The sequence below is a fragment of the Musa acuminata genome, chromosome BXJ2-6, assembly GCF_036884655.1.
Source record: "Musa acuminata AAA Group cultivar baxijiao chromosome BXJ2-6, Cavendish_Baxijiao_AAA, whole genome shotgun sequence".
Lineage (NCBI taxonomy): Eukaryota > Viridiplantae > Streptophyta > Magnoliopsida > Zingiberales > Musaceae > Musa > Musa acuminata.
In genome coordinates, this window is record NC_088343.1 from 41,390,336 (window position 1) to 41,608,644 (window position 218,309).

The 218,309-nt window shown below is 38.0% G+C and overlaps 31 protein-coding genes and 2 pseudogenes across 56 annotated transcripts; 20 read left to right on the top strand and 13 right to left on the bottom strand.

The window, feature by feature from the left end:
- Window positions 1–8,382: 8,382 nt before the first annotated feature.
- On the top strand, window positions 8,383–16,154 carry LOC103989870 (uncharacterized). 8 transcript variants are annotated; one of them, XR_010488093.1, is made up of 6 exons: window positions 8,383–8,615; window positions 8,942–9,033; window positions 9,109–9,144; window positions 9,889–9,950; window positions 14,668–15,361; window positions 15,589–16,154. XR_010488093.1 is itself a non-coding variant. In XM_065114445.1 (6 exons), exons 1-5 carry the CDS (start codon window positions 8,586–8,588, stop codon window positions 15,332–15,334), a joined length of 348 nt encoding a protein of 115 aa, XP_064970517.1. In that variant the 5' UTR covers window positions 8,383–8,585; the 3' UTR covers window positions 15,335–15,361; window positions 15,589–16,154. The 8 variants fall into 8 exon arrangements, 1 of the variants encoding a protein (XP_064970517.1); XR_010488095.1 differs by having other exon boundaries at window positions 9,894–9,950; XR_010488090.1 differs by having other exon boundaries at window positions 9,894–9,950; window positions 14,674–15,361.
- Window positions 16,155–16,621: 467 nt separating this feature from the next.
- On the bottom strand, window positions 16,622–18,449 carry LOC135615641 (desmethyl-deoxy-podophyllotoxin synthase-like; annotated as a pseudogene).
- Window positions 18,450–24,456: 6,007 nt separating this feature from the next.
- Window positions 24,457–26,312, bottom strand: LOC135613687 (desmethyl-deoxy-podophyllotoxin synthase-like). Its single transcript, XM_065110723.1, has 2 exons — window positions 25,403–26,312; window positions 24,457–25,321 (listed from the first exon to the last, which is right to left on the bottom strand). Exons 1-2 carry the CDS (start codon window positions 26,303–26,305, stop codon window positions 24,686–24,688), a joined length of 1,539 nt encoding a protein of 512 aa, XP_064966795.1. The 5' UTR covers window positions 26,306–26,312; the 3' UTR covers window positions 24,457–24,685.
- A 7,500-nt stretch (window positions 26,313–33,812) lies between these two features.
- LOC135615642 (cytochrome P450 71D10-like) lies at window positions 33,813–34,698 on the bottom strand. Its single transcript, XM_065114446.1, has one exon. It carries the CDS (start codon window positions 34,655–34,657, stop codon window positions 34,025–34,027), a length of 633 nt encoding a protein of 210 aa, XP_064970518.1. The 5' UTR covers window positions 34,658–34,698; the 3' UTR covers window positions 33,813–34,024.
- Window positions 34,663–35,658, bottom strand: LOC135613981 (desmethyl-deoxy-podophyllotoxin synthase-like). Its single transcript, XM_065110978.1, has 2 exons — window positions 34,749–35,658; window positions 34,663–34,705 (listed from the first exon to the last, which is right to left on the bottom strand). The coding sequence occupies exons 1-2, from the start codon at window positions 35,642–35,644 to the stop codon at window positions 34,663–34,665; spliced, it is 939 nt and encodes a 312-aa protein (XP_064967050.1). The 5' UTR covers window positions 35,645–35,658.
- A 4,208-nt stretch (window positions 35,659–39,866) lies between these two features.
- On the top strand, window positions 39,867–41,731 carry LOC135615643 (desmethyl-deoxy-podophyllotoxin synthase-like). Its single transcript, XM_065114447.1, has 2 exons — window positions 39,867–40,773; window positions 40,855–41,731. Exons 1-2 carry the CDS (start codon window positions 39,874–39,876, stop codon window positions 41,488–41,490), a joined length of 1,536 nt encoding a protein of 511 aa, XP_064970519.1. The 5' UTR covers window positions 39,867–39,873; the 3' UTR covers window positions 41,491–41,731.
- A 6,206-nt stretch (window positions 41,732–47,937) lies between these two features.
- On the top strand, window positions 47,938–48,931 carry LOC135613982 (desmethyl-deoxy-podophyllotoxin synthase-like). The gene is made up of 2 exons (XM_065110979.1): window positions 47,938–48,845; window positions 48,889–48,931. The coding sequence occupies exons 1-2, from the start codon at window positions 47,950–47,952 to the stop codon at window positions 48,929–48,931; spliced, it is 939 nt and encodes a 312-aa protein (XP_064967051.1). The 5' UTR covers window positions 47,938–47,949.
- Window positions 48,914–49,798, top strand: LOC135615644 (cytochrome P450 71D10-like). The gene has a single exon (XM_065114449.1). It carries the CDS (start codon window positions 48,937–48,939, stop codon window positions 49,567–49,569), a length of 633 nt encoding a protein of 210 aa, XP_064970521.1. The 5' UTR covers window positions 48,914–48,936; the 3' UTR covers window positions 49,570–49,798.
- Window positions 49,799–53,288: 3,490 nt separating this feature from the next.
- Window positions 53,289–54,270, top strand: LOC135613983 (desmethyl-deoxy-podophyllotoxin synthase-like). The gene is made up of 2 exons (XM_065110980.1): window positions 53,289–54,184; window positions 54,228–54,270. Exons 1-2 carry the CDS (start codon window positions 53,289–53,291, stop codon window positions 54,268–54,270), a joined length of 939 nt encoding a protein of 312 aa, XP_064967052.1.
- LOC135615645 (cytochrome P450 71D10-like) lies at window positions 54,245–55,137 on the top strand. The gene has a single exon (XM_065114450.1). The coding sequence runs from the start codon at window positions 54,276–54,278 to the stop codon at window positions 54,906–54,908; it is 633 nt and encodes a 210-aa protein (XP_064970522.1). The 5' UTR covers window positions 54,245–54,275; the 3' UTR covers window positions 54,909–55,137.
- A 3,476-nt stretch (window positions 55,138–58,613) lies between these two features.
- LOC135613984 (desmethyl-deoxy-podophyllotoxin synthase-like) lies at window positions 58,614–59,607 on the top strand. The gene is made up of 2 exons (XM_065110981.1): window positions 58,614–59,521; window positions 59,565–59,607. Exons 1-2 carry the CDS (start codon window positions 58,626–58,628, stop codon window positions 59,605–59,607), a joined length of 939 nt encoding a protein of 312 aa, XP_064967053.1. The 5' UTR covers window positions 58,614–58,625.
- Window positions 59,582–60,474, top strand: LOC135615646 (cytochrome P450 71D10-like). Its single transcript, XM_065114451.1, has one exon. It carries the CDS (start codon window positions 59,613–59,615, stop codon window positions 60,243–60,245), a length of 633 nt encoding a protein of 210 aa, XP_064970523.1. The 5' UTR covers window positions 59,582–59,612; the 3' UTR covers window positions 60,246–60,474.
- A 3,476-nt stretch (window positions 60,475–63,950) lies between these two features.
- LOC135613986 (desmethyl-deoxy-podophyllotoxin synthase-like) lies at window positions 63,951–64,944 on the top strand. Its single transcript, XM_065110982.1, has 2 exons — window positions 63,951–64,858; window positions 64,902–64,944. The coding sequence occupies exons 1-2, from the start codon at window positions 63,963–63,965 to the stop codon at window positions 64,942–64,944; spliced, it is 939 nt and encodes a 312-aa protein (XP_064967054.1). The 5' UTR covers window positions 63,951–63,962.
- Window positions 64,919–65,811, top strand: LOC135615647 (cytochrome P450 71D10-like). The gene has a single exon (XM_065114452.1). The coding sequence runs from the start codon at window positions 64,950–64,952 to the stop codon at window positions 65,580–65,582; it is 633 nt and encodes a 210-aa protein (XP_064970524.1). The 5' UTR covers window positions 64,919–64,949; the 3' UTR covers window positions 65,583–65,811.
- Window positions 65,812–69,291: 3,480 nt separating this feature from the next.
- On the top strand, window positions 69,292–70,285 carry LOC135613987 (desmethyl-deoxy-podophyllotoxin synthase-like). The gene is made up of 2 exons (XM_065110983.1): window positions 69,292–70,199; window positions 70,243–70,285. The coding sequence occupies exons 1-2, from the start codon at window positions 69,304–69,306 to the stop codon at window positions 70,283–70,285; spliced, it is 939 nt and encodes a 312-aa protein (XP_064967055.1). The 5' UTR covers window positions 69,292–69,303.
- LOC135615648 (cytochrome P450 71D10-like) lies at window positions 70,260–71,152 on the top strand. Its single transcript, XM_065114453.1, has one exon. It carries the CDS (start codon window positions 70,291–70,293, stop codon window positions 70,921–70,923), a length of 633 nt encoding a protein of 210 aa, XP_064970525.1. The 5' UTR covers window positions 70,260–70,290; the 3' UTR covers window positions 70,924–71,152.
- Window positions 71,153–74,644: 3,492 nt separating this feature from the next.
- Window positions 74,645–75,603, top strand: LOC135613988 (desmethyl-deoxy-podophyllotoxin synthase-like). The gene is made up of 2 exons (XM_065110984.1): window positions 74,645–75,494; window positions 75,584–75,603. Exons 1-2 carry the CDS (start codon window positions 74,645–74,647, stop codon window positions 75,601–75,603), a joined length of 870 nt encoding a protein of 289 aa, XP_064967056.1.
- LOC135615649 (cytochrome P450 71D10-like) lies at window positions 75,602–76,493 on the top strand. Its single transcript, XM_065114454.1, has one exon. It carries the CDS (start codon window positions 75,632–75,634, stop codon window positions 76,262–76,264), a length of 633 nt encoding a protein of 210 aa, XP_064970526.1. The 5' UTR covers window positions 75,602–75,631; the 3' UTR covers window positions 76,265–76,493.
- Window positions 76,494–78,416: 1,923 nt separating this feature from the next.
- Window positions 78,417–85,753, bottom strand: LOC135615650 (isoaspartyl peptidase/L-asparaginase 1-like). The gene is made up of 4 exons (XM_065114456.1): window positions 85,559–85,753; window positions 84,087–84,320; window positions 79,459–79,545; window positions 78,417–79,113 (listed from the first exon to the last, which is right to left on the bottom strand). Exons 1-4 carry the CDS (start codon window positions 85,718–85,720, stop codon window positions 78,622–78,624), a joined length of 975 nt encoding a protein of 324 aa, XP_064970528.1. The 5' UTR covers window positions 85,721–85,753; the 3' UTR covers window positions 78,417–78,621.
- Window positions 85,754–87,278: 1,525 nt separating this feature from the next.
- On the bottom strand, window positions 87,279–90,367 carry LOC135615651 (UDP-arabinopyranose mutase 1-like). Its single transcript, XM_065114457.1, has 4 exons — window positions 89,828–90,367; window positions 88,237–88,487; window positions 87,973–88,141; window positions 87,279–87,780 (listed from the first exon to the last, which is right to left on the bottom strand). The coding sequence occupies exons 1-4, from the start codon at window positions 90,164–90,166 to the stop codon at window positions 87,469–87,471; spliced, it is 1,071 nt and encodes a 356-aa protein (XP_064970529.1). The 5' UTR covers window positions 90,167–90,367; the 3' UTR covers window positions 87,279–87,468.
- Window positions 90,368–95,390: 5,023 nt separating this feature from the next.
- LOC135613688 (cytochrome P450 78A5-like) lies at window positions 95,391–97,539 on the bottom strand. Its single transcript, XM_065110724.1, has 2 exons — window positions 96,491–97,539; window positions 95,391–96,261 (listed from the first exon to the last, which is right to left on the bottom strand). Exons 1-2 carry the CDS (start codon window positions 97,418–97,420, stop codon window positions 95,662–95,664), a joined length of 1,530 nt encoding a protein of 509 aa, XP_064966796.1. The 5' UTR covers window positions 97,421–97,539; the 3' UTR covers window positions 95,391–95,661.
- An 8,337-nt stretch (window positions 97,540–105,876) lies between these two features.
- LOC103989515 (uncharacterized) lies at window positions 105,877–110,087 on the bottom strand. Its single transcript, XM_009408384.3, has 5 exons — window positions 109,815–110,087; window positions 109,606–109,741; window positions 108,877–109,491; window positions 108,567–108,753; window positions 105,877–106,102 (listed from the first exon to the last, which is right to left on the bottom strand). Exons 1-5 carry the CDS (start codon window positions 109,889–109,891, stop codon window positions 106,077–106,079), a joined length of 1,041 nt encoding a protein of 346 aa, XP_009406659.2. The 5' UTR covers window positions 109,892–110,087; the 3' UTR covers window positions 105,877–106,076.
- A 1,612-nt stretch (window positions 110,088–111,699) lies between these two features.
- On the top strand, window positions 111,700–132,614 carry LOC103989518 (uncharacterized). 8 transcript variants are annotated; one of them, XR_010488097.1, is made up of 8 exons: window positions 111,707–112,093; window positions 112,584–113,438; window positions 122,541–122,626; window positions 128,641–128,775; window positions 130,287–130,744; window positions 131,049–131,176; window positions 131,579–131,694; window positions 132,077–132,614. XR_010488097.1 is itself a non-coding variant. In XM_065114459.1 (5 exons), exons 1-5 carry the CDS (start codon window positions 111,782–111,784, stop codon window positions 130,429–130,431), a joined length of 1,533 nt encoding a protein of 510 aa, XP_064970531.1. In that variant the 5' UTR covers window positions 111,707–111,781; the 3' UTR covers window positions 130,432–130,846. The 8 variants fall into 8 exon arrangements, 1 of the variants encoding a protein (XP_064970531.1); XR_010488098.1 differs by lacking the exon at window positions 131,579–131,694 and having other exon boundaries at window positions 111,706–112,093; window positions 112,638–113,438; XR_010488096.1 differs by lacking the exon at window positions 131,579–131,694.
- A 157-nt stretch (window positions 132,615–132,771) lies between these two features.
- On the bottom strand, window positions 132,772–134,492 carry LOC135615652 (cytochrome P450 81Q32-like). The gene is made up of 2 exons (XM_065114458.1): window positions 133,528–134,492; window positions 132,772–133,442 (listed from the first exon to the last, which is right to left on the bottom strand). The coding sequence occupies exons 1-2, from the start codon at window positions 134,449–134,451 to the stop codon at window positions 132,828–132,830; spliced, it is 1,539 nt and encodes a 512-aa protein (XP_064970530.1). The 5' UTR covers window positions 134,452–134,492; the 3' UTR covers window positions 132,772–132,827.
- Window positions 134,493–139,949: 5,457 nt separating this feature from the next.
- Window positions 139,950–141,321, top strand: LOC135615653 (uncharacterized). The gene has a single exon (XM_065114461.1). The coding sequence runs from the start codon at window positions 140,060–140,062 to the stop codon at window positions 141,050–141,052; it is 993 nt and encodes a 330-aa protein (XP_064970533.1). The 5' UTR covers window positions 139,950–140,059; the 3' UTR covers window positions 141,053–141,321.
- A 3,845-nt stretch (window positions 141,322–145,166) lies between these two features.
- LOC103989519 (uncharacterized) lies at window positions 145,167–153,981 on the top strand. Of its 2 annotated transcripts, none has more exons than XM_009408387.3 (15): window positions 145,167–145,413; window positions 146,882–147,014; window positions 147,140–147,358; window positions 148,136–148,329; window positions 148,435–148,570; window positions 148,818–149,162; window positions 149,251–149,330; window positions 149,962–150,076; window positions 150,809–150,914; window positions 151,870–151,963; window positions 152,491–152,684; window positions 152,899–152,998; window positions 153,067–153,183; window positions 153,354–153,410; window positions 153,700–153,981. In XM_009408387.3, the coding sequence occupies exons 1-15, from the start codon at window positions 145,318–145,320 to the stop codon at window positions 153,805–153,807; spliced, it is 2,094 nt and encodes a 697-aa protein (XP_009406662.2). In that variant the 5' UTR covers window positions 145,167–145,317; the 3' UTR covers window positions 153,808–153,981. The 2 variants fall into 2 exon arrangements, with proteins under 2 accessions (XP_009406662.2, XP_009406663.2); XM_009408388.3 differs by having other exon boundaries at window positions 146,900–147,014.
- A 4,132-nt stretch (window positions 153,982–158,113) lies between these two features.
- LOC135613689 (transcription factor RAX3-like) lies at window positions 158,114–159,660 on the top strand. Its single transcript, XM_065110725.1, has 3 exons — window positions 158,114–158,272; window positions 158,644–158,773; window positions 158,862–159,660. The coding sequence occupies exons 1-3, from the start codon at window positions 158,137–158,139 to the stop codon at window positions 159,541–159,543; spliced, it is 948 nt and encodes a 315-aa protein (XP_064966797.1). The 5' UTR covers window positions 158,114–158,136; the 3' UTR covers window positions 159,544–159,660.
- A 3,012-nt stretch (window positions 159,661–162,672) lies between these two features.
- Window positions 162,673–163,032, bottom strand: LOC135613989 (protein GLUTAMINE DUMPER 3-like). The gene has a single exon (XM_065110985.1). It carries the CDS (start codon window positions 163,030–163,032, stop codon window positions 162,673–162,675), a length of 360 nt encoding a protein of 119 aa, XP_064967057.1.
- An 8,947-nt stretch (window positions 163,033–171,979) lies between these two features.
- On the bottom strand, window positions 171,980–173,165 carry LOC135615654 (xyloglucan endotransglucosylase protein 1-like). The gene is made up of 3 exons (XM_065114462.1): window positions 172,871–173,165; window positions 172,598–172,791; window positions 171,980–172,514 (listed from the first exon to the last, which is right to left on the bottom strand). The coding sequence occupies exons 1-3, from the start codon at window positions 173,144–173,146 to the stop codon at window positions 172,130–172,132; spliced, it is 855 nt and encodes a 284-aa protein (XP_064970534.1). The 5' UTR covers window positions 173,147–173,165; the 3' UTR covers window positions 171,980–172,129.
- Window positions 173,166–177,945: 4,780 nt separating this feature from the next.
- On the bottom strand, window positions 177,946–180,169 carry LOC135613990 (uncharacterized; annotated as a pseudogene).
- Window positions 180,064–181,760, bottom strand: LOC103989525 (G-type lectin S-receptor-like serine/threonine-protein kinase SD2-5). Of its 2 annotated transcripts, none has more exons than XM_065114463.1 (2): window positions 181,625–181,760; window positions 180,064–181,489 (listed from the first exon to the last, which is right to left on the bottom strand). In XM_065114463.1, the coding sequence occupies exons 1-2, from the start codon at window positions 181,644–181,646 to the stop codon at window positions 180,276–180,278; spliced, it is 1,236 nt and encodes a 411-aa protein (XP_064970535.1). In that variant the 5' UTR covers window positions 181,647–181,760; the 3' UTR covers window positions 180,064–180,275. The 2 variants fall into 2 exon arrangements, with proteins under 2 accessions (XP_064970535.1, XP_009406668.2); XM_009408393.3 differs by having other exon boundaries at window positions 181,580–181,756.
- Window positions 181,761–186,525: 4,765 nt separating this feature from the next.
- Window positions 186,526–189,147, top strand: LOC135615656 (AP2-like ethylene-responsive transcription factor At1g79700). Of its 2 annotated transcripts, XM_065114471.1 has the most exons (8): window positions 186,526–186,765; window positions 186,864–186,946; window positions 187,056–187,064; window positions 187,153–187,241; window positions 187,315–187,388; window positions 187,455–187,505; window positions 187,793–187,869; window positions 188,537–189,147. In XM_065114471.1, exons 1-8 carry the CDS (start codon window positions 186,539–186,541, stop codon window positions 188,947–188,949), a joined length of 1,023 nt encoding a protein of 340 aa, XP_064970543.1. In that variant the 5' UTR covers window positions 186,526–186,538; the 3' UTR covers window positions 188,950–189,147. The 2 variants fall into 2 exon arrangements, with proteins under 2 accessions (XP_064970543.1, XP_064970544.1); XM_065114472.1 differs by lacking the exon at window positions 187,056–187,064.
- A 346-nt stretch (window positions 189,148–189,493) lies between these two features.
- On the top strand, window positions 189,494–216,241 carry LOC103989527 (histone-lysine N-methyltransferase ASHR3-like). 9 transcript variants are annotated; one of them, XM_065114466.1, is made up of 16 exons: window positions 190,043–190,085; window positions 191,659–191,750; window positions 192,747–192,811; window positions 194,545–194,656; window positions 196,239–196,544; window positions 196,782–198,577; window positions 199,583–199,729; window positions 201,716–201,880; window positions 205,852–205,878; window positions 206,353–206,470; window positions 206,646–206,745; window positions 211,320–211,413; window positions 212,484–212,562; window positions 213,745–213,916; window positions 214,050–214,130; window positions 215,822–216,241. In XM_065114466.1, exons 6-16 carry the CDS (start codon window positions 198,275–198,277, stop codon window positions 215,967–215,969), a joined length of 1,434 nt encoding a protein of 477 aa, XP_064970538.1. In that variant the 5' UTR covers window positions 190,043–190,085; window positions 191,659–191,750; window positions 192,747–192,811; window positions 194,545–194,656; window positions 196,239–196,544; window positions 196,782–198,274; the 3' UTR covers window positions 215,970–216,241. The 9 variants fall into 9 exon arrangements, 6 of the variants coding, with proteins under 6 accessions (XP_064970537.1, XP_064970538.1, XP_064970536.1 ...); XM_065114465.1 differs by lacking the exon at window positions 192,747–192,811 and having other exon boundaries at window positions 190,039–190,085; XR_010488103.1 differs by lacking the exons at window positions 190,043–190,085; window positions 191,659–191,750; window positions 192,747–192,811 and adding an exon at window positions 215,141–215,320 and having other exon boundaries at window positions 193,236–194,656; window positions 215,822–215,958.
- Window positions 216,242–218,309: the final 2,068 nt, after the last annotated feature.

Consider the following 218,309-nt stretch of genomic DNA (forward strand, 5'->3'; position numbering starts at 1 on the left):
GCAAGTTTCGTAACGCAATTGTTTCATTGCATGTGTAACTTATATACGTGACTGTGCTTAGTTTTTGTATATGGCGTCGATGTGTTTTTTTTAGCGTTTAAAGGTACAAATAACTTTCATTTAAATCAGAAAAACACAGCAAGTGGGTTGGATGACATGCCTAAGTTATCCTGTTTACCAAAAAAGAAAGTTAACCGGTGAGCTTTGCAATTAGAGGTTCTTGGTACGAAACTTAGGACAAAAGACTGAAGAGTGGCCGTCAAAGCTTGATATCAGAGATGATGGGTCTAAGGTACGATGGGATTTCCTCGGAGCCATTGATGACGGAGATGAGGGATTGTTAAATTAGATTAAATCCACAAGTTGATCGATCCAATGTAGATCCTCCGCATGTTTGAGCGCTTCCAGGACAGCAAACGCTTCCGCCATCAAATGGTTATGTGCCTTGCAAGAAGAGCAGCCCGCGGTCATCGTAGTATAGGAAGGGTAAAGGAAGCAGAATCCTGTACCTGCAGTTTGAACATTGAAGGATGCAGCCAAAAAAGGGATCCAGGGTAGGCGACTGACGTGATCTTATCTTCAAAGTTAATTTGGAATAAAGCTATCACTTGTTACGTTAACTTTGAAGCATATGCAAATCTTTAGTATCATATCACAATGTTTTGACGATGGTTCATCTGGGACAAACTTTTCATGCGGCACTTCAAGGAAAAGTCGAAGGTGTAATCTCTCATGCTCTCAGGAACTTTCTAACGATGCATCAGGGTCGGTCTAAAAAATGTAAAGAAATATAAATGGAGTTTCCTGGTGACCCTCGTATGCTGCTTATATCAGAAGTTGCTTCACAAAGGTGACTAAAGCTTCACGAGCCTCATGAATGGAGAGCGGAAAAAAAGATAAAAACAGAGTTTCTAGATTACTACGGTTTGCCCTATCTTTGTAACTATGAGTTTTCGTGGTATGCCAAGAATAACATTGCACCGTTGAAGAAGATCATCTATATCATATACGGTGGGAAAGAATATTCTCTATTTTGGCACGTATCATGTCATTTTGATTTCGTGAAGTCATTGCGATGGAATGAGTCTATCGCTAGAGGATGATGGTTCACCTTATCTTTTGTCATCTACAACGCTGACATGATTTGCCAGTGGACTAGAGATTAAAATACAAGAACGTAGACCAGCAAACACGAACAGACGATTTGCCGGCTTCCTAGAGATTAAAATACAAGAGCTTAGACCAGCAAGTATGAACACAGACTTGCTAAGGTATCATAGAGTTTCTTGACATGTTCCCTATGTAGAGTGCACATTTTGGCCGATGGAGGGGTATCGATATTTTCAAAGTTGATATATTGACATGGATGTGACTATGTCTTCCGATCTGAAATGTCAATATGGGTTTGTCAATAGAGCTAGATGTCAAAATAGTTTTCTAGGAGAGTAGATGCGGTCATATGCTAGTATTTGACCAGGGTGCAATATCCTCCCTAATTACCAAGAAATGTAGGTGTATGATTAATCTAAAGTTGAAATCGATATTATAAGACTTATTCATATCAGAGTTTTACTGGCATATCAGACATTTTAGAAAAGTCATACTACAACTTTGATGTCGCGTCTATGTACATAAAAGTCAGATGCATGTACGTTATCTACAATTGATTCACTCTTACAACGCAATTTATGTTTTGATGTGATATGATACTAACCTAAAATTTGATTAGCTCGCGATTTGCAACTGGCAGCAGCGCAAACATAAGCTGACGTTTACGGAGTTGATGAGTCGACGCCTTTGAAATTTCAACAGCATCCACTGTCAAACTGACTGGGTGATACTGATGGTTAAGAATTGCAGCTCCCTCTCCACAAAGCCACAAAGTTGACGGCATCTGCTCGATTATGTCCACTCTTGGACAAAGTTTACCTTGGTGGTCATAATCTATCAAAAAGAGTTGGATCACAACAATAGATAGTTTTTAGTCAGAGTTGATCGAGGAAAATCCGACTTTGACAGATGATAGTGATAAACCATTGATTTGGTTTGAAATTGTCATCCGTAAACGTCAATATTATAAACCTGCAAGTCCTAATCATAATGAAGTATGCGTGCAACTGAGAAGCACTCGAGATATTATTTATGCAGATGCCATCTATTTGAAGTTCATATTTGCATAGGTTTAGTGCTAGGAAAAGTATATTTCAATTTATTTGCATGCGTACGTCAACTATTGGAGGTAGAATTAGCTTCCTTCGTCATATACATGACAGTGCTTAGTTTTGTATATAGCTTCCATGTCACGTGGCGACTTCCATGACAGTCTTCCTAATCAAATTGCGTTGATTTAGAACTGCATTACAAGTTACACGACAGTGGCCATTAGTTTAGTATCATATCAAATCACAATGTATTGGAACAGGTTTATATGTATATACATACATGGAAACACTCAAAGACACGGCCGGCCGTCTTCAGAGGCCATCAGTTGTATTATTTCTTTGAGCATGCGGTAAGAGGAATTGCCAGGTGGAAGTCAAATCAAGAATCCCAGGTTTGGATTGTTGCCCTCGTTGAATAGTGTTTTTAGAAAGGGCACCCACGAGTTCTGGGTGCAAACCAGTGGACCATCTGCGTGTATCTCTCACGCGCAACAATGAATGGACGATTCTCAACCCTCAATTAATGCAAGCACAGATTGGTGTATCCACAAGTTTTGTAAGACGGTGACCACGTTGACAATGTAACGTATACCAAAAATTTGCAAGACAGTGACGAGACAATGGTTGACAATGTAATAGACGTTGGTCAAGTTTACGGCTCCCTCTGCGCAAAGCAATCGTTCATATCCATATGTTTTTCTTACTTGTCTCTGTATCAAAGAGCCATATGTTTTCTTACTTTTCTTAAAATTGCGAACGGTTATGAATTTGACTGTGGTTTGCCCTCTCTTCTTATCATGTAGCTACGAGTTTTTGTGGCTGTCTTCCGATCTGAAATGTCGGAGTGAGTTTCTCGATAGAGCTAGATGTCAAAATAGCTTTCTAGGAGAGTAGATGTAGTCATATGTTAGTATTTGACCAGGGTGCAATACGCTCCCAAATTACCAAGAAGCATAACTGCATGATTAATTCAACGTTGAAATCAATATATAAGAATTATTCTATCAGAGTTTTCCTCTATATCAGTCATTTTAGGAAGAGTCATTCCAGTACACAGACGTCAGATGCATTGGCTTTATCTACACTTGACTCAGTCATACATCCCTGTCTATGTTTCGATGTGATGTGATGCTAACCTAAAACGAATCTGATTAGCTCACGGTTTGCAACTTGCAGCAGCACAAACATAAGCTAACGCGTTCCTATGGTTGATGAGTCGACGCCTTTTAAATTTCGACTGTTAAGCTGACAGGGTGACGGTCGATGATTAAGATTTATAGCTCCCTCTCCATAAAGCCATAAAATCGACAGGATCTACTTGATTATGTCCATTAGTCGTCATAATCCATTAGCAAGAGTTGAATCACAAGGGATTTTATGGTTTTAGGTCAGAGTTGATCAAGGAAAATTCGACTTTGAAATATGAGAGTGATATGGTTTGGTTTGAAATTTACATTCATAATCTTCAATATTCTAAATCTGCAAGTCCTAAAACACGGATCACAGTGGCCATTAGTTTAGTATCATATCACGATGTCTTGGGACAAAATTTGTGTGGCACGTAAAAGAAAAGTCGAAGGTGCAGACACTCAGAGACGCATCCCGTGTTCATATCACGATGTCTTTAAGCATGTAGTATGACGGATGCACACGAAGTTTACATGTCGAAGTCAAATTCTTAGATCCAAGTTTAAACTGTTGAACTCGTTGAATAGTTATCTTACAATGGGCGCTGACGAATTTTGGGTGCAACCCAAAAACAGGAATAATGAGGCACGCAGCAACGAAAAGCGACTCTCAATCGATGCCAAAAACACAGCGGTGTATCCCATAAATTCGTAAAACAGTGACGAATGAACGGTTGACAATATAAGAGTTGATTGATAGTTACCTTTCTCGCTCTCTGGCGCACAAATCAACAGTTCATGCCATCTTAACGATTATGTCCACACATGCAAAATTTTTTTTCTACTTGTTCTGTATGTGAACAAACGATAGTGCATCTATCAACGTTTTAAGGGTTATATCGTGATCCCATAATGTTTGAGGTCAGAGCTGACCCAAGAACTCTTGACTTTGTCGGATGATGATGTCGTATATATGGATCGGTTCCGTAGAACCATTTAGTTAATGAACTGATTACAGAAACGACAGTAATATAAAACAACCGTAGAGAAAGATAGTTGAGAACATCTAATGCATTTACTATTTAACTCGTGCTTTTGTCTTCTTTTCATCCTCCTCTTTGGAACTCTAATGTCCTGTCCTGATCAATGTGGCTGTCGTTGGGATTCCATGACATTATCGCCATGCTCGCATGCGTCTTGTCCTCATTGTCATGGCCATAAGTGAGATTCCACTATACGCCACTGATAACATAGAGTAAATAGGAAAAAATCTACTATAAAAATAATAAATATATAAATATTAATTTTTTTTTTAAATCTAAGTAACAATCATAAGAAAATATCTGAGATATAAGGATTATATCACTGTACACAATATCCAGAATATCTTTAAGTAATCACAAAAAGAATTTGTAGATCTGATTTAACCTGAGAATAAGAACACTGTCTGAATAATTATCCTTGTCTTTTTTTCTTTTTTTTCTCTTATTTTTGTCATTTTCTCTTTTTTTTAATCACGTTGCTGTAGTTTTCTGCCCTTGTAGCTGTAATTTTCCGCACCTTTTTTACGGCTAACACACCCCCTTATTAGATCTATATTTAGGTTAATAAGGGAAGTGGGTTATGGGTTATTAAAACCTACTATAAGTTGAATTAACGAGTTGTCTGCCCAACAACCTCTCCCGAAGATTATCCCATGACTCCTCAATATGAAGCCATATCGATTAGGTCTTTGTTAACATGTCTACTCTATTGTCATCTGTGTGAAAAATTTGGTTCTTACACAAATGGATGGTGCTTTGATTGTCACAATGCACCACACAATTTTTTTGTTTCAGCCCCAATTATTGTAATAATTCTTTTATTCATAATATTTCTTTGGAAACCTCTATAGCAGCAATATATTCTGCCATTGTGGTAGAGAGAACAATACATCTTTTCAATCTGAATTGCCATGACACAACTTCCCTTGCAAAAATAAATATAAAACATGATGTGGACTTCCTCGTATCAATATATTTTACCGTATCTGTGTAACCTATAAACACACGTGGTCTACCTCCAAAGCTTAAATAAACTTTAGAACTCTCTATGAGATATCTAAATATCCACTTCATTGCTGTCTAATATTCTTTGCTTAGATTTGTAAAAAATTTACTAGTAACACCCACTACATATATGATATCCAGCCTCGTATATACTATCGTGTATATTAAATTTTTAAATACTAAAATATACAAAACCTTTTATATTTTCTTCTTCTCCTAATCATTTGATGGACTATACTTTGAGCACAACTTGAAGTGACATGAAAGTGGAGAACCAATTGATTTTCTATTACTCATACTGAACCTTTTTTTAATACATTCTCGATATATTTCACTTGTGATAACCAAATCTTCTTGTTTTTTATGTCATATAAAATCTATAGAGAAATTTAGAAATGACATCGTTTGCACAGTGGAAGAACAGAAAACAAAAACCTCAAATTCCTAAAAAGGTATTCATCATTGTGCAAAAATTGTTATATAAAAATTCGTAAAACTTAAAATCACGCGTGAAATAGTTATGTTACCTAGGGAGATAGTATATCCCTAAATCCCTATTAATTTGTAGGAGATGATAAAGGAGATCAATCCTCCTCTCTAGCGATGATCCACACAGCATGGTTGTGACGACGCTCTTTAAATCGTTACCCAAAACTCGACATCTACTATTTGAAGAGGAGAAAGAGAGAGAGAAGAATAGGAGGTGGCAACTAAAAAAAATCTCTAGCTTTGATACTCTCCTATTTATAGGAGGTGGCAACTAAAAAAAAATCTCTATATTTCATGTTAATTTAACTCTAATAGATCCTATCTTATTGAGTATTGGATCTTCATCCAACTATCCAAGCCTTTTAAATCTGTGAATCTCTATCCAATAATCTTTCATTGATTTTTATTAGATTTCAAAATCCAATAATTAAGAAGCTCATATCTCATGAATCTCTAATAAATCACAACGCCTAATTTCTACGTCCTAACTCACACCTTTCTTAGAATTTCAATGCATGTCATTACCGCATTACTCGCATACATCTTGTCCTCGTATCACGGCCGTCAGTGGAATTCCAATGCGCGCCACTGCTACCATACTCGCATGCCGTTGACGAAGTCGCTTCACAGTAAATCCTCTCTCCTCCTCTCTCAGAACTTTGCATTATCCGTGAAACTTCAAAACCATCACCCTTGTTTTTTTTGCTTTGTTGTTATCTTTACGATCTAAAATATTCCTTTTAATTTCTTCTGCTTTATGGTTTCTACTGTGTGTTTACTAGGGCTTTTCTTCATATAAATAAATTCACAGAAGTTGGAGTGAAAGGCAATCGATTGGTGAGAGGCCAAACTTTCGTGTTTTTTATCTTTTTACTTCTTCATCAGATTGTAATGTTTTAGATTCTACAAGATGGTTAGCATATACTGATTAAGATTCAGTGACCGTTAGGATTAACCCTGTGACATGATAGTCAAGTTGAATCTTTATTTTGATGTCAGTTGTAGAATAACATGCTTTTTACTTTTAGATCGTCCTATTATGGACATATCAAAGGTAAGCAAGAAGGGAGCTACACCATAAAGTGGTTTAGTTTCTTATGCGAGTAGGAAAAGTTTCAAGTGTCAGTTTCTAAGATAAGGGTGATATACTGATTAACCCTATGGCATGATAGTTAAGCTGAATCTTTATATTGATGGTTAGGATATACTGTGATATCCAGGAAGACTATATTGATAGTTAAGTTGAATCTTTATATTAAGGTGATATCCAAGAATCTTCTAAATATAGATGAATTAAGCTTTGGAAAGAGTGATTAAAGGTCAACTAAGATGTGCAACAAATATCCCTAAAGATTAATTTGATTTTGTACCTTGATGAACAACAATTGGAGCTATTTATTTATGAAAATAATTAATAAACAAATAAACAAAAAAAAAGAAAAAAGATTTGTATATGATTTTTATCGATTTAGAGAAGTCTTATGATAAAGTTTCTATACATTTATTATGGTGAGTTTTAGAATAATAATATTTATTTATAAATTATATCAATATCGATCTACATTTTAGTATAGTCACTAGTGTTAAAATTACAGACAGGATTCACATTACAACATTAGCTATTCTATTTGTTAGTCTATTCTATTTGTTAATGATATTATTTCAGTTGGTGAGAGTTTAAGTCAAATTACTTATAAGCTTAAAAATTAAAAATTTTAAATTTGGGTAGGACTAACATTCAATGTATATAATGTAATTATAGTAACACTAGAGTAGATCTAAAGATATAGTTAATTTGGGTGGACATCAAAATCTATTAATTATAATTTTTATATATCTCGAATCCATTATTCAACAAGACAGAGAGTCAGATAAATATATAATTCATAAAGATTGGATAGTTAAAATGGATAGGAGCATCAAGAATTTTGTATGATCATCATATATCTCTTAGATTAAAAAAATTTAATATTATTGTTAGAATAATAATATTATATGAATCTGATCAGTTAATAAATAATGTATGTAAAAAAATTTATTATACCACTAAGATAAAAATATTAAAATGGATATATCGAGTTACCATTAAAAACATATACTATTAACTATAAAATTTATGCTACAAACATTTCACTAAAGAGTATTTATTGATAAACTTGTCATTGAAAAATTTTCAATGATAAAACTAATTTGTCATTAAGATGTCATCACTAAGTGTTTCTAATTTATAAATTCGTCACGATATTGTTACTGTCATAAATATTTTTTTTATTTTTTGACGATAATTTTATGATTATAACAAATGTTAATTTATTCGGCAAATATTATCTTTATTGTTACTAAACTATTAACACAGAAAGATCATATATTGTCACTGATACTTATTATGTAATTTTTGAATTTAAAGGATTCTATACATTAATTTTAAGAGGGATGCACGATCTGGACCGTAGGATAGTATGTGTTTTTTGGGACCTTCGGATTGTTCGATCCCACGATCAAGATTAAAAAGACAAAGAATAACCTAAATGCTTTGACTCGCGCTCTGCTGCCAGAGGCGGATCCCGTTACATACGGCCGATTCCATCTTTTGGAGAAGCGAAACCCGATGTCACCGTCGGCGAGACCTCAGTCTCTTCGTCTTATGGAAGAGCGACCGAGCCTCGCTGTTGCTACCGCTGCTGGCCGAGGGGCTTCCCCGGTTTAGGTTGAGTTCTTCATCGACTACCTTACCACCACTTCTTCCGCCCTTGCGATCGATGCACATCCATCACGTAGCTACTGACGAAGTAAGCTATTTCACTTAGCATTTGCATTGTTGTTTGATCCTTTTCAACAAGTTGTGTGCTCTGGATGGCATTTCTCTTGTTCTTAGTCGATTGGTTGAGGTTGAATCGACCCTTCCATTGATAGAATTTGTTGGAAACATCAAGACTATGCGTCTGATGGCAATGAGGAAGATCGGTTTTTACTCAAAACGACCCGTATTCTGTGACTAAAATTTTGCTTTATAATATTTTGTAAGAAAGTGATATTACAAATCAACATTCTTTTCTCTTTTGAGATTGAAACTTATAATATTATCAAGTAAATGTGAGTTGGTACCAAAATTTAGGGCTAAAGAGAGGGCATCATCAAGATTGCTGGAATCTTAAATAACTTACAAGTGGAAGAGCCAGCAACGCGACTGATGTGATCATGCATCATGTATTAGTATCTTTTGTCAAAATTATCTTTCCTATTTGTAATATTGATGGTAACAACTTTGTTATGGTTCTCCAGATGGGCATTCCTCAGATAAATGTGTTGGACCAAGAGGTACTTTTCTTTCACATTTTAGATTATTGATTTGCCTATAACGTTATGTAGATGATTGAAAAGTTTTCACCAATTTGTTTGATAGGCTTATCTAATTTAATTCACTCACTTGATTTTTGAAGTGGACAATAAAATGTGGTAAATACTTGGTATTTATGATTTGCTAAACATCTTAACCTGATGATGATGATGACATCGAATATAAAGAATCATTACCATTGATATCCTTGCATAGTAACAAATTTCAGCTGTTAAATAGTTTTAGACTGGTTACTTTTTACTAAACAAAGCAGAAGTCCAATTTTGTTCTTGTTGCATGTGATGGTTTGACCTAATCTTAAGCAAAGATTACATATATTAAAACTTGGAACTCACACTTTAGCTCTTTGGTCTGTTTATTTTAAGATATTAATATATTATATAATATTGAATTAAAGCTTGTTGTATCTTTACCTAGAATGTGATGCTTGATTAATTATATTGCATGTTTTCATTTATTGTCAGACACCCTTTGCTAATTATGCATCATATGGTATATGCTACACTTAAGGATTTCGTCAATATTGTTATACTGTCATCTTCATCAGTTTGTTTAGCTTCCGAGATCTCTTTCCATATAAAATTACTGTTTGATACTAAAATTTACTTGCATTTACTAGAGCATTTCTTTCTTTCTTTATGTTGGTTAAGGCTTGGTGATCTCTTTAGAAATCTCTTTTATAAGTTCTCTGATTTGATATATAGTGCAGGTTGGTATGGTGACACCTATGTGCCTTCATCTAACATCTGAAGATCTGCTAGACAAGGTCAGTCCTGGAAGATTTGAAACTCCACAAAACTGAATAATACAAATCAATAACTCTACTGGTCTTTTTATTTAGTTGGTTAATATATATGTAGATGCCTTTGGACATTAGTAAAACCAAATATAAACACTCTTAGAACAATGTTCTTTTGGAAACAATATTCTCTTAGTTCTGAATGATTTCAATTCATGGAGAATTTTTATTAGCATATGAAATCAAGAAATGGGAAAAGAACGAGAATCAAAGTATTTTCATTTGCATTTGGTATAGCATGTTTTAACCAATCCAGTCTAGCATGAGCTCTATGAAAGCCATCACAGTCTCCATGCTAGGTGATATTATGCTTCCGTTCTCTTGACATCTGACAATATTTTGCTTAGTCCTAATTATTGATGTCACTAGGCGGAGGAGGGGGGCTAGCCCCTTTCCAACAGTATCTCTTTTTCCATTTTCCAATGGCCATCGTGCCTTTCCCTCTTCCCTTCCTCCCCTTCCTAGCCCCCCACCCCCCTCATGTTGTGTCTAAGTTATACATAATTTCTGACAATAATATTGTTTGGAGTAGTTAGTATTTTTATTTCATTTGCCATCATTCTGTATGTAATCTTATTTTGATTCAATTGCGACTTATTGTTGGTATATAATGAATTGTTTATGATGGAGTTTATGCAAGTAAGCTGACCATGAAGTTCTTATTTTAGTTTACATATATAATGACCATAGATTTACATATTTTATGTTTTATATTTTAACAATAATTCTTATAATATCTTGTGTATCATATCTTATCCAATTCCATGATTTGAAGCAAAAATGGATTGGATATTTATCATATTTTCTTTGATTCATACTCAAAATAATGCTTTTAGATTATCGCTGACGATGATAATGAATCAATTGTCTTGGTATAAAATTAGATATCCATGTCTACTTATCGTTCTTAATATCAAGTAGGAAATATAAAGAGTTGAGTTTTTTTTTATATACTCGGGTCTATCTGGATTTAGGATATCTTTTAATTAGGTCTTATGACATAATGCCATGTCAAATTTGGGGTTTTATTAAAATTTATCATGTTGCTTTATTGTTATTGTTGTTATTATTATTATTATTATTATTATTATTATTATTATTATTATTATTATTATTGCAAATAGTAAATGATGAAGATGGGATTTGAGTTAGGACGCCAGCTAAGCTTTATTTGAACATTTATTCGTGGATATATTATTTAGTTCTTTTAAGAAACCAAAGCCATGGATTTTATTAGCACAATCATGTAAAGATGGTGCTACGATGAGGATGTGGTGGGGTTACAAAGGAATCCGAGGGATAGTACGCAGACAAAGCTCTGACCTTCTCCGGCATGTCAATAAGGTCTCGCTCATGTCCAACTTGATAGGCTTCTGTTCATCTCCTGTTGGGAGCTCCCAATCGAAGTGGTAGATAAGAGAGGCAAGGGAAGTCTCTAAGCTTGCTAGCCCAAATGACATCCTTGGGCACATCATCATTCCTTTCCCGAAAGGTAGGAACTCGAAGTTGGTTCCCTTGAAGTCGACCATCGAGTTCCTCCCTTCGAATCTCTCTGGCTCGAACTCAATGGCGTTGTCCCAGTATTGAGGATCCCTTCCTAAGGCCCAAATGTTCACGAACACTCTCGTCTTCTCTGGTATCTGGTAACCAAGAACCTCGCTCGCCTCTCGGCACTCTCGGGGGAGCAGCAAAGGAACCGGAGGGTGCAGCCTCAGAGTCTCCTTGATTACTAGTCTCAGGTAGTTCATTCCGTCGATGTCTTCCTTTGTCACCTTTCCCTTTTCTCCAACAGTCTCCCTCACCTCCTCTTGCACCCTCCTCATCACTCTTGGATTCCTCATCATCTCTGACATGGCCCACTCCAGTATTGTTGCAGATGTCTCGCTGCCCCCGCCAAGTAGATCCTTTAAAGTGTTCATTGCAAAACGAAACCAGAAGTTAGATAATCGATAGGGCATCCATGAAATTGCCACTGTCCTGTATGATTAGGGCTTTAAAGAAAGCATACCAGGATAATAGCTTTCACGTACTCGTCTGCGAGGGGAAATGATAGGCCACCTTCGGCTTGAACTCTCAGCATGACATCAACCAAGTCCTCCTCTAGTTGCTCTACAGACTTCCTCTCTTTGTGCTCTTGAATGATGCTATTCAGGATTGCATCTATTTCCCAGTGTAATCTCTGCAGTTTGGAAGACATGCCACCGAGAACATTAATTATTGGCCATGCCGGGAATAAATCGGCCAAACTGAGAACATTTGGTCATATCTCAGTGAAACCACTTGATATTTTTTTAATTTGTTGAGAGAAACACGATACAAAGGATCGATTACTCCATTGTGATGCAATATTTGATTATGTAGATCCAATTTAAATTTTGAAACTTCCATTTGCAATGTCATTGTTCTTGGCCGAAGCACTACACTATAGATGTTGTTATATTGTTTCAACTGTATTAGTGTGACTGCTTTACTTTTCTAGAAACAAAATTTAGGCTCACAACCTACCACACATTTGAGAGTGGAAATTTTAATCAGATTGACGTGCTACACTTCGGTTTCATGTGTTGTGGAGCGATTTCTCACAAAAAGTCCATCTATTTATATGTTTTTTAAAGGAAGTGCCTCCGATTACTGTAATTTCCGAAGAATCCTTCATTTTTACATGATGCTTGGTCTAATTCTGATTTGATAACTCGTCATTATCTTTTTTTTCTTCTCTTTCTCTTTATTTTTCTATGGATCAATCTATAAAATAAACTGATCTAGTTATAATGTTTCCAGTAACACTAAAAGAAATTATAACATAATGTTTCTGGATAATTTTGTAAAAATATTATGTTTTTATGCTATGTTATGATATTTTCAGTATGCTAGGAAAATATTGTAATGTAGTGTCAAAAAAATTATAACTGAATTGATTCATCTTATTAGAACATAAGCCAGTGGTAAATTGCCTCCAACTCCTACTGATGATTACACAGATGCCTTCCAATTTTTTCTTTTATGCTTAATTATATACAACCTTTGATCCTTATCAATATATAACAATGTATATAATGATTATGTAACACATGATTCAGAGCCCCCCTAATGGGCCTCCCATCCCATCCCTTCAACAAAAATATTCGTAGAAATTAAGAGGCGAATAAATTATTAGTGCCTTCCATCTGGATAGAATAAAGAAATTTCCTCCCTTGATATGATATAAGGCTAATTACATATTACTAATTAGTTATTTTTAGCATTCCAATCCCTATACTTTTTAAAGTTACATTAAGATCTTTATACTAATGAAAATAAAACATTTAACCCCATTGCTTCAATAAAATCTCTCTTTTTTTATTTTTAATTTTGTGAAAGTATCTTTTTAATCCTGTATAGGGGTATCAATATTTTACTTTCGTAAATATAGGGATCCCAATGTAACTTTTGAAAGTATAGAAACCGAGATACTAAAAATAACTAATTATAGAGGATAATATGTAATTAGTCTATATGGTATACTATTTCTCATCAAGCCTTCGAAATGCTTTTGCTGACATTAAAAACTGAAGAGAGAATATGTTATCCTTCATTAATGATTGAAGGCCATAAGGATATCATGATTTGTTGGCCTCAGATGCAATCACTCCTGGAGCACTAGGTTGAGCACTCAAATAATGCAACTAAATGATGCATGACAATGAAGTAGATGAAAATATTTTTTTGTTTTCATTTGTGAAATTGCATCTCCTATTTGGAGGGAAATTGACCGTCAAAGTGGATAGAGAGGATGAGTTCAAATGTTAAACAGTTAAAGAGGAGTTGAAGATTAGGGGGTTAGTCCTTTCCTTTACTCAACATTATTAAGCATTCAACCTCCATCTACATCAAGAAACTACCATCAATTCTAACTCTATAAGGCAATCACCAGCAATGTCCTTTTCTTATTGAGAGTGCATTTGAGATCTTTTCTATGAAGACAAAAAAGAGAAAAAAAAAGCTGCTGCCCAACTCACAAAAGCTTTTATCAGTTTAGAAGTAATTTGTCAAACCTGGATTATGAGAATAGCCCAACTAGGTTTGGATTGTGAGAATAACCGTCCACCACACCAATCTTCAAGAGTGGAGAAGAGAGGTCAAGGATGAGGATCCTCGATGCAGTGCTGGACCTCTTTAGAAATGAGCATCTTTAGCATATTATCAAGAGACAACCTACATAAGTAGATTTAAAATTTTAATAAATAGGATATGACATATAGCAGATGTTGTAGAACTATTGGAGCAATATCTTTTATCAGCGAGCATCTTTACCTTATTATCAAGATAAGACCTATCATTCATGATAAAATTACTCTAAGTATGTTTTCTGGTTGAACACTTGTATTGTTATTAAATATGATAGTTAGAAATCCATTTTTTGTCAACTCGACCTTGGTAGTTTCTCTTTGCGTATCATACATAATTATGCATAGAATAATATCTAAAAGACAACTTCGAAGATGAAGATGAAGGAGAAATTTTGTATGACATTCTTGTGCATATGCAATTGTAAATACGCACATGTATATATGAATGTGTGCATTTATAATTTATTCAATGATTGACAAGAAATCCACTTTACCATATTTCGTTAATAGCTATGGAATTTTCCTTTATAAGTTATTCAAGGAACATCTTATATGCTAATTCAATGTGCCAATAGCTTTAGCTTCCAGTACCCGATGAAGCTTTGTCACTGCTTATGGGAATGGGTTACAAAGAAAATGCAGCGAAAAGGGCCCTAAGAATGACCGGTCAAGACGTTCAGCCAGCAGTTCATTTCCTGGTTGAAGAGGAAGCTAGGAAAATACTCAGGAAACAGGAGAACATTCAGCGACAAGTGGAGATTTTGTATGGCTCTATACTTTGCCATAGAATGTTTTTATCTTATTTTTTAATTAATGATTGTTGCTGATTGTATAAATTTGTAGAGAACAGAGGAGATATGGTACTAATAAATCATGGCATATAGCATAATGCGACAGATGTAATGGCTTTGCTTCTGTGGATTGTGAAACATTAGATTGTGTCAGGCACTTATCAGATTGCTCTCTGGTGTCTAGGATCAATACATGTACACTACTAGTCAATCTATTTTGCAGTTTTGATAGATATCTTGCTGCACAGGCTCTTAGGGTGAACGAAAATGAAGTTAAAAAAGCATTAGATCTGTTGACAAATCCTGAAAGAAATTGTGCCCTTCTGGTACTTAGTTTTCTTTAGAGTGCTTCTATATTATCATTTTCACTAACTAATGACCTTTTGACTGCGAGAATCGACTTGGCAGTTGGGAGTATAGGATTCCTCAGGTGCAGACATCGAGGAATTAGTATCCTTGTGGTATAACCGATCATCAGGTATTTCATCGCTTCATTTATTCCTCGGACAATCAAGTGTTTCATGCATTTATTTCAGATAAGGGTGCCCTTCTCGTGATGACTCCCAGGCATCTAATGTTGCCCTAGTTATCTGACCATTCTTATTTTCACAAGCAGTATATTCCATATGCTTGACCATAGATCTCCATTAGCTCCTGTTGCACTGTCCGGTACTTGCGTTCGGAATTAACTATTCTTGACTGCAGTTGTGGATGCTGTGCAAAGGTCATGTACCAAGGAGGATGCGTTGAAACTTCTTGTCGGAGCAAATTCAGAGGACAGCCAGCATGCTATAATCAACCAACCGAAAGATGATCAAGGGCCATCAGCCGCTTTAGCTAATGAAGATAAAATGGATCTGGGAGGAGAACACAAATATGAGAGAGACGAAGCCGTGGAAGACGAGCTTGCGAAAGAACTGACCGGTGATCCATTGGCAGACTACGACGCGGAAGTAATGAAAGAAGGAGAGGCCATAGCAAAGTATTTGGCCCTTCTGGATTCAAAAGCCAATGCAACATAGGAAATAAGATACACAGGTTCTTCCAGAATCCAGTAAATAAGTAAGTTAGTGTAGTTTCCTTTTATATCCTCCAGCATTAATATAGTATTATAAAAGATACGACTGCGATTTCTTTTTTAAATAGCCTTAAGTTTTCTTTTTGTAATCAATCATTTCCAAATGGGTTTTTATCTATCTGGCAATGTGCACCCAGCAGCGGAGAGGTCATATATGGTGTTTTACATTTAAAATTTCATGCTCCAAGGGAAAAAGCCGGAACTAGTTGTTATGCTTAATTTACGCTCCACTTTGGTTGGAAGTGAATAGATTTGTCGACTTTAGATGATTTCATGCGTAAAGGCATCTCTATTCCCATCCACAAAATTATCTATAAATACTTAATAATTTTGTGGACCGGAAAAGAGATGTCATTGTTTTACGCCTTCAAAAATGGATATATCATTTTGAACATAAATGATAGACATGTGATTAAGAGAAATTTTACGAAATCACTAATAATCAAACAATCTGTAAAGCTTGGAACCTCAAACCCTTAACTATTATTAAGAGTTTGGTTTAGTTGGAAACTAATATCTATCTTTATTCATAATGTCTCTTAGTCAGGCTAGAGATATTGTTGACAAGAAAACAAGGCATATCAGGATTTGGATGAACCTTTACAATATAATGCTTTATCGTAACACTCGTCCTTGGCAATAATATTTAACTATTTCAAATATCAAAACAGAGATCTTTTTATTTCATAAATATTATTTCATTAGATTAAACTGCCCATAATAGGGCTTCACACGAACGAGCCTCCTATACCATATCAACACTATTTATATGAAGTGCAACACATTTCTGTAACAATGCTGCTGACTACTGGGTAAAAGTGCATGCATGAAGAAATGACTACGGGTGCATGTATTTTTAAGTAAAGGTCAGGTCATGGAGAAAGGAATACGAGGGATGGCACGTAGACACAGGTCCGACTTCCTCCGGCACGTAATCGAGAAGGTCTCACTCATGTCCAACTCTTGGGGCATCCCTTCATCTCCCGATGGGAGCTCCCAATCAAAGTTGTAGAGAAGGTTAGCCAGGGAAAGCTCTATGCTCTTCAAACCAAATGACATCCCTGGGCATATCCTCCTGCCTGCCCCGAAAGGTAAGAACTCAAAGTTGGTTCCCTTGAAGTCGACCATGGAATTCCTCCTCTCGAATCTCTCTGGCTCAAACTCAGTGGGATTGTCCCAGTATCGAGGATCCCTTCCCAAGGCCCAAACGTTCACGAATACTCTTGTCTTCTCTGGTATCTGGTAACCAAGAACCTCGCACGTCTCCCGGCACTCTCGGGGGAGCAGCAGAGGAACAGGAGGGTGCAGCCTCAGAGTCTCCTTGATGACCAGTTTCAAGTAGTTCATTCCGTTGATGTCCTTCTCCGTCACCTTTCCCTTTTCTCCGACAGTCTCCCTCACCTCCTCTTGCAACCTTCGCATCACTCTTGGATTCTTCATCAGCTCCGACATGGCCCACTCCATTATTCCTGCGGAGGTCTCGCTGGCCCCACCGAGCATATCCTTTATTGCAAAAGGAATCCATAAATTAGATTCTCGAAACTGCGACTGTAAGGAAAGATTAGGGTTTCAAAAAAAGCATACCAGCATCATGGCTTTCATGTCCTCGTCTGCTAAGGGGAATGACAGGCTACCTTCAGCTTGAACTCTCAGCATGACATCGACCAAGGCCTCCTCCTCCTCCTCCTCCTCCGGTTGCTTTGCGGACTTCCTTTCTCTGCGCTCTTGAATGATGCTATTCAGGATCGCGTCCATGTCACGGTGTAACATCTGCATCTTGAAAGTCGCGCCACTGAGAAGTTTAATTATCGGCCATGACGGGAATAAGTCCGCCAAACTGAAGCCTCCGGCAGCTTCCAGCGTTTGCATCACTATCCGTATGAACTCTTTCTGGTACTTGCACTTGCTGCCGATGACGGACCGGGAGCCTATGTCATTAGCCAACAGCACCAAATTTCTTACTGAGGTTCACGGTGGAACCAGCGTTGGACAACAGGACTATCGACCGCACAAGATTAAGCACCTCCTCTTCCCGGATAAAGCGAAAAGATTGGACTCGCTTGGCACTCAATAGCTCCACGATGCTCATCTTGCGCAGCTCCCTCCAGTGGAATCCATACGAGGTAAAGCCGACGCCCCTGTCACCGTATGTGGCGGTCTGGAGATTCAGGTTAGTGGGCCGAGAGGCGAAGCTGACGTCGTGGGTTTTCATGATCTCAGCAGCCGCTTCGGTAGATGAGACAACGAGGGTGGGGACCTCACCGAGCTTCAGGAGTATCACGGGGCCAAATTTCTTAGATAAGGCAGTGAGGGATCGATGCGGCAGGCCACCCAAGAGATGGTGCAAGCTGCCTATGATAGGGAGCTTAGATGGACCGGGAGGCAGTGTGGCACTAGCTCCGCGACCGGACCTGTTCTTCTTGAGTAGCAGCAGCGAAACGAGGAGGACGAGAAAGGAGAAGAGGAAGGAGGTGCTGGTGAGATCCATGGTTGAATTAGTTTTCTGGTGATGAGGCACCACAGGCCCGTACACCCTTCTTATACACATGACAGTTACGAGTTTCTCGTGCAGCTTCCCGGTTGAGCAGTGAGAGACGTTACCGTATCATCACGATAGTTCATCTGGGTCAAAGTCTCGATGGTACAACAAACAAAATAATGGGATCACAATGGTGGCGGTCAAATTCGTCAGCCACTTTAAAATGAGAACAAACTACAAAATCTGATAAATAATCGTTATATGTATTATTTTTTCTATAATCTCTGCCTACGCCAACTTTCCGTTCGTTACTTGATTGTTTCGGTCGCAAGCAAGCCGCCATGGACGTGTCCTACTCCGAGTGGACAAAGCTTGTGCGGCATGCAAAAGAAAAGTCCAAGGTGTAGTCTCTTAACACTTGAGATGCGTCCGTGTTCAGTGGTGACCCGTTGTATTATTTCTTTGAGCATGTCATAAGATGGATGTATATGAAATTGACAAGATGAAGTCAAATCAAGAATCCTACTTTGATCCAAATTATTATAAATCCAAGTTTGGATTGTTGAACTCGTTGAATAGCTATTTTATTCTAGCCACTGACGAATTCTGGGTGCAACCCAAAGGAAGCAACAATTTGGGAATCTGCATGTATCCAGGACACGCAGCAATGAAAGGCCACTCTCAATCGATGCAAAAAACACATCGGCGTATCCCCTAAATTCGTAAGACAGTGACGAGTGAACGGTTGATAATGTAGGAGTTGATTGATAGTTACCTTTACCGCTCTCTCTGGCGCACAAATCAACAGTTCATGTCATATTATTGATTATGTCCGCACCTGCAAAGTGTTTCCTACTTTTGTCTTTGTATCATAACAAACGATAGTGCATCTATGGTTATAAGGTCCCTATCTGATCTAAAAATTCTTGACTTTGTCTTGTCGGATGATGTTGTTGTATATATATGGATGAATTTCGTGGAACCATTTAGTTAATTAATTGATTATAGAAATATAATATACAATTGTTATGACTCAATAGTTTGATTTAATATGGTATTATGTTTATTTGATTTATTGATCTATTTTATAAAATTAATTCTCACATATAAATTATTTTTTAAAAATTTAAAAATCTATTTAAATTTTTTTAAAATAATTTTTATTTTATTTATTTTGATTTTAAATTTTTTTTATATCTTATAAATCAAGAATATTATATTATGTGGTCCTATCTAATTAGATAAGATATATTATTGATATCGGTTAAAAGAAACAAAATGATATGATTCCTTGGGAGATATTATGCATCGTAGAAGGAACTTTCTAATTATATATCCTAAATATTTTGCTGTTGGTTAAAATGATAGAAACCCCTAATATCATAAAAAAAAATATATATACATATAGGAGGAGATAGAGATATTTGATATTATTGAGAATTACAAATATTTTTTCATCTCCTTTTAATTATGTGAACTAGTCAATGAGAGATTACAAATATTCTTTCATCTCTTATTTGTTCATAATTAATCACTTATAATAGTATTGTAAAGAATAAGAATAGAAGAGAAGACGAGTCTAGTTCTCTTTACACATCGATTTCACTATAACTTTTACCTCCGACAATGTTTTTGTAAATCAAATAAAAACTTTCTAAATGACATCAGAAACTATGCATCATAAATTTGATATATTATTATTTAATTTTAATTTTTAATATTAAAATATTTTAATAAAAATGATCTTTATACTTGCACACGGACCTTGCCAAACTTTGCGATGGGGCAAATTTTTATGGACAAGGCAGTGAAGCAATCAGGAGGAAAGACACCAAGAAGATGGTGAGCCGCCGGAGGTTAGATGGACCGGGTGGCAGTCTGGCACTGGCTCGTTGGCCATGTTATTCTTGTGAGTAAGAGACCATTCTTTTTTCTGTTTTTTTGATAGACATGACTGGTTTTTTTTTTTTACATAATTTCTAGGTTAATTGGTGATGAATGACGTTACCGTATTATACTATGGCAGATCAATCAAATCAACTGGTCATGGCAATTTTGGTGGGACTTTTATGACCTTGAGAGATTTGAATCTGTGCATGTCGAAATTGACCGTTTTATTTAATGATGTTGACGTGACCATAATCATGCTATGGCAGCTCGATCAAATCAACTGGTCATGGCACTGTTGGTCGGATTTTTTTTGACGGTCTTAATGAGAGATCTGAATCTGTGCAAGCCGAATTTGACCGTCTCATTTAATGACGTTGACGTGACCGTATCATGCTATGGCAGCTCGTGATCATGGCAGTGTTGGTGGGAGTTTAGACCGTTGAACTGAGAGATTTATGACACAATGATGTTGATGAACATTTTGATTTTGATGCATAGTTATGTTATCCGTCGTCTATAAGAAATATTGTTTTACATATTTTGATATATATAATATTTTTTATTTATTAAAAAAATAAGATGACCAACTGATTGATCAGATTTTTCAATCATTTATTTTTTTAAAGAGAGGAGTGGCATTTTCGATTTAGCTTTTTATTACATTCCCATATCGGAATGCCATTTGTAACCCGTTGATTTAGTTAAGAAAATTTATTTTTTTGAAATAAAAAATCATATCACTAATATCTCGATCATTTTGACCATTAATTTAGTTATCCAATGGTGACTGATTCATTATTCAAAGTCAAAGGTATAATCTCTAAAATCAAATCATGAGGACAACAAAATGCCGGTCAAATTCTACTGCTACACAAGAATGAATTAGAATAAGCGATAGCGAATAGTTACTATATATTGTTTTTCTAAGATCCCTGCTTTGCAGACTTTCCGTTTGCTACTTGTTTGTTTCAATCACATGCATACTTTAGTCTTGAGCATGTCATGTCAGATAAGGTTATGAATCGTGAACTTTTAACGCATCACCATCAAACTATGTCCTATCCAAAACTATTAAATTTATATTTCGTTTAAGCTAATTGTAAGACACTTTAAAATGCATGCTTATGAATTTCCAGTCGACATATAATAATTTAATTATTCATGTCGTCCGATATCATAGGAAAACTCATATCATTCTTCAAGTCACATCTATGTATGTAAACGCATTGACATTATGTAATCCGTTTTTATGCGACGTAATACTTATCTCATATGAACTTGATTAGTTTAGGCTCTGCTTGTGACAGCAGCCTTATGCGATTGGTGAGTCGATGCCTTTAACTCTTTGGCAACCTTAGCCGTCTAAGTTAACAAGTTCATTGTCGATTGAAACAGTTCATCTTTATGCTATTATACAAAAAAATATTAATATTAAAATTTAAATTTAAATAATAATATATCTAAATTTATGATGCTGGATAAAAAATCTTTATCTAATCTATAGATGCATCATCATCCAAAAGCTATAGTAATGTCGATGTCTAATGAGAACTAAAGTCGTCTTTTCTTCTTTCCTTATCTTTCATAAGATCACTGAGTGATAGATTTAGGGATGAAAAGAAGATGAAAAAAAGATCTGTAATCTTTTGTTGACTAGATCATGTGACTAAAGAGAGACAAGAGAAGATCTATAATTTTTCAATCATGTCATGTATCCATACATCCACATATCCACTTATTATGTATATCGGTGTATAGTCCCTAAAAGATTCTATCTATTTATATCCAAAGAGTCTATTATAAGTAATTAGGAGAGTCCATTCCATCAAAATCATCCCCTAAGTAATCCTACCATAATTGGACTTTGGTCGATAATCATAATCAAAATCCAATCATATTTATAATATATCTTACTTAATTAGATAGGACCACATAATCTAACATTCTCCCACTTCACTTATTAATTGATAAGATACAAAAGGGTTCAAAATATAAAATATAAAATTTATTTTAAAATAATTTTACCCAATTAGATTATAAAGTTTTAAAAGTTTATATGCACATAAATTTTAACAAAAGGGCTAATAAGTCTAATAAATATAATAATACTAAATTAAATCTGAGTAGCAATATGAGTTAGAGAAATTGTATGTCATCAATGTCATTCTTTCTTCTATGTACCACAATATTGTTAGCCTTTTATAATATAGTAGAAAATGATTTCTATAATTTATTTTATTAAGATAATCCTATTATCATATTAAATAAACATGAACATAATATGAACAAAGTAATAAAAATAATAAATTTAAATACATAAGCAAGAATATCAATTATTATGTCCACTAAAATATGCATCATCATATCCTATATGGGTTACTCGTAAACCCAATCATAAGAATATGTTCTGAATATGTTCTTTAATACATTTTAGGTTGTAAGACTAAGTGAATGGATCAATAATCAATATTATAGAACTCATGTTATTATTTGACATTAGTTATTTCTGAACTCTCTTCTCTAACCATCAAGTACTATATATCATGATGCATAAAGCTATAATAATACTTATCATTTTTAGAGAACAAAGTTACTATGATATGTTAAAATATATCTTCAGCGATTTGGTAATTGAGTCTAATTACACCAAGTGCTAAGATAAAATTTTACAATCATAAAGCTTCAATGATGATCTCAAAGGATGCCACAAAATCAACTTCTATTGTTAATAATATAATAATATGACTTTATGTTTTTCCCTATAAATTGTCTCTCTAACTGATATAGATATAAATGTAAAGTGGGATTCCTATTATCAAGATATATTGGGCACAATAATCCATTCTTTTATTTCTTATAAAGTTTCAGCAATTGAAGATAGAATTTCTTTATTTTCGATAAATAGAATGACAGACCATGCTCTAGCATAATAGAACACATATTTGCGAGTCCATGATGTGACATGAGGATAATTTAAAAGACTCATGATAATATATGTATTGCTATATATTGATAAGGATCTATATAATTAAGCATCGGGGAAAATTTTGGATGACATTTGTATAATCATCGGTTGGATATGTAACATGATTGAAAGGTTATCGATTCTCACATCTCCTTTTAGTAAAGATTATATATCTTCTTTCATCTTTATTTTGTCCATAAATTGATCATCCATAATGCTCTTATGAAAAATAGGAAAAGAGGAGAAAGTGAGTATGGTTCTCTTTACAAATCGGTATCACTAGAGCTTTTGAATTTGATGATGGTATGCTCATAGATTAGATAAAGGTTTTTTAGCAGCATCAAAATATACATATCTTAAATTTAAATATATTATTATTTAATTTCAGATTTTGGTATTTAAGTTTTTTACATAATAGTACAAGGATGGTTTTTATACTTGCTAACTATAGTTGTGAAATCAAATATCTTAGATCTATTTGTTAGCACCTTTTGCTCATGAAAATATCTTAATCAGTTTTCATTTACAATGCGTGAATGATTCATTAATATTATCAATTTTCTTTTCTATCTAGTCTATTTTATCGTCTGCTTTTGGGTGATATAAAATTTTATCATGTTTGATCAATGGACCACTATTGATAGGTTACCGTTGACAACAGTATCATAGAGGGCGGTGGCATCCAATGGTCGACCTACGAGGCACGAGCAACACTATTGTGACAATATTTGCTAGCCAAAATCAATGTCAACTAAATGCTGGAGGTCGCATGCAAGCAACGACCATGCCTTATGCAATGATCGTACAAAGGGATATTTAGGGTTTTATTAAAAAGAATGATTTTATCCCTCATAAGATAATTCCAATCTATGTCATTATGTTTACTTTTCAATTCTACCCTTTCAGAAATTAAAAATTTCTTTTATATATCTTAGGTAAAAATTATAGTTTTCTCTTTCAAAAATTAAAAATTTTTAATTGATGTCCTCAATTATAAAATTGACTAGAAATACAGTTGGCAATAATATTTAATTATTCATAATATCTCTTAGTTGGGCTAGAGATACAGTTGACTAGAAAATAAGCCAAATCAGGATTTTGATGAAATTTTACGGTATTCAAGATATGCTTTTTCGTAACATTCATCCTTTGGCAATAATATTTAATTATTTCAAATATCAAAACGGTCATTTCATTATACTAAACAGCCACGTCACAAGAAAGAGCCTCCTACACTTTATCAACACTGTCTATATGAAGTGTAACAAATTTCTGTAACAATGCTGCTCCGATGAGGACGATAACGATGACGACGATACAAGTAAAGACTATTGGGTAGAAGTGCATACTTGAAGAAACGACTACGGTTGCATGTATTTTTGGGTAAAGGTCAAGTCATGGAGAAAGGAATACGAGGGATGGCACGTAGGCAGAGGTCCGACTTCCTCCGGCACGTAATCGAGAAGGTCTCGCTCATGTCCAACTCCTGGGGCATCCCTTCATTTCCCGATGGGAGCTCCCAATCAAAGTTGTAGAGAAGGCTAGCCAGGGAAAGCTCTATGCTCTTCAAACCAAATGACATCCCTGGGCATATCCTCCTGCCTGCCCCGAAAGGTAAGAACTCAAAGTTGGTTCCCTTGAAGTCGACCATGGAATTCCTCCTCTCGAATCTCTCTGGCTCAAACTCAGTGGGACTGTCCCAGTATCGAGGATCCCTTCCCAAGGCCCAAACGTTCACGAATACTCTCGTCTTCTCTGGTATCTGGTAACCAAGAACCTCGCACGTCTCCCGGCACTCTCGAGGGAGCAGCAGAGGAACAGGAGGGTGCAGCCTCAGAGTCTCCTTGATGACCAGTTTCAAGTAGTTCATTCCGTTGATGTCCTTCTCCGTCACCTTTCCCTTTTCTCCGACAGTCTCCCTCACCTCCTCTTGCAACCTTCGCATCACTCTTGGATTCTTCATCAGCTCCGACATGGCCCACTCCATTATTCCTGCGGAGGTCTCGCTGGCCCCACCGAGCATATCCTTTATTGCAAAAGGATTCCATAAATTAGATTCTCGAAACTGCGACTGTAAGGAAAGATTAGGGTTTAAAAAAAAGCATACCAGCATCATGGCTTTCATGTCCTCGTCTGCTAAGGGGAATGACAGGCTACCTTCAGCTTGAACTCTCAGCATGACATCGACCAAGGCCTCCTCCTCCTCCTCCTCCTCCGGTTGCTTTGCGGACTTCCTTTCTCTGCGCTCTTGAATGATGCTATTCAGGATCGCGTCCATGTCACGGTGTAACATCTGCATCTTGAAAGTCGCGCCACTGAGAAGCTTAATTATCGGCCATGACGGGAATAAGTCCGCCAAACTGAAGCCTCCGGCAGCTTCCAGCGTTTGCATCACTATCCGTATGAACTCTTTCTGGTACTTGCACTTGCTGCCGATGACGGACCGGGAGCCTATGTCATTAGCCAACAGCACCAATTTCTTACTGAGGTTCACGGTGGAACCAGCGTTGGACAACAGGACTATCGACCGCACAAGATTAAGCACCTCCTCTTCCCGGATAAAGCGAAAAGATTGGACTCGCTTGGCACTCAATAGCTCCACGATGCTCATCTTGCGCAGCTCCCTCCAGTGGAATCCATACGAGGTAAAGCCGACGCCCCTGTCACCGTATGTGGCGGACTGGAGATTCAGGTTAGTGGGCCGAGAGGCGAAGCTGACGTCGTGGGTTTTCATGATCTCAGCAGCCGCTTCGGTAGATGAGACAACGAGGGTGGGGACCTCACCGAGCTTCAGGAGTATCACGGGGCCAAATTTCTTAGATAAGGCAGTGAGGGAACGATGCGGCAGGCCACCCAAGAGATGGTGCAAGCTGCCTATGATAGGGAGCTTAGATGGACCGGGAGGCAGTGTGGCACGAGCTCCGCCACCAGACCTGTTCTTCTTGAGTAGCAGCAGCGATACGAGGAGGACGAGAAAGGAGAAGAGGAAGGAGGTGCTGGTGAGATCCATGGTTTAATCAGTTTTCTGGTGATGAGGTACGACAGGCCCGTCCACCCTTCTTATACACATGACAGTTACGAGTTTCGCATGCAGCTTCCCGGTTGAGTAGTGACAGACGTTACCGTATCATCACGATAGTTCATCTGAGTCAAAGTCTCGATAGTACAACAAACAAAATAATGGGATCACAATGGTGGCGGTCAAATTCGTCAGCCACTTTAAAATGAGAATAAACCATAAAATCTGATAAATAATTGTTATATATATATTTATATATATTATTTTTTCTACAATCTCTGCAACGCCAACTTTCCGTTCGTTACTTGATTGTTTCGGTCGCAAGCAAGCCGCCATGGACGTGTCCTACTCCGAGGGTATTAGTTTCATTCTGTATATCTTTGACCATGTTTCGGAACGCAATTGTTTCATTGGCCAAGGAAAATCTAACCTTGAAAGATGATCATGATATGGTTTGATTTGCAATTTTCATTCATAATCATCAATATTCTAAATCTGAAGTCCAAATAATAATAAAAACATTAGTTTAGTATCATTTCACGATGTTTTGTGACAGGTTCCTTTGGGACAAAGCTTGTGCGGCATGCAAAATAAAAGTCCAAGGTGTAGTCTCTAACACTTAGAGATGCGTCCATGTTCAGAGGCCACCCGTTGTATTATTTCTTTGAGCATGTCATAAGATGGATGTATGTGAAATTGAGAAGATGAAGTCAAATCAAGAATCCAACTTTTGTCCAAATTCTTATAAATCCAAGTTTGGATTGTTGAACTCGTTGAATAGCTATTTTATTCTAGGCACTGACGAATTCTGGGTGCAACCCAAAAGAAGCAATAATGTGAGCATCTGCATGTATCCAAGACAAGCAACAACGAAAGGCCACTCTCAATCGATGCAGAAAACACATCGGTGTATCCCATAAATTCGTAAGACAGTGACGAGTGAACGGTTAATAATGTGTGAGTTGATTGATAATTACCTTTACCGCTCTCTCTAGCGCGCAAATAAACAGTTCATGTCATATTATTGATTATGTCCGCACCTGCAAAGTGTTTCCTACTTGGCTTTGTATCATAACAAACGATAGTGCATCTAAAGGTTTTAAGGGCCCTATCCTGATCCCATGATTTTTAAGGTTAGAGCTGAACCAAAAATTCTTGATTTTGTTGGATGATGATGTTGTATATGTTGATCAATTCCATGCAATCATTTAGTTAATTAATTGATTATAGAAATATGAAATACGATAGTTATAAATCGTATTAATAGTCAAACTTAATATGGTATTATATTTATTGAACTTATTGATCTGTTCTATAAAAATTCATATGCATGTGTAAATTATTTTTTAAAAATTTTTATAATATAATTAAATATAATAATTTTTTTAAAATTTTTATTTATTTTAATTTTATATTTTTTATATCTGATCAATTAATGGATTAAATCAAAAAAATATTATATTATGTTATCTTATCTAATTTGATAAAATATATTATGAATATGATTAAATTTTGATTACGATAATAGATCAAGAAAGTGTAATTATGATATGATTCCTTAAAATATGATAATGATGAGATGGACTCTCCTAATTATTTATCACATACCCTATACTCTCGCTCATAAAAAGATAAGACCTTCTTAAGATAAAAAAAATACTTGGATACACAGATCCACATATAAGAGTAGATATAAATATATGATATTATTGAGAGATTATAGTTTTTTTATTATCTTTTTATCCATTATTCATTGCTTATAATAGTATTGTGAAATATGACGAATCCAATTTTATAAAAAGTGAAACAATAACGAGGTAAGACACCGTGGAGATGTGAAAGCGGCCTACAATTGGGTGAAATAGCAGCAGAAGCAAGAGAAAGCGGAGGGCGGACGGTAACGCGTGTTGGTGAAATCCATGGTTGTATGCGATCTAAGGAGCAAGAGGCCGTCTCATTCAATGCTTACGATTTTTGTACATAGTTGATAGTTTAATTGGTGATTATTGACGTGACCGTCTCATTCAATGGCAGAGCTCAATCAAATCAACTGTTCATGGCAATTTTGGTGGGACTTTTATGACCTTCTCACTGAGAGATTTGAATCTGTGCACGTCGAATTTGACCGTCTCATTTAATGACGTTGACGTGACGGTATCATGCTATGGCAGCTCGTGATCATGGCAGTGTTGGTGGGAGTTTAGACCGTTGAACTGAGAGATTTGAACTTGTGCACGTGGAATTTGACACAATGATGTTGATGAACATTTTGATTTTGATGCATAGTTTATGTTATCCGTCGTCCATAAGAAATATTGTTTTACATATTTTGATATATATAATATTTTTTATTTATTAAAAAATAAGATGACCAACTGATTGATCAGATTTTTCAATCATTTATTTTTTTAAAAAGAGGAGTGGCATTTTCGATTTAGATTTTTATTACATTCCCATATCGGAATGCCATTTGTAACCCGTTGATTTAATTAAGAAAATTTATTTTTTTGAAATAAAAAATCATATCACTAATATCTCGATCATTTTGACCATTAATTTAGTTATCCAATCGTGACTGATTCATTATGCAAAGTCAAAGGTATAATCTCTAAAATCAAATCATGAGGACAACAAAATGCCGGTCAAATTCTACTGCTACACAAGAATGAATGAGAATAAGCGATAGCGAATAATTACTATATATTGTTTTTCTAAGATCCCTGCTTTGCAGACTTTCCGTTTGCTAATTGTTTGTTTCAATCACATGCATACTTTAGTCTTGAGCATGTCATGTCAGATAAGGTTATGAATCGTGAACTATTAACGTATCACCGTCAAACTATGTCCTGTCCAAAAGCTATTAAATTTATATTTCGTTTAAGCAAGTTGTAAGACACTTCAAAATGCATGCTTATGAATTTCCAGTCGACATACAATAATTTAATTATTTGTGTCGTCCGATATCAGACTCGTAGGAAAACTCATATCATTCTTCAAGTCACTCTATGTACGTAAACATAAGATGCGTTGGAATTATGTAATCTGTTTTTATGTGACGTAATACTCATCTCAAATGAACTTGATTAGTTTAGGCTCAGCTCATGACAACAGCCTTATGCGGTTGGTGAGTCGATGCCTTCAACTCTTTAGCAACCTTAGCCATCTAAGTTAACATGTTCGTTGTTGATTGAAACGTGGTTATGCTATTATACAAAAAATATTAATATTAAAATTTAAAATCAAATAATAATCGATCTAAATTTATTATGCGGGATAGAAAATCTTTATATGATCTATGGATGTATCATCGTCCGATCCAAAAGCTATAATGATGTCGATATGCAATGAGAACTAAAGTATATTTTTTTCTCTTTTCTTATCTTTTAAAGGGTCACTGAGTGATAGATTTAGGGATAAAAGAAAGATGAAAAAAAGATCTGTAATCTTTCATTAACTATATCACGTGACTAAAAAAAGATAAGAGAAGATCTATAATTTCTCAATCATGTCACGTATCCAAACATCAACATATCAATATATTATGTGTATCCAATTATTAGTGTATAGTCCCTAGAAGATTCTGTTTATCTATAGGCAAGAGCAAAGAGTATATGATAAGTAATCAAGAGAGTCCCTTCTATCAAGATTATCCCTTAAAGAATACTATCATAATTGGACTTTAGTCGTTAATCATAATCATAACCATAATCTAATCATATCTATAATATATTTTACCTAATTAGATTGGGCTATATAATCTAATATTCTTCCACTTGACCCATTAATTGATAAGATACAAAGGGTTTCAAAATAAAAAATATTTTAAAATAGTTTTACCCAATTAGATTGTAAAGTTTTAAAAGTTCATATGCACACAAATTATAAAAAAAAAAGACCAATAAATCTAATAAATATAATAATATTATATTAAATCTGAGTAGAAATATGAGTTAAAAAGAGATTGTATGTTATCAATGTTATGCTTTCTTTTATGTACCATAATATTGTTAGTCCTTACTAATATAGTTTAAAATGACTTCTATAATTTATTTTGTCAAAACAATCTTGTTATCATATTAAATAAATATGAATAGAATAACAAAAATAATAACTTTAAATACATAAATAAGAATATCAATTATTATATCAACCAAAAAATGCATTATCATATCTTTATGTGCTGTCAAACATTTTAGGTTGTAAGTCCAAATAAATGGATCAATAATCAATATAGTGGAACTTAAGTTATTAATTGATATTAGTTATTTCTGAACTCTCTGATCATCAAGTAGTATATATCATAATGCATAAAGTCCGTACTTATCATTTTTAGAAAACAAAATTACTATGATATGTCAAAATATATCTTCAGCGACTTGGTAATTGAGTCTAACTACACCGAAGTCCTAAGATAAAATTTTACAATCATAAAGCTTCATTGATGATCTCAAAGCATGCCACAAAATCAACTTCTATTGTTAATAATGTAATAATATAACTTTATGTTTTTCCCTATAAATTGCCTCTCCAACTGATATATTACAAAATTAGCACTTGAAAATACCATCATTTTAAGTTGAACTAATTATATATATATATATAAGCATATAATCCTTTATCCCTTCTAAATATCTTAACAATTTATTTACAATCTTTTAGTATTTTAATTATTGGGTAACTTTAGTATTTATCCAGTATTTCAACTACAAAACTAATATCTAATCTTGTATAGGCTTGAGTATATAATAAACTTCCAACTGTATATATATAAAGAAAATTACTCTTTATCTGATTATTTTTTATTTTTAAAAATACTTATTTTGGTTGAAACTTTTACTTTTATCATTGTTTAAACAAAACTATATACTAAATCTCTCCAAAACTTAATAAATATATCATTTTTAAAATAGTCATAGTAATACTTGAAATCTATCACTAAATATCTTAATGCTAATAACATAAAATGTTTCATTCATATCAACAATCTTATAATTATTGATGAGAAATTTCTTAGTTCGGTATAATAAACCAAGATCATTACTGGTAAACAAAATATTATCTATATATAAGACACATAATAAATTTGCTCATATTTATATTCAGATATAAATAATAATCAAATATAAATAGGGAGCTTCTATTATTGAGCATTTGAATGAAATATAGAGTATCACTAACCAGTTTTTCTCTACGAAAATATCTCTTAATGATGAGTTACATGCATTGGTACTTCTTAGTTCATTATTAGAAAGTTGGGAGACACTAGTAGTTTCCCTTAGTAATTTTGTGTCAGACGGTATTATTACTATAAGCCACATAATAAGTAGTTTATTGAATAAGGAGTTAAGGAGAAAGAATTCAACAACATATAAAAAAGTCAAAGTTCAAGGATAGAAGCAATTCACTCATGGGTAGAAGCAAGTCAAGATAAAAAAAAATATTATGATGAGAAAGAGCATTACAAGAATCAATGCAAGCAACTTAACAACAGTAAGAAAAAAAGAAAAGAAGTAGAGCCTACAGAGTCAAAAGAGAATACTACAGCTATGGTGCAGGGTAGTGGCTATTTGATTTTGTCTTTTTCTGATGATATTTTCTCTTATGTGTCAGGATCTTGAGTGGGTGATTGACATATGTACTTCTTAATATGCTACACTACGGATAGAGTTTTTTTTCTACCTACAAGTCTAAAAATTTTACTGTTATAAAGATAGGCAACTATGGCATGACAGACATCATCTATCCACATAAAAACCAACCTTGACTACATTTTGTATTTAAGGATGTGAGACATGTAGTTGACTTGAGATTGAATTTAATTTCAATTGGAAGACTAGATAATGAAGACATTGATAGCATACTTCCAAAAGGGCAATGAAAGCTTAGTAAGGGTGGGAAGAAATATCATATTTTATACAGGTTATAGACTAAAGCTTTTGTTGAGCAGGTGAATGCTATAAAGAAAGATTTCAGCATGGAGTTTTGGCATAGACGACAAGGATATATAAGCAAAAAAGGGCAGCAAGTTTTTTCAAAGATAGAAGTCTTGCCAGACTTTAGAGCATCTGAACTCTTGTATTGATTATTTAGCTGACAAACAACATAGAGTTTTATTTGTTAGTCCTGCTTTATCTAAAAAAATACATGTCTTGGACCGTGATTTTACAAATATATATAGTTCTTTAAATATAACTCTTGGTAGATCTATTAATATTTTTAGTATTAGCAGTGTACTTTATTTTGTCACTTTTATAGATGACTTTTCCAGGAAAGTTTGGGCCTATACTATGAAGACCAAATATCATATTATTAATGTTTTCAAATAGTTTCATACCAAAGTTGAAAGAGAGAAAGAAAGATAATTGAAATGCATAAGATCATATAATGATGGTTAGTACACAAGATTGTTTGATAATTATTGTAAGTTATAGGACATCCAACATGAAATGATAGTTCCTAATGTACATTAGCATAATGTAATTATATATAAGATAAATCATACCATCATAGAAAACATCATATGCATGATTTTATAGGTCAAGCTACTCAAAAAGTTTTCGAATGAGACTTTGAGGACTGTAGTTGATGTCATTAACTTGTCACCCTATACAACTCTAGATGGTGATATTGTAAAACATATATGGTAAAAAAAAAGATGTCTCCTGCAAGCACTTCAGAGTATTTTGTTGTCATGTATTTACACATATTTCAAATACTGAGAAGTCGAAGCTAAATGATATGACAAAAGAATATATTTTTCTTGGCTACTCTCATGATCAATTTGGTTATAGATAATTGGATCTAGAAAAACAGAAGGTATTTAGAAACAGAGATATAATCTTTTTTTTTTATAATAATCAATTCTTTTTTAATTAATCTTAATTTTTTTTTATCTTTTTGTAATCATCATTTCCAAATGGTTTTTTATGTATCAATGACAATGTGCACCGGTCGCGGAGAGGTCAAATATGTTGTTTTACATTTATAATATATTGCTCGAAGAGAAAAAGCCGGAACTAATTGTTACGTTAAATTTACACTCTACTTTGGTTGGAAGTAAATAGATTTGTGGACTTTAAGATAGTTTCAAGCGTAAAGGCATCTCTATGTCCTTCCACAAAATTATCTATAAACACTTGATAATTTTGTGGAAGAGAATAGAGATGACATTTGCTTTATGCCTCCAAAAATGGATATATCATTTTGAATATGAATGTTAGGCACAAATTGGATTTTTTATGCCTTCAAGCGTTTGCTTATGTGATTAAGAGAAGCTTTACAGAATCATTAATGATCAAACAAGCTGTAAAGCCAGAAATCTCAAACCCTTAACTATTATTAAGAGTTTGGTTTAGTTGGATACTTACTTATATGTATCTTTATTCATAATATCTTTTAGTGTGGCTAGAGATACAGTTGACTAGAAAATAAGCCAAATCAGGATTTTGATGAAATTTTACGGTATTCAAGATATGCTTTTTCGCAACATTCATCATTGGCAATAATATTTAATTATTTCAAATATCAAAACAGTTATTTCATTATACTAAACAGCCCATAAGAGGGCTTCACAAGAAAGAGCCTCCTACACTTTATCAACACTGTCTATATGAAGTATAACAAATTTCTGTAACAACACAAGTAAAGACTATTGGGTAGAAGTGCATACATGAAGAAACAACTACGATTGCACGTATTTTTGGGTAAAGGTCAAGTCATACGGAAAGGAATACGAGGGATGGCACGTAGGCAGAGGTCTGACTTCCTCCGGCACGTAATGGAGAAGGTCTCGCTCATGTCCAACTCCTGGGGCATCCCTTCATTTCCCGATGGGAGCTCCCAATCAAAGTTGTAGAGAAGGCTAGCCAGGGAAAGCTCTATGCTCTTCAAACCAAATGACATCCCTGGGCATATCCTCCTGCCTGCCCCGAAAGGTAAGAACTCAAAGTTGGTTCCCTTGAAGTCGACCATGGAATTCCTCCTCTCGAATCTCTCTGGCTCAAACTCAGTGGGACTGTCCCAGTATCGAGGATCCCTTCCCAAGGCCCAAACGTTCACGAATACTCTCGTCTTCTCTGGTATCTGGTAACCAAGAACCTCGCACGTCTCCCGGCACTCTCGGGGGAGCAGCAGAGGAACAGGAGGGTGCAGCCTCAGAGTCTCCTTGATGACCAGTTTCAAGTAGTTCATTCCGTTGATGTCCTTCTCCGTCACCTTTCCCTTTTCTCCGACAGTCTCCCTCACCTCCTCTTGCAACTTCCGCATCACTCTTGGATTCCTCATCAGCTCCGACATGGCCCACTCCATTATTCCTGCGGAGGTCTCGCTGGCCCCACCGAGCATATCCTTTATTGCAAAAGGAATCCAGAAATTAGATTCTCGAAACTGCGACTGTAAGGAAAGATTAGGGTTTAAAAAAAAAAAGCATACCAGCATCATGGCTTTCATGTCCTCGTCTGCTAAGGGGAATGACAGGCTACCTTCAGCTTGAACTCTCAGCATGACATCGACCAAGGCCTCCTCCTCCTCCTCCTCCGGTTGCTCTGCGGACTTCCTTTCTCTGCGCTCTTGAATGATGCTATTCAGGATCGCGTCCATGTCACGGTGTAACATCTGCATCTTGAAAGTCGCGCCACTGAGAAGTTTAATTATCGGCCATGACGGGAATAAGTCCGCCAAACTGAAGCCTCCGGCAGCTTCCAGCGTTTGCATCACTATCCGTATGAACTCTTTCTGGTACTTGCACTTGCTGCCGATGACGGACCGGGAGCCTATGTCATTAGCCAACAGCACCAATTTCTTACTGAGGTTCACGGTGGAACCAGCGTTGGACAACAGGACTATCGACCGCACAAGATTAAGCACCTCCTCTTCCCGGATAAAGCGAAAAGATTGGACTCGCTTGGCACTCAATAGCTCCACGATGCTCATCTTGCGCAGCTCCCTCCAGTGGAATCCATACGAGGTAAAGCCGACGCCCCTGTCACCGTATGTGGCGGACTGGAGATTCAGGTTAGTGGGCCGAGAGGCGAAGCTGACGTCGTGAGTTTTCATGATCTCAGCAGCCGCTTCGGTAGATGAGACAACGAGGGTGGGGACCTCACCGAGCTTCAGGAGTATCACGGGGCCAAATTTCTTAGATAAGGCAGTGAGGGAACGATGCGGCAGGCCACCCAAGAGATGGTGCAAGCTGCCTATGATAGGGAGCTTAGATGGACCGGGAGGCAGTGTGGCACGAGCTCCGCCACCAGACCTGTTCTTCTTGAGTAGCAGCAGAGAAACGAGGAGGACGAGAAAGGAGAAGAGGGAGGAGGTGCTGGTGAGATCCATGGTTTAATTAGTTTTCTGGTGATGAGGCACCACAGGCCCGTACACCCTTCTTATACACACGACAGTTACGAGTTTCGCATGCAGCTTCCCGGTTCAGTAGTGACGGACGTTCCCGTATCATCACGATAGTTCATCTGGGTCAAAGTCTGGATTGTACAACAAACATAAACATGGGATCACAACGGTGGCGGTCAAATTCGTCAGCCACTTTAAAATGAGAACAAACTATAAAATCTGATAAATTATCGTTATATGTATTATTTTTTCTACAATCTCTGCGACGCCAACTTTCCGTTCGTTACTTGATTGTTTCGGTCGCAAGCAAGCCGCCATGGATGTGTCCTACTCCGAGGGTCTTAGTTTCATTCAGTATATTTTTGACCATGTTTCGGAACGCAATTGTTTCGTTGGTCATGGAAAATCTAACTTTGAAAGATGATCATGATATGGTTTGATTTGCAATTTTCATTCATAATCATCAATATTCTAAATCTGAAGTCCAAATAATAATAAAAACATTAGTTAAGTATCATTTCACGATCTTTTGGTACAGGTTCATTTGGGACGAAGTTTGTGCAGCATGTAAAATAAAAGTCGAAGGTGTAGTCTCTAACACTTAGAATTCCATAATATATTATTATTTAAAAGAAAAATACTAATATAAATCATAGTGAGACTCCAAGGGTTATCATTTTTACGTAAATTGGTCGGTCGTGGGTCAAAAGCACTTTTGAGTTTGATGTTATTGGAAACACAAGCTAGAGGTAAACTGCCGACTCCTACCGGTGATTGCATAGATGCCTTTCAATTTTTTTCCCGATGCTTAATTATATACATGCCTCGATCCTTATCAGTATATAAACGTGATCCCGAGGTACTGTTTGTTCATCAAAGATGGATTTAATGTCATCCCGAAATGCACCTTAGTCTTGAAAGGGTTCATGGGCATGTTGATAGCAATAATCAGTTTCGTACAATGACTTGAATGCTGCTTACAACTGCACCAATGTGCATGAGCAGAGAGTGGTTTCAAAGTCCTAGCAAATTTACAAACAAGGAATACCTTTGAGGTGGAGTTGGTAAATGTGCTCCTTTCAAGATTTAATACCCAGTAGCGGAGAGGTCATATATGGTGTTCCAACAAGTCTGATATCGGACGAAAAGTTTGACACGAATAATTAAATTATTATATGTCGACTGGAAATTTTAAGTGTCTTACAACTTTCTTAAACGAAATATAAATTTAATAGCTTTTGGACAGGACATAGTTTGATGGTGATACGTTAAAACTTCACGATTTATAACCTCATCTGACATGACATGCTCAAGACTAAACTATCTATGTGATTGAAACAAACAATTAGCAAACGGAAAGTCTGCATGGTATGTGATTGAAACAAACAATTAGCAAACCCGTTGATTCTCATTCATTCTTGTGTAGCAGCAGAATTTGACCGGCATTTTGTTGTCCTCATGATTTGACTTTAGAGATTGTACCTTCGACTTTGCATAATGAATCAGTCAAGATTGGATAACTAAATTAATGGTCAAAGTGATCGAGATATTAGTGATATGATTTTTTATTTCAAAAAAATAAACTTGCTTAACTAAATCAACGGGTTACAAAAGACATTCCGATATGGGAATGTAATAAAAAGCTAAATCGAAAATGCCACTCCTCTCTTTAAAAAAAATAAATGATTGAAAAATCTGATCAATCAGTTGGTCATCTTATTTTTTTAATAAATAAAAAATATTATATATATCAAAATATGTAAAACAATATTTCTTATGGACGACGGATAACATAACTATGCATCAAAATCAAAATGTTCATCAACATCATTGTGTCAAATTCCACGTGCACAAGTTCAAATCTCTCAGTTCAACGGTCTAAACTGCCACCAACACTGCCATGGTAACGAGCTGCCATAGCATGATACGGTCACGTCAACGTCATTAAATGAGACGGTCAAATTCGACTTGCACAGATTCAGATCTCTCATTCAGACCGTCAAAAAAATCCGACCAACAGTGCCATGACCAGTTGATTTGATCGAGCTGCCGTAGCATGATATGGTCACGTCAACATCATTAAATAAAACGGTCAATTTCGACGTGCACAGATTCAAATCTCTCAGTGAGAAGGTCATAAAAGTCCCACCATAATTGCCATGAACAGTTGATTTGATTGAGCTCTGCCATTGTATGATACGGTCACGTCAATGATCATAACCTAGAAACTATGTACAAAAATCGCAACCACTGTATGTCTATCAGAAAGAAAAGGTGGGGCCTCTTGCTCCTTAGATCGCATACAACCATGAATTTCACCAACACGCATTACCGTCCGCCCTCCGCTTTTCTTTCTCCTGCTGCTATTTCACCCAATCCATCTAACCTCCTATTGTAGGCCGTTTTCACATCTCCATGGTGTCTTCCTTTGTTATTGTTTCACTTATTTATAAAATTGGATTCGTAATATTTCACAAAACCATTATAAGCAATGAATTAGGGATAAAAGGATTATAAAAAAATTATAATCTTTCAATAATATCATATATTTATATCTACACTTAGTATATATGTATACAAGTATATTTTTATCCTTGGGAGGTTTTATCTTTTTATGAGCGAGAGTATAGGGTCTGTGATAAGTAATTAGGAGAGTTCATCTTATTATTATCATATTTTAAAGAATCATATTATAATTAGACTTTTTTGATCGATCATAATCAGAATCCAATCATATTCATTATATCTTATCAAATTATATAAGATAACATAATATAATATTTTCCCATTTAACCAATTAATTGATAAGATATAAAAATATAAAATTAAAATAAATAATAATTTTATATTAGATTATAATAATTAAAAATAATAATTTACACATGCATATGAATTTTTATAGAATAAATCAATAAGTTCAATAAATATAATACTATATTAAGTTTGACTATCAGTATAACTCATAACGATCATATTTCCTATTTCTATAATCAATTAATTAACTAAATAATTGCATGGAATCGATCAATATATACAACATCATCATCCAACAAAATCAAGAATTTTTGGTTCAGCTCTAACCTTAAAAATCGTGGGATAAGGATAGAGCCCTTAAATAATATGACATGAATAATAGTAGGAAACACTTTGCAGGTGCGGACATAATCAATAATATGACATGAACTGTTGATTTGCGCGCCAGAGAGAGCGGTAAAGGTAACTATCAATCAACTCTTACTTTATTAACCGTTCACTCGTCACTGTCTTACGAATTTATGGGATACACCGATGTGTTTTCGATGCGTTTTCTGCATCGATTGAGAGTGGCCTTTCGTTATTGCTTGTCTTGGATGCATGCAGATGCTCACATTATTGCTTCTTTTGGGTTGCACCCAGAATTCGTCATTGCCTAGAATAAAATCGCTATTCAACGAGTTCAACAATCCAAACTTGGATTTATAATAATTTGGACCGAAGTAGGATTCTTGATTTGACTTCATCTTGTCAATTTCACATTCATCCATCTTATGACATGCTCAAAGAAATAATACAACGGGTGGCCTCTGAACATGGACTCATCTCTAAGTGTTAGAGACTACAACTTGGACTTTTCTTTTGCATGCCGCACAAGCTTTGTCCCAAATGAACCTGTCCCAAAACATCGTGAAATGATACTAAACTAATGTTTTTATTATTATTTGGACTTACAGATTTAGAATATTGATGATTATAAATGAAAATTGCAAATCAAACCATATCACGATCATCTTTCAAAGTTAGATTTTCCTTGACCAACGAAACAATTTCGTTCCGAAACATGGTCAAAGATATACAGAATGAAACTAATACCCTCGGAGTAAGACACGTCCATGGCGGCTTGCTTTCGACCGAAACAATCAAGTAACGAACGGAAAGTTGGCGTTGCAGAGATTGTAGAAAAAATAATATATATAAATATATATATAACAATTATTTATCAGATTTTATAGTTTGTTCTCATTTTAAAGGGGCTGACGAATTTGACCGCCACCATTGTGATCACAAGTTTTTGTTTGTTGTACCATCGAGACTTTGACCCAGATGAACTATCGTGATGATACGGTAACGTCTGTCACTACTCAACCGGGAAGCTGCATGCGAAACTCGTAACTGTCATGTGTATAAGAAGGGTGGACGGGCCAATCGTACCTCATCACCAGAAAACTGATTAAACCATGGATCTCACCAGCACCTCCTTCCTCTTCTCCTTTCTTGTCCTCCTCGTTTCGCTGCTGCTACTCAAGAAGAACAGGTCCGGTCGCGGAGCTCGTGCCACACTGCCTCCCGGTCCATCTAAGCTCCCTATCATAGGCAGCTTGCACCATCTCTTGGGTGGCCTGCCGCATCGTTCCCTCACTGCCTTATCTAAGAAATTTGGCCCCGTGATACTCCTGAAGCTCGGTGAGGTCCCCACCCTCGTTGTCTCATCTACCGAAGCGGCTGCTGAGATCATGAAAACCCACGACGTCAGCTTCGCCTCTCGGCCCACTAACCTGAATCTCCAGACCGCCACATACGGTGACAGGGGCGTCGGCTTTACCTCGTATGGATTCCACTGGAGGGAGCTGCGCAAGATGAGCATCGTGGAGCTATTGAGTGCCAAGCGAGTCCAATCTTTTCGGTTTATCCGGGAAGAGGAGGTGCTTAATCTTGTGCGGTCGATAGTCCTGTTGTCCAACACTGGTTCCACCGTGAACCTCAGTAAGAAATTGGTGCTGTTGGCTAATGACATAGGCTCCCGGTCCGTCATCGGCAGCAAGTGCAAGTACCAGAAAGAGTTCATACGGATAGTGATGCAAACGCTGGAAGCTGCCGGAGGCTTCAGTTTGGCGGACTTATTCCCGTCATGGCCGATAATTAAACTTCTCAGTGGCGCGACTTTCAAGATGAAGATGTTACACCGTGACATGGACGCGATCCTGAATAGCATCATTCAAGAGCGCAGAGAAAGGAAGTCCGCAGAGCAACCGGAGGAGGAGGAGGAGGAGGCCTTGGTCGATGTCATGCTGAGAGTTCAAGCTGAAGGTAGCCTGTCATTCCCCTTAGCAGACGAGGACATGAAAGCCATGATGCTGGTATGCTTTTTTTTAAACCCTAATCTTTCCTTACAGTCGCAGTTTCGAGAATCTAATTTCTGGATTCCTTTTGCAATAAAGGATATGCTCGGTGGGGCCAGCGAGACCTCCGCAGGAATAATGGAGTGGGCCATGTCGGAGCTGATGAAGAATCCAAGAGTGATGCGGAGGTTGCAAGAGGAGGTGAGGGAGACTGTCGCAGGAAATGGAAAGGTGACGGAGAAGGACATCAACGGAATGAACTACTTGAAACTGGTCATCAAGGAGACTCTGAGGCTGCACCCTCCTGTTCCTCTGTTGCTCCCCCGAGAGTGCCGGGAGACGTGCGAGGTTCTTGGTTACCAGATACCAGAGAAGACAAGAGTATTCGTGAACGTTTGGGCCTTGGGAAGGGATCCTCGATACTGGGACAATCCCACTGAGTTTGAGCCAGAGAGATTCGAGAGGAGGAATTCCATGGTCGACTTCAAGGGAACCAACTTTGAGTTCTTACCTTTCGGGGCAGGCAGGAGGATATGCCCAGGGATGTCATTTGGTTTGAAGAGCATAGAGCTTTCCCTGGCTAGCCTTCTCTACAACTTTGATTGGGAGCTCCCATCGGGAGATGAAGGGATGCCCCAGGAGTTGGACATGAGCGAAACCTTCTCGATTACGTGCCGGAGGAAGTCGGACCTCTGCCTGCGTGCCATCCCTCGTATTCCTTTCTCCATGACTTGACCTTTACCCAAAAATACATGCACCCGTATTCATTTCTTCCTGCATGCACGTCTACTCAGTAGTCTTTACCTGTGTCATCATCGTTGTTATCATCCTCATCCTCGTACTCATCCTCATCGGAGCAACATTGTTATAGAAATTTGTTACACTTCGTATAGACAGTGTTGATAAAGTGTAGGAGACTCTTTGGTGTAAAGCCCTCTTATGGGCATTTTAGTATAATGAAATAACTGTTTTGATATTTGAAATAATTAAATATTATTGAAATGTTACGAAAAAGCATAGTTTGAATACCGTAAAATTTCATCAAAATCCTGATTTGGCTTATTTTCTAGTCAACTATATCTCTAGCCCAACTAAGAGACATTATGAATAAAGATAGATATAAGTATCCAACTAAACCAAACTCTTAATAATAGTTAAGGGTCTGAGATTTCTAGCTTTACAGCTTGTTTGATCATTAATGATTCTGTAAAGCTTCTCTTAATCACATAAGCCAACGCTTGAAGGCATAAAAGATCCAATTTGTGCTTAATATTCATATTCTAAATGATATATCCATTTTTGGAGGTGTAAAGCAGTGACATCTCTATTCCCTTCCACAAAATTATAAGTGTTTATAGATAATTTTGTGGAAGGGAATAGAGATGCCTTTACGCTTGAAACCATCTAAAAGTCGACAAATCTATTCACTTCCAATCAAAGTGGAGTGTAAATTTACAACACTAAAATTTTAAGACTTGTAGGTAGCAAAAAACTCAATCCGTAGTTTAGCATGGTAAGAAGCACCTATGTCAATCACTCACTCAAGAGAAAATATCATTAAAAAGAGATAAAATTAAATAGCCACCACCCTACACCATAGATGTGATATTATCTTTTGACTCTATAGGCTCTACTTCAATTCTCTTTTTCTTGTTGTTGTTAGGTTTCTTACATTGATTCTTGTAATGCCCATTCTCATCACAATATTTTTTCTTAATCTTGACTTGCTTCTACCAATGCGTGAACTGCTTCTATCCTTGAACTTTTACCTTTCTCTATTCTCTAATCAATTTGAGATGTTGCTGAAATCTTTCTCCTCAACTCCTCATTCAGTAAACTGCTTGTTACTTGGCTCATAGTGATAACACAGTCTAGCACAGAATTGCTAAGGGAAACCATTAGTGTCTTCCAACTTTCTTACAATTAACTAAGAAATAACAATGCATGTAACTCATCATTAAGAGATATTTTCATAAAGAAAAACTAGTTAGTGATACTTTATATTTTATTTGAATGCTTAGCAATAGAAGCCTCCTATTTATATTTGATTAGTATTTATATATGAAAATCAATGGGAGAAAATTTATTATATGTCTTATATATATAATATTTTGCTTGCCAATGATATTGGTTTATTATACCAAACTAAGAAATTTCTCATCAAGAATTTTAAGATTGCTAATATGAATGAGACATTTTATGTTATTAGCATTGAGATATTTAATGATAGATTTCAAGGATTACTATGACAGTCTCAAAAATGATATATTGATCGAGTTTTAGAGAGATTTAGTATATAATTTTGTTTAAGCTATAATAAAAGTAAAATTTTTAACCAAAATAAGTATTTTTAAAAATAAAAAATAATCAGTTGAAAGTTTATTATATGCTCAAGCATATGCATGATTAGATATAAGTTTTATAGTTGAAATACTGGGTAGATACTAGAGTTACCTAATAATTAAAATACTGAAAGACTATAAATAATCTATTAAGATATCCAAAAGGGATAAAGGATTATATGCTCATATATATGAAATTAGTTCAACTTAAAATGATGATATTTTCAAGTGCTAATTTTGTAATATATCTTGATAATAGGAATCCCATTTTACATTTATATCTATATCAGTTGGAGAGGTAATTTATAGGGAAAAATATAAATTCATATTATTACATTCTTAAAAATAGAAGTTGATTTTGTGGCATGCTTTGAGATCATCTATAAAGCTTTATGATTGTAAAATTTTATCGTAGGACTTGATATAGTTAGACTCAATTACCAAATCGCTGAAGATATATTTTGACATATCATAGTAACTTTGTTCTCTAAAAATGATATGTACTATTATAACTTTATGCATTACGATATATAGTAATTGATAGTTAGAGAAGAGAGTTCAGAAATAACTAATGTCAATTAATAACTTGAGTTCCACTATATTGGTTATTGATCCATTCACTTGGACTTACAGCCTAAAATATTTGAAAGAATATATTCTTATGATTGGGTATACGAGCAACCCATAAAAGATATGATGATACATATTTTAGTTGACATAATAATTGATATTCTTGCTTATGTATTTAAAATTATTATTTTTATTATTCTGTTCAAATTTATTTAATATGATAACAGGATTGTCTTGACAAAATAAATTATAGAAGCCATTTTAGACTATATTAGGCAGGGCTAACATTGATGACATTGATGACATACAATCTCTCTAACTCACATTTCTACTTAGATTTAATGTAGTATTATTATATTTATCAAACTTATTAACCTTTTTTTTTTAATTTGTGCACATATAAACTTTTAAAACTTTACAATCTAATTGGGTAAAATTATTTTAAAATAACTTTTTTATTTTTTATTTTGAACCTCTTTGTATCTTACCAATTAATGGGTCAAGTGGGAGAATGTTAGATTTTGTGACCCTATCTAATTAGGTAAGATATATTATAGATATGATTGAATTTTGATTATGATTATCGACCAAAGTCCAATTATGATAGGATTCTTTAGAGGATGATCTCGATGGAAGGAAGTCTCATAATTACTTATCATAGACTCTTTACTCTTGCATATAAATAGACAGAATCTTCTAGGGACTATACACTAATAATTAGATACACATAATACGTGGATATATGGATGTATGGATACGTGACATGATTGAGATATTATATATCTTCTCTCATCTCTTTTTAGTCACGTGATTTAGTCAATGAAAGATTGCATATCTTTTTTTCATCTTCCTTTCATCTCTAAATCTATCATGCAGTGATCCTATGAAAGATAATGAAAGAAGAAAAGACGACTTTAGTTCTCATTACACATCGATATTACTATAGCTTTTGGATCTTATGATGATGCATCCATAGATTAGATAAAGATTTTTTATCCAGCATCATAAATTTAGATATATTATTATTTGATTTTAAATTTTAATATTAATATTTTTTTGTATAATAGCATAAGGATGAACTGTTTCAATCGACAACGAACCTGTTAGCGTAGACAACTAAGGTTGCCAAAGAGTTCAAGGCATCAACTCACTAACCACATAAGGCTGCTGTCACGGACAGAGCCTAAACTAATCAAGTTCATATGAGATGAGTATTACGTCGCATAAAAACGGATTACATAATGCTAACGCAGCTTATGTTTATGTACATAGACGTGACTTGAAGAATGATATGAGTTTTCCTATGAGTCTGATATTGGAGGAAAAGTTTGACACGAATAATTAAATTATTGTATGTCGACTGGAAATTCATAAGCATGCATTTTGAAGTGTCTTACAACTTGCTTAAACGAAATATAAATTTAATAGCTTTTGGACAGGACATAGTTTGATGGTGATACGTTAAAAGTTCACGATTCATAACCTTATCTGACACGACATGCTCAAGACTAAAGTATGCATGTGATTGAAACAAACAATTAGCAAACGGAAAGTCTGCAAAGCAGGGATCTTAGAAAAACAATATATAGTAATTATTCGCTATCGCTTATTCTCATTCATTCTTGTGTAGCAGTAGAATTTGACCGGCATTTTGTTGTCCTCATGATTTGATTTTAGAGATTATACCTTTGACTTTCCATAATGAATCAGTCACGATTGGATAACTAAATTAATGGTCAAAATGATCGAGATATTAGTGATATGACTTTTTATTTTAAAAAAAATAAATTTTCTTAACTAAATCAACGGGTTACAAAAGGCATTCCGATATGGGAATGTAATAAAAAGCTAAATCGGAAATTCCACTCGTCTCTTTAAAAAAATAAATGATTGAAAAATCTGATCAATCAGTTGGTCATCTTATTTTTTAATAAATAAAAATATTATATATATCAAAATATGTAAAAACATATTTCTTATAGACGACGGATAACATAGCTATGCATCAAAATCAAAATGTTCATCAACATCATTGTGTCAAATTCCACGTGCACAAGTTCAAATCTCTCAGTTCAACGGTCTAAACTCCCACCAACACTGCCATGGTCACGAGCTGCCATAGCATGATACGGTCACGTCAACGTCATTAAATAAGACGGTCAAATTCGACGTGCACAGATTCAAATCTCTCAGTGAGAAGGTCATAAAAGTCCCACCAAAATTGCCATGAACAGTTGATTTGATTGAGCTACCATAGTATGATACGGTCACGTCAATAATCACCAATTAACCTATCAACTATGTACAAAAATCGTAAGCACTGTCATGTCTATCAAAAAGAAAAGGTGGGGCCTCTTGCTCCTTAGTTCCCATGCAACTATGGATTTCACCGACACGCGTTACTGTTCGCCCTCCACTTTCTCTTCCTCCTACTACTACTACTTCACTCGGTCCATCTAACCTCATATCGTAGGCGGCTTTCACATCTATATAGTGTCTTACCTCGTTACGAATCATGTTTCATAAGGTTATTATGAACGATGAATTATGGATAAAAGAATGATCAGAAAATATCTAAAATCTCTCAACAATATCATATATTTATATCTACTCTTATTTACATATCTGTATATTGAAGTATTTTTTTATCTTAAAAAATCTTATTTTTCTATGAGCGAGAGCATAGGATCTGTGATAAGTAATTAAGAGAATTCATCCCATCATTGTCATATTCTAAGGAATCATATCATAATTAAATTTTCTTGATCGATTATCATAATCAGAATCCAATCATATTCATAATATATCTTATCAAATTAGATAAGATAACATAATCTAATTTTTTTTTTCACTTAGTCCATTAATTGATAAGATAAAAAATATAAAATATAAATATAAATTTATTTTAAAAAAATATATTTAATTAGATTATATTTTTTTAAAAAATAATTTACATATGCACATGAATTTTTATAAAACAAATCAATAAGTTCAATAAATATAATACCATATTAAATTTGACTATCAATATTAGTTATAACGATCATATTTCTATAATCAATTAATTAACTAAATGAGTGTAATCAGTATATACAACATCATCATCCAACAAAGTCAAGAATTTTTCGTTCAGCTCTGACCTTAAAAATCGTGGGATCAGGATAGGGCCCTTAAAACCTTTAGATGCACTATCGTTTGTAATGATACAAAGACAAGTAGGAAACACTTTGCAGGTGCGGACATAATCAATAATATGACATGAACTGTTGATTTGTGCGCCAGAGAGAGCGGTAAAGGTAACTATCAATCAACTCTTACATTATCAACCGTTCACTCATCACTGTCTTACGAATTTATGGGATACGCCGATGTGTTTTTTGCATCGATTGAGAGTGGCCTTTCATTGCTGCGTGTACTGGATACATGCAGATTCCCAAATTGTTGCTTCCTTTGGGTTGCACCCAAAATTCGTTAGTGCCCAGAATAAAATAGCTATTTAATGTGTTCAACAGTCCAAACTTGGATATATTAATTTGGATCAAAGTAGGACTATTGATTTGACTTCAACTTGTGTATTTCATGTACATCCGTCTTATGACATGTTCAAAGAAATAATACAACGGATGGCCTCTAAACATGAACGTATCTCTAAGTGTTAGAGACTACACCTTGGACTTTTCTTTTGAATGCCGCCGCACAAGCTTTGTCCCAAATGAACCTGTCCCAAAACATCATGAAATGATACTAAACGAATGTTTTTATTATTATTTGGACTTACAGATTTAGAATATTGATGATTATGAATGAAAATTGCAAATCAAACCATATCACTATCATCTTTCAAAGTTAGATTTTCCTTGACCAACGAAACAATTGCGTTCCCAAACATGGTCAAAGATATACAGAATGAAACTAATACCCTCGGAGTAGGACACGTCCATGGCGGCTTGCTTGCGACCGAAACAATCAAGTAACGAACGGAAAGTTGGCGTTGCCGAGATTGTAGAAAAAATAATATATATAAATATATATAACAATTATTTATCAGATTTTATGGTTTATTCTCATTTTAAAGTGGCTGACGAATTTGACCGCCACCATTGTGATCCCATTATTTTGTTTGTTGTACTATCCAGACTTTGACCCAGATGAACTATCGTGATGATACGGGAACGTCCGTCACTACTGAACCGGGAAGCTGCATGCGAAACTCGTAACTGTCGTGTGTATAAGAAGGGTGTACGGGCCTGTGGTGCCTCATCACCAGAAAACTAATTAAACCATGGATCTCACCAGCACCTCCTCCCTCTTCTCCTTTCTCGTCCTCCTCGTTTCGCTGCTGCTACTCAAGAAGAACAGGTCTGGTGGCGGAGCTCGTGCCACACTGCCTCCCGGTCCATCTAAGCTCCCTATCATAGGCAGCTTGCACCATCTCTTGGGTGGCCTGCCGCATCGTTCCCTCACTGCCTTATCTAAGAAATTTGGCCCCGTGATACTCCTGAAGCTCGGTGAGGTCCCCACCCTCGTTGTCTCATCTACCGAAGCGGCTGCTGAGATCATGAAAACTCACGACGTCAGCTTCGCCTCTCGGCCCACTAACCTGAATCTCCAGTCCGCCACATACGGTGACAGGGGCGTCGGCTTTACCTCGTATGGATTCCACTGGAGGGAGCTGCGCAAGATGAGCATCGTGGAGCTATTGAGTGCCAAGCGAGTCCAATCTTTTCGCTTTATCCGGGAAGAGGAGGTGCTTAATCTTGTGCGGTCGATAGTCCTGTTGTCCAACGCTGGTTCCACCGTGAACCTCAGTAAGAAATTGGTGCTGTTGGCTAATGACATAGGCTCCCGGTCCGTCATCGGCAGCAAGTGCAAGTACCAGAAAGAGTTCATACGGATAGTGATGCAAACGCTGGAAGCTGCCGGAGGCTTCAGTTTGGCGGACTTATTCCCGTCATGGCCGATAATTAAACTTCTCAGTGGCGCGACTTTCAAGATGCAGATGTTACACCGTGACATGGACGCGATCCTGAATAGCATCATTCAAGAGCGCAGAGAAAGGAAGTCCGCAGAGCAACCGGAGGAGGAGGAGGAGGAGGCCTTGGTCGATGTCATGCTGAGAGTTCAAGCTGAAGGTAGCCTGTCATTCCCCTTAGCAGACGAGGACATGAAAGCCATGATGCTGGTATGCTTTTTTTTTTTAAACCCTAATCTTTCCTTACAGTCGCAGTTTCGAGAATCTAATTTCTGGATTCCTTTTGCAATAAAGGATATGCTCGGTGGGGCCAGCGAGACCTCCGCAGGAATAATGGAGTGGGCCATGTCGGAGCTGATGAGGAATCCAAGAGTGATGCGGAAGTTGCAAGAGGAGGTGAGGGAGACTGTCGGAGAAAAGGGAAAGGTGACGGAGAAGGACATCAACGGAATGAACTACTTGAAACTGGTCATCAAGGAGACTCTGAGGCTGCACCCTCCTGTTCCTCTGCTGCTCCCCCGAGAGTGCCGGGAGACGTGCGAGGTTCTTGGTTACCAGATACCAGAGAAGACGAGAGTATTCGTGAACGTTTGGGCCTTGGGAAGGGATCCTCGATACTGGGACAGTCCCACTGAGTTTGAGCCAGAGAGATTCGAGAGGAGGAATTCCATGGTCGACTTCAAGGGAACCAACTTTGAGTTCTTACCTTTCGGGGCAGGCAGGAGGATATGCCCAGGGATGTCATTTGGTTTGAAGAGCATAGAGCTTTCCCTGGCTAGCCTTCTCTACAACTTTGATTGGGAGCTCCCATCGGGAAATGAAGGGATGCCCCAGGAGTTGGACATGAGCGAGACCTTCTCGATTACGTGCCGGAGGAAGTCGGACCTCTGCCTACGTGCCATCCCTCGTATTCCTTTCTCCATGACTTGACCTTTACCCAAAAATACATGCAACCGTAGTCGTTTCTTCAAGTATGCACTTCTACCCAATAGTCTTTACTTGTATCGTCGTCATCGTTATCGTCCTCATCGGAGCAGCATTGTTACAGAAATTTGTTACACTTCATATAGACAGTGTTGATAAAGTGTAGGAGGCTCTTTCTTGTGACGTGGCTGTTTAGTATAATGAAATGACCGTTTTGATATTTGAAATAATTAAATATTATTGCCAAAGGATGAATGTTACGAAAAAGCATATCTTGAATACCGTAAAATTTCATCAAAATCCTGATTTGGCTTATTTTCTAGTCAACTGTATCTCTAGCCAAACTAAGAGATATTATGAATAATTAAATATTATTGCCAACTGTATTTCTAGTCAATTTTATAATTGAGGACATCAATTAAAAATTTTTAATTTTTGAAAGAGAAAACTATAATTTTTACCTAAGATATATAAAAGAAATTTTTAATTTATGAAATGGTAGAATTGAAATGTAAACATAATGACATAGAATGGAATTATCTTATGAGGGGTAAAACCATCCTTTTTAATAAAACCCTAAATGTCCCTTTGTACGATCATTGCATAAGGCATGGTCGTTGCTTGCATGCGACCTCCAGCATTCAGTTGACGTTATTTTTTGCTAGCAAATATTGTCACAATAGTGCTACTCGTGCCTCGTAGGTCGACCATTGGAGGCCACCGTCCTCAATGATACTGTTGTCAACAGCAACCTATCAATAGTGGTCCATTGATCAAACATGATAAAATTTTATATCACCCAAAAGCAGGCGATAAGATAGATTAGATAGAAAAGAAAATCGATAATATCAATAAATCATTCATGCATCGTAAATGAAAACAACATATTTTCATGAGCAAAAGGTGCTAACAAGTAGATCTAAGATATTTGATTTAACAACTATAGTTAGCAAGTATAAAAACCATCCTTGTACTATTATGTAAAAAACTTAAATAACAAAATCTGAAATTAAATAATAATATATTTAAATTTACGATATGTACATTTTGATGCTGCTAAAAAATATTTATCTAATCCATGAGCGTACCATCATTAAATTCAAAAGCTCTAGTGATACCGTTTTGTAAAGAGAACCATACTCACTTTCTCCTCTCTTTCTATTTTTCACAAGAGCACTATGGGCGATCAATTTATGGACAAAATAAAGATGAAAGAAGATATATAATCTTTCATCACATGACTAAAAGGAGATGTGAGGATCGATAACCTTTCGATCATGTTACATATCCAACCGATGATTGTACAAATGCCATCCAAAATTTTCCCCGATGCTTAATTATATAGATCCTTATCAATATATAGCAATACATATATTATCATGAGTCTTTTAAATTATCCTCCCGTCACATCTTGGACTCGCAAATAGATGTTCTATTATGCTAGAGCATGGTCTGTCATTGAATTTATCAAAAATCAAGAAGAAATTCTATCTTCAACTGAAACTTTATCAGAAATAAAAGAATGGATCGTTGTGCCCGAAATCATTCAAAATAAAATGATTACCTAACAATAATGATAACCACAACCCATAATTTCTCTGATGCAAATATATACAATAGGCACATTCAATAAAAGTCTAGCCTAACTACATGTTCCGGACACATAAGATAGGTAAGGCAAGGAATTTTCTTTGACTTGTAACTAAGGCAAGGAAAATATGTTCCGGACATATAAGATAGGCAAAGTAGGAACATATCGATCCTCAAATTCATGTTCTTCTAGTTGGATCTAAAAACACCAATGGAGGCGATACCTACCACCAGCAAGAACTTTGGTGAAGTAATAAAATGGAGATCCTTGCGTGAAGCTATAGATGGATAGTAGATCAGCTTAAAGAGGTCGTGACGGATTTGAATCTTTATGTTTTGATGAGATGGATTGATAGTTTATATAATAATTCTTTGGAAGCATTGTGGTCGAGATCGTGAGAAGTCTCGCTCCTAATAACTCAAATTCAATTTATCACAACCACATGAAATATCAAGACTTATAACATCATGACATCCGAAAGCAAGTTATGTGAATAGATGTATAGGAGTTTGATTCAGTATAGGAATTTTGATTAGGGGCACGCATATGTGCCCAAGAGAGAGCCAATATATGTGGCCATAAGTGCAGTTTTTGTTTGGATGGAATTCGTATTGCGTCAACTATTATTGTGTTTCTCATCTCTATTTATGAATATATTATTAAGGATGATTTCCTTAAAAAAAAATTCATATCTTGAGTTTTTTTTAATCAGTACTCTTATTTTACTTAAAAAATAATTATATCACTAACATCGCGATCACTGTGATCATTAATTTAGTTTAGTTATCCAATCGTGACTGATTCATTATGGAAAGTCGAAGGTATAATCTATAAAATCAAATCATGGGGAAAACGAAATGTCGGTCAAATTCTACTGCTGCATAGAATGAGAATAAGCGACAATGAATAATTACTATATATATTGTTTTTCTAAGATCCCTGCTATGCAAACTTTCGGTTTGCTAATTGTTTGTTTCAATCCCACCAACAGTGCCAATGACCGGAGATTTGATTGAGATGCCAAACGGTCACGTCAATCATCAACAAGCAAAACGGTCAAATTCGACGTGCACATGTTCAAATCTCTCAGGAAATCGGTCTAATGTCCCACCAACACTGCCATTGTATTATAATACGGTAACGTCATTCATCACCAATTAACCTAGAAATTATGTATAAAAAAAAAAACACTGTCATGTCTATCAAAAAAAGAAAAAAGAGTGGCCTCTTGCTCGTCGGTTCCATACAACACCAACACTTGGTTACGTTTTCTCCGCCCTCCTATTTCTCTTCCTTCTGCGACTTACAAGAATAACAAGCTCTAGTCAATGAGCTAGTGCCAGACTGACACCCGATCCATCTAACCTCTTTTATCGAAGGTGGCTTGCACCATCTTCTTAATGTCTTTACTCATCATTGTGTCACTGTCAATTTCACATACATCCATCTTATGACATGCTCAAAGAAATAAGACAACGGGTGGCCTCTGAACATGGACGCATCTCTAAGTGTTAGAGACTACACCTTGGACTTTTATTTTGCATGCCGCACAAGCTTTGTCCCAAATGAACCTGTCCCAAAACATCGTGAAATGATACTAAACTAATGTTTTTATTATTATTTGGACTTCAGATTTAGAATATTGATGATTATGAATGAAAATTGCAAATCAAACCATATCATGATCATCTTTCAAAGTTAGATTTTCCTTGGCCAATGAAACAATTGCGTTCCGAAACATGGTCAAAAATATACTGAATGCCCTCGGAGTAGGACACGTCCATGGCGGCTTGCTTGCGACCGAAACAAACAAGTAACGAACGGAAAGTTGGTGTGGCCAGAGATTGTAGAAAAAATAATATATATATATATATATATATATATAACAATTATTTATCAGATTTTATAGTCTGTTCTCATTTTAAATTGGCTGACGAATTTGACCGCCACCGTTGGGATCCCATGTTTATGTTTGTTGTACAATCCAGACTTTGACCCAGATGAACTATCGTGATGATACGGGAACGTCCGTCACTACTGAACCGGGAAGCTGCATGCGAAACTCGTAACTGTCGTGTGTATAAGAAGGGTGTACGGGCCTGTGGTGCCTCATCACCAGAAAACTAATTAAACCATGGATCTCACCAGCACCTCCTCCCTCTTCTCCTTTCTCGTCCTCCTCGTTTCGCTGCTGCTACTCAAGAAGAACAGGTCTGGTGGCGGAGCTCGTGCCACACTGCCTCCCGGTCCATCTAAGCTCCCTATCATAGGCAGCTTGCACCATCTCTTGGGTGGCCTGCCGCATCGTTCCCTCACTGCCTTATCTAAGGAATTTGGCCCCGTGATACTCCTGAAGCTCGGTGAGGTCCCCACCCTCGTTGTCTCATCTACCGAAGCGGCTGCTGAGATCATGAAAACCCACGACGTCAGCTTCGCCTCTCGGCCCACTAACCTGAATCTCCAGTCCGCCACATACGGTGACAGGGGCGTCGGCTTTACCTCGTATGGATTCCACTGGAGGGAGCTGCGCAAGATGAGCATCGTGGAGCTATTGAGTGCCAAGCGAGTCCAATCTTTTCGCTTTATCCGGGAAGAGGAGGTGCTTAATCTTGTGCGGTCGATAGTCCTGTTGTCCAACGCTGGTTCCACCGTGAACCTCAGTAAGAAATTGGTGCTGTTGGCTAATGACATAGGCTCCCGGTCCGTCATCGGCAGCAAGTGCAAGTACCAGAAAGAGTTCATACGGATAGTGATGCAAACGCTGGAAGCTGCCGGAGGCTTCAGTTTGGCGGACTTATTCCCGTCATGGCCGATAATTAAACTTCTCAGTGGCGCGACTTTCAAGATGCAGATGTTACACCGTGACATGGACGCGATCCTGAATAGCATCATTCAAGAGCGCAGAGAAAGGAAGTCCGCAGAGCAACCGGAGGAGGAGGAGGAGGAGGCCTTGGTCGATGTCATGCTGAGAGTTCAAGCTGAAGGTAGCCTGTCATTCCCCTTAGCAGACGAGGACATGAAAGCCATGATGCTGGTATGCTTTTTTTTTTTAAACCCTAATCTTTCCTTACAGTCGCAGTTTCGAGAATCTAATTTCTGGATTCCTTTTGCAATAAAGGATATGCTCGGTGGGGCCAGCGAGACCTCCGCAGGAATAATGGAGTGGGCCATGTCGGAGCTGATGAGGAATCCAAGAGTGATGCGGAAGTTGCAAGAGGAGGTGAGGGAGACTGTCGGAGAAAAGGGAAAGGTGACGGAGAAGGACATCAACGGAATGAACTACTTGAAACTGGTCATCAAGGAGACTCTGAGGCTGCACCCTCCTGTTCCTCTGCTGCTCCCCCGAGAGTGCCGGGAGACGTGCGAGGTTCTTGGTTACCAGATACCAGAGAAGACGAGAGTATTCGTGAACGTTTGGGCCTTGGGAAGGGATCCTCGATACTGGGACAGTCCCACTGAGTTTGAGCCAGAGAGATTCGAGAGGAGGAATTCCATGGTCGACTTCAAGGGAACCAACTTTGAGTTCTTACCTTTCGGGGCAGGCAGGAGGATATGCCCAGGGATGTCATTTGGTTTGAAGAGCATAGAGCTTTCCCTGGCTAGCCTTCTCTACAACTTTGATTGGGAGCTCCCATCGGGAAATGAAGGGATGCCCCAGGAGTTGGACATGAGCGAGACCTTCTCGATTACGTGCCGGAGGAAGTCGGACCTCTGCCTACGTGCCATCCCTCGTATTCCTTTCTCCATGACTTGACCTTTACCCAAAAATACATGCAACCGTAGTCGTTTCTTCAAGTATGCACTTCTACCCAATAGTCTTTACTTGTATCGTCGTCATCGTTATCGTCCTCATCGGAGCAGCATTGTTACAGAAATTTGTTACACTTCATATAGACAGTGTTGATAAAGTGTAGGAGGCTCTTTCTTGTGACGTGGCTGTTTAGTATAATGAAATGACCGTTTTGATATTTGAAATAATTAAATATTATTGCCAAAGGATGAATGTTACGAAAAAGCATATCTTGAATACCGTAAAATTTCATCAAAATCCTGATTTGGCTTATTTTCTAGTCAACTGTATCTCTAGCCAAACTAAGAGATATTATGAATAATTAAATATTATTGCCAACTGTATTTCTAGTCAATTTTATAATTGAGGACATCAATTAAAAATTTTTAATTTTTGAAAGAGAAAACTATAATTTTTACCTAAGATATATAAAAGAAATTTTTAATTTATGAAAGGGTAGAATTGAAATGTAAACATAATGACATAGATTGGAATTATCTTATGAGGGGTAAAACCATCCTTTTTAATAAAACCCTAAATGTCCCTTTGTACGATCATTGCATAAGGCATGGTCGTTGCTTGCATGCGACCTCCAGCATTCAGTTGACGTTATTTTTTGCTAGCAAATATTGTCACAATAGTGCTACTCGTGCCTCGTAGGTCGACCATTGGAGGCCACCGTCCTCAATGATACTGTTGTCAACAGCAACCTATCAATAGTGGTCCATTGATCAAACATGATAAAATTTTATATCACCCAAAAGCAGGCGATAAGATAGATTAGATAGAAAAGAAAATCGATAATATCAATAAATCATTCATGCATCGTAAATGAAAACAACATATTTTCATGAGCAAAAGGTGCTAACAAGTAGATCTAAGATATTTGATTTAACAACTATAGTTAGCAAGTATAAAAACCATCCTTGTACTATTATGTAAAAAACTTAAATAACAAAATCTGAAATTAAATAATAATATATTTAAATTTACGATATGTACATTTTGATGCTGCTAAAAAATATTTATCTAATCCATGAGCGTACCATCATTAAATTCAAAAGCTCTAGTGATACCGTTTTGTAAAGAGAACCATACTCACTTTCTCCTCTCTTTCTATTTTTCACAAGAGCACTATGGGCGATCAATTTATGGACAAAATAAAGATGAAAGAAGATATATAATCTTTCATCACATGACTAAAAGGAGATGTGAGGATCGATAACCTTTCGATCATGTTACATATCCAACCGATGATTGTACAAATGCCATCCAAAATTTTCCCCGATGCTTAATTATATAGATCCTTATCAATATATAGCAATACATATATTATCATGAGTCTTTTAAATTATCCTCCCGTCACATCTTGGACTCGCAAATAGATGTTCTATTATGCTAGAGCATGGTCTGTCATTGAATTTATCAAAAATCAAGAAGAAATTCTATCTTCCACTGAAACTTTATCAGAAATAAAAGAATGGATCGTTGTGCCCGAAATCATTCAAAATAAAATGATTACCTAACAATAATGATAACCACAACCCATAATTTCTCTGATGCAAATATATACAATAGGCACATTCAATAAAAGTCTAGCCTAACTACATGTTCCGGACACATAAGATAGGTAAGGCAAGGAATTTTCTTTGACTTGTAACTAAGGCAAGGAAAATATGTTCCGGACATATAAGATAGGCAAAGTAGGAACATATCGATCCTCAAATTCATGTTCTTCTAGTTGGATCTAAAAACACCAATGGAGGCGATACCTACCACCAGCAAGAACTTTGGTGAAGTAATAAAATGGAGATCCTTGCGTGAAGCTATAGATGGATAGTAGATCAGCTTAAAGAGGTCGTGACGGATTTGAATCTTTATGTTTTGATGAGATGGATTGATAGTTTATATAATAATTCTTTGGAAGCATTGTGGTCGAGATCGTGAGAAGTCTCGCTCCTAATAACTCAAATTCAATTTATCACAACCACATGAAATATCAAGACTTATAACATCATGACATCCGAAAGCAAGTTATGTGAATAGATGTATAGGAGTTTGATTCAGTATAGGAATTTTGATTAGGGGCACGCATATGTGCCCAAGAGAGAGCCAATATATGTGGCCATAAGTGCAGTTTTTGTTTGGATGGAATTCGTATTGCGTCAACTATTATTGTGTTTCTCATCTCTATTTATGAATATATTATTAAGGATGATTTCCTTAAAAAAAAATTCATATCTTGAGTTTTTTTTAATCAGTACTCTTATTTTACTTAAAAAATAATTATATCACTAACATCGCGATCACTGTGATCATTAATTTAGTTTAGTTATCCAATCGTGACTGATTCATTATGGAAAGTCGAAGGTATAATCTATAAAATCAAATCATGGGGAAAACGAAATGTCGGTCAAATTCTACTGCTGCATAGAATGAGAATAAGCGACAATGAATAATTACTATATATATTGTTTTTCTAAGATCCCTGCTATGCAAACTTTCGGTTTGCTAATTGTTTGTTTCAATCCCACCAACAGTGCCAATGACCGGAGATTTGATTGAGATGCCAAACGGTCACGTCAATCATCAACAAGCAAAACGGTCAAATTCGACGTGCACATGTTCAAATCTCTCAGGAAATCGGTCTAATGTCCCACCAACACTGCCATTGTATTATAATACGGTAACGTCATTCATCACCAATTAACCTAGAAATTATGTATAAAAAAAAAAACACTGTCATGTCTATCAAAAAAAGAAAAAAGAGTGGCCTCTTGCTCGTCGGTTCCATACAACACCAACACTTGGTTACGTTTTCTCCGCCCTCCTATTTCTCTTCCTTCTGCGACTTACAAGAATAACAAGCTCTAGTCAATGAGCTAGTGCCAGACTGACACCCGATCCATCTAACCTCTTTTATCGAAGGTGGCTTGCACCATCTTCTTAATGTCTTTACTCATCATTGTGTCACTGTCAATTTCACATACATCCATCTTATGACATGCTCAAAGAAATAAGACAACGGGTGGCCTCTGAACATGGACGCATCTCTAAGTGTTAGAGACTACACCTTGGACTTTTATTTTGCATGCCGCACAAGCTTTGTCCCAAATGAACCTGTCCCAAAACATCGTGAAATGATACTAAACTAATGTTTTTATTATTATTTGGACTTCAGATTTAGAATATTGATGATTATGAATGAAAATTGCAAATCAAACCATATCATGATCATCTTTCAAAGTTAGATTTTCCTTGGCCAATGAAACAATTGCGTTCCGAAACATGGTCAAAAATATACTGAATGCCCTCGGAGTAGGACACGTCCATGGCGGCTTGCTTGCGACCGAAACAAACAAGTAACGAACGGAAAGTTGGTGTGGCCAGAGATTGTAGAAAAAATAATATATATATATATATATATATATAACAATTATTTATCAGATTTTATAGTCTGTTCTCATTTTAAATTGGCTGACGAATTTGACCGCCACCGTTGGGATCCCATGTTTATGTTTGTTGTACAATCCAGACTTTGACCCAGATGAACTATCGTGATGATACGGGAACGTCCGTCACTACTGAACCGGGAAGCTGCATGCGAAACTCGTAACTGTCGTGTGTATAAGAAGGGTGTACGGGCCTGTGGTGCCTCATCACCAGAAAACTAATTAAACCATGGATCTCACCAGCACCTCCTCCCTCTTCTCCTTTCTCGTCCTCCTCGTTTCGCTGCTGCTACTCAAGAAGAACAGGTCTGGTGGCGGAGCTCGTGCCACACTGCCTCCCGGTCCATCTAAGCTCCCTATCATAGGCAGCTTGCACCATCTCTTGGGTGGCCTGCCGCATCGTTCCCTCACTGCCTTATCTAAGAAATTTGGCCCCGTGATACTCCTGAAGCTCGGTGAGGTCCCCACCCTCGTTGTCTCATCTACCGAAGCGGCTGCTGAGATCATGAAAACTCACGACGTCAGCTTCGCCTCTCGGCCCACTAACCTGAATCTCCAGTCCGCCACATACGGTGACAGGGGCGTCGGCTTTACCTCGTATGGATTCCACTGGAGGGAGCTGCGCAAGATGAGCATCGTGGAGCTATTGAGTGCCAAGCGAGTCCAATCTTTTCGCTTTATCCGGGAAGAGGAGGTGCTTAATCTTGTGCGGTCGATAGTCCTGTTGTCCAACGCTGGTTCCACCGTGAACCTCAGTAAGAAATTGGTGCTGTTGGCTAATGACATAGGCTCCCGGTCCGTCATCGGCAGCAAGTGCAAGTACCAGAAAGAGTTCATACGGATAGTGATGCAAACGCTGGAAGCTGCCGGAGGCTTCAGTTTGGCGGACTTATTCCCGTCATGGCCGATAATTAAACTTCTCAGTGGCGCGACTTTCAAGATGCAGATGTTACACCGTGACATGGACGCGATCCTGAATAGCATCATTCAAGAGCGCAGAGAAAGGAAGTCCGCAGAGCAACCGGAGGAGGAGGAGGAGGAGGCCTTGGTCGATGTCATGCTGAGAGTTCAAGCTGAAGGTAGCCTGTCATTCCCCTTAGCAGACGAGGACATGAAAGCCATGATGCTGGTATGCTTTTTTTTTTTAAACCCTAATCTTTCCTTACAGTCGCAGTTTCGAGAATCTAATTTCTGGATTCCTTTTGCAATAAAGGATATGCTCGGTGGGGCCAGCGAGACCTCCGCAGGAATAATGGAGTGGGCCATGTCGGAGCTGATGAGGAATCCAAGAGTGATGCGGAAGTTGCAAGAGGAGGTGAGGGAGACTGTCGGAGAAAAGGGAAAGGTGACGGAGAAGGACATCAACGGAATGAACTACTTGAAACTGGTCATCAAGGAGACTCTGAGGCTGCACCCTCCTGTTCCTCTGCTGCTCCCCCGAGAGTGCCGGGAGACGTGCGAGGTTCTTGGTTACCAGATACCAGAGAAGACGAGAGTATTCGTGAACGTTTGGGCCTTGGGAAGGGATCCTCGATACTGGGACAGTCCCACTGAGTTTGAGCCAGAGAGATTCGAGAGGAGGAATTCCATGGTCGACTTCAAGGGAACCAACTTTGAGTTCTTACCTTTCGGGGCAGGCAGGAGGATATGCCCAGGGATGTCATTTGGTTTGAAGAGCATAGAGCTTTCCCTGGCTAGCCTTCTCTACAACTTTGATTGGGAGCTCCCATCGGGAAATGAAGGGATGCCCCAGGAGTTGGACATGAGCGAGACCTTCTCGATTACGTGCCGGAGGAAGTCGGACCTCTGCCTACGTGCCATCCCTCGTATTCCTTTCTCCATGACTTGACCTTTACCCAAAAATACATGCAACCGTAGTCGTTTCTTCAAGTATGCACTTCTACCCAATAGTCTTTACTTGTATCGTCGTCATCGTTATCGTCCTCATCGGAGCAGCATTGTTACAGAAATTTGTTACACTTCATATAGACAGTGTTGATAAAGTGTAGGAGGCTCTTTCTTGTGACGTGGCTGTTTAGTATAATGAAATGACCGTTTTGATATTTGAAATAATTAAATATTATTGCCAAAGGATGAATGTTACGAAAAAGCATATCTTGAATACCGTAAAATTTCATCAAAATCCTGATTTGGCTTATTTTCTAGTCAACTGTATCTCTAGCCAAACTAAGAGATATTATGAATAATTAAATATTATTGCCAACTGTATTTCTAGTCAATTTTATAATTGAGGACATCAATTAAAAATTTTTAATTTTTGAAAGAGAAAACTATAATTTTTACCTAAGATATATAAAAGAAATTTTTAATTTATGAAAGGGTAGAATTGAAATGTAAACATAATGACATAGATTGGAATTATCTTATGAGGGGTAAAACCATCCTTTTTAATAAAACCCTAAATGTCCCTTTGTACGATCATTGCATAAGGCATGGTCGTTGCTTGCATGCGACCTCCAGCATTCAGTTGACGTTATTTTTTGCTAGCAAATATTGTCACAATAGTGCTACTCGTGCCTCGTAGGTCGACCATTGGAGGCCACCGTCCTCAATGATACTGTTGTCAACAGCAACCTATCAATAGTGGTCCATTGATCAAACATGATAAAATTTTATATCACCCAAAAGCAGGCGATAAGATAGATTAGATAGAAAAGAAAATCGATAATATCAATAAATCATTCATGCATCGTAAATGAAAACAACATATTTTCATGAGCAAAAGGTGCTAACAAGTAGATCTAAGATATTTGATTTAACAACTATAGTTAGCAAGTATAAAAACCATCCTTGTACTATTATGTAAAAAACTTAAATAACAAAATCTGAAATTAAATAATAATATATTTAAATTTACGATATGTACATTTTGATGCTGCTAAAAAATATTTATCTAATCCATGAGCGTACCATCATTAAATTCAAAAGCTCTAGTGATACCGTTTTGTAAAGAGAACCATACTCACTTTCTCCTCTCTTTCTATTTTTCACAAGAGCACTATGGGCGATCAATTTATGGACAAAATAAAGATGAAAGAAGATATATAATCTTTCATCACATGACTAAAAGGAGATGTGAGGATCGATAACCTTTCGATCATGTTACATATCCAACCGATGATTGTACAAATGCCATCCAAAATTTTCCCCGATGCTTAATTATATAGATCCTTATCAATATATAGCAATACATATATTATCATGAGTCTTTTAAATTATCCTCCCGTCACATCTTGGACTCGCAAATAGATGTTCTATTATGCTAGAGCATGGTCTGTCATTGAATTTATCAAAAATCAAGAAGAAATTCTATCTTCCACTGAAACTTTATCAGAAATAAAAGAATGGATCGTTGTGCCCGAAATCATTCAAAATAAAATGATTACCTAACAATAATGATAACCACAACCCATAATTTCTCTGATGCAAATATATACAATAGGCACATTCAATAAAAGTCTAGCCTAACTACATGTTCCGGACACATAAGATAGGTAAGGCAAGGAATTTTCTTTGACTTGTAACTAAGGCAAGGAAAATATGTTCCGGACATATAAGATAGGCAAAGTAGGAACATATCGATCCTCAAATTCATGTTCTTCTAGTTGGATCTAAAAACACCAATGGAGGCGATACCTACCACCAGCAAGAACTTTGGTGAAGTAATAAAATGGAGATCCTTGCGTGAAGCTATAGATGGATAGTAGATCAGCTTAAAGAGGTCGTGACGGATTTGAATCTTTATGTTTTGATGAGATGGATTGATAGTTTATATAATAATTCTTTGGAAGCATTGTGGTCGAGATCGTGAGAAGTCTCGCTCCTAATAACTCAAATTCAATTTATCACAACCACATGAAATATCAAGACTTATAACATCATGACATCCGAAAGCAAGTTATGTGAATAGATGTATAGGAGTTTGATTCAGTATAGGAATTTTGATTAGGGGCACGCATATGTGCCCAAGAGAGAGCCAATATATGTGGCCATAAGTGCAGTTTTTGTTTGGATGGAATTCGTATTGCGTCAACTATTATTGTGTTTCTCATCTCTATTTATGAATATATTATTAAGGATGATTTCCTTAAAAAAAAATTCATATCTTGAGTTTTTTTTAATCAGTACTCTTATTTTACTTAAAAAATAATTATATCACTAACATCGCGATCACTGTGATCATTAATTTAGTTTAGTTATCCAATCGTGACTGATTCATTATGGAAAGTCGAAGGTATAATCTATAAAATCAAATCATGGGGAAAACGAAATGTCGGTCAAATTCTACTGCTGCATAGAATGAGAATAAGCGACAATGAATAATTACTATATATATTGTTTTTCTAAGATCCCTGCTATGCAAACTTTCGGTTTGCTAATTGTTTGTTTCAATCCCACCAACAGTGCCAATGACCGGAGATTTGATTGAGATGCCAAACGGTCACGTCAATCATCAACAAGCAAAACGGTCAAATTCGACGTGCACATGTTCAAATCTCTCAGGAAATCGGTCTAATGTCCCACCAACACTGCCATTGTATTATAATACGGTAACGTCATTCATCACCAATTAACCTAGAAATTATGTATAAAAAAAAAAACACTGTCATGTCTATCAAAAAAAGAAAAAAGAGTGGCCTCTTGCTCGTCGGTTCCATACAACACCAACACTTGGTTACGTTTTCTCCGCCCTCCTATTTCTCTTCCTTCTGCGACTTACAAGAATAACAAGCTCTAGTCAATGAGCTAGTGCCAGACTGACACCCGATCCATCTAACCTCTTTTATCGAAGGTGGCTTGCACCATCTTCTTAATGTCTTTACTCATCATTGTGTCACTGTCAATTTCACATACATCCATCTTATGACATGCTCAAAGAAATAAGACAACGGGTGGCCTCTGAACATGGACGCATCTCTAAGTGTTAGAGACTACACCTTGGACTTTTATTTTGCATGCCGCACAAGCTTTGTCCCAAATGAACCTGTCCCAAAACATCGTGAAATGATACTAAACTAATGTTTTTATTATTATTTGGACTTCAGATTTAGAATATTGATGATTATGAATGAAAATTGCAAATCAAACCATATCATGATCATCTTTCAAAGTTAGATTTTCCTTGGCCAATGAAACAATTGCGTTCCGAAACATGGTCAAAAATATACTGAATGCCCTCGGAGTAGGACACGTCCATGGCGGCTTGCTTGCGACCGAAACAAACAAGTAACGAACGGAAAGTTGGTGTGGCCAGAGATTGTAGAAAAAATAATATATATATATATATATATATATAACAATTATTTATCAGATTTTATAGTCTGTTCTCATTTTAAATTGGCTGACGAATTTGACCGCCACCGTTGGGATCCCATGTTTATGTTTGTTGTACAATCCAGACTTTGACCCAGATGAACTATCGTGATGATACGGGAACGTCCGTCACTACTGAACCGGGAAGCTGCATGCGAAACTCGTAACTGTCGTGTGTATAAGAAGGGTGTACGGGCCTGTGGTGCCTCATCACCAGAAAACTAATTAAACCATGGATCTCACCAGCACCTCCTCCCTCTTCTCCTTTCTCGTCCTCCTCGTTTCGCTGCTGCTACTCAAGAAGAACAGGTCTGGTGGCGGAGCTCGTGCCACACTGCCTCCCGGTCCATCTAAGCTCCCTATCATAGGCAGCTTGCACCATCTCTTGGGTGGCCTGCCGCATCGTTCCCTCACTGCCTTATCTAAGAAATTTGGCCCCGTGATACTCCTGAAGCTCGGTGAGGTCCCCACCCTCGTTGTCTCATCTACCGAAGCGGCTGCTGAGATCATGAAAACTCACGACGTCAGCTTCGCCTCTCGGCCCACTAACCTGAATCTCCAGTCCGCCACATACGGTGACAGGGGCGTCGGCTTTACCTCGTATGGATTCCACTGGAGGGAGCTGCGCAAGATGAGCATCGTGGAGCTATTGAGTGCCAAGCGAGTCCAATCTTTTCGCTTTATCCGGGAAGAGGAGGTGCTTAATCTTGTGCGGTCGATAGTCCTGTTGTCCAACGCTGGTTCCACCGTGAACCTCAGTAAGAAATTGGTGCTGTTGGCTAATGACATAGGCTCCCGGTCCGTCATCGGCAGCAAGTGCAAGTACCAGAAAGAGTTCATACGGATAGTGATGCAAACGCTGGAAGCTGCCGGAGGCTTCAGTTTGGCGGACTTATTCCCGTCATGGCCGATAATTAAACTTCTCAGTGGCGCGACTTTCAAGATGCAGATGTTACACCGTGACATGGACGCGATCCTGAATAGCATCATTCAAGAGCGCAGAGAAAGGAAGTCCGCAGAGCAACCGGAGGAGGAGGAGGAGGAGGCCTTGGTCGATGTCATGCTGAGAGTTCAAGCTGAAGGTAGCCTGTCATTCCCCTTAGCAGACGAGGACATGAAAGCCATGATGCTGGTATGCTTTTTTTTTTTAAACCCTAATCTTTCCTTACAGTCGCAGTTTCGAGAATCTAATTTCTGGATTCCTTTTGCAATAAAGGATATGCTCGGTGGGGCCAGCGAGACCTCCGCAGGAATAATGGAGTGGGCCATGTCGGAGCTGATGAGGAATCCAAGAGTGATGCGGAAGTTGCAAGAGGAGGTGAGGGAGACTGTCGGAGAAAAGGGAAAGGTGACGGAGAAGGACATCAACGGAATGAACTACTTGAAACTGGTCATCAAGGAGACTCTGAGGCTGCACCCTCCTGTTCCTCTGCTGCTCCCCCGAGAGTGCCGGGAGACGTGCGAGGTTCTTGGTTACCAGATACCAGAGAAGACGAGAGTATTCGTGAACGTTTGGGCCTTGGGAAGGGATCCTCGATACTGGGACAGTCCCACTGAGTTTGAGCCAGAGAGATTCGAGAGGAGGAATTCCATGGTCGACTTCAAGGGAACCAACTTTGAGTTCTTACCTTTCGGGGCAGGCAGGAGGATATGCCCAGGGATGTCATTTGGTTTGAAGAGCATAGAGCTTTCCCTGGCTAGCCTTCTCTACAACTTTGATTGGGAGCTCCCATCGGGAAATGAAGGGATGCCCCAGGAGTTGGACATGAGCGAGACCTTCTCGATTACGTGCCGGAGGAAGTCGGACCTCTGCCTACGTGCCATCCCTCGTATTCCTTTCTCCATGACTTGACCTTTACCCAAAAATACATGCAACCGTAGTCGTTTCTTCAAGTATGCACTTCTACCCAATAGTCTTTACTTGTATCGTCGTCATCGTTATCGTCCTCATCGGAGCAGCATTGTTACAGAAATTTGTTACACTTCATATAGACAGTGTTGATAAAGTGTAGGAGGCTCTTTCTTGTGACGTGGCTGTTTAGTATAATGAAATGACCGTTTTGATATTTGAAATAATTAAATATTATTGCCAAAGGATGAATGTTACGAAAAAGCATATCTTGAATACCGTAAAATTTCATCAAAATCCTGATTTGGCTTATTTTCTAGTCAACTGTATCTCTAGCCAAACTAAGAGATATTATGAATAATTAAATATTATTGCCAACTGTATTTCTAGTCAATTTTATAATTGAGGACATCAATTAAAAATTTTTAATTTTTGAAAGAGAAAACTATAATTTTTACCTAAGATATATAAAAGAAATTTTTAATTTATGAAAGGGTAGAATTGAAATGTAAACATAATGACATAGATTGGAATTATCTTATGAGGGGTAAAACCATCCTTTTTAATAAAACCCTAAATGTCCCTTTGTACGATCATTGCATAAGGCATGGTCGTTGCTTGCATGCGACCTCCAGCATTCAGTTGACGTTATTTTTTGCTAGCAAATATTGTCACAATAGTGCTACTCGTGCCTCGTAGGTCGACCATTGGAGGCCACCGTCCTCAATGATACTGTTGTCAACAGCAACCTATCAATAGTGGTCCATTGATCAAACATGATAAAATTTTATATCACCCAAAAGCAGGCGATAAGATAGATTAGATAGAAAAGAAAATCGATAATATCAATAAATCATTCATGCATCGTAAATGAAAACAACATATTTTCATGAGCAAAAGGTGCTAACAAGTAGATCTAAGATATTTGATTTAACAACTATAGTTAGCAAGTATAAAAACCATCCTTGTACTATTATGTAAAAAACTTAAATAACAAAATCTGAAATTAAATAATAATATATTTAAATTTACGATATGTACATTTTGATGCTGCTAAAAAATATTTATCTAATCCATGAGCGTACCATCATTAAATTCAAAAGCTCTAGTGATACCGTTTTGTAAAGAGAACCATACTCACTTTCTCCTCTCTTTCTATTTTTCACAAGAGCACTATGGGCGATCAATTTATGGACAAAATAAAGATGAAAGAAGATATATAATCTTTCATCACATGACTAAAAGGAGATGTGAGGATCGATAACCTTTCGATCATGTTACATATCCAACCGATGATTGTACAAATGCCATCCAAAATTTTCCCCGATGCTTAATTATATAGATCCTTATCAATATATAGCAATACATATATTATCATGAGTCTTTTAAATTATCCTCCCGTCACATCTTGGACTCGCAAATAGATGTTCTATTATGCTAGAGCATGGTCTGTCATTGAATTTATCAAAAATCAAGAAGAAATTCTATCTTCCACTGAAACTTTATCAGAAATAAAAGAATGGATCGTTGTGCCCGAAATCATTCAAAATAAAATGATTACCTAACAATAATGATAACCACAACCCATAATTTCTCTGATGCAAATATATACAATAGGCACATTCAATAAAAGTCTAGCCTAACTACATGTTCCGGACACATAAGATAGGTAAGGCAAGGAATTTTCTTTGACTTGTAACTAAGGCAAGGAAAATATGTTCCGGACATATAAGATAGGCAAAGTAGGAACATATCGATCCTCAAATTCATGTTCTTCTAGTTGGATCTAAAAACACCAATGGAGGCGATACCTACCACCAGCAAGAACTTTGGTGAAGTAATAAAATGGAGATCCTTGCGTGAAGCTATAGATGGATAGTAGATCAGCTTAAAGAGGTCGTGACGGATTTGAATCTTTATGTTTTGATGAGATGGATTGATAGTTTATATAATAATTCTTTGGAAGCATTGTGGTCGAGATCGTGAGAAGTCTCGCTCCTAATAACTCAAATTCAATTTATCACAACCACATGAAATATCAAGACTTATAACATCATGACATCCGAAAGCAAGTTATGTGAATAGATGTATAGGAGTTTGATTCAGTATAGGAATTTTGATTAGGGGCACGCATATGTGCCCAAGAGAGAGCCAATATATGTGGCCATAAGTGCAGTTTTTGTTTGGATGGAATTCGTATTGCGTCAACTATTATTGTGTTTCTCATCTCTATTTATGAATATATTATTAAGGATGATTTCCTTAAAAAAAAATTCATATCTTGAGTTTTTTTTAATCAGTACTCTTATTTTACTTAAAAAATAATTATATCACTAACATCGCGATCACTGTGATCATTAATTTAGTTTAGTTATCCAATCGTGACTGATTCATTATGGAAAGTCGAAGGTATAATCTATAAAATCAAATCATGGGGAAAACGAAATGTCGGTCAAATTCTACTGCTGCATAGAATGAGAATAAGCGACAATGAATAATTACTATATATATTGTTTTTCTAAGATCCCTGCTATGCAAACTTTCGGTTTGCTAATTGTTTGTTTCAATCCCACCAACAGTGCCAATGACCGGAGATTTGATTGAGATGCCAAACGGTCACGTCAATCATCAACAAGCAAAACGGTCAAATTCGACGTGCACATGTTCAAATCTCTCAGGAAATCGGTCTAATGTCCCACCAACACTGCCATTGTATTATAATACGGTAACGTCATTCATCACCAATTAACCTAGAAATTATGTATAAAAAAAAAAACACTGTCATGTCTATCAAAAAAAGAAAAAAGAGTGGCCTCTTGCTCGTCGGTTCCATACAACACCAACACTTGGTTACGTTTTCTCCGCCCTCCTATTTCTCTTCCTTCTGCGACTTACAAGAATAACAAGCTCTAGTCAATGAGCTAGTGCCAGACTGACACCCGATCCATCTAACCTCTTTTATCGAAGGTGGCTTGCACCATCTTCTTAATGTCTTTACTCATCATTGTGTCACTGTCAATTTCACATACATCCATCTTATGACATGCTCAAAGAAATAAGACAACGGGTGGCCTCTGAACATGGACGCATCTCTAAGTGTTAGAGACTACACCTTGGACTTTTATTTTGCATGCCGCACAAGCTTTGTCCCAAATGAACCTGTCCCAAAACATCGTGAAATGATACTAAACTAATGTTTTTATTATTATTTGGACTTCAGATTTAGAATATTGATGATTATGAATGAAAATTGCAAATCAAACCATATCATGATCATCTTTCAAAGTTAGATTTTCCTTGGCCAATGAAACAATTGCGTTCCGAAACATGGTCAAAAATATACTGAATGCCCTCGGAGTAGGACACGTCCATGGCGGCTTGCTTGCGACCGAAACAAACAAGTAACGAACGGAAAGTTGGTGTGGCCAGAGATTGTAGAAAAAATAATATATATATATATATATATATATATATAACAATTATTTATCAGATTTTATAGTCTGTTCTCATTTTAAATTGGCTGACGAATTTGACCGCCACCGTTGGGATCCCATGTTTATGTTTGTTGTACAATCCAGACTTTGACCCAGATGAACTATCGTGATGATACGGGAACGTCCGTCACTACTGAACCGGGAAGCTGCATGCGAAACTCGTAACTGTCGTGTGTATAAGAAGGGTGTACGGGCCTGTGGTGCCTCATCACCAGAAAACTAATTAAACCATGGATCTCACCAGCACCTCCTCCCTCTTCTCCTTTCTCGTCCTCCTCGTTTCGCTGCTGCTACTCAAGAAGAACAGGTCTGGTGGCGGAGCTCGTGCCACACTGCCTCCCGGTCCATCTAAGCTCCCTATCATAGGCAGCTTGCACCATCTCTTGGGTGGCCTGCCGCATCGTTCCCTCACTGCCTTATCTAAGAAATTTGGCCCCGTGATACTCCTGAAGCTCGGTGAGGTCCCCACCCTCGTTGTCTCATCTACCGAAGCGGCTGCTGAGATCATGAAAACTCACGACGTCAGCTTCGCCTCTCGGCCCACTAACCTGAATCTCCAGTCCGCCACATACGGTGACAGGGGCGTCGGCTTTACCTCGTATGGATTCCACTGGAGGGAGCTGCGCAAGATGAGCATCGTGGAGCTATTGAGTGCCAAGCGAGTCCAATCTTTTCGCTTTATCCGGGAAGAGGAGGTGCTTAATCTTGTGCGGTCGATAGTCCTGTTGTCCAACGCTGGTTCCACCGTGAACCTCAGTAAGAAATTGGTGCTGTTGGCTAATGACATAGGCTCCCGGTCCGTCATCGGCAGCAAGTGCAAGTACCAGAAAGAGTTCATACGGATAGTGATGCAAACGCTGGAAGCTGCCGGAGGCTTCAGTTTGGCGGACTTATTCCCGTCATGGCCGATAATTAAACTTCTCAGTGGCGCGACTTTCAAGATGCAGATGTTACACCGTGACATGGACGCGATCCTGAATAGCATCATTCAAGAGCGCAGAGAAAGGAAGTCCGCAGAGCAACCGGAGGAGGAGGAGGAGGAGGCCTTGGTCGATGTCATGCTGAGAGTTCAAGCTGAAGGTAGCCTGTCATTCCCCTTAGCAGACGAGGACATGAAAGCCATGATGCTGGTATGCTTTTTTTTTTTAAACCCTAATCTTTCCTTACAGTCGCAGTTTCGAGAATCTAATTTCTGGATTCCTTTTGCAATAAAGGATATGCTCGGTGGGGCCAGCGAGACCTCCGCAGGAATAATGGAGTGGGCCATGTCGGAGCTGATGAGGAATCCAAGAGTGATGCGGAAGTTGCAAGAGGAGGTGAGGGAGACTGTCGGAGAAAAGGGAAAGGTGACGGAGAAGGACATCAACGGAATGAACTACTTGAAACTGGTCATCAAGGAGACTCTGAGGCTGCACCCTCCTGTTCCTCTGCTGCTCCCCCGAGAGTGCCGGGAGACGTGCGAGGTTCTTGGTTACCAGATACCAGAGAAGACGAGAGTATTCGTGAACGTTTGGGCCTTGGGAAGGGATCCTCGATACTGGGACAGTCCCACTGAGTTTGAGCCAGAGAGATTCGAGAGGAGGAATTCCATGGTCGACTTCAAGGGAACCAACTTTGAGTTCTTACCTTTCGGGGCAGGCAGGAGGATATGCCCAGGGATGTCATTTGGTTTGAAGAGCATAGAGCTTTCCCTGGCTAGCCTTCTCTACAACTTTGATTGGGAGCTCCCATCGGGAAATGAAGGGATGCCCCAGGAGTTGGACATGAGCGAGACCTTCTCGATTACGTGCCGGAGGAAGTCGGACCTCTGCCTACGTGCCATCCCTCGTATTCCTTTCTCCATGACTTGACCTTTACCCAAAAATACATGCAACCGTAGTCGTTTCTTCAAGTATGCACTTCTACCCAATAGTCTTTACTTGTATCGTCGTCATCGTTATCGTCCTCATCGGAGCAGCATTGTTACAGAAATTTGTTACACTTCATATAGACAGTGTTGATAAAGTGTAGGAGGCTCTTTCTTGTGACGTGGCTGTTTAGTATAATGAAATGACCGTTTTGATATTTGAAATAATTAAATATTATTGCCAAAGGATGAATGTTACGAAAAAGCATATCTTGAATACCGTAAAATTTCATCAAAATCCTGATTTGGCTTATTTTCTAGTCAACTGTATCTCTAGCCAAACTAAGAGATATTATGAATAATTAAATATTATTGCCAACTGTATTTCTAGTCAATTTTATAATTGAGGACATCAATTAAAAATTTTTAATTTTTGAAAGAGAAAACTATAATTTTTACCTAAGATATATAAAAGAAATTTTTAATTTATGAAAGGGTAGAATTGAAATGTAAACATAATGACATAGATTGGAATTATCTTATGAGGGGTAAAACCATCCTTTTTAATAAAACCCTAAATGTCCCTTTGTACGATCATTGCATAAGGCATGGTCGTTGCTTGCATGCGACCTCCAGCATTCAGTTGACGTTATTTTTTGCTAGCAAATATTGTCACAATAGTGCTACTCGTGCCTCGTAGGTCGACCATTGGAGGCCACCGTCCTCAATGATACTGTTGTCAACAGCAACCTATCAATAGTGGTCCATTGATCAAACATGATAAAATTTTATATCACCCAAAAGCAGGCGATAAGATAGATTAGATAGAAAAGAAAATCGATAATATCAATAAATCATTCATGCATCGTAAATGAAAACAACATATTTTCATGAGCAAAAGGTGCTAACAAGTAGATCTAAGATATTTGATTTAACAACTATAGTTAGCAAGTATAAAAACCATCCTTGTACTATTATGTAAAAAACTTAAATAACAAAATCTGAAATTAAATAATAATATATTTAAATTTACGATATGTACATTTTGATGCTGCTAAAAAATATTTATCTAATCCATGAGCGTACCATCATTAAATTCAAAAGCTCTAGTGATACCGTTTTGTAAAGAGAACCATACTCACTTTCTCCTCTCTTTCTATTTTTCACAAGAGCACTATGGGCGATCAATTTATGGACAAAATAAAGATGAAAGAAGATATATAATCTTTCATCACATGACTAAAAGGAGATGTGAGGATCGATAACCTTTCGATCATGTTACATATCCAACCGATGATTGTACAAATGCCATCCAAAATTTTCCCCGATGCTTAATTATATAGATCCTTATCAATATATAGCAATACATATATTATCATGAGTCTTTTAAATTATCCTCCCGTCACATCTTGGACTCGCAAATAGATGTTCTATTATGCTAGAGCATGGTCTGTCATTGAATTTATCAAAAATCAAGAAGAAATTCTATCTTCCACTGAAACTTTATCAGAAATAAAAGAATGGATCGTTGTGCCCGAAATCATTCAAAATAAAATGATTACCTAACAATAATGATAACCACAACCCATAATTTCTCTGATGCAAATATATACAATAGGCACATTCAATAAAAGTCTAGCCTAACTACATGTTCCGGACACATAAGATAGGTAAGGCAAGGAATTTTCTTTGACTTGTAACTAAGGCAAGGAAAATATGTTCCGGACATATAAGATAGGCAAAGTAGGAACATATCGATCCTCAAATTCATGTTCTTCTAGTTGGATCTAAAAACACCAATGGAGGCGATACCTACCACCAGCAAGAACTTTGGTGAAGTAATAAAATGGAGATCCTTGCGTGAAGCTATAGATGGATAGTAGATCAGCTTAAAGAGGTCGTGACGGATTTGAATCTTTATGTTTTGATGAGATGGATTGATAGTTTATATAATAATTCTTTGGAAGCATTGTGGTCGAGATCGTGAGAAGTCTCGCTCCTAATAACTCAAATTCAATTTATCACAACCACATGAAATATCAAGACTTATAACATCATGACATCCGAAAGCAAGTTATGTGAATAGATGTATAGGAGTTTGATTCAGTATAGGAATTTTGATTAGGGGCACGCATATGTGCCCAAGAGAGAGCCAATATATGTGGCCATAAGTGCAGTTTTTGTTTGGATGGAATTCGTATTGCGTCAACTATTATTGTGTTTCTCATCTCTATTTATGAATATATTATTAAGGATGATTTCCTTAAAAAAAAATTCATATCTTGAGTTTTTTTTAATCAGTACTCTTATTTTACTTAAAAAATAATTATATCACTAACATCGCGATCACTGTGATCATTAATTTAGTTTAGTTATCCAATCGTGACTGATTCATTATGGAAAGTCGAAGGTATAATCTATAAAATCAAATCATGGGGAAAACGAAATGTCGGTCAAATTCTACTGCTGCATAGAATGAGAATAAGCGACAATGAATAATTACTATATATATTGTTTTTCTAAGATCCCTGCTATGCAAACTTTCGGTTTGCTAATTGTTTGTTTCAATCCCACCAACAGTGCCAATGACCGGAGATTTGATTGAGATGCCAAACGGTCACGTCAATCATCAACAAGCAAAACGGTCAAATTCGACGTGCACATGTTCAAATCTCTCAGGAAATCGGTCTAATGTCCCACCAACACTGCCATTGTATTATAATACGGTAACGTCATTCATCACCAATTAACCTAGAAATTATGTATAAAAAAAAAAACACTGTCATGTCTATCAAAAAAAGAAAAAAGAGTGGCCTCTTGCTCGTCGGTTCCATACAACACCAACACTTGGTTACGTTTTCTCCGCCCTCCTATTTCTCTTCCTTCTGCGACTTACAAGAATAACAAGCTCTAGTCAATGAGCTAGTGCCAGACTGACACCCGATCCATCTAACCTCTTTTATCGAAGGTGGCTTGCACCATCTTCTTAATGTCTTTACTCATCATTGTGTCACTGTCAATTTCACATACATCCATCTTATGACATGCTCAAAGAAATAAGACAACGGGTGGCCTCTGAACATGGACGCATCTCTAAGTGTTAGAGACTACACCTTGGACTTTTATTTTGCATGCCGCACAAGCTTTGTCCCAAATGAACCTGTCCCAAAACATCGTGAAATGATACTAAACTAATGTTTTTATTATTATTTGGACTTCAGATTTAGAATATTGATGATTATGAATGAAAATTGCAAATCAAACCATATCATGATCATCTTTCAAAGTTAGATTTTCCTTGGCCAATGAAACAATTGCGTTCCGAAACATGGTCAAAAATATACTGAATGCCCTCGGAGTAGGACACGTCCATGGCGGCTTGCTTGCGACCGAAACAAACAAGTAACGAACGGAAAGTTGGTGTGGCCAGAGATTGTAGAAAAAATAATATATATATATATATATATATATATATAACAATTATTTATCAGATTTTATAGTCTGTTCTCATTTTAAATTGGCTGACGAATTTGACCGCCACCGTTGGGATCCCATGTTTATGTTTGTTGTACAATCCAGACTTTGACCCAGATGAACTATCGTGATGATACGGGAACGTCCGTCACTACTGAACCGGGAAGCTGCATGCGAAACTCGTAACTGTCGTGTGTATAAGAAGGGTGTACGGGCCTGTGGTGCCTCATCACCAGAAAACTAATTAAACCATGGATCTCACCAGCACCTCCTCCCTCTTCTCCTTTCTCGTCCTCCTCGTTTCGCTGCTGCTACTCAAGAAGAACAGGTCTGGTGGCGGAGCTCGTGCCACACTGCCTCCCGGTCCATCTAAGCTCCCTATCATAGGCAGCTTGCACCATCTCTTGGGTGGCCTGCCGCATCGTTCCCTCACTGCCTTATCTAAGAAATTTGGCCCCGTGATACTCCTGAAGCTCGGTGAGGTCCCCACCCTCGTTGTCTCATCTACCGAAGCGGCTGCTGAGATCATGAAAACTCACGACGTCAGCTTCGCCTCTCGGCCCACTAACCTGAATCTCCAGTCCGCCACATACGGTGACAGGGGCGTCGGCTTTACCTCGTATGGATTCCACTGGAGGGAGCTGCGCAAGATGAGCATCGTGGAGCTATTGAGTGCCAAGCGAGTCCAATCTTTTCGCTTTATCCGGGAAGAGGAGGTGCTTAATCTTGTGCGGTCGATAGTCCTGTTGTCCAACGCTGGTTCCACCGTGAACCTCAGTAAGAAATTGGTGCTGTTGGCTAATGACATAGGCTCCCGGTCCGTCATCGGCAGCAAGTGCAAGTACCAGAAAGAGTTCATACGGATAGTGATGCAAACGCTGGAAGCTGCCGGAGGCTTCAGTTTGGCGGACTTATTCCCGTCATGGCCGATAATTAAACTTCTCAGTGGCGCGACTTTCAAGATGCAGATGTTACACCGTGACATGGACGCGATCCTGAATAGCATCATTCAAGAGCGCAGAGAAAGGAAGTCCGCAGAGCAACCGGAGGAGGAGGAGGAGGAGGCCTTGGTCGATGTCATGCTGAGAGTTCAAGCTGAAGGTAGCCTGTCATTCCCCTTAGCAGACGAGGACATGAAAGCCATGATGCTGGTATGCTTTTTTTTTTTAAACCCTAATCTTTCCTTACAGTCGCAGTTTCGAGAATCTAATTTCTGGATTCCTTTTGCAATAAAGGATATGCTCGGTGGGGCCAGCGAGACCTCCGCAGGAATAATGGAGTGGGCCATGTCGGAGCTGATGAGGAATCCAAGAGTGATGCGGAAGTTGCAAGAGGAGGTGAGGGAGACTGTCGGAGAAAAGGGAAAGGTGACGGAGAAGGACATCAACGGAATGAACTACTTGAAACTGGTCATCAAGGAGACTCTGAGGCTGCACCCTCCTGTTCCTCTGCTGCTCCCCCGAGAGTGCCGGGAGACGTGCGAGGTTCTTGGTTACCAGATACCAGAGAAGACGAGAGTATTCGTGAACGTTTGGGCCTTGGGAAGGGATCCTCGATACTGGGACAGTCCCACTGAGTTTGAGCCAGAGAGATTCGAGAGGAGGAATTCCATGGTCGACTTCAAGGGAACCAACTTTGAGTTCTTACCTTTCGGGGCAGGCAGGAGGATATGCCCAGGGATGTCATTTGGTTTGAAGAGCATAGAGCTTTCCCTGGCTAGCCTTCTCTACAACTTTGATTGGGAGCTCCCATCGGGAAATGAAGGGATGCCCCAGGAGTTGGACATGAGCGAGACCTTCTCGATTACGTGCCGGAGGAAGTCGGACCTCTGCCTACGTGCCATCCCTCGTATTCCTTTCTCCATGACTTGACCTTTACCCAAAAATACATGCAACCGTAGTCGTTTCTTCAAGTATGCACTTCTACCCAATAGTCTTTACTTGTATCGTCGTCATCGTTATCGTCCTCATCGGAGCAGCATTGTTACAGAAATTTGTTACACTTCATATAGACAGTGTTGATAAAGTGTAGGAGGCTCTTTCTTGTGACGTGGCTGTTTAGTATAATGAAATGACCGTTTTGATATTTGAAATAATTAAATATTATTGCCAAAGGATGAATGTTACGAAAAAGCATATCTTGAATACCGTAAAATTTCATCAAAATCCTGATTTGGCTTATTTTCTAGTCAACTGTATCTCTAGCCAAACTAAGAGATATTATGAATAATTAAATATTATTGCCAACTGTATTTCTAGTCAATTTTATAATTGAGGACATCAATTAAAAATTTTTAATTTTTGAAAGAGAAAACTATAATTTTTACCTAAGATATATAAAAGAAATTTTTAATTTATGAAAGGGTAGAATTGAAATGTAAACATAATGACATAGATTGGAATTATCTTATGAGGGGTAAAACCATCCTTTTTAATAAAACCCTAAATGTCCCTTTGTACGATCATTGCATAAGGCATGGTCGTTGCTTGCATGCGACCTCCAGCATTCAGTTGACGTTATTTTTTGCTAGCAAATATTGTCACAATAGTGCTACTCGTGCCTCGTAGGTCGACCATTGGAGGCCACCGTCCTCAATGATACTGTTGTCAACAGCAACCTATCAATAGTGGTCCATTGATCAAACATGATAAAATTTTATATCACCCAAAAGCAGGCGATAAGATAGATTAGATAGAAAAGAAAATCGATAATATCAATAAATCATTCATGCATCGTAAATGAAAACAACATATTTTCATGAGCAAAAGGTGCTAACAAGTAGATCTAAGATATTTGATTTAACAACTATAGTTAGCAAGTATAAAAACCATCCTTGTACTATTATGTAAAAAACTTAAATAACAAAATCTGAAATTAAATAATAATATATTTAAATTTACGATATGTACATTTTGATGCTGCTAAAAAATATTTATCTAATCCATGAGCGTACCATCATTAAATTCAAAAGCTCTAGTGATACCGTTTTGTAAAGAGAACCATACTCACTTTCTCCTCTCTTTCTATTTTTCACAAGAGCACTATGGGCGATCAATTTATGGACAAAATAAAGATGAAAGAAGATATATAATCTTTCATCACATGACTAAAAGGAGATGTGAGGATCGATAACCTTTCGATCATGTTACATATCCAACCGATGATTGTACAAATGCCATCCAAAATTTTCCCCGATGCTTAATTATATAGATCCTTATCAATATATAGCAATACATATATTATCATGAGTCTTTTAAATTATCCTCCCGTCACATCTTGGACTCGCAAATAGATGTTCTATTATGCTAGAGCATGGTCTGTCATTGAATTTATCAAAAATCAAGAAGAAATTCTATCTTCAACTGAAACTTTATCAGAAATAAAAGAATGGATCGTTGTGCCCGAAATCATTCAAAATAAAATGATTACCTAACAATAATGATAACCACAACACATAATTACTCTGATGCAAATATATACAATAGGCACATTCAATAAAAGTCTAGCCTAACTACTTCATTCAAGGAGGGAAATAAGATAACCAATGCTTCCAATTGGATACATCTTGGCGTATTAGATAATGAATTCTTATTATAAAATTCATCACTTAATTTTATCATCAAAATCTAATATTTAATAAGTGGATATTATTGTACGTTAATTGGAAGATAGTGATGAGTACATGACAAAACACACTCTGTCCTTGATGTTTCTTATTTTCCTCGAGCTCTCTTAGTTTCTTAAGTTTTCTGTTAAACTCCATGCTACTTTCCGATCCATGTTAGTTGCTATAACCTGCTCGATCAAGTTGACACCATCCAATCGGTTCCGAGCAAGACAGATGCCAGAAAGGACCTCTGCCAATCAATGTGGAAAGAAATGGAAAATGCTTGTTCAAAGGAAATGGACCATCGACACAGATTAAGTACTCACTCAGTGCAACTCATTAGTGAATAATCTATCACTCCAGGTAACTCTTTTAACACCAAGGCATCTACCTCTGAAACATGGACACAAGATAGCTAATGAGAAAACCGCCAATCCAACAGAAATATGTTCTAACGTTGTACACACGTTAGGTCTACGGTTCCAAATAAGGCTAAAGAATCAATTGATGCTGAAACACGACACATGATAGATAGCCTTCTTATTCATGCTGGTTGAGGAACTCAAACAAACTTCCTTCTTACCAATCCTGTAGGAATAACACAAAATCATTGTCTCATTTTTACTTGTTGGGGTATTCCAAATCACCGTTTATCCCCGAAGGCCATATTCCGATTTCCGAGTAACCATCCTCAGTCGCACATGCTCTGAACATTCCTGTTGTATTAAAAGGCATAGTCACCTCTCCATTTGCAGACACCGCAACAAGGCCAACGTTACCTTTTGGCGTTCTCTCAATAACATAGGCTGCTGCTTCCTTCAGAGAAAGCCCCTTGTATTCCATCAGGGCAGCAACATCCCGAGCAACAGTAGCTTGGATAATGGATTCACCTTTGCCAGTAGCAGAGACTGCACAGTATGAATTGGCATAAGTTCCCGCACCTATGATTGGAGTGTCTCCTATCCTCCCGGCCATCTTGTTCACCAACCCTCCAGTAGATGTCGCTGAAGCCAAGATTCCATGGCCATCAACTGCGACACATCCAACAGTCCCTATTTGGCTGTCACCTATGCTACTTGGTATGGCTCCTTTAATGGGCTCGGTATAATCAATCTGCAAAGTGAATTTATATGAATATTAATGGTGACAATGCAAACGCACATTGCTACTTGCCAGAGAATAGTCTCTCAAATCCATTAGCATCTTGACAAATGGATACAATGGTTACAAATGCATGGGAGGTGGAGGTTTCACAATGTTTCTTATGCATTTAAGTTTCAAATAAGTGACAAACCCAGGTCTATGCTCTTAATGAAAGAAATTAATCAACTAAAATTTAACAGATAATAATGCATCACTAATTAAGTTCTGCAAGAACAAAAACCTTCCAGAATCCTAGTAATTCAAATTTAAAAGACAAGGTGAACTGCATGGTGAGATAATGTTCAAAAAGCACACCTGTACTCTTTTTGCTTCTTTTGCATTTTTCAGCCTCTCAACATTTTCTGGGGTGATGAAATGGCTTGAATGTGCAGTTTCTACACCCTAAAGATTCAACATAACCCATCAGAAAGATACTCAGATAAATATCTTACTACTTAATACAAGCAATTTGCACACCATGGTCGTAAACAAAAATTATAAAATATGAAGACGTACTTTAGTGCTCATCAAAGTAAACAATGACATGCAACTCTAGGAACCACATTTAATGCTTGCAGCATTGTGAGTGTCACAAGCAATTTTTTAATGCCCAAGAATACAGAATTGAAGATACAACAAATTTTGCCACAAAAGAAAATAGAGAACTTGAATTAATTACTCTAGTTTATCGATATATATATATATGTATGTATATATATATGTATGTATATATATATGTATGTATATATATATATATATATATATATATATATATATATATATATATATATATATATATATATATATATATATATATATATATATATATATACATATATACAGAAGATTCTTTATGGGAGCTAGAGACTTAATTCTCATGTATGATTCCATAAGAATGCAACTGCATTCCATGTGAATATGGTACCAGCAAACAGTATCTCAGTTACTGAAAAATGGAGGCATATAATTAAATGTGCTGTAATAGCATCCGAATGTCTGCTCTTCATTGAGATAATTGTTCTGTACACACACGCACACATGGTGGGAAAGCAGATTGGTTGTTGATTTGGACGTTCTTTTTAGTTACACCTTGACAAACAATTACTTCTCTGGTTTCTGAATAAGTTAGTTTCCATGAAAAGCATTCGTTTCACTTTCATCATCTTCTTGTTTCCCAAAATACAGGAAGCTGATGAATCTACAAAGGTCACAATTTGAAGAAAATATTATAAGCCTAACTTCCAAATCTGAAATTTATGTCAAGTTGATTTATGATTTCTTTAAGAACTTGATGAAGTGAGACTTCCAGAGTCAGAAACTGTATAAGCAAAAAGTCAAGATAAAAGGGGCCAGAAGTGGTTTTCTGGCAAGACCCCTTTGATGCCCAAGATAGAAAATACAGGTAAAGGAGGAGAAAACTCCAAGGCAAAGCGACAGATGGGAATCGCATACCACGGCATTAAAGGTGTGGAATCTTTATACAGGCTTCACAAGACTAACCCCATGTTTGAAAAAAAGCATTAAGATCTAGGGACCTTGCATGACTCAACTTTCCTTGTTGCCAAATCTTGAGCTATCATTATATGTGATTATAGCCTGTCAGAAAAGAACATATCCCAGAGAACTAGGAGATCTGCTTGAACCATGCTTATTAAAAATTGGAATCCTACTTTGAATACATTTGGCTAGCTAGATAGAAACCAGTCAGACTAGCCCAAATCCAGTTAGGAATTCCTATCCTGGCTGGACCTCGACTGAGTGCCGTAGTGATCTAGCCAAAAATTACCCTGTGATTAGGTAATGCAGCTACTCATCACACTTACTATCTACTCACAAGCCTAACCTTGTTAGGCTTTAGCAGAAGCAGTAGATTTGAATAGAAGGAATATGCCTCGGCATATGTAAAGACGCTAAGCTAAAGAGCTCACAGCTAAGCATGAATTGCCTCTGCTCCAAAAAGAAATTATAGAACAGGAGATCTAATTAGGAAGGCTAATCTGAACTGAAATTAGACTACACGAGAATAAAACAGGATGAGATCAACTGGATTCTAAAATGAGTATGCCTCAGTAACAACTGAAGAGAGAATATGTTAACCTTCATTAATAATGGAAAGCCATAAGTATATCATGATTTGCAGGCATCAGATGCAATCACTCCTGGAGCACTAGGTTGAGCACTCAAATATTGCAACTAAATGATGTGTCACAATGAAGTGGATGAAAAGATTTTTTGTTTTCATTTGTGAAATTGCATCTCCCATTGGCAGGAAATTGACCATCCAAAGTGGATAGAGAGGATGAGTTCAAATGTTAAACAGTTAAAGAGGAGAAGAAGATTAGGGACTTAGTCATTTCCTTTAACATTATTAAGTATTCAACCTCCATCAACTTCAAGAAACTACCACCAAGTTCTAACTCTACAAGGCAATCACCAGCAATGTCCTTTTCTTATTGAGAGTGCACCTAAGATCTTTCTATGAAGACAACAAAAGAGACAAAAAAGAGGACCAAGCCCAACTCACAAAAGCTTTTATCAGTTCAGAAGTCAGTTGTCAAACCTGGACTGTGAGAATAGCCCGACTACGTTTGGAGCCTGAATCTTGATGCAATGCGAGAACCATCTCCTGCACCAATCTTCAAGAGTGGAGAAGAAAGGAGAGGAAAGGTCAAGGACAAGGATCCTCGATGTAGAGCTGGACCTTTTCACCTCGTTCTACAATAGAAGACCCTTGTCAGGGATGTCCCTGACATGATCCCTCCGAGGGGTTATGGGACAGTCAAAAGAGAGACCTATGTGGAGAGTATCTTCCATTTCGATTTGTACTAACATGGTAGATATGGTCATGTTTTATTGTCTTTTTTAGTCTGCTAATGTCCACATGCCAACCTGATTGGGGGTGAACATTGTCCTTATCAGTTTTCATAAAGGGTGAGTTTGGTATTAACTGGATTTATTTCTATAAGAGCTTTTGTTGAAACAGGTGGTACCCTAAAAGGTGAGTTCCTTGAAGCCCTATTGTCCCTTCTTTCATCTTTGTCAGGAGAGCAAACAATTTCCTTGGCTATCTTGAGGGTATGTTATTGGAGGACTGAGACAAACTAAGCTATGATTCCTAAAGAGTTCTCACTCCTCTATAGTGACAACAAACCATGAAATGTAGGGGAAGGATCAATTGATCGATAAACTAAGCTACGACTCCTATTGAGTTCTCACTCTGCTACAGTGACAACAAACCATGAAATGTAGGGGAACGAACAATTGATGGATTTAAAGAGGTCGAAAAGGAGATTATCAAGGAGAGAGAATATACATGAAATTCAGCAATCGAAAGCAAAACAGGTGGAAATCGATGTCAATGGAGGGAAGAAGAGTTTTGCAGGGCTTACACAAGCCTTAGTGGTGCTCTCAATTGGAAAAGAACCTCAATGATGGTCAACTAAAGGTATTTAGCTTGGTGTTACTTTGCCAGAGAAGATGAAAAGGATAAAAGACAAAATAGTCTCAAAATGAAGGAGATGGGAATTAGCTATTCTTCTCCTATCATATAGTTCAATCAATGGCCCAAATCATCTTTACCTTTCATCATGGATTCTCCTCTAAGTGTCCTTCTCAAGCCTCTAGTCTTCACATAAATATTTAGGTAGACTAGAGAGTGGCGGATGAGTGATATAAGTATCACCAACAAGTCTTATATAGGTCCTAACTGACAAAGTTATAATTGGACTTGTATAAGTTCCACCTATTGTTGATCAATCTAGCTAGCCTTGGATTTTTCTTTGGATAAGACTCTAATTTCCAAACAAGCATGATCAAGTCAAAATCTTCTGAATCCTAGGATTTTCTTTCGTAATATAACTCTAACCATAACTCATAATTAAACAACTAGAAAGTTTAAATGTGCGAGCGCTCATCAAACAATCTATCCTTCCAAACCCAATATAAACACCCAACTTGAAGTAAATTTATATAATGCCTTAGTCCATATCGCTCTTCCAAAAAAAAATCTCTTTTACTCACATCTTTGGAATAGGCATCAAAGGGATTTTGCTAAATTTCCCCCTTTAGTCCTTGATGCTAGTTCATGATCCAAATCACCTCATCCTCATCCAATTTTTACCCATCAACAAAATTCTTTCATGATTGGTAATTATGACAATTAAGATTTAATTTGGTTTTTCTTAGTTTGGTCCTTAATTGTTCTTTTGGAAACCTTCATCCATGTCCAAAGTTACTTTCACTTTGGTCTCTAGTCTATTATTGAAAATGACCCTACTATCTTGATTTATTTTTTTCATTTCTTTATCAATTACACTGCTCAACATAGGCTTCTTCAGACTTGTTTTTTATTTTTATATCAGCAGTGTCACTGGTAAAATAATCTTGATGGTAAAGTAATGGTTGAAAAAATTAGCCACTACTTGTTTTCTACAAGACATGATAATTTCCATGTTCTGAAACATACTGTTGTCATAATATAACAATCCACAAAATTATCACAATGTTCATCTCCTATTGTGCGAATAACACTACATAATATAACTGCATTATTGGGAATAAGACTGTCTCACAGCCCAAACATTCTTATAGAAGGCTCACCCATGTGCACCCAGATTTTCTCATTGTTAATTAGCAATTTCCAATTGTACATAAGCAATGTGATGATCTTGCCAACATGCTTACAAGTGGCCTACATAAGCTTTATTAGACTGTTTATGGAAATTAGCTAGAAGACAAAGTTTTGATTTTCCAATTTTCTGTCAGATCGAAGAGATTAAACTCAAATTGGTCGAAAACTAGTATCTTGTACAAAATAAACATAAACAGCTAGCATAAGAGACACCTTAATCAACAATTTCTGTTAAATTTAAAGGCATTGCATTTAAACCTCTAACTTTAACAGGAAATTTAAGAAAAAATATGGTGGTGTTTGATGACTTAACTTGCTCCCTTGCAAATGCCTCAGCACCATCAAATGCCAAATAAATATGTGGAGTTCTCTCCATGACAAGTCGTGCAAGAGATATAGCATTAACAACAGTAGAAAGACCTGAGACAGCTCCGCATTTCTTAGTGTTCCCATCCATGATACATGCTTCCATCTCCACTGTACCATTAGTAGTCAAAACAGAACCTTTGCCAGCATTGAAGCATGGGCTGTTTTCTAGCTCACGAACCTGTATAACTTTTTCTGATTAGTCCAAAAGAAGTAGATATTGGAAGTTAGAACACCATAATTAAATAATAATAGTTTTAATGACAGGATATCATTATCTTTTAACCCAGTACGTAGAGTAATTGAGTAAACTGAACATCATTCAAAAATAAATTGAGGTCCTGCTGCTTGTATCAAAAAAATTGCAATGTGAATCTAAATAGGGGTAGTAAGACACCCATTGCATAAAATGAGCCAAAGAATCAGAACACTTCATATGCAAAGAACAGGGCAACGACGAGACAAGAAATAAATATTATATGCACCAATCCATGACAAACGAACAGTATGTTAGCACTTTTTATCACACAACAATAAAAAGAAAAAAAAGGTTGGAAATACATATTATAGAAACTGTAATCTTTAATAGGCTAGTGAAGTACTGCAATCTACATGTTACCAAATGCATAATGTCTAGGAAGATCAGGTAACACTCAATTTTTATATTGTCTTTCTTAAATGTCACCAAAGAGTGGAGGGATCTTGAGGTACAAGACTGTCAAGTTCGACGTCCAACAACAATATGATTATAAAACAGAATGATGGAAGCTTAATATAAGATGTAAAGGAAGACAGTATTTAGCACTGTTGTACTATCGCAAGCACTATTCTATTCAAATGGATATATGCTATAATAAAGAGATACGATCTGGTTTCTCTAACTATAGTGAACGTTTTGGTGATGAGAGACTCTCATATGTGCCTAGTGAGTAAAAGGTCAGAAACAGCAAATTATCTAACTTGGCAAATTCGCAAAACTTTCTAACTTGAGGCAGTAAGGCAGCAGGAAATGGACGCCCTCTGAAGCATTGAACTTCAGAAGAACAATTAAACCGTTCAAATGTTAGATCCTGGCCATGAAGCCCTAATTTTGCATATGCACTTTGCTTCTCAATCTTTTAGATCTCCAGTGATTTCCAATCATAACTATGACCGACTACCATCCAGTCATATCAATTGCATGTAACCCAGAGTAATTAGAAAAAATATGTATACAACAGGCATCTCCAAAATCCAAATGTCACCGCGCTAAAGCCTCGACACGAACGAGCAAATATTGATGAATACGATCCAAATGCATGTACGTTATCAATACAACGGAATGAGCAGTATAAATTGTAAGAACATTCAAGAAAACAGAAAGGTAAAAGTGAGAGTGGTGCACGAGATGGTATCAAACCAGGGGAGGGAGAGTGGTACCACGAGCTCGACGACGTCGAGTGGCGGTCGGTTGGCTTTGAGAGCGGCGACGCCGAGTTCGAGGCAGTGGCGGAGGGCGGCCTCCCTCGGCGCTCGCCCCTCCGCCGGGAGGGAAAGCGGGATGTCGCCGGCACCGCCGTGGAGCGCTATCGCCCAGCCCATCCGTCTGTCCCCTCACTGCTGACTTAGACCGGTGAGAATACGACCCCGATGTCATTTATAGATCAAATTTCGTTGGATTCCTAATTATTAATATTATCGCATAGCTGTCACATGAATGTGATTTGATTATTTTTTTATCATTTACATCGCATGGAGACAACTCCGTTGGACGCGAGCAGTTCGATCACGAGGACAGCGATCCCAAAGTTGGATCGGATCCCGGCTTTTCCCTCTGCGACGTATCTGGTGAAAGCAGACTTGCAACTCTATGCTTAAAATGTTCCTTCGGACGGCTACTATAATACCGACTCGGAGGAAGCTATGACATGCGACACATGGCTCTCCTTCGGAAGTCCAGCTCAAACTTACCTGTACACCACCATTACCATTCGAAGGATTCGAAGTGCGTGAATTGATTTGGAGGAACATGAATTGTTTAATGAACGCTACACATTTGTGGAAATCACATCAAAGACGTCATGAAGTGTTGATGGTAATTACCATGAAAAAAGATTGATTGGTGACTCTGGTCTGAGAACAGCACCTCCGGGTATGCATCATCGCCCGAGGTGCTTTATTCACGACGTATCAAATTCATTCTTGATCTCTAAGTCCTTATCTACAAGAGTTGAATCTTAGGGAATTAAAAGAGGAGACGAGGTGTGACATTCACGTCCAAGGCACACCCTCTCTTGTCGAGAATGTCGCACCACCTCCGCCGGAGCCAACTTCTCTAGCTCATCGAGTGATTGACCCCAAATCGTAATCTCAATCGGAGCCTAAGCAGTTATCTATCCAATATATAATTTGAGTGTTGTTATCTATCCAATATATAATTGAAAGATAAGTTATAGTTACAATCAGCTTAACTTTTTAGCTAACTTAAGTTTAACAATCCACATAATATCTAAAAGACATATCAATTGCCATTAAAAAATAGATATGTAAATATTAGTTCCCTAAATATGCTTTTTATTTCTTTTTCATTTGATTTGACTGGCATGACTTACCGTCAAGTGCACAAAAAAAATTAAACTGACTGGAATTAACACATCAGTTTTCCATTAAAAATCAATTGTGACAAAAAAAAAATCCAAGGATTTGATTGCTCTATAATCATACTTAGAGAATCAGTTTGATTTAGAAAAATCATGACTGAACACAACATAAGTAATTTACCTTTTCAATTTCGATGTGATTCCACAAACCTAAGAGGTATAGTGCTCCTTGCCCAAGCCTTTTATTCCCTTAATTACACCTCCAAAATTGATGGAATTACTAGCATTTAGCTCAAATTTACCACAGTGTAGACATGAAGATTTTTTTTTTCCATTGCTGGATGATAACTTGTTGACTCGAGCTGAGCTTGTTTTTGTTTCTTTTTTTTTGCTCCTTTGAAGACAACAGATGCTGTTACAACTCAAAATTCCAACTGCTTTAGTCTGGACCAAGCATAGCCTAAATTAAAATCATCACTACTGAAATAAACTTCACCATAACATTTTCCCAAAAGGAACCAAAAAAGTATTGAGAACCATCCAAGTGGAGAAGTACAGACTTCCAAAAATAAATGTCTTTAGTATCAACTCAGGTTTAAAAAGGATCCGAATCATGGAACTGCAAAGATATCCAAGCTTCACATGAAAGCCCAAAATTTAGGAAAAGTATAAATAGTTGTTACATCTAGAAAGCATAAATCGATAACACTACTGAGACAGCAATTGATATGATTATGTTGGCTACTCTTATCACCCCTTGGCTGATGGGTTGAGCGCATCCCAAGCCTCAATCCATGTAACCATAGCATCTGCAAGCTTGTTGAAATAAGGGTCAATCTTCCCCAGCTTTTCTCTCACCTGCTTGGACAGTTCAACATAGCATTTTTGCACAGTGCTGCAATCCTTTGAGAGTACAACCGATTGGAAGAAGGGGATCAACTCTTCTTGCCAGAAGATGCCGTTGTACTCCTTTTTCAAATTCACAAATGGGTTGCTAGCTTTGCTGTGCCAGATATAGGGTAAGCCAGTCTTGACTCCGAGTCCCAAATGATCACAGATCACCTAAATCAACATCAACTAGATATTGATCAGATTGATTGAACAACCAAAGTTCCTGAGCATAATTCTAAATTTTTCACTTAAGCAGAATCATCACATACTAAATTTAAGATATTATGGCAACCTTTATCTGAGAGTCTAATATAGAATCGGTCCATACAACAGAACAGCAAGAACTAGAGGTGAAACACTGACCTTGGTACACCATCCAGCCCACATATCATCGTAACGCCCGATAGGCTGGCCATCACCCATAAGTCCAAAGTACATTGCAGGACCAATGAGCTCACGGTCGAAAGCCAGATTCATTCCACACATAGGAAACAAGGTTCCCTTGGGTATCGTGAGAATTGCATCAACATACCTGATAAACACAAGACATACTAGTCAAGAATAAGCTTTTGCAGTAGAGAAACAAGGCGCCAATGGTATAAGGTCAGATATTCCAATGCTAAGTACCTAGTGTTCCTCTCACGAGGCTTGACAAGCTGCGTCGGAGCATCGTAGTCAGGAATGTTCATCCACAGGCCATGAGAAACAGCTGTTTGAGCACCTTCACGTAGGCTGAAGGGATATCCACGAACAAAGTCTGCGCCTTCTCGGTATGGATCATACAAAGTGTTGAAGAAGTAGGGAGTTGATGGGGTCAGGAGATTCTTAATGTGCTGTTCAAGTGCATTAATCTCCTTGCCAGAGGGATCTTTAGCAACCTATTTAGAATGACAGAACACAGGAGATGATGATATAGAACCACACGAGCTGCAATGCAGGAATTTAAAAAACTAAAGATACATTTATATGACACCGCTAATCTTCCAGAACTCCAAACTTTTTACGCATATAAGATTTGCTAATTGTATTCATGTGACACTCAAATATCAGATGAAAACATACTCAAATGGCCAACCTGAGACCACAAACCACACGAGACATAAATGCAAGAGTCTTTTCTCTTATTATCTTATATTCAGAAACAAAGGTTGTGATTTTAGTTAAGTATTTCATATATATCAAGATCACAACCTGAGGCTTGAAAGGTCTGATCCAAACCAGTAGCCTATGAATGAAGATCTCACTACCTATTTAAGGTGACAGAAGATACTAGATTATGATATAGGATCATATAAACTGTGATAACAGTAGGAATCTCATCAACTAACATGAGCTTACATGACAGATCAGAAAAAATGTTCCACATTAAGCAACCAATCTTCCAAAAGCAATAAAAACTTTTCATGCATATAACATTTGCTAATTGTATCCACATGGCACTCAAATATCTGGTTAAATTATAATGGACTCACAAACCTGGGATCAGAAACCACAGAGAAACTGTTTCTTATTATCTGTAGATCAAGAAATCAAGGCTTGTGATTATAGTTATATATATATTATATATATTGCATATATTATAAGATCACATCCAGAGGCTTACAAAAAATGTAATTCAAACCTGCAGCCTAAGAGTGAAAATGGTGGCATCATTTGATTGAAGAATTTTGCAAAGTTAATAATTACAAGAAACAAAAGAGAACCAAGATGTGAATCAGGCGAGTCTAAATCTAATAGAAGCATAAGAAATTGCTGGAATAAAAGTTAAAAGGACCAACAATCTAGTGACGATGTACATGAAACTAAAAAATAGCAAGAGAGACTGCAAAAGAACCAACAACTGGATTATTAAATAACTTTGATGACTTAGAACATGTAGATCTAGCATGCTGTATGGGCAACTACTATACAAATACCTAGATCTACTTTGTGCACTTGAGAATTAAAACCAAGAAACCGTCGTTGACATGTCTTTTCCACAGAAATTTAGAGAAATCGAACTCTAAAAGGAAATCAGATCTGTCCAAAAAGTAAACACCTAATTCAATCTGCAGGTGTTTTAAGAAAAAAGAGATAATTTTCGGAGAAAAAAAAAGGGAAAGACGAAACTGAGTAAAAGATTGCGTCTTTTTCTCACTCGGACACCCAACCCTCCCAAAGAATTCCAGATCTAGAAGCGAGAACAAAGAAAGCGGGGGATCGAAGCGGAAGCACTTACGAAGCAGTCGTCGTCGATGGTGTAGATGTACTTCTTCTTAGAGACCATGTAGCCGAAGCATCGGCAGGCGGAGTCCTTGAAGGAGATACAGGAGGCCTTGGGACCGAGGATGCGGTTGATGTCGTTGCGGTTGTAGAGCTCGTAGTCGAACCCTTCCGGCACCTTGATCGTCTTGCTCGGATCCCCGTCCTGCACGATGATCAGGTGGTAGGCCTGGAAGAAGGGCCGCCACATCTCCAGGAAGTCCAGGTTCCGAATCGTCGGGATCACGATGTCCAGCTCGTCCTTCAGCAACGGCGTGTTGGGGATCGACGAAGATGAAGATTCCTTGCCCGCCATTTCTCTTCTCCTCGATCGATCCAGGAACAACAGTCACCAGATCGAACAGGGATGAGGAGGAGGAAGAAAGAAAAGGCGGCGTTTCCTATTTCCCACCACTCCTTGGGAAGAGATCTCGCTCGCCGTTGGTTATATAGCAGGCCGAGGCCGTGTCGGCACCGGTCTGGATCAATAAAATCGTTGGTCCGCGCGGCGGTGAGAGAAAGAGGGAGGCGTCGAGACATACATGGACGGATCGATGGAGTTCGTATCGAAGAATGGACAGCGGATATGACCCGCAGGTGGAGCTCATCAATGCGGTCAGTATACGACCTAGGAGACGGGCAAGGGTTCGCGTTCCAGGGTGCTTCCCGGAACCGACGACGCGGTCACATGTGTGCCGGACAAGGTGGGTCAAGCGTCGCTTAGGGTCACGGGCGGTGACTGCATCTGCTGCTATCGTAGATGTGAGTAGCATTAATATGTATCATTTATATCAGCTGCGTTAAGAAGAATAGAATCCGGTAACCACCGACCATAGGGCGCGGTCTCAAGAATGCATCAACGTGGACCAAACTATACGGCTTTTCCATTGCCTTTTCTACCTAACGTTTGACTTAATAGAAACCAAACGAAAGGTGGATCAAGTCAACTACGGCAGCAGCTGTTAGGTCACCATGATGTGGGGAATGAGCTGCCAAAGCCACATGATATTGGCCAAATCATTCATGTTGCCCAACTCGAACAAGTCATCAAAGACGGGACATTACATGAAGTCAACGATAGATAGGATGGATCTGAACGAATCAAAAAAAATTTTGACTCAGCCCCTCGGACCATTTGGTTCACTAATTAGACCGTTGATGACTCAAAAAGAACAAAATATTATTGTTTTTTAATTTATTTTTTTGTTATAGAAATAAAGGAGAAAAAACATTATTATTTTTATCGAACTCTAATCCCTCAACATTCTACTCTCTTATAATTGCCACTAATCATCCTTTTTATGATATTTAATTCTTTATGTTTTATAAGCATATTTTATTTTATTTTTTTTAAGAAAAATATTAACTTTATAATATGATTGATTAATCTATAGGTTCAATTAGCGATATGTTGATCCGATGAGATCGATTCGACAACAATAGTTGTAGTAGTTATAAATAACGTAATTTATAGAAAAAAAAGTTTTAACTAGATGACATCTCTTTATTTATTTTTATTTAGGATTTTTTAATTTGGATGTAAATATCCACAATTTTTATAAAATTTTAAACTCTTAACGCATGAGAATTAGAAGATGGATGACGAGATAACAAAGGAAAGTGAGAAGGAGACAAAGATTTAATTGAATTGATCCAAAATTAATCTAGCTTTAAATAATAAATAGTATATTTAATTAATTAATAATATCATTGAACAAGGAGTTCAATGATGATCACCATATCTATCTTCATCATCATCTTCTCTTTTAGTAGTATACTTTCCGTCCTTGAAATTAAAAAAAAAAATCTGGAAAAACTAATATTTAAATTAGTTTTCTTTTATTACATTAATTTATGTAGAAAATATATCAATTGGTACATAAAGAAGTTACCTACCACCAACCATTGCTTGTACTGACAAGAGTAAGCAGTAGTAGCCGTAGAGAAAGATGGGTGGCATGTTGAGGGTGCCACATCACATGGAACAGCTGGAGATTGATTCTTATGAGCAAAAGAGGATGAAGTCAAAATGTGGGTTGGCTACACCAACGCCTCTCAGTTCTCCATTCTTAAGTTGGAAGCTCGTTCGACATGGAACATGAAGAAAGCATAGAATAAGAACATGCTCTATTTATAATACGATATAGATATAATGCCAGCCAAAAAATACCAGAAATTAGACGTAAATAAATACTAAACTGAATATTTCAAATATTACTATTTATAATTCTTTTTATTTATAATCCTATATTAAAAAAATTAAATCTTTCTAAGTTATTAGTTTGTAAATAGATATATATGTCATCAATTTATAACTTAATTCTAATAAAATCTTTTTACTTCATCCATACCTATAATCTCTTTTATTTCTTTCTTCTCCTTTATCTTCTTTGATTAATCGTTGGAGGTGACATAAAATGATAAAAAAAATAGATGATGTAATGGAATAAATTGAAGATAAAAAAAGGAGAAGATGAAAAATAAATTTTGATATTTGTTATAATAATATAATGATTTAATGTACATTTTGTAATAATATAAAAGATATTATCTTTTGGGTCAATTACATCAACATAAAAGATATTATGTTTCAGGTCTTTGCAAACTGTCTAGTAGAGTGCACAGACAATAGAGAGAACCAGTGATAGTAGTGTGTATAAATGAAGCCTATGAGGAAGAAAAAAAGAAAGCAAAGAAGATAAATATATAGTTAAAAGGGTTGTAAAGTATAAAGTATTATTTTATTAATTTTAAGATATTATAAATAATAATAATTTATGAATAGTAAGAAGGAGACTTTAAATAGTAAAGTCTTAAAATTAACTTAGTTCGATTAAATATTAAAATGAGCTCAGTCCTCAGTCTCAAAACCAATTCTTTTCCGGAAGTCAAATTATCATGACCTATTCTAATAAAAATATTAACATATTAATCAAACATTAGGTTGTTATCTCATATTGTTGGAGTTATAACTCTTATATACATATCTATATATATATATATATATATAACAATGACAAATAGAATATAATTGATGTATCATTTTCATGTCTCTATAATCAAAATTTAAAAAGTAAGGTACACTAAAAAACTCGTACTGAGAAATCATCTCAAATGGAATAAAATATTCGAGTTCATAATCATAATATTTACGAAATGGAGCATTTTGGACTAAGTTCTTTTGTGGACATGAAACGCTACAACTGATATCCCAACAACAAGTGCATGATTGCCCGTTGTTGCAATGTGTAGTCAATCACCAGATAATAAACCTAGCAGCTGAACACTTTTCTTGAGACGTCGATCTCAAATCACCATCTTTGAGTTGATTTAAGTGGCAACATGAGATGGTGGTCTTAGTAGTCATCTCAATGACTGCTGAAATAGCATTGTTCTACACTTGAAGATATCCCCAGTGAGTTAAACTTCACATTTATACTTACAAGCCATCACTTTGTGGAAAACAAGAACATTTGTCCCAGCTGAAACATGAAGAGTAGGGTTTAGAATAATAGATAAGCCTACAAGTTGCAGACCTTCTACCAATTGCTCATAAAGAATACTTACTTAATATATCATAGACCTCTGCTATGGATCATAAAAATTATGAATGACAAACTTGTAGAAAATTTTGAGAAAGAGGGGGGAGAAGGCAACTTGTGAGTTTCAAGACAAATATGTTAAGGTTTCTTTGGCAGTAAGAGTGTGTACATTATCTAAATTAACTTTCTTCTTTTGAACTATGGAATGAATAGTCCTATAGAAATTGAACATAACATATAAAAGGATGTTGCTGATATTTCCATTTTGGAAGAGAGAGAAGGAACAATAACTTTCTGGAGAGGACATTCTTAATATCCAGACACTGCAATAACATATATGTAGACCTTAATAGACAGCTAAAATGGTGGTCTAAGACCTTAATAGATTGCTATGTTTACCAAAGAAGAAAAGCTGAAACCTCAACAAGCCTATTGGAAAATATTGCTACAGGGGAACTGTCCTTCCATGGCTTCGCTTCCATGGTTCATGCTGATAAGGCACATAGGGTTTCCCACAAGTTAACATGATTTAGTATGATTGACGAACTATTATCATCAAAGCCAGCTCAACAAACTCGAGAAGAATAGGTTTAATCTTTTTAATCTAGCAGTTCGATGATGATCATAGATAACTCTCATCCATTTACATTATATTCCAAGGGAAATAAATGCATGCATGAAATCCATCAGCTTTCTTATGTGTAATCGAAACTTCATTTTGACCTTTACTTTACTGAGTGCATTCTTTTGTTTCCAACAAAAAGCATGTCTCAATCAAGATTTTGTCTCATGATAAGCATGGCTTAGGCCTGAACCTGAGGCCAGTAAAATCTGGGGGGATCAAATGTGGAGCAGAAAGATTGTCACCTCTCTTTTCTCGATCCTATGCTCCCTTGACTGAACTCCATGGCTTTCAAGCCCAGTGAATGGGCCAAGATCTTATATTGTTCTTTCATTTGTACCCACATAGGCAAGAACCTAGTAGGAGTGGGGGTGGGGGGTGGGGAGAGCACAAGAATAAGAGATAAGGGCGGCTGAAGTGAAGGAAAATGACCCATAGTTTGCTTTTAATTTCTATACCTGAAGAACAGTCAGGATATTCAAATCCAGTGAAGATATTCTTGTTGGAGAAATAAAGCAAGCTTTAGAGGACCTGCAAAATATTCCTTGGGGATATGACAGCATAAGGAAAGTACATGCGTGGTGTCTTGAAATTATATAAGTGGATTCTTATTCCTCAATCATTTGGTAGAGCTGTACAGCAAAGCAAAGAGCAAATCAGAGCATCCATGGAAAGAGAATGGGAAGAGTTATATAGATTAGTAGAGCTGTACTGCAACTGCAAGAGTGCAAACACTGAAGAGTTGCTTGCAAAAGTCCCAATCTTTGTGACTCGAACATGTCTTTTCCGAATCTTATGTTTGCCGAGACTAAGTGGATGATACTCATCATCCATTAACGTAGGTATGGAATTCGTTTTGGATTACTGTGTTAACACCAAAGAATTTAGAACACTGGCAATTATTAGAGACACCTGCAATGTATGTGTTGGAGACAAACATTCATTAAGCAGCACAGGTTAAGAATCTCAAAATTGCTGAACTTACAATGGGAGATACTCAACACTGCTTATACCACATGTTTAAACTGATGACCAGAATATTTCAAGTTCAACAAGAAAATCCAAGAGGGCAAGGCGTTGACAAGCATACAGTGTTTGATACATAAATTATTTCTAAAAGAAATTTCTTTGATTGGAAAAACAAAAAGCATAGTTCATTGATGAATATATGTATCTACATTATATCAAAAGGCTGAAAAATTACAAAAGTTCTTAGAGCTCTAAGTGCAGATCAAGTTGACAATAATTGATTTTTTTTATGTCAGATACTCACTAATTGGAGTAGCAACATTTACCCTAATATAGAACACGTTTAAAAAGGAAAGGGAAAAGAAATGGCAGACTCAAGATCTAAATTTAAGATTTGCTTGCAGAGATGAAATAGAATTGAGACAGAAACTCCATTTCCACATATATGAAGCTGAGTACATCACAAACTACGTAAAGGAAAACATGCAAAACCTAAACCTCCACCACTATGCACATCACACAGAAGCTGGGACTACCTAAATGGACAAAACCACATACACTATCTACAAAGCAGCAAAGTCTGGAGACTAACTCCAAACATCGTGCTTCCAAGCTCCATACCCACTGTATATTATTACTCTCAGAAAGCACTCAAGAGCAAGCCACCAGATCCAAACTTCAGTTTCTTGGGAAGGCCCTACAAACCAAAGGCTTCTTCATTTCAAGAGACATCTTCAAGCACTCGGACATGTCCACTGCACTCCCCTCGGAGACCCAAGTAAAGCTCTGAAGCAGCTGAGCCAACCACAAGTGAACGGTAGCCAATGCGAAGGCTTTCCCAGGACACACCCTCCTTCCAGCCCCAAAGGGCGCCAGCCTTAGGTCGCAACCCAGAATGCTTACGTTCTCCTCGGCAAATCGCTCGGGTTTGAAGTCATCAGGGTCTTCCCAGATGCGCTCGTCGTGGGTTATCGCCCACATGTTCACCATCGCCGTGGTCCCTGCAGGGATGAAGTGGTCACCGACGTAAGCGTCATGGACGGCGAGGCGAGCCCAGGAGAGAAGGGGGCCAGGTGGGTGCAGCCGTAGAGACTCTTTCACGATGAACTGGAGGTAAGGCAGGTTGGGGATGTCGGCGTCGGAGACGAGGCGCAAGGTTCCGACGACAGCATCGATTTCTGACTGCACCTTCGATTGTATGTCTTGGTGCAGCACCATTCTGGCCATGATCCACTCCAGAAGTATAGCAACAGTGTCAGTTCCTCTAAAGATCATTTCCTGTGGAAAAGAAAGCACCAACCAAGGTTTGATTTTAGGACTAAGTAAGCAGTACTTAACTCCTCCCATGATTCTTCACTTTGTAAGCGAATATATATGTATGTGTGTGTGTGTGTGTGTGTGTGTGTGGGTATATGTATGTATGTATGTATGTATAGTGGAACAGAGACGAATGAAGCGTGACAATAGTTTTGGGGAAATTAATGATAAGAAGTGAAAGTAAGCTCACCCACAGAACAGCAACCATATCAGAATCAGAAAGCCTGTCTTCCTTCTCCAAATCTAACAACACATCAACAAAGTCACCAACCCCATTGACCGCTTCTGCAGCAACTCGTCTTCGTCTGTGGTCTTCTATGATGCTGCCCACAAACACATTGACTTTTGCCACCAGTCTCCTGCACCTCTTCCTGATACCTTGAGGATCCATCCACCTCAACATTGGGAAGTGGTCGCTCCAGTTGAACTTACCAAGTAGCTCATACCCTTCTGTGACCAGCTCTTCCAACTCCACACCCTCGTGTTTCCCAAAATCGAATCTTTTGCCAAAAACGCTCATCATCACGTTGTTCAGGGACCCAAAGTGCAAAACTTTCTTCATCGCCACCACCCCATTCGTCTCCATGCTCGCCATTACGTCATGGATCATTTGTTGTCCTGTGGCCCTACGGTGCTCACCAAAAGCGGCGATTCTTGCGGGACTGAACAAATAGGTGGCGGAGATCCTCCTGAGGGTGCGCCAGTAGTCGCCGAAAGGCGCGAAGCCCATTGCCCGGTGGAAGAGCAGCTCGTAGGCAGATTCCTTAACGGGTCGATCGGCGAAGGCCGAGCTGTTAAGGATCTCCCGGGCGGTGTCGGGGCGACTAGACACGACGAAGCAGGTGAGGCCGAAGGAGAAGGCCATCAAGTCAGCGGCTTTGAGAGACGCAGCAAGCCTGGCGAGGACCCGGTGGGCGGCGGAGCCAGATAGGCCGAGTACCATGCCAGGCGGACCGGGGATGGAGCGGCCACCCCTGGAGAGCGCACACGAGAGCCCGCCCGGGTAGAGGCAGATGACAGCGAGGGTTAAGATGACAACAACGGTGATCGACGGTAGCGCCGTAGCGTTTGAGACGAAGAGGAGGTAGAAAGCTGAGTCGACGACGGGGAAGAAACCCATCGAAGGCGGTGGGACAGAGAGGAAGGTGAGACGTTTGTGCGTTTGGAGAGGTGGGGAGGGCAAGGAGCGCGAATAAAAGGAGTGGTTTCGGGGATCCAAACGAGCGCGTAATGAAGAGGAGAGATGCGAGGGGGACGAGGGAAGAAGAGCGTCAGAGAGCGCGCTTATATAGCTGTTAGAACGCCAACTCCCCGGTTTAAAATTTAACCCCGGTTTTTTCTCTTTCGTTCATGCATTAACCGCAGTTAAACGTGCTCTTGGGTACGGATTTAATCCATGATTTGAGAGACTTGTTTGATGAACCTATGGTGAGTCAGCGGCGGGACGGGTTACGCGCGAAGACTTTACGATCTTTGCGTAGCGTCGAGATAGGATCGCCGTACGCTAAAGATGCCGTCAGAAGAAGGCAAACGGACGGCTGGTTTCGCAGGCAGAGAGCAGAAAACGTGGCGAAACCTAACGGCGGGCAACTCAGCCCGGCCACTCCTCCAACAAAAAAGCCATCAGCCGGTTAAGCAAGTCACATGACAAGTTACCCGACTTGTTATTTGATTAAAAATGTGGGACCCCTCACGCGTAGGGAGTATCATTGGGCGTTAAGGAAACATTATTGCGGGCTTCAGCTATTTTACGCAAATATTTTCCCGCGTCTTAAACGTTTCTCATCCGACGATCTACCTACACTGGACCTGCGCGTGAGACCCACTTGTGGGACCACAATCTCAACAAACCACAGTCTAGAATGTTCAGTGGCAGTCGACAATCGCGTACGAGAAGATTTTTTGTCGCCTTTTCCTCTCCTAATCGTTCCTTCCTCTCAAGACGTAACGGTAAGGATGTGGACGTGAGGCCGCAGGCGTGGGGATTGGGTCCCGCGGCGGCGGCGGCAGCTGGCACGCAATCGGAGTCGTCCCCCACCAACCTTTTTCTCGCGATTCTTCCCGCGCCGTCGCCGTACGGCACGCGGACGGCGGCCACGCGATCTTCGCTTCCGTTACCGCCGCCCCCCCCCACCCCCCGCCCCAATATATCTGAGCACGCCGTACGTACTGATGATGCAGAGGACTACTTCTCCTACGCATTTATCAGTCACCCGGCACGGACCTTAAGTGGGTCCCATGGGGCCCGCATCGAAAGGCTCGTACTCGAAGCGGTGCCTCTCGAAACGCGAGATTTGTGATCGGCGCAGAGACGGATAGAAGAGTGGTGGCGACGGGTGGAGGGATGCGGGCGGGTGGTAGAGTAACTTTGGGGGTGATGGAGGTGTGTGTGGGGAGATTGTGTTAGACGGCGCAAAGCCCACACTGATGAGGAGGAGCCCCATACGTCGTGTTTCTGTTGATGTGACCGTGGCTGGGCCACGCGGGAGCATCATCACCTTTTTGCCTTTGGGAAGAAAAAGCATGCTTTTTTGTGCTCTCTGATCGGCTCATCTCCATCTTTAATATCCCATTTTCTTTTAAATATTGAATTAGTGGAATCGAAACGCTTTGTAATCAGTTAGATCGAATCTTGGCACGAGTTCGACATGTGCTCAAGACTTAATGACCAAATTTTCTATCATCCCCATGAATTCATGCTAAATGAAAATGTCAAATGGTTATTAAAATGGATTTTGGTTGCTCATTTGTACGCAATGAAGTATGTCCACCACCAATGTAATTCAAGAACTTGATCATTCGAATCTCATGTCGGATGATATTTTTGTACCCAATGAAGTACGTCCACCACCAATGTAATTCAAGAACTCAATCACTCGGATCTTATGTCGGATGGCATTTAAAATGGTGCTCACGTATCTACGTATTTGATATAAAAAATATATTAAATTATGTTGAATCTCGGATTTTGATGATGAAACTAATTAATTGTGTTTAGATATTTAACTGTATTTTGAGTGATGCGGGTCTACTTGATCAGGATTAGATAGTTGACACAAGAGGAATTGACGTTACGTCGGAGGAGATCACGTCAGGATATTAGACAGCAGAAGGCTTCGGATGTCGGGCATTGGACCAAAGAGAGCGGAATTGCACCAAGGATATCGGGGTTGCGGAGGTCAACTGCCGATTGGGCAACAAGCCGTAAGAGAGGACGATGCGCTGAAGAATCAGACGAAGCACCAACCAATGACGTGCCGGGCAACAGAATGTCGATTCGCGTTGTAATAATTATCTAGATCGGAATAAAGTTTTGGCTTGTGTGTGTAGGATTAACTACGATAACGATGAAGACATAAAGCGAAACAAAGTACCGGAGTCAAGCACGAAGGATTCGTTGTGAGTTCGAGAGTTCGACGGAAGTCCGAAGATTCATTGGGAATGCTACTGAAACTAGCCGAGAATGAGTAGGGAGCTTGCCGAAGGGTTTTTCGGAAGCTCGCCGGAAGGTTCGTTGGAAGTTCATGGAGCTCGCCGAGAAAGATTGGAGCTTGCCGAAGAAGCTCGTTGGAACTTGCCAAGATCAAATCGTGAAGTCTAGGAGCTTGCCAGGAGTCTGCAGAATGGTTTCCAAGAGTTTATCGGAAGACTGCCGGAAGAAGTCTTGACTTGCGGACTTTGTAATAGCTTAGAAAATATCTTTAAATTCGTAGTTAGCATGTTAATTAGGGTTAGGATTAGTTGTTAATCCTATAACCCAAGTATGGGCCAATTGAGCCCGAGTTCGAACTGGTTTGGGCTAAGTTTGGAGCCCAACCAGTGAGCTGAAATAGTGTAGGCAGTGACACCGTCAGATTAGGCGGTGGCACCGCCCAGAACCCGAGAACTGAGTAGTGGCACCGCTTAGCGCCCAAGAGGTCTGGCGGTGGCACCGCCAGCCTCAAAAATCCAAGAGAATTCAAAATTTGGAGCCCAAATTTGAATCCTCTTGGGGCCTATAAATACCCCTCAATTCTCAACTAAGATTACAACCTTTGAGAAGCAAGAGAGTGAGCTAAAAGTCTTACCAAAGTCTTTAGCAAGTTTTTGTTTTCAATAGCTTGAGTGTTCACCTCCCTCTTTCTCTTTGAAAATTTGTAAGAGTGTGAACCACTTGTAAAAGGTTGTAAGAGGGGTATTTGTCCTTTCCCTTCAAAGTGATTTGCTAGTGAAAGTTGGGAGCCTCTTCGAAGAAGGCTTCGCAAGTGCATGTAGGTCATTTTGATCGAACCACTCTAAAACTGCTGTGTTCTCTGATTTACATTTTATTCTTGTCATTTATATACTGCAAGCTACTTTACTTAGTCACTACGCTTTCATACGCTTCTAAGTTATTAAGGTTCCAAAATCGATTTTTATCATATGAAAGTTTTTAAAGCAACGTTATTTTACCGCTGCACTAATTCACCCCCCTCCTCTTAGTGCCACTCCGATCCTAACAAATTGCTCATAAATTCTTCAATGCTCAAGTTGTTTGCGAGTGAATGATATAATAAGAATCAAGAAGCATAAATTTTCAGGTGTAGGAGGGCAAGAAGGATAGCACATCTCAAGTTTTTATTTTATTTTATTTTATAAAAAAAATCTAATTAATTGACATCTAGACAAGTAATTTAACCATATGATTCTAGAAATGTAGCCTGCTGTGGTGATTGTCAACGCGAAAGCAAATTAGGCTCTGATCGAGGATTCCCACTATGAGACATATTAGGATGTTGACATGGAAGCTTATATATGGGCTTTGTGCCTAACATAGATGCTGATATGCTGGGTAATATGTGCCAACTGATAGGGACTTTGGCTAAAAGATGATGGGATAGTATTGAAACTAATGTGATTATTTTGATTTTTTTTTTCTCAAATGGTATCCTTTGTTTCCAATAATATTCAAAATATTTCTCATCAATTCAAATAGCATTTTTTTTCCTCCTGTTAGAGTATTTTTTTCCTATTATATTGTTTTGGTCACCATAATAAAACAATATAAAGTTTAATTGAAAAACACTATAAATGATATAAATAGATCTATAACTTCAAGCAAACTAACTTTAAGCCTAAAATTTAAGTTCATAATGGTCTATGAGCAATGAGAATAAAAAAGGCATAATATAACATTATTTATAATATTTTTCAATGTTTTTATAGTATTTTCAACACTTCAACAAAAATACTATAAAAAAATATATAAATAAGTCAAATAAAATTAAAACAGACTAGAAATCATTTAATAAATCATAATATAATTTATATATGTATTTATAATAGTTTAAAAATAATATCATCTAAATAAAAATAAAAAATAGTTTACTATAGTTATTTGATCATCATAATAAAAAACACTGTAAACATGAAAATATTGTAAATGACCCAAATAGGTTCCTAACATTAATATATATATATATATATATATATATATATATATATATATATATATATATATATATATATATATATATATATATATATATAATTTGAGCAAATGTGTCAATCATAATTTTTTGTGATAATTTTTTAACTTTGAAGTTATCCAATAATCCAATCGATCATATTAGAAACAAGTATGTTCATGATATCACTTTGTGAGGTATAAAGTAAGGAATGAAATAATCAAATTATAGATATTTTCATAAAACTATTTAAGACTAGCATTCATATACCTACGAAGCTTGCTTAGGAACTCAAACAAATATTAAATGAAAAGAGGATGCCAAAGAATAGTTTGATTTTGATTTGATGTCATCTCATATGGAAAAAAAAATATCATATTTGCCTATTGATACCTTTCCAATTATGTAAAATTTGATTCGATCATAGATTATGTATCAAGAATTTTCTTTTGTTTTGAGGTGCATGCGTGTAACACAAAACACAAGTGAAAGGTTCTATGGAGAGAACCTTTGTCTTTTGTTCTTTTGGGAGTTATTCCATCCGAATTTTCTTATTCAATCATTATGGCTTCATTAATATATAATTGTTTAGATCACTAAGGGTCGCAAAAGATCGATCGCCTACTTTTTTTTTTTTTTTTAGTGAGGACTCCTCAAGAGACTTGTATCATATGCACTTCACATCATTTTATTTTCCTTTTTTTTTTTTCGTTGCTCTTGAAAATTAAAAAATAATTTTTCCTCCATGTTTGTGTTGGTGGGATGGAATCTCCTCATAATCTTAAAGCAATTTTTTTTTTTTGGCAAAGTCTAGTACGAGGACAAGAATTAGCTTTAAAACAATATCTAATGTGCTTCCAAATGAATTCCCTAATCATTCTTTTAACAATTTTTAAAAATAATGTTAATTATCTTAATTAAAATCGGATTCGGTTTAAAATAACGTGCCTAACCTCAAGAAAGTCTTTTTTTTTTTGTTTTTGGTTTTCCATAGGGTGGGGTTAGAAGAAGGGTAAAAATAGCGAGCGACTTCAAAATGATGGTATGGAATGGGATTAATTGAACATGACATTAGACATAAAGTGCATGAGCTGTGTTTGGTTCAATTCAATTCTTTGTCTTGCTTGAATCACCAGCCAAGTTGGAAATGATGCATCTAGCAATTTTTGGTTGTTTGCAATCGAAAATATATGGCAAAAATAAGAAAAACACAGCATCAAATACCACATAGATGCAGTTGTAGCTGCTTTGTATGGCATTCCTTCTTGTAAATGTAACCAAGGAGGTGACCATCGGTACTTAAAAAGGTAGAAGGAGACAGTCACGGTATAGAAAAGGGCAACGTGGGAGATGCTCGCAAATACGACATGCAAAATTCTAGATTGTCATTTAGATTTCTCATTAGAGAGTATTATTTTTTATTTCTTATTTTATGACTTTTGTTAAGAATTTTAAATATTTCTAAGTTATCCTTTTGTAAATAGACATATATATATATTCTCAATTTATAACTTAATTCTAAAAAAATCTCTTCACTCCTTATTTATAATATTTTTTTCTTTTTCCTTATTTTTTTCCCTCCTGCTCCTCTTAATCAACGGAGGTGATGTAAAATGATAAAAAAAAAGATAAATGATAATATAGTACAAATTGAATATCTAAAAGGAGAATGTAAAAAATAGTTTTTAATGTTTGTTATAATGATTTAATATCTTTAAGGTTATATACATTATTCTGTAATAGTTCATGAGATATAATCTTATAGGCTAATTATATTAACTTAGAAGATGTTATGTTCCAAGCTTTTTGCAAGTTAGTAGGATGCACTTGCGGCGGGGAGAGTCGGGCTGTAAGAAAGGTAAAAAAAAAAAAAAAAAAAAGCAAGATTGAAATAGAATTAGAGTATGAATAGTATAATATTATTTTATTAATTTTTTAAGGGATTATGAATAGTAAGATGGAAGCTCTTGGTGGTTTTTTTCTTATAATATCATAAATATCCATCGTTGCTATTTTTTTTTTCGCCGCAAGGTATCATCATTATCTAACGATGCAAGAGGAGGGAAGGTGGAGGATAGGGTGGCTACTGATGATGAGGGATGGAACGAGGTAAGAGCATCTGAAATGAGTGGAAACAAGGGGTGAGGTTGTGAAAATTACGGGATGACAACGAAAAGATGAGAGCAATAGATAGAGAGGGTGATAGTGTCGACAAGAGTAATGGATAAGGCTTCATAGGTGCGAGGTTAGGATTTACAGGGCCTCATGACTTGATGATGATAACCATGATGGAGTGGAGGTGATGAGGTAGAGACAAGAACACGGAGGTGATAAGATAATATTATATTATTATTATTTTTTAATAAATAACCATGAAAGAGTGACTTGATGATGATAACCATGATGGAGTGGAGATGACGAGGTAGAGACAACAACACGAAGGTGATAAGATAGAGGTGAGAGCCAATGACGAAGATGTACACATTTAGGGTGTTAAGAGAAATAAAAAACACAAAATGGGAAAACTTAAAGCTGAGGTACCTACCAAGAAAAATCTAAAACTAAAATTTTTCCAAGAATTATATATATATGTGTATTTATTTATTTATGAAAGGAGACTATATTAGCTAAAAATGATCATACAAAAGGAGGTGAATCACCTCTCCACAAAACAGAGAAGCCGTGAGGACCAAAATTTGACAGATTAAATGTTCTCTGATTGATTACAAACTTTGAAGTGCCAGTACTTCCATGTACATGGGATTCACGATGGTGTTAGCTGGTAAAAACCTTATTTGTCCATAAAAGTCCCATCTTTGTCATTTATCATTTATAAGAAAACAAAAACACTTCTATATCACTTCTTTTTAAAATATTGTTTATTTGACATGATTATAAACAAAAAAAGGTACATATGGTGAAAATGTGAATCTCCAACCCCACAAAATAATACTACAAATAGGCGTTCCATAAGTTTGTATCTCACTCATAGAGAATTATAGTATACTGCAAAACCATTTAGTAAAAAATGCGACCACCTTGTGCGAGTCTTCGAGGCTTTTTTTGTTCCAAAAATGGACACATATGACCAATCTATACTTCTAGCAGGGGAGATTTGTCCAGATAATATTAGCAATTTATAAAGCATATCTAATACTGAGAAAAAAAAGAGACAGATAGTGATAGAGAAGAAATCAGAAAGTTGATCAACCAAGATTTTTAGGACAATTATTGATCTTTTGGTTCTTCTCATGAAAGTAATTAATTTTTACACCAAACTCGACTACATAAACTCATCAAAATAGTCATGTAATTATGTCAATATGTTGCATATTCTTCATAATTTTAGAGTTCTATTCCCTTCAGTAGCTTTTTTATGCTCTTGGAACCAAAAATGATGCCTATATCAAAAGTATCTTCTTTCAAATTCTTTGCATATAAGACCATTTCAAAAGGATTTTGTGTTGTTCATGCGTTCAAACTACAACTATTTACCACTATTTTACGTTTCTGGAATAGGATCCTGATCCCTAATTTTTCTTTGGCAAGGAAAATATTGACTCACTTTGATAACTGAATAAAAAAAAATGGTCAAATATTTCAGGAGCCTCTGTTTTTACCCCATCAAAAAACTAATAACATGACTCAAAATCCAGACCTTTTTACTGTGTAAATAACCTCTTAAACGCTATTATACCTAATCAGACACTAAACAGCTTTTTTTAAGTTTTCTATGCTACATAACTCATATGATGGTTAAGCATGTTTAAAAGTACTATCCATTGAATTGGCATGGTTTAAGTGGGGGGTTGAATAGGAAATAGAAATAATTTACATAGCATAAAGAACAAGAAATGTGAACAAAATTTGTGAAGGCAGATTCCACAAGGATCACTCATGCAAACTTCAGACAAGTTTTTACTTCCATTCTACACAGAAACACTCAATATGAATCCAACTTTCATGGACATGAGCACACCATTTCCTTTAAATTTAATTTTTAAACCATCAACCTAAACTTCAAAGTAGTTTTAAATTGCCATTTTGAACCAATTGGGTCACTCTTTTTTTCTAGGAGCATGACTTCAAGAAAAAAAATGGAAGTTAACTTACAATTGCCGAAATACCAACTTAGAACACACCCTCCTGATTTAAACTAAATGTTAACGAATAGAACACATGATTTAGGATAAATAAGTTTCTACATTGAAAAAGACCACATGTTTTGATGGAAGCTGTTTTTTTCATGCTCATGTATTCATAAAAAGAGGAAATTAGCTTACAATTACCAAGTTGCGATACATCCTTGGATGTAACCTACAAATTATCAGAAATAATTTTCCTGCTCTTCTAGATTGCCCGCACTACAAGTAAGACTGCAAGAATTTGAAAAAAAAAGTTAGCCAATGATATGATTTCTATTCTTGTCAACTATGGGTTGCTGGCACTAAAAGGTTTAAGACAGAAACCAAGTCTGCAGCAACTATAAGACTATTACAAGATTTACAGTATGTGCAATCCTAAAGTTATAATTCTCAATTCAATATAAATCATGGGACTCCAGAAGAGACGAATTTAATTTCCAATTTCAGAAAAATGCAGATAAAGAATGATAACATGTGCTGCATTCTTCTGGTCCCACTAACAAACTAAATATAGCCAATTCTAAGTATTACCACAACTACTAGTAAACCCTAAGATAAATGAAACACAACTTTGGGAAATAGCATTGCAATTAAAGAGATTACTTTTAAAATTTCCTACCTCAAAACACAAGATAGCAGTCTTCATAAAAGTCTTAAAGCATAATAAGCATGCTACTTTTCCAACAAGAATAGCAACTCTATTTCACTCCTGGCTCAATTGCAACCAGAACTTTTAAGGTCACAATCTAATAATCAAAAGTTGTCTCAAGAATTTTAGTTACAGCTACAAATAGTAAATATTTCTTAAGTATGTGTGATGACCAAATTGACATGTTGAAGAACTTTTGGTCTTCAACGTTTCAAGCCATGTCATGAATTGATGTTCCTCATTAAACTTATTATGTTTCCTAATAAGTTTATTATATCTGGAATCATGATTTGAGTTTTCCTACATTAAAATTTTTCTAAGTAACAAAAAATATTGAATTTCAAAAAACAAATCCTTGAGAATTCTATTGTATTATTGATCTACACGATGACTTCATTGATAAGTATAATCACACAGTAATACTTTCTGTGGGAAAGTGACAGAGATGGCCCTAGTCACTGTACCAGTCATTATTTTAATTTTTTGACAATAAAATATGTATCTGTTCACAGCTAAGTCAAGAATGATTTCCACTTTTGACAATTACTACGGATGATAGTTTTTTTCAAATTTTCCTAATTATAAACCCTCGACATGGTACCAAAATTTAACCCAACAATCATGAAATTCAAAGATGAAGCACATAAATCAAGAATTGCTTCAACTAGGTATATACTAGCTGAAAGAGAAACATGATGCTCTTCTGGTGCCAAAGATATAGAAAGAAAAAAAAAAGAAAGAATGATGTCATACCATCTAGTTTAAAATTTGAAGTATTTGCTCTTCCAATAGTTGGGGAAGGGGCACTAATGCATTATAAACCCAGCTCACAGACCAATAGATAGAACAAGAGAAATTATTTGACAAAAAACAACTTGCTTTGCAACCAAAACCATGTCGACCATTCAATAAGAACATTGTTGTCACTTGCCCTTCATAGTTTATACCATTCTGTGTCAACAGTTTATAATTAAGCACTACATCGAAACTATAATAAAGTCCTGGAAAGCCTTCTGTTTCAGCTTAGTCTAGGGAAAACTCCGATTCTATCTACCACGCATAGAATTTCTTAATATGTGAAGTTGAGTTGATCATTAACCAGCTCCACTTGAGCAAGTAAGATATTCCTATGATTCATCTTTTTTCAAGAGTTTATTTGAACAAAAACAACTTGCTACAGAACGAAAAACCACTTGAACCATTCAACGAAAACATTGTTGTGAAGTTTGTAATTTACTATTCAAAGTTTATACCATTCCATGTCCACAATTCATAATTAAGCACTACACTAAACCTATAATAAAGGACCGAGAAAGCCTTCAGTTACACTTTAGATAACCTAGGTAAATCTCCAATTTTATAATTGAGATAAAGATCACTATCTACTGAGCATAGAGTTTCTTAATAAGTGAAGTTGAGTTTGAGGAATAATACCATAAACACAAGAAGCAGAATCCAAGGCAAAAATTTGGGACATTAGAATAGAATTTATGAAAGATAACTTTTTGAAAATAAGGAATACAATTTTTCAATATATTTCAGTTTTACATAATGATTCCAAATCCAGGGAACACACTGAACAGTGTAGGCCTACCTTGCCCTGCCATTGCTCATCCACATCTTAATTCTAAACAACCTAAATATTTCATGTTGACTAATAAGTTCAATGTTTAAACTCCAGGCCTATGAAACCCATGGATATGGTAGACACATTAACAATTTTGGAGAGAACTTAAGGATACCATTGCATATTTTAAAAAAATCTACCCACAACGACAAAGGCACCCCCAAAAACTAGGACTACAAAAAACATTCAGTGACCTGATCCATTTCAACCAAAAAATAAATTAGATAAAGTCTACACATGCTAGCAAAAAGCCCATAATATGATTGGCATTTAAAAAAATAATCACAGCCAAGATATCAGATCTTTGCTTCTTGGTAGACCACAGACTAATTTTTTGAAAGGAAGCCAGAAGTGGCAAAAGATTTTTCCTCTCAAGGACTTTGATCTGAATCAATTATTAAAATGCAAGGATAACTCACCTAGTAACAAAATAACGAAAATTGCAGACACAAATATTTGGGTCAGCCGACCATATTGGATATGGTATTGAGACCTTTGGAGCTGTCTATTAAAAGCACCCAACCATCCATAAAACTGCTTATTGTAATCCTCAGCACCAGAACAATTGAGCCAGCTCTTGCTTTTTTCATAGCAAACATTGGTGTCCTAAAATTGCAATAAAAATATCATGATAACAGACAGTGGTTAAGTAATCATGGGATGATGATGAAATTTTCAAAATATGTTATCAAAAGCCTGAGAAACTAAAGATGAAAATTTATTTCTCACCTGAGAGTTATTCCTTAATGGAATCAACTCTTCTGGTTGATGATGATCGTGGCCCTTCCATTTCCTAAAACCATTTTTTGACAACTTAACATTTGATGTGGATTCTATAGCCTTCATCAGACAGGACAAGCTGGGTACTTTGTGAGGGGGTAAAACAATACTCTCTTCAGAAGATCTACAAGGACCATCCTCAGGAGAAAGTGAAATTTTCCATGATCCAATATCACCACTAGCACTCACAATCCTCCGATGTCCTTGCACCTTCTCATTTCCTCCCATTCGGCTGATTTCATCTAAATTGTGAATACATTTTCTGTGTTCACCCTCAACATTCATGTTTGACTGGCTCTCTGCAGGAGCTGCCACCAAATTCTCTTGCTTTGGTAAGGAAGGAGGCGAGAGGAAAAGGGCCAGCTCATCCCATTCTCCTTCATCCAATTGAACCCACGTCAATTTGGTCTCCCTATCGTTCCGATTACATTGCAACAGCGAAATCTCCACCTCAGATATTTTGTTCTCAATTGCTGAGACAAACTGGTCATGCCGAGCTCTTGTACCATCTCCAGCTGAACACGCCTTGTCATTCGACCTTACTGCCTTGGCGAATTCCTCAAGCTGCAAAATTTCCGGCAATGGCATCGCAATCTCAAAAGTGGTCGCACAACTTACACAGACAACCCATACAAGATCCGAACATTATACCATAAAAGGATAAAACTCGGAGCTTACCTGCCATTTTGCGGTGCCAAGTGCAGTCCGGAGCTCACTGAGGAGCTCCTTAGATGAATCTTCGTCACCGCCGGATCGGTTCAAAACCGGGGCGTCCTTGCTTTCGTGGATCCATCTTCTATAGACAGATTCCAACCTAAAAAGAGGACAATTAGTAGAGGGGAAATCAGAAGGGGGATAAAATGAATAGCCAACCAGAGTTGAAATACCTATCGGCAGATTCCTGAACTTCCTCGGCGGAAGAGAAGAAGGGATCTTTCTCCCAGTGATCGAAGCACGTCGTCATCGGATTTCCTCAAAGGCAACAGAAGAGAAGGGGCAAATCGAGACACTGATCCTCTATGGAACCCCGGAATTGAGGAGCGAAGGGAAGGGAAGAGATGCGTTTTATCGATTGATCTTCGAGATGGAGTCGGCGAGGGGTTGGCGTAGTTTGTTGCGATTACCGCAGCGTCGCTGGCATTGTCATCCTCATGCTGTTATTGCTGTTGGTGTCGTCGACGGGCGAAGACAGGAAACGCGATGGGAAGCTAGGCTGCAGTTGGTGGGTCCAAACTAGCAGTGGGCCCACCCCGAAATAGGACCATTCTGGGCGACATTCGCGGACTGGTAATTTGACTTGGGTGTTTTCCGGCTTATTTTATTTATTTCTAAAGTAAAAAATTCGAAGTTATTTATAGGACTCCGGTTTCTGTTTACTTGCCTATCTCGGGCATTGCTTTTGCTTGCAATTAAAAAATATTCATAAATAATAATAAAAATGTCACATGCAGTAATTGTCTATGTTTATTTGAATGCTTATATGTCCAATAAATACGATAGAAGGGACAACAGTCCACCCTCGAACGAATAAGAAAAAAAAAAGACTAGCCAAATGTTATTTTAAAAATCTAATCACAAATACATATATTATAATTGATTTACATATACGTAGTCAAATACTTTCGAAGACCTATTGACTGATAGTTTACTAATCCGAAGTCCGTCGGTGCTAATAAAAAAGAGATTGTTTCTATTGACACGAGAACCTTGCGTGCTTTAAGATTGACTTTATAGATGTGACATCCGAGAAACTACTAATCCGTTGATTAAAAGATAACCTACATGGCATCTCCAATGTAGCGCCTTAAGTATGGAGGATGACTTGTCAGTCGATGCGTCACATGATTCACCTACATGGCATCCTAAGCTTATTTGTGTTACACTTAAATCCAATTAAAATCTTAATCTGACGACAAATCCGAACCTCCTACCTGTCTCACGGGTCAATTTTTCTACCCTAATCCAATTTAAGAAAAGGTACCCAACTCAGTTTAAGTGGCTTTGATAGATTTGAATACCGGAAAAAAAAAACCTAATCCACTACTAGTTTGAAAATGACACGGGTAATAACATATTACCCTAACTTACTTTTATCCTTTTTACTATCATTATTTTAAAAATCTATATTAGGATCCTCATAATTATAAAAATAAAATAATTTATATTATTTTATCTAATATTATCGATTGCACTAGCGAAAGACGCAGCACACGACATCGGAGCTAATCTAACTAAAATGACTCCACCAAAGGATGGGCCCCCGCTCTACTCTTTCTTCTATCATGCTCAAATGATCACTTTGTAATTCACACAATGACATTGTGTGTTGTATCTTTCGTAAATATTATATGTTTCATCAATGTAGCCAATGTATTATATAAAATAAATAAATTATTTTACTTTTATAAGAATCTTAATATTGTTTTTTAAAATATAAAAATCATGATAGTCTAGATAATTTGTAATTAGTTTCATATAAGATATATACATGATAAATACTATTTGAACTCGACCCAATTGCAATTGAGAAAAAGTTATCTAATTTTTATCTAAAATCAAATTGAAACTTGATTAAAGGATATCCATTCTCCAACAAAATCATTCAATGCTACAACAATCATTAATTTGGTAACACGTATTTGGTCACCTTCGTTAGATCGAGAAATGGAATCGTGGCCGTTCTCAATCTGTTGCCCATTCCTCTTCTGCGAGTCTCAAAGCTCTGGTGCCACGTAGTCGCTTATCACTACCAGCTGTTCAATTGCTGGCTTGAAATAACAGCGTACAAAAGACAAAATCCATCTCTAACGCACCTCTTCTCTTTCTTTACCTCAAGAGTTCCTCTTGGGGATCCATGGCGTTCCGAGCGAGATATCTTCGCCGGCTTCGCCCTATCCATCCTGAAGCGATCGCCTCCATCACGGGCGGCGGCTGCGTCGGCCAAATGAGGCTCCAGTGCACCGCTGACCTGGGAGGCTCCGGCAGGTTCTCCGGTGGCAAAAGCGCGTACGAGGTGCTTGGGGTCTCGGAGTCCAGCTCCTTCCCGGAGATCAAGGCCTCGTTCCGCAAGCTTGCCAAGGAGACCCACCCTGACGTCGTTTCGTCGGCCTCGGCAGACGATGCCACCGCATCCCAGCGCTTCCTCCAGATCCTCGCCGCTTATGAAGTAATTCCCTTTTGTCGTGTCCTTGATCTTCACTTCTACTATCTTGTCGTCATTTAATTCGATGAGTTCGGCGTTGTTTGTTCGGATAATCAGCATTAATGAGATGAAGGAATTTTAGGTCATATGATCTTTCGTATTATAGTAATAAGGAGAAAGTAATGAGGATATCAAGCACTTCGAGATGATTTGATGTTGAATTGCCCCTTAAGGGTATCCCTATGTGTATATATATTCATTACCCCAAGTCCACTAGAGTGACGCGTAATTGAGTTTTGATGATACATCTGAACACGAAGGACAGATTGACACAATGATTTGTTGCCATCAATCATATCTAAAATCTATTTAATCATCCGTATGCGCTTAAACCTTACAATCTAAAGAATTTGATCGCAACTATACAACTAATTGATACTTGTTTGCAAGAAGGTTTCTGAACTTGTTTGCTGGAATTTGTAAGATGTGACTCCTATCCATTCACATGTTGCAGATTCTTTCTGATTCTAATAAAAGAGCCCATTACGATAGCTATTTGCTTTCTCAGAGGGCAATATTGCGGAAGCAGTGTGGACTTGGTACAACTATCTACACTCACAACTCATCTCTAATCATGTCAAAGCAAAGTGATGTAGTTGAATGGCTAAAATGGTATAGACTTTCTGTCAATGATATCGTTATGGAGAGGAGAGTTGCGATGGGCTCTGGTTATTTTGACAAACTTGAGAATGAGCTTTACTCAGCAATCCGCATGGCATATTATGGGCCAGTCGTTGAGTCTATGGATCTTCTTCCCGACTCTTTTGAAGCTGAAGAGAGGTCTGCATATGAAACTTCAGAGGTATTGCACCTAGTTTCAGGACGTGATCTGTTTGGGATTGTTAATTTGGTGGGCAGGACTCCTGAGCTATCTCATATGTGCCATGAAAAGTTAACTACTTTTGATTTCAACGTTCATGGAGTTCCTGAACAGGTTTGGCAGCCTATGGTTAAAGGGAACTGTGTTCATCCAAGGATTGTAGATGTTTGTGAGAAGGAAACGGGACAAGACACTAATTTTGAATCAGATTCTTACAAAGATCTTGAACTCCGTATTCTTGGGAGAGTAGTTGCAATGGCAACCAGGAGTCCTAGGTGCAAATGTCTTGGCTTGCCAATGGATGATTTGGAAGACCATATACATGTTTTTCTTACCACAGATGGGGCCCAAAATTCAGTTACACCTGGTTCAAGAACTCCACTGGGAACCATAACAGGACTAGGGACAAGTGCTGAAGAAGGATCTTGCTTTGTTTATGACAGAGCTGGTGTTAAAACCCATGTGATTATGAAGCATAGAACATTGCTGGTTTGTATGTTTGTTTTCCTATTTCATGTATTAGCTAATTCTTCTTGGTCTCTTTTTTTCAAGGTTTTTCATTTCTTATTGGATTAATTTATGGCCTTCACTTTTTTATTAGTATCTTATACAAATCTGATTTACCTTGACTTTCTTAATGTAGCATCATCTTCCTTAATTTATATTCTGTAAACATGGATGCAAACATGATAGGATAGAGACATGTCTACATGACAACCCTTATGGATCTAAGATACAACGTGACATGGACATTGCAATTAATATGTAGATATTTATCATATATTACCTTTTTTTATAAATTCCACTGGGTGAAAACAGATTGGATATAGATTAAATAGTGGAAAAATAACATATGCATTTTTCTATAATTCACTAATACAACCTTGATCTAGATACAAAATTTTGTACTTATGTTTGTATAAGATGGATATGACTACAAGCCCAATATATGATGACTATATGCTTAAGTCAAATTTTATGAGCATATAAATATAAATATTATTCAATGCAAGATCGGCTAGGGACAATACGACCAGGACCAGGATTGGCAAATTAGTCAAATCAGATCAATAGGATCAGATATGTTTGGAATAATGAATAAAAATAAAATTTTAAAGAATATTAAGATAGCAAACTGTTAAAAATAACTTATAAAGATTGTATGTAAGAATATTACTTATACCCTTATCTCTTATGAAAGTATCTTTCTAAAAAAGGCTTGAAATTTAAATATAAAAAAGTATAAAATAAGCAACAAAAACAATTATGATTCATGAAAATAGTTTATATATATTTATTCGAGAATAGTTATTAATCATTTATAGTAATTAAGCAGTGTACATATGTCATATACAATATGCACTCTTCGATATATGTCTTTAAAGATGGCAGTGGATCTCAATGCACCTTTAATGCTTCTCCAATCATCATGTGGTTGACAAATTATGCAATGCAAGGACATAAATGAATATTTTATTCAAAAAGAGTGCTTGTGACATTTGGAATTAATTACAGATCCCATGTCATTTCTCTTCGGGCGGTACATATCGATCCGCTAGCAGACCGATACGCGGACCGCCTGCTACCGGGCGGTATCATCGATTCGAGTTGTTTCTGCCTCGTTACCATCCGAAATCGATCGATGACAGTCGATTTCGACCATCGCCACCTGCTATCGGGTAGTAATAGCCGAGGGAAAAGAAAGAAAGAAAAAAAGAGGGAGAAGAAAAGGGAGAACCTGGAGATCCGACGCTGCTCTCCCTCGACGATCCCAATCCGTCGCCGCCCTCTCTCGTTAGACGCTGCAGATGAGATGTCGTCTCCTCCTCGTCTGAGGCTACAAGGCCTCAACGTTGTTGGCGATTTCTCATCCGCGCGAGGAGAAGAAGCCTCGGCGATGTTGTGGGGAGAAGAAATCGAGCATCGTCGAGGCGACATTTCTTCTCCCCACGCGGGTAGAAGAAACGAGGCGACGTCACCTCATCACTCTTTTTTGCGTGGGGAGAAGGAAATTGAGCGTCGTCGAGGTGACGTTTCTTCTCCCTACACGAGCAGAAGAAACGAGGTGACGTCGCCTCGTCGCCCTTTTTTGCATGGGGAGAAGGAAACCTCGGTTTCTTCTCCCTATTGTCACGAACGGTCGTCGCGCACCCGCAACAACTCCGTTCAACGAACCGTTCGTCGCTCACACCCGCATGTACAGCTGCTTGACAGCAGGTTTTCTCATGGTTTTGGGTCATTTTGCTTGTAAATATGTAAGTTCGAACAAGCTGCAGCGTTGCAAAGCGACCGTTCACCGAACCAAGCAAAACAGCCCCAAAACAGCCCAAAACAGCTCCGTTTTCGCGTGCCGCGGGAGGTGAGCGGAGAGCTGCCTCCGCTCACCAAAATGTCAGCCATCTCAGACCCCAGGAACCCCCCGGGTGGCACATGGCTGGATGGGGCTTCGGTTATATACCGGGCGTTGAACACTCTTTCACAAGTTCGCACGTGACCTTTACGGGAACTTGGTTTTGCGCCCGGGACCAGGTGAGCGGCTGTTTGTGGGCTTGCAGCTGTTCGTTCATCCTTGAAAGCCTTGTTTTCCTCCCTCTCCCTCTTTTCTCTTGTGCACACAAGGTGTTCGACGAATTGCTTGTAAAGCTTCCCTTTTCGCGAGACTTCGGGACTTGTCCGTTGCTCGTTCTTTCGATCTAACTTTCTTTCTCTTTTACAGGTCCTTCGGGACCTGCGAGAGGTTACAAAGTGGCTGATCCTTGCGGAGCAAGATCGCAAGGGCGAAGCGCGACTTAGGCAACGCAAGCTAAGTTCGCGTCTTTGCCACAAGGGTGACTCGCGACTTAGGCAACGCAAGCTAAGTTCGCGTCGTTGGCCGCAAGGGTGCCTCACGCCTTAGGCAATTCCAGCTAAGGTCGTGACATTGTGGTATCAGAGCGGGCAAGCTCTTCGATCGAACAGCGAACGAACTTCGCAACTTCGCCATGGCAAAGCATCATGGCGAATCAAGCAAGACGGGGCAAGCCGGACCCTTGCCCCAAGCAGCCGCAGGTGGGCTGCATGTGCACACTCGCTCTCATGCTGTTGGAGCCGCTCACGAGGATCGCGGCAGCGAACAGGATGAGCGAGAAGTTGGCAACTCTCCGCGAGCGGAGGAAGCGCAATCTGGTGCGCTAACTGGGAAAAAGAGTCATAAGGAGAGACTCACGACGGCGGAAACCCGCCTGGATGTTCTGGAAGCGAGCATGGAGGAACTCTACCATGGCCAACAAAGACTTGTTGGGGTAGAGAGCTCGCAAGAGGAAGCGGAGTCCCGGATCGACAAGGTCGAGGCCCTAGTCGACCGATTGTCCGATGACACCAAGGACTCCGTGCAGCACTTACAGGATGTTGTGGCGGAACTCACTGCAAAGGTGGCCATGCTCACAAGAACGCTAAACGCGGGAGGAGGCAACACCCGCGCTGCACCGCCACAAAATTTGAGGGCACCTGAGCCCCATGGATATGGAGGGGCCAGAGATGCCAAAGAGCTCGAGAACTTTCTGTTTGACATGGAGCAATACTTCCGAGCTACGAGGCCCGATTCTGAAGATACCAAAGTTTCTATAGCAACAATGTATTTGAACGGAGATGCGAAACTTTGGTGGCGAACTCGTTGGGAGGAGATCCAACAGGGTCGGTGTCGAGTCGACACATGGGAAGACTTGAAGCGGGAGTTGAGAACTCAGTTCCTACTGGAGAACACAGAGTTCGTCGCAAGAAGGAAGTTGAGACAACTCCGCCAAAGTACCACCATTCGAGACTATGTGAAGCAGTTCTCTGCACTAATGCTGGACATACAGGACATGTCCGAGAAGGACAAGTTGTTCAGCTTCCTTGATGGTTTGAAACCATGGGCTCAACAGGAGCTGAATCGAAGGAATGTTACCGACGTGGTCGGGGCAATTGCAGCTGCAGAAAGGCTCACCGACTTTGTTTCCTCTGAAGACCCAGCGAGAAGGAAACAATCTTCAAGCAATCGCCCTCCAAAACATTCTCGAGGGAAGGAGCTCGGGGGCGAACAGAAGAAGAAGAGCTCCCACAAAGGGCCGAACCCGAAAGGCAAGGCCTCAAAACCTGGAGGATGCTTCTTGTGCGGAGGACCGCACATGGTAAGGGAGTGCCCACAGAAACAGGCACTCAACGCTTTGACGGCTTCCATCCACCCTCCCCGATCGGACAAGGGCAAAGCTGTTGCTCTTAGTTCGAGCAGTTCAGAATCCAGCAGCGACGATGAGGAGTCGCAAGGACCCCGAATGGGAGCAATGCGTCTGTTGAACGCTATGCGGGGTCAAGTGGGGGAGAACATGAAGACGAAGGCACAAAAAGCAGGAAGCAGCGAGCTAATGTATGTGGATATTAAGCTAAATGGCCAAACGACCCGTGCAATGGTGGACACGGGCGCCACCCACAACTTCATAGCCGATCGCGAAGCACAACGACTTGGGTTGACATTGGAGAAGAGCCCAAGCCGAATGAAGGCGGTGAACTCGGAGGCTAGGCGAATCTCCGGGTTGGCGAAGGGTGTTCCTATCAAAATCGGGACTTGGAGCGGAAACACCAACATGATGGCCGTGCCACTGGACGACTTCCAAGTGATTCTTGGAATGGAGTTTATGCATGCGGCGAAGTTGGTGCCGATGCCGTTCTTGAACTCCCTATGTATGATGGGAGGCGATGACCCCTGCGTGGTTCCCGTCTCTCGGAGAGGAACCAAGGAGCCCCAACACATTTCGGCATTACAATTGAAGAAAGGGGTGCGAAAGGGCGAACTGACATTCGTGGCTGCTATGAAGCTAGAGCCACTCAACGAAGAGGCCATTCAAGAACCTGCTGTGGTGGCGAACGTCCTAAAGGAGTTCAAAGACGTTATGCCACCCGAATTGTCGAAGACTCTTCTACCGCGCAGAGGCGTGGATCACAGTATCGAGCTGGAGCCAGGAGTGAAGCCTCCAGCGAGACCACCCTACCGCATGCCCCCGCCAGAGTTGGCAGAACTCAGGAAGCAGTTAGGTGAACTGCTAAGCGGTGGTCTCATCCGCAGCTCAAAAGCACCTTTCGGAGCTCAAGTTCTCTTCCAGAAGAAACAAGATGGGAGCCTCCGATTATGCGTCGACTACCGAGCCCTCAACAAAGTAACAGTGAAGAACAAGTATCCCATCCCGCTCATTGCGGACTTGTTCGATCAATTGGGCAAGGCGAAGTATTTCTCAAAACTCGACCTTCGGTCGGGATATTGGCAGGTGCGCATTGCTGAAGGCGACGAAGCAAAGACTACTTGTGTGACCAGATACGGAGCGTTTGAGTTCTTGGTGATGCCTTTCGGCTTAACCAACGCTCCGGCCACATTCTGTACGCTCATGAACCAGCTATTCAAGGAGTATTTGGATAAGTTCGTGGTCGTCTACTTGGACGATATCGTCGTCTACAGCTAAACGCTCGAGGAGCACGTCAAGCACCTTCGGACGATTTTCAAGATTCTCAGGGAGAACACTTTGTTCGTAAAAAGGGAGAAATGCTACTTTGCTCAAACTGAGATCCTATTCTTGGGGCATCGAATCGGTGATGGCTCCATTCGTATGGATAAGTCGAAGGTGCAAGCAGTTGCGGAATGGCGAACTCCAAAGAAGGTGCCAGAGTTGAGATCCTTCCTTGGTTTCGTCAACTACTATCATTGCGGGATATTCGAAGCAGGCAACCCCACTGACGGAGTTGCTGAAGAAGGAGCAGCCTTGGAAGTGGTCTGACAAATGTGAGATAGCATTCCAAGATCTGAAGGCTGCTGTTCTGGAAGAACCAGTGCTCAAATTGCCAAACTATGGAGAGCCCTTTGAAGTCCATACAGATGCTTCGGACTTTGCTATTGGTGGAGTACTCATGCAAGAAGGTCATCCGGTGGCCTACGAGAGCCGCAAACTCAACGAGACCGAGAGGCGGTATCCAGTGCATGAGAAGGAGATGACAGCAGTGATCCACTGCCTACGAGTTTGGCAACACTACCTCCTCGGGTCGCGATTTGTGCTGAGGACAGACAACATCGCCCTGAGCTATTTCCAAACTCAGAAGAAGCTCTCCCCAAAGCAGGCACGGTGGCAGGACTTCCTGGCTGAATTTGATATGGCAATGGAGTACAAGCCCGGGAAGGCGAATGTCGTGGCCGATGCGCTTAGTCGGAAAGTGGAATGCGTGAATGCTGCACAACTGGAGGGCAGAGGCCAAGCAAGTCAGTTACACTCCAACTTCCTTTCCCGAATCAAAGATGGACTGTATAGTGATCCCCAGGCAGTTATCCTGATGCAGCTCATCAAAGAAGGCAAGGCACGACGATTCTGGGTCCAGGAGGGACTTGTTTACACAAAAGGGAATAGGGTTTATGTTCCCCGAGTGGACAATTTAAGGCGTGAACTCTTAAAAGAGTGTCACGATTCCCTTTGGGCTGGACATCCCGGCATTCACAGAACGTTGGCTCTCGTGGAGAGGGCCTTCTACTGGCCAAAGATGGGGATTGATGTGGAGGAGTATGTTCGAACATGCCTTACTTGCCAACAAGACAAGGTGGAGCAGCGGAAGCCGGTGGGACTTTTGGAGCCGTTGCCCGTACCAGAAAGGCCATGGGAGAGCATTTCCTTAGACTTCATATCAAGCTTGCCGCCTGTAGGAGGACTTGGATCGATACTTGTGGTGGTCGATCGGTTTTCAAAGTATGCAACTTTCATTGCTGCTCCCCTACACTGTTCAGCTGAAGAGGCGGCCAGACTGATGATGAAGGGTGTAGTGAAGTATTGGGGAGTCCCACACAATATCGTTAGTGATCGAGACGCTCGGTTCCTGGGACGATTCTGGACCGAGCTGTTCAAATTGTTGGGGTCAAAGTTATACTTCTCTACAAGCCTCCACCCCCAGACGGATGGTCAGACTGAAAGAATAAATTCGCTCTTAGAGCAGTATCTCCGGCACTACGTGAGTGCCAATCAACGAGATTGGGTGAAGCTGTTGGACATCGCCCAATTCTCCTACAACTTGCAGCGGAGCTCTGCATCCAACAAGAGCCCCTTTGAAATTATCACAGGACAACAACCGTCGACTCCGCACACTATGGCAATTGGGTATACTGGGAGTAGTCCATCAGCCTATCATTTCGCAAAGGAATGGCATCGAAATGCAGATATTGCGCGGGCTTACTTGGAGAAGGCGGCAAAACGGATGAAGAAGTGGGCAGACTTGGGAAGGCGACCACAAGAGTTCAAAGTTGGCGATTTGGTGTTGGTAAAGCTCCAACCAGCATCACTCCAATTCTTTAGGAAAAGAGTTCACAAAGGATTGGTGCGTAAGTATGAAGGGCCCTTCCCAATTATCAGCAGGGTAGGCAATGTTTCTTACAAGTTGCAGCTGCCGGCGTGGTTCAAAATTCACAACGTTCTTCACGCCAGCAACCTAAAGGCCTACCATTCAGATCCGCAAGATGCTTCTCGAAGTGTTCCAACTCGGCTACCTCCCATCACAGCCTCCTACGAGAAGCGAGTGGAAACCATTCTGGCGGATCGCAAGACAAAGCTACCCAACGGAGCGGAGCAGACAGAGTACTTGGTGAAGTGGCGAAAGCTTCCCCGAACTGAAGCCAGTTGGGAGTCTGAAGACGTCCTGCGATATGAAGAAGAAGTCATCAACAACTACCAGCAAGCGTCGACGAGGGCGTCGACAGTTTAAGTGGGGGAGAATGTCACGAACGGTCGTCGCGCACCCGCAACAACTCCGTTCAACGAACCGTTCGTCGCTCACACCCGCATGTACAGCTGCTTGACAGCAGGTTTTCTCATGGTTTTGGGTTATTTTGCTTGTAAATATGTAAGTTCGAACAAGCTGCAGCGTTGCAAAGCGACCGTTCACCGAACCAAGCAAAACAGCCCCAAAACAGCCCAAAACAGCTCCGTTTTCGCGTGCCGCGGGAGGTGAGCGGAGAGCTGCCTCCGCTCACCAAAATGTCAGCCATCTCAGACCCCAGGAACCCCCCGGGTGGCACATGGCTGGATGGGGCTTCGGTTATATACCGGGCGTTGAACACTCTTTCACAAGTTCGCACGTGACCTTTACGGGAACTTGGTTTTGCGCCCGGGACCAGGTGAGCGGCTGTTTGTGGGCTTGCAGCTGTTCGTTCATCCTTGAAAGCCTTGTTTTCCTCCCTCTCCCTCTTTTCTCTTGTGCACACAAGGTGTTCGACGAATTGCTTGTAAAGCTTCCCTTTTCGCGAGACTTCGGGACTTGTCCGTTGCTCGTTCTTTCGATCTAACTTTCTTTCTCTTTTACAGGTCCTTCGGGACCTGCGAGAGGTTACAAAGTGGCTGATCCTTGCGGAGCAAGATCGCAAGGGCGAAGCGCGACTTAGGCAACGCAAGCTAAGTTCGCGTCTTTGCCACAAGGGTGACTCGCGACTTAGGCAACGCAAGCTAAGTTCGCGTCGTTGGCCGCAAGGGTGCCTCACGCCTTAGGCAATTCCAGCTAAGGTCGTGACACTACGTCGCCTTTTTTTTCACTTATATATATGTACCGAGCAGTACACCAGAATGTACCACTAGGTATACTCGTACCGTATCGTACTGAGCTGAGCTCGATACTCTGGTACGGTACGAAATTGTGAACCTTGTATAAAAGTATTTAGAACACACTCAGATACACACACATACATGAGGCTGACTCTTGTTACAACAGTGTGGTTGCTCATCTACAATCAGGGTGACTAGGGTTCGAATTCTGAAAATAATTTCCCTACTTGTTGGGGTAAGATTGCTTACATTGTCGCCCTCAAAACATGTATTAGTGGCAGTCTAGTGCAATATGTTCACTGTATATGTATATACAATGCTAACAAGTAAAAGTGAAGCCTTATGTTGATGATTTTAGTGTCTAACTTATATACTATATATTAATATAAATAAATTTAGATGATACGTGGGCCCTGATATGTTTGAAGTACAAGACACATAGCATTGCTGTCTAACATGGACATGACATGGATATTGCAAGCATTTTAAGTGTTTATGCTTTATAGATTATAACTACTGTACTTCTGTTGATTTGTACAGTGCCTATTTTCATTTTTTTGGATTTAACTATGCTTGATTTAAAATTGGTTTCTGTTTTGTTTCATTTTTTTTGGGGTCTGTAATCGGATGTTCAACCATTTTTTCCAGAAAAATATTGTTTTTGTGCATTTATTCTGCATTCACCCTAAACTTCCTACTATATCCTGCTAAACAGATATCATTCATTTTCTTGATTTTGTAGGTGAAGCCTGCCTTCTCATTACTTTGTTATTCCACACCTATTGAAGTCATATAGGAAGATAGACTTTGAAAATACATATAAGAAATAAAATTAAAGCACAAACACACAGTAGAATAAATTGTGTTTCACCTGGTAAGATGAAGGAGCTAAATTCACAATCTGGATTTTCTATAGTTTCCAGGAACAAATTAGTTCTTGTTCATGTTATGTCTTCATTTATCCAATTGTTTTACTTTGTACTTCCATACATTGAAGTTGCATTTTCACTGCTAGGTTAAACACATGCACTGGTACCAAGTACATGGTGAAGCTTCAGCTTGTGAGTGCCGATGTAGTAGAGCTCGCTTACCACCTAGCAAGTAAGTTTTATCCCTTTCATTTTGTCCTCTTCTTACCCAAAATTCATGAGATATTGTACCAAGTGCATCAATTGTTTTCAAATATTATGACACAATATTCTCATTACTTTGAGGAACTTTCAAACATAGTTTGTACCAAGGTAGACAATACCGAATGATACCGTCCGGTACAGGTGGTACATATCGGTCCGACGACATATCGGTACGCGGACCGTCCGCTACCGGGCAGAACGAAAAATAATAATAATATAATATATTTATTTATTTATATTTATATATAAATATTTTAGAAAAGGGCGACGTTCGGCGACATCGCCGAGGCAACGTGACGTCGCCTTTTTCGGATTATATATATATATATATATATATATATATATATATATATATATATATATATATATATATATATAAACGAGGCGACGTCGTCTCGCGTGGGGAAGGAAAAGGCGATGCGACGTCGCCTTTTAATTAATTATATATATATATATATACCGAACGATATATCGCTCGGTATACAGTTTCGTACCGTACCGAGCGAACGTCGAAACTCTGGTATAGTACGAAATTGCATACCTTGGTTTGTACAGCACTGTGGTAAAAGGATACAAAGATGTGCAAAAACAAAACCTAACAATTAATAGTACGTGCTTAAGGATTAAACTTGTTTGTTGAATATCTTTTTCTCAAGGAGTCATTTGATGACCTTTTGGTGAAACCCTTGGACTGCAGCACGAAAATGGTGTTTTTTCTTGTTTGGACATTGGTTACTAAGTTCTACGTAAACTAAACTGGAGTCTTGCTGATAGCCTGCATGCTGGTTTTCTGGATATTGAAGTTATATAATTATCATGCTCAAATTGTTCAGATTGAACAGAAGCATAGACTAGGAATGTTTTCTTTATACCGGGTGTCACATGATTTATCAAGGTTTTGTTGATAGCCTTTATGCATTGTTTAACCTATGGGAAACAACTCTTATGGCTAATCTCATTTTAGTTTCTTTCTTTATAGTTCTGTAGTATGTATTGTTGGCATAGTTATTTAACTGGCTGACCTGTGCTCTGCTGGTCAAGATGGATAATGGATAGAAAGCTTTATTCTGTGGAATATTCCTCTAAAGGCAGCTTCATGAGTGAATCTGTTGCTGCCCCTACATTTCCTGCCTGGATATCCATTAACATACCTGTCATGACTTTATTGAATTGTTCCTAATTTTAAAAGAGGATTGTTGGAGTACTTATTTGAAAGTTTCAGATAAACACGAAAAGGATAACCTCAATTATATCATACAGCTGAAGATAATCTTTAAGATATAATACGCCTTTCTTGTTGGTAAAATTTACTGTATTTATTGCTAGCTTCTCTTTCTCATTAGGTTCATGAAAGTTCCAAGAGTTGAAAATCTCAGTCTTGTGTTTATATTGGTTGGTGGCTGGACCAGTATGGTACTGTGTGGGCCAAAGTACCAATACTCGACGTGTGGGTACCATCGGACCAAAGAGAGGGGGAGGAGTTGTAGGAGAAGAGGATGATTGACAGTGGTGGACGAGGAAAGGAAGACTGGCAGAGGAAGAGGAGGTATGAGAAGGGGAAGAAGATGAGACATACTGGCAGGAGGAAACAATGGCCTAGACTGCAGGAAGGAGGAGATGGCAATGATGTGGAGGTGCACGGGGAGCAATGTCAGCAACACAACATGGAAAATGAGGCAGCAACAGTGAAGAGGAGAGGGAGAGAACGGGACAGGTAAGAGAGTGCATGAGAACAAAAGAGAGAGGTGAGGACTAGGGAATTAAAAAATGCAGCTGTTAATAATAACTTAAAAATACTTCTAAGAAACATAAATGGTATTTTATTTTCTTTATGTTTTTAATTTTCAGAAATTTCATTTGGTGATCATCTCTTAAAACTTGTAGAAGAAATATAAAAAAATGTTTTGTATCCTCAAAACTTCCTATGTATCAATTGATTTTATGAAATAAATTATTGATCAAAGATTGTTCAGTTAGAAAAAAATTTGAACAATTTTGCTGCTCCTCCAGTATGGTTGGTGTATATCCACTCTAAATAATTTTTGTTACTATATCCAATAGAGCAGGCATTTAAGAAACCAACAAAGCATATTTAATCTTAGGGATCAGTGTGTTCTTAATATTAAGGTGGCAGTTGCATCTCAAGTTTAGAAATTTAGATGTAGGAGCATATTACTCAATATATTTGGAAGTCTGCAACTGTTTTTCAAAAATAGGGAACAAAATTATTTTCCAATTATGTTTATTCATGTATTTCTTAGTTGTAGAAAAAAAAATATTAGTGATGCCAAATGCAAACTTTACTATTACTTTTTTCTTAATATATAGGAATTTGTAAATGTTGTGATGACCTCTACTCACTCATTAACCAGACATTGCATTAGAGGATGTCTTCTATTCTGAAAAACCTGGGCAGTCTGAACTACTTGACAATAAACATTTATCCAGTTTTTTTATTCATTATCAGCATAAAGAACTTATAGTTGACTTAATTATTCCATTCTAGTTGTTAGCTTGCCTGGTGAATGGCTATATTGCTTAAAATGAAAACCTTTCTGGCTCCCAAGTATTTTTTTTGGTGCCTTATTCAGTCTTCTTTAAATACCTCTTTGATGCAGTCGAAGTTTGAGTTAAAGTCTAGTTCAAGTCAAATTAGTATTTATTTAAGTCTTTTAAAAATCAAGTGTAGGCTTCTATTATTTGTTTATCCTGAGTATTATTGTCCTTTATTTTATAAGTTTCTTTAGGGCCAACTTTAACCAAGCGCAGCTTTGTATTGATCATGTTATTTTTGTTAGGGGTTGGGTCCTTTTTGTATATGTTTTGGAATGCATTTGGGCCATGTTTGAGTTAGATATGAATTGGCAATTGGTCTAGGTCCGGTCAGGCTTGCTTTTATTGGGTTTTTGAATCCTATTGAAATAGCTTACTTTGATGATATCATTCAAGCACATCAGTGTGTTGTAATTACATTATAGATTTTGGTTTTTATCTGTTATATTGAGTCTTGTTTTTCAGATGGAATAAGTAGTGATTCTTTTCCAAAAATGGGCAGATATTATGGCTTTAAAACATTAACGGGTGTTTGGATCTTATAACTAGAACTACCTGCAGGTTGTGTAACTGTGTTGGAGGCAAAAACAAATGTTGCAAGTAGCAGTCGTAGGTGCAGATCTTTCTTAGCTTATATGCATAATTATTAATTGAAGCTGCAACTGAAGTAGGAATATGACTGTTCTAGGAGGGTCCAAGAAAAGAAGCGGGTGCTTTGTGGGCTAAGGTAGAGGAAGAGAGGGGGACAGGTTGTCAAGAGGCAACACATGAGAGGGCAGAAGGGTATTCAAACCTAATTTTGATTTACAATACATCCTGCAAATGCAACATGCAATATTTCAAATTGTGAGTTCATTTCAGCACTTAGGGTTCATTTCATGGACAATCAAGCATCCCATATTTGTTTTCTAATTTGTGTCATATTTGGACTGTAGCAGAAGCTCCAATCTGGATTGTATCAGACAGTACGGACCTATATTTAATTGGTCTTATCAAGTACCAATATTGAAACATATAGCTTGATACTAGTACAAGAAGATTCATTTTTATTATTTTATTTAATGATATCAAATGGCATAGATTGGCATGTCTTCCATAAATAGGTACCATACCGATTGGCAGGTTTAAAAAACTGGTGTCGGTCTAAGTTTTAAATCCTTGGTTTTTAGTACAACATATTACATGGGTATCGCATCGGTAGGTTATTGAAACTAGTATGAACCAAAATTTAAGTCTTTGTACTGTAGTATTGATTGAATAACATTGGATTTAAAAGAAAGTTATAGTATCTATTGAATAATTAGATTGGGTTAAATAAGGAAAGATGTGTTTCTTCTCTGTTAGGAAAAAAGTTATGTAATATTTTTTCATCTTATTGAGTCTTATAAAGGAAAGATCTTGTAGTCTTCATTTGTTGAATTAGTGGTTATGTTGAGATGGAGAGTTATAATTATAATTTTATAAATGAAAATATTGTGTATTGCCATTGGCTGGTTAGCTTTTGAGTTATTCTTTTTTTTTCTTGAGTGTTTCTTTTAGCTTTGAATCCCCGTATTCCACTTCATGCTCTTTAACTCCCTGTGACTTTCTTTCCATAGAAGAATATCAGCATTATGAGCCCCCAAATTGACTCGTTTATGAAGATGGCCCCTTAGCTATATCTCTGTGAGATATGGGTTCCAGAGTCCAGTGATGATTACAAACTTCTGGTAGATCCACAAAAATATAAAGAAACCCCCAAACGATTAATCTACTATGATTAACTATCCCTAAATACATAGTTACTATTAGAGTTCGGTAGAAAACAATGTGGGTATATTTTTCTATTGATGTTTGTTATATAGTGTGCTTATGGACGTTAAAATTCTTGAGGTATAAATTTTGACTGTAACAAAACTAGTTGATTAGTTCTGTGTGTAGACTGAGTTATGTGCTAGGTTGAGTCGAATCCAATTTGGAACTTGAACCTAGTAAAATCATGTGAGAAGGACAACCTGAAGGCTTCAGTATTTGTGAAGAGAGTTGGTGAAAATTAAAAAATTAAGGACAAATTAGAGGGAGACAATTTGATGAAACATGCTCGTTTTGCCGAAATTTCAATTCAAACAATGAAAGAACAAGAAGTACAAATTCAAACACAGCAGTTTGAGCGAGAAAGACATATCGTAGTGCTTGACCAACTTGACTTGGTTTGAGGTTGATTTGCTAATCTCAATGTTATGAAGCTCCAACAATTTGAAGTTCTCAAATAATTAGGGTTTGATAGATTGTGTATGGTCAATGGGAAGTTTTGGACAATAGAGAGTTTACATGTAAGGGATTTGCAATGTGGAATTTAGGTACTAGAATATTGGAAAAGAGAGAAGAAGAAGATAAGAAATAGATAATTTCTTGGACTCCTCTAGTCCTTTGAACTCACTTCGAGGATAGAGCTGTGGCTTCACACTACCCACAATGTTATATTGTGAGATAAAACCTCATATTCATTAACTGATATCTTAATTTCAATCCCTTGCCTCTTGTTTTGGACCCCCAAGTACAAGAGAAGAGAAAAAAAAGGAGAAATAAAGAAAAATACAATCATATTAATTCGGGTAAATTATATATTATCCCTTGTAATTAGTTATCTTTTTACATCTTGGTTCCTATACTTTCAAAAGTTACATTGAGATATCAATTCTTACAAAAGTGAAACATTTAACCTCGTGCTTCAACAAAACCCTTCTCTCTTTCTTAATTTTTAACCATGTGAAATTATCTTTTTAACCTTGTATAGGAATCTCAATGTTTCACTTTGTATGAGGATCCCAATGTAACTTTTTAAAAGTATAGGGATCGAGATACTAAAAGTAGCTAATTACAGGGGGTAATATGTAATTAGTCCCATTAATTCAAATTAATACTCTTTCATTTAGGGAGATAAATTTTAAATTTTGTCTCAGCTAATTTTTTCCCTTTTTTCAAAAAGATACCTGATCGATAGATTTCACATTTCTATTATGTAGAAACTTCCTTGTAGAGGTGAAATGTTCAATCAAGATTTATATTTTTCAACCAAACAAAATTTCGATTTCTTCCATCTTTTTTCTTAATTGTATACATTTTCTTTTCCTTGGGCAATCTAGAAATCTAAAGTTAAAACATGGGAGATGTTGCATGTATATCAAAATTATTCTATCTAAAATATTAAAGTTATTCTATCTAAAGGAGTAAAATGACTCGAAATGAAAAGAAAAAACTTGTTTGTCTAAATTGAATATATGCCAATGTAACCTGAATCCCAATTTATTACCAATCCTAAGTGTATTATTACTTTTTCTATCACCATGCTACTGTATTATTACTTTTAATGATTGTATCATATAGATTTTTTGTACTCCTGTGTCCATGATCTCCTAGTTTCAGATCTTACACATGTTTGCATTTCAGATATTGGCTGTTTGAACCTCGTTGCTGTCTGCATGACGTTGGTGGCTGGTATATTGAAACATTTGGGCGGGACAAGAAAGGAAAGACTGTCCCATCTCAAAGACAGTGGGATGGTATGATTGAACAGTCTGAAAAGTAAGATTATGAGCTGCAATTACATGCTTCTATCTTATATCTATATCTACTCATTTTTGTTCTAAATTGTGGAGCAGCAACTTAAATGCTTAATATCATCTTTTTGTTCATCTTGTACAACATGATACAAAAGGTGTGCTTCATGCTGCTTTTGTCATATCAAGAACTCATCTTATGTCATTTCTTACACATATCAAATGCACTTTATTACATTTTGGCATCTGCAATTTTGCTATTGGAAGAGAAATGATTACTGGCTGTAGTGTTCAAGCTGACACATTTGATGGAAGCAGACAATTCTTCGTTGTTTGTTTCCTAGTTTAACACTTAATGTAACATGTATTCTTATCGATGTGACCTCAGTATAATATAAAAAGTATCAAACTTCAGAATAATAATTGGAAACGGCCAACACTCTCAACTATTGGGTGAAGTGTACTGTGGGCAACCACCACCTAATTTCTTGCAAAGTCATTGTTGCCGAAGTTTATAGTAACACATCAGCTTTCCTTATTTTCCAATTCCAATTACGTTAGTCATCTTTCAATGGGTATCACCATATATATTTTTTGTTAACTTAGGCCTCTTCAAGTTTTTGAGTGCCTTGATTTTAATATTTAGAGGAACTTATTGTGTTTGTGTTAGTTCTTAGGAAGAGCATAAATTATGTGGCTTTATGTTATCTCTTGTTGCTTCCATTTACAAATTCTTTAATGGAACTTCTAATTGTAAGATTCTCACCTTCTACTAAATATATGTGAATAATTTAGGAACTAAGGCATGGATTATGAAAAGCCCTACCATGATGCTTGTTGTTTTACCCATGGACTGACTTATTGCCCCATTCGGTATGAAGCAGGCAGTACATACTGGTCCAAAAGCTAGCCAAGAGGTTGACCAGCCCGTTTCAATTGGTACACAAGAAACATGAGGTGTACTGGTCATGTATCACTTGATATTATCGAAATTCAGTGGTAGTTACCAATCGGCATCAATTGGTGATGGTAGTGTTTTCAACATCACCAATCGCCAACAAGAAATTTAGATCATGTTAGTGTTTTCAACTCTATTGCTTGTCTTCAAGTGGTTGTCATTTTCCATCGTTTGAAATATCTTGCTCAACAAAAACTCCTCCCTTCCCCTTTGCTCCTCGTATTCTCCTTGCTGCATTCTCTCTCAATGTATATGTACATGTGTTTGAATGTGTGATCTGCAAATGTATGCCATACATGAACGTAATGCATATATATTAATTCATATGCATCTGACACAAGCAGATGAAAAAGAAAAAACTTGTTATTCCATTACGATCTTTTGATTACGAATAGGACTAATAGTTCTTTTGTTTATTGCACACAAAAGAGTTTTTTTAATTATAGATATAATTAAGGCCTTCTGGTTGAATTCCCTCTGAAATATTTTTGAATGCCATATTTTTTTGATAAATGAAGGTTATCTAGAACCTTATCACAAACTATGGTCTTATTCTTCTTGAAATATATCATCTGCAGGAGACTACATCCTGCTGTATATTTTCTGGCTCTGGCATATAGAACATTAGACCTTGAACATGCAAAAAGGAGCAGGTGGAGCATTACGAATTTTGTGGTACCTTATATTTTTAGCATTACTCGCTGGTGGCAGAAACTCATGTAGTTGGATTCACTTTGGACCTTCAGAAAGAAGCTACTTTATTTATCAGCAGAATTATGCCAGGGGGTACATCAAAGACATGAATTACTATGAAAAAGAGAGATCAATCACTTATTGAGAATTTGAGATACTTATATCATGGTTGGTTTACATTTTGGAAGGACAATTCTTCATCTCCTTGTCAACTTTATCATAATCTGATATCTATGATCCACTACTTATCGCGATGAAGCTAGCAACAATTGCAAAAGGGCATCTGATATTGGACAGATTCAGCTCCAGTATATTTTTGTCATCCATTGATAGTGGCTTTTAGGTATCCTGAAAGATCAGAGAAATATAAATTTTCTGAAGAAATCTTGATTTTCTTGCCTGCTTTTATTCCATAAAAAAAAAATCTATGTTCCAATTATTTTTACAGCTATCATCTTATTTTTCTAAATGGTAGAGGGAAGTAAGACCCATCATATGTGCTGAGAATTTTTCCTACTGATTTGTTTTGTGCAGCGTCAGAAGGTTTGAGCATGCCTTTAGAACTCTCGGATTACTAATAGACTAGGAATCAGGAAAGAATTGCTTAGTTATGATGATAATGTGGTTTTTTTGCTTCACATGTGCAGGGACTCTTAAAAGGCTGCCTGTTTTTTCTGTGCAAACTGTTCCATGTTATAGAGGAATCTTTGTAGAACAAATGCAGGGTCACTTTAGGTTAGGATGCTTAACAAGGTGCCAAGTACCACAATGGCAGGTATGTATTTTTAGTTTTAAAAATCCAATTAAAGTTCTTTTTATTATGGTCTTTGTCTTGATTACTGATTTGTTCATCCAGCAAAAAAATTTTCACCAATTATTTTATCTTTTGTGGGAGTCTGATGATTATTAATTTTCCACATCTGATTTAATTACAAACTGCATAAATATTATTAATGTTTCTTTCAAATGAAATTTAGGAGAAGATTTTTAGCTGCCATTAGATTGGCATCACTGTCTTCATGTTGGTGAGATCCTTTCAAGCTTTCTATCTAGCAGCTCCGTTTTACATTGGTCTTTTTAGACACATTATAAATAGCAGTAGGTAGGTATATTTATCTAGGTTGCTTTATGGTGATGATATGCATAACAATTTGCCAATTGATATTCATGCTTTCAGTGAGGAATTAGGAAAATCTGGGTTGAAATTTTCCTTTATCTTGCACCGGACTATGTGATAAAGTATTTTCTCTACTCAAACACAAGTTGCATGCCTTTTTGTGGAACTTCATTGAGGTAATACTCAGAAAAACTGTCTTATAATCCAAGATTAAAGTAAGTTACACTAGCTTAAATATTTTCCACTCATTTTACAACTGCTCATTGTCTTGGTCATGAGATCGTATCTGAATTCAAAGTGGCTGTTTTCTGACACCTAACTGTTCAACATAATTTACAACTCATTGACTGCTAGTTATTAGCTGCAACTCACCACAGAATTTCATGAGATCATGGAGAATTCCAAAGTATAATCCCCGAGGTTGAGCAAAAATGTGTTTTGAACCTAATTATTTCAACTTTGTTAATACAAAGTGAATGTCGAGATATTCTGAATTAGATGTATATGCTTCTACATTCAATAATCTTACTCTAATATGACTAGATCTTTCCTCACCAGTGTTGTCAAGGGGGCGATGAGGAGCTTACTTGTGTCCTGAAGTGAGGTGAAGCCTGAGCATCTTAAGGGGTCTCAGGCGAGGCACTTTCAATTCTGCATTGGACCTCCCATGCGGAGGGACAAGTGAACGTGTCAATTGAGGGGTGCTGGGCAGCAGCCCAGCCTCTGCCTAGGCTGTCGGCTCGAATGCCACCTGGAAACTGACTCAATTATTTGGGGATCTAACATTCTCTTGCCTTCCACAACCAGTTGTCTTTTCTATCCTCTTCTGTCGTTGCTACGCCCACGATATATCCTTGCTGCTGCCTTGTCTTCTCTCTCTTTACCCCCCTCTTTGTCTCCTCTCGGAGACTCTTATGTCGGCTATCACGAAAGATAATTCAGGAGATGAATGCTATTGTGTCAAAGTTTTGGCATGGGGTGATGTTGATGATGTGTGGTGGACCTGTGTGATTATTGAAGCCACTGGATTGTTATCAGCTTTATTTCTTTTGTTTTATTATTTATTTATGAATTATTTTGATTATTATTTTGTTGATTGAGCGCTCTATTGATGGCTAGACAGATTTTTTTTAATGTTTGCGTATCATTACATTCGAAACTCATGTTCGATTGAGCGCTCTATCATTACAGGCGGAGGGTGGTCTTGTCTCATGCATGCTGCTTTCTCTTCTTTAGCAACTGTGATTCAACCCTGGGATCAAGTGCCAAGCTAGTATTTATCCTGCGACTTTGATGACACACAGCTGACCTAAATCTCCGAGAGGAGATGAGCCAAGGTTTGGCGCGGACGGCACGTCGCTTCAAGAGCGACAGCTTTGGGCAGTGTGAGGCCCGAACCTTCGGCCATGTCCACCTCCTTGTCACCGACTCTGCCCCACTCGAAGCACTGGATCAACGTTCCCAGCGCCAGCCCCATCATTCTCGCCGCCAGCCCTTCCCCGGGGCACTTCCTCCTCCCCATGCCGAACGGCGCCATCCACTTCCCTTCTCCCTTCCCACCCTCGAACCTCTCCGGCATGAACCTCGCCGGTTCGTCCCACGTCGTGGGGTCCCGGTGCATGGCATACGCGTTCACCAACAGGATCGTGCCCCGCGGGACGTGGAAGCCGCCGACGACGCACTCGTCGGACGACTCGTGCGGCACCAGGAGAGGGCCTGCGGGGTACATCCGGAGCGTCTCGGCGACGACGCAGTGGAGGTAGGGAAGGTTAGGCAGGTCGGACTCCTCGAGCAAGCGCCCGTTGCCAACGCGTGCGTCAATCTCGGCTCGCGTTTTGTCCATTGCATTTGGATGGTTGAGCAGAAGCGACAACGCCCATTCGATTGTACTGGCCGTCGAATCCGTTCCAGCTGATAATAAGATCTTCGGAGAACATTGAAACGGGAAGAATCAGCATCACACCATCATCAAATAGACAAAGCAGAAGCTCAGATTTAGAAGAACTCACTGAAATAAGTGATTTGATGATCTGATCCGAATAGTTCTCAGGATCTGTCTTCTGCAACGAGACGAGATCACTTATCGTCGTCTTCTCCTCTTTAGCCTCAGTGGTTTGACTCTCCTCGCCGCCCTTGGTCCTCAGCCCATCGATTAGTTGCTGCAGGAACTCGTCCCTCACCCTGTGCAGTCTCATCAACTTTCGCCTGACTCCACCGTAATCGACCCACCTCAGCAGCGGAATGAAGTCAACGACGTTGGACGCGCCGCTCAACGCGAATATTTCCTCCACCGTGACCATAAACCTCTTCGACTCTTCCGACACCACTCCCTCCTCCCCGGAGTACCTCTTCCCCGCGATCGTCCGCATCAGGACGTTCATCGCAAGTTGGAACAACCTCGTCTTGAGCTCCACCTTGGCCAACCCATCGGCTACGGCGTCGCACGCCCGAAGTAGTTCCCGGGCCATGCAGCGCACCTCGTGGGCGCGAGCGTCGGACGAGGACCGGAGGCGGTGGGAGGAGAGGACCTCGACGGTGGCGACGCGGCGGAAGTGACGCCAGTAGGGGCCATAGTTGGCGAAGTCGAAGGTGGTGTTGTTTTTGTACAAAAGGTATTTCCTAGAGGGGAGGCTGGGGCGGTTGGCGAAGGTTATGTCGTGGGTCGTGAAGCACTCGTCGGCGGCGGCTGGGGAGGCGACGACGAGGACGGGACGGGCGCCGAAGCGGAGGAGAAGGACAGGGCCGTGCAGGGCGGTGAGGCGGGCAAGGCAGCGGTGCAGGGGCTTCCTGCAGAGATGCAGGTGGCCTATGAAGGGGAGGGAAAGAGGGCTTGGTGGTAAATTCTTCTTCTTGTTGTTCTTCTTGGCGGAGAAAAGGAGATGGAGCCAGAGGATTAGCACAAGGAAGAGGGTGAAACAGAAGGATGGTTCCATGGTACGCAGCCGGGTGTGTGTGTGTGGATAGAGGGAAGGGATATAGGTGCTGTGAACGCGGCTGGCAAGCACAGGGCTAATTAGACCTTAGTTAGACCATCGTAGTATTTCGGTCCTTGGATTATATATATATATATATATATATATATATATATATATATATATATATATATATATATATATATATATATATATATATATATATATATATATATATATATATATATATATATATATATTACTATAATTATAAAAATAAAATATTAATTAAATTTACTTCAATATCTTGACTTTATTGTTGAGAAATTCAAAAATATAAAATTATAAATTTTACTAATGATAAAAATGATCATTTTAGACATTATCTTTGATACATTTGGAGATCGGACTTAACGGAGAGCTAACTTATGAAATGGTAAACGTGAGGGTCATCATTAACTCAATACAAATTGAGGAGCGAAGTAACTTGATGAAGTATTCAAATTGCATGAAAGAAGTTGACATAGAAGATGAAACTTAGAGTAGAAGAACAAAGCTTTCCTTGGATAGAGGTCAAGGACATAAACTTTTGCGAAGGCAAAAGCGAGATCATATTATTTTATGTGTCTCTTATTTCGATGGAGCAAACTCATCATGCATGGTACCAACGACGAAGGGAGCTTCGAGGCACATGCACATTATCTCGGTAAAGCATTTGATGAAGGAACAAATATTATTCAGCTTGCAGAGATGAAGTTGAAGTTAGAATACATTGGCATGAGACAAGAGGACACGAAGATTGGTACTCTTGAAGAATACGCTATAGTGCTACTATTCGATTTGCCATGAAAGAAGCGGTACGCAACGGAGATTATGCTAGAGGCCTAAGATCTAAATATTGGTGTACTAATTTTATCAAAGTCGGTGGACTTTGAAAGCTGCTAGGCGACGGACTATCCTAGAGTTGTGCTTCATCTAGGTGTGACCTGAGAGCAGGTGGACAAAGGTCAATTGTGAAATAAGTGAGCATAATCAGATGTGGCAGAGGCCCTACGATATGTTGGTAGAGGCCACTTATGGAGAGATCGTAGTCCAAGTTTATCTCACAATGATCATAATGTAATGAAAATATTACGGAGGTGACATGGTACAGTGCATCGTGGTGGAACAATTTTAGGCAATATGATACACACGGGATAAGACTCGCGAGGGACTAGGTCATACAATGGTATGATCAAGAGCAATTGGAAGCTCCACTTCGGTGAACAATCTAATGGTAAGAAGGGCAACGGATTCAAGTGGTGAATACCATAGTATCGTAGAGGCAGGTCTTCCATGCATGCATCAAATATTGTATCAAATGAAAACATTAGTCATTAGCATATGAAGGCTATATATCACTGAGGGAAAACTCCGAGTGTAAGTACTTGTGAGTCCCATGAGGAGACTTGATCATACAAAGGTATGGTCGGAGCGGTTAGAGAGTTGAACTACTCTAGAGCTCATACTTACTTAAGAAAGTCCAGCAAGTCAAAGAATAAGGCCGAGTAAGTGAACATTGCTATAAAGAAACTAAGGAAAACAAAATTGACACGAGCCCTATAACATGATATCGTAGGCCATACATGAGAGTTAAGTCTATCTTTCTATTGACCAAGGGGAACCGCTCAAAGAATATAGAGATGTTGAGGTAGGTGGTCAAAATGGGTGAGGAAACTACAACAAATCCAAAGGGACTTAGCTACCCAAAACCAAGAGTTCGTTAAAGTAGAGGTAGATTTGAAGGAGTGTCACAATGTCACGGAGGCAATGGATAGTGGTGCCATGGGTGTGACAATGACATGGTACCATAGAGGTGAGACTTCTATGGAGTCATCGATCCCTTACTCTCATTGAGGGAGAGTATTGGTCGTGAAAGGGGTTGAGGAGGTGGAGAATAAAAAGATAAACTCCAAGTACCAAGATAAGGCTGAAGGGTAGAGGCCAATAAACTTTATAAGATTGGTGTCAATGAGCTTTACATCAAGATAGCCAAAAGTGGAGGACTTTGAATCGATGCAAGAGTGCTCGACCAAGGAACGAAGTAGGCAGTACGAGGTACTGTTCCTTAATTACTCAAAGGAGTAAGCGACAAAGATGATAGAGAAAATGATATATTCTTAAAGGCGATCAAAACTATTAGAGAGTTATCCTAAATTGGGGTGAGAACTTCTTGCATTCTAGAAGTTTAATGACAATGAGAAGGTGAATTATAATAGCTAACTCAATGTAATAAATGCAAACACTTCGAGTGCTTCAAAACTGTGAGCAAAGAGTAAGCAAATGTTAGTAACCAACTCGATGCATGGAGTACAACCCTTCAGGAGACGGGCGAAGTCGAGTAACCTTTGACTTCTCAACTCTTAAAAGAATAGGCGAAATCGAGTACCATAATTCTCTTATTTATCCAATAAAGGAACTCTACATAGGTTCTTCGAAAAAATTTAATGGAAGACAATAATTGTCAAATCTTCACCAATGGTGATTGGTACTACCGGGAGTATACGATCTACTTCATTTCCCAATAGAATGTCAATCGAAAGCAAAAATAATGTGAACCTAATTGAAAGCGATGGATAAATTTTATGAAGGAAGGACCCAAAAACTTCAAAGTTTGCGAGGCGATGTTCGTTAAAGCTCGAGCAGGTATCCACCTAATTCAAGTGACATAAGACATTTAAGAGATTGACACATAACAAAGAAGGTCTTTTCCTTTATTTAAAGAATTCATAGAAACCAACAAGGATTAGTATAACTCAGCCGACCATACACTAGAGTCAGTCATTTGTGAGTTGAAGCAGTATGACAGTTCAAAGTTCCACTATTCAACAACAATATCGAGAGCAGTTGGGAGCTAAGAGGCATGTTGTAGCTGAAGTAGAAGATTGAAGACTCAGTAAAAGTGAGAAGATGCAACGTCTGTAAAAGGTTTCAACGAGGATGTCGAAGGAATAAATGAGGAAGAATGATACGGATAAAGTTATAAACAGTGTGTTTAATGTGATGCTTATATATGTTCATGCCTTCTTATTTTATTCATGCTTTGCATAGCAAGTAGAGGGTTGGCCGTAGGCTTAATAATATCGTTTTGGTTGGCTTTGGTGGCCATTTTAGGCTTGTAAACAAAGGTTGTATCATATGAACATTTATGAGGATTTCGGTTGTAGTATACCATCTTAGACCCTTTGTTGTATGACTGTTCAGAGCTTGCGAAGTCTATGTTTGTAATTTACATTGACTATAAAGTATTTGCTAAAATAGTTGTTTGTTATCTCGAGTGAAGTATTTTCTCTAACCTATTTTTCATATTGTATGTTCTAAGGGATTATAGGAAGTTTCGGGAAGACTAACCCTTTGCGGAAAGATACATATCGGTACTGTACGACTTAAGCAAAATCAACATGTCTTTGACAATATAATTGATAACTCAATACTCCATGTCTAAAATTTTGATATGACAAACATAGAATCGACCGAAACATTATAAACCATGTCATAACTATCATAGGTTCCTTAGATTTGATATGACATGATTTTGTTAGGATCAAAAGTAATTGTAATCCGCATCAATACATATCTTTTAAGTATAATGATTCGGCTCTAAAAAACTCAATATTTAACTTAGGTATCAAATGAACTATAATAAGTACTTAACGTCCCATTATAATTTTTGTAAGTTTTGTTGCATCCTAAATCAAGGGTCAACATTTCATGACACTTGTCTTAGATAAACATAAAATAAAAATTCAGTTGGCTTCAAATCCACATCGTAGTTGAATAACATATTAACAAATTGATTAACAATGAAGGAACTATTATATTGTTCTTTATAATCTCTATTTAATTTAGACAAATTAAGCTGATTCTCTTTATAGAACTTCATAATAAAAACTAATGTTAATAAAGAACTTTTGGTCAACATTATGAAACTTTTGGTTTTACTACTAATATCTATAATAAAAAGCTATTCATGAACTTTCATTTTATAACTCCTAGTGTAACATGATTTCAATTTTCTTCAACTCGTGTACTCTTCCAAGGTTTTTTAGAATTTCTTCCTATCTCAAAATACTTATAGAAAATCTAATTTGGATTAGATATTATTATATATAAAAAATAGGCTACTTAATAAAATTAAAGTTAATAAAAAACCATATGACCAACGAAAGATCAATTGAGGCATTTAATCATCATCTTGGCTACTGCTATATCCAACTAGTATTCATTCAATATTGTTATCATACATAATACGTACCAACGACATCTAATGTAGACATCACTAATTTCATCATAGCTATGATTGTTAGAGTGCACTTTCAGGTAGCTCTAATGTCTCACCTAAATTTTGATCATCAATGTCATCAAAAACCCAGAAAAACTTAATCAAAAGAGGATCAACACATTAATAACTACAAGGATATAATGTAAAAGACATATATATATCAAAACATATAAAAAAATCACATTATCGAGTTCCAATTACACAAGACATATGATCATGGAATTTTATGGAGAATTCATCTAAAAATAAATAATAAAAATAATACCATTATTTTCTAAAAAATAATTATAATAAAAATAATAATTTAGTGATTAAGCTAAATAATAAGTTTTGAATTTTTCTCGAAAGCATTTCCAAGATGCTCAAAGAGAATCTCTACTTCATGAATATAACAAGAAAAACTCTAATTTCGATTGAGTTTTCAATCGAAACCCAATTAAATTAGATCATTTATAGTATTTTTGAATAGGGTTATAATGTTGTTGATTCAACTGAATTCTTTATAGTGTTCTTTTTTAAGATTATAATATTTTTTGTTATTGAATTAAAAACACAGTAACACTATCAACAACACTATAATTCAATCTTAATTAATTAGAATTATTGTAAATATTAGTTATTAATCTTATTACATCATTGAAATTTCAAATGCATTCTTCTTGTTTTGGAACAGAATTATATATATAAAAAATAATAATCTCCATGTAAACCTATAAAAAAATATATATTGTAACTGATGAATGGTGATTCGAAATATTAAATAAACTATCTTATCACTCTAATAGAGCTTCAAATAAATATTTTTATTGACTTAGAAATAAGAAAAAAAATAAAAACTTAATTTCTATGTCAATTAAATCGGACATATACAATGTCACCAAAAATATTATAAATTTATATTCTATATGTCAATTAAATCGGACATATAGAATATAATTACAATATTTTTGATGTCTCTATAAAAAATATTATAAATTTATATAGATATATTATAACTGAATACAAATGTGCTTTACACATTTGGTTCATAAAGGACACCTTCGATAGTAACTCAAGACTTTATCCCAAAAGTCACCGAAAATAATAAACCCTTCCACGAGAACCTGACAAATATGCCAGAGTACTGGTGGGCCCCAGTTCATGCATCGGTCAGATGAACGGAACCGCGAACGGTACGCGATGAGGGTGTGAGTTATTCCTTTCTCGAAGCCCATGCTTGCGTTTCTTCCTCACCAACTCCCTTCTTGCCTCTTTCTTATCTGCCCCTTTTCCCTTCTCTGCAAGTAGTGATAGCCCCACAGGCAAGTGATGGCCCGAGCCGTAACGTCGGCGTGGCCGGACATGCTTGCCGGCGTCATCTTGGAGTCCAGGCGCGTCGTCGCCGCCCACACCCGCCACTTCCTCGCCCTCTCCGTCCTCTTTCTCCTCCCTCTCTCGTCTCTGCTCGTCGCCGCCCCCTCCATTCTCTTCCCCTCCGCCGCCGCCGCCATCTCCTTCTCCTCCTCCCCCTCCCCTGCCCTCCTCCGCTTCCACCACCACCACCGCCGCCCCTCAGCCCCCGGCGTCGTCGCCCTTTACTCCTCCGCGGCCCTCCTTCTTCTACTTTCCGCCTCCGCCGCCGTCTCCAGCAGCGTCCACCGCGGCTTCTATGGCCGCCCTGTCAAGCTCCTGCCGGCCCTCCGATCCCTCCCTGCACCCCTCGCTCGCCTCCTCCTCACCCTCGCCGCGGCTCTGCTCCCCCTCACCGCCCTCGCCCTCCTCCTCGCCTCCCTTCTCATCCTTTCCCTCAAAGCCCTCGCCGTTCTCCGCCTACCCCCTTCCTTTTCCTCCTTCGCCTACTTGCTCTTCGTCGCCGTCGCCATCCTTAGCCTCATTATTCTCCAACTCAATTGGTCGCTTGCCGGTGTCATCGCAACTTTGGAGTCGTGTTGGGGTTTTGCGCCGCTCCGGCGGAGTGTTGATCTGATCAAAGGGATGAGATTGGCTTCTCTCTGCCTCCATCTCTTCTTTGCGACCGCAATTGGACTCACGCTGTCGGGCTTCAGCTTGGTTAAGTTGGGAAGGCCCGAGGGGGGATGGCGTGAGGTGGTGCCGGTGGTCGCCAGGACTGTGTTTGGGTCGGGAATCACGGCAGTGTTGTTGCTGTGTTGGATGGTGACAGGTGCAGTGTTGTACATGTACTGTAAGGCACTACATGGAGAGCTCGCAGGGGAGATCGCAGAGGAGTTCTCGTCAGAGTATGTATTCCTTCCTTTTGACGAGCACAATGTCCCGCATGTTGTTTCAGTGATTCACCAGTGAACGGGAGTGCTTTTGAACTACACGCTTTGGGAAATTGAGCTGGTTTCCTTTGGTTTTCTAGCTTCAAGGCAGCATCATGGTGGCTGTAAGTATGTTATTGTGTTAAAGATCATCACATGTCCAAACTTAGAACTTCAATGCATACACTGGTAAATCTCGTAAGTCCAACATTGTGAAACAAAGGATTATCTACTTCTGAATCTTGTAAACATTTTAACATCTCAAACTTGTTCTTTGGAAATGCATTGGTCAGATGTGACTCGCCTGCATCCCACAGTTGAATGGTTGATGATCATCGATAATATAGTTTATCCTGCAACCATTAGCATGCACAATTTACTTGATTGTGAATACAAAGTAACTTAAGATTGTCATCCCTTCTTTGGAAAGATGCTCTAATCTGGTTTATTTACCAAAGTGGAAATGCAAGACAACTTCATAATTGTTGATATGGTTGCTTTAATGGTTATATTGCAGCAATAGTTCTGGATTTGTATGGTTAATTTTCTGGCTCTTTCTGTACTAAATGTGTGGGGACATTTATTGTGGTTATTTTGTGTACACTTTATCAACTTTCACTGTGGAAAACTGTACAATGGTTTGCTTTACAGAACTCTCACCAGGTTGTGTGGTTTTTAGTTATTCATATATTTGGTAGCAGCACCTGTCTGGCTTACAAAATTGTCGGCAGTTTGGAGTTGATTCATTTTATACTACATGAAGTTATAGAAATAAAACTTGGTAAAATCCTTTTGTCATGGGAAATATAGAGCAAGTTTAGATTTCTTGTTGTGTCTGGCACAACATTGGCGAGAACACTTCATGTTGAGGGTGTGCATGGGACACTCTTTTGTATATCATTTTAGTTCGTGTCAATTATCACAGACCTTGGACCACACCATACCATACCAGTTGTGTATACCATTTCAGCATGTTAATGGCACAAACCATTTTGGTTAGACTTAAACCATTGATTAATCATGTAAATTTAGGAATTTGTGTGTAACATCAACTGGATAGAGTATTGTGTAGGAAATGACTAATATTCCTGAGTCAAATGGTTATGAAAAATTTATAATTAGTTACCTTGAGCATATTTTCTAATGAATGGGAATCTGAGGAGTCTGGAACTTTCGAAGACGATCAGAAAATCTGAACCTGAAGGAAGACTTGGGAGGAGAGGAAGAGGCCAGGCTCAATATAGGCAAAAATAATAATGCATTTAGCTTCAAGGAATTGATAGATTTAACCGCCCCTCTAGCAAGTAAGGGAGAAAAACTGGATAAAATAATATCAGCTTTAACTTGTTGCCTTAGTTGAAAGGATAGTTGAATTATATAATTGCAAGAAAATTTCTGTTTCCCAAAGGTTAAGTGATGAAGACAGGATTTGATCCCTAGATCGGTCTCCATCAAAACTCAAGATATTTAATTGGCTCATATGTTTTACAAATTGATCGGATGAGGGTTTAAACCCTCAACGCTTGGTAATTAGGTCTTATACACCATCATAATACCAATATTTTAGTTATAAAAATTTGTTGAATGAGGTTTTGGGCTCTCAAATGTATAAATTTATTGGAGGAGATTTCAACATGTGGTAGATAGGTCTCTTACACCATCACTAGATCGATATTCTAGATATAAATAAATTCATTGAATGAAGTTTCAAATCTTTTGTGAGTGTTAAAAATCTTTTCTTTAAATGTTGTAATGATCTGTTAAGAACTATCAATTACATTGTCTATCTTGTGAAATATTTGGTTGGTATGGGATCATGCTTTTTTTTAATGTCACTGTTTCTCTGATGATACTTCAAGAGCAAGCTGTAAATCTTTTACATGGTCGATGGTACAGCTCAGAGATTTGTGATTTTTTATGCTGTAATTGGGTTTTTGTTTATGATCTCAAAAGCAACTTCATATTCTGATCACTCAATTTCTTTATTGATAAAAATAGATCTGTCTATAAACTTCCTGGAATATACCTCAGGCCAAGTGATCTGTATGAGAAGGGGACTAAGTAGAGAAGCATGCATCATGCATGGCTGTGCTTGGTGACTCTTTTTGGTGCTTTCTATACCTCTTTTCAACTGAAAGGCACACAAATTAATTCTGCAACAGTGTTTCCTGATCTCTCTGACATGGACAATGGTTGAAGTGTTCTGTCTAAATTAGAATAATCTTCTGCTTGATGCAAATCGTGGTTCTATTTGATAGGGTTTGGATGTCTTCAGGCACATGTTTGTGAGAGTTGCCATTAAGAACAGGAGCTTCCTGTTTTGACGCGAGGATGTTTCAACTTGGAAGTGTCGTAGAGAATGTGTAACATATTTCCTTGTTATCTTCTTTGTTTGTGAGCCTCGCGCAGTGCTCGTACGACACGAGGAGAACGCAAGATTTCACATAAACCAAGCCAGAAGAACTCCATACACAGAGCAACGAGAACAACTATGAAGAACTCACAGATCACTGAAATGTTGCAACCTAAATAACGTAGAAACTAAAGCATCCTCCATTTGTGATTCTTTTCCGGTTGCAATTTGGATTGTGACGCAAAGGAAAGAGGAGAGGACGCACGAAGCAGGCACTACTGCTCGAACTGAGAACATACTCCGAGCTCGGTGGTGAAGAGGGTTCGGGCCGGCGGGCACGTACGAGCCACTTCTCGACACCAAATCTTGGACCGGCTGATACCCGAGCTGAGATGGCCGCAGAACAGGGGGCGGTGACGGAGGGCACCGACGAGGAGGAAGAACCCACGACTCGGTCGCGATGGCAGTGGTGGTCGCAAAAGTAGGCTTAGAACTCTTTACGATTATTTTTCTAACTTTATGCCTGTAAAAATAAAAGTATATAAAATGATAGCTATATAAGTTTACCATAGCTCTACTTGATTTTAGAGAGAGGGATCTCTCTCTATCTTACCATCGACAGGATATTTTCCTTCATAATTATTTATCTATTAAAAATTAGATTTTTAAGATACTTTCTTTTATAATATAATAATTAATATATTTTTGTTGAGAAGGTTTGTGTTTTCTCAGGATCGAATACCATCTAAGCTTCGTATACCCTATTTAATATACGGTGAATTCTTAAAAAAAATATTTTTACAAATTTTTTAGAATGTGTTCTTACTTTGAAAAATTCCAAAGTATCGCTCCCTTTTTTAAATAACCATTCTACCCATTTGTTGGTCGTCCTCTCCGCCTCGCTTATACTCAGAGAAAAGGATAATCTTCTACCCATTCAGGTAGTCAAAACCCACGAAGCATTGACCACGATGGAAGAATAAACGAAGCTTACGACTAAAACTCTCAAGTTGCAGAGCTAGCAGTTCAACCAGTTTAGACTACACATGAATCGAGGGCAACAGCAACTCGAATCTAAACCCTACAAGAATAACCAAACATAAAAAAAGGATGCGACCTTGTATTGGATAAAGGGAGTACAAGAAAAAGGAGAAGATGGCTTGGACCTTGCCGGATCTCTTGAGGTAAGCGGAGTAGGACTTGACGAACTCATGGGGCGAGACGTCCTTCACGGTCCTGGCCACGGCATTCTCCATGGCCGTGGTCCGTCTAAGGGCGGGCGTCCGCACACGACAAAGCGACGGCGACGCGAGGGAACGCTAGGGTTTCCAGGAATGCATGACGCGCCACATTTTATTCTAAGCGACGGCAGAAGAGTCAAATTACTCGAGTGCTCTGCTTTATATTCCACCTTCTTGGGCTTGAGCTCGGGGCTCGGGCTTGATTAGAAAATGAGGAGGGTAAGAAGAAGAAAAAGAAAAAGGAAGATGAGAGTTGATTCGAATTGATTTATTAAACAGTAGTGATCTTTCAGAATAAAAAATAAAATAAAAATGATAAAAATTAATATTTATATAAAAAAAATTTATTGAGTAATTTTTTTAATATAAGTATACAATCCGATAAAAAAATAAATTAGAAGGAAATTTATAGATAAAAATATAATTTAATTAAACATATGCTTTTATGAGTATTTTATTCGGTTGATTATTTTCCTGAGTCGGAGACGAGTAGACTGCCTGCCTCGTTATTTCGGGCCGTTAGTCACGTATCGGGTCTCGACTACATAATGGGACTCTGTCGGCGTGCGCCGTCGTGGGTCACTCTCGTCTTTGCTTCGGCTCTCTTTTTAGGGTTTTTGAGCACTTACAGAGTTCGGAACGACGAAGCGAGCCAACCGGCTAGGAACGGGCACGATTCTTCTGTCTCGCAAGGGATTCACACTGCAGAGGATGTGCGGAATCGCTCTCATTCTTTCGGGAGTTGATGTCGTGGGTTGTGATCTCTATAGGGAATCCGACGGACCTCCATCGACCGACGCGGAAGAGGTGAAGAACTACCCCTTCTCTTTCTCTCATGATATCCATTTTTCTTTTCCTCTGAATCTGGCCTCTTTTACGTTTTTCCATCAAACTTGTCTCGGCTGTGCGAAGATATATTTTCATGAATTCGATTAGGCGGTATATGGAAGGCCTTCTCTTTATATGTATATCTCAAAGTTCCAATCTTGATTGGTATTATGATGTTATTTGGGGTTTATTAGAAATCATATGATTCTTTCTTCTCACCCCCAAAAGTAATTATTCCGAGATCTATGGATTCGTTTCCTCGTATTCTTTGTTGTAGTTGAAGAAACTGTAGTATGGTAATAAAATACATAAAGCGTGATGAATAAAAGCATACATGAGTAGACCTTGTGTATGCAGGCAGGTCTTTTACATCTTTTGTTTACCTTTTAGCAGCACGTGTTAAGTGAAAAATTATTGAGCAATCTTAAACAACTTTGTTCATAGTAATAATGACAGAAGAACCAAATATTACAGTTCTTCTACGATTCTAGAGAAATTATGGCACAGTAAAAGTTGCATGTATCTCGTCCACACTTTGTGCTAATGCATGCCAAATTTAACCATGGCCACCCTTCAGAATGTGCTAGTGTGCATAGGATTAGCGTGGCTTATTATGCACCTTGGCAATTTGCCCTTGTCTTACGTTCTTTTCCCCAGTCATATCATGTGACTATTATCACCTTAGATGAGATCAGGAGGTTTTAATGGATGATTGGTGTGACGCAAGAAAAGGTAGAGCAAGAAACATTAAAAATTCATATTCAATCTGTATCACCAACTTAGAGTAATACAAGAGAAAATTGTATACTTAGGAGCAATTTTATGGAGTGGAATTTGAAATCAGATTGGAGTGGTTTGTATGGGGAGTTGAAGGCAATTGAACATTTGGTGAGTTGTGGTGATTCAAGAGTGATACCATTCAGTTTGATCAAAAGCAATTAGGGGTGTTGGAGGGAATTGATTGATATAGTTGACCTCACGCAGAATACTTATAATTGCTAGTCAAAGAAGTACAGTTAGAAATGGCATGAAGACAATGTTGGCTTATCAAATATCAATTGACGTTCAGATAATTGAGATGCATTGTTTTTCATATGACAATGAGTTGGTTCGAGGTTTACAATTTTATGGGTTTATTTTAATTTAGACTGTGAGGAAACATTCAGCATCTACTTAGTCCTGGCATTCATTGCTTGCTCAACATTCTTTTGTTTCCTAAATCAAGGTTGCCATCTTTGTTAAAAATGCCAAGCTAGGATGATGTCATAAAGAATTCAGAATTGATGACTTCGAATGTTTAACATTCTGTTGTCTTATAAATCAAGTTTGGTAGCTTTTTTCAGGAAAATGCCAAGATAGGTTGATATCAGATTTTTTTTTTTTACTTTAAATGTTCATGGCAATAAGTTAATTGTGCCCTCTAGATGATCACTTACAACTGTCTTAGTTTTTGCATTTTTGTCAGCCAGCTCTAGTAGTGGGCGATCTCAAAGATGCTATTGGAAGAAGAGGTCCTGATAGCCTTGGTGTTAGAAAGGTTTTTGTTCAGTTAAAACAGACAGACTCTGTTGGGAAAGATGGTAATGTCTTATTTGGAACAAATCGACAATGAACATTCTGTTTGAGTGTTACCTTTTCCACATGCTATCAATATGTTAGGCATCTGCCAATCATATTTTAACTGGGAAGTACTTTGATCTTTCAGATGATAAAGAATATACAGAGGAAGATTTACATATATGTTATGAGGAAAATGCGAACAATAACATCAGTTCAATATTCAAAGTTGCCAATGTACAAGATAATATCATAAACAGATGGATCGCAGAACTATATTTTCTTGGTGCAACGCTGCAGCTTAGGGGTGCAAGTCCTATTTTTCAGCCACTGGTGGATTCTTCTGGAAATATTCTTGTTTATAATGGTGATTTATCTTATCCTTACTTGATAGTCAGATATCTTATACTCTAATCTCTATGAAACTAAATTGTCATGCAGTTTGAGGTTGTTCTAGTTTTTTAGGAAATATATGACGAGAGTGACCTAGTTTGCAATGAGAATGACCTGGGGACTAGGATTTTTCCAGCAAATTCATGAAATATTTATGAATGGCTTGTATTTTTTAGAAAACTGAAAACCATTTTTTCATTTTGAAGTTTAAATTCTGGAGGCAAACAACGTACAAGATTATTGTTAGCTAAAATTCTTAGTTGGCTTCTCTTAAATCCGTCCTACTTAATAAGTATCTCTGCTGATTGGCTTCGCCTGTTGATAGATACTTCATGCTTGTAAAAGTAGCAAGGGATCATCACATTATTGGTAGCTATGGTTGTCATATGATATCCCACCATTAGTCGAGGTTTAACATGTTAGTTAGAAACTTAGGAGTACCAAATAACTGTGACTATGACAATTGATTAATGTCATACTTCCACATTTATCGATATAGTGTCCTCTATTGGAATCTGCATCTAAGTCCTACCATTCCACCTAGAGAATTTTCTTTCAGCAATAACTTATGAGTTTTCTATCCTCATCAGGATTACATTTTATTTACAAACAGAAGGCTTCATGCACTGTGAATCCAACCAAAGCTACACTTTTCATGTATTGTTTCTTGTGAGCTCTTTTAAGTTTTCTATGTTAGCTTTTTCTTAGCTTTCTGTATTGGGTCATCATTGCAAACTTTTTTCTTGTGTAGGTGAAATATTTGGTGGAATTCATGTTAGTGATGATAAGAATGATGCTGAAACTCTTTTGCATGTATTGGAAAGTTGTTGCTACTGCAATGGCAACGAAAATGGAAATGTTTGCTATTGCACTAAACTTGGGGCACAGTTCATTCCTGAAATTATTTCAAAAATAAAGGGGCCATGGGCCCTAATATATTGGCAGGTACCTCAGTGAATTGTGTTACTTTTATTCTATGGACACAATATATTTGGATGCTTCATGTTGTAATTATCAAATGTCTGATGTTGTCATATGTTCAACTCTCAGAAAAAATCGGGAACCTTGTGGTTTGGTCGAGATGCATTTGGAAGACGGAGCCTTCTTGTTCATTGGCCAACAATGGGTGATGCAAGATTTGTTCTTTCTTCTGTATCACCAGCTTTAACTATTGGGAAAATTTCTGGTATATATAACATCTATAAAATAAATTTATGGATTTATATTATGTGTATGGAGGCAAATTTTCTTAAGCAGGAGGATATACTTATAATGTATTAGTTGAAGTGAAGACTTGACATAAACATTGAATACACTGATATCTTCTTTGTTCCAAATTTTTATTGAATTTCTAATCTGTGTTGATGGGTGTGCATCAGCATTTATCTATAACTAGTGTAGTTTTTAACACAAATTGCATTGATCCTGGGTAGATACTGAAGTTGAATGTTCAAGTAGTAACATTTGTTACTGGGAGGAGCTTCCTTGTGGGATATACAGCCTTTGCCTAAAGGCTCCTAATGCAAGTGAGCAGCTTGTAAAGCAAAAACTGGTTGGTGAGATCAGAAAACACAAATGGACTGATCCTTTGTTAAATAGTCTAGTTGAATGGGAAAGAACATGTTTGGATCCAAAAGTAGATCCATTCTTTTCTAACGATCTTCAACTTCAAAGAGATCAACTTGCTTTGTCTTCAAATTCTCCCAAGGGAGTGCACAAGGCGGTTGCAAGAATGGAACTGGAAGAGCATGGATCAGATATTCATAATCATATCCCAGGTCAATTAATGGAAAACTGGGTATTGTGCCATTTGAAGCTCCTATTTCTCAACAGGAGGTTTCCTGAACTTCGTTGCTGATGACACAGGAGATGCTCGGCCAGCAGTGAAGGTCCTCAATGCACTAAAAGAATCTGTGATGCGGCGTACTGTGAGCAGGATCTTTCAGGTATGGATTCTTGAAGTTGTATTTATATCAGTATTCTTTTTTTTTGTGCTGTGGTTTGGTTCTGTTTCTTTAGGTTTGCATTTGCCTTTCATAATTTGTCTGGCCTATCTTTTGGAAACTTGCAAACATTAGTTTTACTGTTATAAGCTGTGGAATATCATCCCTAAGTTTTTATTCTGTACTCTATGCTGGTATGTCTTCTTGCTGAGTTTTTCTGATAGTTTATGAATCTTTCTTTCGTTAAATATAAGAACATTAGATATCTAAAAAAGAACTTGGATTATTCAGTTACAGGTTATTGTGATCCTAAACCTGAATAATACTAGTCATTAGTGATCCTTCAGTGTTGCTGGATGGCTCTTTTTAGGCACCGATCATCTGTATTTAACCTAATTATGGGGATTTGTCTGATTTTTTCTTTGTGAGAAGTCTCCACTTCAAGTCGGTCTTCTGCGTGGCTTGTAGAACCTGTATCTTACTTGGTGATTATGTGGATATTTGAGAACCACAACCCTGCATGAAGACTTTAAAGCACATCATCTACATATTGTGAATTTCTTTATAATTTTTATCTGTTATTATGTCTGTTACTGATAACTATTGGATATGTTATGTTAATGTGTACTTGCAGACACCTCGACATGAAGACGAAATGGATGATCACTCTCCTATAGCTATTCTCTTTTCTGGTGGGCTGGATTCTATGATACTTGCAGCAATATTAGATCAATGCATCGATTCCAAATGTAAGTTCATTTAAAACTTGCTTTAGGAGGATACATATTATGCTATATCCCATTAATCAGATTTTGTCATTATGCCAATGATGTACTTGGGAAATTCAATACCTTAGCCAAAACTTGTCATTTCGTAATATACCAAGAGGTCCACTAGTCTGCAGCCATGTTACCTAGATCATGGTTAGCTATGGAACACTATTGATTCGCTTATGGAGATTGGTGTGGGAATGAGTAGGTGATACATTATCTTTCCTTGTATCATACCCATCCGGATATCAGCTGATATCTGTACTAGATTGAGATTTTAATCCATGGTTTCAGTCATCTGCTGTGTTTTCAAATAGATGTTTTATCTTCTAAATGTTGTTTTAGTCTGTACTCATTCTCCGTATTAGCTTGTACTGATGTCATGTCACAACCATCTCTTTCTTGCTTATTGTCCTCAGTCAGAAACCAAAAGTTGCATGGATGATCCTGAGTATCTACAAAGGAGTCTTTCCTTTTATCTGAAAGGTTATTCAAAAATCCAAATAGCTGGGATCAATTGCAAATGACATTATGGCGTTGATGATAGTGTCAATTACTTTGTATTCATTGATTTTTCTTGTCTTTTATATTATGTTTATCTTTCCTTGTTATACAACTGAATAATTAGTTGAAGCAGGAGGTTGTAATAAGTTGTTTCTCATATTTTTTTCAGTAAAATTCAATGGTGAATGATGTCATTTGCTTCTGCAGATACAATTGATCTGCTAAATGTTAGTTTCGATGGTCAACTTGCTCCTGACAGAGTTTCTGCTAGAGCTGGGGTAGCTGAACTTCAAACTGTTGCTCCTCATAGAAGGTAATTCTTCACTTTGCCTTATTGTTAAAACTATCATTTTCCACTGGATAAATGTGTGTGCCGTGCATGCTTCTACTCATGGATTGGATTTCTTTCATAATGCTGTAAATTATATTATTTGTTATTGTCTTTGCTGTGAATTATGCTGCTATTGTTTTCTTGTATGAGAAACTTATTTTCGGGAAAAATTGGATGAGATGTTTTTTTGGGTTTATTTTAGCCGCCTATACTTATATACTGGAACCAGTCTGAAAAATGCGAAAATATATTTTTGTTTCTTCTTTTGTTTTTGATTCTTTCCAAGTTTATTAACACTACAGCTTGTTGACATCTTTGTGACAGGGAACACCGAGCCAATGTTTCCTTTTAATAATTAGTCAATGTGGCTCAAAATATAAACATGAAATGTAAGAAAGCATTTCTTCTTTTCACCTGTTAAACTCTTGTCATATTTTTGTTTTACATATGGCCTTTCCATCTCAAGTTTTATATGAGCACTTTCTTTGCGCTTGATCATTGGCTATCCTAACCTGTCTGCCAAATGGCCAGTTCATGGACCTCATTTTTTTTTAACTTAATTAACTGTTATAAGTAATTCAAAATTTCCAGGCCATGTTGTCCTTCTGGGTACAATTGGATATATCATTAGGATCTTTTGCCAGATGTAGTTCATTTTTTGACTAAGCTGATAAGAAGAGAGAATATGTTTGGACGAACAAAAATGCTAGACTAGCACTATCCTTAAATGCAAGCACAACATTGCCTTTGAGCATGTGCACAAATTCTGAATATCGTGCAGAGATTGTCATAATTTCTTGGATGTTCCATTTGTATTATTTCTGATCCTTTTGTATGATGAGAATGGTGTTAGATCTAATATGTACAATATCTTCTTTGGTGATAATACAAATTTAATTTAGTTCTTGTTTTGATCATTAATATCTATGAGCAACAGGTGGCGGCTTGTGGAGATTGATGCTGTTTTATCCAATTTGGCATGGGAAGCAAAGCATTTGTTAGCATTGATACAACCTGCAAAGACGTATATGGTAAGCTCTTCCAAAGTCCTGTGTTGGACATAGCTTGGAATTTCTGAGTTGCTGAATGATAATTTTCAACATAACAAAATTCGTTGAAACAAATTAAGTTGTGAAAGATGTCCATCCTATTATTTACTTTCTGGTTCCTGTCTCTTGTTTCTTGTGCAGAAGAATAATTATTCCTTCCCTATTGGCAATTTCCTTTTAATCTAAAATACTTTCATGGTTCATCATCATTACATAGCTGCTGCATCATTTAAACTTTTACTCAAATGCGTATCATAATTTAATAATATTTTATGCTTTTAAATGAATAGATATAGCAGATAAGGTTTATGATGAAGAATTTATTTTCTAGGCACTGTTTTGCAGGGTCTATTGTGGAGGGCAAGACATGTAAAATTCATCTTATGGAGTATCTTTATTCATGTTTAATGTCCCATAATGAATCATGTCAGAAATTGATTTTTTGGTGATATAATTTGGTATTGTTGCAGTAACCTGATCTGTAGTACCCCTATGTTGGTTTGCTCCAGGATCTGAACATTGGCATAGCATTGTGGTTGGCTGCTGGTGGTGATGGCTGGGTTGATGGGGGTCTTTGTAAATTACATAATAACCACCAGCGGTATAGATATAAGTCAACTTCCCGGATTCTTTTAGTTGGTTCTGGTGCTGATGAGCAATGTGCAGGATATGGCAGGCACAGGACGAAGTATAGGCTTGGAGGGTATGCTTTTTTATGATTAATGATTTTTTCCCTTTTGCAACTCCAGTGAGGAATATAATGTGCATTATTTTGCTACTTGCATTAGTTGAGAAACTAGAATTTTATTTTACTATTACTTATGGATTGTACAGGTTATTTTACTGGTACTTGCATTTCTATTTGGTACTAATCATTTGGTCATCTTTCTACTTCTGACTTCTATTTCACATTTCAGTTGGGTTTCACTCCACGAGGAAATGAGATTAGATGTGCAGAGAATTTGGAAAAGAAATATGGGTAGAGATGACCGATGCATTTCTGATCATGGCAAGGAGGTATTGTTCTTTTTAACAATAAATATGGATCTCATACTGCATGTTCTCACTTATGCTCTATTTTTCAGGCTAGATTCCCATTTCTTGATGAGGATGTTATTAAAACTTTACTGGATTTCCCTCTATGGGAGATTGCCGAACTTGATAAACCAGCTGGAATAGGTGACAAGAAGATCCTTAGAGAGGTTTGTCCCTCAATCAAACAGTATTATTCATTGACTTGTTGGAGATTTCTCCAGAATTGTCTTGTAATCTTGACCTTGTGGTATGATGGATAAATGAATGACTTTTATTTCTCCATAACTATATATTATATGAGAGCCTGCTGAATATGGTTCCTTTTTCTTGTTTTTAGGTTTCATGGTTGCTTGGATTAAAACAAGCTGCTGAAATGCCAAAGCGGGCTATTCAGGTGCCATTGTTATCTCGATTAGTAATCACCCTTTCTATTAGTTGGTCTTTCCCAGTTAAATATGATGGTTTGAATACCTGATTCAGTTTAATAAGTATCAAGTTTAGTTGAGAGTCAGGAGTGTGACATGTTAGTCCTTTCGGTCTAGGACTGGTTTTATTGCTAGCTTAGCTCAGGCTGAGCACCAATTTTTTGTTTACTTAGTACGGGTATCTTTAGGGTTCAGAGTTTTGTTTTGGCTGTTATTTTGACATGAATTTGTGTCCTGTCTACTTTTCAATTCTTCCAGTTTGGTTCAAGAATTGCAAGAGAATCAAATCGAAAGAACTTTGGAAGCAACCGTGCAGCCAACCAAGCGTCTGCAGGAAGTGTCGAGATTCATCATTCTCTAAGCTAACACCAGTGGGAGCTGAGATTGTCCGAGTCCTATCTCCATCACTAATTCCTTGGGCTAAAGGATATATTAATGGCTTGACTTGTTCTGTCCTTATCGGCAGTTCAGGATATATATTAATGGTAGACTTTTTCTGACCTCTGCATCTCTAATGAATGCATGTATCTCAGTTATTCATGACGGCTGATTGTACCAGAGACCAGCTGTGTGTTGCAAAGATTGAAGTCAGGTTGAGATCCTTGATGTGGATTTCCAATGCCCCAAACATCCTCGACCCAGTTTAATTTGAGACTTTCCTAATCCATCCACACACACAAAGGGTGAAAGGAAAATTATCCAATTTCATCTTCTATTTATTGTTTTCTTTTGTGCCTTGGGCGATAGAATTACAATTTTTCTTAAAGTTAAATATATGGGAAGTTGGTATTTTTCTTGGAAGTATGTGATACATCAGAAGTTTATACTGCGGTGCATTGACGGTAAGCTTGCCTCCGCAAAAGGAAAAGGTCAACTTGTGTAAGAGAAAATGCCAGTCAAATTGGTGTATACATCTGGCTGTATCGAACAACTTGTATCAGGCAGAAGTTGACCTGCTTAGGAAGTCTCATACAGTTTACAAACAAAAATAATCGACCTTACAAAGCCTCTCAAGAGTACACTCTTCTTTTCTTATCAATTGACTTCATTGTTTTGAATGCTTTATATAAGGTGTCAGGTTTTGCTTATCTTCATATGTCCTGAAGCATGAAAGGTCTTTTACAGGTAAAATTTCTCTTTGGTACAACATTTTGACACTTTCAGGCAAAATCTTTTAAACCTCCTCCTTCAACCTATTGGGTTAATCATCTCTGTTGAGACATTTAGGTTGGGTAGTGCAATAGTTTTGAGATTCAAATCCATATATAAGCGTTATGTACTTCATTTTCTTTTGATGTAATGAACTAATATTTTCCGAAAGGTTTAATCTGTTGATCTTTAGTCCATCCCTACGACAGCACTATAGATTTGGAACAAGCTTCCTATTTTGATATTATGAATTATTTCGGTGTCTCCTGTGTTGTCCCTCGGTTCCTTAAATGCTTTGTTACTGGTATCTTGCGTTTAACTAGCAAAGTGGTTTCTTTTCAAGTGTCGAATTCATGTCTTTTTTTTTCTTTCTATTTACACTGATGGGTATACTCTGTTTAAAGCGGTCAGGTAGGCAAATGTATTAAGATCCTTTGCAGGTAGTTTTTGTGTTTGAGTTGGTCAATTCTCTAGGTGAAGGATCACTCCTTATAGACTAACTAACCATCTAAGTGTTTTTTTGGATCAGTGATCAAAGAGAGAGAGAGAGGTTGCTAAGTAATGTCAACTCACCTCATATAAGAGATCAGACTCGAATTGTCCATCACATGAAACAAGGCACACTTTCTGTCTACATGGTGTACCCTGAGGAAATCTCCATGGATTTAGAGCTGGAGGAGGGAGGTAGCACTCCAGCTCTGCAATCCTCTTATCTCTACTTGGGAGGATTCTTCACCATGTATTCCCTGTTTTCTTGGCATGGTCATAACCCCAATTTCTTCTCAAGTAATCAAGCAGTATGATCCACTGCACATTGTTCCTCTCACATGGAGTCATCAACAGCACTCTTGGGATCCTCGTTGGGATCCAAAGTATTCTTTTCTCATCTACCTAATTTTGCTGCATGTCTTTTCAAAGGCTTGATCCATTAATGTGGTATGTCGACAGCATGGATATTGTCTACATGCACAATAGAGAAAGGAACAACAATAAAATAAATAAAAAAGGCAGAAAGTTGCTCCATGATGTGCTAATAATAAAAGACATTATAAGATAAATCACCTTCTTTGTTGTTCCTTCTTTAGCTAGTAAAACAATGACCTTTAATTCAAAATTAATATCCTAAAAACTTGAGATTGAGCCCAATCTAACATTCCAATAGCAGGATATAGGAGCAAAGCGTGGTCCGTAGAATTCTACTGATCCCTCGCATTGTATCCTTTCTGCCATCTTTACTGGCTTCTTGGGTGAGACAAACTCGCCTCCATCAGATTCCATACGCTCTGAACGGACAAGGAGAAGAGACGTACGACCACATCCCTCTCACCTTTTGCTTCTTAGAACGTACAAGTCTTCCTGCTTTGTGTAGCTAATTCTCTCGCTTTGGGTGGCGAGACTTGCCTTTAGGTGGCATTCTACTCCTCCTTTTGGAAAGGTGCCCCTCCCTCCCACACAGGTCAATGCGAGGGTTTCTCACCTTTGGCTCAAGAAAAGTCTTCCCTGTTGCCTTTTACCACGCTCCTTGATACACTCGTCCAAGATGAAGAATGTGTGCTAAGCAGGCAGACTTGTTTGAATGACAAAAAATAATGACCTTTTGGGTCAGAATGATTTTTGTAGAGTTGATATGATTGGCTCAGTTTTGCTTTAGATAGTAGCTTCTTCATGGTGGTTGAGATACAAAAAGCCATTGGAGGGAGAGTTCCTTTTTGACCTTCCATGCCATGACCTCTCACAAAGCTTCCATGGTGGATGGAGCATTGAGGGCTCATCTACCGCGAGTACACCTTTTTGACCTTCCGTGCCATGTATCACTCATGCTGTTCCCTGGTGAGTGCTTTCATGTTTCAGCATCTGACCGAGCTAGAAAATGCCAACCAAATCTCATGTTCATGAGAACGCGATCCGTGTGTCCATACTTAGCAAATAAGAACAATTGATAATCGCAATGATGCATGAGCTAAAAACTAGAGTTTCTCACTTAATTCATGATCTTGCATATGTCGTAAATTTTTTTTATGAGATAATTGATTCATCAACGATGAAAAATACTTAAACTCAGGTTAGTTAGTGAGGGTAAATCTATTAAGCTCTTATAAATCAATTCAAATCTTGAAAAATTAGAATAAATTGAGATTTTATATTTCTTGTTGATAAAATCAAATCCTAACATAATATATCATATGTTGAGTGGTAACTCATGCATTGATATGCATCCGGTTTTATTTATGATAATCCTCTCCTACTCAAATTCTTAGCGTGCTTAATACTAAGTATATTCTAATATTATTGATTGATTTGTAAGCATAAAATCTATGATATGTTATATGTAATGCGAAAAATTTTTATATCATGATTGAAATCAAATAACATTAGATCGGATTTACGATGTCATCTGAAAAAGATCTGTGTGATCTACAAAGACACTGTCCCTCGGATCCGAATATCATAGTGATGTTGATCTGTAAGGAGAATTAGATACTTATTCTCCTATCTTTCTATCTTTTCACATGACCACTATTATTGATAGTTTAGGAAGATTAAGAGAGAAATTACGGAGATGCATCATTTAGTCTTTAGATGTACTGTTTATTTATAGACGAGAGCAGTGGGCCTATGATAGATTATTAGGAGAGTTTCTCCCATCAAAAGCATCCCCTAAGAAATTTTATTATAATATGGACTTCTTTTCTATTGGTCAATATCTGTTATCAAAATTTAATTAGTTATATTATATATCTTTTTCAATTATAAAGGATCACATAATATAACACGATTAACTTAATCAGCTTCAATCGTTCAATCAAAATACTTAAGTTCAGCTTAGTGAGATGTTACACTATCACTTTAGATATTTATAAGATTAGGAGTTTCCAAGCTGGAAACTTACACTTAAAGAAATATTTTACTTAAATTATACATTAAAAAAATCACATAAAAGAACCCTACAAACATAAATGTATCCCAAGCATCTATTGTGTCATGGAATATTCATCAACGATTGAGGTATCTAGAAACTTTGACACCGAAGGATCGTATGCTTCAGAAGTGGAAGCACCCAACTAGGCAAAAGTTCACACGAAATCAGTAGCTTCATCAACCCCCCAAATTGTATGCCATTAAATAATCTCCATCGATATTTTCAACAGTGACTCCCATTTCACACTCGGAACACATCGTAAGCTAAAGTGATGCCGCAGGTAGTCGTATTCTAATCTCCATCAAGTCTGCATGTTAGGAGGTGCAGTTAGGTGTGATCAAGGCATGTTTGCTTCTTTGCGGAGAGACTCGAGCACTTTCCTAAGCATGCATGCATGGACTCGGTCAATCTCGCTAGATTTGATATCTGTTAAACAAAGGCCATACGTTGAAAGCTTTGCAAAAGGTGGCGAACACGGTAACCGAGTACGGCAGCAGCTTCGTCCTCTCGTCAGCATCGCATCACACACGGAGTATTTTGCTCTCCGGGTTTCGTTCTATAAAGCTCGGCCTTGCCTTTCTTCTTTGTTCTCCACCCCAAGCATAGAGGTCGAGGGATAGAGAAAGATGGGGAGGGCTCCCTGTTGTGACAAGGCGACCGTGAAGAGGGGGCCATGGTCCCCTGAGGAGGATGCAACGCTCAAGGCTTATATCGAGAAGCATGGAACTGGTGGCAATTGGATTGCGCTGCCTCACAAGATTGGTATGTCCTCAAACTACTCGATCGCTTCATCTCCTTCTCGAATCCCGCTTCTTGCAGAGGAGATCCTTGACCTTGTGTTTCAGAAAACCAAAAACCGGTCCTCAACCCAAGATCTTGTTCCTTCTCAGCGCTGCGATTTCTTCCTATAACTAGCTATAAGAGAGTGATTGAGATCAGATGCAGGCATTTTACCACTATGTCTTGTTTCTGAATTCAACTATGGTATAGAAAAGGGAGAGAAAACAATCTGGATAGATCATCCTTCTACCAGAACATATTTACATGCGGCATGCAAAATGAAGATCTTCAACTGTTCTGTCAGGAAGTAGACAAGAGAGCTACGTTTAATATTTCTCTTGTTATCGTTTCAGGTCTGAAGAGGTGTGGAAAGAGCTGCAGGTTGAGATGGCTCAATTATCTGCGGCCCAACATCAAGCATGGTGGCTTTTCGGTAGAAGAAGACCATATCATATGTAGCCTCTACTCAAGCATCGGGAGCAGGTAAATCATCCGGATACCTTTTCCTGCTCTCCCTTTGCATGCCCATCATGTACATGAGGATAACACCAACTAAGCTTTCATGCATTAGGTGGTCTATAATTGCAGCCCAGCTGCCAGGGAGAACAGATAATGACATCAAGAATCATTGGAACACAAGGCTGAAGAAGAAACTACTTGGCAAGCCAAGAGAATCACCACAACCTCGATGCCTTTCTGTAAACCAGGTCTCGACTGAGGTAGCTAATGCGATGAGTCTCCAAACTCATCCACAAACCCTAAGTGCGCCAGCTCTGGAAAGGATGCAACTCCGGGGCTGCGAGGATCCCTTCTTCTATCATCATCCGCAGGGCGACAAACTCTTTGAAGACCAACACACCGATACTACCACGTCTACAACTCCGATAAATTCATCTCATCGAAGACTGCTGCAGGTGAAGCAGGAAATCCAAATCTTGATGAACCAAACTGTACAGGAAAATATGGATTGTTCAGTACCGGGGTGTCCGCCGTCAGATGCGGGAGGTCTCGCGGAGAGTTCATTCTCAGACTGCAACTCGCTGGTGGCAGGACTTTCCGACCTCCATGAAATCTTCCATGGCAAAGAACCATTCTTAGGATTGCAGGAAGCGAATCAATCGACCGAATCAGACTGTTTCAAGGAAATGTATAGGGAGAAGGAGAGAGACGGTATGAGCTTGTGGTCAAGCATGGCTTCATCTCTCCATCCCGATTCCGTGCTTCAAGAGTATCTACTTGGGTATGATCTCTAGTGGTTGCAGTGTCCGGATTATGGTTTTTAGGTAAATTAGATGTTGGTTTTACATGAACAGACCGAGACATGATGGTGTAAATTTGTTCCTTTGAGTAGTCATCGGTTCTCGATCTTACTATCTCCTCATTATAACGATATTTTTTCTATATTTTATATTTTATGCAACGCTAAGAATGTTTATTGATAGGTCACATAGTGGTATTTTGCATTTTTCTTCATTTGGATTCTTCTCCTCATTCACATTTTGATTTGGTAAGTAAATACATTGGACCAAAGATTTAGAAATATTTAAAATTTAAATTATGAATTTTTATTTCTAAATAATTTTTAATTAAAAATATAAAAAAAAAATTAACGGCTCGAATTGAACCGAAACCAAAACCAACGATTCTGGTTTTGATTCGACCTAATTCGATTAAATCTTAGTTCCTAACTTCAGGAAACAAAAATCATCAAATTTTAAAATCAGAACGATTATTAATACGCGATCAAATAACTTTTGGTTTTGCTCGTATTATTTCTCACATTTATCCAAATTTAATCAGTTATTTAACCCATAAAGTTTTGGTTCGTTGGATCGGATGGGATCAAAGTTTAATCGAATATTTAATAAAATTTACTTAAAATGATATTACATTTTAAATTGTCTTTTTGATTTTTTTTTTTCAATGAATTCCAACGCAATTTCTCTTTTTAGTTTTTTTTTCCCATTGAGAGGTTATGTTTGGGTTATTTCTCCTACAGTTCCCCTAATTTCTTTTGTTTTTCCTCCTTTCCCTCTTTTTACGATCTCATCCATTCGAACCAATTTATTGGATCGGTCCAAAACTTAAAATAAAATATAAATCATATGATTGATTGTAGAAAATAATATATAATATTTTTATGCATTTTCAAAGATAATAAAATTATCAAACAAGACATTAAATATTAATACTAATTAAATCAAATGTCATTATAATTAAATGTAAGATAATAAAAAAAATTACCAAGATTCTTTTTTACACAAAATAATAAAATATTATTCTCATCAAAATAATTAAACCTAAGACTTTAAGCTTCCAAAAATTCCAAAACAATCAAATCTCTATTTAGAACTAATTTTCGAGAGTTCCAAACTAGAAACTTTTTGAATTTAAGTGACTTGAGTTATATTGTTTTTGGATGAGTTTACAATGTTTTCAAAATCAATGTATCCTAATTTTTGGCCCATTTAAGCTGAATTTAGAATTCTTTACATATAATCACATCACTATAGTAGTAAATATTTTCAAATGAATTAGGATGAAAATAAAAGCTCGATCCAAGTTATAGTGATCTTATATTTGGTCATACTATTTTTGACTTTCTATTTATATACACTGTAAATATACTCTTTTTTATCTAAAACCCTCATATGGTTGGCTCCTCCTTTTTTTGTTTAACAACATAAAGATAACCTTCTAGATAGGTATTTATAAATTATGTTGCATGACAAATCCTTTTCTATATGAAAGTTCTAATCTCTCTCTCTCTCTCTCTCTGTTTCTGTTTTCTTTATAGATAAATCCTAAATATTTTATAATTATATTGAGATCCACAAGTAAGTTACTAGATATCACATTTTTAATGATGTATTTCTAAGATAGAAATTATTAAGATTGATAAGTATTTTAGGAATCCTAATTAGATTCTGACTCCATCTTCAGATTTATGGTTCAAGTAGAAAGATGAGTCTTTAGTGAAGGATTTGTTCATATAAATATAAATATATATGAATTTTAAAGTTTTGATTAGAGTGAAAGTTAGTTATAGAAAAAAATATTTTAGGTGCTTTTGGGGTTTTAACTAATAAGATCTAAAAGGGTTGAGAGAGAGTGATTCCTTATATTGGTTCTTTTCATATAATAGAAAATTTGATTTTCCTCATGTTCTCTCCCTTAACCATGTGTCTTTTTATGGTATCTTATTCATTTGATCCTTCATTTTTAATGGTCTCTTTCTAATATAAAAATAAAAAAAAATCTAATTTAATTTATTTTCCAACAATCTCTGACCAACATACATCAACTGTAATGCTTGCTGCTTGCATTGGTAACACAGACTTGGTGATCCTCTGACTCAATGTATCTCCTCTTGTAACTTTCAGAGAACCATACTCCATTTTCCTCCTCCTAAGTTGCTTTCAGAGTCCCTACCTCTCACTTCCAGGGTGAGAAAGCAGGTGGGTTCCCAGTCTCTATCCCAATAATGGAGGTCATGCTACTCTCCATCATCAGGTTCTGCTCTCACCATTCTTTACTTTATTTCAACATCATCTTGCAATATAAATTTGTGATCAATTAGGATCGAGTAAAATCAAACGCTTCTTGCTCTTATCTTTGATCCATCTATTTGCACCAATAATGACTCCAGTTGGTCCCCATGCCTTTTATAATCAAGTGTTCATCCGCAAAACCCTTCCCAGTTACAAGTATGAGACTCTTGGTGATTCTTTTAGTAGATTAATTCTCTTCGAAAAATATTATATTAAACTACAGTACTCAATGGTCAAAAGAGCCTTCTATGACAAAAAAAAAACACACACACACACACATCTATTGGTAACACTGAAGAGAGTAGATTCGCATGGCCACCTGAGAAAATGCAGTAATCATGATGGGTACGAATCTTTCAGTGGAGAAGTGGGCACAAATCGGGTGGCTAATGTAAGGTTGAGATTGAAGAATGAGCTTTCCACTTTCCACGAGATAAGGAATGGGCACAAATCTTAGTCGCACGGCCAACACCCTTTCAAGAAATAAGGAACACAAGAAACCTCCCATGAACAGCTCTCTCTACAAAAGAGCACAATGGAACAGCGTAAACCTTGTCGTCTTTCACGCAGCCGCGTCCCGCCCACGGCCCTACCCACCCTTCGCCACTCACTGCACACTCCCTTATCTGCTTCTCATTTCTTTCCTTTTTCCCTTCTTATGATACAAAATGATACGAGTGCATGTAATACAGAAATCACATGAAACACGGATGCCGCAAACGCCTAACTAATTAACCTGTTACCTTCAGACAATAGTAGAAAACCCACCACATACATCCTAGTTTTGGTGGTGTCGTGTAGTATTTCCAATCCCCTGACAGCCTCAGCAGTCTACTCCTCCCTTTTCTCATCAAACGAGGAAGCCCCCGCCGGGATGGGCGTCGCGAGGTACGTCGGCTTCTCGTCCCCGGCCATGACCACCACGATCTCCTGCTTGTAGAACGTCGCCGGCGTCGCCATCGCCGGTTCCAGATTAGCCCCCCGTTCCGCTCCGCCGCGGTCGAAGTGTCCTGACAGCTTCCAGTAGGCGCAAGCGAGGAGGATGAGCGCGACACCCACAAGGCCCAGCATGGCCACCAGTCCCCCGAACAGGTACAGCAACGGCGCCGCATCCGACCCTGAGCGGCCGCCACCCGCTACCGCCGCCGGCACCGCCACTGCTGCAGCATTGAACCCTGACTCTGTCCTCATCTTCCTCTTCCTCACAGGCAAGCTTCGTGGCCTCTCCTTACTCTCAAGAACCCACCGAAAGAAAGGGGTGGTGGTATATTCATACAGAAGATGAAAGGGCAGAATTGTAATTATATTACGAGTGACAAGTTGGTAGCTTTACTTTGGCTCTTTAGAGAGCTCAACTATTATTCCATAGCGCTATAACTGTGAGATATAAGTGGAGAGATGTAAACAAAGAGTGGGGTGAGGACTCATCCACAGAAGGGACCCCCCTATATTGTCATTTTGTGGGGGAGGGGAATTGGAATTGGAATTGGATTTGGAATTGGGAGATAAAGGTACTGATCTCTCTCTCTCTCTCTCTCTCTCTCTCTCTCTCTCAATCATGATCTTTCAATAAAAAAAACATATACGATGTTTGAATCATGATTCAATAAATAAAATCATGATCTTTCAAAAAAAGAAAGGATTAATATTTGTGAGATCTAATCCATTATAGAAATTCATATCTGCTTGGAAAAATATATATAAATGATGACTAACTCAATTCTTATGAAATCATGAATCAGATCATCAAAGGCTAATTCAACCTTAACTCAACAAAAGGAAACAAGGGTAACTAAATCATCTATGAGAAAGAAAGGATCACATTTTCTTCAGATAAGAAATGCATGATTCCTAATGATTAATGTATTCTTTACATCTGTACAGCCATACAATAGAAAGCAAAGAGAAATGCACCTAATCATCGTCTGAAGTAATTACCACAGAGTCGAACAACTTCACCAGCAATTCACATAATAAAATCACACAATTCAGTACGAGCATACAATTCGACAAGCTAAGAATGCAGGAACAAAGAAAGGTAGTTTACCTAAATACATTTGGTGGGGCACTCCTCGGTATATACACTGACTGACACCACAACATAATTGATAGACAAGCATAGCATATCAATTTCAAGGTTAAAAGGGAAAATGAGATACTGAGAGTATGAGTTATCCTGGTCATGGTAAGACACTGGCCAAGAATCCTTTTCAATCTGTAGACTTATATAGAGTCAGTCCATAGATAATCAACATTGTATTTCTTTCATGAAGACACATGATAAAAGGAATGGTTCCACATCTTATCACCCATGTTTCCCGGATGTTCCCAATGCAACACAAGCCACCATCACATGTAAGAACAAAAACAGATTTAACACCCTGCTTGACTCCATTTTGACTTTCCACCATGCTGCTTATGTTCCAAAAGTGAAATTCTAGGTTTGTTTTGTCAATAGCCCACAGCACAATTAATTTCATGAAATCACATGGTCATTAATCATACACATATCAAAGTTAATCTGATATAATTTGGTGGCATGTTGTGGTGGGCCTACTGCACCATGTGTTCGCATGTGGTGTGTACTACTCGTAAGTAGATAGGTGAAACTAAACCAATCCAGGTAACATGGACATCCAATGGGGAAGAAAAAGCAGTAATAATTTTCCCATTATATTATGAGTTCATCATATGTGTCCTCGTCAACAGAAAGAACTTACATGGCCATCAGTGGATGTAAGAGATGAGCAACGACATGAAGCAACCGTGCATGGCAAGGTCCAAATTCCAAAAGAAGTGATCGCAAGAGGTTTGCCTTGTTTATGGCCAGGATATATTGGCTGGTGCATGACAAGGTGATAAATCAGATCATGGTCTCCATTTTTCTTCTCTTTCAACTTCAACCATCAACCGCACAGGAAGCATCAACACTTCAAAATACTCAGATTCAAAAATTTTCTTCTTCTCTATCTGTTCCTCTTCTTCCGCTGCCTCCCCACCACTTCACCCCTTCTTCTCCTCCAGATATTATAATTACATCTGATTGGAAATCCAAAACTGACACAAATCATCAAAAGGATGGTCTAATATAAGGAAGGTGCTAGTTATTTTTTACTGATAAAAGACTTTGTCAGGTCCTGGGATCAAAAACATCTTCATCCCTCTCTCTCTCTCTCTCTACAAACAAAAAAAAAAGGAACACAAGAAGCTTCCACCAATGCAAGGTTTAAGAGGATCAATAATTCAACTTCTGCAAGTACAGAGGTTGTTTTTATATCTGAAACTTGATCCCATAATCTGCAAAGGAGCAAATTTATCATGATGCTAAAATTTGCCCTAATTTGTTGCAATTATTGATGGGGAAAATATGAAAAATGACAATCGAGTTAGCCAATCAGTGGGTGAACACATTTATAGAGTCATCCTAATCAAACAGAAAATACTCCAAGATCAGGTGATCCAAAGATTCTAATGCACCATTGCCTCAGATGCTGGTAAAAGTAAAAGGAAAAACGAAAAAAAACTAAAAACCATTATATACATCACAATTATGGAGTTTATGGATAAGATTTGGAATTATATAACAATAAGATTTTGCGAAGACAAGAACAACAAAAGCATAAAACACTAACAAGAGCAGAACATTAAACAGGCTCTCGACAAAAAAGCATTAGCAAGAAACTTATACACACTGGTGGCCGTCTTTGATAGCAGGCACTTGCAGTGTCACTTTGAGATCAGCCTCTGCAACTGCACTACGGACACCCTTTTGTCTGTAGAAGGTACAAAAAAGTAAAACCACCTTAGCATCTCAGCACACTACATCTCATTAATTAACCCAATAGGTGCATCATTAACAATCAGAATTTGCACAAAAACAACATGAGGAAGTCAGAAATATGAAACCAGTTCAAAACTATTTTGCAGAAGATCCACATAAATAAGAAGAATGGATGTACCAGATGGCGTAGAAACCATCTCGGTGTGGCAGCTGATGCTTCTGTTGGTTCTGATTTCTGAAAAACATGAAGTAAGAGAATATACATAGAAATCGTCGAATAAAAAATAGAACATAAACACAAGAAAGGTTTAAAAAAAAGTTTAATAAATTGAAGCATGCTCTTGCTGTTAAAATGATCCCTCAATTAAGGAACCATATCTAGATTATGTGTTGACAAACACTTTTTGCATTGCCATTATAAGATGATAGATTGTGTCATCAATGTGGATAAGTTATTCTATGATCTATCACACATGACAAGATGTTCTTGAGCACAGACAGGGTAGCCGCGCTAATTTCATTTGAAATGCTGCAGATAATTGTTGTGACTCTCTCTCTCGATGGAAATCATTCTATCGCTATTTTCTCGAAACTCTTACTGTAGCCGAATGTTCCAAAACACATCCCAACAACAACATGGAGCGGCACACTTGATCTCATCACAAAGGGTAAAGAAGAACAAGGAAACAACCTTTTCGAACATTCAGCGCTATATAGAATTCTAAACGCACGAGCATGAAGATCAAATTTTGAGCGCGGATAACGGAAGGAAACAAGAAAAATATCAAACCTGTGGTGGGAGGAGAGCAGGCGGCAGATGACGGCGGCAAATCGGGAGGCGGCACGTCGAGGATAGGGGCGTACATGTAGCAATCGGACGCGAGGTAATCCGCCACGGCCTTCACGAATCCCCTGCTCCTCCGCCGCTTCGTCGGCCTCCTTCGGACTCTAATCTGCCCGTCCGTCTCCATTCCTTCCTCTTCACCGAACTACTCTAAAACCCCTAGATTGGAATCGCGCCTTTCCTTGCTCGAGGAATCCGGAAGAAGAGACGTGGCGAAGGTTTCGCATTCTACGAGCGACACGCGGGGTCGAATTGGCTGGCGGGGGGAAAACGGGTCGGATTCTGAGGAACACATCCGTATCCACTTTTTTAGCTACAGATCCAGATACGGGTGCGAATACGGATACGGATAACAGGCGGAAATTGAATTATGATTACATGACGGATATCGTATAAGGTGAATATTTAAATTTTTATATCATTTTTATATAAAAATATGTGAATCTGAATTAGATATTGATGCAATATATGACGAATATAAATATTATTATTTTTCTTTAACTCACATTCTTTGGGTTAAATTATTTTGATCTTATTAAAAGAAAATTGGTTTTATCGTATCTATCCTTTTCAAAGTTTGGAAAAAGCATATTTACTTTTTAAAATATTATTATTATTTATAATATATAATATATATTATTATTATAATATATAATATATATTATTATTATAATATATAATATATATTATTATTATAATATATATATATATATATTATCAACCTTGTACAAATATAATTTAAGATATTAAAAGAGAGAAAAAAAAAGGAGAAAGATCCAATGACATGAGAAGATCACCAATCCAGGAAGAGAGAGAGAGAGAGAGAGAGAGAGCATCTCACATACACACAGATATACTTTCACATTTAAGTAACGCTGAAAAGTCTAAAGGCGTCTCATGTGCCCATTGATGATCCTTTTAATGCACGCCTATTTGTGATAGAGAATTTATAAGTCATTTAATTCTTTTGTATTAAGTATTAAATTTCATATTTTTTGTTTTCCCATTTTGTTTTCTATGTATAAATTTCAAAATAGTTTGCACTCTGTAGAGCTTTTTTTCTTTTTAGGGAAATTTTTGCTCTCTATATATCTTAAAATCTCAATTGATTTGAAACTTCCAACACGAATCTATACGAAACAACACAAAAGATACACTATTAGGTGTCAATTCTCCATATAAATCGGTCAAATATAAAACGAAAAAGAGAGAGATGATGCGCTGTTCTCCTCTCGGACACTCTGAGAACTCTGTGTCTAAGAAAAAGACAGAAGAGAAAGAGAAGAACAAACAGATGACACACCACCTCAACAGACCATGAATGGCAGAGCTATGCAAAATCATTCTTCTTCTTCTTCTCCTGCTGCTGCTTGATGCTTTCTTTTCCTTCATCTGTTATGCAAGGGGTTGGGGCCGGTTGGTACGAGTCGCTTATCGTCGTCGACCGAGCTCCCGTTCTTGCACGCCTGCGTGAGATAGCCGCAAACTAGATCGAGATTCTGGAACCTGCACCCACGGCGGTGGATGGTGGCAACGCCGGCAGCCAACTCCTCCACCGATGCCTTCTCATCTGCCTTGTGACGGTGGTGACTGTGCTTCCGGCTGACACTTCTAGCCAACCCATGCGAGCCGGCGACGAACAAGATGAACCAGGCGACCAGGGCTGCTCGAGCCCATCTCTTCTCCATGCCTACCGGAAGAGTCTCTCAGATTTAAAGGAGCTGAAGCAAGAGGCCAAAGGATAAATAATATATTAACTGAGGTTCCTCGGATCTACAGTTGTCTATGACACACCCACATCTCTCGACCTCTGCCTCGCACCAAACCACGCATTAATGTATCATCACATCTCTTGCGGTCAGTGAAGCGAGCCACAGGGTGAGAGAGAGAGAGAGAAGATGACAAGATAAGAGAGAGAGAAAGAAAGCGTCTTATAAAATAGAAACCAACGTACTAAGATCTGACCACATCACATAAAAGATGGACAAAATGGAAAAAAAGCTAATGATAGCTATGACGATCGCCAAGAAGAAGAAGAAACACAGAGAGAGAGAGAGAGAGAGAGAGAGAGAGAGGGGATGCAGTTTAGTTCTTTGGTCTTATTTCTACTTATATGGAGGGGACTGTTTGCAGTAAGAAAACATCAACACTTGCGACTAGCACTGAGACTTCCATCACCGTTCCCATTTTGCTTCTCTTGCTATGTTGAACATTGTATCCACTACATGTGTCCAACCTATTCCTCTAAGATCTTATTTAGTAACTATGACATCTATGTATTTTTGTTTCTAACAATGATGTTTTGTTGAATCCACTCTTTTTTGTCACTATAGAGTACAAACAGATAAATTTTGAGATGATATATGATCAACATCATTCAACTATAATAAAACTAAAGAACTAGGGGTGTTCAAATAGAATCGAAGAATCATTTTGGATCAATATGACCCGATCATCAATAATTCAATGTTGAAGATTATAAATGATTTCAATTTGAAAAAAATTCTTTGGTTCAGTTTATTGATTCAATCGAATCAATTTAAATTTTAAAAATACCAACTAAACCCAAAGACTCTCAAAACTTTAAAATTTCTTTCCAAACTTAGTGACTTGACTGTTCTTTCTCTTTGTTCCTCGTTCTCTCTTATCTCAGGTATAAACTTTATATTTTTTTTTCTCATCGTTCTTCATTAGCAATCTTTTTATTGATTTATATGAATTTTTTATTGATTTATATACATTCATGAAGAAAAAAAAGATTGCATGTGAAGTCATTGTTCCTCTATTACATCTTTTAATAAAAAAATATCACTTGTGCATAGGTCCAATTATTTAAAATATTTAGAATGATATTTATAATATAATTTTTTTTGAGAATGTAAGCACAATTGGATTAAAATTTTGGTTTGATTCAACTAACTGAATCAATTCACTAAATCGAATCAGTTCATTTAAAATATATATATTTTTTTAAAATTACTTAAAATTTAAAAAAAAAAAGCTAATCAGTTAATTGAATCGAACTAATTAATTGTGAACCGATTGGATTGTGTAGGTTCAAAGTAATTTTGGTTTAGAGTACTTTACTTTAATCAAACTCACTAATTCGATACTTAATTATTAGGTTTGAATCGCTTTGAACACAAAGAACAGTGAATAACTATTTATGCTTGTCTTACGACATTACATCATTTACGTAAACATAATCTCAAGCTCCACTACATATGAAATTTAATGAAGCACGTTAGTGGATTTACTATATCCATTGTGTAGAACGTATGGGCATCTTTAGAAAAGGCAAAGCATGGTTGGTTCATATCCATTGAGGCCGACAAAGGAAGACAGAAGTCTGGGCTGCTGCGAGAACCCCACCACCCCTTTGAGGTAGGCCAATCAACCCATGGAAAATTACGGTGGAATCCTCAGTGAGCCCTCATGTAGTACACGGTTCCAGGGGACGTCGTTGTGGCAAGTTTGTTATTGATCCTGGCATGAGAACCAAGAAGGATAGCATAGCAGAGAGGGCGAGAGAGAGAGAGAGAGAGAGAGAGAGAGAGATTCCTCATCTTTACGTTCCATTCTCTTGGGCCAATCATTTTGCACTTGGCATGCGCTCTACAGAATGGGACACTAAATTACCCAGCGGTCAAACTCCCACTTATGTCACCAGATTTGGTAGGATCACCACTTTTCTTTTTTTTTCCTATATTTTCTTTCATGGAAATTTAGAATTTTTTCTGTATTTAACAATCAGAAACTAAGTATTGACTTATGAAAAAATATTATTGATGATTACGTTAACATAATGTGACCGTGATCTATATGTGAGGAGAAATTTGGAATAGAGTATGATCTCTTTCGATTCGTTACATACATAAAGATCAAGATTGAGAGTGATTTCTCGATCTCTTATCAAGTTGTTGAGCTATCTCCCTTGTAGAATATTCACATGAATATTCTTGAAACTTTAGCCAATTGGGATCAATTACAAACTAACTCCTCTATATAATGTTTGCAAAAATATTTCTGAAAGTTAAGGAACAGTTTGAGTCGATTACAAACTATATTCCTTGTAGACTTTTTATAAAATATTTATTCTCCTTAGGGTTAGTATAAAAATATATTATTAACTATAGATTACTATAGATGAAAAAAAGAGGACATCAGTACCAACTTAGCATTGGAGGAATCAACTAAGGAAGCTATCTCGATCTCGATCTTTGTGTAGGTAACAAATCAAAATAGATCATGCTCTATTCTAGACAACTCCTCACATATTGATCAAGGTCATATTATGCTGACTAAGATATTAATAATATTTTTCTATAACAATTGTGAAAATAGATTTTTTTAAATAGAGAATTTATTTTAGTTCGCCTTATGAAAATATGATAAAGTTTTCCATGTTAAAATCTTTATCATATCTTTATTTTTTTTTCTACAATGTTAGGCAAAAATAAGAACTGTATTTCAACACTTCATGTATGCTTGAACATCCTACGTATTATCAATATATAGTCTCTCTCTCTCTCTCTCTCTCTCTCTCTCTCTCTCTCTCTCTATATATATATATATATATATATATATATATATATATATATATATATATATATATATATATAATAATAATAATAATAATAATAATAATAATAACACTTCCAGGCAAATAAGAACAAGGATCAATTATGTAACACTTCAAAAATGGTGATTCAATCTTTAGTATGCAATGGAAGGTAGATTTGTTTGTCCGAGTTCAAGTTTGATTTATTTCTTAAGAAAAAGGACCCACAGTTGACTTTTTTTCCTTTTGGGAAGAGTGTGAGAAAGTCAACCACCCAAACTCGCAAGGACTCTTTCACAAACAGATGTCTGTGCCAAAATTGACTCATGAATGCCTGGGTCTGTTCTAACTTATGACAACCCTAACTTAGCCAATTTTGCACTCACAATAGTCCATGCATGATTTGCACATATATGAACATATTCCAACCACTGTCATTAGTGTGTATAAAAATGAACATACAGTAATCACTGTCACATATTTCATCACAAAAAGAATTAAAATTAGATCAGGCTATGATTGAATTCTGTGGATGCCATTTTAATGTTTGTTCAGTGCTTGGATCTGTGGTTGACTAGCTTGAATACCACTAACTTGTGTGTCATACCCACAAGGAATCATATAGATTTTGAGTTGATGACAGGTGACATGAGTGCTTAAGCACAGGGAAACTGCACAGCCAGCAGATCATAATAGAAAATGCAGAGACTCCACTCATACTTGAATTTCTTATTCTCTAATAAACATTGGTTTTAACAAACGAATTAAACATAATTATCGATAGAAATAAAAAAAAAAATTATATTGAAGTAGTTTTATTGAAGTAGCTTTAGTTTTAATATATTAACATGTCCCTCTCTTATTTATACATATTAGGAGGAAGAATTTTCCTCAATAGAATAGAGAATTTTTCTGAACAGAATAGAGAAAATCTTATCGTATAACTAAGAGTTTAAGATATCAAAATGTATCCGTCCATATGACTTTATTATTTGTTCCAACAACAAAACATCTTTGTCATATACATAAACGATGCATAATAACATGAAATGGTTATCCCATTTAGATACAATGCAGCCCGTGGTAATGCTTGTTGATGGAATTAGCTTGCAAAGCACTCGGAAGGCTGCCCCTGGGGGAACCTCTTCACATCAGTGCAGTAGTTGTAGATCATGTAGTTCTTCTGCACCCACCTCAGCTTCTTCAAGCTGGTGGCGTCAAACTCCTCCCACATCCAAGAGTTGCTAGTCCCCGAAGAGCAGGAGGAAGCTCCTGAAGGCCACACGCAGCCATTGGCGTTGTAGTTCCTGAAGGCAGCCGTGAAGGGTGCCTGGGACCAATCCGTCTTCACCAACCCCCCTCTGGTGGCCCAATCCTCCGCATCCCACAGACTGGAGTAGACCCTCATCGCTTGGCTCTTCGGGTACGGCACGCCGACCGACTCCCTGTTCCTGAACTCCCTGATGGGTGTGCCATCCACGTAGATGCTGAAGTCGAAGGAGGAAGAAACATTAGGACAAGTTTCTGTTCGCCACAGGGCATGCAGTCGATGAAGCATAAGATGACTCACACGATGTGTCTGGGATTCCACAAGATCGAGTAGGTGTGGAAGTCCTTGGTGGGATCGAACCAGAGGTAGAACTGCTGCTCCCGGTTCCCCTTCCCCTGGCTGTACACGTTGGTGTGGAGGACGTAGGGGTCCCCGCTGAGGTTGCCGAGGAACTCCAGGTCGATCTCGTCATGCGCCGCTCCTTGCGACGACAGCTGCAACAGGATGACTCCATCACATCAGCGGCGACGCATGCAGCAATGACGAAAGGGATACCACAGTGACTTTACTTACGTAGAAGGTAGTGACAGTTCCAGCAGAATTCCCAGGAACGAGCTTGAGCTGCATGTCGAACTTCCCGTATACGTACTGGTCTTTGGACTGGAAGCCGGAGCCAGAATACTTGTCCAGGGACAGCGTGAGGAGCTGGCCATTGTTGAGGATTTTGGCACGGCCATCACCCCAGGTGATGTCTACATCCTGGTAGAAGTTGCCGGCCAGCGCAGTGCTTGCAGAAGTGGCAAGCAAAGCAAGCAAGAGAAGCAAGGAAGCACAGGAAGCCATGCCCATGAAGGAGCTTTGTTTTGGGGTCAGGTTGGTGTGGTGAGGGTGGTGTGTGTGTGTCTATATATATCTATAGAGAGAGAGAGAGAGAGAGTGTGTGTGTGTGTGTGTGGCCATGGCCATGTTTAAGGAAAGTTCCTTGTGGGAGATGACTCAAGAAGCTTAGACCGGGAATGAGCTGGATCCAGTGATTTGAAGGGCTGCTTTCCAGAACAATGTTTCCAGCGACTACTAGTCACTGTGGACGCTATTGATTTGTTTAGGTAGATTTTGACTTGAGTTTCCAAAGGTAACCACAAAAGAGAATAAAAGAAAAAATGTTCTCCATCTGGAGTTTAATATCTATTCTCACAAACTTTGGAAATAGCATATTTTTGTCTTACGTATATTATCCTTCAAAATTTTAAATTTTTGGTATACATATCAAACTGATATTTACAGGGGCAAATACGAAAATAACTAATTTTGGAGAAACATGAATGTAAATTCACTATTTTTTGAGATGGCAGATGGAAATGAAATCTGTGGCATGGAATTGACCATTTAAAAGGATGATTCCAGTATGATGTTAAGCAAGGATGAGAATGGAGTGAGTTGACCATTAAAAAGGAGGACAATGTGACAAAGTCCTTCGTTTTATCCCAATAGATTTATTTATATTTATAAATATATAATATATATCATAATATTATATAGAATCCAAAACCAAGAACCACACATTCTATGGGACAAATCCATTCAAATATTGTTTATACTGACATGCAACTATCAATTTGTTTGAAACCCACATTATAAGGTTTTAAAGTTTTGTTTAAGCATCTTAATATACTTAGCATTTAGAAAAATCATAACTTACAATTCATATAAAAAAGTTAAGTTGGGTGTACTAATGCAAATGCTAAAAAAAGGAAGGGCCAAATAGCAATTGATTTAATTAGGATTACTATTTTTCTGTTTGTAGGTATAAAGATCATTTATTTCTCCACAGATCTCCAAATAGCAATTGATGTAGTTACCAACAACTACCTTTCTCTTTGCTCTTGGTTACTTTTCAAGTAATTTAATTTATTTAATCTATAATGAATTATAATTATTGTTATTAATAAACTGTTTTGTTGCTTTATTATCAGCTACAAGTCAATTTATTTGCTTACACATTATCAAACACCAAGTCACCAACTAAACTGATAGCTTAATTGTCATCATTTTTATTGACTCTTTAATTACCCTCTCCAATTAATTAGATCCCTAACATTCAAGAATTACCAAATAAATCTATCCTCCATGCCATATCTATGTCAAAAATGCTGTTATTTCTCTAGTGGAAAATAGCCAGTTGATGTCTCAGATTGACAATGCAGAATTTGACCTACAGTAGGGCAGCCAAACCAAGTCCTACTACTCCTGATGCTGATTTATTAGCTCCTCACAATCAAAGCCCATAGCAAAATGAATCAGCTGTTATTGACAAGAGGAAATTGGGAAGACAGCAAGCAACATTTGACAACATGACAAGTGTTTCCAGGGAAATCAATACCTGGATGGTTTCCTGGGCAAATCTGGTTGCTGCAAACTTCAAGTTGACCTGCTAAATCTTGGGATGGTTTCCTGGGTGAATCTGGCTGCCGCAAACTTCAAGTTGTCTTGCTAAATCCTGTGCAAGTATCTACAGAATATTTTACAGAAAGAAGTAGTTTGCAAGTGGAAGTAGTATATTCAATTTAAACTCCTCTTGTAGGGATGGTTTTCCCTTGATTCTGAAGAGATTCAACACCCAACTAAAGCAGCTTCTTTTCTACAAACATCTGCAACAGAGTTTTCACTAGTATTCTACAAAGGAATTTGTAACCAAACTCTCTTTCTTTGTATGAATATGAAGCCTCAACACTCTGTAAAATAATGGCAAATGAATGCTGTGTTTTCAACATAATTTTTATTTTGTAAAGTAACTTTCTCATGAAGCCAGAATGAGCAAATCTAAAACCTCATGATTGCTGTAAGTAATGCATGCCTATAATTCCACACAAGCAAACAGCCACCATGCAGGATTTGACAAGAACAGTTCAGAAATGAAATGTTTTTTCTGTTTAGAAAAAAATCAATAGTTGTCTTCTCTACTTACAACAACAATCATCTAAAACAAATTGTGGTTCCTTGGACATAAAACTACAATAACATATTGATCGTTTCATATACTACTTAAAAGAGCAGAAAAAGGTTGACGCATGTAATTCTATCTACTGCCTTGACATTAATTGCTAAAATATCCGGTTATGTCTGACTAAAATCATTCTCTCAAATGATTTCTTTATTTGAAAATAAAATTTCTATAAGCTCAAAATTGGTAATCCGTAAGGTAGAACAAGAAAAATTAGATTAATTAATCTCTATAAAAAAAATAAAAATTCAGATTCTTGCAGTCCAAGAATCTGCCTTGAATATACAACTTTTTCGGAAGGACTACTTTGCAATTCAATTTCATAGCTACAACGAATGAAATGGTTTATGCCAATTGCTAGTCAGTAAGCGTGTCTGAAGAAAAGCTACAGAAGTTCATATGTTGATTGGAAAATTGTACTTGTACCAACATTTACTGAACGTGTGGAGACTGCCTCAAAAGATTCCTGATGTTACTGGGTATAGAAATATGCTCATTCTAACATCCAGAATCAATCAAGAGAAAGGTGAAACATATTTGACTTGTGCAAATAGAGTTGCCCTTAAAGATGCATCAGAACTTCTTGTCTTGCAGATTTCTTCAACTGATTTTGTTAAATGATATCCACTGAGGATGAAATCATATTACTCGGTAACAAGCAACAGATCATCAAATATTCCATAGATTGTACCTACCTGCAAAATATTCAGAACATGGTTGTATGTGCAGAAAAATCTTCATATCAAACTGACTGCATACATAACAATCCTAAGTCTTTCTCAATAAAGCTCCTGAAACTTGATTCTGCAAAAACGTTTGTTGTATACCCCTGTTATTTTTGAACAAAAGCAAAGCAATTGACTTCAAATAAATTTGTCAACATAGCACTTCTGATTACCAGAAAGTTCAAGTCAAGCAACAAAAAGGAAATTGGCTAAAATGGTCAACCCAAATGTGGAATTTTTTCTAGAAAATAAAAAAGAGCTTTAACAGTAAGAATATTTTCCTCAATTTGGCCCCTTTACAACAATGTGATTTTTCAGAACTTATATCTTAAAGTATGAACAACTTCAGACGTGGTCAAAATGACGGTAGATAATCATGTTATTTTAACACAAATTTGGATTTTCTACAGTACAAAAATAAACATTTCAAATAAGTTACAACAAATTAGAATGTAGAATTAGAGATGTACTATGTTCTATGTTCTTGTACAATCTCCCTGAAACAAAGGCAAGGCTGTTCCCAGCAATCGTATAATCTTTGGATCTCTCCTTATATAGTCCTTTATTTTCTCTTACAACTTTCAAGAGATGAAACCAACTCCAAGAATCAGAAATGATAAAGTACCAAAATGTTCATTCTTTTCTGCTGTTTCTTGGTTTTTGCAATCCTAATACACTACCCTTCATCTCGTATAAATGAATCTTCAATCTAAAATTTTTAATGGTACAGAAGCCAAACTTGCAATCATTAGTGACAAATTCTTGGAACAAGTTCAGTGATAAATGCACAAGCAAATGAGATGGACAATAAATAAATTCTTGGAGCTAAAAAGTTAATGTATGAAGGGCTTACAACCTAACAGCCAAACAAACAATCATTTCATGGAAGAAATTAGCAAATAAAAACTAGGATGATTAAACAGTGAGAACAAGCCTAAATGTAAATGATCTAACTTTCATAAAGACATTTAAGGACTTAGATGGCAGGGTTTACCCTCAACAAATCCCCTACCAAATATAAAGGGAGTTATCTGGAAGTACATCATCATAAATCTAAGAGATCTTAGACTCACTATGATTGTTCGCCCAAGCAACTGATGACTTCATAGATAGGTTGTATGGAACTTATGATCTTTTTCATAAAAACATAAATTGTTAAAAAAAATCAACATATTTCATTTATAAATAAAGAGCATGAGCATGGCTTATCAGCTCTACCTTAATTTATGACCATTCATCTATACGAGGCAAGAGCAATGGGGTAATGGCTGAAAAACTAAATCGTCTTCAATGAATTAGATACTAGAAAAGATCAAAATGATTTATTCAAGATCTTAAATGGGACATCAAATAAGACTATTAGACAGTTTGAACACAACCATTTAGCAACTTATACTAGCTTCATTGAACTACAATTGGTGTAATGTTGATAACTAAAATGTTCAGCTAAAAAAAGATTTAATAATTCCTTTGGAAATTTCGGTAAAAAAGTCCAGGTACGAGTGCCCTTTAAGGTATGACCAATAAATATAAAAACATGTTTTTGTACAATTGACCATACCCCTTATAAGTGGGATATGTAGTAAACCAAGAATTAAATTAATGCGACAAATGTTCACTGAATCATTATTGCTTTAGCACTATCAAGTTTCTCAAATCAAAATTTGCCATTAGCTTGATTTCATTTTATTTTAAATTATACCCACACATCTATGAACCAAAATTAGTTAAAAGCTTAAACATGGACCTACTCAGAAATGGCTACCACAACACGTAGCAGCTAGAACAAAATGACAAAATAATACTCAGATTACGGATTCAGGCATGTAAAAGAAGTCTATGGTCAATTAGGTATAAACAAGATAAAGAAACTAAGTGCCCAAAAACGAGTATGCAGGAGAAGAAATTAATAAAAATATCAATTGACTTGAATTATAGAGCTCACTAATTTTTCATTGCAGAGCTCAGCAACAAGGCACAATATAAAATTTGAAGTGGCAGCAAATGACTTGTTACATATGAAAAAAAAAAAAAAAGTATAGTTGACATCCATCCAACACTCAGGACCCAAATAACATAAAGCAGTACAAGAATGTGGAAAAACTCTAAAGATATAAAAACAAAGGCAGTGAACAAGTTCAAACCAAAGCACAAATCCATGACCACCCATGCTGATCTACAAAGAAAGGCCCTGTAGCATCCTGAGATGCTCGATGGCTGAAGGATTTTTCATGCACATCCTGCTCTTCTTTACCGAGCTTGTCTTCACCTTAATATTTTTATTTGTAGGAGGTGTTTCCCTGATGGGTCTAGGTGGCACTCCTTTCTTAAGTGCACTACCTTTTAGAGTAGCAGATGGAGGCAAGCACAAACTCTGTGGAGGCAAAGGATTATTTGGCTTCCAGACCAAGTTACTCTTCATAGAAAACCTGACCTTCTTAACAGTATTCTCATCCTCTTGCTAACAGTGCTTTCCCCGTTAGCACCATTCCATTGCCACGGACCTTTGCCTCTGCAGTCTTTACTTTTTTCCTCTTTTTTGGAGCAGGATAGTAACCAATGTTACTGGAAGGGCACTCAATTGATAACTATTGTTTAATATGCCTGCTTCGGCAGCAGCCTTCACGAATTGTCTCTGTAGGTAAGAAATAACACATTCATCAAAATCCATCTCCTTGTTTTCCACCACATCTCCATTCAAACTCGCATCATTAACAACATTGCTAGGCTCACTCCAAAGACAATTTCTTCGTCTTCTTAATGTGCTTATCTGAGATAAGCCATCAACACACCCATTGTTCACCTCTACCTGCTCGGTGCTCTCTGAAACGACTGTACTGATTACATTTTCTGAGCTCCCATTTTCCAACTCCTCAGTCGAGATATGAACTCTGGATTTCTCCAAATCATTCTCCAGCCAGAGAAAGTCATCATGAAAACCAAACAGGATTTTACGGTTTCCCCGAAGAGTCTCTGATGCCGAAGCTAAATCAAGTAACTGCTTTGAAAATACCAGCAACAGAGAAACTCTTCCAAGTTTCTCGACTTCGCTGCCCAAATCCACCTGAACTCCATTCTTTTCGAGATTCAACAGCTTCCTTCCGTTAATCTTATTCACCGGCACCTTAACCGCAGACTTCTCTAGCACCGAAATGAAGGGCTTCAGCATCAAATCCAGTGTCTCCACAGCAAGCGCGAGGAACTCTCTCATCTCATCCAAGAATACCTCGGCCACACAGTAGCTGACGCCATTCGCCGGGTACTTATCCGCTGCAAGGAGCGTTTTCTCCGACAGGATACCGATTAGCTGGGCTGACAGCACCGCATCCCATGCGTTCTAAGAGGAAAGCGTAGCGAAGTAACTTTCGGATGAGGAGGTAGAACTTGTCGAGGCGGAGAAACTCAATTACGCCACACTGACGGCGGATGGTGAGAAGGAAGGTCGCGCAGTAACGGGCGGCGAGGGGACGGACTCGAGGAGGGCAGCGAGGCGGCCGGCGAGGACAGCCTGGACGGGGAGCTTGTCGGCGTGCCACACGCAGTAGAAGAGGCCCTTCCGGATTTTGGCATGGTCGGCGTCAGAGACGCCGTCCTCAGGCTGGTGGCAGAGCCAGGAGGAGAGGGCACGAACGGCGCGGTCGCGGGTGGTCCTGTTGCAGGAGGCGAGGCGATTAGCGATGGTGGCGCCGGAGAGGCGGCCGTCAATGGGGAGATCCGGAAGGGGGTTTATAGAACCTTTGGCGTTCGATAGAAACCCTACTGGACGTGAAATCGGTAAGCTTACCGCTCCGCCGAACTACGCGCTGTGTGTGTTGTGCTCCTACAGCAGCATTTTTTTCCTGCCCTACTCGTGAATTAACCCGACGCTACCTCCACTGGGTTTGGGCAATGATGCGGGGCCCAAAACCATGGTCAGTTTCGTCGGTTTTGACGTTGGCAAATAAGCCACTGGTAGAATATGCACACGTCAGTAAGTTAACATACACGCACGCAATTAAGCAAACTTATCATGTTACTTATTGCAACAGAAGCTTCTTGGTTCTCACCAAGCATCTCTATGATTTTATTATCAACATTGCCCCTGTACATTATAGTTTTCATATGTGTGTTCTGATCAACCTTTGCCGAGTACAGATCATACTTCATGACTGCTTCTTAGTTCCACAGATACGTACAATCTTACCCACTAGTTGTTAATATATGAGAGGTTGCTACGATTTGTCCGGAATCGATGAACATGAATCGGACTTCACTATGCGGTTTCTCTTTCTATATCATATTTCCTCATGATGGAAGTAGTTTCACTGACGCTTGTTGATGTGAAATCCGAGCCACCTTCACCCCACAAATCGAGACCAGCACCTGATGCGTAGAGATGCTGAAATGGATTCGTTGGTGGAGTGATCTCCATCTCCCCTTCCAACATCATCACTACCTTGCTCATGGGAGGCCTGGCTTCTGCAGTGTACTGGACGCACCACAGAGCCGCCTTCAACACTCTCTCCGCCTTCTCTCTGTCAATTTCCTCCTCGATTCCGCAGCTCGACACAATCTCCGCCAACGCTCCGCTCTCGAACTTGTCGTAGACTATTTTGGGGAACCACTGCTGGCTCTCCGTCACATCACCGTCGAAGTTCCTCCGCCGCCCGACTATCTCAAACAGCAGCATGCCGAAGCTGTAAACGTCGCACTTGTGCGTGACCGGAGACGGCATCCACATCTCCGGCGCGGCGTAGCCGGGCGTCCCTCGCCCTCCGGGCATGGTCAGGTGAGTGTTCTCCCTCTTCATCAGCTTTGCTAGCCCAAAGTCCGCCACCTTCGGGTTGAAGTTGGAGTCGAGGAGGATGTTCCCCGGCTTGATGTCGTAGTGGATGATCCTCTGTTGGCACTCCTCGTGCAGGTATCTGATTCCTCGGGCTGTGCCGATCGCGATCTCATGAAGCGTCTTCCAGTCCGTCGTCCGATCAATCCTGTCGAACAAGTACCTGTCGAGCGAGCCGTTCTCCATGTACTCGTAGACGAGCGCTCGCACCTTGGGATCGAAGCAGAAGCCGAAGAGCCTGACGAGGTTGATGTGGTGAGTTCTTCCGATCGTCCCCACTTCCGCCATGAACTGCTCCTCCACTCTCTTACCCAAGCTTCCACTGAGGACCTTGACGGCCACCGGAAGGCCGTTGGAGAGTTCCCCCTTGTAGACCGATCCGAAACCGCCGGATCCCAGCTTGGTGGCGTAATTGCGGGTGAAGCCTGCGAGCTGCTGCGGCCAAAACCTGATGGGTTTCTCTCCGGCCAGTTCATTGAGAAAGTTCTCCACCGTCGTTTCCCCATTCGGAATCGGAATCGTAGTCGGTGGTGCGGCTGTTGTTGGTGCGTAGAAGTTGATCGATGGCAATCCGTGTTTGCTGAAGTACCTGTAGACCAGCACGGCGACGACGATCGTCCCGAAAACAGACAACACTGCAACCACTGCAAGATCGATGCATCACAGGGACACCATGAGAGCTCAGAATCGTTGCAGAAGAGATAGGTTTATGAGTGCATGAAGCCGCTTCTTACCGACGAATGTAGCAATGATTCCAGCAGGGATCCCAGAAGACATACCGTCGGTGTTTGTTGAGGACATGGATGGACAGAAAGGGATGGTGATCGCATCGCTCTACTTGAGGACTCGTAATTGCCTGACCTGGTCGAACATCTTTGTTCCTTCTCGGAAAGTGCAGCATCCAGCTGAGATCCGGCTTTAGGACCGCTACGCGCATTTAGTCGCGACCGAGGCCATGGAAGAAGGCATCGCATACAAGTCCAACGATTACGTTGAGGACGATTCCGAGGAGGACGCCGTGGAAGTATCCGTATCATAAACGACCATTGACCTTTCGGCCATGCACTGCTGTGTTTTCGATCATCTAGAATAATTATTAAAGAAATTTTATTGAAGAAGTTTTATTGAAGTGAAGAAGCTTGAATGTATTAACATATTCCTATACTATTTATAAAGGGAGGATTTCTCTCAACGGAATAGAGGATTTCTCTCAATGGAATAGAGGAATAGTTGAGAAAATCTTATCTGCTATTATGCCCTCACAAAATGGTGCTCCTTTTGTTGCTGCTGCTGTTGTTGCTGCGGCTGCGACGACGATGGCTGCGACTACGATTACGACGACGGCGGTTGTGATTGCGATGGCAACGGTTGCGACTGCGACGACAACAGCTACGACAACGACAGTTGTGATTACGACGGCAGAGGAGAAATCTACAACAATGTTGCAGTGATGCTACTACAGTAGAGGAGGAAGTTGCAACAAAGGAGGAAGGAGATAGCTACAACGATGAAGAAAGGTGAGGCAGTGCTAGTGAGCGTAGCACTAGAGATGCCACAGCGGAAGGGAACAGACGTTGGCGCAGAGTGGCAGTGGAGAAGACAGTTGTCGTTCACCGAGGAGGAAAGATTTGTCGTACCGACGGCCTGACGATGGAAAAGTAATGGTAGAAAGCCTTTTCTTTTACCGTCGGAGGTGGAGAAGCAATAGTGATGAGTTGGCAGTGAGAAAAGAGCTTGCTCTAGGCAAACGACTATAACATCACGATGGAAATAATAGAAGATAAGAATAATTATTAAAGAAGTTTTATTGAAGAAGCTTTATTGAAGTGAAGAAGCTTGAATATATTAACATATTCCTCTACCTTTTATACAGATTAGAAGGGAGGATTTCCCTCAACGGAATAAAGGATTTCTCTCGACTGAGTAAAGAGATTTCCTCATATAGTTGAGGAAATCTTATCTGCTATTAGATATCTCGTCGAGGACTTTGATCAATCACCTCTTGATCGTTACCGTTACTATTGGTGTAAACAACACTAAGCCGTGGCCTCGGGGCCAACGTGACTTGGTTCGGGTCCGGATGATGGGGGATCTTCCTGGGATGACCCTTGGGACCGCTGAGGTGACCGACTGCGATGGTCCGATCGGGACGGGGTCGTCGTTTCCTCCGGGAGGGAACTCCTCGCCTGAGCGTTTAGTGGGAGGCCTCCGTCTTCGCACCTGCACACAGGTCGGGTCGGGAGAGCTTGGCCCGACCCCTCCGACGATTAAGTTAGCGAATAGTTGCAGGGGGTTATTATCTTGTCCTCCTGGTGTCCCTCTCTCTTTTTCCTCGGAGCGAGGGTTTTTATAGTGATGATTATCGTTGCCTGATGTGCTTGCCCATAGGGAGCAGGATCGTACTTCTGGTAGCGTCTGACATCAACATTAGCATGGCGTGAGGGATCGAGAGCCTGAGCAGGATATTAATGTGCCTTGGTCGGCGTTCCGATCCGTGTTGACTAGGCGCTGTCAGGATAATAGAGGCATGAGGCGTCATCTGGGGCAGCTGACATCACCTCCTATCCATGAGCAGGATATTAATGTGCCTTGGTCGGCATTCCGATCCGTGTTGACCACTAGCGATTTGAGCACAGGCTGAATCTTATGTTAGGTTTCTCAGGCTGAATAGAGTCAGTCTTAGCACAGGCTGAATCTTATTATCTTACGAGATAATAATTGTTGACCATGAGCAGGATAATAGAGTCAGTCTTAGCACAGGCTGAATCTTATGTTAGGTTTCTCACTAGCGATTTGAGCTCCACCAAGAAACTAAGCAGGACACGAGATAATAATTGTATCATTTATCTCTGTCCCAAACCCCTCCTATCCCATCCCATCCCACCCACCCGACTTGCTCTACCATGAATTTTGTGTTTGTGTAATTATTTTTTCTTTCATGTCTAAAATTGACATGATAATTATTTGTAGCCAATCGGGATTCGATATTGAGAGTATAATTAATCGATGATATATCAACAAGTATGTCACATCAACTGAGGAATCCTTTCTTATTAAAATAATTAATCATGTAATTAGTGATGTGTTATCTATGCATCTCACATCAACATGAGAATATTTTCTTATTAAAAATAATTAATCATGTAACCAAAATAATTGAAAGAAAATTTTATCATAGATTTTATAAGAATAATAAAAAATAAGATCAGCATGATCGAATCTATTTTACCATCTTTAGTTGATGTTTACTGATAACATCTTCTCTATAGGAGCTTAATTATATATGATCTCATGTAATTAGTTATTTTTATCATCTTAATTTTTATACTTTCAAAAATTATATTTAGATCCATATTCATGCTGAGTGGATAGTTATTTTATTATGAATAATTTTATATTATCTGAATACGAAAAATTATTCGAATCATCCATATTATCGTAGATATCCTTTTATATATTGGTTGGTGGTCATATATAAGATTGATTAGATGTTGTTAGAGTGTGAAAATACACATTGATATCTCATTTAGTTTGAATAGTTGGTGGAATGTAAACTCGAGAAGTCAAAAATAAATCCATGTTGTAAATTCGAGTATTAAACCAGCTTGGGGTGCATTATAAAACAAGAAAGCTTTTGTGGATAGCAAGTAGAGGGAAGTAAATGGCACGTAGATAGATTGCAAAATGGAAGATAATGTGAGAGTTTTGAGGTTGAGATAGATTGAGCACTTTTCAATTTAAGTTATCCAATATTTATTTATGTTGATGTAACAAAAATATTATTGACACTTGCTCGGCTTTTCCTATTAGTTTTACTCATTCAAACCAACAAAAGCTTATCTGATAATTCAAAAAATGAGAGAGAAAATGGGGAAAATAAAAAACGGATCCTAGCTATTTTAGCTCTGGTGAGATTCCAATGCTGGTAGCCACGAAGACAACTGGGTTTGATGCTGGTAGCCATGAAGACAACTGGTTCAACCATTGGAGATCTTTTTTGCTTGTTAGACGAGGATTTTTCTGGAAATCTTATCTTCTATCATGCCCCGCAAGATGGTGCTCCTGATAAAGATACCAATCTTGGATCAATGCAAAGAATGATTTACAAGTAAGAGACTTTGTGAGTAGAGCAAGAGCAGATCACTGCTACTGTTGCGATTGTTGTTGCTATGAGGGCATAGCCATTCCCTTCGTTCTCCTTAAGTCCACCCTTCGTTCTCCTTAAGTCCACCGTCTTTTGGCAGATCAGCGAAGGTAGCGAAAGCTACTACGGTGAGGAAGATGAGGATTGACCGTGGAGCCTCTTAGGAATGTGGCTACAGCGACGTTGGTCGCTGGCCGAAGACAAGGGTGAAGCTTCGTTTTTCTCAACGACGTTGGTCGCTAGCCAAAGGTAAGAGCTAGCCAAAGGTAAGAGCGGAGCGAAACTTCGCTTTTCTCACTGTTATGATACCATAATAAAAATAATATAAAATAAGAACAAATATTGAATGAAGCTTTATTGAATAGTTGAAGATGCTTCAATACATTAACATGTTTTTTCGTGTCTATAGCTTTGAACTTTTCACGATAATATAAATTTCCTCCTAAGTCACTACGAAATAAAACAATTTTCACATTAAGATTATCAATATCGAAATTTAAGAAGATAATTAAAACAAAAAAATATTGTTTCATTAAGTGCTATAAGAATCATGTAAAATTAGAAAATATTTTTGTTTTCAAAATCGATTCTTATTGTTTTAAGATATATTTGAGGAAGCAGAAATAGTGCACAGTACACAAACGATGACATGTAGTACACAATCCATATATACGGCTTTTTAAAGTTGTAACACTACAACACACTCGACAAATGCTGTCATTAAAATTAGCATAACAACTTACCTTATGAAGTACCAGGTGGAGCTGATTTTGTTGGTTCTTAATCGTCCTACTTTAAGATATGTGCATGAATTTGGTGTTAAAGTATCTGATTCGATCCAGTTTTAAAGACTATAAGCATCGAAAAAGGAGTTTGGTATATTAGAAACACGATCGATGTAGTTTTGAAGAATAGTATTTTCGTTCTTGATAAGGAACGAGTCTACGGGTCATACCAATAATCGATTGATGAAATATTTTGATATTATTTTAAAAAAATAATTATGAACGTCGAAAGAATTAGACCTGTTGCTATTACCTATATTTTTACTTGAATGATTACAATCTGAAAGGATATGAATACTCCAAAAAAGAAAACTCGAATTATTATCATTCCAACTTAATAAGCTCGGCCGACACACAGTAGCACACACACGAGCGGATGCGTCCAATGGGGAGAGGTTTTGTCCTATGTTTCATCGCTCTGCCGAAACACGTGATCCCCCCCTCCCTCCCGATACCGATCGCTCCTATGCTCCCAGCCAATGATATTGCGAGGCCTGCGGTCCCCTCGGTTATCAGCCAATAGGAGGGAGCTGCTTTCGTGTTCCCTGTCTCGGACATGATGGGGTGAGCCCCTGCCTTTGCATTTTGCCATTAATATATATTGAACAATAGTACACAACTAAGAAGACTAATCCATATTAAGAAAATAATTCTTTTTTATGGTATATATATTAAGTACTTAACATAAAATAATTCTGTGTATATATGTGTGTGTGAAAATTTATGGTATAAAAACAAGAGGAGCTTTGCACACTTCTTTTGCCATGGTGGCTTCCTTTCCGAGACCCTCTCTTCCTCTCCTCCACACATCACTCTCGCTCCTCCCCATGGGTGTCACTGCGATGGGCAAGAACCAAAAGAAAGACACCAGTAGTAGCAGCAGCAGTCACAGCAATGGCAGTGACGGTGTGAAGGTGAAGAGAACCAAGAGAAGTGCTGCAAGGGATTCATCTCGTTCGCAGCGTAGCTCAGTTTACCGTGGCGTCACGAGGTCGGTCCATCCATCTCCTTCCATATCGTCGCTGCGGCTGAGGCTGCTTATAGATCTTCTGAGAGTACCGTTGATTTAGTTCTCTTCTTCTCCTATAGGCATCGGTGGACGGGACGATTCGAGGCTCATTTGTGGGATAAGAACAGCTGGAATAAATCCCAGAACAAGAAAGGGAAACAAGGCATGTCGTGCTCCTTTCTGTTGGCAGATTCATTTTCTTGCCTAACTTTTATGTGCCTTTCTCTCTCTTATCTGAATTCTCTGGTGGATGGATCACGAATGAAACGCAGTTTATCTTGGTGAGCTATATAATGATCACAAATACAAACATCAAACTCGTTCTGCTCGGTCGATAAAACAGCATTTGATTATCTCGTTCTACTTTAGGAGCTTATGGTGATGAGGAAGCAGCAGCTCGTGCGTATGACTTGGCAGCCTTGAAGTATTGGGGCCATAACACCATCCTCAACTTTCCAGTATACCATTTCACCCATTTATTTCCGGTACACCATTTCATCCATCTATTTCATCCATGGATTATTGTTGCAGATATCAACATACCAAGAAGAGCTGGAGAAGATGGAAGGCCAGTCCAAGGAGGAATACATTGGATCATTGAGGAGGTAAGCAATCTTTTCTGAGTGCAACAAACTGATGAACCGCTCACTCTTAAAAGCTTGGAGTTACAGGAAAAGCAGTGGGTTCTCAAGAGGCGTCTCCAGATATAGAGGTGTTGCAAGGTAATTAACAACACTGTAATTAGGTCAATGACATGTGATTAGTCCTAGTTTTCCTGCGACAGTTTGAGATTGAATGCCTTGAGAACAGGCAAAATATTCTCCAAAGTTTGTTTTCATTCAGATATTTAGGATCTTGATTAGAATTGTTCTTCTGATTTTTCTTTTTCTTTCTGAAAGAGTAAATCTAACATAAAGATGAAATGCAGTTAACGTTATCATAACACATGCAATTAGCTACCTTCAAATGCAATCAGATCAACAAAACTGTCTATCTGCAAATTTTGTAGGCATCATCACAGTGGGAAATGGGAAGCTCGGCTTGGCCGCGTGTTTGGCAACAAGTATCTCTACCTTGGAACATATGGTCTCTCTCCCTCTCTCTTTCTCTCTCTCTCTCTCTCTCTCTCTCTCTCTCTCTCTCTCTCTCTACACTACATAATTTCATGATCTAAAATAACTACTAATCGTAGTTTAATTTCCTCACATGATCATAGTTGCCATTTTTTGGAAAGAAAGAAAAAATCAAATATAACATGCAAATAAGTAGAAAGACTTCTAATTTCAAGGGTTATTATGGATGTGAAGAGCCAACCGGTTGCGAGTTTTGCTTATACGGCTCTCTTTCAAAGAAAGAGGTTGCTCCGTTGGTGAACTCGAGGAACATATACCATTTAATGGGGGTAGTTTGGTGACCATACTGAGCCCATTCACCCAACGTTGGATTGGGTGGGAAACAGAGAGACGATGCCGATGCATTCGATCATAATTAGGTTTGGTTGGGACCAACAAATATACCACACCAACCTCCACCCATATCCACCCACACTTTGTCGCTACTATTAAGTGCTTGAGTCCATTTCATACTCAACCTAGAAGTTGACACTCATCTACTCTCTTTAAATGTCTACGACGTCATTGCCACAGTGATCTTAAGATGCTGCCTCCACGTCCATGTCATGTTAATTCACCACCTTATCTTCCAAACAGAAGAGGAAGAAGAAGCACTAACGCCGTCGTCCTGTTCGATGCAGCGACGCAGGAGGAGGCAGCGGCTGCGTACGACATGGCGGCCATCGAGCACCGCGGCCTTAGCGCCGTCACCAACTTCGATCTCAGCCGGTACGTGGAGTGGCTTCGCCCGAGCACCGACGCCCATGCTGCTGCCTTCCAGTCCCACCAGGTTGCCGATACAAGACCCGAGGGAGCAATGACTGCATCGCCTGCGCTTGGCCTGTTACTGCAGTCATCGTCAAAGTCGGAGAGGAGGTCACCAGAACGTAAATCACCGCCACAACCACCGCCACCGTACCTGAGTAGTAGTAGGCCCTCCAAGTGCAGCTTCCCGGAGGACATACAGACATACTTCGAGTGCCAGGACAGTGAATTCTACCTTGAGGGAGAAGACTCCAACTTTTGGGGCAGTACCACATTCATTGACCTGTGACCACGCACGGCCATCCCATATGAGCATTGAACACAGGCATGTTCCTTGCCCATGCGGTATTGGAAGCACAAGATGGTGAAAGAACACTCTTCGTTACTGTTTTCATGTGTGTTGACATGGACACCAATATGATCTGAATAATAGAACATGGTGGCTTCCAATCAATGCCATCAATGTTCGGACTGTTTCTGATCCCAAGTATTTTGTATGTATCTGCCGAAACGTCTCAAGAAATTATATATATATATAAAAATATAAATATATATATATATAGAATAAAGTGATTTTATTTTTCTAAAAAAAGAGTAAAATTACTTAAAGTGCTTAATTATCTAAAAATAATCAAATCAAAGATATTTAAATAGCCGGGCTTACATTTCCTTCTTTCCGTAGTTGATTTCAGAGTTATTTTGAACATGAAGATTACTCTGTTAGTGTAATTTAAGGGGAGCATGATTTGAGGAGGCATTTCATTTAAGAACGGGATTTGGGCTTCCATTTAATTAGTGGGCCAAATTGCCAGCCCAATTAACGTTCATACCTCTACTAATGTGGCCTTCCGCGGCTCGGAGGTCAAGCTATGTTCAACCCCAAGAAACGGAAGCGTCGAGTGACGCGACAGCGGCAGCGGCGGAGGCGACGAGATCTTGGCGTAACGGCCCACTCCCGGCCGGAGGAGCGTGGCGTCGACTTCTTTAGCCCCACCGTCGCTAAGTACTGGCGGCAGCGCTACTCCCTCTTCTCCCGCTTCGACGACGGCATCCTCATGGACGAGGAGGGCTGGTACTCTGTCACCCCCGAGGCAATCGCCGCCGCCCACGCCGCCCGAGCCACCTCCCTCGCCGGTCGCGGTTGCCCCCTCGTCCTCGACGGCTTCGCTGGCGTCGGCGGTAACGCCATCCAGTTCGCCTCAAGGTGCGGTCTTTTGATTCGTAGCTGAAGAAAGGTGTGGCTTTCTTTGTGGTCCAAGCTTTAATAAGGGTCGGTGGCGTGCTTTTAGGGGTTGTCACGTAGTTGCGGTAGACATTGATCCGCAGAAAATTGGGTTTGCTGTCCATAACGCGAAGATTTATGGTGTGGAGGACAGAATTGATTTTGTTACTGGGGACTTCTTTCGTCTTGCGCCACGTCTAAAGGTGGGTTCTTTCCCTTGTATTCTTCTCTTTTGTTTCTCATTCGGGTGCTTTGAATGATTTTGTCGTGTGCTTGGAAAGCGAACACAAAAGGTTCTGCATCTTATCAAGTGTTACGAGTTTAGTGTAAGTTTTTGGGATTTGTGGTAACCCAATCAGATATAATAGCAGGTTCTCTATTTCGTCTGGTGTTTTAATTAATAGTTGTGCAATGTCCTTCTCTTTAAGTAGATTGCACCATATTTTGGGTTCAGTTTCACATGTCAAGCCTAATTCAACTTGCGCGTAAAAGGGGAATATTAGAGTTTAGTATTATAGATTGAGCCTTTTCCTATCTTTTCTTGGATAAGTGAAAATTTCATCATCGAGTGTTAACTCTAACAAGATCTTCAAATGCATATTTTGGACGTGATTGTTGCATTGTGTGATTTGTAATTTTGTTAGGTTGATATCTATGGGGGGCTAGTATGTGTCTGAATAAGAGCCTAGCTCCAAGAGTCAGATTACAAATTACACTTTCTCATATATTGTAAATATGTAGGATTTTCACATTTAAGATGTGGCATCATGGACACATCACTGTCTGATGGATTGTTCAATCTTCACATGGAACTATGTATCAAACATTGCACTTTAACATTGATTTATTATACTTGTGATGATTATCTTGATACATGATTATCTATCAGAGATTCAACCTACATCTGTGAATTAAATGTGGACTGAAAATTGTGGTTAGGCTGCAGCAGTTCCACCACCAATCTTGTACATGTTGGCCCTCAGTGTTGCATTTAAATATAAGAACAAATATCATCACTGAACTCTTTGGACAAGTGGTAGCACAGATTTGTTAAGAAAGACTGACAATTAAGTGCATGAATGAAGGAAAGTTAACTAAAAAAATTTGGAAGTTCATTAACGTCTAAAATTTATGAGACAGTAAGAAATGATTGCGCATAAACTAATATAATAATAGCTGCAGTTAAAAAAATCATGTAACATGGGTAAGACATGTTCAAAGAAGACCAACAATTGACTACATAAACAAGGGAAATTGAGTTGATATATTTATAAGATTTTGAATAAGGAGAGAACAAATTAAGATTTGGACATAGACTTTTGAAAAGGTGTAATGGATCCTTCACTTGGCTAAAAATATTTCCCTTAATGGAATTAAATGGTGAAAATGGCTCAGTGTATCCAAATGGACATGGCCTGGTTAGACGAGTTGGATTAGATCAGATTTGGTGTGCAGATAGGTAGAGAAAGTTCTAAGAAGATTTCAAAAACAATACAAAAAACTCTGGGTACTTACTCGTAGTTGATCTGGTGCTATTCCTAGATAGAGCTCAATAGGCAAAAGATCAATGTAGTTGATGCCTAGTGGTTGGAAAATTGCACTTGTTATTGTATTTATGGATCAATGCAGGTGCCAACTGAAATACAAATCCTAGAGTGTAGGCATGAATATTTGAGGCTGATATTCTGATTCTAACTGGAGAATGATTTCTCAAAAAACACACACCTTGCTAAAGATGCTCTTTTATTGCTATTCTGACTGTTTCAAATTTATTAGGGTGATATTCTTTTCCTTTCGCCACCTTGGGGAGGCCCATCATATAGAGACTTTCGAAGCTACACTCTTGATTTGCTGATGCCAAGAGATGGGTATGTCTCTCTTCCCTGGTTTTAGTTGAAATCTTTGTTTGTTTGCTCTCATATGTCTTCCTGAAAATTCCATGTCATGTATGCTAAATATTAACCTTTATGTAGAATAGTGGTAGTTAATTTCAACCCTGTTTTCCAGAAGTGGATCAGGCCCTTGCAGTTGTCCAAGACAAGGTTAACTCATGAGGACACCAGTAGCAATCTACTATCTTAACAATAAGAAATCATGGTAAAAATAAATAATAAGAAATCGATTTATTATTTTAGTTGATAGATGATCAAGTATGTAAGCAAAAACATCCAGGATTACATGTGATTCAGATTATTTATAAGGTATCTTCTGAAACTTTTGGTCCCTTTACAGTTCAATGAATCAAAATTATCAAATTTCAACAGGATTTTTTTGACATGCAGGAATATTTGACTACTTATACTTTGCAAAACATTGTTCCAGCTGATCATCTTTTGCAGACATGCATGTGGATGGATTGGACTATGCAGAAACATTATAGGATTTGCTATGTGTTTCTATTGCTTTAGTATTACCATGGGGCATGCTAGAACTTAGAAAGCAGAACATACATGCTTGTGGATCCATGTTTACAACATACATGTGAGAGAATGAATGGGGCAAGTAATCTATATCATTGTAATTCTGCTCTCTATCTACCCAATGACCATCACTAACAAATTCCTGATGGGTGTATCATGAAGAAATGCATTGAAAATATTATGTCAGAAGCAAACTTCTTTTCTTATGCATACTTTCTTAATTAATTTGTAAATAATTTTCATGAGTACCATTTGTTTCTGTTGGCCATGCAAACTATCAGATATGTAATTTCTTTTATATATGAATCAATTTTAATTTCCTTCTCTTTCTCCAATGGTGCAAAAGTGTCCCTTTTGACATATTAAGTTATCTAATCTTGGAATAGAACAAAAACCAACTTATCTAATATAACTATTTTGGAAATTCACCTTGTTTCTGTTCAGGAAGATATCAGAATATATTTTATTATCAGATCCATGGTGATCAAGGGGTAAAAAGTGCTTGGAAGGTATCTGTTATGCCTGACAGTATTTGACCTAAAAGATCTATGTTTTTCCATTATGTGCTATTTATATCATAGATTCTGCTGTTTAAATCTATGACATTGTTTTGGTTGTAAACTTGAGATTGATACTTATATCCTGAATATATATACCCGTAAAATACATAACTGTTAGTGAGTCATCAAATGCACTTGTTATAATAGTTCATTCAGAAAGCTTTTGCAGTTAGTTATTCTTTGTTTATAAACAGTGAAAGTTTGGTCTGGCTTTAGAAGAATCTAAAAAAATTATAATATTAGGTATTCCATCTTTCAACTTGCACAACAAATAACTCCCAATATCATTATGTTTCTGCCACGCAATGTGAACCTTAACCAAGTGGAAGAGCTTTCTTGGTTGTCCAGCCCTCCCTTAAAATTTGAGGTAAAAGTTCAAATTTTCTCGAGTTTATATTTTTTTTATTCTCATGGATATTATCCTTGTTGTGTTTAGTATGTCTAATATATTATATGAAAATTTTTATTTCGTCTTAAGGAGTTTCTTATTTAATCTTCCATGAAACCTTGACTTAAATGACTTAGTGGTAACTGGTAGACCAATTTTCATTGGAAGAAACTTGAGTGAGGGCAACAAATAGTCCTTCATGCTTGAAGAATATGAGATCACTGAGACAATTTTTGTTCTAGCTAGAAGAATAACAACATAAGCATTACTAACTGAATAATGAGTTGGTGTAATATAAACAAAAGAAGAAACTTCGGACATGATCTTCATGGACCCAGAAAACCTACATAGATCAGCAATGAAATGCAGCTTGAGTATCATGAAGAGAAGATATCTAAAATGTGTCAGTAAAATTTTTAAAGAAATTGTTTGGGACCTTGGATCTTAGATTCAGCGAAAGGGAGATCACAAATGACACTTTCAATAAGGTGAGACGGTTTTAGCAGAATGGGATGTCTGGAGGGGCATGCGATCGCGAAGCATCATTTTGCACTATGAAAACCTCACAAGCTGATTGTAGAAGTACATTATGATTTGTTGGTCAATATGTCCACCGAATTAGAAAATAACATGTTTGAAAAGGTAAGTATAACAATGATGTTGAGATAGATGTTGTGACATAAGAAAACATAAAATAGCAGATGATTGCACTAGTGAAATCTTAAAGGTGAGTTGCCAATCAAGGTGAATTTGAAAAGATTAAAGTTGTAGACTTGTCCAAAAGAGATCATCAAATGTACTGATGCTGGGGTGTGTTAAATTACATTAGAGGTGCTAGGATATGTTAATGAATGGTAAGGAGATCATAAAATAAATTGTCTGGCAACATTTCCTTTTGATAAAGGTTAAGGGTGCGAAAGATCTATATAGCTGGCTAGAAGAGCTAGAAATGATGGCTTGTTGTTATTGCTCATTGTTTATCATGTATGGGGAAGGTCGTGGCAACTGTTTATTTTGACAAACAGCTCTCGTCTAAATACCACTAGTTTTACAAAAATACTGAACCTAGTCTCATTTCAATCAGTTGATTTCTACATCATCTGTGCTACTAGATGTTGATCTGTTGATGTTTCTTGGTCTCTGCCTGTAGCACCTGCATGCTTTGAATGATTGCTCTTACACACTCTGAACCTCACCCAGGCATTTCTGCTCTGTGAACTGCTCCTAACCATCTTTCTTGATTTCACACCTAGTATTTGAAGCATGCTTACTGTTTCAAGCTTTCGTCATGCAGATAGAAGCAAATCATGTACAAACCAAAGTGAAAGCGATTACTGCCTACTTTGGTGATATTGCGGCAGGATCATCTGGATTATCGAAGATCTGTTCTGGTGTAACTTCATGAGGTAAAATATACTCTATCATACCCAATTCATTAATTTTTCTCTGGCGTAACTTCATTAGGTAAAATATACTCTAATCCTCTCATCTCTGCTCCCCTCCCTCCTTGATAATTACACACAGGTCAAAGCTTGCCTCCATGGAAAGAATACTGTCATCATCTAAACTTCTTTCCCATTTAAATTGTTGAACAGCACCTCCAAAATTTTTTCTGGTTAATAACTTGCTGCCATCAAAACCTTTCTGTCCCCAATGGTGATTTTTATTTTAATATCAAAGTCAAAACCATGCTAGAGGCTTTCCAACTGGTCCATAGAACACTTTATATCCATTGTTGGTGGTGCTGCTCCTGCTTCTGCTGTATCAATACCTTAGTATTACCCTTCTTCAAACTCCTCTACAATTGGCCCTAAAGAATGCCGAGTAGTCATCTGCAACTTTCACTATCACAGTCAATCTAACACCCAAACCAAATTCAATAAAACTTTGATGTTGATGATGTCCATAGAAAGAGGTTTCGACAACAAATTGGAAATAACCCATTGGTGGCCTTGGGTTGTGGGACCTTATTTTTGTTGAAAATTCTATCCTTGCAAAAAGGCTTCTCCCCTTATGAACAACTCCAGCTCCCTTTGGGTTGGAATCCTCCTTTCAAAGTACGGTGATCTTCATCCTTGGTTCAACTCTCCCAAACAGAATTGCTCCTGGTCTTGGAGAAACATATCTAAATTCTCTCATAGAATCAGGGGCTTTAGGAAGCTAATCGGCACATGTCCTTCCTCTTCAATTTGGGACGATCCTTGGGTCGACAGCACTCCTTTCTCTAAGTGGTCCACTCTGCTTAACATGGATGAAATGCTATACTTTTCCAATGTGTCTGATTTGATACATCAAAACTAGTGGGACTCTTAAAGACTAACATTGTTTACTCTCTATTCCACCCTTTGCTCAGTAAGAGAATTAGACACTTACACCTCAGTTGTCTCCTATAAGGATTGTTGGATATGGAGCCCAAACCATTGGACTCTTGGCCTGGTTAGGAGGCGTTATGGAAACTCTCTGTTACTCCTAATGATAAACTTTTCTTGTGAAAAAACAGTCCTGCAACAAACTCCCTGCCTCGACTATCATTTCACCTATTCTTGATAGCCAAATCAAGTGTTGTCCTGTCTACTAGTAGCTTGTGGCAAGCTTTTTTTTTTTTTGATTGCCCACAACTTGTGCCTTTCGGAACCTTCTCCTGCAAAGCATTGGCTATACCTTTAAATACATGTCTTCTGGTACCTTGGGTCTTGGCTTAGTGAGGGCAAAGAACTTGACAAACACTCGTCGAAACTACTTAATAGCTTTATAGCTTACTATGAACCTTGTGGATTAACAGAAACATGGCCAGATTTCACAACCACCATTCCAAGCCATCCAGACTAGTCCCCAAAGCACTTGCTTTTCTGAAAGATACTTCTCCATGCTCTTTGCATTACGAGGGCACAAGAGATGTGGTTGTCCTCCCACTCATGGGCAGTTCCCCCAACCCAAACTTTATTTTACATATTGATGGTTCTTACTCACATACTGACAACTTTGCAGGTTCCGGCTATCTCTTCAAATCTGCTTCCAACTCTACACTGGTGGTTGGTTTTTCCCCTTCATCTACCAAGAATGCCTCCATGGCTGAAGCTTTGGCTCTTTTGGAAGGTCTCCCGCATGTCCTGGAGCACCATTGAACTAACTTGTGCAGTCCAACTCTGAATGCCTCGTAAATTACATCAACGATGCCTCTCCCACCCCTTCGTTTTTTAGGGCCATCAACTTCAACTTCGTTTACAGATCCTCTAATATTATAGTTCATCAGCTAGCTTACTTGGGAAAACCACTGGTTGTATGGAACACGAGGTAAGTTCTTTCTCCCTCTCTCCTTTTTTGAGTAATGAAAATTATTTATTTATTTTTAAATATAGAAATAAATCAGATTGATTTTCCATTTATAGTTTTCATTTGCATATGTTAGCTGTGTATTGTCATAGCCTCTCATTATTTTGGTTTATGTGGCTTGGCCTGTGATGTTATGAATCTTTGGATATTTCTTTAAAACTTTGATAATCTTGTAGTAATTGTTTTACTTGAATTTAGGTTGTTCCACATTAGTTAACCAAAGCTACCAGAGCAGAGGAAGCATATCTTTGGCAACAAAAAAGAGTGTCGATTTTGAATTAGTAGATTTACTGCCCTTAAAAGTAAGTTTTCTTGGTTATGGTTGATGCCAACTTGGACCATGGACTCTGAGCCACATGAACTCAGGCGGCCTCTTCAGAACATCAAGAACAATGTTCATTCACCTCATTTAATGTTAGCTTTTGAGTAATTTAATATTTTGCAGAGATATCTTTTTAGCTGGAGTTAAGACTCGTTCTTTGTACGTTCCAGAACACAAATGTTATAATTATTTGGTTAAGCTGCTGTGAGCAATGGCGAAGAATACATCTCTCTACGGTTCTCTAGATTCGTGTACGTATTTGATTTTGTGTATCCCCCAATTATCGTACTGGAATCCGTAACCTTTTTAAACCTGGATAGGGAAAGGTCGGTGGTTCGACTTGCATTAGAAGTTGGGTTTGTTCCTATTTCTATTCTAGCCTGATTTAGTTCCGATTTAAACCAGTGGTCAAGACTAATACATTATTAGCGATAGCAAAAACAAGTTCTACACAAGTTGGGAACTACTCCGACCGATGCGTGTCGGTGAAGGTTGCCCACTATGTATCAGTTGCCTCGTGCGACTACAAATGAAATTATTAGCCACTTCGCTTGACTACTGTTCATCTTTGTGTGTTTCTACTCTGCTGTCGTTCGTGCAGGCTTCATTAGTTTAGGCATCAGTCACCCGAGTTCACCTCATGCCGATCAGTATTCTATCTTTATTTCTGAAACAAACTAACAGTCTAATATCTTTGATGATTTTGATGCCTAATGTATAGTTTGGTGTGTTGCTTTGCTGAAAAGTTCAGCCTGTTGAAGTGGCCTCGGTCTTAGGAGGGTCCCACATTTTTTCAATCAAAATGCGGGTAGAACGGTGGGGAAAGTACCACGGTGCCCTGTTTCGTACGCCTCGGGGCGGGGGACGGGAGGGTCGGTTTTCCCGTTCCTACAATTATAACGGCGCCTATGCATTGACCCGTCTTCGTCTCTCGTAAATTCATGGTGCCGATGGGGGTCCCACATGTCGCTTTCACAAACGGGAGGACGGTCTCCGCGCGCCACCGTCATCGACGAAAGCGTCCGATTGGAAGTCACAAGGAGGTCCCCAGGTCGGGTCCCACATGGCGAGACCGGCGCAGCACCGGCGAGTAGGAAGAGGTTGATTGCTCGGTTCCAAATCCCGATCTCTTCTTAAATGCTCGCTCTCCCTATTGTTTCCCGCCCACGACGCCCACCTTTTTTTCCCCTCTCGCCCCTCGTTCTTTTCACACCCCTCTCTCTCTCTCTCTCGAACAAAGAGAAGACGAAGACGATAATAAAAGAAACCCGGCGGGGAATGAACCCCAGGGTTCAAACCCCTTCGTTCCCTTGCGTCTATTCGTCCCCCTTCGTCGATCCCGAATCCTAGATTCCTCGGGGTGCTTGCCATGCCGGATCTCGGCAACCTCCTGCTTCCCCTCCCCGCGGCGCACCCCCCGCACCGCGGCGACCCTTCCTCCTCCTCCTCCACCTCTTCCTCCCCCCGTCACGAGATCCTAGATGCAGGGGATGCCGGCCTCGACCGCAAGTGTAGCCGCCCGTTCAAGCAGGAGCGCAAGACAGGGAAGAAGGCAGCCGATGGAAAGGCCTCGCTAGCCGATCACGTGAGCGCTTGGAGGGAGAAGAAGATGGCTGCCGGGGTTCCCGACAGGGAGTGCTTCTTGCCTTTCCTCACTAATGCTCCAAGAATGGTGATTTCTACTTTTTAGGTTATTTATATGGGATTCTTTATTCTTTATACGGAATTTGTGTACCTAGTCACATTGTAGCCAATTTTGGTTTCCACTGGCATTCATTGAGATTTAGCTCCGTGGGTTGGCTGTGAAGAACGAGTTTCAATCAGAACAGAGTATTCTTGAAAAATTATAGGAAAATTGTGTTACAAGAAATGAACATTTTACAGAGAAATCTACGAACTTGAAAAAGTCTGTATAGGCTTCTTGTTTCGATTTTTGTTTATATCATTTATGTCTTGTTAGTAATGCTCATGTATCTTACAATGAAATGTTGGATCAACTGGAATAAAACTTGATTTAATAATTGATCAAATTCAAGAAAATGGTTTATTTGGCTTCTTGAAACCATTCTTAGGCTTCTTCTCAATGGAGGTTTAGCTTTATGACCACCTTGTTACATTTTCTAGTTTTTTTTGTTCCACTTGTACGAAGTTTGAAGTTCCAATCCCTGCTTCTTTTTATGTAATAAATAATGTATGTTCTTGATCTTGTGTTCATCTTTTAGATTAATTTCATGCATGGTTTTGAAGAGAATGGTGCTTCACTGAGGCCCCATCTTGCCTATGCCTTTATGTCTAGGCTCCTAAACATCTTTGCTATCCACAATCTTTGAATGTGTGAAACCACAATCAGGGGAGAGGCGTTAATTGCAGCTTCCGTCTGCAATGTAGCATTTGAACAATTAATACACCTGAGTTATGTCCTTGACATTGCATAGATGAAATGTAAAATATGAGAAATGTCAAATATCTAGATGAGTTTACTTCTTTTTCCTACTGATCACATGTGATTCATGACATGCGAAATTCTAAAGCAACATCAACTTATCTGACAAAGGCTTTTATGACATGTTTGCAACTATACTTTTTGCATTTATCTTGCTTTGGATTTTTGAGAATAATTATCTGTCTTGATTAAAATAAAAGTGCAATCTTCTTATATCATAGAAACCCCTTTTAGGTTGATTGCCACATCTGCAATAGGTGTATCTACCCTGGAGAAGAATTGCGATGCTCAGTTCTTGGTTGTCAAGAAGCTTACCATTTGACATGTGCCAAGAAGCTGATTGGACCCTCCACTTCAAAACCTTTCAAGTGCCCTCAACATGTAAAATTTCTTAACTTGACAGGATAATACCATGTAATTCTCTTCATTTACTTGTGTAATTTGATAGCCTAAGCATGCTTTGTGTGCAAATGCAGTTTCATGGTTTCTATTTGGTTAGTAGACTTTTCGTCTTACTCTTTCTTTTTCTTCCATGCTCTGATAACTTATTGTTCAGCTAACTGCCTCAGATTGTTCCATCATTTGAGAGCTAGATAACCTTTGCTGTTCTGTTCATTATTGATTTATTGATATCAGCTTAGTTATATGCTCTCACATCTGTTATCCCTTGGACCAAAGAGGCTGCTATAAGACAAGTTCATGTATCTTTTGTCATAATGGGTTTAACACAAATTAAAGAAATGGACTGTGCATAAATAAAAAAACGGCATTCATTCATGCCAGCGGATGCATGTTATGACTTGTGGTGTGCACATTAGTATGTGCCTTGTGAATGTTCTGTTTGTTATTTGAACAATGCATGGGATATTAGTCTATGATTATAAGAAATTAGTTTTCTCAACAATTATGTATTTTGGTCTTTGCCTATATTTTTGTAGTGTGTCCTTCCCTTGACTACTTATTAGATGCAAGCTATGTTTTGTCTATGGTAAGCTGTAAGGTTCAAACCATATCTGGTTAGCAACATGGTTCCTTTTCTTGTTACTGATTTTTGATGAGAGCAAAGTAGAAATATCACTACGTAATCTAAGATCGTTCAAATTCTTTTTATTATTTCTAAACTTTTAAGTCTTTGTCTATTTCTTGTCACACCACTAACTCCAATTGATGTATTTTGTTAAATAGTATATCTCTAGGCCTTATTTAGACATATCTATATCACCTTAAGTCCTTTTTCTCATTTTATCTTCAATCAATACTATTTCTAATTGTTTACATATATAGATGTTTCTTATTTTGTATTTTTAGTAATTCCATCTAGCATCTTAATATTTTCTTATCAGCAATATTGACTTCTTGTATATGTTGTTCTCTAACTAATTTGTGTTCTGATCTGTCAAGCATGGTTAGCTTATAGTTGTCCTAAACCTTTTTTCTTAATGTTTTTTTCTTCACTTCAATTATTCCACTTATGCTGTATGAACAGTATTTCTTCCAGTCTAACCTCCCACAGAATAATAGATCCAGTAAGTTTGAAACTTTGTTTTTAAAAATTTTTTGTTCTTCTATTTTTACCTACACTTGTTTCTTCTCTTGGTCTTGTGCAGTTGCACTCTAATTCATTTTGGACTTGGTTGGAAAACTTTTAGTTTTCAAAGTCCTATCTAGACTTTGTAATTAGTTCCAATTAAACAGGCATCAATGGTAATAATATTGGTAACAAATATCTTGCACAATGGAAGCATCATTTGGGTCTATCATCAGTAAAACCAAAATGGGTGGTAGGTTGTAGATATTTAATTCTTTTGACCTATTTAATTAAATATCTTGAGCTTTATCTCAATTTTATTCTGCCATTGATGCTCGTGGAATGGGATATTACTGGTTTTCTTAAGCAAATTCTCTATTTGTTAACTAATGTTTTTATATATATGCTTGCTTAGTGGAGTCAGAAATATGATTTTCTTGAAGCATTTTTAAGCATAAGTCCTTCCTTGCACTGAAAACCATGCTTTTAGTTATAACCAATTGTTAACCTGCAATGACTTATTCATAAGTTTTAGAAAATCCTAATACAGTTTGGTGTAGAGTTTCTCAAAGTTGCCATATTGTCAGTATATGTGTGCCGAAAGCTATGAACTGAAATATACAATAGCTGCTGTTGATGGATGGTATACCTATTCTTGTTGCAATTATGTTTAAGTATATGTTTAAAATAATAATTGGTTATAAGCAATGGTTTGGACTTTATTAATATCATCCCTTTGTTTATATTTAATAATTTTCTTATCTTTATATCAAGTCTCTAGGGAGTGAAAAGTAAGAGTTAGATTTAAGTACTAGATTCATCTTCTCCTTTCCACACAGGGCTGTTTTGTTTGCAAGCAGAAAGCATATTGGCGATGTGTAAGATGCACAATGGCAGCACATACCAAGTGTGCACCATGGCCAGCAAATGTCATTTACTTCAAAAATCGACCAGGGAGAGCCATTTGCTGGAGACATTCTTCTGATTGGCGTCTTGAAAAGAAGGTCAATCTCTTCTTTTCTCACCAGAACAGATGCAATTATCTCAATAGTTCTAATTATTTTTAATTTCTCCTTTTTTGTTTCATTAGTTATTGGATGTCCAAATTCAATTGTCTTTTTTTTTTCTGAATATCATACTGTATGCTTTGTTCTGGAAAAACAAAGTGAATGGTTAACATTACATGCAAATTTATTCTGTTGTAGAATTTTCTTTCACACAAGTAAGTTCAGTATTTTTTATCATGTATTTAATCAGAAAAATATCTCTTTTGAAATATTGATTATATTTGAAATTTAAGACATTTCAGTCATTTTTTGTTGGATTTCTTTTGAGTCCAATTGGATGGTTGGCAAAGTGAAACTTTTGTTGATTATAAAATTAAATCCTTTTTTTGTGATTCATGAAGGCTTTAGGCTCCAATTCTATGTGGTCAATGACATGGAGTTTTTTTTGCCATTCTTTGTTGAGGGCAATATCACTGATAAAAATGAGAGCTACAATATCTCCTTTAATTATTATTTTATTAATTTTTCGTGGGCCTTCCTCTACCTCTTCTCATAGCATTAATCCTTAGTTTATCTTCTCTCCAATTTGGATTTATTCAAGTTTAACTCTATGCATTGTTATTTCCTTTTTGTATTTTACACTTTTTATTACTAGGCCACTTTCACTACAAAGAAAGATCTCAACTTATTATTTATTTTAAAATTTTAATATCTATTGACACAAAGTTAGGTTGCATATAATGATGAACATTGCTTACATCTCTGACATTGCCTTCTGTAGTCAGGAATGGGAGGTGGCATATCACATGCTTGGAAAATGTTTTATCTGGTGCTTTAGATTTGTTGTCTTGTTATGAATTTGCTAAGTGGGGAGCTTTTATCCGTGATTGTGTATCCAAACTATTTTTAGTTATTAGTTTAGTCGAAGGAAGCCTTTGTTGGGAAATTTGGATTTTTCTGAAGATTGAGGTTTACAATTGGTCATGATGTTGTTAGATAGGAGTATAAAGATTCATAATTATGTTGGGAAGGATGATAGGATATTGAATTAGCAAATTTTTCTATAATAGTTCCAGTGATTTCAATAGGTGCTCGGGTGCTCGCCTAGGCGCTCGGGCGAGGCGAGGCCCGAGCACCTCGCTTCATGTCCAGGCGCCTCGCTTCAAAGAGACGTCGCCTGAGCGCTCGCCCGAGCCCAGCCGTCGGGCGCTTCGAGCGAGCGCCTGGGTTAAACCAGGCGATCGAACTAGATTTTTAGGTCTGGTTAGTCTCCGGTGCTTTAGTTGGTTCAATCGAACCAATTAAATCACCGATATCAGGCTCTCTCTCGCGATTTTCCCGACTTCCCCAACCCTAACACTCACGATTTTGCTGGCGAGATTTCTTTTCTGCTGTTGCTGCTCTTTGTTGCAGTTGCCACTGTCGCTGCTCACCGCTACTGTAGTCGCTCGCCGCTCCCATTGTCGCTCGCCGCTCCCGCTGTCACCGTCGTTTGCCGCTCCCGCTCCCGCTCCAACTACGGCTATCGCCTGCTGCCGTTGCCGTTGCCTCAGCAGCCTCGGTCTTCTCACTATACTGTTAACAATATATTAACAGTATACTACTAACTGTATACTAATAATAGTATTTTTATTTATTAGATTAATAATATATTATTTTGATTTTAATGCTATTAATTTTTATTTATTTAATAGTATATTTTTTATTTTTAAAATAAAAATACTATTATGATTTATTTATTTATTGTGATTTTGTACCCGATTTTCTTAATTTAATAGCATATTTTTTTATTTAAATAATTATATTTATTAATTATATTATATATTTTTATATTTTAGCGCCTCGCTTCGCTTGGGCGAGCGCTTAGCGCCTCGGGTGTTTTTGGACCTTAACGCCTTTTGGCGCCTAGCACTTTTTAAATCACTGAATAGTTCATTTCGATGTAGTTAGGAAGTATGGATGGTTTTGATTATTCCTGAAGAGTGAGAGGGGTCTTATGGGCAAACAAGAGAATGTGGGAAGAAACTCAAGCAAATGAGCTGCTTAATTAGAGGATATTCTCATGCTTTAATATCTTGGACCATGTGTAAGTTGATAATATGGGATGCAAGTTATGCCTAACATAGTGATTGCACACTGAACCTTGGTGAATCAAGCTTGACCTTAAAAGATACAAAGATTATTCAATCCATTATTCTTAATTTAATGTATTTCATCTATCTTTTATAATCTTGTTATAGAAAATCCATTCACTTATGTTCTTTGATTTCCTTGATTCTTGAGTTTGACTAGTATGTACTTGCATTATATTGTCTTCAGATAAATGATGGCTACCATCTTCTAGGAAAAATGATTATTGTAGTTGTTTGGACAAAGCAATTGGTAGTTTAGACCAAGGCTTAAAATCTTCGATCATTATGGTATTAAGATGAGTCAATGTATTGATACGCGGTATGGGTTGACATCTCTTGGACGAAAGAAAGAGGGCGAGAGGAGGTGGAATTAATGAAAAATGACTAGGTTATGCTAGTGTTTTCAAAAGGTGCTCGAGTGAGGCGTTTCAATGAAGTATCGCTCGAGCGCATGCCTAAGCCCAGGCATTGGGCACCTCTGGTGTGTGCTCGAGCCAAATCGAGTCGACTTCGAGCTTGGGTTCGATATTGGGCGAGTAAGTTGGTTCAAATGAACTAATTAATTGCACTTATTGTAACATCCCACCCCCCAAAAAGAAACCAGCGAAGCGAAACCCTATTGCTTGTTCACCGTTGTAGCTTGGTTCGCTTCATCTGTCGTCGTCTGCAACTTCGTTTGTCGTCATCGGTTTCCACCTTTCTCCACAGCCTTTTCATCAGTTACTTCTCTATCTCCTCAGTCCTCTCTCTCATTTTGTAGGTAATAATCTTTCATCGATTAACGTGTTACACCAGCTTGAGGTGGTGCACTATTAGGACTCGGAGCTTAGACATATTAAGTTTATGTAGGTAGGAACATCAAATTGATATGAAAACACTGCTAAGAACATAACGATACATATGTTTTTTAAAATTTAATATTTGGGAGCATCTTGCTTCACTTGGGTGGGCGGGTTAACTGCCTTGAGCATTTTGGGATCTTGGCGCCTAGTACTTTTAAAAACACTGGGTTGGACACTAGCAAGAGGAGATGACAATGAGGTTGATGGAGTCATTAGTGATGTGGCTAGGAGGAAGAAGAGGGGAGGGGAGAGTGTTTGAGAGAAAAATAGTGTGCAAGAGGAGAGAAAGAAGTAAAAAGAAAAAAGTAGCTATTATAATTGTCAGTTCTTTGACAGGCTTATTGTTTGATTATATCAATTAAAATCAGATGGTATAGTCAGTAGTCAGTAAGATAACTATGTTGGATAGTAAGCTGATAGGCTATTTGACCGATGCATACCACATGGTATGTATTGATTTGAATGAAATATAGAACCATGGTTTGCATACCAGTTCATGATCCAACTGATTAATTCTGGCCCTTGTTGATTGGTATGCCTGGTTTTCTAATCCTTGGTTTAAACAATGTAAAGTTGCTCCTTGTGCTCAAAAGAGAAGCCTCTTAGTCAATTGATTTTCAATATTTTCAGGATGATTTATTTTGCATGTTGATTTGTCTATGTTGATTACTTCTTACATCTTGTGCCTTCTAAAAGGGATTCATAGGTTTATTATATAGTTCAGTACTCTCTGTTCTATGGCAGATGATGGCCTTACAATGACTTTCTTTTTGCTTGATTTGAGACTGAATTACTACTATATTCTCACTGTGAACATATCTGACCGATTTTTCATAATAATGATTAACCAAATTTTACAAACATGTAGTTGCTTCCATGTGGCTGTCATCTTCTTGTTCTCTTTCTTTCTCTTGGTTTAGGATAGTGTTTCTTTATTCTTAATATATATTGATCAGGTTGGCTGACAGGACTGATTCTTCTGAGTGGATAACAGCATGCAGATCTTATAAGTGATGTTGAGGTAATTAATTACCTTACTGGATTCCTTGCACTCTTACTCTTCTTGTTCCATGTTATTGGTCATGTTAAACTTAATAGACAATCAAGTGGGGTCTTTATGTTGTATCCATTATATTAAATAAAATCATGATATTTGTAAGTTTGCATTTATTCTTAAGTACATGAAATTGGTTTGTACATTGAGTGGTTTTTTCCCCGATTTTTCATGATCTTCAATAGGGAAGTTGATTTACCATAAGCATATTTCTCCAACTCTTGGGTTTTTTCATCAGCCCCTAGTAATTTTCTCATAACTTTGTATACAATCAAAATCTTGAAAAATATCTATTACTTACAATCTAGAATTTAAAAAAAAAAGGGAAATTGCTAAACAAAGGTCTCTGAACATATCCTCCATTTTTTGGATTACAAGGAGGAATTTTGGTTATTTAGAAATATTATTTTGCCAATAATTCATACAACTGCTAATTTACAGGAAGCATTTGTCCGCTTGCCTCTTCCATATGTTGATGAAGAGTTTAAGATGGGAACCATCTTGAAAGATGTTGTGGAGAACAAGACTGAGCCAGCTCCATATGTACATATCCGACGTAGTATCCTTTGCAAAATCCTGAATATTACTTGGGAATTCATATTCATGCTGAACGTAACATATTTTGTACCAGAAAATGTTTTAAGGAATTTTCTGCCTTTTCTTTTGGTTACATTGTATGCCATTAAGCATGGAACTTTTTAATTATTTCTGCTGTGTATCCTTAACAAGAATAGATGTTTACTTAATTAAGAAGAAGCGTGATGGTGCTGAGACTGGTGTCGGATGCAGTAACTGCGGCAGTAATTCCACATGTAAGGAGAATTGTGAATGCAGGTATTGATTTCTCTATGATTCACTCGTCTATGTCCATATTCATTTGATTGTTCTGAAATAACTGTTGATAATTGTTGAATCAGCTTATTTTCTGAATTAAATTTCTGTTTTTCCAGTTAGTTAAATTCATCATTTGTTGTCTATGTGCATGATGTTATTCAGGTTGCCGTTGTTTTCCCTCTTCAGTTAGCATTTTCTCGTTTTCTATTGAAACTCCCAATTGTTCATCGTTCAAAGTTTGCAAATGATAACTAAGATGATGTTTGATTTATTTATTGTCAATTGTAAACTTAGAAGGTATACTCGTAAATCGAGAGTCCATGTTGACCTGAATGTATACTTGTAAATTGAAATTCTATATTAGCCTAAAATAATATAGTTTACATTAACTCTATCCTTAGTGGACTTGAACCTCACCCCGCATATCCCACATGTTGAGGCTACCCAAGGGTATATTTCTCATAGGATGATACTTGGTCACTGTTCATATAATATTCATGAAAATTAATCCATTTAAGTAAAAAAATTCTTTTAAATTCTTCTAATAAAGCTATTATTGAATATAACTTATATTGTCTCTTTGCCTTCATCTTAGTGGATTTAAATGCTAACCCTTCATCAATTCAAAGGTTTACCACCCTTGAAATTCACAATGGTATATAAGCATATGATAATTGAATTATTGAGAATCTAACTTGAAATTAAAATTATATATAATAAATATAATTATGCGTTTTATGGAACCTAACTTGAACCTCAAGTCAAAACTACACAATTTTATTTCTTTTATAAAACATCAAATTATGATTCATGATTTTTAATATTGATAGTAAACTAAATAATTAATCACTTAAGTATCTCATAACACAAGCAATATAAACATTCATCATATCGGATATCGAGCATAATACAATTAATATTTTAAGCATAAGACTGTTCAAATAAATCATTGAATGTGTTCTTAGTAAAAATTTAATAGCATGACAATATTAAGCCCTCAAACATTAAGATATAACTTAGATTATTTATACATGATATGAAATTGATTACTTTGGATTTTATAACACATAAAATATTAATATTTATTATTTTATACAATAAAATTAATATTTCAAGCATAACAATTATTCATGTTACAAATATGTGTTAAAATGATTAAAGTATTAAATGTCATTGAAATCTATGTTTCCATTTCAATTAGTCAAGTTGATCATTAATCGAGAATTAGTCTAAACTCATTTTAACTTAGTCCTCTATTTTTTTATTGATACATTTATATATACTATAAACACTCTTGCGAATAAATTGAATATTGCTTATTAGTCATAATGAAGTGCTCGGTTTAATTTAGTAAATCACCTAGTTAAACAATCTCTTGGTTTAATTTAGCAAATTACCTAATTAAACAAGCTCTTGATGTCTGACTTTACTAAGTGTGAGATCACAAGAGCATGATATTTATTAATATTGCATATTAGGAAGATTTACTAAGTTAGATTTACTTAACCAACATTTAATATTCCTCAATAATTATTTATTATATTACCAACATTATTATCTATACTAATGTACCAGATTTAAGCCTACAATCCTTTTTTTTCATTATTTTTGGTACATTTTCTTAGTCATGTTCTTTATTTTCATAAATTGTGCATGTCATAAATTAATTAAAATGCATCAGGATATAAATTTAGTACCGGGTCAGGAAAGATGTGGGGATAAGGTGGATTACAAGCATGGTATGCAATTTCGAATGGTACCGCTCGGTACGGACGGTACGTACCGGTCCAACGGCATATCGGTACGCAGATCGCCCGCTACCGGACGGACAATCCAACAGTGCTACAGTAAGAGGAAAAATATTTAAAATCGCTCGGTAAGCCCTGGTGTACCCCTCGGTACGTCGGTACCATACCGTATCAAGCCAACCTTGAAACACCGGTACAGTACGGTTTTGCATACCTTGATTACAAGGATCAAACATATATATTTATGTTATTAATATTTAGTGGCCTCCAACCAAACTTTGATACCTTAGTCATTACAATGATTAATTCCGAGGAAGTATCATGTTATTCCTCTTTCTTGTTCTTCGTTATTTATTATTTACTATTTATTGTTATATTTATATTTTACGTATCCCTTATTATTATCACAATTTTCTTCTTGTATGTAGGTCTTCGTTTTCTTTTTTTATTTTTATTATATATTGCTCTCATAAAATCTTTATTTTTTCTCTTTTACTTCTACTTTCATTTTTCTTTTCCTTTATCTCTTTTTCATTTTCTTTGTTTATTTATATTTAGGTATTACTTATGTCTTTGTGTTTTCTTTTCTTTCTTTTTCTTTAACATTCTTTTTTTTTTATTTTTTTATTTTTTTCACTTTATTTACTATTAATTATAATTTGTTGTCACGGACTTTGTTTTTGCTCTTTTTTTTTCTTTCTCTTCTTTTGGAACAATAAATGCATGAAAAATCTTAAAAATAAAACCCTAATACCTTTTCTCCCAAATAACCCCATCCATCATGATTTTATTACCCTAAAAGAACCATTATATCAAACTTAACGCATGTTAAATTTGATTTGACATCATAATCATTAAAAAATAAGTGTGATACAATGTCAAGTCTTGATCCTTTCCTAAGGTAAGTTCTATATCCTTCATTCTATCTAATTTGTATTGTTGGAATCATTTAAAAGAAGGATGAGAAGCTTTATTACATGTTGAATTCTTAAAATCGACAACCGTAAACAAAGAATCCAACAATATCTAGTATCTAAATAATTAAATTTGGACTCAAAAATGGAAAAGATATAATTTGATTTACTAATCAGTCCCAGAAAATTTCACACAGATCTTAGAACCTTACCGGTCAGTTCCTGAATATTACAATCAGATCCCTAGTCTTTATAAATCAATCCTCGAATATTATAAATTAGTTATCATGATAATATAAATCATTTTCAGTTAAGCAAATCAGATTGTGATGACAACTTATAAGGACTATGCTTACTTCTACATATGAGTAAGTACAATAGAAAGCAGGATCAAATAAGAGTTACCTCACCAACAATACAATAGAAACTAGGAACAATAAGAGTTACATATGACTAAATACGATAGAAATACTCAAACTAGCAATCAAAATTAATGCAAATATCTTGTGTTCTAGGAACCCTTCAAACATTAGATAGGTTCATGCATCAATCTTAGTTTTACACCAATACCTATGACTTACGTATGCACTATGACACTAAATAATAATATTGACTCGTGGAAGATATTCACATGGATCAAAGCAACATAAGCATCCATAAATTGAAGAACAAAAGTTCGAAGATTAATATCAAAAGATAGCAATGAGAGAAAGAGAGGTCCCAATATCATAACATCTACAGAACATAGGGAAATCTAAGGATTTGGATCCTTACCTTTGTCTTTTGTAGATGATGCCTTAACATCATTCTCTATTCCTTGATAGTCATGCTCTCTACCACAGTGAAGGAGGGAATGATGGCTATAAATGAAGGGGGAGGGTTAACCCTAACTCTAGGTTCCACTTAAGCTGTTAAATTATAAAATTATCCCTAATTAAAATTAGTGTATTATAAATACTACTAGGATGAGAGGGTTTTTGGGTGGTGAAGGTTCTAAAAGAGGAAATACAAGTGATGAAATAAGCGACACGGTATGCTGCTGCTTGTGCTAGGCAAGGTCATTCACCATGAGAACCTGATTAAGGTATGATGGGTCATCATATGTATTCAACTTTCCAAGAGAAATCATGATGTAGAGAGAAGTTTATACCTGCTGAGACTGATGATGATCAGAGTTATTGTGATAAAGAAAAAGGGAGACTAGTGATGACAGAGAGTTCTGTAAAGATGTTGGTGGTCAGTAGTGTTTATACCTATGAGAGGGGCTCTTGTCAATCTCAGTTTGAAGGAAATTATCCCAAGTTCTACAGATGTGGGTGTGTGAGCAATAGGACTAGAGTGGAACTTAGTTCATCATCATCTGAGTGTACCACTGTACTATTTTGATTATATAAGAACCCTAAAAGGGTCTTACTGAAATAATTTGCATCCACTAAATATGATTTTAAATGCATCAGTATATGATAATTATTTGTGTAATGGACATTTGCTTGTGCCAGTATGGCCATGCACAGGAATCTTACATATCGCTAATTTAGTTAAAGAAATTACTTTTATCTAGGGTGGTTTTATCATCACTATAGTTACAAACATTTTCGTAAAGGGTCCTGTTTTAGATGCATAAATGCATCATCTATGAAAGATTCTATCCTGTTTTTGTTATCAGTAGTTAAATGATGCTTGACAATAACATTTGGTGGTTTTCTTCAATTGTGGGGTTCAACACTTCAAGTTTTATTGTTCAACATTATGTTACAAGATACACAATATGTTCATTATTATTTTGTCTTGGATGTTTGGCAAAATGAAGTAAAGTTTTTCCTGCATGGTTCTTTTATGTTTATGATTGCAATTCTATTTTAGATTTTTAAAAGCCTCATACAATAATCCATGTGAATGCCGTAAACAACAGGGGCCTTTCAGTGAGCTGTTCCAAGGCCTGTCGTTGTTCTGATATGTGCAGAAACAGACCCTTCCGCAAAGAGAAAAAGATTAAAGTTGTTAAGGTAAATCTTTACACAATATGTGCTAATTCCTGTGAAGCTTGGGTGTTGTCTTGTTAGTATCCATTGTCATTTAATAACCATAGTATCTTTTTGATCTGGTTTTCTGCACTCATTTCTAAGGTTCTTAATCAGGCAGTTAAGTTCTATACTTCTTATGTGCTTCTAAAGGTTTCAACCATGAAAATGATGCTTTCTTTTGTGTCACCTCTAACATTATCTTTTTTAATTCAAGATAAAACCTCCCAATAGCTATTAACTAGAAGAACTAAATAATCTTATTGAATGAAAGATTGATAACAAACCAATCATGAATCTTAAAGGCTCAGAAGAATGTCCATTATAAGGTTATCAGTGTCGAAAATCTCCTAATTTGATTCAGATTTTGATCTGGTATGGAAATCTCGATTTATTATTCAGAAAAATTCCTTTAAATTAGTAAAGATTCTTTTAGAAGAATGTCCGTTTATAGGGTTATCAGTGTCCAAAATATTCTAATTTAATTCGGATTTTGATCTAGTATGGAAATCCCTATTTGTTATTCAGAAAATTGCTTTAAATTAGTAAAGATTCTTTTAGAAGAAGACTGAATTGTCTGATGTATGTTGTCCATACCATTCATCTGTATGAGTGTGGTTGGATGCCAACAGTCCTTAGGCTGATGGCTCTTTCTTGTTTAAACATTGATTGACTCCTAAGTCTTTCTGAATTCGCGAAGATGCTCCCTAATGTGTAGAATTGGAAAGAGGTCTGTTTGAAGTTGCTCTCATGACCGGCTACACTGGACCAGCAGATGAGATGGTTCATTAGAGCTATAGTCTGTTGAGCAGATTGGGTTTGCAATCAAACACTACTTTTGTACAGAGACTCATGCATTACACATTAAAGTATCGTGCTTATGATTCCCAAAGAACTGGCCTGCAGATCAGTTTTAGGATAGAACTCTACAAGGAGCTTTCATAGTTTGTACTTATTGAAACAGAGTATCATGTAGGGAATCTACTGCATGGAATTGCTTGTCATTTAATTTTATTTGAATTACTTTGTGTAATTAATTATTTGATTTTTTTCAGACTGAATATTGTGGATGGGGAGTTGTGGCTTTGGAAGTTATGGAAAAGGGAGACTTTGTGATAGAATATATTGGAGAAGGTACATAGCGTTTTCTTCTCTTGCTTTTGATTTTTAATGCACAAATGGGTATCTATTTGTCAACTTTATTGCAATATTATATATGGAAGATAACTTTATTGATATATAATGTGTGCACAAATCGTAAGTTTCTTTTGAGAAACACATCAAAAATCTGGCTTACACTTTTCAACATGTATTTTTGTGTTATATCATATATGACTTTCATATTCTCACTTAGTCTGAATCTGATGGACAAAATTCATCAATCAAACAGATTGCAATAGGATTGGTGGATGCTTCTTTTCCCCATACTATTACATATAGGCCTTTTCTAAAATTACATGCTACCAGGTTGGTATTATTGGACACTTTTTGTGTACAATCTGATCAAGTGCTAATTTAGTTTTGTATGACTTACTCATAAATGCTAGCATCAAGACAGGTACAAAGTGCAACTAGAATGTATGTTACTGTGTCTAGAGAGAGCTGTCAGAAACCTTTTCAGTCAGCTGATTTTCACAAAAAAAAAAAAAAATCAAGTGATCTTGATTGATCCTGGTTGATTTTCACTGATTTCCATCTATTTTGGTTTGGACTCTTTCCAATTGACAGAAAGAAAAAAAAGGGGAATAAAAGACAGAGAGGAGGCCAGATTTAAGAGGCAGGGGACAAGTTGGGTGGCCAAATTGATTAACTCTGATCAGGCTCAACTGAACCAATTCTCTTGATTTGGGCTCAATCTAGGTTCATTTGGAGGCGCTCGGTGCTTACCTTCACCAAAGCACCTAGGTGAGTGCCAAAATTCCTTCTATAATGCTGGGAAAGGCACTAGTGAGAAGATACTTATTTAGCTGCTCGATAAATCAAGAGTGACTCATAAGATAATGATAATTGATCCAGCTGTTCCATAAAATTGTTATTAAGACGATGTGTATAAGTAGCTTCACTAAGCTTTGGTAGTCATGGTTTTGATAAATACATTATGCTTCTGTTTGTCATTTCTATCGATTTGTTTCCATGCATGCTACAAAAACGCTATCAAGATGATATGTACATTATCATATGTGGCCTATAAGTTTATTTTACTAAGAGTGATCTGCAATGCATTGATATATTGTTTCCTGCTGTTACTTATGGCTTTCATCAATGTCTCATTGCTTCATTAATTTTCGGTACTTTTCCTGTTGTGTCTTGATTCAGTTATTGATGATGCTTTGTGCGAACAAAGGCTGTGGGATATGAAACATCGAGGCGATCAGAACTTCTACATGTGTGAAATACATAAAGACTTCACAATTGATGCAACTTTCAAAGGGAATGCTTCTAGATTTCTAAACCACAATTGTGATCCAAATTGTAAACTAGAGAAGTGGTAGATCTCCTGAATTTCTCCTCACCAACCACTTCTTTCGCCTTACCAGTCACTACTAACTGCCCTCTATCCAGAATTTTACTTGTGTAAAATGACATTTATCTTGAAGCATGTTACTTACCTTTTGGTACAGGCAAGTCGATGGGGAGACACGTGTTGGTGTTTTTGCGTTACGTTCAGTAGACATTGGGGAGCCTTTAACGTATGATTACAGGTATGTGATAAATGATGTTTTGTTATAAAAGAGCCACCAAACATTTTATGAAGTAAATTCAAGGTGCAGTTATGGTGTAGAAAGAACGTAAGGCAATAGTAGAGAGAAAATATATTTCAGGGATAAGGGAGAAAAGATGAAGGTGCAGAGAAGCTGAGTAACCGAGAATTTTAGTTAGGGAAGAAATCTTTGCCTTTATTCATGTTACATGACAGTGGAGATCAATTTTGTCTAAAATGGTGTGTATTGATGATTATGTATGTAGTAAGTTTTTGTTTTTCAAGTCACAATCACCAACTTAGTGCCATAGCTTAGCAGTGCCACTGAATTTCCATACCTAAGCCCCCTTTTCTTCTCCAGATGTTAACCTTGCCTTCAATCAGTCTGACAGAGACCACAACTAATATGCAGATCTGGCAACCTTAGGTCATTGTCCGGTTTTGTGATACACGTGTACACATCCACGCATTTATGATATAGCAAAAAATTTGTGATGCTACTTGTTTACTGGTGATCAGTATGCATACAATTTGAAGAACTGGTATTCTCTGTAGACTTTTTGGTCTTAACTAGATTCACACTTTTGGTTCTTGACCAACTTGAATTCTGTCCTTGTATTTTAGTTTACACTTCTATGAAGTATATTTGGTTATGCGAGAGCTTTTTTTGATTGTTGAAGAGTTAACCTCTTTTGCAACTTATCTAATATTAACTTATTAATTTCAGTCATCAGTTTTATTCTGGTATTGATGTCTATTGATATGTTTCTTGGGCAAAGCCGGAGTATTTAAATGATATGAAGCAGTATTTAGGCAGCTGAGTGGCTGCTTAGTTGTAAGCTTTGGGTTGCCACCTGCAGATCCAGCAAACAATGGAGGTGGCGATGATAATGAGAATAATGTATAAAGGAATAAATATAAGGCTATACATGTTTGTGAAGTGAAAGTGACTGTAACTCTGCTGCTCACTAGTCAGGTTACTTTTGCTGCCCTGTTGCATTCAATTCACAGGTGTGAGTGGACAAAGTAGGAAAATTTGAGCATTGGAGGCTTTCTATCGGGCTCCTGGGAGCACTGGTTGAATAGATACGGACCTGTCCTGCCTTCATGAATCAATTGTCTAACCTGGCCACTCTAATGACTCACCATAAAAGCTTGGGCATGTTGGCCCACCTAAATTACTATTGCAAGGTAATTGCTATGCTAACTTGATTGTTTCTTTTCTTTTCTTTTTTATATTATATTGTACAATATAGAGGGCAAGCCTTGGTATAACAATAAAGTTTCTCTTTTGTAACTTGGGTGTTCAGGGAGTCACAATGGAAACATTCTCTATTTTGGTAGGGTATGGTTGAACACGTTGACCCTCAGATATTGCATGAGTGAGAGTCTCGTGCACTGAGTTCACCCTCTGTTATGCTGTATAATATTGTCAATTAGTTTCTTCTATTTCAGGCTATTGAATTCAATGAAGGTAAAAAATTGTTTTTCAGTTCCCCAGTTGTATTTTGCTTGTTTGTGTAATTACACATTTCCACCAAGAACCTTTGTCCCTTAAGTTTTAAAAAAGTGAATTGACAAATGTTTCTGAGTGGTTATCAGCACGTGTTGTAAGTGTTGTTTGTTAGCTTTTTTTTATGGACTATGCAGAATAGTAATTCTGAGATAGATGTTTTGTGCTTGTTTATGTAGATTTGTGCACTTTGGACCAATGGTTAAATGCCAATGTGGAGCTTCCAAATGCCAAGGATATCTGGGTAGCAAGAGAAAGTTAAACCAGATGCCATCCTCCTGGGGATGTAAAAGAAAGAGATCTATTACCCTTCATGGTGCCAAGTAAATATCATTCATTTTCAAGTACTATTTGTGATTTGTTCAATTTTTCCTAGCTTTGGGCAGCAAAATCTGGCACCCTTGCCTCCTGTGCTGCTTCTTTGTGTTTAATTTGTGTCCCACTTTTATATGCTTCTCGTGACCTGCCATCGCCTCCCATTTGACCTATTGTTGTTGTAGCATATGTTGTTACATTTCTACCCTTGTTGGTCTCGGTATAATTGTATTCGGTATAATTGTATTCAGTATGATCTGTTATATGAAATAGACATTAAACAAGTTATTGGTGTATGATTGTACTCAGTCGGATCTGTTATGTCAATATGATATCAAACTGTAGCCTCGGAAGTTGAGAAGATGATCTGATGTTTTGGACGTTCAAATGGATATTGTACTAGTTTGAACATAGTCTAGATTTATTCGGGTGCCGTAATGTCTGTCTGTAAGCACACTACTATTTTTATGATGCTATTTTATTGCAGTTCCAGTAAACTGATTAGTTGTCACCTGGCAATCTGATTTTGTTGGGAATACATGGAGGACACGGTATGGTCCTGTGAAGAATACCTTATGGCAAATTGAAATTGTTTCAGAAAACTTGGTTTTTCCTTATACCGAATGGTTTGATTCTGTAAACGATCTCTCTCGTTCTCTTTCTATAATTTTTATTTTATTTTTTTTCTTTTGTAAAAGATAAATTGTGAAAATGGGATTCATCGCAGCCATTGCACGTGTGCTGTGGGATTCTGGGCCTCCGTTAGCATATTGTAGGTGTTGCCGCCAAGTTATTGCATGGATGATTAGGGTTTATGCCAAAAATTATTATTGCATGTGAAAACGAACCCGTGTACATGAATGACCCCCTCACACACCGGCTCTTATCCAACCTCTGGGAGACTACAACTTGGTTTCGCGAGGTGGCCTTCGGAGGAATCTTCCATCGATGGCGGGCCATCATCGTTAGCCCCCCAGTTGAGACTGAAGAGGACCCTCACCTCCGTCGGGCCTAAGTGGGCTGATGAGGTTGAGGGCCTCGAGCCTTGGGTTGTCGTTGCGACCTCTTCTGTCGGAGTCCCCTTGAACGAGAGAGTGAGTACTCGGCAACCCTTAAAAAGACTCTTCCCCGGCGTTGACTGGGTGGAGGAGTGAGTCAATGGTAGGTCCCGTCGGTGCTTTGTGTATTAGATACTGTGCCAAGGCCTATTGCTCCTCTTTAGGCATCCCGGATGGTGGTAGCAAACACCGACTCCCGCTTCCACAAGTCATTGCTGCACTTATCTATATATAAGACGGTGATGGAGTAGAAGAACATGACTACAAAGCAACCCGAAGGAATTACTCTTCTTTGTCGGACGGGCATTAGTAAACTTCCAAGTATGGATAAACTGGATGGAAATAGAAAATATTTTTTTCAACTGTTCTAAGTGCTCGGCAGCTTGCTTGGCCAACTACTACGGAGGTGACGGGCATTAAGTAGTCACTCATTCGAGTCTAAACTAAATGTGAAAGAATAAAAAGAGCTAAATGGCATCTCAGATCTTTTTCTAAGGAATTCTTGAATCCATGAATAGTTAGTATGCTCGAGAAGCACATAAATTTTTCATAATTAAGCATGATAAAGCAAATCAAAATTGGATATCAAATTGAATAGGACTTACTGAACCATGATAAAGCAAGCATATACTTCAAACGATGACAATTCATAATTAAGAAATTTTCTTTCTCCATCAGTGCTCAGATCCTGCGAGAAACAATAAAAAAAAAAAAAGAGAGATTTGAATGATTTTGACATAAAAGACGCATACCAATCTGTGCAGAGCTCAGTTTTGGGAAAAGATTCACATAACCATTTAACTAGGAAACTCTTTAGAGTAAACTATTTGAGCCTCTTCACTCGATCTAGTTAGACAAACATGCAGGTAATACAAAAAGAGACTACTCTTGATATAATTTCTCATTTCATATGCATAGGGACTTTCCAGCAGCAGATACATGACACAAAACTATGAGAAGAAATATATTTGATTTTGCGCTGAGGAATTGCATATATTTGATTCAAATGAAGGTTCCAGTTTCGTAGGCAGGCAAGGAATTCAAATGAAACGTACAGATGCAATTTCTATCCTGTTGACATTATCATCACATTAAGCCAGCAGAAGTCATCTTCTTCATCTGATTTGTAGGCTATTTATTAGCTGCAGTCATTTCTTGTTGCTCTTGTCACTGGTAACTGAAGCATGGCCAACAATTCATGTCACCTACCAAAGGAAAAGTTGGATGGAGCATGAAAACCTCAATAAAATCCAAGGGTCTATGCCATCCTAGTCTTCCTAGAAACACATCTACT

Excerpts from the sequence above, each read along its gene's own strand:
- LOC103989515 (XM_009408384.3), bottom strand. The coding sequence starts at position 109,891 with ATGACGACGTGCTTCGATCACTGGGAGAAAGATCCCTTCTTCTCTTCC. Across the intron at positions 109,742-109,814 it reads GTTCAGGAATCTGCCGATAG|GTTGGAATCTGTCTATAGAA; the intron begins GTATTTCAACTC and ends TCCTCTTTTTAG. Across the intron at positions 106,103-108,566 it reads TTTCGTTATTTTGTTACTAG|TCTTACTTGTAGTGCGGGCA; the intron begins GTGAGTTATCCT and ends AAATTCTTGCAG.
- LOC135615653 (XM_065114461.1), top strand. The coding sequence starts at position 140,060 with ATGGCCCGAGCCGTAACGTCGGCGTGGCCGGACATGCTTGCCGGCGTC.
- LOC135613688 (XM_065110724.1), bottom strand. The coding sequence starts at position 97,420 with ATGGGTTTCTTCCCCGTCGTCGACTCAGCTTTCTACCTCCTCTTCGTC. Across the intron at positions 96,262-96,490 it reads ATATGGTTGCTGTTCTGTGG|GAAATGATCTTTAGAGGAAC; the intron begins GTGAGCTTACTT and ends TCTTTTCCACAG.
- LOC135615654 (XM_065114462.1), bottom strand. The coding sequence starts at position 173,146 with ATGGGCATGGCTTCCTGTGCTTCCTTGCTTCTCTTGCTTGCTTTGCTT. Across the intron at positions 172,792-172,870 it reads GAACTGTCACTACCTTCTAC|CTGTCGTCGCAAGGAGCGGC; the intron begins GTAAGTAAAGTC and ends ATCCTGTTGCAG. Across the intron at positions 172,515-172,597 it reads TGGAATCCCAGACACATCGT|CATCTACGTGGATGGCACAC; the intron begins GTGAGTCATCTT and ends CTTCGACTTCAG.
- LOC135613687 (XM_065110723.1), bottom strand. The coding sequence starts at position 26,305 with ATGGATCTCACCAGCACCTCCTTCCTCTTCTCCTTTCTCGTCCTCCTC. Across the intron at positions 25,322-25,402 it reads ACATGAAAGCCATGATGCTG|GATATGCTCGGTGGGGCCAG; the intron begins GTATGCTTTTTT and ends TTTGCAATAAAG.
- LOC135613984 (XM_065110981.1), top strand. The coding sequence starts at position 58,626 with ATGGATCTCACCAGCACCTCCTCCCTCTTCTCCTTTCTCGTCCTCCTC. Across the intron at positions 59,522-59,564 it reads GAGGACATGAAAGCCATGAT|TCGCAGTTTCGAGAATCTAA; the intron begins GCTGGTATGCTT and ends CTTTCCTTACAG.
- LOC135615656 (XM_065114471.1), top strand. The coding sequence starts at position 186,539 with ATGGTGGCTTCCTTTCCGAGACCCTCTCTTCCTCTCCTCCACACATCA. Across the intron at positions 187,506-187,792 it reads AGATATAGAGGTGTTGCAAG|GCATCATCACAGTGGGAAAT; the intron begins GTAATTAACAAC and ends CAAATTTTGTAG. Across the intron at positions 187,870-188,536 it reads TCTCTACCTTGGAACATATG|CGACGCAGGAGGAGGCAGCG; the intron begins GTCTCTCTCCCT and ends TGTTCGATGCAG.
- LOC135613689 (XM_065110725.1), top strand. The coding sequence starts at position 158,137 with ATGGGGAGGGCTCCCTGTTGTGACAAGGCGACCGTGAAGAGGGGGCCA. Across the intron at positions 158,273-158,643 it reads TGCGCTGCCTCACAAGATTG|GTCTGAAGAGGTGTGGAAAG; the intron begins GTATGTCCTCAA and ends TTATCGTTTCAG. Across the intron at positions 158,774-158,861 it reads TACTCAAGCATCGGGAGCAG|GTGGTCTATAATTGCAGCCC; the intron begins GTAAATCATCCG and ends TTCATGCATTAG.
- LOC135613983 (XM_065110980.1), top strand. The coding sequence starts at position 53,289 with ATGGATCTCACCAGCACCTCCTCCCTCTTCTCCTTTCTCGTCCTCCTC. Across the intron at positions 54,185-54,227 it reads GAGGACATGAAAGCCATGAT|TCGCAGTTTCGAGAATCTAA; the intron begins GCTGGTATGCTT and ends CTTTCCTTACAG.
- LOC135615644 (XM_065114449.1), top strand. The coding sequence starts at position 48,937 with ATGCTCGGTGGGGCCAGCGAGACCTCCGCAGGAATAATGGAGTGGGCC.
- LOC135615650 (XM_065114456.1), bottom strand. The coding sequence starts at position 85,720 with ATGGGCTGGGCGATAGCGCTCCACGGCGGTGCCGGCGACATCCCGCTT. Across the intron at positions 79,546-84,086 it reads AGGCATTTGCAAGGGAGCAA|GGTGTAGAAACTGCACATTC; the intron begins GTTAAGTCATCA and ends TTGAATCTTTAG. Across the intron at positions 79,114-79,458 it reads AAGAAGCAAAAAGAGTACAG|ATTGATTATACCGAGCCCAT; the intron begins GTGTGCTTTTTG and ends TTCACTTTGCAG.
- LOC135613987 (XM_065110983.1), top strand. The coding sequence starts at position 69,304 with ATGGATCTCACCAGCACCTCCTCCCTCTTCTCCTTTCTCGTCCTCCTC. Across the intron at positions 70,200-70,242 it reads GAGGACATGAAAGCCATGAT|TCGCAGTTTCGAGAATCTAA; the intron begins GCTGGTATGCTT and ends CTTTCCTTACAG.
- LOC103989519 (XM_009408387.3), top strand. The coding sequence starts at position 145,318 with ATGTGCGGAATCGCTCTCATTCTTTCGGGAGTTGATGTCGTGGGTTGT. Across the intron at positions 150,915-151,869 it reads ACTGTTGCTCCTCATAGAAG|GTGGCGGCTTGTGGAGATTG; the intron begins GTAATTCTTCAC and ends TATGAGCAACAG. Across the intron at positions 153,411-153,699 it reads TGCCAAAGCGGGCTATTCAG|TTTGGTTCAAGAATTGCAAG; the intron begins GTGCCATTGTTA and ends CAATTCTTCCAG.
- LOC135613988 (XM_065110984.1), top strand. The coding sequence starts at position 74,645 with ATGGATCTCACCAGCACCTCCTCCCTCTTCTCCTTTCTCGTCCTCCTC. Across the intron at positions 75,495-75,583 it reads GCTGAGAGTTCAAGCTGAAG|TCGCAGTTTCGAGAATCTAA; the intron begins GTAGCCTGTCAT and ends CTTTCCTTACAG.
- LOC103989870 (XM_065114445.1), top strand. The coding sequence starts at position 8,586 with ATGCACATCCATCACGTAGCTACTGACGAA. Across the intron at positions 9,145-9,893 it reads TAAATGTGTTGGACCAAGAG|GTTGGTATGGTGACACCTAT; the intron begins GTACTTTTCTTT and ends TATATAGTGCAG. Across the intron at positions 14,856-15,291 it reads CAGCGACAAGTGGAGATTTT|TTGGGAGTATAGGATTCCTC; the intron begins GTATGGCTCTAT and ends TCGACTTGGCAG.
- LOC135615643 (XM_065114447.1), top strand. The coding sequence starts at position 39,874 with ATGGATCTCACCAGCACCTCCTTCCTCTTCTCCTTTCTTGTCCTCCTC. Across the intron at positions 40,774-40,854 it reads ACATGAAAGCCATGATGCTG|GATATGCTCGGTGGGGCCAG; the intron begins GTATGCTTTTTT and ends TTTGCAATAAAG.
- LOC135615646 (XM_065114451.1), top strand. The coding sequence starts at position 59,613 with ATGCTCGGTGGGGCCAGCGAGACCTCCGCAGGAATAATGGAGTGGGCC.
- LOC135613986 (XM_065110982.1), top strand. The coding sequence starts at position 63,963 with ATGGATCTCACCAGCACCTCCTCCCTCTTCTCCTTTCTCGTCCTCCTC. Across the intron at positions 64,859-64,901 it reads GAGGACATGAAAGCCATGAT|TCGCAGTTTCGAGAATCTAA; the intron begins GCTGGTATGCTT and ends CTTTCCTTACAG.
- LOC103989525 (XM_009408393.3), bottom strand. The coding sequence starts at position 181,646 with ATGTCCTCAACAAACACCGACGGTATGTCTTCTGGGATCCCTGCTGGA. Across the intron at positions 181,490-181,579 it reads AATCATTGCTACATTCGTCG|TGGTTGCAGTGTTGTCTGTT; the intron begins GTAAGAAGCGGC and ends TCGATCTTGCAG.
- LOC135613981 (XM_065110978.1), bottom strand. The coding sequence starts at position 35,644 with ATGGATCTCACCAGCACCTCCTCCCTCTTCTCCTTTCTCGTCCTCCTC. Across the intron at positions 34,706-34,748 it reads GAGGACATGAAAGCCATGAT|TCGCAGTTTCGAGAATCTAA; the intron begins GCTGGTATGCTT and ends CTTTCCTTACAG.
- LOC135613982 (XM_065110979.1), top strand. The coding sequence starts at position 47,950 with ATGGATCTCACCAGCACCTCCTCCCTCTTCTCCTTTCTCGTCCTCCTC. Across the intron at positions 48,846-48,888 it reads GAGGACATGAAAGCCATGAT|TCGCAGTTTCGAGAATCTAA; the intron begins GCTGGTATGCTT and ends CTTTCCTTACAG.
- LOC135615642 (XM_065114446.1), bottom strand. The coding sequence starts at position 34,657 with ATGCTCGGTGGGGCCAGCGAGACCTCCGCAGGAATAATGGAGTGGGCC.
- LOC135615647 (XM_065114452.1), top strand. The coding sequence starts at position 64,950 with ATGCTCGGTGGGGCCAGCGAGACCTCCGCAGGAATAATGGAGTGGGCC.
- LOC135615652 (XM_065114458.1), bottom strand. The coding sequence starts at position 134,451 with ATGGAACCATCCTTCTGTTTCACCCTCTTCCTTGTGCTAATCCTCTGG. Across the intron at positions 133,443-133,527 it reads TCATCAAATCACTTATTTCA|ATCTTATTATCAGCTGGAAC; the intron begins GTGAGTTCTTCT and ends TGTTCTCCGAAG.
- LOC135615645 (XM_065114450.1), top strand. The coding sequence starts at position 54,276 with ATGCTCGGTGGGGCCAGCGAGACCTCCGCAGGAATAATGGAGTGGGCC.
- LOC135615651 (XM_065114457.1), bottom strand. The coding sequence starts at position 90,166 with ATGGCGGGCAAGGAATCTTCATCTTCGTCGATCCCCAACACGCCGTTG. Across the intron at positions 88,488-89,827 it reads CCATCGACGACGACTGCTTC|GTTGCTAAAGATCCCTCTGG; the intron begins GTAAGTGCTTCC and ends CATTCTAAATAG. Across the intron at positions 87,781-87,972 it reads GGGCTGGATGGTGTACCAAG|GTGATCTGTGATCATTTGGG; the intron begins GTCAGTGTTTCA and ends ATGTTGATTTAG.
- LOC135613989 (XM_065110985.1), bottom strand. The coding sequence starts at position 163,032 with ATGAGGACAGAGTCAGGGTTCAATGCTGCAGCAGTGGCGGTGCCGGCG.
- LOC135615649 (XM_065114454.1), top strand. The coding sequence starts at position 75,632 with ATGCTCGGTGGGGCCAGCGAGACCTCCGCAGGAATAATGGAGTGGGCC.
- LOC103989527 (XM_065114465.1), top strand. The coding sequence starts at position 198,275 with ATGCCGGATCTCGGCAACCTCCTGCTTCCCCTCCCCGCGGCGCACCCC. Across the intron at positions 199,730-201,715 it reads CTTTCAAGTGCCCTCAACAT|GGCTGTTTTGTTTGCAAGCA; the intron begins GTAAAATTTCTT and ends CTTTCCACACAG. Across the intron at positions 201,881-205,851 it reads ATTGGCGTCTTGAAAAGAAG|CATGCAGATCTTATAAGTGA; the intron begins GTCAATCTCTTC and ends AGTGGATAACAG.
- LOC135615648 (XM_065114453.1), top strand. The coding sequence starts at position 70,291 with ATGCTCGGTGGGGCCAGCGAGACCTCCGCAGGAATAATGGAGTGGGCC.
- LOC103989518 (XM_065114459.1), top strand. The coding sequence starts at position 111,782 with ATGGCGTTCCGAGCGAGATATCTTCGCCGGCTTCGCCCTATCCATCCT. Across the intron at positions 113,439-122,540 it reads TGAAGCATAGAACATTGCTG|GTTAAACACATGCACTGGTA; the intron begins GTTTGTATGTTT and ends TTTCACTGCTAG. Across the intron at positions 128,776-130,286 it reads ATGATTGAACAGTCTGAAAA|GAGACTACATCCTGCTGTAT; the intron begins GTAAGATTATGA and ends TATCATCTGCAG.